General features: G+C 40.7%; 4 protein-coding genes, 1 non-coding gene and 2 pseudogenes across 9 annotated transcripts; 3 read left to right on the forward strand and 4 right to left on the reverse strand.

Moving 5' to 3' along the window:
* Positions 1–259: 259 nt before the first annotated feature.
* USP13 (ubiquitin specific peptidase 13) lies at positions 260–113,790 on the reverse strand. 4 transcript variants are annotated; one of them, XM_046003049.1, is made up of 21 exons: positions 113,681–113,790; positions 87,191–87,316; positions 79,778–79,838; positions 70,851–70,972; positions 64,911–65,053; positions 63,184–63,368; positions 56,414–56,508; positions 54,687–54,874; positions 52,704–52,775; positions 52,257–52,350; positions 42,944–43,069; positions 41,725–41,878; positions 40,078–40,252; positions 33,880–33,968; positions 31,210–31,332; positions 29,828–29,854; positions 26,056–26,199; positions 21,652–21,818; positions 19,755–19,908; positions 5,223–5,307; positions 260–3,487 (listed from the first exon to the last, which is right to left on the reverse strand). In XM_046003049.1, the coding sequence occupies exons 1-21, from the start codon at positions 113,708–113,710 to the stop codon at positions 3,394–3,396; spliced, it is 2,454 nt and encodes an 817-aa protein (XP_045859005.1). In that variant the 5' UTR covers positions 113,711–113,790; the 3' UTR covers positions 260–3,393. The 4 variants fall into 4 exon arrangements, with proteins under 4 accessions (XP_045859005.1, XP_045859004.1, XP_045859003.1 ...); XM_046003048.1 differs by lacking the exon at positions 113,681–113,790 and adding an exon at positions 112,747–113,017 and having other exon boundaries at positions 79,778–79,835; XM_046003047.1 differs by lacking the exon at positions 113,681–113,790 and adding an exon at positions 112,747–113,017.
* Positions 92,614–92,788, forward strand: LOC123941139. The gene has a single exon (XR_006818221.1). It is a non-coding gene; the product is annotated as a small nucleolar RNA SNORA81 (small nucleolar RNA).
* Positions 113,791–115,861: 2,071 nt separating the features above from the next.
* LOC123941027 lies at positions 115,862–115,981 on the reverse strand (annotated as a pseudogene).
* Positions 115,982–132,832: 16,851 nt separating this feature from the next.
* Positions 132,833–149,318, reverse strand: NDUFB5 (NADH:ubiquinone oxidoreductase subunit B5). The gene is made up of 6 exons (XM_046001313.1): positions 149,107–149,318; positions 141,755–141,843; positions 140,624–140,690; positions 139,144–139,205; positions 138,008–138,114; positions 132,833–133,086 (listed from the first exon to the last, which is right to left on the reverse strand). The coding sequence occupies exons 1-6, from the start codon at positions 149,228–149,230 to the stop codon at positions 132,966–132,968; spliced, it is 570 nt and encodes a 189-aa protein (XP_045857269.1). The 5' UTR covers positions 149,231–149,318; the 3' UTR covers positions 132,833–132,965.
* A 78-nt stretch (positions 149,319–149,396) lies between these two features.
* On the forward strand, positions 149,397–177,414 carry MRPL47 (mitochondrial ribosomal protein L47). The gene is made up of 7 exons (XM_046003445.1): positions 149,397–149,522; positions 152,505–152,656; positions 153,445–153,505; positions 168,228–168,324; positions 171,767–171,897; positions 174,069–174,164; positions 177,207–177,414. Exons 1-7 carry the CDS (start codon positions 149,425–149,427, stop codon positions 177,328–177,330), a joined length of 759 nt encoding a protein of 252 aa, XP_045859401.1. The 5' UTR covers positions 149,397–149,424; the 3' UTR covers positions 177,331–177,414.
* A 134-nt stretch (positions 177,415–177,548) lies between these two features.
* ACTL6A (actin like 6A) lies at positions 177,549–207,517 on the reverse strand. Of its 2 annotated transcripts, none has more exons than XM_046003443.1 (14): positions 207,348–207,517; positions 198,629–198,705; positions 198,291–198,465; positions 195,703–195,803; positions 194,620–194,717; positions 188,587–188,681; positions 188,180–188,286; positions 187,996–188,085; positions 186,607–186,668; positions 186,208–186,322; positions 185,760–185,840; positions 182,893–182,988; positions 180,232–180,318; positions 177,549–178,264 (listed from the first exon to the last, which is right to left on the reverse strand). In XM_046003443.1, the coding sequence occupies exons 1-14, from the start codon at positions 207,370–207,372 to the stop codon at positions 178,184–178,186; spliced, it is 1,290 nt and encodes a 429-aa protein (XP_045859399.1). In that variant the 5' UTR covers positions 207,373–207,517; the 3' UTR covers positions 177,549–178,183. The 2 variants fall into 2 exon arrangements, with proteins under 2 accessions (XP_045859399.1, XP_045859400.1); XM_046003444.1 differs by lacking the exon at positions 207,348–207,517 and adding an exon at positions 205,668–205,727.
* Positions 207,371–230,192, forward strand: LOC123940687 (annotated as a pseudogene).
* Positions 230,193–283,337: the final 53,145 nt, after the last annotated feature.

Genomic DNA, 283,337 nt, shown 5'->3' on the forward strand with positions numbered 1-283,337 from the left:
TCACATCCCCGCATCTGGCCCCCGTGGTAACTGCAGGAAAATAAAAATAGAATCGAGGGGCGCCTGGGTGGCTCAGTGGGTTAAGCCGCTGCCTTCGGCTCAGGTCATGATCTCAGGGTCCTGGGATCGAGTCCCGCGTCGGGCTCTCTGCTCAGCGGAGAGCCTGCTTCCCTTCCTCTCTCTCTGCCTGCCTCTCTTGTAATTTCTCTCTGTCAAATAAATAAAATCTTAAAAAAAAAAATATTTAAAAAAAAAAAATAGAATCGAATGTTAGGGCAGTAAGGGACTTCTGAGCTTATCCAACTTAATGCATTCACTGTAAAGAAAAAAGCCCAGAGAGGTAAAAGGCCCGAGGCACTGGGCTGAGTGCGCAGCTCAGTGGGCCTTGCCAGTCTTGGAAATAAAGGATGTTGGGAGTCACAGGCTCAAGCGACTGGGGGTAGGCTTCCTACAGCCCAAAGTGAGCCCAGGGAAATGGCAGGCACATTCTCTTATAGTTGAAAGAAAACAGCCAAGTCTGTTCAAAACACTGAAGCAATGTTGATGTAAAGTGGCATTAAAACATGATTCTTCCGCTAGTCCTTTCTGCATGCTTTTTTCCCCTTAAAAAAAAAAATCCCAATCTGAACCAAACTGGATTTCTGATTAGTTATATGGGAATTTAGATCAATTGACAAAATAAAAACTTTGATACATTTTCCAAAGACACATTCATTGGGATTTGACACAAATGGATATCAAAAGATATTTACAGGAAAAAAAAAGTGCACTCTTTCACACATACACCCACACACTGTGAGAATTTCACAAGTATACCACCACACCTCACACAGAGGACCCCTCACAGGCTGATAGTCAGTTGACAAAATCTACACGTTATTCCAGTTTTCAGTCACAAGTAATCTCGTCAACATGTGTAAAAAATGGAGCAGTATGTTCCAGACTTTTATTCCAGGGAAACCTACCTTGTATATATGAAGGTATACATATAAATACACTTTTAAGCAAGAGAGAAACCCATTATTTGCTCTAGTTTTTCCCCAACTCTCAATCTGAAATAAAGAACAGCACATATACAAAACTTTGCCTTGTAGAAATAGCCCTTTGTTTTGTGAGGCAGGAAAAAAAGGCAGCCACAGTATACTTTCTTACAATACGTTTAGGCATCGGAAGGGCTAAGTTTATTTTTCTAGTTAATGAAACTAAATAATATCTAGCCTATAGTCTTATACTGATTTTACACCATTTTGCAAAGTTTTATACCAAAATTTTTATTTTGTTCAAAATACATATGCTATCTTTGTCCACATTTCACTCCAAATCCCCAATAACCACCTCTCCCCACTCCCGTAGAGGGCCTTTGCTTTGTAAAAGCGTTGAAAACAAGTCATTGTCGACGTGTGTTTGGAGTCATTATTCCATGACACTCAGCCCTAAGGTGACTGGATTTTGTAAGGCTGCTTAGCATGGGGTTTCCTACAGGAATCAGAGATTCATGTGACCGAGAGGGGCTGTTTTAGGATATCCGAATCAACATTAAAAGAGGACATCAGTGGCCACAACCGAGTAAAGAGAGTATTACTGCACCATGAGCTCCCTCCTTATGCCAACTGCATTTGTTCCCAAACTGAAGAAATGATCACACGAGAGAAGGAGGGAGAAAACTCTACAGGACCCACGTGGCGCCCGATGTGCTACTCTTGCACAGGTCAGATTATCAAATCTCACCATAGTCTCAAAGTACAGTGGGCAAGAGAGAGCAGGTGTCATTGTGCGGAGAAGGAAAGTGAGGCACAGGGAGGATGAGGGACTTGCCCAGCTAGGGGCAGCACCCAGGTCTTGGTCCTGGGCCTCGGGCACAGCGATCCTCACAAACACACGGTGTAGCTGAACTCCCCAGAGAAGGGCCCTGATCATACCCAGAATCCTGACAATTCACCACTCACCATATTGTAATCAATCGTCCGTGTGGCATTTTACCCAGCTGGTTCTACTTTATTTTCCTACAGTTTCTAGAAATAGCCTTGCTACCGATCAAATGCCTGTTAAGCAGATTGCAATAGATCCTTCTTCATTTGACTGGACAATCTGAATGAAACTCCAGAGACCTTGGAATTCAGTACAGAGCTGCGGAAAGACGTTAAACCACTTTTGTTGTACTTTTTCATCGCATTTGAAACTCTGATCTAATCCCAGGTTGCAATAAAAATACCAAGATACCAAAATGGAAAAGATGGTCTTTCATAAGGTCCTAAAAAGTTTCTTTGCACCCGAGGCCCTTAAGGCACCCGAGATCGCACCGCTATTTGGGAGGTGATTAGCCAAGAGAGGGCCAAGAGGAGACTCTAGCCCCAGGAAAATAGAGAAATGTAGGCAGGCAAAGAGTGCAGGGACAAGAAAATTACGGACAAATTTGGGGCATTTTGATTCCAGGGAGTTGTTACGTATTATGGTAAGATTAGCTATTTTAACTAAAAATACACAGTATGCCTTAGCAGGAAGGGCTGCTGAGAACCAGAATTTATCTACCTTTGTTTGGCAAAGAACAATATTGTGCTGCCGGGGGCATCTGGCCTTATTTCACCAAATGTCACAAACCCCGGTGAATTCTTGACAGCACTTAAAGGGACAACTCAGCCCTTTTTACGCCTGAAAATCTAAGCGGGGAGCCAATTTTTAAAACTGTTCCTGAGTTATAGTTTCTTTAAAATAGTTACTCGCTTTTCCCAGCTATGCTTAATACCAACTGCTTTAACCTTTAAAAACCAGCCCGGCACAGATTTCCTGGTTGACGACAACGGTCTCACCCTCACACACTCACACAGTCATGTTATGATTTTCGATACGATTAAATTAAAAATACCTTTCACTGCAGATGCTCTAATCTTCTATACATGGATAGGTCAGAAATTGTGTGTAATGAAAAAATTGTGTCACAAATAAAGCCCATCTCCATTACTGATTTTCGATATGAAACAAAAATGGGCTTTTCATTTACTGGGGGGGAGGGGGGGTGAGGCCACACCACTGGCCCCCAAATCATAATAGAGGGCTGGCGGCACATTCCCATTTTTTGGTGTAAGAGTGGCAGATCCCCCACCAGCAATATAAATACTTTTTTTTTTAAATCATCCTCTCCTTGAACATTTATAAAAAGAAAAACTATCTACAGTAGTGTATCATCACTAATAGAAATTTCTTCCCAGTTCTATTTCAGAAGGCGTCAAATGATGTTCTTTAAATAAACTATAAATACCCCATGTATTCCTTCATGTCTGGTTGTCCCAACTTCTGCTTGCTTTTTTTTTCCTTTTTTTTCTTTTCTTTTTTTTTTTTTTTTTGGCAAATTAAAAAGGCTTGTGGCTTCCTCTCGCCGACTGACGCATCTGAGGCTCAGCGTGGCACCCTGTGGTAAAAGTACATGTAGCCCAGGTCCTTGGGGGGCCTTTCTGAGGCACACACTCTGTGGTCATTGTAGATCACCCACCTGAAAACAAAAGACAGAAGAACTTGATGGATTTCAGTCAGTCCCAGGAAGCTTTGCTGAAAACAAGTTACTGTGCCATACTTCAGCGAGTTGTTCGAAGATAAGCAAACTCAAGCCTACTGTATAAAAAGAGAGAGTGCTGGTGGGAAACTGTAACTGCCTTTTTTATTCTTGAGCGCAATCAAAAGGTAGTTACGAAAGGAGTCGCCAAACATTTTAAGCCCTTTGGTCTCAAAATCCCTTTTGTAGAAGTCCACAGATGGCCTCAGAAATTAAGTCAAAGAATCATGTACGGCAGTGTTTATTTCAGCCTGAGGTGTAAAACTAGGTCAAAATAAGAAGTAAAGAGCCATGCAAGTGAACTATCCCACAACTATTAAAATGTCCTCGGGAAGCACCCGGCTAGCTCAGTTGGTAGAGCATGAGACTCTTAAAATGTCTTCAGAAAATATTTGGTAAAGTGAGAAAATACTCACAATATAGTATGACGTGGGAATAGGGTTAAAAAACTATATGTGCCGTGTGCATACTTTAAGCTTTTAGAAAAGCTGTACATACATTTGTATGTATGATGTACGTGTATACAAACGTATACCCTCTCCCAGTGAAAATAATATAAGAGAAATGTATCGAAACATAAACTATGATTATCTTTAAGTTTTCAAATGACATATTCTTTGTTATATTTCTGCATTTTACAAATTCCTTACCATAAATTTTATTGCTTTTTGAATTATAATTAAGCATTTTTCTTAAGAAAAGTGTTTTGAAAACAGCATCATGTTAGGTAATAAAAAGAATTTACTATCAATCAAGTGCCTGTGCTCAACTATTTCATTAATCAAGTTAAGAAGACAGCGCTAAAAGACACACCAAAAGGGAGCACAACTAAGTCCCCAGTGGGAACCAGTGTCTCCCACAGTGTGTGGCATGGTATGAGAGGTCAATGTCCCACCAGGACAGGGCAAGTTTCTAGGTTTCTCCGGCATCCATGTGGCTGAGCACTGCCTCAAGCAGGAGGCTGAGCCGCAGGCTGCTTAGAGGGGAGCTCACAGAAGAGAACCCAGAGGGCTCAAGGGGGCTAGATCCCTAAGGAGAAGGTCCTGAAGAGAGCAGCAGCCTTACATCCCATAACCATCTCCTTCCCAGCTCACCACACATCCTGCGATTCTACCGACAGAGCCAAGAAGCCTACTGCAAGACCACAATAGGGCAAAACAGTGGATGTGTAAGGATGCCAGATAAAACACAGGATACCCAGTCAAGTTTATATGGCAGGGAAGTAACATTAAATAAGTTTTTGTATAAATGCATCACATGTAATATTTAAGACATGTTTATACTAAAAAGTTATTCATTGTTTATATGTAATTCAAATTTATCAGGGTACCTGGTTTTTTTGTTTTGTGGGCTAAAACTGGCAATCCTATGGAGGTCCCAAACACACACACTTTCTGCTGCAGGATGCATCTTTATTTTGGGAAGTCACTTTGGTAAGATGGTTCAGAGTGGCTTTGAATGCCGGCTCCAACATGGCTACTTCCGGGCTAAGTTCCTGCTACTCAGCTTCTCTGAGCCTCAGGGTCTTGATGTATAAAATGGCTTTGAGAGTATATCCCTATAAAATCATCGTGAGAACCAATGGGATAATATGTGCAACACCTCGCTGAGAGCCTGGCACACAGTAGGTGCTCAATAAAACACAGATAACATTGATTTTCTAAAAAAGACTCACCTTCCTTCCTTTTTAATATGGCAAACATAATGGCCACTCATTGTAGATGTTCCCATGTGACTGATGAAAGCAAATAATTCATACACTATGAAAGAGGAAACAACTCTGTTACAAGGCAGCATTTCTAGAAACCAAGAGCACTTCTGATCAGAATTTAAAGGCAACAATGGTGCAACCCAGCAACTGCTTACATGGAAAGACAAAGTCTATTTTGCCTTGCTATGCTGAGAACACACACCCACACACACTCACCAACTTCAACCTGCAAATTCATAATAACAAATTCATAATAACACAGGACATAAACTATCCAAGCACAGCTGGCGTTTAATTCCTATCTGGAAGAGGATTCAAAATCCCACAGTTGAGTCTGGTGGCAAGCTCATGGTCTAAAGGGGCAGTCCCGGCTCTATCACTTTTAAGCAGCATGAGGATGAAGGAGCTGTTTCCTCTCTCTGAGCCCGTTTCTTCACTGAGACGAAAAATCCACCCACCTCACAGGGTTGTATAAAGCGTAAATGAGCAATTCAGACTAAAATACCATACAAATGTCAGGATTATGAGGAAGACAGCAGATAGCTGTTGTCATTTATAGACAGGGATAATGCTTCAGAATATGCTTCCTGTCATTTCTGACTTGCTCACAATAAACTATATGGGACCAAAAGTCAGACTTCATTCTTTCTGAACAGGGAAATACATAGCCTTTGAGTGCAAGACCAATGTTTATTCTCTAACAAGTACCTCCTGCCGTCTATCAGAGAATTTGGTACATACCCATTCCAGATTAATTTCAGCTCAGGCTCCCCTTGCCTGGGCTAGACCTACACAGCACAGAGTGGATTCCATGGACCCACGGAGTGGGTACCTGTCCACTCTGCAAACTGTTACGGGCTATGACGTATAGGTATAGAAACTGAGCACCTTCTTGCAAACTTTCATAATAGAATGTTTGTGAAATCTAATAAGGAAAAAATGGGCTCACATACTCATTTTTCTAGTGCTCTATTTTTATTCCATTTTCCAAAGTGTTGTTTCTGGACAGACCCTTTCCCTCAACCCTCTCTCACTCATTCCTTCTTTCCCTTGCTGTTCACCAGGATCATCTACTTACTCAACTGAGAGTCCCCACCTGCTCCCCCTTCACCACATCACGCGCTGCTGATCACCTCCTCCTTCCTCAAGTATTTGCCCCCAGCCCGTAACAGTCTCTTGGTTATGGGAGACTAGCTGACTCATTGGCTCCTCCTCATCTCCCTGACCTTTAAACACTGATGACCTGGAGCTCAGACCACAGAATTTTCTTTTCTCTATGCTGATTTTTTCCCTCTCTTTGGGTGATCTCATCTAGTCTCATGGTATTAAATGGAAAGATTTTCTTAATTTCCTGAATGTTCATTGCTAATGTACAAAAATAAAATTGAATTTTGTATATTAATCTTGTTTCTTACAATCTTGCTATACCCACTTATTAGTTCTAATAGTTTCTAGTAGATTCTTTGGGATTTTCTATATACAAAATTGTATCTGGGGCGCCTGGGTAGCTCAGTGGCTTAAAGCCTCTGCCTTCGGCTTGGGTCATGATCCCAGGGTCTTGGGATTGAGCCCCGCATCGGGCTTTCTGCTCAGCAGGAAGCCTGCCTCCCCCTCTCTCTCCACCTGCCTCTCTGCCTACTTGTGATCTCTGTTTGTCAAATAAATAAATAAAATCTTTAAAAAAAAATTGTGTCATCTGCAGGAAGAGATAAGTTATACTTCTTCCTTGCTAACCTGGATGGCTTTTATTTCATTTTCTTGCCTAAATGCCTTGGCTAGAAGGTCCTGTTACAAATGCTAAATAGAAATGACAAGAGTGGGGATAGCTGGGTGGCTCAGTCAGTTAAGCATCTGACTCTTGATTTCAGCTCAGGTCATGATCTCAGGGTCCTGTGATGGAGCCCCACATCAGGCTCTGTGCTCAGCAGGGAGTCTTCTTGAGATTCTCCCTCTCCTTCTGCTCCTTGCCCCCTTCCCTCTCTAAAAAAGAAAGAGAGAGAGAGAGAGAGAAGGAGGGAAGGAGGGAGGAAGGTAGGAGGGAGAGAGGAAGGGAAAGGGAAAGGAAGGAAGGGAAGGGGGAAAGAAAGGAAGAAAAGGAAAGAAAGAATGAAATGGAGAGAGTGGACATCCCTGTCTTGTTCCTGATCTTTTGGGAAAAGCATTTAGTCTGTCACCATTCCGCATGATATGAGCTGGGGGATTTTTGTAGACGCTGGCCGGTTGAGGAAGCTCCCTTTCATTTTCAGTTTGTTGGGCATTCTCTCCTCTTATCTATCTCAGTTAATGGTGACTCCATTCTTCCATGCAGGACAAAATCTTGGCTTCTCTCTCACATACATCTATTTTTTTTTCCTTTCTGGTACATTTTTTAAGTATAGTTGACACGCAAGTTACAACAATTTCAGGTTTTCTCATGCTCTTCACACACATCCAATCCATCAGCCAATCCTGTCAACATTTCCTTCAAAATATATCCAGAATCCAACCTCTTCTTACCACCTCCACTAGTAATGTGTGATCCTAGTTACGATCATCACTTGTCTGAATTTTTACAACACCCCCTTATCCGGGCTTCCTGCTTCCTTCCTTCCCCTCTACTGACTATTCTCAGTATGGCTGTCACAGTGGCGTTTAAATGGAAGTCAAATTATATCTCATCCTGTATCTCAGAGTAAACTCTTCCTTTTATAAAGATCTATGAAGCCTACCTCCTCCCAATTCCCCTCTCATTTCACCCCAGCTACTCCTGCTTCCCCTTCACTCCACCCCAGCTACTCCCTCTCTCTCCCTCACTCTACCTCAGCTACTCCCTCTCTCTCCGTCACTCTACCTCAGCTGCTCCCACATTCTCCCTCACGGCACCCGTGCTACTCCTGCCTCCTGGCTGCTCCTCAAACACACCCAGCACGTTCTGGCCTTCAAGCCTCTACATTCATTATTCCTTCTTTGAAACACTTCTTTCAGATGTCGCAAGACTTACCCCTCACTTCACTGAGGTCATGGATGAAATGTCACCTCAGAGAGGTCTTCCTGCACCAAGTTATACAAGAACAACTCTCCCTTCCACTCCCACCTTGACCCCTAAGCTCCCCCCAACCTTGCTTTATTATTGACTGACAACATGAAGTAACTCCCGCCATGTCCAAACCCACCTGTGTATTTATTGTCTATCCCCTTTATCTCTGGCTAGAATATAGCTCCATAAGGATAGGAAGTTGGTCTGTTAGGTTTACTGAAATGTTCTTGGCACAGAAAATGGTGGCTCAGCATGCAATAGGCATGTCATAAGTATTTGCTGAATATATAAATAAATGTGTGGATTAGAGAATAGCTCTGTTCACTCCATTTCTTCATGTGTTTTTATATCATCTTACATTGTATATATTTTATAAACCACCTACCAAAGTATAAACTGGAGTTAAAGTTAGTAAAATAATTATTAAAAAAGAAATGACTCGGGGCATCTAGGTGGCTCAGTTGCTGAGTGTCTGCCTTCAGCTCGGGTCATGATCCCAGGGTCCTGGGATCGAGCCCCACATCGGGCTCCTTGCTCGGCGGGAAGCCTGCTTCTCCTCTTCCACTCTCCCTGCTTATGTTCCCTCTCTCGCTGTGTCTCTCTCTTTAAAATCTTTAAAGAATCTCTCTCTTTAAAATCTTTAAAAAAAGGAAAAGAAAGAAATGACTCAGAGGAGATTGTTTTTCCCATCCTTAAATTTTTGTTGCTGTCATACCAATTTATGACAAAAAACAAACAAACCCAAGTTTAAAACCAGAATTCAGGCAAAAACAACTGTGAATGACAATCATTTTGCCTGGCACTTAGTTTCTGAGATGGTGACCTAAGAACCCTATTCTGGTCTGCCCTCCCTGTTGTCCCCTAACACTAAGAACCTGCCCTACCCAGTAAGCGAGGGAGAGTGCAGGCAGAGAAATATTCAGATTTCTTGACCCTGGTTGGTTTTTGTTTGTTTGTTTGTTTGTTTGTTTAATTTATTTATTTGACAGAGAGAGACACAGTGAGAGAGGGAATACAAACAGGGGGAGTGAGAGAGGGAGAAGCAGGCTTCCTGCCACGCAGGGAGCCCGATATGGGGCTCCATCCATGACGCTGGGATCATGACCTGAGAGGAAGGCAGAGGCTTAACCCCTGAGCCACCCAGGCGCCCCGACCCTGGTTGGTTTTTAAAACTCTTCTGGAATCACCTGTATCACAGCCCAATTCTTCAGCTTGAGATACAGTATTGGTCTCCCGAAATGAAGCTGCTCTTAGAATTTTCATGAAATAAAGAAAGGACATGACAGCCCAACCAAGACTTCCCTCCACCATGCACTCTTCCCCAAAACAGTGACTTAACTAACTGCACAGACTCTTTAATGAGCAATGTCCATGTTAAGCCAGGTCGTTCAATGACATACTGCTTGGATACCAACACAGCCAATGGGTTGACAAAACAAGTCGACAAAGAAAGGGACTGATCCATACAGTCCATATGCCCAAACATGTCATTAAGCCTCCCAAGGCATTTCTCCTCTCTTTGGTTAAAAACAATTCAGTGTATACTCAGAATCATAAAAATGAGTTAAAGGGAGAAAGGATTAGCATAAATCTTAGTCCTAAATTAAAATTAACCATGTTAAAAAAAAAAAAAAAAGGGGCACCTGGGTGGCTCAGTGGGTTAAGCCACTGCCTTCGGCTCAGGTCATGATCTCAGGGTCCTGGGATCGAGCCCCACATTGGGTTCTCTACTCAGCAGGGAGCCTGCATCCCCCTCTCTCTCTGCCTGCCTCTCTACTTGTGATCTCTCTCTCTCTCTCTCTCTGTCAAATAAATAAATAAAACCTTTAAAAAAAAAATTAACCATGTTTATCAATACAAGCATCCACCCCATGCATTATTCAAGATCTCCTGCTGGAACTGACAGCAAAAGAGAGCATCTCTCTCAACACATTTGCAAAAACTCAACAGGTAAGAAATCTCAATTAGTATTTGCTTCCAAAGAGAACACAAAAGTGAATAAACCTAACAGACAAGCTACTACTGATTCTTCTCCAAGTTCTCAGAGGCCCCCTTCTAAAAAAACAGCATCAGTGTACATGCTCCTAAAAGATGTGCAGACCCCTTTTCCTGTAGATAGAAAAGGCAGTTTGAGTCAAGGCAAATCACTTTTTAAAATATTTTATTTATTTATTTTAAGAGAGAGAAAGCATGTGAGCACAGGATAGAGGGGCAGAGGGAGGAGAGACTGTCTCAAGCAGACAGGAGCCTGACACTGGCCACAAACGTATGACCCTGAGATTATCACCTGGGCCAAAACCAAGAGTCAGACACTTCACCAAATGCACCACCAGGTGCCCCTCAAATCATTTTTAAAATGCTGACCTGCACAGAAGAGCTAGACAACATTGCCTAAACCATCATGTCCCTGTAGAAAGCCAGAATTAAACAGGTTCTGAAACTAGCAACTTTGCTCCTCTTTCCCTCTCCCAACAAAATGTATCCTTCTTTGAACATAGGAAAATGGTTCCAACCTTTCTAATATGCAGAATTTTTTCCTATCAAAATTTTACCACCCCTACCCCTACCCAACAAAATGGCAATGGTGCTCTGATTTTACTTTTTGAAAAAGCACCGTCAGACAACGAATGTGACACTTGGAAAACAGAAGAGGCAGGCAGCCTGTCCTTTCATGTCCTATGGAGGAATGGCCACCCAAGGACTGTCTAGGGTAGGGGCCAGCATACTGCAATGACTCATAAGCCAAATCCAGCCCATAGCCTACTTTTGTACCACCCAGGAGAAAGGGGAGGAGGAGAGGGACAAAAATATGACATGACATGACTATGGCCCACAAAGCCTGAAATATTAATATCTGGTCCTTTAGAGGAAAGGTATGCTGGCCCCTGGTCTAGAGGGATGAAAGTTCATGTCACTGTTTACTATTTTTTTTAACATTTATTTTTTGCATGTGTGAGAGAGAGAGAGAGAGAGAGAGGCATGAACAGGAGCGGGGCGGGGAGGAGGGGCAGAGGGAGAAGCAGACTCCCCACTGAGTAGAGAGGCCTATGCGAGACTGGATCCTAGGACTCCGGGGTCATGACCTGAGCTGAAGGCAGATAACCAACTGAGCTACCCAGGCTCCCTCACTGCTTACTACTGATTAAAGCTACCAGAATTAGTCAAGTTACTCATTAACATATAGATTTTTGTTTAGTAAAAGTAGAAAAATTTCTGTCCAGTAGAACATATAACTTCAAGGATTTATGATCTAGAGACACTAATTTTATATTTAACTCAGCAATCAAATTATCTTTAATTATTCTAGCTTCTCAGATGCTTTGAACCGGTAATAACAACTAGGTGGTTCCCTCAATAATTAACGAGTCGAAGAAAATCTGTGATTTGTGCTCAGTTTAGATGTACCTGAAAATCATGACATTACCTTCTTGGAAATTATAGTCCGACAACACATGATGACCTAAAGCAGCTCTAGATTCAGGAAGGCAATTCAACTAATTTGTATTTTATAAACCCTATAGCATCTATGTATATTTGAAAAGCAGTAGTACCTCACAAAGGTGTACATTATTTAGTCAGTCTGGAGAGAAGGCACAGAACACACAAACACCAAAAGACTCCCTGAAATGACCCCCAAAACCCCAGGGGCCCCACAGCCTTCTGGTGAGAAACCCAAACTGAGTTTTCCAACTGAATCTTCCTAACTTCAATAATTTGTTCCCATTACCCACCTCTAATTCCCTCTGTACAACAGAGGGGAAAATATCATTCTCAATTTACTAACGTTTAACTCACAAACACCTTCAGTCTGCAAACAATTTCTACCCAGAACAATTTGATTTCCCTTGCCCCTGCTCTGAGAAAAGACCAGTGGGAGGTACAGAGAGAGAAATGGTTGGATCTGGGTTTGGAGCTTTTAGAAAACTTCAGAATACCCCCCAAAAAAGAGCAAAAGGAGCGTTTGGGTATATCAATAACAGCTTCAGGCAGCTGACAACAAGGACAGAATCTTTAAGATCTACAAATTGCCTCCCCAACGCCACACAGCTCAAAATTACCAAAACCTTTTGACTTCTCTTTATTATACCACCTAAAACTCCAAATATCAAACAATTGCCTCCATGCTTCCTAGTTCTCAATCACTCATACTTTAGTATAAATTAGTTTGTTTCAGAGTGACTTCCTCTTTACTTCCAATAACACCATTGGGGGAAAAAAACCCACAGGAATTACAAACAGGTACTGAAGTGGAATGAGCATTGGACCCCAGCTGCACTAGGGGGCATTGCCCTCAAGTAAATCACTGCTGTGTAGCTCCCATGGGGCTGCACCCTCCTGCTCTGCGGATCCCATTCCCGCTGCAATCTTCAGGGAGCCTGGTGCATTAGGAGCCCCACCATTACAAAAACGAAATGTCTCTCTGCTCCCCTTCCTGGAAAATCTCTGCTGCCCTAGAAGCTCTCAGAGCCATTACAGTGATGCGGCTGAGAAGCCAGAGCAGCTTTTGAGTAATCACAGCCTAATCACATTTTAATTACACTGGCAATCAGTGAGTTCTGAAAGAAAGAAAGATAGATTAAACACTAAGTGCAACATAGAAACAGAAATAATTTTGCAAATGACAGAAGCCCAGATAGGTCAAACTAAAGACCCAATTTTCCACTTTTTACAATTTTTAAAAACTCAACAGAAAGGTGATAGCCCTCAAATGTGCAGAACATAATGATAAAGAGAACCTTGTGAAAAATAGAGTCCCGCCTCCCTTGAGATTTAGAAGATCTGTGGTAAGATGAAGGATGAAGTGTACTGCCTTCAAAATCACACAGACCTGAATTCCCAGATGGTTCTTCCACCATCCAGGCCCCTAACGTGTTAGGTCCCCATTTGCTCATGTGAACACCTATCTGCAGGAGTAAAGGCAAGCTGTCCAGGAAGTGCCTAGTGCACAACAGGCGATCAGTGAAGGACAACCATTATCTGACCCAGTGTTATTAGCACTAATTGTTCTGAGCAAACTAGACAACATGAAAATAAGTTTCATTCAATGACATTATTTTCTCATTCAAAAAACTGTAAGAGTTGGGGCGCCTGGGTGGCTCAGTGGGTTAAAGCCTCTGCCTTCAGTTCGGGTCATGATCCCAGGGTCCTGGGATCGAGCCCCACATCAGGCTCCATGCTTGGCAGGGAGCCTGCTTCCCCCTCTCTCTCTGCCTGCCTCTCTGCCTACTCGTCATCTCTGTCTGCAAATAAATAAATTAAAAAAAAAAAAAAAACTGTAAGAGTGATTTTTAGTTAACATATTCCCTAAAGAATTTGATACAAGTGCTCCTTTAAACCGTGTGCTTATAGTCACATTTTTTTCCCATTCAAACTCCTATCTTGTCATTATTTTCAGTGTTAATATGGTGTAGGATGTCCCAGCAGCTACTGTCCTCCTTCTCAAGGCAATAGTAACCTCATCTGGCTTTTAGCACGGTGGCTCTCAAATTTATGCTGAATCAGAATGGCCTAGAGGGGCTGCTGACCTCCAGATCACTGGGCCCACCCCCAAAGGCCTAGAATGGGGCCCAACAATTTGCGTTTTTAACCAGTTCAGAGGAGATGCTGTTCACAGGAGATGCTGATTCTCCTGGTCCAGGACTACATTTGAAAGGACCATGCTTCCCCTCTGCGTACAAGCTAGGAGGGAAGAGGTCTCCACCCTCAGGCTCCAAGAGTGGGGCCAGTGACCAGGGGAGGGCTCAGTGGCCCAAGTCTCAGATTGCCAGGACCTTCGCTGAGAACTCCAGGACAATGCTCAGCTGGATTTTAATCTGGAGAGATACATAGTAGGAGGCACTGGCAGCCAACTTGTGACCATTAGGAAGAGCCTGAGACTCACACCAACCCAGAGAAGTACAGCCAAGGGGAGCAACCAGATAAAAGGGTTTCAGTCCCAGAATCAAGGGCATGCCTCAAGTCAGGTCTCCCCAGCACTGTCCAGCTCTTGTGATGCAATACTTCCCTTTTTGCTTGGTAAAGTGTGGCTCAGCTCTCCTGCCCCTTACAGCAGAACCCAGAAAACTGAAATTGCTGGTTTTACTTGGTTTGACTCTGTCTGTTTTGGCTTTCCATTTTGCTCCTAGAAAATGATTACTTAAACTGTTAAATTGTCTTCATACCCCCAAGCCAAATGCTTCCATCAATTCACCAACCCAAAAAGAGGTCAAAAGCAATGTTGTGGGCATGTAAACAACCTACCTACACAGAATACACATCCCCTAGGAGTGAACCTATGAATTCAATGTAATTCTAATGAAATCCTTACAGAACGGCTAATTACAAGATTAGGAACTTTCCAAAATTCAGCAGTAACAATTTAGAAAATATAATGGGAAAAAATTTGTATTCATAAGTAATAGAGAAAATGTAATTCTGAGAAGAAACTCAACCAGAAATACACAGGAAGTTTATGAAGAAAACCATACAGCTTTGCAGGGGTGGGAAAAAGGAGAGATGAATTTAAAAAAAAAAAAAAAAAAAAGTAGCATGTCTCTGGCCTGAAAAATTCAGTATTGTAGACCCACCAGGTATTCCCAAGCTAATGTGCAATATATGAAACTCTCATATAAATCAATAAAAAACTGATGAAAACCTCAGTAAAAATGGGAAAATGGACCAAACTAAATGAGGAAGTGGTTAACACAAGAAGAAAAACAACAGCCAATAAGTGTATGAAAAATAAGGAGAGTTCTTAGCCTGACTGCACCAGTGGAGGGATGGGGGAGCAGGAGAGCTAGCAAAGCTGCCTTTCTGGGGGGCAATGTAATAATACTCATTAATACCTCAAAAACAGGCAATTTTGACTCAAAAACTTCACTTGTAGAAATGTACGCTAAGGAAGTAATCAAATAAGGGCCCAAGAATGCTCTTTATGGTGTCATTTTTAATAGGGAAAGAGGACAGAAAAAAAAGAAACTTATGTTTCTTATTTCTTATTCTTAATGTTTATTACCTAAATAAAGATTGAAGGAGACATTTGTTGTACTTCTCTCAACAAAATTCATCCTTTAAAAATTTATTACTTAAAAATAATTGCTGTCGTACATCTGGGTGGCTCAGTTGCTTAAGCGTCTGACTTCAGACCAGGTCATGATCTCATGGTCTTCAGATGGAGCCCCACGTGGGCTCCCTCCCAGCTCAGTGGGGAGTCTATTTCTCTCTTTCCTTCTCCCTCTGCCGGTCCCCCTGCTCATGCTCTCTCTCTCTCAAATAAGTAAATAAAGTCTTTAAAAATAATAATAGTAATAATAATTGCTGGCACCTTCTGAATGTAAAAATAGCCCCATTATTGGAAACTCTTTCTGTAATTGTCTTTCTTTTTTTAAGAGTTTATTTATTTATTTGACAGAGAGTGAGAGCACAAACAGGGAGCATCAGAGGGAGAGGGAGAAGCAGGCTCCTAGCTGAGCCGGGAGCCAATGGAGGGCTCAATCCCAGGACCCTGAGATCATGACCTGCGACAAAGGCAAATGCTTAACCAACTGAGCCACCCAGGTGCCCCTATAATCATCTTTTATTTAAATAACAATTAGCTGACCTAAAATCAGGTATGTAAATTATGGTATGGCTATACAATGGGGTATTATTAATACACATTCAGTGATCTAGACATGTATATATAAAATAGCATTTATAAAAATCATGTAGGGGCACCTGCATGGCTCAGTGGGTTAAAGCCTCTGCCTTCAGCTCAGGTCATGATCCCAGGGTCCTGGGATTGAGCCCCACATCGGGCTCTCTGCTCAGCGGGGAGCCTGCTTCCTCCTCTCCCTCTGCCTGCCTCTCTGCCTACTTGTGATCTCTGTGTGTCAAATAAATAAATAAAATCTTTAAGAAAATAAATAAATTAATTAATTAAATAAAATCTTTACAAAATAGCATGTATAGAATGTTTTATTTTATAAATATTTGTATTTATATTCATTTTCTATAAATGAATATAAATAGAAAGGTCTAAAGAATATACACAAGGCATTAATAGTGGTTATGACCAGGCAGTAGGATTGGAAGTCGTTTTTATTTTCTCTTTTCATAAATCTGCATTTTCTCAAGTTCTTAAAATTATTAAATACACTCTTAATTATAAGAGAAATAAATCCTTATAAACATTAATTTTAAAAAAAAGAAGTAACTGACACATGAATTCAGGTGCTAGTGCAGCAAAGTATAAGAAATCACCTTTTTCTTTTCCTGTGACTTATGCAATGTAACACAAAATGGTGCACTCCCAATTCCTCCACCTGGCACTTGGAGGAGGCAGCACAGGACTATTCCTGTGGTCACTACCTCCTGATCTTCAGCCATTCTTCATCCAATCATTAATTCTCTGATCCCCTCCGGTGCTCAAGGCACAGTGCTGGAAAGGCTACTTTAAAAACATCCATTCCTCTTAAAAATCAGATACAAAATGCATTTGATGAGTTGGGATGGGTTAGGCTCTTTTGGGTTTTGATAATTAAAATTTTCACCTACCACTGCTTTTAGCTTCATTATATCCTGTACTTGATGTCTCACAGTGCATCTCTGTCTCCTTCTCTACCGTCACTCTAATTGTGGGGGAAGTGAAGAGGGAGACCACTGAGCTTGGCCTGTAGTGACTTTAAATTAAAGGGTGCTTGAAAGCATCATTGTGACATTCCATTCAAGGGTTCAACTCAAAAGCCAGCAGGGCCAGGAGTACCAGAAGATCACTCTGAGTTCAGCAAGCCCAAGGGGATGATGTGGCTGTTTCATATCATTAATGACCATCTTCAAGAGAGTGGCTGGTCCCTCCATGCTCCATCAGAAAACAGAAAAAGCTAGTGATCAGACTCACCCTCTTTCTATAGCCATGTATCTTGGCAGCTTTACAATGACCCCCATTGTGTGGTTTATTCCTTCTGTGAAGAGGACTCACCGTCCCCAAAGAAAAGTCCATTACAGAAAATCAAGGAAGTCGTGAACCAAGACATGTAACATGTAGTAAATCCCACTCATGAATTATTGAATACCATCCATTACAGCTTTTAATATTTTAGGCAAGCCACTGATTTCCAAAAAGTAATACAAGGCCCTTTAGATGAATATGGAAGTTGGGAGAACTATGTCTCATCTTTTTTTACCTAGTCGGGATTATGAGAGTTTCAGTGAAGAAATTCCTGTTTTATATAAAAGAAAATCTCCCTCCCACCTTCTATGTCTAGTGGCATATCAGTACATACATTTTAGATCCGATAAAATGACTAATGAGTAGACCATTAATGAGAGCTACAGCTATCTGATTACTAGAACAAATGCTGCTAATGTAAAAAGAAAAAAAAAATTTTTTTTTTTTAAGATTTATTTATTTGACAGATAGAGATTACAAGTAGGCAAGTAGGCAGAAAGGCAGGCAGAGAGAGAGAGAGGAGGAAGCAGGCTCCCAGCCAAGCAGAGAGCCCGAAGCGGGGCTCGATCCCAGGACCCCGGGATCATGACCTGAGCCGAAGGCAGAGGCTTTAACCCGCTGAGCCACCCAGGCGCCCCTTTTTTTTTTTTTTTTTTTTGAGAAAGAGAGCGTGATGTGGGAGGGGCAGGTGGTGAGAGAGAGAATCTCAAGCAGGGTCCATGCCCGGCACAGAGCCTGACATGGGGCTTGATCTCGTGACTCTCAGATCATGCCTGAACTGAAATCAAGAGTCAGATGCCCAACCAACCGCACCCCCAGGCACCGCTGTAAATGTGAATTTAATTAAATCCGATAATTTTTTTACTTGGTACTTTCTATGTTCTAGGCACCATGAGCTTTATGAAAGTAAAATAGCATCTGCCCTCTACAAGCTCCCAAATAGGAAACACAAATATTTACATAAATAATTTTATCACAAGATGAATTTGATACTTCCTTTTTTTAAAGATGTATTTATTTATTGAGAGAAAAAGCACAAGCAGGGAAGAGGCAGAAGGAGAGAGTGATTCTCAAGCAGACTCCTTGCTGAGTGCGGAGCCCAGGGCAGGGCTGAATCTCAGAACCCTGAGATCATGACCTGAGCTGAAATTAAGAGTAGGATGCTTAACTGACTGAGTCACCCAGGTGCCCCTGAATTTGATACTTCTAATAACAGAAGAATAAACACTATGTCATGGGGCTTGGAACACATGCTCTGGAGGCTGACGACCTGGGTTGGAATTCTGATTCTACCCATCACTAGCTATGTGACCTTAACAAACTTAACCTTCTCTTCTATCTCAGTTTCTTCACCTATAAAATGGATATAATAATGATATCTACCTCATAGGATTATTGTGAGGATTAAATGTGGCACAATGGAAGTACTGTTAACGTTGGTGTAATTATTACTAGCACAAGATAAAGAAGCACTAATTCTGAAGGTCCTGGGAAAGCAATCCCATGGAATGGAATCTGGGGCCAAGTTGTGAATAATGGTAAGGATTTTAGTGTGCCATGATGGGAGAGAAGGGCATTTCACAATCAAGGATTAACCCGAGCACAGGTCTAGAAATAGGAAGAAGGGGGTTAGTGCCCTGATGAGGCTGGTGGTATGGCTACGGTTCCAGGTGTCTGAGCTAGAGGTGGGGGGATACAGAAGAAATAACACTGAGAGATGAGATATGCTGCCATCTGCCTGCAGGAGGTAACGAATGCCAGCTAACAAACCTAAACACTTTCCAGAGGTAATCACAGCCCAAGAAGCAGGGCATCACAACGGTAAAGAACGAGGGATTCTAGATTTGAATTTTGGCTCCAACTTGTAAGAGCTGTGTGATCTTGGGCAAGGTAACTAACTTTTCTGTGCCTCTGTTTTCTCACACATAAAACAGATATGTTGAAGATTAAATGAGAGTTCATATGCAAAGTTCTTAGAACCAGTGCCTGGTGCATAATGACACATATGTGTTTCCTTTGAAAAGGCATAGTGCTGTGGGACCCTTGATCTTGGGGTTGTGAGTTCGAGCCCCACACTGGGTGTAGAGATTACTTAAAAAAAAAAAAAAAAACTTAAAAAAAAAAGGTAGATGACTGGCCAATGGCATCTCTTCCTGCCCTCTTGATTGGTCCTTCAGAAAATTATCAGCAGTTGGTATGGTCAATGACAGGGTCAAGGATATAAGATTGCTTTTCAGTCGTTCCAAAAAAATACTACCATGAAAGTAAATGTTCTCTTTTGGACAAAAACTTTCATGGTCCATGAAAAAAAAATCTCAAAGGAATGGCAAAGTGACAGCAGGCACTAAACATAAGCACACACACTTCTAGGGGACATGACTCTGAATTTGTCCCAGACTTTTTCAGATCACCATGGCCATGCAAAGTGGCAAAATGCACCACTTATGAGAAGGTAGGATCTGGGTTAACTTTTGGATGATGGCAAAGGTTTTAATATGAGTAGGGGGAGGGAAGGGCAAGAGCCGAATGCATGGCCATGACTGCTCAGACAATCTCTAAGGCAAGAACTTACTTCCAGATCCATCTTTGACTCTAGGTCCTTCAGGCTTGGCCTCAGAAATAATGTTTGCATTGGCGTTATTCTCCATCTCGATCACAAAGTCACTGTCCTCCTCAAACTCGGGGTGACTGAAGATCCAATCCAGTGCTCTTTCCAGGTTATTATTCTAATAAAATGAAACATTTTTACAATGTATGCAGTCCCAGGGCCTCATTATATCCTGACCACTTGAACCAGGATGTCAAGCAGATAAGACAGGAGGCATGAATTCATTAGTCCTAAGTGCCTCTGAGAGCAAAGCTCTGACCCTGCATATGAAATGCACATTCAGCTGGCATACTCCAAGTCTCCCAACTGAGGTCTGTAATTAGATTCACTGGGAAACAGATCTGAGCAGCAGACCAGCGTTCCAAAGTCCGTATCCGTCTTAGCTCAGCATTTCTGCAGGCTGATGCTAATGATGGGGTACGGAACACCAGAGAGTCTGCCGTTGGTCGACGCCCCGCCCTTTCTTGGCCCCACGAACTGCACACACTCCCTTCCCTATCAACTGTGTTTTCTGCAGAGAATGATGCCTGGCAGAGGGGGCCCAGCATGAGGGCCGTGTTAGTACCTCCTCTCCCTCCTCTCCCAAGCAGAATTGTTGAATTGCAGTAGAGACAAGATTAGCATCTTGATTAATGATGACAATACTGGTGACTTAGGTACATTGTTTCAAACTTAACTCTGCAGTTCAAACCAATCGACCATAAAAACGTTGCCATCTTCCTCTGTTTGTGATATCACCGGCAGGTTAAAGAATTTGCTTAGACATCATCAGAATCGCCAATGAAACAGTCAAGAAAAATAAGTGGGGCAAAGCAAGTACCTTGAATGAAACTAACTCTGCTTGAGATATTTCAAGCACATTAAAGGGAAATAGATTGTTCCAGCCACACTCCTGGAGTCATTTGAGAGCCACTATGACAATGGACCCTTGCAGACAACCGGTCAGGATAGGTAAGCAGGAATTAGTAGCAGACAACCCCTCAAAAATATATATGGTGGGGGGGGGGGGGAAGGTTGAGGAACCAGGTGGTGGGTAATAGGGAGGGCACATACTGCATGGAGCACTGGGCGTGGTGCAAAAACAATGAACACTGTTACGCTGAAAATAAACAAAAAACAACAACAACAAACAAACAAACAAACAAAATATATATATGGTGTGACAAGGAAGGATGGGTTAAAAAAAAAAATCAAGAACTTCCTTTCAATATTAAACAAATATCTACCCTGAGAAAGGAAGATTTCCACCCACCATCTAGTTTCATGGTCCCTTCTCCCCTGACAACATCAGGAAGTACATGGATACCAGAATAATCTTCTCCCTCCACAGACACAGAAGTGGAGAATTCCCAGGAGGCTTTAGTCTTCTCTATGAGGACTTCTAAGAGACATTTCTTTAAGGTCTTGGTATCAGAAAAGCAAAATTTGTCCCAAAGAACTGCCTTATTGAATATGGACTCTTATGCATCTCTCTGTGCTCCAAGGCCACAAGGAAGCTCCAAGTTAAATCTTGGAGCCCTGCTAATAATAAACACTCAGATGATACAGAGTTTCTTTCAGTTTTGGTCTTTCGGTTTCTTTCATCTTGTCCCAGCTGAATTACCTCCCTGGGTTTTTTGTGTTTGTTTGTTTGTTTGTTTTTACTCCCTATTCTTTAACTGTATAACTTCCCCCCAATCATTTATTTTAGCTGTACGTAGAATACATGCAAATAAATCTCTGTTGGGCCATGGTGGGGTACAGAGTGAGACAAACATGATTCAAAATGATCAAAGGACACTGGAAAGTCTCCACTGCTGCTGACAGAAAGACACACTGCCTCTAATAAGAGGAGGGTATTTGCACAACCTCGTGTGCTTACCGTGGCTCGCAGTGCCTGAATGGCCTGATTTCGATGGAATCCCATGGAGGTAATGATAGCTACAATTTCCTCTGGAGGCTGGTTATCCAATCCAGTAGCACCAAAAACAGAGGCTCCAGCAGAAGTTGCTCCTCCATAACCAGGCATGGTCAGTGGTTCAGCAAAATCTGGGGAAGAGAATCACACTCAGACCTTTTTCTTTTTTTAGTCTTAAAATAAACAATACTTTTGCAGCAACGTTGATGGAACTAGAGAGTGTTATGCTAAGTGAAATAAGTCAATCAGAAAAAGACAATTATCATATGATTTCACTTATATGTGGAATTTAAGAAATAAAACTTAAGATCATAGAAGAAGAGAGGAAAAATAAAATAAGACGAAACCAGAGAAGGTGACAAACCATAAGAGACTCTTAATCGTTGGAAACAAATTGAGGGTTGCTGGAGGGGAGGGTGGGTAGAAGGATAGGACAACTGGGAGACAGACATTAAGGAGGGCATGTTAAGTAATGAGACTGGGTATTATATAAGAATGATGAATCAAAGACCTGTTCCTCTGAAACCAGTAATACATCATATGTTAATTAATAGAATTTAAATTTTAAAAATGTTTAATTAAAAAAAAGGAAATAACACCATGCAGCTAAGAAGGAAAAATACCTAAAAAGTTCTAATAATTAAGACAGTTGGTACTGACATAAGGATAAATCTATAGATCAACTGAATAGAATTCAGAAGAGTCCAAAAATAAACCCACAGATTTATGGTCAATTGAGTTTTGACAAGGGTACCGAGACCATTCCAATGGGGACGGGACAGTCTTTTTGACAGATGGTGCTGGAACAAGTGCATGTCCACATGCAAGAGAATGAAGCTGGACGCCCATCTCAGGCGATATTCAAAAATTAACTCAAAACAGCTCCCTAACCTCAATGCAAGAGACCTTGAGTTAGCAACATTTTCTCAGAAATGATACCAAGAGTACAAGTGACAAACGAAAAAATAGATAAATTCGACTTTATCAAAATTAAAAGTTTTTGTGCTTCAAAAAATGCCATCAAGAAAGTGAAAACACTGACAGAATGAGAGAACATATTTGCACATCATGCATTTGGCAAGGTGCTTGTAGTCAAAATATGAAAAGAACCACTCAACAATAAAAAGACAACCTCCTTAAAAATGGGCAAAAGGTTTGAATAGATATTTCTCCAAAGATACATAAATTAACCACAAACACAGGGAAAGATGCTCTGTACATCATTGGTACATCATTTTCATTTCATGCAAATGAAAACCACCATGAGCTACCGTGTTCCCATCCACCAAAATGGCTATAACAAAAACAATAGTAACAAGGGTTGGAGAGGATGTGGAGAAACTGGAATGCTCACCCTTTGTGGCAGAATATAAAACGGTACGGCCAAGTGAAAACCACTTTGGCAGTTCCTCAAAAAGGTAAACGTGGAATTACCATATGACATAGCAACTCCACTCAAGAGAAATTAAAACATGTTCACACAAAAATGTGTATTCAAATGTTTATAGCTACAGTATTCACAGTAGTCAAAAACTGGAAATAACCCAAATGTCTACCAACAGATGAAAAGATAAATAGCTTGTGTGTCTCTACAGCAAAACATTCTTAGTGGTAATAGTTGCACAATTCTGTCAATTTATTAAAAAGCACAGAAATGTACACTTCAAATGGATGAATTACATGGTATATGGTGAATTATATCTTAATAAAGTAGACAGAGGCAAAATCTTACTAAACAGCCCCCATTTCTTCATGTACATTTTTCTTTTTCAAGTCCTTATCATTTATTAGCTAGTAGTATGGGCGGATCTCAATTTATTGCACTTCATCTGATTCCACTTTGCAGATAATGCACTTTTTACAAATAGAAGGTTAGTGGCGACTCTGTGTTGAGCAAGCCTACTGGTGCCATTTTTCTAACAACGTTCGCTAACTGCATGACCCTGAATCACATTTTGGTAATTCTCACAGTATTTCAAACTTCTTCTTTATTAGTATATTATGTGATCTGTGATCAGTGATCTTTGATGTTACTATTGTAATTGTTTGGGGGCACCGCAAACTGCACCCATATAAAACAGCAAACTTAATCTACACGTTATATGTCTTTTGATTGCTCCACTGACCAGCCATTTTCCAGTCTCCCTCTTTTTAGGTCCCCTTATTCCCTGAGACATGATATTGAAATTAGGCCAGTTAATAACCATACAATGGCTTCTAAATGTTCAAGCAAAAGGAAGAATCACACATCTTTCACTTTAACTCAAATGCTAACGTGACTAATCTTAGAGAGGAGGGGATATTGAAAACTGAGATAATCCAAAAGCTAGGCCTCTTTACACCAAAGAGTCAAGTTGCAAAATCAAAGGTAGAATTCTTGAAGGAAATTAGAAGTGCTCCTCTGGTGAACACACCAATGATAGAAAGCACAGCAGCTTCATTGCTGATGGAGAAGGTTTTAGAGGTTTAGACAGAAGATCAAACCAGCCACAACATTCCCTTGAAACCAAAACCTAGTCTAGAGTAAAGCCCTCCCTGTCTTCAATCTACAAAGGCTGGGAAGGAAGCTGCAGCAGAAAAGTATGAAGCTAGCAGAGGTTGGTTCACAAAGGTGAAGGAAAGAAGCCATCTCCATAACATAAATGAACAAGGTGAAGTAGCAAGTTACCACCTTCTATTGGAAGAAGATGCCATCTAGGGCTTTCATAGCTAGAAAGGAGAAGTCAATGCATGGCTTCAAAGTGTAAAAGGATAGCTGGACTCTCTTGTTAGGGGACCAATGCAGCTGGTGACATTAAGTTGAAGCCAATGCTCATGGACCATTTCAAAAATCCTAGGGCCCTTAAGAATTATGCTAAATCCACTCTGCTTCTGCTCTAGAAATGGAACAAAGCCTGGATGGCAGCACATCTGTTTATAACACGGTTTACTGAATATTTTAAGCCACTGTTGAGACCTACTGCTCAGGAAAAAAAAATTTCTTTCAAAATAAGACTGCTCATTGATAATGCACCTGGTGACGCAAGACCTCTGACGCAGACAAACAGTGAGATTGATGTTGTTTTCGTGAATACTACCACAACATCCATTCTTCAGCCCATGGGTCAAGGAGTGATTTCAGCTTTCAAGTCTTACTATTGAAGGAACACATTTTGTAAGGCTGTAGCTGCCACAGATTCCTCTGATGGATACGGCAGAGTCAACTGAAAGCCTTCTGGAAAGAATCCACCAATCTAGATGCCATTAAGAATACTTGTGATACCTAGGAGAGAGCTCAAAATATCAACGTTAACAGCAGTTTGGAAGAAAATTCCACCCTTCGTGGGTGACTTAGAGGCGTTCAAGACTTCAGTGGAGGAAGTCGCTGCAGACGTGGTGGAAAGAGCAAGAGAACAAGAATTAGAAGAGGAGCCTGAAGGTGGGACTGAGCTGCTGCGATCTCATGATAAAATTTTAACAGATGAGCATTGGCTGCTTACGGATGAGCAAAGAAAGCAAACGGTTTCTTGAAATAGAACCCACTCCTGGTGAAGATGCTATGAAGACTGTTGAAATGACAACAGAGACCTAAAATATGACATAAACTTGGTTGACAAAACAGCAGCAGGGATTGAGAGGATCGACCCCAATTTTCAAAGAAGTTCTACTGTGAGAGAAATTCCGTCAAATAGCATCACGTGCTACAGAGCAACCATTTATGAAAGGAAGAGTCAGTCAATGCAGGAAAAACAAAGTATTTTTCAATTAAGATATGTACATTTTTAGACATATTGCTATTGTACACTTAGTAGGCTACAGTATGGTATAAACATCACTCCTCTATGCGCTGGAAACCAAAACATTCATTGAATTCACTTTATCATGATACTCACTTTACTGTGGTGGTGGGACTGAGCTAGCAACAGCTCTGACATATGCCTGTATATCCCACATCTTTCCAGTGGTCATTGCTTGCTTTAAAAGGGTGAGTTACATTTCAAGAAAGCTAGTAATTTTTTTGAGGATGCAATAAGATTTTTATTATTTCTTTAAATTTTATTTAATTTTATTTTTTTCAGTGTTCCAAAATTCATTGTTTATGCACCACACCCAGTGCTCCATGCAATACGTGCCCTCCATAATATTTTTTTTTTAAAGAGTAAAGATAAACATTGTGACTTTGCTCCACAAGCAAAGTGCCCCCTCATTGCAGCAGAGAAAGTGAGCTGAGAGTGTAAATTATGAGGGACAGAAGAAAGCGAGCTAGGAAGCTAAATTATGAGTTGTGTCATTTTCTGGGACCCATTCAGAGGACACCGAAGGACCAAGACTCAGCATCACTGACAACTCCATCAGACTCCAAAGCTGTCCCCTCTTCCAAACACTCACCTGGCTCTTCCATGTGAACAATGATCCAGTTGAAGGCCACTTCAGCTCCCATATTTCCAGTAAAGTACACAGCCTTCCGACACGCTTCTAGAGGGAAACCCATCTCGGCCAGCTGCATCACTGATGACTCATCAATGTCTGAGGCTACAGAGCACAACAGAACACTCTGGTGTAAAAACGTAAACTCTCTTTCTCCTCACCCTAGCTTCTCCTCATCCACCAGCCACATGCTATCCAAAGAAAGTGCTCTTTTGTTTGGTGTATAAATGGTGTTTTAACTTTGCTTTGTTTGAGTTCATCTAAATATTACACCATTTGAGCTTAAATATCTTTGACCTAAATAGGAACCACGATAACCACCTAGACAATCCAAGTACTGAAAAACAATTTCTTAATTCCATATGGGAGATTGGGTGTATTCCCAGAACCACTGCAGTCTCTCAGATCCTTCTCAAGACCTCTCCTACAGCCATCTCTCCTATCACTGAAATCTGAAGAGAAAAGCTTTAAACCTCATAGGAAGTTATGCCAGGGCTTTAAGTATATCAGCAATCAAAAGAAGTAATCAGCTCTGGGAAATGGAGAGCCCAAATGTTAAGTATGGAAGGACACAATATGTTCTGTAATGGTATACATTTAAGATATTAAAAGAGATAGCTTTAGGGGTGCCTGGGTGGCTCAGTGGGTTAAAGCCTCTGCTTTCAGCTCAGGTCATGATCCCAGGATCCTGGGATGGAGCCCCGCGTCGGGCTCTCTGCTCCGCGAAGAGCCTACTTCCTCCTCTCTCTCCCTGCCTGCCTATCTTGCCTACTTGTAATCTCTGTTTGTCAAATAAATAAATAAAATCTTTAAAAAAAAAAGAGAGATAGCTTTATAAACCTAATGTGGGCTTAGACACAGAGGGTTTCCTTTTTTCTCATCATGGTATGTAGATACTGGTAAAGACGTATGTGTATGTGTCTGTGTGTATGTGTGCATACATGGACACATATAAGTACATGTATCTATACATAATGTATAAACCATACATAAAAACCTGTAGGCGTGTGTGTTTATATAGATATGTATGTGTACACAGATATACACAGAAATATGTGCGGTTATAAAACACATGTACATGTGTATATATACATACACCTGTTACATTTTATGTATACACATTTGTATGTGTATATACATGTGCATGTATATATGTATACATAAACATGTATATAAACCTACATAGTGCTCTCAAATTATCCAACTGGAGGGGAACAGAAGCACAAAATATATCCCTTATGTTTTCTACATCCTGAGGTCTCTAATCTACTGAAAATTCTGCCAAAGATGACAACTAGGAGAACTGAGTAGTAGCAGTAGAAATGAGGATTCGAGATATCTGTTCTATAAAAACTATATTGAAAATGTGTTTATCAGGGTGCATGGGTGGCTTAGTTAGTTAAGTGTCTGACTCTTGATTTCAAATCAGTTCATGATCTCAAGGTCGTGAGCTCGAGCCCCGCCTTGGGCTCCATGTTGGGCATAGAGACTGCTTAAGATTGTCTCTCTACAGGGTGCATGGGTGGCTCAGTTGGTTAGGCGACTGCCTTCGGCTCAGATCATGATCCCAGGGTCCAGGGATCAAGCCCCGCATCAGGCTCCTGCTCAGTGGGAAGCCTGCTTCTCCCTCTCCCTCTGCTATTCTGTCTGCTTAAGCTCTCTCACTCCGTCAAATAAATAAATAAATATCTTTAAAAAAAAAAAAAAGATTCTCTCTCTGGTTCTCCCTCTTCCCCCTCCTTCTTACCACCATCCCCGGCACTCTCTCTTTCTAAAAAGAAAAAGGAAATGTGTTTACCAACGTTTTCTTTTACAAGGAAGATAGACAGAACATCTTTTCAAAACCAGATTTTAAGAAAGCAATGATTTAGGACCACAGTGATTCCCAAGTTGTGTTCCATGATAGCCTGATGTCCTAAGAAAGATATCATTATTGAACCACAAAACAAGGGGTTTCCATGGCCAAAGAAGTCCTAAAATCTACATTTTCTACTCTCCCCTTAGAAATTTACGATGTGCATTAGCCCAGCGAAGACTTAAAAATCCTGTCGTGAAGACTCCCGCACTTAAGGAAACTAGGAAACTTTCTACAGAACACCTTCCAACGTCTTGTGAGACTCTAATGTTCCCTACAATGTAATTTAGGAAGTGCAGCTCAATAAATGGTTATGGGTGTCTCTAATAACAGATTGGTAACGTATAATTCCATTTTTGTGAAAAATAAAGTAAGCGAAGCACAGGTAAAGGCCAGTGAAGGATATACACCAATTGTTACCAATGGTTATGGACGAGTGATGAAACCATAAAGGACACTTACAGTTAACCCACAGTTTGTAATTATCTTTTTACTCTCATAATAACAATTAAAGTTATTCTTTAGGTGGGGTGCAAATGTTAAACAATCCCAGATAATTCTATTTTCTCCCGTTGAGAGTACAGGCAGCTGCTGCTAAGACAGCATGCTTAGATCTGGGATGAAATCAATGGCCAAGCAGTAAACACTAGAGACGGGCTGAGTGCTCCCGGTCAGAGACAGACTCCTCTGGCGCAGTCAGTGATAACACTCCATCCCCTCCCCCAGGGCAATAGCCTTACAGACCAGCTCTCTGCAGAAGCAAGAGCAGCCCGCAGACCTCTCACCTTCCAGAAAAGGTCACATGGCATGAAAAGCACACTTGACTGCCAGCCCAGATTCTGGTCCCAGCTCTTGGGTCTCTGAAGTTTCCTGAGTCTCAGTTTTATACTCTGTAAAAGGTTACCTGCCCTGTCCTTCTTACTGTGATAATCAAATGAGAAGCTGGATTTTGTATGAACAGTAAAGTTATATAGGATCGGAAGGATTTGTAAAATAATAAACACATATGACTCGTGGTAACCATTCCAGAGTATTACCAACCATTGTTATTATTATAATTAAATTATTCACAGAGGCAATGGTTTTCCCAAGACCCTCGCTGACCCTAACAGCTTCTAGCAATGAGCAAATCATAATCGACGTGATCAATCATTTGCAATGTAAAACACATGAACTTGTAAAGTAATAACAGTTTGTCTCTGGAAGGTCTTTGTAGACAGAAAGATTCGGAGTATTTAGTGTTAAACACTCCTCCTTCCTCCTAATTAATATCTAATACTCATCATAAATGGTTTATTGCATTCTTTTCAGAAAACCAAGAGTATCAACTTCTATAAGATTAAGGAACTAAAAATCTATAAAATTAACACACTATCCAATGACACTACTAATCTTGGGAGTATTAGTTAATGCTACCATGTCCCGTCAATCATGAGTCATCTCTACACGTCCATCAGCAGGAATGGAAAAAAATGCCTGGCCACTGTGCCATCACTGCATCAAGAGCCCTACTCGTGGCCAGAGTGGGAAGAAATGGCATCATGAACCCACCTTCATACATGCAGAGACGAAGGCTCAGAGAAGTTAAGTAAATTTTTCTAGCTTGCCGTCGTAAACATCAGGGCCAAGTTTCCAACCCAGGGCTGGTTGGCTTTCAGGCTGATGATCACTCTCCTGAACTACAGAGTCACGAATCACCATGTCACTGGTTTACATGTGCTGCTAACTGAACTTGCAGACAAAGAATCCCTCCCACCCAGGAAAAGCTGCACACAACCACATGTCAAGAACAATGCCCCTTTATTGAATTCCCACAGATCAATGTCAAACCAACGACATTGGTGTAGGACACTAAGAAAAATTTCAAAAGGTACATACGGTCTATCAGTTGGTTCATCAGGCGATCTGGAAATTAATGGACAGGCAGAGAATGAGATCAATGCAGAGCAAAGAGTTTTAGAGAAAGAAAAAGATTCCCTGCAGGCAATCCCTAATCCCTCACCCCTAGGGATCCCATGCTGTGGTCAACCCATCAGCACCCCACCACACACACCACCCAGCCTGTACAACATGAAATCATTACAGTAGGGAGTGAAAATAAACAGGTTTCAAGCATTTCAACCAGATAAAACATGATGCTCTGGTTATCATCTTAGTGAACTAAATAATTTATCTCTCTGTATTTCTAAGGACTCTGTATAATTACAAACCAAGGATTCCATTAAGAACATCAGAGAAAGCAGGAACAGGGCTAATAAACCATCCTGTACTCCTCTGATGCTCCTGATCTCTGCTCTCTGGCCCCTTTAGTGGATCACTCCTACCACATAACCCAGAGTGTCCCACATACAGGCCCCTTTTCTACTCTCAATACTCTACAATTTAACATCTGACTTAGCGTCCGAGAATAATGGAATATAGGTGCCAATCTTGAATCCGATCTTGAGTCTCCTGGATTCACCTTACCCTTCCTCTGCACCTGAACATGGTCACCAAGAATATTCAGTGCTCAACCGATGGGAAATCTTTGGAAGAGGGGCCCAGTGTGCTCTAGCACTATTAACTGACCTAATTCACTGATTAAAAAGGTGAACAATAAGTAAATAAGTAAGCAAACGAAAACAGAATGAAACTGATTTCATCAGTAACTGAGCTAAAAATAAAACCAAGATTTTTGGACACTGTCCTTGGATCTACAAAAGTGAAACAATGATGTTCTGCTTGCCCTTTTCCCTTAAAAAGTTAAATATTCTGAACAAAAATCTCGCTCCCTTGCGATGAAACAGTGACAAAGCTGGGGAGGTGAAATGGGGTCAGGATTTTTAAAACCGACGCACGCTGCTGAATTTCCCCTTTGGGTTGTCCAGAGGACTCCCAAGATGACACAGCTCCCCACGATGGAGAGCCTACTGAAAACACACTCCTCTTCCCCATGGGCCAATTTATTTGAGGGAAGGAGAGGGAGGAAGGGAGGGGAAGCCAGAGGCTGCATAACCTGAAGACTATTTTGGAGATTTGCTGCCCTCTATTGCCAGTGAATTCTGCAGGTCCCTTTCAACTACCCATGATGGGTCTGTGCCTTTTCCCACGTCTACTTGAGGTTTACAGTTGCAGCCAGGCCTCCCTACTGTGCGTCTACAGTGGGTTACAACACAGGAAGATGGCCAAGGGACAACAGAGTGGCAGAAGATAAGAGACTCCTCCATTGGGGGTGAGGGGGGAGAGGGGTAAGAGAGCAACCTCCTGGCAGACAATGGTACCTTTTGAGTCATCAGGAATGACTATAGGGGGGCTGATGTCCGGAAGTTCTTCTTCTCCTGGCTGTAACCCCCTGGCTCGGAGATGGTTGATATCAAGTAGGTCTGGCATATCAATAGAAACATCTACAAAGTGAGAGAGATTACATTCACCAGACTCCCCCAAAACCCACAATTGCACCCTAAAACCAGCACCTCTAGCTCTTATGTGCATGTGTCTAGGCAGAGCTAAGGGATGCTTTTCAGAGTAAATCCCTGGACCAGAAGACTCACTGAGACTAGTTATATTTAAAATGGAGAAGCAGGGGGAAGATACAGAGCGTTTCACACTGAACAAGCCAGAGGTTGCAAACTGGGAGCCCAAAGCCCAGTTGTAGCAAACAGAATGTCTGATGTTTCTAAAATGTTGGCAACAAATTCCAATTTTAAAATTAGAAGATTTCATTTAAAGATCGGTATTTCCAGCTTATTTTGAAAAACAAATATTCTCATATGGTAATAACTGCCTGGAGTTGATTTTCGGTTTCCACTCTAGACAATACGTGCCCTACCAGATTGTGGGCACAGACCCCACTGCTCCCAATTGCCCCCGTGGCCCTGAGCATCATATTCGCAATTCTGATTCTTCTGGTAAGGAAATGTCTTTCTAAGCCACGTCTTTATCCAAAGTGGAAATACCCAAGAAAGGCCAAGATAGCTAGGCTACACATTTCTTAAATCCAATGTACTCCTGCCATTTACCTTATCCCCCTGTCCATAGGAGGCAGTGGAGTTTGCAACCCCTAGATTATGCCTTTTCTCAGATCATGAAAGGCCCTGTGATCATTCTCACCAAGGTAATAAAGAATGAAGTTTTAAAGAAATAAATTCAATCTGAAGTGTATTAGTCTTGGGAAATTTTTTCTAACTTCTCGGGTCAGTTGTTACTGGGCTGACTTACTCGAATACAAAATCTGACAGTCTAAGAGCCTGTTGAAATTTAGTGTTATATTCAGATACAATAATAATGAAAAATGGGTCCAAATGTTGGTGTGGGATAGGTCTCCCAGGCTAGCAAACAGAGCTTGAAAATACTATCCCCCAAAACCAGTTATGATGCCAGGTACGTAAATCTTATTTTAAAACAACAACCCAAAGAAAAAGCTTAGCTAAAAAAAAAATTTTTTCAATCTCAGGGAGCAGCAAAAACAAACATAATGTCTGACCCACAAAATCAATACAACTGTTCTCCACAGAGAAATTCAGGTTCATTAAAGCAGGTTTCAAGGCTCCTTTAAATTCAGCAAGTCTATGAAATCTGATCTGAAGTTTCTATCCTTTATGGAAATTCCAAGGACAGAGAAAAATAAGAACGCTGCCTCCAAAGCAGGTGAAAGCCTTTAGGAGAAAGCAGTTTTCTCTCAGGTACTTCGCAGGTCCACAGAGGAAAGGCTGAGTGCGGAGCATCCTGGCCACAAAATCTTTCCACCAGGAAATCAAAGGTCTACTGCAGAATCAGTCAGCGCCCTCCATCCTGTCACGTGGCAAACAAGTGCCCTGACGACAGAGTGCTGGAGGTTCCCAGGGAAACCAGCCTGATTTCACATTCTTTTCACCTACACTCTCCAGAAGAGCCCGTGAGTGCTTAATTAACCAGTGTAAGGCCTGAGTTGTTTTTCAAGCGCTCAGAAACATAACGTTTAGGGGCGCCTGGGTGGCTCAGTGGATTAAGCCGCTGCCTTCGGCTCAGGTCATGATCTCAGGGTCCTGGGATCGAGCCCTGCATCGGGCTCTCTGCTCCGTGGGGAGCCTGCTTCCTCCTCTCTCTCTGCCTGCCTCTCTGCCTGCTTGTGATCTCTCTCTCTGTCAAATAAATAAATAAAATCTTTAAAAAAAAAAAAAGAAAGAAAGAAACATAACGTTTAAAAGCCTAGCCGTCTGAGGTACTTGCTTGAGAAACGTGTCCTGCCGTGGCATGGAGGACAGCCTAAAAACAACCTTGACGCTGGATCCTGATGATGAAGAAAAGGTTCTTGTACATCCTCTGGAAAACTCAAACCTCTAACAAGGGGTCAAGGGCCTTTATAATTCACAAGGAAAAAGCCCAATGAAGCCAAAATCAAATCCCTTCTTTGACGATTTAAAGCAACTGGCTGTACTCATTATTAATAAAATCTGCATGATGTGACTGTCATTAGCCACACCCACCTGCTTTGGAGGCCAAGGAGAGCTAATAAGAGGAGAATGTTCTTCAGTTACCTGCATCTCCACGTGTGGGCTTTAGACCAGCAGCACCAGCGGCATCAGTATCACCGGGGAGCTTGTGAGAAATAAAGAATCCCAGCCCCCGACCCCCGACCTGCTGAATTAACACCTGCACTCTGCCAAGATCCCAGGTGATTTGTATGCATGTTGAAGTTTGGAAAGTATTGTTGATTTGATAACGTGGGGATCCCATTTTGACTCTTAGAATCCAGTCATTCCAGAACGCATTATCAGAGGGGTGGGGAACATGGGGTGATTTTTATTGTCAGTGCATATCATATCTTGACTTGAGAGAGAAAGGTGGGGATGATGGAAAAAGAATGAAATCAAAGGATTTCTGACAGCCAACCACACGGGCCCCCTTCACATGCTATTTTTTTCCAATGGCCAATTTGACGTGTTAAGCAAAAGCATGCAAAAGATACCTACCAAATTTTTTGGGAACCCAGTCAAGACCAAAAGTGAACTTCTTTATCTGCACTACCAAGTATTCAGGGAATGAGGCAAAGCGAGATGTTCTGGGAAACACAAGGGGATTAAATCAATGAAACAAGGCAATAAGAATCGTGACTACAGTTCATGAAGCAACCCAAGCTTTGCCTGACGCATACCTGGCAGTTCCAGCAACTGCACTGAAGAAGAGGGACAGGCAAAAACCATCAGCTGACCCACGCACCCACTCCCAGTCACTCGCCCTGGCCTTCTCACAAGGACAATTTTTTTTTTTTTTTCTCACAAGGACAAATTTTTTAACAGAGGACAATGGTGTCCTTTGAGAAGGATCTGGGGCATGTTCCAAAATTACACTTTCACTTTGTGGTAGCACTTTGTATCTCTGAAAAGTACCCTTCAACCAAAGTCATCTGTTTTTCTCTAAAACCCTAGCTAGAATTTAGTACAGTGGGCCCTTGAACAATGCAGAGGTTAGAGGTACTGACCCCCCACCATGCAGTCAAAAATCCATATGTAACTTTTGACTCCCGAGAACGTAATTACATAGTCTACTGCTGACCAGAAGACTTACCAATAATATAGTCAATTAACACATTTTTAGGTTATATGTATTATATACTGTATTCTTACAATAAAATAAGCTAGAGAAAATATAGCCTTGTACTGTAAAAAGCCCACTGGACCCACACAGCTCAAACCTGTGTTGTTCAAGGGTCAACTGTGTGTGTGTGTATACATATACATGACATTTGCAGGAGTGTGCAGGCATGCATGCACTGTGTATATACGTGTGGTTTGAAAAGCCCCCAAGCGATCCTGACATACCCCAATCTTCCCTCCTACAGAGAATCACTATCTTCTACCACAAAGTCGGCATGAGGAGGGTTCATTGGAATTTTGGTTGAGGTTGACTATTGGATATGCCAAAGCTTCAGGAAAATATTACTGTATCTAAAATCCATGATTCCTAAAGGGGTGTGTGTGTGTGTGTGTGTGTGTGTGTGTGTACATATACATACATACACATACATATATATTTAATAATTTAAGATATATTTAATAATTTTAGATACTTAGCTAAAATATCTAAATCTGAACCTTACATTTTTAAATTAACACATATGGTCAATATCTCGAGTTTCCCCTTCAAACTTTCAGGAATTGCCTGGACTTTAGTTTGATGATTTTATGCAGACTATTCACCCAGGACAGCAAATTCATGCCTGGTTCCAGTTCATTTTCTCCACATGTTCATAATAACCATTTCTGTGTCAGTGTGAATGTGGATAAGCAGGTACATGTAAGAAAGAGAATAAGCTGCAGGCAAATACTATATGTATCTTCTGAAATAATAGATTCTAGAATACCATCCGCATGAACTCTAAGTCATTGCCTTCTACTTGGAATGTATCCACACAGAATTCAGAAAGTAACTACAAGTGCATTGCTGCCCCCTAGTGTACAAGAGAAGCCATAGTACAGGAACAGAGCACTATGCAGAAAAAGGGCCAAAGGATGTGGATTTGGGTCTAAGATATGCTACATGATTCATTCCAAATGTGAACAAATCACTGACCCTCCATGAGGGTCACACCTACAAAACAGATTTACTAATAATAGCTACCTGCCAGGGCAATGCGATGTTCCTGAAATGATGTGAAACCACTTGGCACACTAGAATATATACTATGAATTCCTAGGGAATTAGCATGATAATTTGGTCATAAAAGAGCTAGAATCCACCAGGTGTTGGACACAGGACTTGAGCTGTCACTGACCTGTTTTTTGCCCAGGCAAGTCACTTAACCTCTCTGGATCTGAAATTCTCCATCACAAGGACAGTAGAAGGGTACAGGCAATAATGTAAGGGAGTTTTTTTCAAAATAAATAAATAAATAAAGGAGCTTAACCATCCTAAGGAACTCATCTATCATTATCCTGGTTCATTCTTTGGAAATTATCATACTATCTCTAATTAGGTTTTCCTATCTTCTGAGAGGCAATAATAAACATCATTCTTACTTACATATAGCCAAGTCCTAATTTCCCTGAAACCCAACAAACTCCACCCAGTGTTTTCAACTAACATAAAAATATCACCTTTCTGATTGACCTCTTCCTCTTACCACATCAGCTTAAAAGCTGGAAAATATAGAACAGTGAGACCAACCAAAAGTCATCAGTAAATCAATGATCTCCACAATGTGGTTCAAAACCCCTAAGATTCTTGCAGTTGCTCTGTGGTCAGTAACTAGGTGAGCAAAACAGCTGGTGACAGCATGGGGCAAGGGGTAGGGCAGGGAACTGGAGGCGGAGTTGAATGGGAGAGGAATGGATAATTTAACACACCCTTTTGTTATGGGTAACTCCCAACCTGAGAGTACCAGACATCAGGTTAGATGACACCCACATTTACATCCACCCTGTTGGGTAAACATGCTTTATGCATTTCTGTAGCCTCTACAGGGTCTCAAACTGAATCATACAGGTAGTAACAGCTCAATTTATATTTGTTCAAAATAATGTCAAAAGTAGTAATTAGCATTCATTAATTGCAGGCTTGGGACATCAACTTCTGAAATCTAACAAAGTTGTAAATCATGCTTACTCTTTTATTCCTAAAATTCATTCCTGGAAATTAAAATTTTTCTTGAAAACTTCTGTATTTAATTAAGACCACTGGAGTGTAAATCATTCAAAAGATCTAGGTAGACACACAACAAATTCACCTCCAAAAACTGCTATGGGAACTAAATGAGTCAGGATACGAAGTGCTTAAAATAGTGCTTGACAACATTATTGTGCTGTCTGTTGACAACCCATTATCATTATCCTATCAATTGTTCATTAATTACAATCGAGGCAAAAACACCACAAATGTTTTAATAAGAAAAATATATAAGCTGTCCCTCCCCGTGAAATTAAGATTGTCTATTGTATTGAAAACCTGGCAACTAAAAAAATACAGCACAGTTCTATCCTTTCCATTAAATACGTTGAAAATATTATCATATTTTCATTATCATATTATATTGCATTATCATATTAATCAACCACAAACTGTACAACCCAAGGCCAAAAAAAGAAAGATAAAAACAATGGTTATAACAATCACAGCATATGCTTACTCTGCACAAGGCAGTATACAAAGCACTTTGCAAAATTTATCTCTCCTTACTCTTCACTCCAACCTGATGAAGAAAGTACTATTATCCCGCTTACAGTTAAGGAAACAGTGGCTTGGGGTCACTTGGCCAAGATCATGTTTCAGTAAGTTCTACATTGGGGATTCAAACACTGCCCGTCCACCTAAAGCTTGTGCTCTGGAACCCCACACTGTGCTCTCCTCTTCATAAATGATAAAAGTCAAGACAAAAATCTCTCCCTATTGACCTTTAATGCATGAGTTGCTTGACGGCAGGACCTAGATCTTGTTCAGCTCATTGCCTCGGATATTCCAGGTGAACAATAATACTTGCTGGATGAATGAAATTTCCAAACACTAATACTGCTCCCAGAAACAGTCCGTTCAGGACTATTTAAGGCGAGAGCCTTTATGTCTGGTCCATACTAGCCAAAACTCTACAAAATGGACATCTTTTGCCTCTTCCTGGCCTTTCAGGCTCTGGGTCTAACACAAGAAGAATTCAAGATCCCAAACTAACATAGTGAAGAGATCATGTCTATAATTGCTGGAAATAAGAGAAAGAAAAAAAGTCTTTTAGGAACTCACTGAAGTGGTTTCCCCAAAACTAATATTTGAAACATGATGAGACCTAATAAGGAATATGCAAGGCTACATAAGGATTACAAGGATATGAGAATAAGCAAGCACGATAAAAAAATAGGGGATAATACATATAACGGAGGGATTAAGAGTTTAAACTTTGAATTCAATCACTCTGAATGAATTCCAGGTCTGCCACCTACTGGCCTATTTCTTCTCTTTTTATTTTCTTATCCATAAAATGGGGAGAATAGTAGCACCTACCCCTTAGTAATACCAAGAGGATTAAATGTTAATTGATGGTAAGTGCTTAACATATGACCTGGAATGATAAATGGACAAATATGGTAGTTGCTTAATTAACCTAAAACATGTTTTCTCCTTTTCCACAAAGACCAGTTTTCAATTAACAATTGGATATATCCAGTATTCATTTTTTTCATATACATAAAACCATGAGGGCACGTATACATATAAAGGACAGAGGAAAAGGAAAAATCCATTGAATATCTACTGTTAAGGATTAGGGAAAGCAGAAACCCCTCTCCTAGACAGTTACATTAGCACTGCCTACCACTAAATATTTCATAGCATTCGAGGAGAAAACCAGGTAAGTAAGCATCATTCCTCCATTACCGATGGAAGAAGGACATTGTGTGGTGACTTTGCCCTAGGATAGAACATCCGCTGGGAAGGGAACACAGGAGATGAATCCAGATCTCCCCGCCACTTGCCCCAGGGCGAGGCCTCTGTCTCTACAAAGCCAATGCCTCCCTACTCCATTTTAATGATGGGTCTTCTGTTAGTGATGAGAAGGCTCCTTCCTGCAGGCCCAGAGTATGTCAGAACTTGCACTTCTAAGACATGAGGCTACTTTTCTGAAGAGTAGAAAAGGGTGGGTAAGTAGACAGAGAAATGAAGACCCCTGCAGCTTATACCTGATGCTGGACACTTTCGAGGGGGTCAGGTCCCCTGATCACTTCTATGCCCCACATGGAATCAGAATTAAAGTGCAAAGAGAGAAGAATCCAGGTTTGAGAAACCTACCTATGGTCAATAATTAAAGTAGAAAAAAAAATGTTGTACACCTTAAATGTATAACAATAGTATTTTATCTCAATATGTATCAATATATGCCAATATCTCAATACTGTCAATGATATTAAATAAAGCTGGGGGGGGAATAATGAAGGAAATTGGATCTACCACTAAGATAGTGTATAGATGTCTAACTGCCCAATGATGGCTCCAGGTTTCAGTGAAGTGAGTCTCATGCATTGAGCACCAACTCACTAACGCTTCTCTGTGAGGACACACAAACACACACACACACACACACCCCATAATTGAGCAATCCTAGGATGAAAACTTATTCCACAATGGATAATTAATAACTGAGTGGACTCTTATTAATCTCATTTGGATATGAACATTTTTATAAAAATTATTTTAAGAAAACATGGCCTTTTTTAACTTCTAAACGAAATTCTTTCTGTTTTCCCATTTTTAACATAGGAAGTCAATCATCTGAAAAAAAGAGGAATCCCAAGTAATGGATATTGCAGGGAATAATTGATTTAAGTCTGACTGTTACCTGAGGTGATAAAAACATCCAGCTAAAATTGAGCTCTCTGCCTTCACGACCCTGTTCATCAAAGTGGAGCTCAATTTTAGCTAGGACGACAGACAGCCAAAGAATACCTACAAGAAGTAGATTCCCAGAGCCACACTTTCAGATCTCCCTTCATTTTATGCCTCTGTGAGTACTCTTTTTCTAATTGTATGATGTGCATTGGCTAGGACTTGACTGTATAAAATCAGTTAGTCAAGTGCAGGAAAAAACGTTTTATGTGCCTGACAATGAGGCGCAAGATGGGGAAACAGCATTTTCTACGTCCCAAGCAGCTCATCGGAACAATCAGGAGCTGTATGTCCACTTCGAAATGCCCCGAGAGACCCAGTCACCAAATGCTAAGCCAAATCTTTAATTATGGAATTAAAACCTATCATAGGGGAGTTTAAATATTGAAGACTACCATAAGTATTTCTGTAATCTCTTCATTAATAGATTCTTGCCATGTGGTGGGGAAGGGGTGGTAAGGAGGTCCTTGGCAAAAAAAAAAAAGCAAATTCTAATAAAGGATAAACCACAACTTTCCTTAAAAAAAAAAAAAGAAAAAGAAAAGAGAAGAGAAGACATTCCCTTGCTAGCACACAACATAGAGTATAAGCCTGGTTTCTTGGACAGGTCTCACACACGTGAGCTCTATGAAAATTAGGGTTGCACAAATCATAACCCCATCTCACCACACCTGAGAAAGCGTGGGCAGACTCATACAACACCCGCCACCTCTCCCCGATCCAGTCCCAACCTCTCAAGCGCCCCTCCTTACCCCACTACCGCCACACAAGCACAAACACACAAGAGCACACACATGTGCACTTACTTCACACCCGCAGATTTTGCTTGTAGGGCGCTGCTCCAGAAATCATCTACGTTTTCCGGTTCAGAAAAGGCCTGAAGGCAGGCACTAAACGGTATCTTGGCACGAACCAACTCAGGAAGGGGTCTTCTGTTTGCTTCTGCTTCCCTTCTCGTTAACTCATAGGCAATCAGTTCATCTGAGTAAAAGAGCAAATGAATGACCTCGTACTCTTCCTGAAGTGGAAAACACCCACTTTGGCCAATCTTCCTGAAGGTGTCTGGGTCAGGCCATGATTCTAACCAACACTGCACAGACAACTTCAGGTTGAGGTTACAAACAAGTTCAGATAGCAGAGCTACCAACCTAAAAGGACTTTCTACAGGATTCCTGCTCAAACGATTTTATATAGTTTTGATGGGGTCTTTCTGGGAATTCATTTTGTTCACACACACACAAAAAAAATCATTCCTGATTTATCAGTTTTGGGGCACCCTTATGCACCTATGTGTTTTCTTAAGCACATCTGAATATGGGTTTGAAATTCATTGTCCAGTCCACAACCAGTTTATGATGTACTTATATCTAGGATGCCAGTATTAGGCATCCCAACAATCAATTTCCAGGGACTAATTATAAATCTTCCTGAAAAAGAATAGTTACTATTCATAAATTATAAACAGTGGGTTAGAGAGGATCATAGAACTGAGCAGAACATCCCCGAGGCTGGCAAGAGAAAGCAATTAAGCCTAATTCTAAAAAGGAAACAAACCACAGTCCCCTACCCTCATTTCTACCTTATATAATGGATAAGAATTTTAAAACTGGCCAAAAGCTGCAAGAGCATGTAGAAAATGGAAATCATTTCACCTTAAAATCATCATAATCATCACTTGTTTATTAGCACAACGAACTGACCCCCCTCCTAAAAAAGAGGAAGATTGGCCACCCAGTGAGTTAATGACCTTTACAGAAATGACCAGTTCACAGACATAAGCAATGTAGCATACATTTTACCTTTTTTCTGCTTCTAAATGTTAATTCTAAGAAATACCATTCATCTATTTCACCAGGGAAGAACCAGACAGACTAATCGAAGGACTTCCCCTCAGATCCCAGAAGTTCCTCCACCTCCTTCCGGTTTCCGAAGTCCAAAGACCATTCTAACGGGACTCGCCCCTACAGAAGCCCTGCCAGCTGCATCTCCCACTAGGGGCATTTTCAATACTCAGATGCCAAAGTCGGATTATTTCAGGAGATCGCTGCTAGAACATCTCACCTCGAAAAATGCCGTTCTGATCATTTCCCCCAGAATTTACGGCACAACTCATGAGTGCTAGCATTAAAGAATTTTCCACATCTATAAGTACAAATAATGTTCCCCCAAAGTAAGCTGACTCCAAGCCAACCAGCTGATCAAATTTATAGGCTCTAAAAGGTTCTGCCCATAATCCCTCCAACAAAAACCCACGATGCGTCTGACTCTTCTCACAAGAAAGGCACATGGGGACTGGGGAAAAGAGGAAAAGAGACGTGCGAGCCAGACACCATCTGGGCTGGGTCTCCTCCTGACTCCACTTAGCAGTGAGTAAACCGCGTTATCTCTGATTCGAGGGTTTGTGTGCATGTATGAGGAATCACATCGCCAAGTTCCCAGTTTGGGACCGTTACCCTTGTTCGTTGCTGCCTCCATGGCCACAGGTAACTGCATCAGGTAATCCACCCTCTCCGTGTAGCGGACTTTTCGTGTCTGACAGCACTGAATACGTTCTTCCACCAAAAACCGGAAAACATCGCTTGGGTTTTCTGAGCCAATGCGGTTCCTCTGCAGGTTCGATTAGATCAGGTCAGGAAACGTATGAATATTAACCCATGGAAAAAAATTGGCACAGAAGCGAATACGTAAATCTGGAGTAAGGATCTGGCATTACTAAGTGTTCCCTCTGGCATGGCCGTTCACCAGAGTACTTTAATAACAAGGCACGGGCATATATCCAAAAACAGAGGACTGGTTAAATAAACTATAGCTGATCATGTGAATGAACATGATGCAGCCACTAACCGTTTGTTTTTGGTTTTTTGCCCTGCAAAAATTAAGGCACGTATGATATGATCATGGAAATGCATTAGTGTAAATTATGCACAAAAAAGAAATCATGCTACATTCAAATATTTCATGATGTGGCAAAACATTCCCAACACAGTAAGTGGAAACCGATGCTCATAAAACAGCATGGAGAGAATTAATAAATGCACCGAGAGAGTGTCTGGTGGGTCAGACACCGAAATGTTAGCACTGCTTAATTGCAGGGGCTGTTACCACTGGCTATTTTGATTTTCTCCTTTGTGCCTTTTTAATCTTCCACAGAGAACATTTTTGTAATCAGGAAAAAAAAAAAAAGAAGTTGCTTTTAAAGAGGGAGAAGAAAGCCTTTAATCACGAATTCTCGGTAGCTTTTAAGAACCACAGCACAAAATGTGACTCAGCTCTGCTGGGACCAAAGTGTGACCATCTCTGAGTGGTGGCACAAGGACACCAAATACCACACTGGACTCTTCAGGAGCTTGTCATGGAGACCAAAAAAAAAAAAAAAAAAAAAAACTTTTGAATTAAATAATGGACAAACATTCCTTTAAGCACAAATTAAAAGGAGGACAGGGAGATCCAGAAGTGCTAAAAAGGAGAACATGAGCAGCGATCACCCCACGTGGCTGAGAAGAGAAAGCCTCACGCTGAGGCAGCACCAGCTGGGACTGTGACGGAGTCAGGAAAGGGGCTGGGAGTGGGCATCCTGGCCCCAGCAGAGGGGATCACCAGAGTGGACCGCCCCCAGGTGCTGTGCACGCTTCTTACAACCTTTTGAGCATTTCCGAAGACGGACTTACTCACCTCTACTAGATTTACCAGGTGCAAGAAAAACTCCTGGGCATCCTGCTGTCTGTTAGAGGAGAACTCTGGGTGGCTCTTGCTTACAAAGGCCTTAAACATGCGTGGAGAGATCCCATTCTGTTGAGGCTGAAATATAAAAGTAAAACCAACTCATCACACTTTCCTACGCATTCATGGCACGAAGCGGCCAGCAGAGGAGGGATTACCATAAACCCCAATTTTCAGATGAGACAACTGAAGCTAAACAACAGAGGCTAAAGAATGGTAAGAGCCAACATTCACTGGACGTTTCCTGTGGAGCGGGCACCACACCCACAAGACATGATAAACACCCCCACTTTCTAAGGTCCATCTTCATGGGGTTTGCTCCACAGTGGCCAAGCCAGTCTGTGACAGCCCACTTCAGAGCAGGCTAGAGAGGCCTGAGTGGGGGTCCTCGGAAGGAAGTCAATGGAGAGGAGCACTCTCTACACCTGCCTTCCCTCCCCACAAGAGGGCAGGAGAGAAGCCCTGGTAGAGACGGGTACGGGCACACCTCCTTAGATCTTGCTTTGCTTTATTGTGATTTGACCATACGATGTTTTTTACAAATTGAAGGTTCGTGCAGCCCTGTGTCTAGCAAGTCTACTGGCGCCATTTTTCCAATGGCATTTGCTCATTTTGTGCCTGTGTGTCTAATATTGGTTATTCTGGAAATATTTTGAACTTCTTCATTGTTATTGTATTTGTTATGGTGAACTGCAGTCAGTAATTACAACTCACTGGAAACCCAGATGATGGTTAGCATTTTTCAACAATAAGGTGTTTTTAATTAAGGTATATACAATTTTTTTAGACATAATGCTGTTGCTCACTCAATAAACCAGAGTATCATGTAAACATCACTTTGATATGCACTGGGAAACCAAAAAATTCATTTGGCTCCCTTGACTGCAACAGTCCCTTTGTTGCAGTGGCCTTGGAACGGAACCCATGTTCTCTCCAAGGTATGCCTATTCTTGCAAGAGCAGGAAATGACACCCTAGTAACTGTCGTAGAGGTACCTAGGCGCCCACATCTGCCCTGGGCTCTTTCTGGATCAGAGCATGGTTGTTCCCAGGAGCTTGCCCTTCGCCGGCAGACCCTGGAGGAGCCTGGCAGCAATGGCCAGGGAGACAGAGTGGGAAGAGTGGGTGGCAAGGACCACTCTGGAGGACAAGGATATGTGACTTCCCTGGGGACTGGAAGCATAGCTCAGAAGATCGCCAGGCTCCTTCAGAAAGGACACGGCCGAAGACGATGGAAGGCGGGCCGGCGCGGAAGACTTGAGGTTGGAGCTGAGGTGAGGGTTACAGAGGTCAGCTGCACAGAGCATCAGGGAGAGGTCCCAGGGGAGGTCCCTAAGTGGACAAGCACGGAAGAGGGACATCACTAAAGAGACACTAATGTGTCCCTACAAAAAGGCTAGACATGGCAGTCAGGAGGGAGCCAAGCGCACTAGCTCAGCAAAAGGCTCTGCCTCTTATCTAATGCCTCCATCTCATGGACCTTGCTTCACTCTGGTGGGACCAGGGTCAGAGGAAGCAAGGACGAAAAGTGACCAGAGGATGCTGGTGCCAACCCCTGCACACCACTGGTTTCCAAGACTCCCAAGCTAGGGAATGGAGAAAAGCTTTCAACTGCCTTTGATGTGAACTGGACTTTTTTAAAGCTGGTAATCTCCAGGAAATCACTGGAAATCTAGGCAATCTGCCTGCGATGCTCTGAAGAGGCAGAGTGGGATGAGTCCCCATGGCCACTGAGGACAGAGATGGGCTCATGAGAAAGCTGATTCCTGAGTTCCCTCCAAGTTCATGCATCTAATAATGGTGTTCCTGTCACTTCATTTCATACTCAACAACCACCCTGCGGAGAAGGTACTGCCGTTATCCTCATTTTACAGCTAGGGGAAACGGAGACAGGCAAAGAAGTGCCAGAAAGGTCTTCCAACTCAAGGAGGTCCTCCAGACAGATTACCATGCAGCTAACACAGCAGAACCAGAATCAAGTCCAGGTTCTGATTCCAATTCCAGGCTCTCCCACACAAAGACGGGAATGGCAGCTGGAGACCCTAGTAGGTCTCAGTGAGACACACCCCACCTTGCCAATCAAGCAAAGGAAGAAGCTCGTGTACCCCCACAAAGAATGTAGCTGCTGCCCACACACTTCTTCTCAAGACCTCCGCTTGCTCAGTTCTGGGCCGCATTCCCATCTAGCTCCAGGAAGCGTGCTCCCTGGGCCATCACCAGGCACACAGCGCACAGTGCCTCCCACTTCCTTCAACTTTCAGTCTGCCCTGGCCCATCTCCTCAGCTTCACAGTGGGCCTTGGCAGGTGGAGGCCACATCTCACAGTCCTTTGAGATCTCCTAGACATCTAGGCAGCGCCTAGGTGTGCACAATCACACAGTCAGATGCCACAGGAGATAGGGAAACTCCCTTATCCACCTCCCTGCAGCTCCCCAACACATGTTCTAATAAAACTAGGGTGAAGTGTCTTGTCTTGCTAAATATATACCTGACCTTGTCATCCTGTATTTACTAACCACCTACTTCACACAGACCCCTGGGGATTCTGCCTTTGGAGAGCTGAGAGACCATGGGGAAATGAGAGACAACACACATACCTACGACAAACGCTGAGGGACACTGCCCAGGACCTGGAACAGTGCCAGCGGCTCTTAGAGGAGAACACCCTGAAGTGGCAATGTGTGGGCTTCTGAGGATGTGGAAACCATACATAAATGCCCTTCCTGTACACACCTCTGGCTTCAGATGCTTCCAATGCTAGGTAAAGACCACTATTTACCTGGCAATTAAATATTGCTATATATATATATACCTCCTGAAAAAGATGTAACGACTACAACTCTCTTTACTCACACTGCTGATGCCTATGAGCTTCGCAACAGCCAACACAAGCAAGCAAAAGTCATGCCTGATCTTTGCATAATGGCTAACATTTATTCATCCATTTAACAGAAATTTATGTAGTGCTCTAACATATCAGACATTATTCCAGGAACTTGGATGAATATGTACTAGGTGCCAGGCATAGTTCTGAGTACCTTATACATGTATCTTGCTTAACTCACTTAACCTAATGAGGAGGAGGAGGAGGAGGAGGAGGAAGATTCTCTCTACTTGACAGATGAGGAAACTGAGGCAAAACAGCATTGAGTAACTGGCCCAGCACCACTCAGCTACAAAAGTCAGTCACTTGCTGTCCCTCCATCTCTCTGTCTGTGTGTCTGTCTGTCTCCCTTTATCCCATGTCTTAATATCACCTTCACACACTAGTTCTCATCTCTGGTGGCCCTGAGTCCATCTTATCAGTTGCTAAGAAAGGAAGACAGTACGTCTCGGGCTCTGAATAAGCCCTCTTCAAACGCACACACCTCTGGAACCAACATTACAGGTCAGTCCAGCGACTATTCCTCAGGGGCAGCACTTGGAATCCATCTTTTCAACTTGGGCATATCTCTTTAGGTCTTCCCATAAACACGCACTCACTGCCTGCTGCGGATGGCGTTTCTCCTGCCATCTGGGTTTCCACTTGATGGGATTGCCTGTCCCCATCAAAGCAGCTGCCTTGGGAAGTTCACCAAGTCAGTAAATTCAGAAAAGCTGGCTGCTGCTCTTCGCCACTGTGTGGTGGTGTAACTGGAAGGAGTCTCAAACGGGACCGTGGTGAAACCCCCAGAACTTTGGCCCTGCACTTGGACTGTGGTCCCGCATCCTTCATGAGCCACACTTCTTCTCTTTCTCTAGTGATTTCGTTTCCTTGTTTTCTCTCAATTGACCTTTCTTAATCCTTTGTTCCATCCTCTGCCAGCTATAGCTTGAGAACTGCTGATCATTGGAAAGCTATTTGAAAAGGCTTCCTAACCAGAGAGAAGCTATGTCTCCCTCTCCACGTCACACAGCAGACCAACTCCTGAATTTCACAGCTGGGTTTGAGCCTTTTAGTTCCAACTAGACAACTCCATAGTTAATGCCTTGATCATCAGCTGGGCTGGCTGCTTCCATGTCCCACGCCTATTCCACCTGATTGCAGAGGGGAAGTCCCCCCTAATTCCCTCCCTCAACTAATAGTACCTTCCCTTCATACCTAATATAGTAGAAAGCCTTCCAGATCTAGCTTCCAGCTTCTCAGAAACACAAGCTGAACAAGGCAACAATCTTTAAAGTGATCCTGGGGCAAATGATTCAGCTCCTTCCACAAATCAACAGCTTGCAGAAAGAAAAGGAGGGGGAATGATAAAAGTCATCTTTGACACTGCAGGGGAAAATCCAGACCTGAATCGGGTATTAGATGATGCTGAAGAACAGTTACTAATTTTGTGGGTGTGCTTCTAGCACTCAAAACAACTTTTAACATGATTTTTTTGTGGAAAAACAAAAGAAGGTATTCTAGTCACAGATGTGTGCTAACATTGACAGGTGGCAAGAAGGATGCTTGGATTTTGTGTTAATATGCTGCAGGGAAGGGGAGGGACAGGAAGGGGAGGACAGAGGAAGGGGAAGAAAAAGTTGAGCCTAGAGGGGATTACTGAAACCAGACTGGCAGAATGGCAATTGCTAAAGCTACACAATGCTACTTGTATGCATATTGGAAAATTAAAAAAAAAAAAAATTTAAAGACCAGGCTCTGGATAAGGCAGCTAATACTTATAAGAAACCAAAAGTCAACATAAGAACCAAAGAACTAAGTCAAAGAAAACACGCTTCCTAGTTGTCAACACAACTAGGAAACGTGTTTTCTTTGACTTAGTTCTTTGATATCTTAGTTCACTGACTCTTAGTTCACTGATATCATCCCAAAGTCCCCTATGGGTCTACCACCGCACACGAAGAGAGGGAGTGACCAGACTTGACCAAGAGTCAGAACTGCCTTCAGGAAGCACGCACTCTCACCCACGAGCTGGCTCTTACACAGCTGAAGCCATGGCTAGTCCCAACAATTAACTCTATTAGGAGGGAGCCCCGGGAGTCTCTAAAATAGTAACCACTTAAGGAACCTGTCATATTTATAGGATACTGTACTTACTTCCTCCATCAGCAATTGCAAAACAGATCAGCTAAAATTAGCAAGAGGACTACAGTGTTCAGAATCTTTCCCAAATGCTTACACAAGACTTTCTGTTTAGCTCTGCACTAAGAAGGTAGCCGGACACTCCTCACTCACATTCCTCTGAGTCTAATGCTTTAATTAATACACACACAGCAAGAGTGGGGCTTTGTATCACATTAGAGCAACACCTGCACAGACATTCACACAGTAAAACTCCAGGAATAAAAAGAAAGGTAGACACATCCCAGCCTGCCCCTAATACACAGATGTATGGCATCTGTTCGTTCCAACTTTTAACCTTAAACCATAAACCTTGGATCTAACCCAGTTCCTAACCAGATCCAGCTAAAGGAACAGAGTGCCTTCCCCAAGATATTTTTTCATATTTCAAAAAGTGAGTTAGAAACGTTACATTTGGGGCCCCTGGGTGGCTCAGTGGGTTAAGCCTCTGCCTGCGGCTTCGGTCATGATCTCAGGGTCCTGGGATTGAGCCCCGCATCAGGTTCTTTGATTGGCAGGGAGTCTGCTTCCCCCCGCCCCACCTCTCTCTGCCTGCCTCTCTGTCTAGTTGTGATCTCTGTCAAATAAATAAATAAAATCTTAAAAAAAAAAAAAAAGAAATGCAGTTTGAAACATAGAATTGTTTTAAACATGTTCTCTTCAGAAGGAGAAACAAATTACAGAATATTCAGCATTAAAATGTGTGAAAGCGTGGTCTAAGACTGCATAAGATCAGGAGTAAATTTTTTGAAGAAATAAAAGTGTCCCTTTATAGTGAGAGGTTTTATCTATAGCGGATGCAACTTAATTTTAAAAATCAATTCAACACATTTATGTAGAAACGGCGTGCCCAAAACAAATACCACTAATCTTTTTACAGATGAAAATGTGAATTAAGCATACACATATAAAAACCAGATTTCACCTTGGTCTGTAGAAGACCAATTTCATACCAAGAAGCATGTAGCCTAGAAATGTAAGACAGAGGCATTGGGAAACAAGTTGACGGGCCATCTGGTAATTCTGCAGACTCTAAGGACCCCCTTTTGTCATCCGCCTACACCATCCACACACTGAGGCACTTGGACACCTGAAGTAAATGCTGGAACAACTGTGGGGGAAGCAGGATCATGTAGAAGTCAAAAGCAGATGCAGGGGCCAGCCCGCTAGGTATGAATCCCAGCCCTGTCACTCTCTGGCTGTGTGACCTCATGCAAGTTTTCTGTTCGTTAGTGAGCATACAGAAAGAGCCTGGCCTTTCATAAGCAATCTTAGTTATTAGTACCACAGCTGGCGGGGGGTCCTATAAAAAGGCACTCCCGCCACACAGCTCTGACTCCTCTCTTGCTCTCTCTCCCTTCCAACCCACATTCCTCTTGTGATCCATCCCCTTCTCTGGTTTTGTACACCTTCTTTCTTCTCTTAGGGCATTTCAGGCACATTACCAATCACAAATGCCCAGACCTGAGACAAGGTCACCTGACCAAAGGGCTCCTGACCCCTGAGAGAAGAAAGAGTCCCACAAATCAGTTTCTCTGAAACCAACTGCCAGTGAAAATCCTGATGCCTCAGAAAGTAATTCCCTCCACTGTCAAGGGGAATGGAGATTTTACTACGAATTATTTGCCTGTTCAAGTAACAGATTAAAAGTGATTCCTCCAGGGCCACAAAGAATATCATATGGTCAAGTCAAGCTCATTTTGAACATTAAAGGTACGTTACTGGTGCCTAAGCCAAAGACTTATATTCCACCCAGCTAGACGGGTCTTCCCCACCACTCGCAAGATGCACACCATACTACTGGTCACATTCAAGATTCTTCATTGAAGACCACTAGATCATGGCACCACAGAGCAAGAAAGGATTTTATAGATCATCTAGATCAAAGGTCACACACCCAAATACAACAGTGTACCTGCCAAGTCATGAGTCACAAAGGGACTGGAGCCAGCTGGGGACTGTGTGTCCTGTTTGAAGGCAGGGCTGCTACTCAGCTCCAGCCAGCTGCTGTCATGGGCCTGGAACTGTTGCTACAGGGTCTGACTGTTTAAGAGAACCTGAAAGTTCTGGGGCGCCTGGGTGGCTCAGTCAGTTAAGCATCCAACTCTTGGTTTCAGCTCAGGTCATGGTCTCAGGACCATGAGATCGAGCTCCATATCAGGCTCCACACTGGGCATAGAGCCTGCTTAAGATTCTCTCTTTCCCTATCCCTCTGCCCTTCTCCACCCCCCAACCACTTGAACTCACTCTCTCTCAAAGAGAAAAAGAGAGAGAAGCTGGAAATTTAGATGTTTATGTGTGCGGCAAGCAAAACACACCTACAGACCAAATATGGCCCAAATGTTGCCATATTACCCACGCTGAACCACACAAAGCAGGAGTTCAGACCACACGTAGGCTTCAGACCACAGGAGACCACAGAGCTACTGCACAACGATCACTAAGCCCAATGGTAAGGAGGGGGCAAGGGTCTAAGTAGTCGTGTTCATAGAATGAAGAATGTGCCTTGTTCATAGAAGAACTATTCTTACTCTAATATAAAAGGACATTTTAATATTAACAAAACCAAACTTTACTTGCAAACATCACCAAATTGATGATTTTTCATTCCATATTTTCTTAAATGAGTAGATTCCAAAAACACAACCGCAGGCGTGTAATATACCAAGATTTTATTTACACTGAAGAGACAACCTTCACACTCGTAACATTCACAACCACCACCTGGACTCATTCTGCCATTTGACTGCTGGGAATGGAAGTTTATGTGACTCCTGACAGAGCCCGGAAAGGAAGCCAGAGTCCCCGAGACCCAGTCCAGGCTCCTTTTCCATCACCAAGGAAGGTGGGCTTGACCCAAAAGCAGCCCAAGAAGTGGCATAGCAGGGATGAAAACCCAGGATAAAAATCATGAAAAGAAAATGTTGGAACAAGCTGTTTTCACCAATACCTCTTCAAAGCTTCACAGGGTCTCAGAGGTAGAAGAAGCCTGGAAGACCCCCAGGCCCCAGCCCCACAACCAAATCATCCCTCCAGCTGCATCCCAGATGAGGGCCTTCCAGTCTTCAATGGCTAAGGAACTTGGCATCTTGCCACGCTGGATAGCAATTCATCCTCCAGTCCCCATGCCTCTCTATCCTCTTCAACCCCTTCCTACTCCCCATCTGCAAACACCGCCTCTACATGCTCCCTTCATACTCTGCCTTCTCTCAGTCGCTCCATTTCCCCAATTAGCTGGGTTCCTTATGAATAAGAATCTATTCACTTTCAATTCCTGCTGTCAGTCTAGTTCAGGATGACTGACTTCAGGTGGGAGCACAGAGGCCAACACTTGAGAAACAGACTTGGCCACTAAGTCAAGACAACGCCCTCTGAGGTCAGAGCAGGTGGTAGGCGAAAAGGGCATGCCCTCCACGAGGCTTCAGGCAATGCTACGAACCAGGCTGCCAAATGCACAGCCAGGTAAGCTGTGCCCAGCAGAATTTCAAGGGCACGCCTCAACAAGACAGGTTGTGAGCGGTGCCCTCTGGAGCCATGCAACAGAGCCACCCAAGGAAGGGTCGGTAGCCTGTTCACAGGCACATGGGAATGCAAGTCTGGCTATTAGGGGACGGAGTACATCTTTCAGTTATCCTATCATAAACAGTGACTGAGTGGCCAACTGAGTTTCTCATACCTGAGTGTGTTGGCAAACCCCCTGGGAGCTTACCAAAAATGGGGACTTGCCCAGACCTCTCCAGAAATTCAGAATCCTCAGCTCCTCAGTGGGAGTGGGGTGGAGAAGGGGGAAGAATAGGAATGTTTATGCTGTTTTTAAACAACCAGCTTCTGGAAAAATCCTAGCAAACAAAGTCGAGGCTTAGGAGGAGACAGATATTCTAAGGGCCAAGATTATGTTACCAAGGAGAAAATGTTTATATTTTTATAAGGCTTATTCCTCCCATCTCAGCTCTATGTTATGAAGAACAGTGTTCTGAAAACCGTTTATGAGGACACTCACTTATAATTCATAAAGCAACTGTCACTAGAAACACCAACCCTAGCGATTTCTTACCATAAGTTTTAAGAGCATACAGACACCCTAGACTCCAAAATGAAACAGTTATTCTGACAGCTTGCTAAATTTATAGCCACCATGTGCCAAATCATAGGAAATCCACATTCTAGCTGGCAAAGGCCCCTCCTACCTGCATCTCAACACGGCAAACACTGGGACACATACCTTGTGTTCCTCCTTCATCACCTGTTCAATGAGCTCAGATTTCACTGGAGGTTTGGAATACTGGCCCGAGAGAAGGCCATGTCCTAACTTAGTCCTGGACAGGAGGGAGGAAGAAAAACAAAAAGGTCATTGTTGTTTCCCCATAAAGACATTAGCATTACCTATGAATGCTTTTAGGTGGACCATTTTATCTTGATGACTCAAAAATAACTTATTTATTTGATTTTTCTTGATAAATGATGCCATTTCAAACCATCCTTTATAAATAACTATTAATATCTTTCTTCTTAAACAGTAGCACATGCTCATTTTAGAACACTTTTATTACGGAAAAATTTTTAAAGGGAGAGAACTGCCTTTAATTCTGCAACCCAGCAATAACCACTATGATCAATCACTGGGTATTTTCCTAAAAAAACTTTTAGATACTTTTCAATCCGTACTTACATCTGTGTGTTGAAGTCCTGTGTTGGATCTAAAGGAGAGTAGTCAAATATTCTTGGAAGGTTTCCTACATACCTAGAAAATGAGAAGGGAGAGTCAAAACATAGGAACTGAAAGAACAGAAACAAAATAAACGCCATCCTAGTGAAGACCTTCTTGCCTTTCATCCACCCACAGAAAACTTTTGCTGAGATCCTACCTCTGCAGCCACATTCATAGGCCTCCCTAAAATGCCCGTGCTTCTAGCAGTGGGTCTCAACCCTGGGTGCAGGTTAGAATCACTTATAGAGTTTTTCCAAAAAATACCAAAGCCAAAGCCACCCCCAGATGTTCAAGCGACACTGCCTGAGACTGAGGCCTGGGATTTGTCATCTTTTCAAAGTCCCCCGAGTGATTATAACATGTAGCCAGGATCAAGAGCCACCAGTTTATGCCATCACAATTACCATCTCAAAAACAAATGGTAAGGAGCACCTGGGAGGCTCTGTCAGTTAAGCATTTCCCTTCAGTTCAGGTCATGATCCCAGGGTCCTGGGATCGAGCCCCATGTTGGGCTCTGTGGGGAGTCTGCTTCTCCCTCTCCCTCTGCCCGCCACTCTGCCTGCTTATGCTCTCTCTCTCTCTCTGTCTCTGTCTCTAAATTTTTTTAAAAATGGTAAGGCTAGGAATTATGTCAATTGTATCAAAATGAACGATGATAATAGCAGTGACAAATACCACTTGTTGGGGGCTCTCTGTATAACCTGGTTGGGTTTTCGTTACAACCATACAAGGAAATCATGGGTATAGTTACCCATTGGAGAGAAGAGAAATCAGGATGCTTCCAAAGTTACTCAGGAAAGGAGTGATGAAACCCAGAGTGCACCCAGGCAGCCTGGCTCCAAACCGCTGCTCTGAAACACTCTGCCCTGTCCATGCTTCCTTGAGCAGGCCCCAGCCGTCGCCTTCTGACCAGCTTACTTTGACAGAGCATTGCCAACTTCCACCACCCATCTCTAATCTCATTTCTTTCACTTCTTAAGTTCATTTCCTATTGCACACCCACAGCTTTGTGCTGTTCATCTTTCCATCTTCAGGCTTTGACTCTCTGAGCCTGAAAGCTCTAGAGAGAAGAATCCAGAAGCAGATCCCTTTCCTTGGCACTTCACGCACCCAGCTCTGCCCACTTATCTGACCTCATTCCCATCCCTCTCCATAGCCCACAGCACCCCAGCCACATGCCCTTCTTTGCCAGGACGTGCCAAGCTCACACCTGCTTCAAGGTCATGCCATCTGCTATCTCTTTCCCAGAATGTTCTCTCCACAGACCTTTGCTCCATCTCAGATCTATTTAAAAGGCACCTCCCCACCTCTCCTAAATCCCCAACAACTGACCCTGGCTGACTTTCTTCTTGGCATGCATCAGTACTTGAAATTTTATAACTTATCTCCTTGTTTATTATCTCTCCAGAGATTATATACTGGAGTATAATCTCAATGAAGGCAGATACATTTTCTAAATTACTGCAACTCCAGCACTAGAATAGCATATGACGTGTAAAAGGCACCCAAAAAACATTCGTTGAACAAATAATGTAATCATATAACCAATTTCCATAATTGACTACCTATAAACCAACAGAAAAGGGATCATTGCAACAAAGCCCTAGAAGAGAACCACAACACACTAGTAATTAACAATGACCTCTGCTACTGGACACTTGCAGGCACCTGCTGTCTACAAACTCTGAATTTGTACTCCAGATTATGTACCTATGTCAAAATTAACAGAGCCCACTTCTCTGGGACAGCCCCTTTCAAATTGCTTTCGGATATGTCACCGGATTCCTGTAACGCTTGACAACAGTTCTCACCCAGCTTCAGTGCAGGAAGCCACACCACGCAGTTACGGTGACATGTCCTGCAGCTGAAGACAGGCTTCCCCGGCACATACTGTGACGGACAAAGGCCGCGCTTTGCACCCAGATCTGTGGGGGGGACACTTACGCTCTCTGGAATTCTGGGATGCTGAAGATGGCCTGCATGACAGAACTCAGGTAGCAGCTGTTGCCCAGGTTCTTGAGACCCGTGTACCCGGGGCCATACATGGGCTTCAGCTTTGTCCCAGTCTCCTGGATCACTTCCCACTCGCTGACCCGCGGCTTGATGTCATTGTCCCGAAGCCCGTTCTCTGTCTGGGACAAAGTCATTGAAGGAAACCAACTTTAGTTGTATAATTATCACCCAAAGCTCACATCCCAAGAATTATTTCTAACAGCAATGGATATTCCTGCCCCTTTGTTCCCCAAACTAAGCAGAAAAATCATCTAGTTAAAGAGACTGATGTAGTGATGGTGCACAAAACTGTCAGTGTATTTAATGCCACAGACCGCACACTTAAAAATAGTTAAACTGGCGGGGCACCTGGGTGGCTCAGTGGGTTAAGCCTCTGCCTTTGGCTCGGGTCATGATCTCAGGGTCCTGGGATTGAGCCCCACATCGGGCTCTCTGCTCAGTGGGGAGCCTACTTCTCTCTCTCTCTCTCTCTACCTGCCTCTCTGCCTACTTGTGATCTCTGTCTGGTCTGTCTGTCAAATAAATAAATAAAATCTTTTAAAAAAATAGTTAAACTGGCAAATTTTATGTTATGTATGTCTTTCCACAGTAAACACACACAAACACACACACACACTTTAAAGATTTAAAAATGAAAGGGAAAGAGACCAAGAGGAAAGGAGGTAGGAGGAAGAAAGACAAATAGGAACAGAAAGAAGCTAGTAATTTTAAGGGAAAATACAGTGCAATTCAGCGAACAGAAAGGCAAGGCCCCTGGACAGGAAAGTGAAGGAAAATCATGTGCCTTGGAAGTGCCTTGAAACAGGAGGGAGGTTTAAAGAGGAGCAGAGAACATAAACTAAAGGGGGACGTGAGTGAGGACGAGGAAACAGAGTGGAGGAGAGCCCGAGGAGAGGGAGAAGGGCGGGGAGGGGAGGGCCCGAGCACAGCACGCACACCGCAGCAGCTCCTCACAGGAACAGACGTTACACAGTCACGACACCAGCTTGAAGACACAATATTGGGGCGCCTGGGTGGCTCAGTGGGTTAAAGCCTCTGCCTTCAGCTCAGGTCATGATCCCAGGGTCCTGGGATCGAGCCCCACATGGGGCTCTCTGCTCCACGGGGAGCCTGCTTCCTCCTCTCTCTCTGCCTGCCTCTCTGCCTAGCTGTGATTTCTCTCTGTCAAATAAATAAAATATTAGGGAAAAAAAAAAAAAAAAAAGAAAACACAATATTAACTGAAGCAAAGCTTTCCCCATCAACAACAACATGTTGGCTTCTTCTTTCCACCCCCGAGCTCAGCTTCCCCTCCTGAAATTAATTAAAGTGATGTCGGTCACAGATAATTTTAAAGGTCATCTTCCAGTACCTTCTCGCTTCAGTGAACAAGGAGTGATTCATGCAACTCTCCATCAAAACAGACAGAAATTTCACAAGTAAACTCCAACTAAAACAAATGGTACTTTTGACGAAGTGCCATTTTTATTATAACATAAAAAAAAATGTAAGCTGGTAACCAAAAGAAAATGCTAATTAATTAAATTCAAGAAGTGAAGGCAAACGTTAAAACCTAAAACCTATAAAAGTAAGATTCCTGTTACAGCAATTACATATTAAAGAAACTAAAGGGTTCCCTCCCTGCAAGGTAGGAATACAGACAAAGTAGACCTTCTTACCCCATGCATATGAAGCATATCGATTCCAAAATGTGCTAAGTGCTTGGCCAAATGAGGATCCAAAACAGGTTCCTCTTCTTGAAAAGAATAAACATCTACAAGGTGAAGAGAAAACAAGGAATGAGATCTTTTATCATGTCCTTCAATATTCAACATGTATCTATTGAGCTCTCACTGTGTACCGGGCTTGGGATACGTCGGTGAATAAAGCCAACAGAAACCTCCTATGAGTTACACTCAACTGGAGGAAAGACAGATGATCAACAACAAACATAATTAATAAGTCTATTTTGTAATTATACCCACATATCAACTTTTTACTTTCAGAAAGTTAATGTTTTAAAGGTTTTCTAAAACAAAAAAAAATTGAAAAGCAGTGTCTAAAGTTAAAATAATTGAAATTAGACCAGTGTCCATGCCTAACAATTGATTTTGTAACCAAAACGACACTGACATAACAACAGTGCAGGAGGAGGGAAGGGTAGGGGAGGAGAGAGTGGCACCACCTACCGTGGAAGGGAGAGCCTACGAGGGGACAGAGGGGACATACAGGCCCTCAGGAGCCCCTGAATAGCTAGAGTGAGGTGTTAGGTCCAAGACAAAACAAAATTCTGCCTGTGGAATCCTCCACAGCCTCAGACCTATCAGCTCACCAGCTTCCACCTCCCACCTGCCCCTTCACCCCTTTTTTCCAAGACTAGTGTCCATCCCCAGTGGATTCGGTGGAGACTGTTCAGTACGTCCCAAATGTGTCCACCCCATAGCACATACAGCAAATGAGGGTGCACATGGCTCAGGGGGTAACTCGGGCGGTTCCAGCCACCCCAGGCCTAGTCCACCAGTCCCAGGGCCTGAGGGATTGGCATCTTGGCCTTCTTGGCAAATCCCCCAAGAAGCTCTCAAAACCACCACCTTGTATGTCCTTCCACAGTAGCGCAATGTGGGGGAGGGGACAGATATCTTCAGGCCCATTTTGCAGATGAGGAAAAGAGGCTCATAAGGTTCAGTCATTTGCCTCAAGCCCCGCAGGTGGCCCAGAACTTAAGTGTCCGGGCCCCTCACCCAGTCCTTTTTCTGCTACAGCAGACTATTTCTTTAGTTCTCTCAGAAGACTCAGAGACTTGATGAAGCACCATTCCAAGCCCTTAATTGGAAGGGAGAGTCAAAAACCACAATTTCTTCACTCCTAAATTAGAAAAACAAAACCTATTACAGGGAAAATAGATATCAAGATAGCAGGGGCTCCTGGGTGTCTCAGTCAGTTGAGAGTCCTATCCTTGGTTTTGGCTCAGGTCATGATCTTCGGTGGTGGGACTGGGCTCCATGTTGGGCTCCATGTGAAGTCTGCTTGAAATTCTGTCTTCCTCTGCCCCTCTCACTTATGTTCTCTTTCTCTCTCTCTCTAGAATAAGTAAATAAGGGCACCTGGATGGCTAAGTCAGTTAAATGTCTACCTTCAGCTCAGGTCATTATCCTGGGGTCCCTGGATCAAGTCCTGCATCAGGCTCCCTGCTCAGCACGGAGTCTGTTTCTCCCTCTCCCTCTGCCCCTCCCCCTGCTCCTGCTCTCTCTCTCTCACTCTCTCCCAACTAAATAAATAAAATATTTTTAAACAATAAAATAAAATAAGGAAGTAAATTTTTAAAAAGAAAAAAATAGCATTCTTTAGGACACTAAAAGATAGATTGTCCAATGATTGTCCTCCTCTTTGGAATAGCACCAGGAGGAAAAAAAAAATACACACACATACAACCTATGGTGATCTTCTGACCCAAACCCAGATATGTGGAGATTCACTGCCACCAAAGGAAGTTAGTCTTTCTATTATTAATAGATTAGATGTTGTATAGCTTTCTTGGCTGTCCCTCTTCCTCCAGGGGCCCATTTTAACTTATAGATAGGCAGCCTTCATTTATAGTCTTCCTTTAGTATAATTCAGAGCTCTCAAAAGCAAAAACAAAAGACAAAATCCCCAGCCCATTTAAGAAAAACTTAAGAATTTCTTAAGGAATTAAGAAAAAGTTTAAATGCTAAGACCACCAACAAAAATCTTTAATAACTTGAAAGAAATACATAAATAATATTTTTTAATTTATGGCAAGTGACAAGAAAAATACCACTCAGATACTGACTGAATGTGAAAATAACATTCCCTAGCCACTTTAACTTCGGTTATTATTAATGAGTGAAATAGTTTTGAAGACTTAAGATTTTAAGCCTCTAATTATTTGAGCTTTATTAGAAAATAACAATGTTGCCAGAGCTGAACAGTTGGCATTGGCCTAGGATTTTGAAATAAGTGAAAACCACACAACACTCTATAATTCTTAATTTGTTAGACTCAGGCCATATTGAGAAATTAATGTTTCCTCCCTCCAGTCATTAACTGCTCCAAAGATGTGACATGATTTGGTCAGACACACAGTTATTTTTTTTTACCCCAATGACAACAGTTGAGTGAGTAACACACAAGAAATCTAAAAAATGAACTGTGATCCTCGAATTTGGCAAGGATGAATAACTTACAAATGACATGTAGTCACAGAAAAAAAAATGTGAAGTGGACTCAAGAAAGAGCACTGTAAGATGCTACTGAGATGGTACAGGGGCCCCTGGGGACAGGCAGTTTCACAGATGCTGTGGGCATCTCCAGAAGCTTCTCCTGCAATCACCAAGGCACTTAGGCTTCTTCTTAGGTAACCTAGTTTCACAACAGAAGAGCAAACACCCTCTCCTATCTCTGTCCCTCCTCACTCCCTTCCCACCAAGAACCTCATCCTCGCTTTTGCCAAATCAATGTCTCCTCCCACAGAGGAAAGTTTTTATTTGTTTATTTGTCTGGTGATCTGTTTCTTGGTTTGTTTGTCACTGCGCTCATGGAGACCCGGAATGGAATTTGATATGGGGGCCATTTTTATGACCCATGCCACCACCATGGCCTCGCCTAGGTGGTCCAGACTCCTTGGAAGAACGGATTCCAAGTTGCAACCTCAAGGTAAGTAGGAGGTCCTCATCAAACAGGTATATCCTTACTGGGGAAAAGGAAACCGGGATGATCAGATCACATTACCATTAAATAGTTGAGTCCACAACCTGCTTGGATTCCATGTTCACTAAGCGGTACTCTAAATATAAGTCAGCTCCCTGCAGGAAAGGAATGTACTGGTCAAGCCAACATCAACATCCCACTTACAGGCAGTTGTGGTTCTCACTATAACCTAAAAAATAAACACTTTCTCTCTTGCGAGTTGAATTAGCCTCAGTGAGCCGAGCAAATATGGAAATGAGACCGCTGGCAATGGTATCTTCACCAGGAGGTGGCCACCCACCCCTGGACAGAGGGCACCCTGCGCTCCTGTGCCTCAATCTCCACAAGGCTCATCCTCAGACATTAAGGGAAACTTTGGGCATGTTTTCATAAACTTATTTGGCTTTAAAACAAATGAGTTATAGCTAGCCATCTATTAAACAGACTTTAAAAAAGTAACGTAGAATTGATGTATCCCATAAACTAATATGATAATTAGACTGAAAATAATCATTAAAACCAACTCTGCACAAGACAAGCAGAAATCAAATCTGGATCTTTCTTCAAAAAGTGAAAATTATTTCAGGTGAATGAATTTAAGAACCCTCATCATAGGCTAGATGATCTACATTGCTGTTTGTTTTATGCCTTCTATGATCAAAACAGGAATATTTATTCAAAAATCTCAATTATATAAGGAAAAGTTCTCCCTCCTCTACAAACAAGCAAAACAAACCAAAAAAAAAAAAAAAAAAAAAAACTTAAGTATAGCAGACAATGAATTAATATTCTTAGCAGCTGAAGAGTTTTTTTAAAAACCAAGAAGGAACACCTACACATAAGCCTACTAGAAAATCAACCTAAGAAATTCAAAAATAGAACTACAAATTGGCCAAAAATACTATGAAAAATGTTCAGTCTCACTAGTAAAGCAAATGAAAACAAGATACCAGGTTAGCGAGGGTTTTTAAAAACAACAAATACCCAAAGTTGTCAAAGATTTGCTGAAATGGGTATTCTCATACACTGTTAATGGGAATGTAAATTACTGTAACTGCTTAAAAGAGAAATTCAGCAACTAAAAATTTATTTTTTTATTGTGCTATGTTAGTCGCCATACAGTACATTATTAGTTTTTGATGCAGTGTTCCATGATTCATTGTTTGCGTATAACACCCAGTGCTCCATGCAATCCATGGCCTCCTTAATATCCATCACCGGGCTCACCCATCCTCCCACCCCCTCCCCTTTAAAACCCTCTGTTTGTTTCCTAAAGTCCATAGTCCTTCATGGTTCATCTGGCAACTGAAAATTTAAAAGGTTCAACCCTTTGTTCATAAAAATTGATCTTAAATATATTGTCAGACAAACATCCAAAGATTTCCATATATACAAGGATGCTCATCAGAATAGCAAAAAAATTATAACAATTAACAGGAGAAAAATTAAATGATTTATGGAACTATCATGGGATACAAAAGAGTATTTAATAACATGAAAAATATATATATGCATGTATATTTAATGTTAAATAGAAGAAAACAAGGAATAGAACTTTACACAGTGTGATTCCATTTTTGTAAAAATGTGGGGCAGGGGCAGTTTGGGTGGTTGTATAAGAATTGATTAAGGCCCTAAATCAGAAAACAAAACTGAAAGGAAATATCCAAAGTGTGAGAAGTGATTTGACAAATGATATTACTGGTGATTTTTGTTTATGTCTCTAAATTTTTCTGTTTTCTTAATATGTTACACTGAATATCTGCTCCTTGTGTAATCAAGGGGCAAAAATAACGTGTTCCTTCCTTGAGCTGAAAGGAAAAAAACTTCAGATGAAAAAAAAGAAAAAAGTCTAAATCATAGTTTGAAAATTAGTTTCATGCTCGAAAGAAAGCTTCTGGAAAATTAAAGACATGTAGCGAACAAAATTAGCCCTTGCCATTATTATTAGCATACATTTAGATATAATCTAATTATTTAAATACTTACATACATGCCAGTCAGTTTATTTAACAAAAGTATTCATGCCTACCACGTGTAAGATTTTATATGGAACCCAAAGATGAGTGAGACATAGCTCTGCCTTCAAACAACCGAAATTTTAAAACCAAGCCATGTATACAAATAATGGTAGTCTTAAGTTTAAGTTGTTCTGGGAACTGGACTTCTAATAACTGGTCTTATCAAATCACTACAAAAACCAACACAGAAAGAAGATACATGCAGGGCATCTGAGTTGCACAGTCAGGCATCTGACTCTTGGTTTCCGCTCAGGTTGTGATCTCTGGTTCCATACTCAGGGTAGAGTCTGCTTGGGATTCTCTCTCCGTCTCCCTCTGCCTGCACCTCACCTCACACTCCACAACTGCATGGTCACAAACACATGCACACACGCTCCCTCTCTCTCTAAATGAATAAATCTTAAAACACACACACTCATTCAAATGATCCCCCCCCTACAATGTTACCCATTAGAACTCCTATATTACAAACCCTTCCCTCTGTAGCCTTAGGATGGCTGCCTGGTACAGCATTCAACATAATGGCCTGTAAGCAACTTGCTGTAACCCTCAATCCAGCGGCACGTCCCGACTTTCCTCCTCCGATCCCGGTACTCACAGGATTCACCCTGGATTGTGCAGAGGGTTATCCTCTTGCAGCTACTTATCTCTAAGGAGCTCAAAATCAGCCCACTAACTCTGGAAGCAGGAAGATTATCCAAAATGTGAGTCAAGAGAATCTTTACGTGGCTAAGCATTTGGCCAGCCCTCAATTACAAAACAGATGAAAAACAAAACCAGTTTGGTGGAAAGGCATGGTAGACAAGAAGTGTGCCATAGTTAGAGAAAACACCCTAGCCAATTAACTCTGAAGCAGGCTAATTCAGTCCAAAAGAGAGAACAGAAGAAAAGACGAATGTCTTGGTATGTCTCCTAAAAAAATCATCTGACCTTAGAATAAGGAAAAAATGGAGACTAAAACTTGGAAAGATGAAGAAGACTGACCTAGGTGTTGGTGTAGATCTATGCTTACTTGATAAATGTTTTCAATGATGGCTTAGATGATGGATTCTTATGGCCCTTGCTCAGCATTTAAGTTTCTCATTATTGATCACAAAATGGTAGATGGAAAGAATGGTGCAAACATGGTCAAAAATTAACATTTGAGAACATATGGTGTGAGGACATAAAGAAAAAGGACGAATTCTAAAGCTGGCAGTACAAGTAGGAACCAAGTCTAGTCCTTGGCCACCAGCCACTGTCAAGGACTCTGACACACAATATCCTTTAAAATCCCCCTCCTTTATGACTCCATTTCTAAAATGATGCTAACTCCCATCATGAATTCTAGGGCTTCCCTCTACTGTTTTAATGGTGGACTTGATTATCCCTGCTCACTTCACAAGTCCTGGTTCCTATCCCTCTGTCCTCTTAGCCAAGAGATATACAGAAAGGCAGTAATAACAAGTAACAATAGCAACCTACTCATATTAAGGCCTTACTATGCACACTGGGCTAAATGCTTTTGGTGCACCAACAGATCTATGAGGGAGCTACCACGATCATCCTCCAGATGAGGAACGTGAGGCTGAGAAGGATTTGAAGACTTGCCCGTAGGAGGCAGAATCAGGATTCAAACCTGAGCTGCATCCAGAGCCTACACTCTCCAACCAGGAATGAAGGCACCATTTCAGTTCAGAGGAGCCATGGCAAGTTCCCAAAGCCAGTAAGGGCACACTCACCCGCCCCATCAGGAGTGATGGTTCCCAGTTTCACGGCCAGAGGGTAGCCCATGTCTCTGTAATGCTCCAACGCATGGCCGTTGCCTCCAGAGCTGTCAAAGAACCACTTCCCACACAGCACAGAGCCATCGGTCAGATTCAACCAGAGGTTTTCCCGCAGGTCACACCTGGCACACTTCCAACCACTGAAAAGTCAGGGAAGAGCAGTTAGTATCACTGGAACGCAAGGTATAGCTAGAAAACTAACATCCAAGAAAATGGACGGTGTCGAGCTGGGGGTGCAGGGAGCGGTGAGTAGAACAAAGGAAACCGCTGCTTCCTTCCCCTTCTTCACCCTTCAGAATGTTAGTGTCACCCCTCCAGACCAGCAGGACCAATCCGTATACTGCCTGCCTCCACGAGGCTCTTCTACTTTAGAAAACTGACACAGTGGGGCGCCTGGGTGGCTCAGCTGGTTAGACATCTGCCTTCGGCTTAGGTCATGATCCCAGAGTCCTGGGATGGAGCCCACATTGAGCCCCCAGCTCAGCGGGGAGCCTTTTTCTCCCTCTGCCCCTCTCTTGCTCTGACTTTCTCTCAAGTAAATAAATAATCTTTCTAAAAAAAAAAAAAAAAAAGACCAAGTAAATAATCTTAAAAAAACACAGAACCTGCAGTCAAGAGGTGAGCTCGTTTCCTTCAAATTCCTACATGAGGGGCAGTGGAACTCAAATAAGTCAAAAACATGCAGGATCCCATGTGCATAAACACGTCAAGATCTAAAGCATTAACCACACCTAGTAAAACCCATTTAAACAAAATCCTACTACACAGCAGATCTGAACGAAGTAGAAAGAATGTCAAATTCACTGAAGTTTAATGTCAGGTACATGCCAAGTACCCTACAGAAGTTTGATCATCTAATTTTACTTAACACCGTTCAGAATCAGTATCCCCAGCCCCACAGTCAAAGGGAGAAACTGAGGCCCAGAAGTAAGCCTGCCTTCCTCTACGACCACACAGAATGTGAAGGCAGCAGTCAGGGTTCCACAAGACTAGAGCACCTGCCTCTGTCCACACAACAGACCTAACAGGAGATGCTAATATGCCCAAAGAGCATTCCAGCCACAAGGGTGACAACCAAATGTTGTCACAAATGTAAATGTTGTGTTCCCCTAGAAGCAGATTCTGAAACAAAGGTCTGAAGGTAAATGGCTTGTATAGGAGGTGATTCCAGGAAGAAATGGAGGGAAGGAAGACTAGAAAGGGCAGGAAGCCAGTCTAGGTATGTCAACAAGCAGATGACCACCATATAGTCGGGGAACACCAGGAGACGGCCGCTCGCGGAGTCAGGGTCCAGGATATTCATCCAACCACACCACAGTCACTGGTTGAGGGCTGTTCCAGGAGGACAGGAGGGAGCATTAACTCTGTGGCATTTCTCACTGTCCCATGCACAGGCCTACCTGGCCTCAGCAAGCAGAGAAAGCCCTCAAGCAAAGAGCATCTTCAAGCGGGTGCTTGCTGCTGAGAGCCGAGGGGTGGGGAATGAGCTCAGGGGTATGGACTGGCCATGCTCAGCCTCTACAAAGGTACAGATCTTTTTAGAAAGAATTTTGAGTTTAGTTTCAATCAGAGGCATCTGGTAATAATATACATAACTGCCGGTTCAGAGAAGGGGTAGAAACATAAATATTCCTTTGGCCAGTTTTAAGGGGTAAAGTTCCATTTCGCTATCTGACACTCACCTTGGAGGAATCCGGACTCCATTGTCCAACTGGGTTAGATTATTGGCATATTTGGATACTGGCAATTCATTTTCCCATGTGTCTGGGTCCTGCTTTCTATATGGAGATTTTGAGCTGAGAACGGCATCACAAGCAATTGTTACCTGTAATACAAACCCAGATGTTATGTGTAAAAACAGCTTGAGAGAAAAGCAACTTCTAGTAAGCAAGTTTAAAAGTTTATTAATAAATACAGCCTGATCCAAAAAAATTCAGACAGCAGTGACCATAAGAGCAAGATCCCAGTTAGCAGATTCCAGCACTTTCCCCATGAATCCACCTCAATTTTGTCCCTAACCTGGAGCGTGCAGTATTGACAAGGATAGAAGATAGCAAGGAACCCAATCCAGTTTGTAAAGCCAAGCAAAGGAGTCAGATTTAACTATTTCTTAGCAAGCACAGTGAAAAGTATTCGGTGAAGGATTTACAAGACTGAAATTAGCTACAGAAAAGCCTAGGATTTACCCAAGTGAGTGTTTTCCTCTAACAAATATACACCCAGATATCCAATATCCTCAACTCATCACACAATGGCATGCAGTCAAGGGTATTTGAATGGAATGCAAGCAGCATGGCTCCATTTCTTAATCTGGTGCAAATGTGACCTTGGACAGGGACAAGCCTAGGTGTCTCTGGCCAGATCAGTCGACATCATGAGCAAATCTGTGATGTCCAGCTTGGCACCAACTGACCACAGGGGAGGGGGTGCAAATTCTCTGCTTTCTCCTAAACCCAATTAATCCAGCACATATGCCTATCGCTACATTTGCTATTTGTTTAATGCTGTAACAACTATTCCTAACTGTCTTTAAAATCATATTCTGGTGGGAATGTAAAATGGGGCAGTGACTTTGGCAGTTTGGTAGTTCCACAAATAGTTAAACTGAGCAATTCGACTCCTAGGTATATATCCAAGAAAAATGAAAACATGTGCCCATGCTAAAACTTACACAAATGTTCATAGAAGCATTATTTAAAATAGCCAGAAAGCAGAAACTACCCTGATGCCCACTAACGACAAATGGATAAATAAAATGTCATATGTCCACACAATGAAATGTTATTCAGCAATAAGAAGGAATGAAGGCCTGATCCAGGCTACAATGTGAATGAATCTTGAAAATACATGCTAAGTAAAAAAGGCCAGCCACAAAGAAGTACATATGTTGTATGATTCCATTTATATGCAATGTCTGGAACAGGCAAATCCAACGAGACAGAAAGTAGATTAGTGATTGCCAGAGGCGGGGAGGGATAACAGCTGGAGAGGTGATGAGAGTATTCCACAAGGAGACAGTGGCCATGGATGTCCAACTCCCAACACAAGAAAAGCCACTGGATGGTTTAAAAAGGTGTTGTTGTTTTTTTTAAGATTTTATTTATTTATTCAACAGAGAGAGAGAGATCATAAGTAGGCAGAGAAGCAGGCAGAGGGTGGAGGGTGGGGGCAGAAGCAGGCTCCCTGCTGTGCAGAGAGCCTGATGTGGGGCTCGATCCCAGGACCCTGAGATCATGACCTGAGCCGAAGGCAGAGGCTTAACCCTCTGAGCCACCCAGGCACCCCTAAAAAGGTTTTTAAAGCAAAGTTTGTATTCTACCTCGCTAACCGCCCCCCCCCCCCCCGCCAATTAGCCGAACTTCATGCAGAGTGATTTCCCCTGGGTAGCCCTAGAACTCATTAAGAGACAGTGAGGGCTGCTGCCTCAGTTTCCTTCCCATGCCCACCCAATCCCTGAGCAACTCCTCTCACTCCTACACTGAGAAGCTATTTGGAACCTTTCTCTTCCCAACTTCAGTCACACTCGTTTGGCCCCAACCGCTAACACAGCTCACCCAGACAGCCACAGCAGCCTCCCACAGATCCTTTCCCCCACACCTACCCCCTCCACTACACAGCAGCCAGACTGGTCTGCTGGGAATATCAGATCCTCTCCTGCTCCTGCTTCAAATTCTCCACGGTTCTACCGATGGATGACATGGAGCAAGGCACCATCAGGAGTAAGGAAGAGGTCTCCACCCTCAAAAAGGTTATACTCCATGACATGCCAGGCATCCATAAATATATCTAAACCTTTTTAAAAAGAGAGTCCCACTCACCTCTCACCAAAACCACTTTTATACAATTAGCCTTTCTTTTCAATTACCAAAGTTCATCTCCCACTTCCTTCCAGGAATGCTGCTAGAAAACAGAGTTCAGGTCACCCCAAACCCTTCCTGATGCTCCGGGTTTGGGCTACCTAAACCCTTCCGTGCTGCCTTAGTGCTTGGGCTGCACATCCTAAGCTTTTCAGTCTGGTCTGCTATTATAATCTCTTGATTGCTACAACGACTGTCTCAGTCTCTTCCCTGTCCTCCTCTGAATCTTCCCCACAATGCACAATAAGGTTGATCAAGATTTGAATACAATAGGGGCGCCTGGGTGGCTCAGTGGGTTAAAGCCTCTGCCTTCAGCTCATGATCCCAGGGTCCTGGGATGGAACCCCACATCGGGCTCCCTGCTCAGCAGGGAGCCTGCTTCCCTCCCCAACCCCACACCCTCTGCCGGCCTCTCAGTCTGTCAAATAAATAAATAAAATCTTTAAAAAAAAAAAAAAGATTTGAATACAATATTCTCTCTTTTCTTTGAAGAACATGTTGGTGACACTGAACAAAATTTCCTCAAACTTCCAGGCCACTACCAAACCCTGATCTAGTGTTTTCAGAGAATCAGCTGAAACTGCTTAGCAGCCTTTCGTATGGATCACAGCTGAAGATCAGGATCTGTTATCCTATAATTAGGCCATGAATTATCTTTCCCTGGATTTGTTGTCTTGAGCAAAGAGAAAAAAACTTGGTACTAGTCCTGGCTCCATCCCAGGCCTCACAGCCCTCAAATTCAGTAGTGTTCTGGAACCGACTCAAACTGGCTCACAGAACTGATGGTTAAATTTTAAGAAATTCTGCAAGATGGTTGTGAAACACAGCCATTATTGAAAATTAAATTATAAAAACACAATCAGGTAAAATACTTATTTTTTAAAAAGTAACAGACATTCAAAACTCTTTCCTTCCTGTTCTACTGTATCTTACGATTTTCGGTGTGCTCTTGAGGTTATTTACATGTACATTATGTGACCCGTGGGAATTTTATACAATGGGGTGCTGCTACACATTCTCTTTTCAACACAGCTTCTGGAGACATCCTGTTAGCCTGAAATCAGCCATGGTGGGAATATTTACACCACGGAAATCATCAAACGTTACAAAGCAGGCCTTTCCCCCAGGGAGCTGGATGCTAAATATTTACAAGCACACCACTGCTTGAGTTCCTGATGTCTAAAATGAGGCACTGGATTTCAGGCTATAAGATCCCTACTGAGCTCCAAATGCTATGTCTCTGTGAATGCCACGTTACTGAGAGGTGGTTTAACGTTCTGGTAGACTCCACAGTGTTCCTATCTGAAACAGAATTTTTTCTGAGCTGAGACGCTCAAAAGATGAAGGAAGAATCATCTGGTTGGGTGATTTTCAGCTCAATAATTTTTGTTATTCAAAAGCTTAAAAAAGAGTCTGCCGTCAGCTCAGGTCATGATCCCAGAGTCCTGGGATCAAGCCCCAGTTCCAGCTCCCTGCTCAGTCTCTAGCTCACTCTGGTGCGCTCTGTCCCGCGCATGCGCTCTCTCTCCCTCTCTCTCTCTCCCTCTCTCTCTCTCTCTCTCACACATACACACACACACTTGCTCGCTCTCTCTCTCCTCAAATAAATAAATAAAATCTTTCAAAGCTTCAAACAAGAATATCAAACACCAAAAAATGTAGCAGAAGCACAAAAAGATAGGAACTAGCACCTGTTACATAAATAAATCCTATCAGCTACCATCAGATAAACCCAGGCTTTTCCTTCAATCTCTCCACTCCAACTTTCAAATAATGCTCCCTCTCCTTTTTAGAAAATGTTTGTTATTTCTTTTTTTTTTAAAAGATCTATTTATTTATTTGACAGACAGAGATCACAAGCAAGCTGGGGGGTGGGGAGCAGACTCCCCACTGAGCAGAGAGCCCAATGTGAGGCTCGATCCCAGGACCCTGAGATCATGACCTGAGCCGAAGGCAGAGGCTTAAACCACTGAGCCACCCACGCACCCCCTATGTTATTCCTTGATTCTAAAAGACTCTATATTAAAAATTGTAACATATATTCTTGGGATTCGGATTTCTATGACCCTTCACCTTTACTTAAATAAAAGTGTTCACACTTCAAATTATATTCTGAATATAGGATTAATTAAAAAACACTTAAAGGCTCCTTCATTAAATTTTTCACATAAAGACTTTTCCTTCATAAGTAAGCGAGAGAAAAATCATTTCTCATGACATTTATTCATCATGTGCTTCTTGATCTCTTTTCTGACGGCAGACGTAAGAGTTACATCAAACAAGAGCAGGCAGTGAGAACTCTCAGTATCTTGGAGATACAAGCTTTAGAATATCATTTCAGGTAATGGGGCGAGGTAAGACCATTTGGCCCACTCATACATTTTATCCTTGGTAACAGCCACATGAGTCAACACAGGGAACTGGAGAAAGGAGAGGTAATTTAATTCTCTATGCACTGCTAAACACTGTGCACTTAGCACTAAAAAGGATATGTCACATCTAGTAATTAGAGGAAAGAGGTACAGTAGCTAAATACACAACATTTTCATTTCTATGGTCTTATATTTAGGTAGAAAGTAGGTCAGGGGCAGAAGAGGTGGCATGGTAGAAACCTGGTCTCTAATGACATGGGAACCCCAAGCACAAACACCCCCTCCCTCCCCGGACTGGCACAGGCAAGTGAGCAGGTGGCCGTAGATACAAAGTCACACAATGTCCTGAAGATTCCCAGACCTAAACACCTGGCTTTTGTTCTGGGGGAGTGCCAGGAGGGAAGAAGAGAGCTAGCATGTCTAAACTCCATGGACACTGACCTCCCTGCTCCCCGGCTGTTCACAGAGGGAAGGAAGAAAAGAAAGGGAAGAGAGCAAAGGAGAGATGATGGGGTGGTAGAGACAACACAGGAAAGGAGGAAAGAAGAGGAAAAATGCCTGGGTCTTTGCAGGAGCTCCGTGCCTCCTTATGGGCTCCAAGTACAACAGAGCGTGTCTTCCTCACACCACCCCTGCTGCCCCCAGCTTCGTGCTGTTCAGGAAGGTGAATGTTGCACCACAAAAAACAAGGGCGGGGAAGAGAAAGAAAAAAAATTCACCACTGAATCGAAACGCCAAAACCTAGAAAGTAGTCTTAGTCTTCATGAGGAACAAAACTTTCAAGGAGTCTCACATTACCACGGAGCTCCCGCAGACCTGTGATTTGTAAACGTTTGGTTATTTTTATAATCGTGTTGCTGTTGCTTCAGCAGAGAAATCCTTATTTTTCCCAAACAAAATCTCACGTGGAAGGCTAACATGCAGAAGGGATAAAAATATAGCCATTCCTCTGATCAGAAAACACCCCTCTCCAATGGGCCCTGTACATCTCAGGGGCACAGTGTGAAAATCTACACAACAGACTGTGAATTATGGTGGCAAGAAACCAGATCACCGAGGATGGGGGAAGGGGTGGCAAGCAGCCTGCTGTGGGGAGGTGGGGGACGCCAGGTCACAGGGGAGAGACCAGCCCAATGTTTATACACTTAGAGGCCCACAGAGCAATGGAAATACTGTGCAGCAGAGGATATCTGGCCGAACGCTACTAAAACCTCATCCTGCAAGACCCTCTCACAGAGAAGAAGCTACACGCTCATGTTTGTGCTCATTCTTCTCCTCTTCTCTCATTCAACCTGCCTTCCCCACCCCCTGCGTGCACACACACCACACACGCACACACACCTGACACAGAGAGTCACGCGCATCTAGCTAGCAGCCGTGCACACTCACTGACCAGGGCTGGTAACTCCTCAATATTTGGTAGTGCTATTTCATAGTGGTCTGGGAATATAACAAGTTTGGCTTCGTCTTCATATTCATAATCGTCGCTATTTAAATCGTCATCAGTATCTAGATCTGAGGAGAAAACAAAAACAAAGAACAAGAAGTGAAGAGAGAACATTCTACACCAAGGCAGCACTCACTGGGAAAGCCAGAAATCCACAGAAATAACAAACAAGAGCAGGACATTAATGATTCCCTCCTCTGACGACCCAAACCAGGGGTAAAAGGCCGACCATCTTTCCTAAGTTAGAAATACCTATTAATAAGTGACAGATGTATAAAGACTGAGACCTACCATACAGCTTTGCAATTAAAATAGACACGTGTGCTAGATATTCAATTTGCAAAGACTTTTAAAGGTATGAATTGTTCATTATGATCTGTTGGGTACCTGGCTCCTGATTGCGTAAGAATGGATTGGGATGTTTTTCACAACACTGTAATGTGGAAGATTGTACGAACCGATTCAATTCCAGCTCCGAAATTTGACGTAACTTTGAGCAAGTCACAGTCTCTAATCCTTAGTTTTCTTATTTGTAGAATGGAGGTAATGGTTCTTATCTCACAAAGTTTATACGAGGAATAAATAAGAAATCGTAGACAAGGGACCTGGCACATAATAACTAGTCAATGAGTGACAGCTATTATTTAAAAGTGACATTTCCATTTCCCTCTCTGGGTCTCTGTCTCTCTCTCCCCATCCCACTCTAGAAGTTATTAAGATATCATAGGGGCTGGGGGAAACCCCCTAATATAGTAGTCCTGTTGTCCTCAGGCTGTACAGAATTTTCAGTAACAGAACTGAGCTCCTCTAGACTGCTATGTTATCAAGTCATCACCTGCTTGCTTGGCTAATCTCTGGTGAAGGTGAAGTGAAGGCTCAAGGAAATGTCTTGTCACAATATTTACATGGACATTTCATCCTTACATTCACATGGATGCCAGCACCCCAGATCAGGTTTGTATATTTAGATGATTGGAACTATGGTGACAGGGAGCTACTGAGCCTTATTCACATCACACATTAAGCAGGTACACAAACACAGGTCTGTAGACAGAAAAAACTTATTTTCCTAGACAAAGCAACCACCTGAGAACTAAAAGATCTGGGTTCTGTTATTACCTTGTTTGCCTCCAGTCAAAAACCTAGTATGGTTTTGGGTACAGCTCTGTTCCTAAATTCTCAAAAGGAGGCAGTTTTAAGTGGAAAATAAAATAGAATGATAACATGGTCTCAACAATTTAATAAAATATTCCAAGTAATAAGAATCAAAAATGACAAAATAAAGAAATAGCCAACATTATCAGATAGCCATAAAAGCTAAGTTTGACAAAATGCAATGTTAAAGATGATTCTAAGAATTTAAGAAGTCATTAAGATTTGCTAGATGGGATGCTGCCCAATTCATGAATCATGTAACAAAAGCAATTAGAGCTTCAACTAAAAAAAAAAAGTAACAAAATGTATTTACTTAAAGGAAATCATTCAAACAAAGACAGACATTCTATATGTTATAAAAATTTAAATGCCCCAATATCTATAATTTTAAAAATTAGAATCTAAATGTTCAGTGAGAATGGTGTTCAACCCAGTAGAATATTGTTTAAATGATATTTATTTAGACTATGTAGAAACATGGAAATATTTATGCTATGTCCATGTTAAAAATACAAAATTCATCTTCACTGTAAAGACAACTTTGTAGGGTGCTTGGGTGGCTCAGTCAGTTAAGCGTCTGCCTTCAGCTCAGGACATGATCCCAGAGTCCTGGGATCGAGCCCTGCGTCAGACACCCTGCTCAGCAGGAGCCTGCTTCTCCCTCTCCCACTCCTCCGGCTTGTGTTCCCTCTCTCACTGTCTCTCTCTGTCAAATAAATAAATAAAATCTATTTTTAAAAAAGACAACTTTGTAAAATTTTTGCTCATAGACAAGAAACAGAAGGAAATCCAAACAAGTGAAAACAGTGAGTGGGTGAGCATTTTTCTATTCTTAAATCTTTATTATATCTTTTATAACAATTTTAAGGGACAGAAGTACAACTCCTTTGTTTCTGAGTACAGATTCAGCTCATATTACATATTATCTAAGCGCCTCTTGTCCACAGAAAACACACTCACTTAAAACTAAGTCAGATCTTACCTGGACAAACACAATGATACACTAAGTCTAAAAAATCCTGCTCTGTCATTTGCTATGTAACCCTGGGGCGAGTCCGTTTTCCAAAGGAGTAAGCTATGAATAATGTTGTCTGTCCCCACAAGATTGCTGAGAGCATTAAACAAGTTAAGGTTTTTTGGGGTTTTTTTTTTTTAATATTTTATTTTTTTAACAGAGAGATCACAAGTAGGCAGAAAGGCAGTTAGAGGGGGAGAGGGAAGCAGGCTCCCCGCTGAGCAGAGAGCCCAATGTGGGGGCTCAATCCCAGGACCCTGGGACCATGACCTGAGCCGAAGGCAGAGGCTTAACCCATTGAGCCACCCAGGCGCCCCAAACAAGGTAAGGTTTTAAGGTATCTAGTACAGGATCTGGCAGGTATTAGGGACTCCACAGAGAGTACCCACCACCATCACTATCACCACCTTCTCTGGGCTCCTGACAACCAACATAATCAAAAGTGTCTTCCCCTCCCTTTGGCTCATCCCAGGAAGAGCATGTACCACGTGGGGCTCCTTCTCTGTGTCTCGATATGGAGAACATGTGAGCTTCAAAGGCTTCGAGACTGTGAGCTGTCAGAGCAGGAAATCTTATTCACCTTGCATATATGCCCAGCCCCTGCACAGTACCCAGCCCACACCACACATGCACCAAATGTCTATGGAAGGAGACTCCAAGAAGTTTAAATACCTCAATATGTTAAGGACAACAGCAAAGCAGGAGCCTCAGAAGGGTAGTTGTGGGTTTGGGGGTCTTTTAGTTGGTAATAGGTCTGTGCTTAGAAGTAAGCACAACTGCTATTGTGCAAAAAAGCAGGACTTTATTGAGCTTCTTTACATTTTGTCTGTAGTTGCTTTTATTTTTATTTTTAATTCTGTGCAATAGATGGGGACCATGACCTTTCCCAAACATCTTTATCCAAATTAAGAAAAAGTCAGCAGAAATAACCTACACTCTGGTTTTAAGGGACAAATCTAAGATTTCTAATCCTAAGTTCCAAAGTTTCCTAATTAGAGTCTTACTACTCCAACAGTATCTAGTTGAGGAACCTACAGAGAAATTATACCCTAGGTACCAGTAGGACTAGGACCCCCAACTTCTCCCAGCAACTACCTTCCACTATGGCTATTAACTGGCAATACATTTATGGACTCCTCTTCTAAATTTAAAAAAAAAAAAACATGTTTTTAATATCTCTTCCCAATTCACTTCAATGATCTTCTCCAGTCCCTGGGAGAAGTGGCTGGGACCCCAGCCATTTCTGAGAAGTGACTTGCCTAAGCTGTGAAGCAGCACCATGGAAAAAAAGATCCTTAAATCAAACCAAGACTCCAACACCCAGCTCAGAGTCCTCCCCACCTGACAAGACTGATGAATGTGTGTCCTCGAGGTGAGAAGTCGGGCTGATCTAGTGCTGTGAACTCTAACCAACCATTCACCCTCACAAGAAGGTACAGGGGGAACCTCCTTGAACACAGACACTGTTCTGGGACCTACTTCAGAAGCGAGGGGCAAAATGGAGTTTACTAGAACCTTCTGGCCATTATAGATACAGCTGAGTTTCCTGAAAAGGCCCATTCCAAGAACTTTCCACAAATGCTCTCTTTTTAACCTCTTTCTCATCAAGTATGAATGCTTTGGCTAAAAACAAAAAAGTGGAAATTTAAGTTCTCTGAGATTTAGAAGTAGTTCTTCAATGTCCCAGACTTCAGACAAAAAGGAACTTGACTCCTTTACTCCTATTTCTGAAAGTTGGTGGGAAGGTGGGGAAGTCAATAAAAATGTGAATATTTAACACTGTTTTAATGACATACTGAAGACCTGCACTGAATGCCTTAGAAGGTATTTACACATCTATACACATTTGTAGCTTGACTGTAAAACATATGTAAGATTAGGCCAGAACCACCTCGTAAGTCCTGGGGTATTTCTTTGAAGATCCTGGACTCCCTTATATTCCTCCTACTCTCCTTCCATCTCATAAAACAGTTAAGTTTTATAGTAGTTGAGTCCACAAATTCACAATCTCCCCTATTGTTGGAAGTTATCATTTAAAAGACAAGCTAACAGTATCCCTCTCTAGCTTAAAAACATTGACACAGAGCTACCCACTTTCTCAGTGCACTGCAGCCCTAAGCCAAAAGAACTGCCCAACAGTTCTATTTATTTGGTAGTTGGGTCCAAACAACTTAGTAAGTATTAATGTTCTGATGACTTAGTAACCATTTGAAAAAATAATATACATAAATGGAAAGGCAGAAATGTTTTACTTCACTCAGAATTCACCATAATCCCTTGCTAACAGGACGTGTGCCCCTATTGGGCTCTGCACAACTTCTTTCTGAATCAAATGGAACACAGCTTCCCTCATTTCCTGTTCCACATTGATTTTTCACATGGTACTTGCCTTTTACCATAGAAACCACCAAAAAACCAGCTCCACAGAGGTGAAGTCACTGAAAGGAATTTAAGGTACTCCAATAGTAAAACTACACCATGCTAATAGTTCATGCAATGTGCCAGCATCACTGGTCTTCCCTTGAAGTGTTAAAATATCCGTGTTGCACCCTGTGAGTTCACTGTAGCACCCTCGGGTGCCTCAGGGCACAGTTTGGAAACTAAGTGTTAATGGTTCCCAACTGCCTCCAGGAAAAAAGTCTAAAAGCATGACATATATCTAGACTATTGCTGGAAGAATATACAAGATATATAAGAATGTGCAAATAGGAAATAATATTTGTCTCTGGGGAGAGTAAGCAAGTAAGCTAGGAGACAGAGAAATGGCAAAGGCTTCCTTTTCATTATAGAGCCCCTTATAACTTCTCAATTTTAAGCTTTGTCCAAAAAACATTGTTCTAAAAATGTTTTTTATATCCTAAGTATAAAAAGTATAAAATTTAAGTGATTCAAAAATTAGTAATGGTCATTGTTGATTTAAACACACACACACACACACACACACACACACCAGCAAGAGCCAGAGCTGAGGGAAAGATCCTTAACTGTGACTTTACCTGAATGCACATCCAGGTAATCGGGAAGAGTGACTTGAATGCTGAGGGGCAAGATGGTGATCCCAAGGCTTGGGTAAGCCATTCAGCACCATCTGATGGTCTCAGTTTCCCTTATATAATCAATATTGAAGGTCATAATTGAATGATTCAATGGGCTCAATGTCACTGTTGAGCCCATGAAAAACATATTGGTCATGAAATCAGGAAGTGACTGGAGAAAAAGAAGCTTCTATCCAAGAGAAAGCATTAATCAAATACATGTATTTTGTGAGGGGAAGACAGGCATCATGATGACCTTTCAATAGCAATAAAAAAACTCTTTCTAGTCAAAGAAATAAAGAGACTGCAAGAGAGTTCTGAGTTCTCTTCCTCTCCAAGAAAAGACAAACCCAATGTCCCTTCTAGTGAAAAAGTATGTGGCAGAGGCTACTAGCTGCCTCCCAGTAGCCACTCTCCCCTTCTTCTTCAAATAGACTTTACTCCATGAAGCCAGTTAGTAAACTGAATATACCTTCCAGTTCCCTGCGCAGCACGTGGTATGGGCACATGACCAACTCCTGACCAGAGAGGTGTAAATTGAGGTGTTGCTTAGGGATCTGAGAGAAGACTGACGAAAGGAAGCTGATGACTCCACAGGGAGAAGAGATTTTTTTTTTTTTGTCCTTCCCCCCTTCCTCTTTGCTCTTTCTGGGATGGGGATGTAATGGCAGGAGTTCCAGAAGGCATTCTGGATCTTGTAGTGGCCATGAGGTTAGAATCACAGGGCAGGATGGAGGGGGAAGAGTCTAGATCCCAATGAACATGAGGCCAATCACATCAGCCCGGACTTGCTGCTTCCTGATATCCTCTACACAAGAGAGAAATAAACAACTCCTTTATTTAAAGTCACCAATATTTTAAGTTTTCTGTTACATAAGCCAGATCTAACCCCAATATGGTCCTTCACTTGAATGCACCAGTCACATCAGCTTGAAAACAGCTGTGATCAGTGTAACAAGAGAAAAGTGACTGCTCCAAGGGCCATGAAGCATCTTCACAAGGCAACTGTAAATCTGGGCTTGCAAAACCAAATTCTTAGTGGGATGAAGCAGCCAACATCAATTTGTGACGATTCTGGGTAAACAAGCATTAGAGAGAAACAGGGCCTGAGGCCAGCCCCGAAGTACCAACGACGTTCACATTTAAAGTTTTTTTAAAAACCAGTGGAATCCAATTAGAATCTATTTGCTGGACTGTGACTTTTCAGTATATTCTGTGGTTTTCTAAGATATGGAATGCTAAGTGAATACAGACAGCAGCCTGCAGAGACAGACCCGCTGGAATGGAATGGTAGGTTAGCATTCCCAAGAAGCAGTGGAAGAGGCACTATGAGGCACAAAACCTCAGTGTTCACTTTTGGATTAATTCTTAAAATAGTTACTTTACCATATCCTATACCACCAAAATGATCACTAGAGAAATCAAACCGAAAGGTCTTTCAAGCAAAAGACACAAAGGTTAAAGGGCACAGGGGCAGCTGACTTCTCCATTCAGCCAAAGAAAATAATGGAAAATAGCAACAGTAATTCAAAATGTTTAATTATTTTCACCTTCAAAAATGCCACCAAATTCAGAGTTTCATCATCTTTATCAGTAGAAGGGAGCCCAAGACTAATAACTAAAGCATCAGAATGCACCCAATCATTTCAGCTTTGAGGTCCATTCTGAGCTGGTTTGGGTTTGGTTGGTTGATTTAGGCTGTGGTTGAAAGACCACAGAGAGGTGGGAAAGATTGGCCAGGGTAGAAAAACCAGCTACAAATAAGCCTCATAAAGAAAATCATGACTGAAAATCAGGACAAAATACAGCAAACATAAGCCCGGTGTAGAAAAATGGAGGATCAGAGCGGGAAGGACACTCAGCTCCATGACTGTTTCCAATGGCTTTACTTTTCAAATAATTAATGTGTCTTTTCATTACAACAGTAACACGTGTTTGTTACAAAATATTTAAACAACAGATAAGCATGGGGTGCCTGGGTGACTCAGTAGGTTAAGCCTCTGCCTCCAGCTCAGATCATGGTCTCAGGGTCCTGGGATCCAACCCCGCATCGGGCTCTCTGCTCAGCGGGGAGCCTGCTTCCCCCTCTCTCTCTGCCTGCCTCTCTGCCTACTTGTGATCTCTCTCTTTCTGTCAAATAAATAAATAAAATCTTTTTAAAAATAAATAAATAATTTTTTCCAAAACATCAGATAAGCAAAAAGAAGAAAATAAAAATCACCTCAATCCTGCCACTGGGAAAAAGTTACCATATCAACAATCTGCAATATATTTTGCCAGACTCTTCCGGACTCTCAGTTATATATGTATCCATGTGTGTATATACCCACACATGTACATATAAACACACACATACATGCACACACATACATACACACATACACATACACACGTATATTGTGTGTATAATTTTTTTTACCAAAATGAAATGATAACATGCAAATGATTTTGAAATTTCTTTCAAACAATAATCCTAGGCATTTAGGAATATAAACTTACTTGGTCCAAAATTATCAAGTCCCTTTTTCTCCTGGGAGCATGATGACATGGTACAGAAACTGGTACTCATTTGCATGAACAAAATTGGCTTTTCTTTTTTTTTTTTAATATTTTATTTATTTGACAGAGAGAAATCATAACTAGGCAGAGAGGCAGGCAGAGAGAGAGGAGGAAGCAGGCTCCCCGCAGAGCAGAGAGCCCGATGCAGGGCTCAATCCCAGGACCCTGGGATCATGACCTGAGCTGAAGGCAGAGGCTTTAACCCACTGAGCCACCCAGGTGCCCCCAAAATTGGCTTTTCTGAATGAGGGAGAAGAAAATCACTGTGAGGCACACACCACATTAATCATTGTGCAGGCAAGATCCGTGGACGGATGATATAAATCATGTACAAAACTTTGAGGAGAAAAAAGATACTAGCATAGTCTCAAAGTATTACTCCCAAAGTATTTATTAATTACACTGTATCATCACAGTGGAGAAACCCAGCTGAAATCACCTCAACAAGGTGTCAAGGTTACACACCAATAGGAAGACATCTCAGCATTACATGACCCTCAATATCATGTACTGAGGAGGGCACATCACCTCTGTGGTGTTCCTGCCAAAAATGCATTACCTCAGACTTTGGAGGACACATCAGACAAATCCGAATTGAGGAACATTCTACAGAATAACTAGCCAGTAGTCTTGAAGAGTGTCACAATTATTAAAGACAAAAAAAAAAAAAAGACTGAGGAACTATCAAAGATCAGATATGATTTTAAAAAATGACATCTAAATACAACATGGGATCCTTTAAAAAGGACATTAGTGGGGGGAAATGGTGAAATCTGAATAAAGTCTGTAGTTGAGCTAATATTAAAAAAAAAAGTCTCTTCTTTCAAGGCAGTGAAAAAAGCAGAAGCAGAATCATAATTACTCTCCAGTCACTGTAAGTATAATTGCTTTAGAACACTAAACCCAACTCTAAGAGGGCTAGAAGCATCCTTCGCCACTAGGTAAACACGAAACAGAGGCAGGTCATCACAAGGTAAATGGTTTCCTCTTATCATTAAACTGTAGAGCAATAAATAACTATTATTCCAAATCAAACAAGCACGTGCACACACACACACACACACACACACACAAAATCTGGGCACACTATTGATAACTATTTACATTACCTAAAAAAATCTTGGAATTCCTCCTTTTTGGTAATGCTCCACCAGACGCCCCTCTTACCTTCTGAAAAGAAAACAAGAGATTGTTAAAATGCAGCCTGTAGAACAGACGATGGGGAAGGGCTGGGGGAGTACATCTCACAGGTTCTCGGATTTTACAAAAGGCCAAGAGGAAATTCTCAACCTGGACTAGAGATTCCAGAATACACCAGAACTGGACCAGGTCACTGGAGGCAGGTAAAGGGCAATGCTATTGTTCTACCTGATTATTTTCACCAAGTTATCAAGACAGCACCTCTGGAAAAGGAAATGGAACCAGGGATCAAGGTGAACTAGACATTTCAACTTCCAATTGCCACATGCTTCCAAGAGACTGGAGTCCATGCCCAATGCTGGAACTATGCTGGAGAGATCATATTGGCTCCTGGAGGGAAGGCCCTTCTTCTCTTATTCCCCTGCTACCCACTAGGTCCCTGTGCTTCGTCCTGGGCATGCACAACAATCACTGTTGAAAGAGCTAATAAATTCTGATAAGCAGTCACTGATAGTCTGGTCATATTAAATCTCAGTCTAACCTCTCTTGAATATTTCTGGATGGCTAGCTGCCATCCGAGGCTTCATGTATTTTCTACCTCTGGTGGAAGTCCCTGGCAGCAACGAAATAAATGTCCATCAAGTGGTTAAGCTAAAGAAATCATTCATTACCCTCTGACACACACAAAATTTTACCCTCAAATCGGATTATAAAAATTTTTGTTTTGGGCGCCTGCGTGGTTCAGTCAGTTAAGCGTCTGACCTTCAGCTCAGGGCATGGTCCGAGAGTACTGGGTTCAAGCCCTGAGTCGAGCTCCCTGCTCGGAAGAAAGTCTGCTTCTCCCTTTCCCTCTGCCCCTCCCCTTCCCCCAGATCATGCACTCTCTCTCTCTCTCTCTCAAATAAATAAAAATTTTTTAAATTTTTTTTTGGTTTCAAATGGCCAAAATCTTATTTCTACCTTGTTTGTCCTCTTGGTTATTAGAAAAAAATACATTTCCAGCACACCATAATGTGAGGGTCAAAGGCCGGCATCCTTCCAAGTAACCACGAGTTTTGGCAGCATCAAGGCATTACTACTGCTTTAGTCTGTTGCCTTATCAGTCTTAAGCCTCCTTTGCCACATTTTATTATTTGGCATTGAAGGCTGACTCATCTTTGTGATTCTCACATTAAGTTTTTATAGCTTCTACTATACGTTTATAGTTCACATCTTAGGCATGTGAAAATGATTGAACACTTTAGCTCAAAAACCTGTCTCTCCAAATACTCATGCCAAATTCATGCCCCCTCTCTTGGAATCCCTCTCCTCCAAGGTCTCCGAGACGCTCTTCCTCTCCCCACCACATGCCTGCCTCAAAAAAGGGATGAAATATACCCTGTACCAAAGGCACATTTAGCAATCCTGGAGGTCATTTGGAATCTCTCTACCAAAGTTTATGGCAGCTTTTAATCGTTCCGACCTCACTGTCTCCTCCACTCCTGCAGGATGGTGGAGGGAGAAAGAAGGACAAGGGCCACCTGAGCACCTGTTAGAACACGAGGCTCTCCCTGATCCAGCCATCGACACCTTAGATGTGGATTAGATCTACTTCCTTTCAGGAAAAAAAAAAAACAAAAAAATCCACTAGGTTTTCCTTCCAAAGACCATCACCTCTGTGCCTGCCTCAGTCTCCACTAGAAATCAACAGGGTTTGAGAAACAGGAACTTCTAAGTCATCAAACATGACTGTGCCCATGGGTCAGGCTCTGTGAGGCCCCTGAGACTGCAAAGTGAATGAAGAGATGGTCCATTCCTTGAGAACTCCACCAGCAAAGTAGGGGAACATTTATGCAAACAAATAGCACAATAGATTCTGGTGAGTACTAAGAGATGTGTGAAAAAGGTAGGATCATAAGGAGGAAATGACTTTTCTGGAGGTGGAAATTGTGGGCATGTAAGAAGGGCAGCATGTTTGGCATTTAGCAGCTGCTTAGCAAATATTTATTCAATGGATGGCTGGATGATGGATGGAGGGATGAATGATTAATGGAGGAAGGCATTTCAGGAAGGAAGGAAAGAAGGGAGGCAGGGAAGGAGGGAGGAATAGGCAGATAAATGGAAGGATAAATGGATGGATGGATGGATGGATGATGGATGGATAGAAAGATGATGAATAGACAGATGGATATGCTGATCACAGAGAATACAACAGGTATGAAAGGAATCAGACATCCCAGAGAGGAAAAAACAAACAACATGTACAAAGGTATGAATCATAGTATATTTCAGGAAGAGGTAGTTTGATATATATAAAGCACAAAGCAGGTAGAGTAAAAGTAGAGTCAGAAAGGCTAGAAGGGGCCAGATTATGGAAGGCCTTATAATCTCATGCCAAAAAAAAAAAAAAAAAAAAAAGTCTTCATCCTGCAACAAAGGGAGATACCAGAAATTTAATCTTCTGAGTCTCACAGATACACAGACATGTGCATTTGAAAACACCACTCTGAGTGCAGCGTGCACATTAGGTGGGAAGGAAGGCAGCAAGTTTGAAAGAAAGACTAGTCAGGAAGCAAAAGCATTAGTCCTTTTAAGGGATAAGGAGCTTTTAGGCAAAAACAGCAGGATGGAGAGGACAGAATGGACTTCAGAGCCATTTGGGAGGGCCAAATAACTAGATTTGGGTCACCAACCAGCCATGGAATGAAAGAAGAATCCAAAAGATTTCTAGAATTCAAGACGAAGGACAACTCTGAGAAAGAGGATTATTCATTGAGTGTGAGCACACTGAGCTTCAAGTACCTATGCGGTATTAGTAGGAGAAGCCACATCAGTCAGATAGTCAGGTGTTTGGCTCTGGAGAGACCCTGATTAGGAAGTCACCAGTTCAGAGACAGTGATTAAACAAGGCAATGGACAACACTGATGAGGAAGAGCAGCTCCAGAGAAAGATGATCAAAAGGCACCCTAGGGGGTCACCTGGGTGGCTCAGTGGGTTAAAGCCTCTGCCTTCGGCTCAGGTCATGATCCCAGGGTCCTGGGGTCGAGTCCCGCATCGGGTTCTCTGCTCAACGGGGAGACTGCTTCCTTTTCTCTCTCTGCCTGCCTCTCTGCCTACTTGTGATCTCTCTGTCAAATAAATAAATAAAATCTTAAAAAAAAAAAGAAGGCACCCTAGGAAGTGTGCTACTTAAGGAATGAATGAATGAAGACATACTAGTGAGACAAAGTCAGAAAAGGCAGCCTGAAAAACAGGAGAAGGCCAGGAAAGAATGGTGCCAAAGAAAGCAGAAGAGCAGTTCCAAAATGGAAACAAGTTCAAATACCCAAAAAGTCAATTGAAATCAGGATTGAAAGTATCCACTAAGCATGACAATGCGCGGTCACTACAGCCCCAATAGTTCCAGCTGGTTTAGCAGGAACACTTACCCGATGGCAATGCTAACTTCCAGCAAGGAAACAGGAAAGCTGTTAAAGACACTTTAACTGAGGGATGGGATGACCAAAGGAGGACACAAATTATAGGGACAGTTTTGTGGTGTGTTCTTTTTTAAGTTGGGAGAAAAAAGCCAGAAGAGGGAGATGTTGAAAAAAAAAAAGGAATTAAGGGGGCGCTTGGGTGGCTCAGTGGGTTAAAACCTTTGCCTTCGGCTCGGGTCATGGTCCCAGGGTGCTGGGATTGAGCCCTGCATCAGGATCTCTGCTCAGCAGGGAGCCTGCTTCCTCCTCTCTCTCTGCCTGCTTCTCTGCCTACTTGTGATCTCCATCTGTCAAATAAATAAATAAAATCTTTGAAAAAAAAAAAAGGAATTAAGGAAGAAGCAAGTTTCTCGGGGGGAAACAGAGCTGTGAGGACAGAGAGAACATAGCTTTCTGCTGGAATGTGGGAACCAGAGGCAAGGAGTTCCCAGGAGGCAAGAGAAAAGTTCAGGAAGTTCCTGTCCAAGGTCCCTGTTTTCTCAGGGACATACAAGTCAAATCGTTCTCTGAGGATGATGAGGGAGGCCCTGGTAGGGCACAGAGGATGACATCTGGAGTCTGGAGTGGAAGAAGCTACAGGCCAGGTTTGCTGGGCAGTGAGTCAGGCCAGGTTTGCTGGGCAGTGAGTCAGCCCAGCGGGAGGGGGAGGCCAGGAGTCTGACATAGCCCAGACCAAGGTGGTGCAGGATTGCTCATAATGTGCACCCAGAAGCCAGGATGAGACTGACAGCATGACTAACCAGAGCTCTGGGGACAGTTAAGAAGGCAAGACAAGGGGATAAGGGTCCCTTGAGGGCAGCAGTTGCAACAATACATTTTAAGCCCTGAGAAGCAGTCTCAGCAAACAGGGGGAGTGGCCACCTGGAGCAGTCACAGGCCTGCAGACTACAAGGAGAGAAAACAACAGAGTGAAATCAGAATAAATGAAAGCTAAACTGAGAGAGGGTTGTGGTCACAGAGTGAAATATTTAACTGAAAATTTCAGAGGCAGAGCTAACTGCCCAAGATTACCAGCATTCTGCAATTCTACCACTTGCTTTGGGATCAAGTTATCTCAAGCCTCTGGGCCTTGGTTTCATTTCCCTCCTCCCCAACCCCCCAGTTTCCTAAAACTTCATCATTTTACACTAAGACATATGTCTGGGACAAAGCGTACCTCATAAGAATTGCTAGGTCCCTCATAATGAGAGCACTGAATGTAAATCATGTACTATCAGGCCAACATTAGATTATTTTAAAGCTAATCATTGAGTTGATGGTTTATCTGACCTCCTGGCCTTTCTTCCTCCTCTTCCTCCTACTCTGCCCACTGTCCAATTTGGGGATCTCTCCTTTGTCTGGAACTTAAACAGAGAACATATTAGGTGGGCTAAGGCGAATGATCAGATGAACTTCAAATCAGCATTTACTATTTAGAAGTTCCAACACAGTCTACAGACTATAAGGACTGAAGTGAAAAGTGAATAGTATTGCTAACTATAAAAATCAATATCTGAATTTTAATAACATCCCCAAACATTATCAATAACCAATTAAAATACATGAAGAAGTAAAAATTAGCAGTAACAATAGTTACAAAAATTACAGATAACCTAAAAAAAGACTCACAAAATACAAGCTCTTTTATTGAAAACTACAAAACGGTATTGAAGGAGACAAAAGAGAATGGAATAAACAGAGAGGTATGTCATTTTGAATACTCACATTCAATAAATATTTCTGAAACACCTACTATGTCCTGGGATTGTTAAGGGCTGAAGCCATGGAACTGAACGAAACAGACAAAAATCCCTTCCCTTGTGGAGTTTACCCGCTGTTGTGGATTATAGAGTAATCTCCAAATTCACTGTGATACCCTCAAAATCTCAACAGGAATTTTCACACTAGTTGAACTGATTGTAAAATACATAGAAAAACAAATGTCTAAACCCAGAAAAGTTCTGGTAAAAGTGCTTGTGCTACGAGATACCCAGGCTTGCTGCACCAGTGCAGAGACAGAAAAATAAGATCAACAGAAAAGAACCGAGAGACCCACAACAGACCCAAGTATGAATGCCCAGTTAAAATGTAAAAAAAGATGGTGCTATAAATCATTGAGAAAGACTTACTACTCTAGTAAGAGCAGGACAACTGGTTACCAGTAAGGAAAATAAAAAACAGATTCCCATACTTCATACAAATACAACAATACACTATAGGTGGATTAAAGTCCAAAAACGTCAAAACACACATATGCTCATGCAAACACACGTGCACTTCAAAAACAAAAGTATTAAAAGAAGTATCATTGGGACGCCTGGGTGGCTCAGTTGGTTAAGCAGCTGCCTTCAGCTCAGGTCATGATCCCAGCATCCTGGGATCAAGTCCTGCATCAGGCTCCTTGCTCAACGGGGAGTCTGCTTCTCCCTCTGCCTCTGCCTGCCACTCTGTCTGCCTGCCACTCTCTCTGACAAATATAAATAAATAAAATCTTTAAATACATTTAAAAAAAAAAAAAAAGAAGTATCCTTATGACCTTGAGTTGGAAAACAACTTCATAGATAAGATACAAACGGCACAATTCATAAGGGAAAAGTTTAATAAATCTAACATCAAATTCAAAACTTCTATAAACAATAATTCATAAATGAAACAAAAAGTGAAACCACAGACCATAAGGAAAAAAAAAATCTGAGAAGAGAAAACCAGGATGGCTAGTAGACATATATGAAGATGTTTGACCCTTGAGGAAGGAAATGCCAATCATTTACATGCCACTTTGCAACCATTAGATTGGCAAATATCAAAAGTCTGACCAAATGTTTGTGACGATGTGAGAAAACAGGAATTGGTAATCAGTGCAGATAGGAATATGAATTGGGGCAACCACAGTGGAGTTTTTGGCAATGCCTCACCAAAACGAAGATAAGCACGCCCACACGCCAGCATTACCACTTCCAAATAGTTAATGGCTGCATCATTTGTAGAAGCAAAAAAAAAAAAAACGGGGGGGGAGTCTAAATGTTCATCTGTAGGACAGCAGGATAATAAATGACAAGGCACTCATAAGAGGGAATAACAAACAAACCATAAAATGAATTAAGTAGGGGCGCCTCGGTGGCTCAGTGGGTTAAAGCCTCTGCCTTCGGCTCGGGTCATGATCCCAGGGTCCTGGGATCGAGCCCCACATCGGGCTCTCTGCTCATCAGGGAGCCTGCTTCCTCCTCTCTCTCTGCCTGCCTCTCTGCCTACTTGTGATCTCTCTCTGTCAAATAAAATAAATAAAAATCTTTTTAAAAAAAAAATGAATTAAGTATATTCTGACGCACTGGAACATGAACAGCTTTCAAGAACAATCTGAAAAGGGAACGCTCTACACAGAATTATATGTAACAGCATGATAGTCTTTATCTACACCTTAAAAACACATAAAGTCCTTCCACACACTGTTCATGACTATCCGTACATAAATAAAATATAACGATGTACATAGGAATAAGAACAAATTTGCAGCCATGGTTACTACTCGGGAGGGAATCAAAAGGAACTTGAGCTTTCAGGAAAGTACTTTCTCTTGCTCAAAAGAAATATATAATAAATAAGGAGTCTGAAGCAAAAATATCCAATTTTTTTTTATTTCTGATTTGGAGATTTCTGAAATTATTTTGTGTACTTGTCTATATTTTTTACTTAATTTTTTTTTCCTTCAGTTGACTCATGTCTGGTTAACACTAATGAGAAATTCAGAGGAAGAGAAAAATTAAACTGGGTAAGGTAGAGTTCGGGGGAAATCCATGAATTTCTGCCAAGGGTCATGCTTCTGTTTCCCATCACCAAAGGGCATCAGAAATCACGTGGGCAGAGAAAACCCTCCAGGTGATAACAAACCGAGTGACAACGTTCCAGGAAAGATACCAAGGCCAGTTCTCCCAGCGGTGTCTCACCTCTCGCACGTGTCTTTTCAGGTGCATGTATACACTCTGTCCAGTTTTTCGAAAATGTCTTTCAACATGTTCCCTTCCAAAGGCCAAAAATGTATTCATGCATACATAGAGTCCACCTTCAGAATTCTAGGAGAAAGAGACAGGCGACAAAATTAACCAAAGATACCTTGCCAAGTCATTTAGATACAAAATGTGAAGGGAAGAAGGGTGAACGGTGAAGACAAGATCCAGCAAAAGGCCACCTGGCCGTCATAGTCCCCTGTGATGACCCTCCACCCACAGCAGGAGTTCCCATCCCAACCCCGAGTTCCAGGTGCTCCCGGACAGCTGCACACAGTCTCCCCCTCAGGAGAGCCTCGGCAGCCCTGGGAAATAAACATGCTTGTCTGACTCTCCAAACTGGTGTAAAGGACAATAAGGGAAGGAGAAGCTTGGCAATTGATCCAACTACCAGGACAGCAATCATTCTTCTTCACTGATCAATGCAAGTCTCCATCCAGGAACAGAAAGTTCTATACTCTTTTAGCAGGACAATTCGACGCAAAGATATTCTTCCCTTCCTTCGGTGACACGTGATATTTGATGGTACCATTAATAAACTAGGACAATTTAATAAGCCAATAATAACTTAATGAGTAAATTATAAAGGATGGAGTCCTATCATAATCTTAGCTACGTATTTTTGCATGCTAATGTGTGCCAGGTGTTCTCATACATTATTTCAGATTCTGACAATATTATTATTTCCATTTTACAGTTTAAAAAAAGAACTAGGGGTAAGTTACTTGCCCAAGTTCACAAGGCTTGAAAGTGTCAGTTCAACTAAAGCCGTTTCTCTTTTTATCCTTCTAGGCCACATTTCAAAAATTATTTAATTACAGACATCCTGGCACAATGAACAGTCAAGGATATTGTTCACATTTTAGATGCTTGAGTTTCTATCCCAATTTCATCTCTCCTCTTTTTCTCACTTTGTTTAATATGCTTCTGTGTAAATTTTGCCTATAAAATTAACCATCCTTGGGGCATCTGGCTGGCTCAGTTGGTTGAGCATATGACTCTTGATTTCGACTCAGGTCATAATCTCTGGGTCGTGAGATAGAGCCCCACATTGGACTCTGGGCACAGTGCAGAGTCTACATGAGGTTCTCCCCTCTGCCCCTCCCTTTCCACCCCTCATTTAAATAAACAAATAAAAACTATAAAATCAGCCATCCTTTCCTTAACGAAAGTGGATTTTTATTAAGCCCCTGTCAGTCTCACTTCACCAAATAATTTTAAAAAACAATTTTAAAAAAATCTATCAGAATTGCCCACAAGTACCTATCAAAATTCCTTACATTACCTTTCAGTAGAACACAAATTCAATATCAAAACAGACACTGATGTTCCTACAAATATATGAAAAATGATTTTTAAGTTCCAATAACTCAAGAATGCATCTTTTTTAAATTTCTAATAAAATTCTCCAACACTGTATCTATGGTTTATAAGCCAGACATAAAAGAGTCTTATCACAATGAAGATATTACAGCAGCATTAGTTCAGATATGTGCCTATTATTGGAGTAAATATATTGCATAAGGCAAGAAAACAAAAAAAAGCATAGAGATCACAAAGAAAGAGGTAAAATGGTCTCAATTTGTTGATAACATTATACTCCAAATGGAAAATCCTTAAAAATCTACAAAGTACTAACTAGTAAAACTAATCAATGAATTTAGCCAGGGTCTTGGAATACAGGTTTATAGGCAAAAATCAATTTCAATCAATTTCAATTTTATACTCTGGCAACAAACATCTTGCAAATGAAATTTTTAAAACTTGACTATAAAATAGCATTCAGAAAAGACAGAACTATTTAGCTTGTGCTTCTGGATAACTTTTTCTCTTTGAATGAGATCATTTGAATAAAACTAAAAAAGGTTTTCAACTAGAGGCAGCATATTATATTCACTTGATCAACAGATTAAATCCTTTCAGAAGTTTTCAATAGACGTGATTTTTGTACAGTCATAACCCTTAAAAAACTCAGCATCATTATAATGGTCAGTTATTCATTAAGCCCATTAAATTGAGCACCACATATTGTGATTTTAAAAAATAACATTTCCATTCTCTTCCAACAAAATGTAATTCAGTCAAAAATGTAATTCCGTCAAAAAGAATTCAAACCAAAAGATATACCAGGGAAAATATGAGATTTGGAACCAGGGTCCTGAACAGCCACTAATAGCTCTGTGGCCTAAAGGTTGTCATTCAGTCTCTGAGCTTCAGTATTTTCCTTCATAAGCATGTCTGCTGCAATAATTCCCATCTAACAGGTTTCATTAAGTTCAAAGGGGGTGAGATACATTCCATGCTATAAAGCATTACATAAACAATAGCAATTATTTATTATGAGCTACAGTTCTGTGTGCCACATGCGTCTCCTATTATCTCAATTATTGTATAATTGGCAGAAATAAGCAGAAGGAAGAAAACAGTGAGTCTGACAGCCACACTGGCTGGAGGCAAAAAATACTAATCTATCAGAAAAAAATAAATTAAGCAACTAGTAGGAGAACCAAGGAATTAGCCAGTGGAAGATGAAAAATGTTCAAGTACAGCATTTTTCTGGAGAAAAATACAGAATAGCTATAAAAGCAAGAGTTTATTGAAGAGACTGTCTTTTTTCCATTGTATATTTTTTTCCTGTTTTGTTAAAGATTATTTGACCATAGAGTTGAGGGTCCATATCTGGGCTCTCCACTCTGTTCCACTGGTCTATGTGTCTGTTTTTATGCCAGTACCATGCTGTCTTGGTGATCACAGCTTTGTAGTAAAGCTTGAAATCAGGTAACATGATGCTGCCAGTTTTGTTTTTGTTTTTCAACATTTCCTTAGAAATTCGGGGTCTCTTCTGATTTCATACAAATTTTAGGATTATTTGCTCCAGCTCTTTGAAAAATACTGGTGGAATTTTGATCGGAATGGCATTAAAAGTATAGATTGCTCTAGGCATTTTAACAATGTTTATTCTTCCGATCCAAGAGCATGAAACGGTCTTCCATCTTTTTGTGTCTTCTTCAATTTCTTTCATGAGTGTTCTGTAGTTCGAGTACAGATCCTTTACCTCTTTGGTTAGGTTTATTCCCAGGTATCTTATGGTTCTTGGTGCTATAGTAAATGGAATCGATTCTCTAATTTCGATTTCTGTATTTTCATTGTTAGTGTATAAGAAAGCCACTGATTTCTGTACATTGACTTTGTATCCTGCCACGTTACTGAATTGCTGTATGAGTTCTAGTAGTTTGGGGGTGGAGTCTTTGGGGTTTTCCATATAAAGAATCATGTCATCTGCGAAGAGATAGAGTTTGCTTTCTTCATTGCCAATTTGGATACCTTTTATTTCTCTTTGTTGTCTGATTGCCGTTGCTAGGAAAGACAGTCTCTTCAATAAATGGTGCTGGGAAAACTGGACAGCGATATGTAGAAGAATGAAACTCGACCATTCTCTTACACCGTACACAAAGATAAGCTCGAAATGGATAAAAGACCTCAACATGAGACAGGAATCCATCAGAACCCTAGAGGAGACCATAGGCAGTAACCTCCTCAATATCAGCCACAGCAACTTCTTTCAAGATATGTCTCCAAAGGCAAAGGAAACAAAAGTGAAAATGAACTTTTGGGACTTCATCAAGATCAAAAGCTTCTGCACAGCAAAGGAAACAGTCAACAAAACAAAAAGGCAACCCATGGAATGGGAGAAGATATTTGCAAAGGACAGTACAGACAAAAGGTTGATATCCAGGATCTATAAAGAACTCCTCAAACTCAACACACACAAAACAGATAATCATATCGAAAAATGGGCAGAAGATATGAACAGACACTTCTCCAATGAAGACATACAAGTGACTATCAGACACATGAAAAAATGCTCATTATCACTAGCCATCAGGGAGATTCAAATTAAAACCACATTGAGATATCACCTTACACCAGTTAGAATGGCCAAAATTAGCAAGACAGGAAACAACATGTGTTGGAGAGGTTGTGGAGAAAGGGGAACCCTCTTACACTGTTGGTGGGAATGTAAGTTGGTGCAGCCACTCTGGAGAACAGTGTGGAGATTCCTCAAGAAATTAAAAATAGAGCTTCCCTATGACCCTGCAATTGCACTGCTGGGTATTTACCCCAAAGATACAGATGTAGTGAAAATAAGAGCCATTTGTACCCCAATGTTTATAGCAGCAATGGCCACGGTCGCCAAACTGTGGAAAGAACCAAGATGCCCTTCAACGGACGAATGGATTTAGTAGATGTGGTCCATATACACGATGGAGTATTATGCCTCCATCAGAAAGGATGAATACCCAACTTTTGTAGCAACATGGACGCGACTGGAAGAGATTATGCTGAGCGAAATAAGTCAAGCAGAGAGAGTCAAGTATCATATGGTTTCACTTATTTGTGGAGCATAACAAAGAACATGGAGGACATGGGGAGATGGAGAGGAGAAGGGAGTTGAGGGAAATTGGAAGGGGAGATGAACCATGAGAGACTATGGACTCTGAAAAACAACCAGAGGGTTTTGAAGGGGCAGGGGGTGGGAGGTTGGGGGAACAGGTGGTGGGTAATAGGGAGGGCACATATTGCATGGAGCACTGGGTGTGGTGCAAAAACAATGAACACTGTTACGCTGAAAATAAATAAATAAATAAATAGCAAGAGTTTATAAAGTAATCTCTAAAACAGTCATAGAGTCTTTGCTGATTTCATTGCCAAGAGTTTTTGACTTATTAGGGCAATTGATAAAAAATTTAATATACCCCAATCATTCATTCACAATTTCTGGAGTCACCTGATGTTGTCAAAAAGTCTATAACCTGAGAGGAAAATGCTTTAGCCCCAGACAGGGAAGAATTCTATGACAAATATCCTGGGGTCTCCTCCATCCCACACGCGGCTGGCTTCTGAAGCCATGTCCACCAGCAGCTCTGAGAAGGAGATGCTACCATAGAACACGTCAGCGGTGCTAAAACTTCAGGACGCACTGAGACACAGATCCCTTCGAAAGCTACCCTATAAAGAAAAAACACTTCTGTCTAATGATCCATGCTTTCTTCCTTCTTCCCATCCTAATGTCTACATATTGGTCCTATAAGACTCTTTCATGTTCAAAGGCAGTATTCCATGCCATGTGCTTTGAATAGCTTCTTCCACGAATGATGACAAGACCCTGCTGACAAGTCTCTCTCTCCCAATTCCTTTGGTTGTTAGCCTAGGATCAGAGCTGAGCCGACTCTTCATTTTCAAACCCTCGATCTCCTGCTCTATTTAACCAGCCACACCCCCACTAAGATTAGTGTCCCGGGAAATACCGTAAAGCACTTGCCTTCCCGTGTCCAAAAGTGCAGCCACGAAATCGGACAGAACTTTATTTGCATAAGTACTGTGCTAAAATTGCGGAAACTAGATCATATCTTGGGTTTTGTAATGATGCTAGAAAGTACATACAAGAAGAACAGGAACTGCACTAGAGTGTAAAGACTAGGGTGAGCCTCTCTCTTAATGCCCAGTGTCTTTGTCTTAAGATGGGATGCACTATGTCTTTAGAAAAAAATAAAAATAGGGAGCGCCTGAGTGGCTCAGTCGTTTGAGCACCCAACTCTTGATTCAGCTCAGGTCATGATCTCAAGGTCGTGAAATCAAGCCCCATGTCAAGCTCGGGGAGTTCAATTCAGAGTCTGGCTTGAGATTCTCTCTCTCCTTTTCCCTTTGCCCCTCCCTCATCCGTACCACACTTTCTCTCTTCCTCTCTAAAAAAATAAAAAAAAATTTAAAGAAAGAAATTCATGCAGGTTAGAAAACTACCAATTGACAGTGAAATACAACTCGAAGAATAAGAGCATAAATACAAAATAATGCTTTTCTCAAGTGATAATAGTAGAGCGCTTTATTAAATTAAAACAGGTTACAAATGAAATTCAGATATATTGCAGTAGTTTTTTCAGATAGATTTTTTTCATATCCATAAAGATTCCAAAAATATATTCATTCTATGTTAACTGCTTAATATATGGCAAACTACAAGAAACAAAAATGGGGGAAAATCACTGAAAAAAGTTAATGGGACAGTTAGACGTCAGTATAAAATAAAATTAACCTCAATCCACATCTTATCCCAAACACTGGAATAAAGTCCTGAGAGCTCCAAGAGATAAGCATTTAAAAAACTAGAAAAAAAGAGAAGGGCATCTTTATTCACTTATGAAAGGGAAAATCATTTCTGGCCAAGAAAATATAGGATACAGAGATGGTGTAGTTGAACATAAAAATGTAAACACTAATGAACAAATTTTACACCACAAAAAAAAAAGAAACAAATAGAAAGCCAATCATAACACAATGAGGAAATATGTAAAGTACAATGAAGAAAAGTTCATATCCAAATTATGTAAAAATTGATAAAATTACAAGATGTCAGCATCTTATAATAAGTAATAAGCATATTAAAATAATCTCAAGGCAAGTATATGATTACTAAACTAGCGAAAAGTATTAAAATTACAAAGCCTGAAGCCACAGAGAAAACCTGTATATATATTCTCTCAATATAAATTGGTTTCATCTTTCTAGAGATCAATACAACTACAACCCTTTAACACAGTAGTCTCCTTTGAGTACAAGACTGCAGGAACCCAAAAGAAAGAGGGAAAAAATCTAATGTGCTCAAAAATATTCACAGACGCACTATTTATAAGAGGAAAAAATCTCCCAAACAGAGGAGCTAAGAACTTGTGGCACAACAAAATATTATAATGTTATTTTTCTTGTTTTTCAATATTTTTTTAATTCAAGTTAGTTCACATAGAGTGTAGTATCAGTTTCAGGGATAAAATTTAGTGATTCATCAGTTGCATATAACAGCCCATGCTCATTACATCATGTGCCCTCCTTAATGTCCACCACGGGATCATCCCCCCCAATCATCTCCACTCGGCAACCCTCATTTTATTTCCTATGTTTAAGAGTCTCTTATGGTTTGTCTACCTCTCTGTTTTCATCTTGTTTTATTTTTCCCTCCCTTTCCCTATGATCCTCTGTTTTGCTTCTTAAATTTCACGTATGAGTAAGATCATAGGATAATTGTCTTTCTCTGATTAACTTACTTCGCTTAGTATAATACCCTCCAGTTCCATCCACATCATTGCAAATGGAAAGATTTCATTCTTTTTGATGGCTGAGTAAATATTACGAATTGAACATCGTGTATATAGGATGTAGTATAGAACAGTATGTAACACGCACAGAAAAATAAAGTTCATGGAAAAAACACATTCTGAAGACAAAGAGGAAAGGGAACAGAGAAAGGGCAGTCTGTTCACTGACCAAGACCTGAAATGAAGCTGGAACATCATCAGTGATTTTATATTTAAGTTCTTCACCTTGGGGCTCACAGCCTTATCTCCCTTTGCCTTTGTCCTGGGTCCAAAGAAGTGTTTGTCAAACTACTATCATGAAAGACCAGATTATTTTGTGTTGTGTTTCATTTTGGTCGTACTCATTAAGGAAAGGCACGTGACTCCACTGCACGTGACTAGGCCCGGCTCCAGCCAGATGTGAACTTACTCCCACGTGTAAGTCCCACAAAACCCAAATGGGTTTATATGTTGCTCAAACAAACTAATCTGCTGCCCACACACTTGGATGTGGGTACAATGTCAAGTTGCCATAGAAATTTCTAAATGCTTACTCTCAATGTTTGTACTTATCTCTTGGAACTAGTCAGCTAACTACACTTGAGTAGCACTGGCCTAGAGCTACTTGGTTGCCATGTCCACTCCCCTTTCTTAGAACTGCTCAGGACAGGACAGTTCTAAGAATGTCTCATGGTCAAGAAAGTGTCGCTCCGAGGACCTTCAGAGACGTCGGGTCGGGCCCCAAACCTTCAGAGCAGCTGACACCAAAACCAGCTGCATACACCAAAGCCTCCATGATAGGACGAGCTCCCAGATCCCACGCGTATCCACTTGTCCACCTGCCAGTCTGTGCCCATGACCAAGTCCCATGTCCCCTGGCTCATCACCCTGTGCTGCTGGTTCTGAACCCCAAATCTACTTTTGTATTTCATGACAGTTAACATCTCAGTCATTGAAATCTATGGCTGTGAGAAACCCAGGCTTTCTTTCTTTGAGGCCACGGGGTTCAGATCCTGAATCACACATTCGATCCTGGAGGGCAGGGAAATCACATCACGTTCATTATTTAATTCCAACAACAGTACCTGGTACAGAGCAGAACTGAAGAAACATTTATGGACTGAGTGGCAAGCTTGTGTGGTCCTTTGTCATTCAGTCACAGAGTTTAGTCCCTCTCTGGAACTGATGTCCAGTGCCCTTCTGATCTGTATTTAAGACCCTTTAGACCACAGGCTCCATTTCAAGTCTTGGACAAAGCTAAACAATGAGGATCACCAAAAGAAAGCTGATGGCCATGCATAGAAAAACAGCCTCGGGCATCTGCAGGAACACTAGTTTTTCAGGTTTGTTCAGCTAAAGCCAGGCTCTCAGCAGCTTGGACACTTGAACCCCGTGACCCCAGCTCCCCTACTTTCTGCGACCAAGCCAGCTTCACTGGTTCTTCAGGACAGTGGCTGCCATGTCCACACCTCATCCTACCTTAGACCCTATCTGGCTTCTACTTGCAGGGGTCATCCAGGCAAGAACGGCCAGTGTGCGCTTCTCTGCACGCTCGTAGCTAAATAAGATTCTAATGATCATTTTCATGATGCACTAAACAGAAACTTGACCAACATGTAAGACTTGATTAAGAAACATGAAATCACAAGAAGCCAAGAAATACTATTCAGGGCTTCCCTAAAACTCTATAATGATCCCCTATGACAATTTCTCCCACCCCACAATCAAACCATGAGAGAAGAGCAACGTTGGAAGCTCATGTGTTGCTTAAACCCACTCTTGAAAGCATTTTGATAGAAAGATGATATACACACAGCCATTCATTTATTACTTTACATTGTATTAGCCTACATACTATTCAGAAGTAACATCAAGGACAAAGACAACTTTTTGTACAGTGCTGCCTTTTAAAAGAACATTAAAACCGAGGCAAATATAAAGGTCAAGGTTACATGTTTTCAGAATAGCAAATGAACAGTCATTTTCAATAAAAATACACCACATTGTCAATCAGTAGGTGTTCAGAGAACTTTGTTTACGATGGTGTGTTCTTGGAGACCCGCCTCCGCTGGAAGACAGGAAGGGAGAGTGAGCCCGTGTGAGCAGTGCGCTCAGGAAACAGAGTCGCTGCGTAACACTTGTTTTTATAACCACAGCACAGTGTGGAAAACAAGCGGTCATTGCCACAAAGAGAAACATGATGTAGGTAGATGGAGTCACAACAAATCCACGTCCAGGACAAATTACATACTAACACCCAGGAAGGCGGTGACTCACACACTCATGCAAAAGGGAGATGAAAAGGACAGGAACACAGTATTTTCTAGAACACTGATTTAAAAAGAAGAAAAAGAAATGAATTAACTACTTGTAAGAGTGAAAGTAAATCACCTGAGCGCTCAAGAACAGATTTCTTTATAATTTATACATCTGTGAACTCTAACACCCTTCAGCCTTGAAGATTGATTTGTAATGTATATTTACTGACAGGAAAAGCTCTGCAAGGTATTTCTGAGTGAAAAAAGCAGGTAGGAAAACAGCAGGTGTGACATTACAAAATACACAACGTACCAACCCTACACGGCGTGGGACGTCATCTCTGCATGCAGACATCACGTGAGATGGTTTTCTTCGTGTTGTCTTTGACATTTTCTGATTTTTCTTCAGGAAAATTGATTCATTTTTTAATAGTAAAAAATAATTAAATGTTTCTTACTGAATATGTGTAGAACTAATTATATGTAAGCGTAATTGAACGAGCGAGTTGTCCAAATGTTCCCTTTTCTTAACCCAAACTTTCTTTAGGCTTTCACAACCAACCTCATAGCTCCAAGGGGCTGTATAGTCTTGCTACTCACAGTAATAAAGATTACCTGAAATAATTATCTCAAATGTGTAGCTCAGGAAATTTGGGAACACACAAGTAGAAAGAGGGGATGAAGAGTGTAATCTCAGAGAGACAGATGAGAATGTGATGACAAGAGAGAAATGAAACAAAGTCAGGTCACTGTACCCCAGCCCAGGTAGATGACATCCGTGTTCACAAAAGGGGATTGAGAGATCTGTGTGAAGTGGGAAAAGCTATGAAGGAGAATGAGACAGTGATGTCTTCTCTGGGGGTTAGAGAAGTTGGTGGTGTGTGGGGCAGGAGGAGTTGATTCAGCAGAGGGAGAGAAAGACAAGCACGGTTGGTGCTGTGATGATATTTACATCTTACTACAAGATCCCTCTGGCTATTGGAGGGAATTGTAGGGTGGGAGCCAAGAGAATATATGGTCACGAAGCTATTATGCAGTCTAGACCCATGCAACCACTGGTTGCATGAAAATATTTAGCTCTAAATTAATTTAAATTAGTTAAATTAGGGACGCCTGGGTGGCTCAGTTGGTTAAGCCGCTGCCTTCGGCTCAGGTCATGATCCCAGAGTCCTGGGATCGAGTCCCGCATCGGGCTCCTTGCTCAGCGGGGAGCCTGCTTCTCTCTCTGCCTCTGCCTGCCGCTCTGCCTGCTTGTGTTCACTCTCTCTCTCTCTGTCCCTCTGACAAATAAATAAATAAAATCTTTAAAAAAAATTAGTTAAATTAGAAGTTCGGTTTCTCAAATGCAATGTACCCATGGTAAGTGCTCAATAGCCATACGTGGCTATGGGTGACTACACTACAGATGTAGAACAATTCTATCACCACAGAAAGTTCTTTAAGACAACCCTTGTCTAAACAAGGCAAAATGGTGGCTCAGCCTGGGGGAGGTGGCAAGAAGTCAGGGAAGGGGAAACTTTGACAGATGCAGGTTATAATTTTAAGATAGAACCCCTGAGCAAAAAGGTGGATTAAGGGGCGCCTGGTGGCTCAGTCGGTTAAGTGTCTGCCTTTGGCTCAGGTCACGATCCCGAGGTCCTGGGATTGAGCTCCGCCTCGGGTTCCCTGCTCAGCAGGGAGCTGTGTCTCCCTCTCCCTCTGCCTGCCATACTGCCTACTTGTGCTCTCTTTCTCTGTCAAATAAATACATAAAAACTTAAAAAAAAAAAGTTGGATTAGACGCAGGGGTATGTGGAAAAGGACAGAACCAAGGACAACTCCTCGTTAGACTCCTAAGATTACCCACCTCTCTCTGCTCAACTCTTGCTTTCATCAAGCAACCACCTGCCTATTAATTCTGCCTCCCAGGTACTTCCACATCTGAATGGAACCTACAAATATTCCAATGACCAGAGCACAGATCCCCAGTATAGTCTGGTTTCTAGAGCCAAACAAAGTGACAAGAGTTTTTAAAAGCAAAAATGAAATACAGGCACATGGGAAGTCGGTGGGCAGTAGGAAAGTAAAACAAGGTTCCAGATCAAGGGGGGCAATCATGCAGTCCACAGAAAGGGGGAATAGGATGAGCAAAAAGCACTATCAAAAAACAGGCTGGACAGCAAGGAAACACTCAAACAGCTTGCCAGTAGAACAAAACTTCCAGAATACAGTATCTGCAAAATCCAGAAATCTTGCTTCCAACAACAAATCCACTGAAATAAAATTATCTATATAAACTAAGTAGAAAAAAACGAAAGTCATATGATCCCAGGAGACTGTAGGCCCCTCCGCTAGACATCAGTAAATCATGCTTGTGGCCATAAAGTGTTAAGAAAAAATAGATGTGTTGATGCAGTAATGATTCTTTCAGTTTGCTCCAAGTTTGCCAGTTTCCTCTCTGTGGAGGACTCCTACATACGCCTTAGAGCTGCACAGAAAACCCAGACAGTTAAGGGCAGACTCCAAACAGCTATGTTTTGACACACTATAAACTTACTGTTCCACCAACCCATCATTTAGGAACCTTTTTCCTAAGGATAAAACCACATCCTTGTTCTGGGTATTTGAAGCAGTGAGGATGCTGTCACCCAAACAGCCGGGGAAGGATTTTGGCAAAAGGCATGAAGAGTGGCTACCACAAGGTTCACAGGGCAAAAATGCAAAACAAATCCCATCGGAGTGAGGACACTGAGGTGAGCACCTTCGGCAGGGCCAGACTGAAGCTGCAGTCCACTTAAGCAGTTCCCAGCTTACATATAAATAGAGAGAATGTGAAACTACCTTGTCAAAGGTAAAAACATTTTACAGTCATTTCTTCTCATTTTTTAAAAAAGATGGTTTTCTTCAGGATGTGTTTCCCTGACAAACTGTATTAAATATGAGGGTTAGGTTTCCAGGCTAACCTGAAAAACGCCCACCACCACAAGCTGGGTTTGAGTATGGATAACAGCCCTGAACAGAGGGCCCCCCCCCACCCCCGCGCCAAGGAGGTCAGCAAAAACTCCTGCCCAAGGCTTCTGCTGCAGGGCAGAGCCTCATTCAGAATTGCCCAGGACAGGCAGTCTCTCCGGGGCAACCCCAAGACACTATAAATCCCATTTCACATTCTTCTCAAAAGGATCCCCCCACTTGGGGCGCCTGAGTGGCTCAGTTGTTAGGCATCTGTCTGCCTTCGGCTCAGGTCATGATTCCAGGGTCCTGGGACAGAGCCCCACATCCGACTCCCTCCTCAGCGGGAAGCCAGCTTCTCCCTTTCCCATTCTCCCTGCTTATGTTCGTTCTCTCTCTCTCTCTCTCTCTCTCTTTCCCTCGTCAAATAAATAAATAAATAAAATATTTTTTAAAAAAAAAGGACTCCCCACCCCCCCCAACTAAATCCCACTAAAGAGATGGCTGGCATTAAGTAGATTTAATGGGAAGCCATGATTACAACCACCCGCCAGGTAGGTACTACAGAGGGAAAAGCCAAGGCTCAGAGAAATTCAGTGAAATTGAGACACCTGTTGAAGTCTTACCGCTACTAAGTAGCAACTGGGTAGGGCAAGGGGCCGGAACCCAGGCCTGTCTGGCCTTCCACACCCTGCCTGGTGCAACTGAGAAGCAGATGTCATTTTGAGGGCAGGAGCCCAGTGGGCAGCTATGGGCAAACACATGCCACCATGGAGGTTTGGGGAACAGAGCGGTTTCTTCCTTTCTACTAAGGTCGTTTCATTCCAGGAAAGCAGAAAGGGAAGGCAAGGGAGAGCACCCCACACACGTAGCCTGTGGCAGGTGCTCTGTCAGGCTCTCCTGAAGGGGAGGAGAGAGGCTCCAGCAGGACCCACCAGCTCCAATTCGCAAACTCCAAAGGACAGCTGGAGTCCCTGGGAGGTGGCCGCCCCAGGCTGACATGGGCATGCTCCCAGAGCCCACCGACCCTCAACAAGTGATGCCCAGCCGGTAGGCTGGATCTGTCGGTGAGCCTGCTCTCCTGGTGCAGGCCTGGAGACAGAGTACATATATCAGCTGGGGCTCCTTCCAAAGCTTCCGACTGAGACTCAATGAGAGAACATGCCCAAAGGCGCACGTCCAAAGGAGCAAATCAGCAGCTGGACTTAAAGGACACAATACGTGAATTACTTTCACCCTTGTCCTCTCCCACACCTCTCTCCTCCTGGCCAGCCAATCCACTGATCCCGCTAACAGTCCCCCAAGCCTCTTTCTAAGATCTGCTGGGGACAGAGACATCTGTGTCCAGGTCACCACTTTGAACAACACCCAAAGAATTAACTAGGGCCAAGAAAGCGACACTTGGTTGGATTAGGAGAAAGTTTTCATAATTGCAACTCACAGGAGCCATCAGCCTCTGGGCCAATCGCCCAGGTACTCAATATGGAGCAGATTTTCTCGAGAGTGATTTCATTTCAAACAACAGTCAAATCTGCATGCATTCCATCTGTAACTACTTGTGCAACATGATCATCTGTCAAAATTGCTAATTCCTGGAGGAAACACTGCCCCAACTTCTGAGTTTCTCTACACAGCACTTGCCCACCTGATTTGATAGTTCGACCCTCATTGATGCCCTTGATGCACTCCATCTGCCCGGCTACAAACCCTCAAATCCCTTTAGTTCCTCCCACTACTTCAACCACCGCATATTTGGTCATTAAGTTGCTGTGTATCTTTCATCAAAATGTCTACTGAGTTTAGTCCCATCACTCTGCCACCGCTATCCCCACTGTCATCACCCTCGGGAAAGCACCACCCTCAATATTTCAAGAGCCCTAGCCTGAGTCCTATTCAAGTTCTCCCCACCTTCCAACCTTGGTCCTCATTCTCCTTCCAGGACAGCCACAGCAAATAACCACTGTTCTCGAACTGTTCCCTGGCTCCTGACTTGCCAGCCCATCGGTCTAACCTTACCAAGGCTGAACTTTATAACCCACAGAGGATCCAGCCTCACTTTTCAGTTGCCTGAGTAATCTCTCTTCCTCATGTACGTGCCAACCTCGGTGCCACCTCCGTGTCTCTGTCCCTTCCTACCTCAAGATGCCACTTTTCCGATCCCATCCAGGTATCCAGACCACTAACTTTTCTAGATTTTATTGATTATTCCTATATCTGAAATCTCCATTCATACATGGTAAGTGCCACACTGTTTAAAATATAATACGCTATAAGTGCTTCAGGGTCTAACGCCATGACATCTCAGGGCTCAAGTCCCAACTGTGCCATGCACCAGTCTTTGAACAAGTCCCTGAGCAAACTACGTAACCTGCCTGACAGTTTCCTCTTTTGTAAAACAAGGTAACAATAGTAATTAAAATTTACAAGCCAATTACTACTGCAATTAAATGAGATAATGTATATAAAAGTACTCAATACCGTGTTTGACCCCTAGTACACACTCAAAATTGGTGCTCATACTCCGTACTATGCTAAAAACATCCACGTCATACTCTTCTTTACTGTGTTCCTCTGTTTCCCTCCTAAATACTCAAACCTCTCAGGACAGTGCTGGGAACCTGGTAGGCTCTAAGTAAGTGTGAATACCTCCTAATTAACACAAAACAAATCATTTTATTTTTAATCTCCTCAGAGGAAGCACACATAACTGTTGTGCACCTCAAGCACCATCTCTAGTCTGGAGGCATGTTCAGATTCATTAAATTCTTGTCATTATTGCATTGACCTGCTGTTCCAACCCTAAAAATAGGTGCTCTCATTCCCATCTTCCCTGTGCTTGGGGACAAGAGGAGTCCTAGGTTGATTGCCCATAATACTGAACACGGGCGGCAGCCCAGAGGCCCAGGCTACCTCCACAGAGACCAGCCCTCTTGTCATCTCCCCAAGGGGCACCTTGTGTGATCATGCCCACCAAGATCCCTCCGGCGTCCAGAGTCACAACACAAAAAAACACCCAGCAAGGACCTAAGATACCTCTCCCTAGCTTGTCAAGGGTCAAGTTTATGACTTTTTAGATTATAACATGACAAAATAAAAATATGGTATTGGTTATTTTGAATAACATTTTTTATTCCAAAATAAATGTTCATGATTTTGAAAAAACAGGGACGCCTGGGTGGCTCAGTCACTTAAAAGTCCAACTCTTGATCTCAGCTCAGGTCTCAATTTCACAGTGAGTTCAAGTCCCCTGTTGGGCTGCATGCTGGGCATGGAGCCTACTTTAAAAAAAAAATAAAAATAAAAAAGATAGAAAAACAGAAAAGATGCAGCCTTACTAGCACAAGTGCAGAAGACCCCAACTGTTCCACGTCCTCAGCAATCAGTATCCCAACCATGACAGAGAAGTACAAAGTGCTTTGTGAGGACAGGAAAATTAGTGTCTAACTCAGCTTGGGGACGGGGGAGTGGTGACAGCTTTACAGAGAACGTCTGAGCTGATTTTTAAGGATCAGTAGGGTTTTCCCGGGGGGGGGGGTGTGAGGGGTTGGGAGAAGGCATTCCAGGTCAAGGGAAAAGCATGCGCCAATGCATGGAGGGCTGAAAGCATGGAGCATGTAGAACACAAAGTCCCTTGGGCCAAAGGGAATGTAAGCAGAGGTTAGGAGCTAAGTGACAACACTGGCAAGGAAAGTTGGATCAACTTGGTAAACTGATTTGAGGTGCTATGTTAGGAAAGTCTGAATGGTGATTGAAAATATCTAGGCAGCGAAATGACATGATAAGATCATGTTTTAGAAAAACTAAGGATGGGGCACCTGGGTGGCTCAGTGGGTTAAAGCCTCTGCCTTCAGCTCAGGTCATGATCCCAGGGTTCTGGGATCGAGTCCTGCATCGGGCTCTCTGCTCAGCAGGGAGTCTGCTTCCTCCTCTCTCTCTCTGCCTGCCTCTCTGCCTACTTGTGATCTGTCTCTCTGTCAAATAAATAAGTAAAATCTTTAAAAAAAAAAGAAAGAAAAAGAAAAACTAAGGATGCAGTGTGACAGACTGAAGGAAGGCAAGGTGGTCAGTTAAGAAAATTCTTGTGCAATAGGCCAAGCAAGAAATGATGTCAGCTTGAGTCTGGGCTGTGGATAAAGAGAGAGGAGGCTATCCTGGAACCTGGTTTCTAGTCGGATGTGATATAAAAGAGGGAAAGCTTTTGGCTTTCAGCTTGGAGGAGGCAAATGCGCGACTCTCTTAGGTGGTCCTGAATCCGGGCTCATTCGACACCAGCAGCCTCCACCATGCCGCCTAAGTTCAAACTCACCGGCGGTGAAGGCGGAGCCACGTCTGCCCTAGCCCCATAGATCGGCCTGCTGGGTCTGTCTCCAAAAAATGTTGGTGATGACATAGCCAAGGCGACCAGTGATTGGAAGATCTAAAGATTACAGTGAAACTACCCATTCAGAACAGACAAGCCCAGACTGAGGGGGACCCTTCTGCCTGTGTCCTGATTATCAAAGCCCTCAAGGAACCACCAAGGGAACAGCAAGAAACGGAAAAACACTGAGCACAGTGGAAGTATCACTTTTGATGAGATTGTCAGTATTGGCCAACAGATGCAGCACCAATCTTTAGCCAGAGAACTCTCTGGAACCATTAAAGAGATCATAGGGACTGCCCAGTCTGTGGGCTGCCAAGTTGATGGTTACCACCCTCATGACATTATAGATGACATCAACAGTGGAATGCTGTGGAATGCCCAGCTAGTTAACTACAAAGGAAAATATTTCAATAAAGGATCATTTGACCAAAATATAAATAATTAAATAAAAGATGGGGCACCTGGGTGGCTCAGTTGGTTAAGTGTCTGCCTTTGGCTCAGGTCATGGTTCCAGGGTCCTGGGACTGAGCCCCATATTGGGCTCTCCATTCGGTGGGGAGCCTGCTTCTCCTCTTCCCTCTCCCTCTGCCTACCGCTCTGCCTACTTGTGCTCTCTCTCTGTCAAATAAATAAATAAAATATTTTTAAAAAGAAAAGAAAAGAGGGGTGCCTGGGTGACTCAGTGGGTTAAAGCCTCTGCCTTCAGCTCTGGTCATGACGATCCCAGGGCCCTGAGATTGAGCCCGCATCGGGCTCTCTGCTCAGCGGGGAGCCTGCTTCCCTTCCTCTCTCTCTGCCTGCTTCTCTGCCTACTTGTGATCTCTGTCTGTCAAGTAAGTAAATACAAAAAATCTTAAAAAAAAAAAAAGAAGAAGAAGAAGAAGAAAAGAGAGGGAGTACACGCATCCCCACAGCAGCGTTATTCACAATAGGCAAAACCAGGGTCAAGCCAAGTATCCATCAGCAGATGAATGGATAAACAAGAGGTGGTCTACACATATAATGGAATGTTACTCAGCTTTAAAAGGGAAGGAAATTCTGACAAATACTACAACATGGACAAACTTTGAAAACATGGTAAGTGAAATAAGCCCATCACAAAAAGGTAGCTACTATATGGGCTTGCTTACATAAGGTACCTAGAGCAAATTCATAGCGACAGACAACAGAATCGTGGTTGCTAGGGGCTGGGAGGCTGGTGGGCTGGGGAGTTACTGGTTAAGGGAGACAGAGGTTCAGTTTTGCAAGATGAAGACCTCCAGAGATCTATAGTGGTGATGGTCATGCAACAACATGAATGTCCTTTAATGCTACCAAACAGTATGCTTAAACATGGTTAAGATGGTTAAATTTGTGTTATGTGCACTTTATACAATTTTTTTTAAAGTAAGAGAGGGAAAGGGAGTCAGAGTTGATAATATTGTACACCTCCCAGCCTGTAGCCCTAAATGACCTTTAACTGTGCTCCAATCCACAGCAAGAACAATGCAGGGGAGTGAAAACAGAATTCAGAGCTGTGCAGATGTCTGGGCTCAATACAACTGAGGACACGATCTTTCCCAAAATGCTCCCTGACAGGACAAGCATTGTCTCTTCCATTCCTAGACTCTAAAAATGATACAACTTGAAAGATAATTAACCTCAGCCAAAAAGAAACAGGAAGTGACTTCTTGATGATTTGTTTGGAAAAGCGGGATTCCGGTGTATGTGGGGCAGGTTACACAAATACGTCAATTTCACTCCTTTCTGAAACACAACTAAAAGAACAGTAAAGACATTATGTTTTTAAAAAACATCAACCTTAGCCACAAAATCTGGAAACCAGACTGCAGATGGAGAAGCAGTAAGACTAAGATGACAAAAAGGAACCCTAGCTAGGCCTGCAGCAGAAAAAACCAAGATCCGATCTGATGTCCACCCCAGAACTTCCAAGAGACTCCAGAATTAGTAGCTCTAGGTAACTCCGCAATCTGGCGTGAGACAAGGGCTGAAGAACAAGGCAGGGCAGTGAAAAGAGAATTCGCTCTCAAGAAGGAAGGCTTGAAAACCCATCTAGGTAGCAATCAGAGCCCAAATCCCTTCTGCACTCGCAGTGACTCTCCCACACGGGCAAACCACTGGAGATTGATTATCTAGAGCAGGTAAAAACATGGGACTCAGGTATGTGGGACAAGGAGCTCAGTTAGGAATAGAGGTTCCATTCTAAATACATGGAAACTTAGAGGTGTGTGTGTAATACATGTGTATCAGTCCAGATGTGCATCAAAAATGCCAGCCATTCTAGGTTTTTCAGGCAGGAAGGGATTTAATACAGGGAATTAGAGGGTACGTACTCATGGTTAGAGTTGTGAAAGCCAAGGTCGGAGAAATCACCACTCATGTTCAGGAAATCTAGACATACAAGCATTGTAAGATACTGCATAGATGATCCCAGTTCCCCCATGGCTTAGGTGGCCTTGAGTCCCAGAAGGATACTCTGAAGCTGACAGGAAAATCCCATATCTGCCACCGGCTACTGCTACAGTAACAATGTGGCTTCTCTTTCTGAAACTCTCACTGGCAGAACAGAAATCAGAATCCTTCTGACTGGGAGGCCTCTGTGGCTCAATAGGTTAAGCATCTACCTTCAGCTCAGGTCATGATCCCAGAGTCCTGGAACTGAGTACCGCATGGAGCTTCCTGCTCAGTGGGGAGTCTGCTTCTCCCTTTCCCTCTGCTCCTCCCCCGTTGTGGCTCTCTTTCTCTCTCCTCTCTCAAACAAATAAATAAAAATCTTTCAAAGAAAAAAAAAGCATGCTTGGGTGGCTCAGTTGTTTAACTGACTGACTTCGGCTCAGGTCATGATCCCGGAGTCCCAAGATCGAGTCCCGCATCATCCCGCATCAGGCTCCCTTCTCAACAGGGAGTTTGCTTCTCCCCTTGACACTCCCGCCTCTCATGCTCTCTCGCTCTCTCTCTCTCATACATAAGTAAAATCTTAAAAAAAAAAAAATCCTCCTGTCAAAAGATTCAGGCAACTATAGCATCCAGGTTCCCAGCCCCTACAACATGCAGCATAGGAGGGGGCCTAACAAAACAGGGATAAGATTAAGAATCCCCCCCCAAAAAAAGATTAAGAACCAGACGACCATATTCAGCCATATCCAATATCCAGATGCCAAGACCACCCTCGTCCTCTCCTCCCACTCAGTTCTCCGCTCCCGCAGTATTGGCCGATAGACCTTCACTTTCCAGGCAGAAGATGACAAAAGTCTCCTAACCAGTCGCCAAAGGGAAAAAATCAGGATGCTAAAATTTAAGGTTCTCGAACAAACAGCCCAGCCAGATCACCTTCCAGTGAAGTCCACAAGTCAACAGAATAAGGAATTCCCACCTCCAAAAAGCCCGATTCCCAGCAAAGTAGCTGCAATTTTTTTTCGAATGTCTCAAATTCTCTAAACTTTAATTTGCTTCAAAAAGAATGTACATGAGGGGTGCCTGGATGGCTCAGTGGGTTAAAGCCTCTGCCTTGGGCTCAGGTCATGATCCCAGGGTCCTGGGATCTAGCCCCACAGAGGGCTCTCAGCACAGCAGGGAGCCTGCTTCCTCCTCTCTCTCCGCCTGCTTCTCTGTGATCTCTGTCTGTCAAATAAATAAATAAATAAAATCTTAAAAAAAAAAAAAAAAGAATGTACATGAGATATATGACACCGATAGCTGAGCTAAGATTCACAACCAATTATTCAATCACCACAAATGTGAAACTGTGAACCCAGAAAGGCCACAGTGCAGGTGGGATGTGTCACTAGAGTAACTAGAGTTGCAACTAGAGTTGCACCCACACTCTGGAACTCTCGAACTCTGGTTTTCAAAGTATGACCTGGAAACCTTGTCATGCACCCAAGTCCCTTGGAGTCATCTGCGAGGCAAAAACTATTTTCATAACATGAACTTATCTGCCTTTTCCACTTCTGCTCTCTCCTGAGCATACAGAGGCATTTTGAGGAGACTGCATGATATCTGGTGACACCACCATTCTAAAAGCAAACAGAATGGAAGTTGTTTTAAATTTTTCTCAGTCTTCATTTCTAACGGGGTAAATATCAGTAGACAGAAACCACAAAAAAGCTCTCTGGCATCCTTGAAAATATGTAAGAGTATATAGGGGCCAAAAATCTTGAGATTCATTGCTATAAAACATTTCAGTTAGTTGCTTTTGGAAAGGAACTTTTAATATGTGAAACTAATTAGAATGAGTTTAAGTTTATATCTTCAAAGGGAAAAGAAATAGGAAATGTTTTACTATCTTAAATCTGTTGATCCCTTAGGAGGAAGATTTTTCCATATAGACCCCCAAATTAAATTATTTTTCCCCTACATGTAAGCACAAAGATGCCAGTCTCACTTCGGGAAGGTAGCACACACACCCCTCCAGTAGGGAGCCCCTAACAGGAGCTGTTCCTACAAGTAAATGATCTCAAAGCCTTTCCCAGTGGCTATGTAAACCAGCCAGTACCATGAGGCCCCGCTCCCCGGAGTTTTACAAAGGAATGTGTCCTTTGGGATTGCCAAGGGATCTCAGAGCTTCAGAGAATGGGAAACAAGCTCATTTTTACAAAATCATGCTGATGCTGCAAGGGAAGGAGAGGTGTGAGGGACTGCTTATGCTGGTGTCATATCCTCTCAGGCCACCTTTTTGGTGTGTGCAGCTGCTTGTCATAGCAGGTGTGGCCAGATGTCCATGCCTCACTGCATTGGGATCTCTCTCTTCTCGGCAGCTGCTGGTTGTGGAAGGGCTTCTCAGGAATCCCCTCTGGCACAAATACAAACCTGGAAGAGGGAGGGCATTTCATCCCTGGAGCACCCTTGACCACCAGACCAGTGGATAAAAACTCCCCTCTCCATGTCCCAGGTGGAGGATATCGAGGCCCATCCAACAGTTCCCCAGAGGTCCCTGGCCTGACTGAGCACCAGTGGTCCATCACGGCAGCCAGATCAGTAACTCACACTTGAATTGGCTTTCCTTCCTCCCCTTTGTCACTATTCCCTTGGATGTTCTTCCTCTTATGTGTCCTGGGATATCTTTCCAAAATAAAGTGCCCATGGTAAGTCCTTGTCTCCGTCTTTCAGTTGACCCCAGCTAAGAGAAGGCAGAAGATAAGCTCTCCACCTCCAACCAGGTGGGAAAGGGGCATGATTAGCACAAGAATGGCCCAGCTCCTCCCTGATCCTAAAGTTTGGTAGAAGGCTTCACATCTAGCAGATGTTTTAAAATGACTAGTTAAGTAAAAAGAGAATGAAATGATGGCCAGCTATGGAAGAGAGACTACAACCAACTGCTGCGTTGTATGGCATACACTCTAATATGGATTTCAGAGGAAACAATGAAGTCTCAAGCAGAAGATGATCAAGACAGGAGGGTGTTTCTGGAAAGGGAAATGAATCTTTGCTACTGGAAACCCAGAGACTGACCTCCCTGGAGCTGGCAGCCTAGAAGGGGAGGGGATGCGGGAGGGCAGAGTACATTCAGATGAATGAGGGGTTCAACAACCAAGGGGATGAGTAGATTTTATACCGTGGGCCATGAAGCCTGGTGAGAAAAAGTGTGGACCAATGTCTCCACTTAACCACACCAAACTTTCTACATACCCCAGACAATCAAACACTTGGGCTTGACTCTTTATCTCTTTCTTTTCTTCCTAGAGTGATTATGATTTGTCCAGGCATACTTTACACATTAATTTATTTATTCCGCAAAACAACCTTATGAGGTAGGTTCTATTATTACCCCCACTTAACAGATGGAGAACCTGGAACATAGAGAAGTTACACAGGTGGGAGACAGAGCTGGGGTTGAACCCCACCAGTCTGGCTCTCTCTCTCACTTTGTCCCCCACAGTCAATAAAGTCATCACATCCCACATGATAAGCCCACATGATTCCTTTTGCACTGTTTCCTGTATGTTGTATCCTTAGCATTTTTGGGAACTGTAACCACAGGTAATTCATACATTTCCTAGGCATTAGTTGGGCTCCTAGTATATATATGTACCAGATGTTGGGCCAGCTGCGGGGGATAAAGATGCAACGGACTCACTCTCCAGGAAGGTCCCATTACATACCTTGCAAGATGAGCCACGTCATGGACGGGTGAACCTGCAGGTGGGAAGGTGGGCCTGGGCTGAAATTGGGATGAATTGGTAGGCAAAAAGCACAAATTCTCACTCATCCCAAAAGTGTCACTGAGAATCTGCCCTGTGCTAAGCCCTAGAGGGTAGCAAGGAAGGAGAGGGACACTGAAATGAGTTACTGCACAGTCCCACTCAATCCTCATACTCACACAGGTAAGGAATAGCAAAGCTGGTCACACCAGGCCTCAGACAGGATCTGTAATAAAAAATGACCTATTCCTTCTCCCTCTAACACCACTTTAAGTCACATAACTTATAGTAGTCTTCCGTAACTGACCATATTAAATCAAGTTCCTGTTGTAGGTATTCAAAGCTCTAATCTTCTACTCTCCACTTGGTTATGACCTCACTCATTAAATCAATCTTTTTCTTCCCAGTACATTACAAGCAAATAAGAAGAAAATATTCACACTTTATTGTTTGTCCACATGTGATTTACCTTTCTAGATGCTGGTCTTATTTCTATCCGTCTTTATCTATGGCCGTTTTCAAAAGTATCCAATGATTTTTTTTTCCCCACTCACATGGCTTTGGTCTTTCCTCTACCACAGTCCCATGGCACCTGTAGACTAAAGTCTCTGGGGTGTTTGGCACCATTGGGTTTTACTCTTGTATGGTTCTTACAGTCATGCGTGTATGAGCTGGCACATAGTAGGTGCTCAAGAACCCTTTTCTGATTCATGATGAAGTGTTAAGTGCCATAGGGAAAGATCTCCCATGATCACACACTGTGCTTTGATATAACTTGTTATAAAGCCTTCTTTCTCTTTCTCCTCATAGATAATGAAATATACTGATTCATCGGCCTTGTAAATAAGCCCAGTCTCCCGAAGGAACTACTGTGATATGAATGAAATCATCATTTTATGCTGGACATGATGCTTCTAGAATAGTGTTTGGCACACCATTAACTCCCAGTAACTATTTGTGGAAGTGAATTAAAATAATCAGCTTTATTTCACACCTACCACATATTTTATAATACGGTAAAGATTTCCAATAACAAAGTTGGTAAGATGAATTTGAAGAGCAGCCCCCATCCAACATAGAAAAAGTAGTTTCACCCACTCTACACGTTATACTATCCTAAAAGACTAGGCCACTTTCTTTTTCCCATTTCCTGGACTTCACAATCTATGACTTGCTTAAGTTAGTTAAGACCATCAGTCCTCTCCACCCTCAGGAGCTACTAGTGGGAACCTGCCCATCACTGGACACAAAATCTGAAAAAGGCATTTTCAAATACTTTGTGGAGAATACAATTTAATGACACTCCTGACAGTCACTTTAAGTCGTGTGATCATAATATACTAAGTATTCAAATACAACCATCTCATTCCACTTAGACCCTTTGAAAGAAAGTAAGTAATCAAGAGAGTTAAATTTTTTATCCCCCAAATGATCCGGAATTAACATGAAAGAAAAACCGAACATTGTAGGGAGGATACAAATTCTGAGACTCTAGTATATAATGAACAAAAACGCTTTGAAATCAGTCAATATCAATCTAGCAGACAATGAATTTGGAAAATTTGCCTCTCATTTGGGTTTTTTTTCCCCCCCTCCAACAATACTCTACATAAATGTGAGTAAAATGTGATAGACTATTGTTTGAAACCTGCCTCAGTCCCTCTAATCCATGCACCTCCCGGCTGCATTGAGATCTGCCGGGTGACACATGAGATCTAAAGTGGGTGGATAAAAATAACCTGGTCCTCAAAAAGACATGATAAACGCCAGACAGCTGAGTCACTTTGAAGCCCATCTGACTCTGGAAAGGGACATTCACCCTCCTTTTCCTTGTCGCACACATACATGCCACCTGGTGAAAAACACAACCAACCGCCCGGGGTGGAAGGCGGTGATCTGTCGTAACTTCCCCCCTCCGGTCTCAGGTCACAACCCGCGGCTAAACTTTTAATAATTTATACTAATGCCTTTCAGCCCAGGAGATGCACGTAGAGCAGTAAGGGGGACGATTGAAAGAAACCGTAATAATCCAGCAGACCCCCTGTTTGCCGCGCAGTTGGAGGGGCCCGAAGGTTTCCTCTGACATTCTAACGGGAAGAACGGGAGTGGGGAGCAACGGAAAGTGCAGGAAGAAAAGCCCAGCGAGGACATCAGAACTGCCCAGGAGTGGGAGTCCCTGGGCAAAGCAAACGGTCCCAGAAAAAGAAGGGCTGTGTGTGACGGGGGCAGGGGGTGGGAATCGATGCGGTCCACCCAGCCGCCCTCCGCTCTCGCCCCCAGGGAGGACGCAAACCCTCCGCAACGCGCGGCGGAGCTCAGGGAACTCTTCATTGGATCTGTCTTTCAAACGGTGGCGGGGCTGGGGCTGGGCCGCTGGGACCTGGGGCCCTGTCAGCCTGGGAAGGCTGGCGGAGCAAACCCCGCGGCGCCCGGGTCTTCAGCTGCAGCAGCCTCGGGGAAAGCGGCGCTCCGCACGCAGGAGGCGCTCCTCGGCGTCTGCCGAGCTGCAGCGCCCCGGAGCCAACTCCGCCGCCGGGGGAGGAGGTCCCGGGCTGCCGCTGCGCATCTTCTCCCCCAGCTTCACGTGCCGCCCAGTTCCGCGGCTCGCGGCCGCCACAGGCCGCGGGCACCGCGACCCTCCCCCGAGGCGCCGCGAACGCCGCCGAGCCTCACTTACGGGGGAGTCGTACGAGAAGGCGCACTCGTTCTTGTACACCCTGTCCCCCGACCTGGGCACGCGGATCGTGGGCATGTGAGGCACCAGCAGCTCGCCGATGTCTCCTGCAGCCATCTTCCTGCTGCCGCTGCCGCCCGGCATGCCGAACAGGGCGCCCCGGCGCTGCATGGCTACGGCGTGCACCCGAGCGGAGCCAAGCCGGGTCGGGCCGGAGCGCTGGGTCTGCCCGCAGCAGCGGCGGTGGCGGAGGCGGGCTGCGCGGGCGACGCGAGCCGAGCCGGGGCTGGCGGGCGGAGAGGGCCGCGGGGCGGGAACGGGCACCGGGGGCCTGGGGCGGGCGGGCGGGCGGGGGTGTGGGGGACGCTGCTATTTTTAATCCAATGGCGAATCGCCGGCCCAGCTGCAGCGTCAGGCGGGGCGCTGGGGAGCACCAGCCGCAGCGCGCCGGGGAGGGGGCGCTGGAGAGGGGCCCTGCGCCGGGATCCGGCTCGGCAGGGGGCGCGGGGGGCGGCGAACGAGCCCCCCACCCCCGGCACGGGAGCTGGCAGCGAGCGGGGTGCTCCCCTCGCCCCCGACGGCGGGCTGCGGCGGGGCACCCCCACGGTGTTTTCTACCCTAGATCGATAGGTTGCGAAAGGGCAACTCCGAGGCAGCTAACACAAAGAGCAGGATTTGAGGGTTTAAAAACCGTTTGCTTTTAAAACAACTGCAGATAAAAGCGGGGACTTCCCCTGCCTGGGTAGGGGTGGGACTCGATGTGTAAATCTGGATTGCACAGCGTCGGGCCCAAATCTAAATTTGCGCTGTGCACTTAGGTGTTACCCTCACTAAACCTTGTTCCCCACTTTTTTAACATCTAAAGCTTATTAAAAGAGAATAGAATAGGAACCAGTGAGGATGGACGTAGATTTTTGCAGTAATACAGATTTCTTACGTATAGTGAGGAGGATCGAGATCTTTTCATCGCGGGGAGTAGCTTTATATTTTTCTCTTTGGAACGTATGTTGCTTGATTTGTGCGAGGCTCCGCGTCCTGCGTTGAATAGCCTGATTTAAGCATCTTATTCAGACGCACGATTTCCTGTGTTGCAGGTCCAGTTCCTCAAAATAAACAATGAATGAGGTAGGGGGGAGGTGAATAATTTGCCGAACAGAGCTTACAACACAGCGTACTCTCATTTTCTCCAAAAAATTCTTAAAACACAGGTTCAGTTCCGCTGAGGTTTCCTAACTACACCCAATGGAAAGGACAGGGTACCCACGGATTCCTGCCAATTAATGGAATGCAGTAATGACAAAAAAAATAGAGAATAAAATTGTTGGTTTCTATAAGACTCTCCTAAACAAATCAGACTGTCTTTAAAATCTTTTTCCCTCTCCCATTATCTCTGCAACTCTGCCTGATTCTGCAGATGTGCCGGTTTCCGCTGGGAGATGGCAAGGGTACCTAGACTCTGATGTGAAGTAGGAAGATGAGCCCCTCTCTTGCCCTGCTCTCCTAAATTTTTATCCTGTCAAGCAAGGCTCAAGCACACCTCACATTCAGGCTCACGGATAATGCTTGCTTGTCCAATTACAAAGAAAAAGTTTTTCAATGACATTCAAAACCTACAGTTCAAAATATTTCTAGATTAAATACAATTTATTTATCTTTTTTTTATTTATTTGACAGAGAGAGATCACAAGTAGATAGAGAGGCAGGCAGAGAGAGAGAGAGAGAGGGAAGCAGGCTCCCTGCCGAGCAGAGAGCCCGATGCGGGACTCGATCCCAGGACCCCGAGATCATGACCTGAGCCGAAGGCAGCGGCTTAACCCACTGAGCCACCCAGGCGCCCCATAGATTAAATACAATTTAAATCGAGACACTGTTTTTCACCCTTCAAACTGATTAAGATATGTTGAGTTGCCCTACCTATGGGAAATAGGCTTTCATATTGTTGGTGGGAATAAAATAGTAAACAGTAACAGTATCAACTTTAATTTTATATGCATACATTGTTTCCCCAGCAAGTCCTCATCTGGACATTTATGTTATAGATAACTTCACACTGTGTAAGGATTCTTGTTAGAGCATTGTTTATAGTAACAAAAGACTGGGAATAGCCTGAAGGTGCCTGTGTAGGAAGTGGTTAAAATATAGCACTGTTGAGAAGAATGAAGCACGGGTGTGAGCTGATGTGGAGCAATTTCCACATAAATGAAATTTCCCATGGATGAAAAAAAAAAGCAAAGTGAAAATCCATGTGTAAAAGCAAGGAATGCATGCAAGGCACTCTGGTACACCCAGGATGCCACAGGCGTTCTGTCCAATTGGTTGTATCTATGGTAAATGTTGTATTTATTTACACACACACACATAGACACACAGAGGCTACATTGTGTGTGTGTGTGTGTGTGTGTGTGTGTGTGTGTGTGTGTGTGTTTGGCCTTAAGATGTCTCTAAAAGACTGCATAAGAAACTAATGTCAATCAGGCTCTGTGGAGAGGAACCTACTGCCAGTCTTTACCTTTCTGTACTATTTACATTTTTATTATGTGCAAGTGTTGCTTTAAAAAATAATTAAAACTCAATTATGCAAACACTCTAAGTTCAATAACCAGTTAACACGTTTGTAGTATATTAGTCTCACATGCTTACAATACTTATACAATATTGCAGCTGGGTAAAAATCAACACACATTTTGATAAGACTGGAAATACATGTAAAATTTAAATAGTCATGTTTAGAATCTGGCTATAAGATTTTGTTTCTATTTTCAAAATTTCTTCAAAGATGTTATGTTTGTTTTGTAATAGAAGCATTTTTTTTAAGATCTTTAAAATTTATTTATTCATTTGAGACAGAGAAAGAGAGCATAAGCAGGGTGAGAGGCAGAGGGAGAGAAGCAAATTCTCCACTGAGCTGTGAGCAGATGTGGGGCTCCAGGGGTAATCAATCCCAGGACCCAGAGATTATGACCTGAGCCAGAGGGAGAGGCTTTACCATCTGAGCTACCCAGGCACCCCTATAATACAAAAATTTATTGAGACAAAAAGTTAGAGAAACTAGAATGAATTTAAACAATGTCTTAATCATGCCATTTTAGGGGGGGAATCTGGTTCAATTACTGGAACTATTTGACTAAATTTTGCAAATTCTACATAAAGACTACTTTATTGGAATAAGTTTCCAATTAGCAATAATGGTGCCTCAGATGAAACCTCATTGACTCCAACACTGCCACTGCGGGAAGTTCAACCAGACAATTTGACTAACGGACTGGTTTCCACATGCAGATCTTGATGAAAGAGCAGGAATAAAGCGAGGATGTGTAAACAATTCTCACTTCCAACATAAGTCCACAGTCTTGCTGAAGAGATGTCAGAAGACCTAAGACTAAGAACTAACTTTTGCCACATCAAGTGTTGAGGTCACCACATCACTCTGCTGCTCAAAAGCCTCCTCACGGGGCACCTGGGTGGCTCAGTGTGTTAAGCCTCTGCCTTCTACTCAGGTCCTGATCTCAGGGTTCTGGGATCGAACCCTGCATTGGGCTCTCTGCTCAGCGGGAAGCCTGTTTCCTCCTCTCTCTGCCTGCTGCTCTGCTTACTTGTGATCTCTCTGTCAAATAAATAAATAAAATCTTAAAAACAAAAACAAAAAACCTCCTTGCATATCATTTGAAGTGAGCCCGCATTCAAGGACCTCACCCTTGGCACTCTTTCAGACTTCAGTCCCCACCTACTTCTGGTAAGCTCAATTATATTATCCCCAAGAATAAAGGCACTTGTCTCCTAGTCTTGGTTGAAAGCTCTCCGCTCTCATTTCAATCTTCTCAAGCCTTTCAAGCCTTTTCTGATATAGGCTCCAACCCTTGGGGCCCAATCTTATATACAGACCAGCCCGTGTTGCCTGTACCCATTACAGCATTCTGCCATATGACGTCTTTTGTACATTATTTAATTAGTCAGGGTTCCATATCTTTTCCCTTTGTATAGATAACACACTCTGAAAGAAGCTAATTCTCTTAGTATCCTTACACAATGTGGACTATTGCCCACCCAGAAAGGTACTGCTCTGTTTATTTTAGGCACTCAATAATAAGTACCTACCAAGTGAATGACTCACATCTGTGACACTGTAATAGATATGTTTTGCAGTCAGTTTGTGTCTTTTAAGTAAAATTCATGGTTTCACAAAGGTTCCCCGAACTGACACAGGTTACATTAAGACGTGACATGAATGTTGCTGTGACTAATGCCAAAAGGGGGAATTGGGGAAATCTACAGAGAAAAAAGATACCTTAATTATTTCAATTAATGGAATAGCTCCTGACCTCAGATGCCCTCCGATAGTGTGCAGTGATCTAGTCAAGCCATATATGGTGATAGCTTGTTGTGGAGACACAGCCATCAAATGCTCTATCCTGGCAGATAGCCTTTGCAGGAAGCACTGGTTATTAAGTGTAAAACAATAGGTCACTGCTTAAAAAATGTAATACATTTTCCATTTGAGAAAATTCTACATAACCATCTAAACTCACATGATACAAGAATATTCATTGATATGGAAAAATGTTCACTACAATTCAAACTTCAAGGACAGGTTATAAATGAGCATATACACTAATACTCTATTTAAATACATACACACACATATATCCATAGTCATAGCAGAGAAAAGAGGTTCGATTGGAATAGGTCATATGTTGTTAATGGTGGTTATCTCTAAGTGAAAAACAAAGTTGTTTGTGCTTTTCTGAGTTATTTAGATGTTTTGCATTAACAATCCATTTATTTTTCTTAATAAGGAGAGATGTTAACTTTTTACACTACCACTGTTTATGTCAATTTCTTTTTCATCTGCCCTCTTTCTAACTTGCCTGTCCTCTTCACCACCCATATATAAAACTAAGCAAGTTTCTTCTGTTAGGTTTATGGGCAATCTGCATAACTAGAAGATAGGTTCACGCTGGAATGAACAAACTCCTTAAACAACTGTTAACGTCAAGATTAGGTAAGCTGTTACTCAGTTTGAGAGGAAATCTGAGATCCCTGTTCATCTTTTTGGGTTCTGTGATGTGTAATAGTCACCACAGTTCTTCCAGAAGCCTGACTCATGAGTTACTCATAGAGATAGGTAGGCATAGCATACAGCCTTTCAGGCCAATCTGACACAGTCCCTACTCATGTCCACTTACCATTTCCATGTGCACATAAGAAGACATGGCCTCCGTTCAGGTGTAGAAAACCCTGTTGTAAACACAGTAAAAAAAAATTTATATATATACTATATATACATGTATATGTATACACACACGCAAATACATACATACATATATACACAATATATATATACACATACAGACACACAGACAGACAGACATACACATACACACCATGGGGCCACATGCCACTTTTCAGGTTTGCTAGTAAAGCAGGTTACCTAAATATGGTACATATTGGCTCCAAAATCCAAAGAAACTCATCAAACATTGTGCCTCATTCTTTAAAAAAATATATATTTATTTATCAGAGAGAGAGAGAGAGGGAGAGCACAAGCCGGAGTTGAGGTGGAGTATCACAGAGAGGGAGAAGGGGAAGAAGGCTCCCCGCTGAGCAAGGAGCCCAAAATAGAGCAGGGGTTCCATCCCATGACCCTGAGATCATGAGCTGAGCTAAAAGCAGATGCTTAACCAACTGAGTCACTCAGGTGCCCCATGCCTCATTCTTAGAGATAGGAAGCTCAAGATGAAGAACTTGACCTTCATTCTTCTATTATTATCAAACTCCCCTCAGGAATTTCACTGGGATGGCAAGCCCCTATATTTCTCAGAATATATCTTATCCTCTGTCACGGGACCCCTGCCTCTTCCTGCTCTCCAGGTCCTATCTGCGCGTTGTCATCACTGTAGGTATTAATATGATGTCATATAGATGTTGATGGCCAAGATTGGAAGTCAGCACACTGCAGTCCATGGACCAAATCCAGCCTGCAGTTTGCTTTTGTAAATAAAGTTCTGTTGGAACCCAACCACATTCATCCATTTACATATTGTCTATGACGGCTTTTGTATTACAACAGCAAAGTGCAACAGAAACCATATGGACCCAGGATGTTCATATCCGACTCTCTACAGGAAAATTTTGGCAACCCCTGGTCAAGATCTTTACAGGTTGTATGTTATGATCCATAATTGGAGAATTGGCATGACCTCAGACTTGTGCTGCTTATCCTCCAGGTGATGGCAGCCCTGTTTGTCTGAACAGAGCAAATACCTTCACCAGATCGGTAGTGGCATACTGAATGCCAGGAGATGTATTAATTTGCTTCAGTAAGGAGATCATCTCTGGAATATCAGCCAAGTTGAAATCACCACCTTGTTAGCTTTGCCACAGTTCACCATCATTCTCCATTCTAATGAGGAAAGTAATAGAAATGATGGGGGTGGGGGGAAGAAAGGGAATATGAGAGCAATCCCCAGTTCTGTCTTCCTGGTCTTTGATACTGGCACGAATTCCCACAGTTCCACTTGAAGAACAGCTGTGTTTCATGTTTAGACTTCCGTTAGAGAAAGAGAACATCAATGGCATCTTCCTGGTCTTTCCTTCTACAGTAATGATTACTTCACAGGTAAGGGAGTCACTGTGGAGATTCTACAATTTGCTAAGGTTACGTATTCCCATAATACTTTCAAGAACTGGAGTGCTACCTACAGGATGAGCTTGGGCCCCTCTGTGCCTACCACGAGGTGAGCAGGATCAGAAGCTCACATATCATCTATTCCCAATAAGGCTTCCCTCTTGCAGGTAGGAATGGCATTCCACCAGGCTGTAGATTCCATCAGAATCTATTTCTATTAGTCTCTAGTTCTAATAAGTTTGGATATTTCTCATTCTCCAGGGCACAATTACTAGGGGAGTGGAGGCAGGGAAGGCCAGAAGGTAGGTTCATAGCCATATTTGGTAATACTGGAGCATCTTTCCTGAGGAACCCAGCTTCCTCTTCAATCGGGAAGCATTATGGTGACAACTAACTCCTATCTGTAACCATGACTACTTAACATGGTGGCTTGATTCAGGTCTTTGCTTGCTAAACTTGGAGTTGGGGAGGATGGGATATATCTTAGTGGCATGTCCACGCCTGGGAGCCCCACAAGAAACCATAGCCAGAGTTATCTGCGAATTAGTCCCTTCCCTGAGATCTGTTCATAATGTTTGGACTGCTGCCTATTACCATAACGACTCCTGCTTTGCTCTTGGCAGTGAATTACTACCACCTGAGATCCATCTAGGACTCCTCCCAGCCCCACAGAAATCAGAAAGCCCACTTTAGGCTGCCGACTCTTGTCAGCAGCACTCAGAGCCACTGGAATGATTAGTAAATTGTCTTTGAGAGATTCTGAGCCCTACCGGAGACATATTTGATAGATCAAATTCAGCATTTCTGTGTCTTCAGTCCCTTCATCTATGTTATGCCAAGGAACCTCTAACTCTTTGTCATCATCTAGCATGAACCAGCATTTGGGCAACGTAAGTTTGGCTTAGTGTCATGCCCATGCTAATATATTTTATACAGAATGACTGCTGAGTAGATCCATATTGATCAAATTGGCCTGTTCCAAATTCATGTTTTGCCCTCCTTGATCAAATTATCCTCAGAATTCATTCCCACAAATGTTGTGCTATTTTATAGAATTTGCTAATTCCTATAACTCCTTTGATTATAGCTGCTGAACTCCTTCCACTCTGATTTTGCAATCTACTCTTAGGGACCATGTGGAGTTATCAGTGAAAGTGGTTATCAGTAGAAAACACTGCAGGGCTGGACAATGGAAAAAATGCTAATGAGTCTGAAAAGTGTGTTGGAGGGGAGGAGTTCAGAAGGATTTCAGAATTGGGGACTCTCCGAGTCTCCTACATACTCCTAGATTTTTCTGTTTCAGTCATGGGGATCCTACTTTTTTTTCATCTACGCCATAACTTGAACATAAAATAAGCAGGAAAAAGTAAGTGAGACAGCATTTTCAAAAGTCTGATTTGATTTTCAGGAATCTCATTCTAGAGCTGCAAGCAGGAAGCAATCATTTTATCATGGTCACATGAATACTTCAAGATTCATCCTATTCCTTAAAGACTGTAAATATTTGAGCATGCCCATCCTTGCAAGAGATTATCTAATGTCTTTTTAAAATAGAGCCCTGATATTTCCCTCTCCCTGGGGTCTAGGGCAGCCACCTTTCCCCAGAGCTACATGACTCTGGATACACAGTCGCAGACAACACAAGTGCTAACTTGGTTGATCTATTTCACTGCTGAGTATTATGGGCTGCTATTTTCTATCTTGAAATTTGAATGGAAATCTAACTGTCTTCTATACAATTTGTAACTGAAAAGCAATCCCAATACCCCCTCATATCCTTCAGGATCTGCTGCTTGCAACACATTCTCTGAGACTGACAAAGTTAGAGTTCTTCTGTTGTAAGCAATAGAAACTCGCTCTGACCAACGTAAGCACTAAGAAGGAATGTCTTGGAAGACCAACGGATGGCTCCCAATACTGAAGGATAGGTTGAACTACCAGAAACCAAATGTCCCAATTCACAGTTAGCAGCCACTTATAGACCTTCTTTCCAGATGCTGCCCCCTGTCGATGTGACAGTAATTTCATCCCATCCACATGTGTCTCTACTCAGGATCCAGATTTTTGTAGTGGGAAAGGGTCCATTCTACAAAGAAGGTATGCGGATCAGCGATAAATAAATACATACATAAATACTACTATAATCATCTTGCAAAATGTGCTACAAGGATATGAAATATGTGTAAAGCACTTAGCAGACTTCTTGGAATGTGCTAGTCATCCTTATTATTTCTATCATTATCCCTAAATCTGACTCCTTCCTTCCTCTCTGTGGGAATGACTGCAGGCTACTTTGGGGAACTGCCTTTCCCCATATGTATCTCTAAGTCGGTCTACTCAGTATTCATGGATCACTGCATAAACATTCGTGCTTTTTATTTTTGCTCATGATGAGCCCCAGTTGTAATATTCTCCTTCATTCATTAAATTTCTCTAAATCCCACTTGCCCCATATTTTTCAGGAACCCTATCACATACATTTACTGCCTATATCACCCATTAGCTACTAAAGTATGTATTTTTTTAATCTTTTGTTTACGTACTGTCATCCTAACTAGACTGCAAGTTGCGTTAGGCCAGAGGTCATTGTAATATGTTTTTGTGTCCCCAAACCCAAACCTTGCTTCTACATAGAGAAGTTGTTCAAAAAAGTTGGTTTTAAGAAAGTTTATTACTGTGAAAATATTGCTAATTGATTTCCAAAACTGGTCTCTCCCTCTCCCTTAGAAAAATAAATCGGATAATGGGCTTAGGGGGAAAACTAAGTGTTCCAACTTTGCATCTCAGTGCATCTAGTATGTTCTAGATTTTAAGATGTAAGTGGAAGGTTAGGGCTTTCTGATGCCTGGCAACTGGATGTAATTCCTGGAGCTCCAGCAGCCATCTTGGAAAGTGAAGTGATCCTAAGAATGGAATCTAGGTGTGACAGAGCATAAAGATGGAAAGATACTGTGTCTTTAATGGTTTATTAGAGGCACATACCAGTCCTGGGCTGCATACTTCTGAATGGTCTTACATAAAAGAAAAATAAAATTTTATCTTGTTTAAGTCGCCTTTTTTGAAAGGCGTAGTCAGTGGGGGATGCTCTGTTACAAGTAGCTGAAAACACTTTCTAAATGATACAGCTACTATTAGAAAATATAGACCAACTTTTAAAAATTCTTATCACTTATTATTTAGTGCTAAGTAATTATACTTAATTAAAAGCTCTTATGATCTCCTGACTTGTACAATAGGCTAAAGAACAGCCCCTTAAAGATATTCAAGTCCTAATCCCTAGAATCTATAAATATTATCTTACGTGGAAAAAGACTTGTGCTTGACATATGTGATTAAAGTTCCTGAGATGGAGAGATTATATTAGATTATCTGAGTGGATCCTAAATGTGATCACAAATGTCCTTATAAGACGGGGGCAGAATGAGCTGTGACACACACAGAAGAAGAAGAAATGGCGCTGTGAGGACACAGACAAAGATTGGAGTGATATGGCTACAAGCCAGTGAACGCAGGCAGCTACGAGAAGCTGGAGGAGGCAAGGACAGGCTCTCTCCTGGAGCCTCCATAGGAGCAAGGCCTAGGCAACACCTTGACTTCAGCTCAGTGATACTGACTTTGGGCTTGACTTCCAGAACTGTGAAAAAATATATTGTCATTTTATGCCACTATATTTGTGGTCATTTGTTCCAGCAGCCATAAGAAATCAATACAACTTGAATGACCTTTCTACTGCTCTTCTAAGAAGGAACTATACTTTCTTCTACACGTTACCTGTTACCTTTTCAACTCCCATCTCCCAGCATCTCATGCCAGATACAACATAGATGCCCAAAATATAGTTGATAAGTGTGTAAGTTCATGCATTTTTCCTTTGCTTACCTAAGATGTAATATTCCACGAACAATATCCACATGGTTAATTGTCAACTGCATGACACATAATAACCATCATACTGGAGGAATGCACAAAATAAATTTAAGGGACAGACTTGTTTGGCAAGAATCAAGGATCCAGGAAGTTTATCACTGAAAAGAATAGGACATTGTGGGCAGATTGGAGCAGGGCAAGGACTTTGGGTTTCTTCCTTACAGGCAAGGGAGGGTCAGTGAAAATGGTGGGTAGGAGAGTAACATGAATCTGAACTTCGAGGAAGATGGGGCTGCTTAGGTGGCAGCGGGGACAGCTGCTGGTAGAAAGAACCTGTGGCGGGATACTGGAAGAGGGTATAAAGCAAGAAATGACTGAACCAGGGGGAAGCCAGTGGAAATAATGTTTGAGAGAATTTGCAAAATAAAAATCAAGAGGACATTGATTTGGGACAGTGAAGGCTGGTGACCTATCCCTAGCTATAGCTATCTAGCTGTACTTCCTACCTGAGAGAATTAATTAACACCTCCAGACTGTGTCTTCTCATCTGTATTCAGAAGATTAAAAAAAAAAAAGATACTGTCTATGGATGAAAAAAAATTATGTAAGAATTGCACCTTCCCTTTCCTTCCTCTCCCTTTCATTGCTTCCTGTATTTTATTATTATTATTATTATTATTATTATTATTATTATCTTAGCTCAGATATCTCCTAACCCTCCTGAAAGGATGCCATGACAAAATCACACTGGGAGAGGGCTCCAAAATACGGAGGAAGTCAAGATGTGCTAATGAAACTTCTAACAGATACACATAGTGTCACTCATTATAAACTGTGTTGTATCATTTTCAGTGTCACGTTGACAGCCACATCAAATTAAGTAGTTTGCAAGAGCAGCTTAAACATATGAATATTTCTCAAGAAAAGTTTGCCCTATGAGATTGTCAAGAGAAGAAGGTGGTGAGGGACAATAAAAGGAGGAGGAAAGGGGAAAGGGAAGAGAGGGGAAGAAACAAGAAGAGTGGTAATGTATTGAGCTCCAGCTGCAGCAGAGGCTACGTATGTGTTATGCCATCTAACCCTTGCAAAACCCTACCCTGGATGATTCTTACATCTTTTTTCCACCATCATAGTCCTAACAACAGAAACAATATGAAAACACTGAGACGAAACAGGAAGTAAAGTACACAAATCATCCAAATTCTTGCACTCAGAACTACCGTTGTTTGTAATAAGTGAACTTCACTCTATCTCTCTCTCTCTCTGTATGTCTACAGATTAAAAGGTGGATGGACTGGCTAGTCAGAAATAATTTTTTTTTACATGTAAACATGTGATACTTGAAGCAAGCTTGGTTTTTCTACCTTATAAATTATCTGATTTTTCTACCTGGAAATTTCCCCTACCCCTATTTTTATTTTATTTTTTTAAGTGTAATACAGTGTTATCAACTACAGTCACCTTGTTACACATTGGATCTTCAGTCTTTATTCATCTCATTGCTGAGAGTATCCTTTTTCCAACCTCTCCCTTCTTCCCTCATTTTTATGACCTAAATGCTATCACTGAATCAGGATATTTTTTAGCATCTATTTTTTCATTATTTCCTAGAACATTGTATGTCCTTTTTAATCATTGGCTTAGGTTCTTCCTTTATTTCTTAGGAATTTCCCTTCTTGGGGTGCCTGGGTGGCTCAGTCAGTTAAGCATCTGACTTGATTTTGGCTGGGGTCGTGATCTTGGGGTCATGGGATCAGGCCCCGCACCAGACTTCACGCTCAATGTGGTCTGCTTGAGATTCTCTCCATCTCCCTCTGCCCCTCCCCTCCCACTCTCCCTCTAAATAAATGAATAAAATATTTTTAAAAAGAAAGGAAAAGAAGTTTCCCTTCTCGCATCCCCATCTCCGGGATTTCAGGGCTTGCTCCTACTTCCCATTTTGTCTTCAACATGACTTGGGCAACAGGTGGCAGAAGCAAATGCAAGGGAAATCCAAAGCTCACAGTAAATAAACATCAGGCCACAAGAAAAAGCATGATTAATGATGACAGTGGAAACAACCAATACAAAAAGACATACCTGGGAGACTTCAGGTACTTAAATTCTCAAACACAGACTATAAAATACCTCCAATTATCATGTTCAAAGAAATGGAAGACAGATTTTTAAATACCGGCAGGGAACAGAGGACTACTTTCTGAAGAAACATGTTTTGTTGGCATTAATCATCTTTTATTGCAATTCAATGAGGACATCAAACAGTTTAGTAAACAGTGTCAAATGCCGAAATCTGGAATGCTGAGCAAAGGTATAAGGTCTGTGCTGAGTGTGAAAGAATAGGTTGAGAATTACAGTGTTGAGAGGAACTGTCACAGAGTCATACAATCAGGCTGACAACAGACTCGAAGTTGAGAAAATTGATGCTCTCTTATGAGGCCTGTGGGTGTGTGAATTGGCCCAACATGAACAGGAGGACAACTTTGAAACATGTACCAAAAGCTTGAAAACATACTCTTTGGCTAAAAAAATCTCCCTTCTGGAAGTTTATTCTAAAGAACCAATTAAGAATGCATGGAAAGAGGGGCACCTGAGTGGCGCAGTTGGTTAAGCATCCAACTCTGCTCAGGTCCTGATGTAGGAGTAATGAGATTGAGCCCCAAGTGGGGCTCTGCACTGAGTGCTTAGGATTCTCTCCCTCTGTCCCTCCCTGCCCGCTCATGCTCTCTCTCTCTAAAAAAAGAAGAAAGAAGAATGCACGGAAAAATTTAATTATGATATTAGAAGCAATATGGATGTCCAAAAATGGGGGATTATTAAATAAGTTATGCACATCCAAGGGAAAGAAGGAGATTGGACACTTAGAAACAGATAGGCTAAATGAAAGTCACTTTGCAATGTACCAAAGCTGAGTCCTGTCACTTCCCTGCTGAGACTGGTTTGCTTTTATTTATTTATTTTTAATTCCTTTTGAAAAATCTGGTACAACTTTTATTTGATACAGCCTTAGGCTACTTACTTTATTTAACCTTTTGGGGCCTCAGTTTTCTTATTTAAGAGACAATAGTCAAATCTACACTGCAACATATTGTAAGAAATAAATAGGATTAAATAGACAAAGTGTTTAATTAGTGTTTGCTATGTATTAGACTCAATAAGGGGTAGCTACTTCTAATTCATTAAAAAAGAAATGTGAAAAACAATAACACGGCATCACAAGAAGTTGGATATTTGAGGAGAATAATAATTCCTCCACCTTAAGTCAACCATTTTATCTTTTTTGTTTCACTTTTAGGAATTTTTCACATTTGCAATTATGGTGGACATATACTTAATTTTTAGACATTATTTTTAAAACTTTTCAACTTGGAAGTAAATAAAGTTATATATAAAGTAATAAAGTTGTATAATAAAATAGTACAAGGAACACTCACATACTCTTCACCCAGATTATCTGTAATCCTTATGTTTCATTTGCTTGAATTTGTTGTCATTCCTGTGTGTATATAAGGGTGTATACATGAGTGAAATACACACACGTACATACACACACATATAGATACACAGATACACAAATATATTGCATTAGTCCACAAAGTCTGCCAGAACAAAGTACACAGACTAGGGGACTCAAACAACAAAAAATTATTTTCTCACAGCTCAAAAGGCCAGCAGTCTATATTCAAGGTGCCAGCAGGGTTGGATTCTCCCAAGGCCTCCCCCCTCCTTGGCGTGAGGATGGCCATCATTTCCCTGCATCTTCCCATGATCCTTCCTCTGTACATGTGTGTGTTCTAATCTGCTTCTCTTAGAAGACCAGTCATGTTGGATTAGGGCCTACCCAGTGACCTCATTTTAACTGAATTACCTCTTTAAAGACCCTACCTTCAATATAGTCATAGTCTGAGGTATTGGGAGTTAGGACTGCAACATATGAATTGTGGGGGGGAGACACAGTTCAGCTCATCACACACACACACACACACAGAGATCTAAATCTATATAGATACACATACATAATACATATATGTATGTGACACATACATAGTACATGTATGTGTATTCATATCATGTATATATAGTTTCCTATTGATATGCATAGTCACATATGTATCTATGTATGTACACACATTGATAAATATAAATGATATTTTTTCTGAACCATTTGAGGTAAGTCACACACATAACACATAATCACCTTCACCCTAAATATTTCTACCTTTAAATATGTCTACCTTAAATATGTCTATTTCCTAAGAATGGGGATAGTCTCTCATACAACCAAGAGTGTTATCGACTTCTTATATTCACTCTGTTGTAATACTTCCACCTGATCCACCTTTCGTACTACGATTTTGCCAGCTGATTTGATGATATCCTTTATAACATTTCCTCTTGCTGAAGTATACTGCAGTATCAAGTATTCCATTTACTTGCATGTCTCTCCATCTGCTTTTTATGTGGAAGATTTCCACAGCCTTACCTTGTGTTTTATGACATTCATATTTTTAATAAATACACTTCAGGGCTTTCTTTAAATGAAATACTTTACCATTCTTGTTAGGCTGATCTTTCCTTACAATTAGATTGAATTACACTGAGATTACACGTTTGTGGTTGGCATACTGCTTGGGTCATGTTCCTCGCAGGGTACATCCCTATGTCCCTCAGATCTGATGTTAACTTTTGTGTACGTTATGTCAATTTTGCTCCTCAGGTCAAGGTGTTGCCTGACCTCTCCACTGCATAATTACTGTTTAGCAGGCAGTTACACTTCCATCCTGCTGTTTTCACTTAGCATTACAGAAGATTGAAAAGAGAAGCGCCTGGGTGGCTCAGTCATTAAGCATCTGCCTTTGGCTCAAGTCATGATCCCCAGGTCCTGGAAGCCTGCATCTGGCTCCCTGCTCAGTGGGAAGCCTGCTTCTCCCACTCCCCTGCTTGTATTCCCTCTCTCGCTGTGTCTCTCTCTGTCAAATAAATAAAATTTAAAAATCTTTTTAAAAATTGAAAAATATATAGCATTATATATAATCTAGCATTATATACAATCTAGCATTATATAATGCTATATATAATTTAGCATTGTATATAATCTAGCATTATATATATGTTATAATTAGGAGTTTAGTGTATATAACTTTTTCATTTTTGTGGATTATTTCCTTAAGATAAATTCCTAAATATGTGATTAGGCTAGAATTAGAAAAGAGATCATGGCTCTAGGTAGGTTCTGTTCAAATGCTTTCCAAAAAGAAATTCTGTGGTTGGATTCTGACGTGCAGTGCTGAACAACTTATGCTTCTAGATGATTAACTGAATGTGATGCTAAGTGATATGCTTTAGGAATTAATATATAACTTAAAAAAAATCAAAATGTGAATTAAGTTAATTATAATTGATATGTTAGAGGATATTTATTTACATATTTTTCAATGTCAATAGTAGTGCCATCTTAATAAAATATGTAAAAATTTATAAAATGTGGGCATATGTAGAACTACCATACAATCTAGCAATTCCACTTCTAGGTATTTATCCAAAAAAAAGTGAAAACACTAATTTGAAAAGATATATGCATTACTATGTTCATCACAGCATCATTTAAAATAGCCAACATATGAAAGCAACCTAAATGTCCATCCATGATGAATGGATAAAGCAGATGTGACACTTATATATAATGAAATATTACTCAGCCGTAAAAAAAGGATGAATTCTTGCCACTTGGGACAACACAGACAGACCTAGATGGTATTATGCCAAATGAAATAAGCCAGACAGAAAAAGAGAAGTACCATGACTTCACTTTTGTGTGGAATCTAAAAAACAAAACAGAAACTGACTCATAGATACAGAAAGCAAAGTGATGGAAGAGGAAAGGGTGTTGGGTGGTGGTGGTGGACGAAACAGGTGAAAGGGATTAAAAAATACTAATTTACAGTTGTAATAAGACACGGGGTTAGAATGTGCAGCATAGGGAATATAGTCAATAATACTGCAACCACTTTAAGTGGTGACAGATGATAATTAGACTTATTGCAGTGACCATTTCATAATGTATATAAATATTGAATTACTGTTATATACCTGTAACTAGTACAATATTGCATGCCAATTATTCTTCAATAAAAATGATAAAATACAAAAATACTATGATGTGGACATGTACCTAGAGGATATAATTCATCACTTCATGACAAAGTTATTGCTTTTTCAATTCTCCATTTGATTACATCAAGGAAAGCCTCCATTTGGTACTGGCATGTTTTTAACAACACTAATTTTCTTTTTAAATTCTCCATTTTCAACAAAAAGAGAGCCAGGCCTTAGGCCCACAGCTTTGGGTGGGCAACAGAATCTAGGGGGAAGAGAATAGTTATATCTGCGGTTACTTTTTAATTATGACAAGGGGCTGATTTCCTATTCATCGTCACAATGTAACATTTCTTTTTTCAACTTAAAGTTCAAAAAGGTCAATTTAAAGAGAATATTAAGTATATACCATACCTGGAGGCAAAATAGAAAGTGAAAATCAAGGACTGAAACTTGAAAAATAGTGACATAAGGAAAGAGACTGAGCCCAGGAATTTACTGCAAACTCTTTTTTGATCTCCAGCAGAGTGTATTTGCTTCTTTTTTTTTTTTTTAAGATTTTATTTATTATATATTTGACAGACAGAGATCACAAGTAGGCAGAGAGGCAGGTAGAGAGGGAAGGGAAGCGGGCTCGATGCCAAGCAGAGAGCTCCATGCAGGGCTCAATGCAGGGCTCAATGCAGGGCTCGATCCTAGGATCCTGGGATCATGACCTCAGCCGAAGGCAGAGGCTTTAACCCACTGAGCCACCCAGGCGCCCCAAGTGTATTTGTTTTTAATGAGGATAGTCTGGCTAACTTAATAGTATTTAGACTTTTTGGTTTGAAAGTAGTTTGGTTTGAAAGTAGTGTCAAAACATTACCCATTGGCTCTAGTCTACTTGTAACTCGATTACTCTTTGAAGTGAAGCGGAGACAACATGGAGTATTTAGTAATTTTTTTGAAATTTCCATCTAGGGGCGCCTGGGTGGCTCAGTGGTTTAGGCCACTGCCTTCGGCTCAGGTCATGATCTCAGGGTCCTGGGATCGAGTCCCGCATCGGGCTCTCTGCTCGGCAGGGAGCCTGCTTCCCTCTCACTCTCTCTGCTTGCCTCTCTGCCTACTTGTGATCTCTCTCTGTCAAATAAATAAATAAAATCTTAAAAAAAAAAAAATAAAATAAAATATTTGAAATTTCCATCTATAGTTGGCAAAGAGAAGTTTTCATCACCTATTATTTACTAGTGTAGTAGCACTTGAAATACGTTGTCCCAGTAATTTTTACAACACTACTGGGATATGAAGATCATCATTTCTTTTAGAGATAGGGCTCAAAGCAGCGATGGCAATTTCCCAATGTAAGATAGAAGGGAAGATTAAAGTTTCCAGTATAGGGATGTCTGGGTGGCTCAGTTGGTTGGGCGGCTGCCTTCGGCTCGGGTCATGATCCCAGCGTCCTGGGATTGAGTCCCACATTGGGCTCCTTGCTTGGCAGGGAGCCTGCTTCTCCCTCTGCCTCTGCCTGCCATTCTGTCTGCCTGTGTGCTCTGACAAATTAAAAAAAAAAAAAAAAAAGTTTCCAGTGTAGTGTCTGGCACATTAGCAGATACCAAGTAGATGGTAGTCATCATTACTATCCTAGCAATTAGCAAGCTCAGGATTTAGTCTGTGGTCTGCTCAATTCCAGCAAGCCCATGCCTTTTTATAACACCATGCTGGGCTCTGTAGAATCCCAGAAGAAAAAAAAAAAAAAGGTAACTCAAAACAATGTTAAATCCATGTATCATCCACTCACCAGATCTTTACTCAGTGTCGAGTACGGTCCAGATGCTATGAAACGAGGATCTCACAGGATCCTATAGTGCCATTCTTCCTGTCAAACCGAATGCATGTAACTTCTGCTTTAACATCTACCATTTATTCTAAAGACTAAACTCTTGGGAGGAAATATGTCTACTGTGATGACCACTTTATCCCTTGCCTGTATCATACTAATACATAATAAGTGTAAATATTTGAATTACAAAAGAACTACAAAAAATCAATATAAACATATATATACACACATGCATTAAAATTTCCCTTCAAGAAACACTTTCAAATCTAAAAAAAAGAAATTCATATGATCCCAGCTATGTTAAAAGTAGGAAGACTGAAAGGAATTTCTCAAATTTCTTTATGGATGGTGGCATTAACAGTATTTGTCATACTTTCGATATTTCTATGTTCTGTTTTCTTACATCTATATTAGTAGAAAGGAGAAAATAAAGTAAAACCTAATAATGCCAGAAAATAACCTGTAAACTCTTAAAAGTGTTAACATAAATGTACATAGATGTAGCATCATCTACAATTACCATTCTCAAGACCTATCTGCTTCCATTCTCCTTACCCCTCATGTAAACAGAGATTCATGTAACAGACGCTTAGGGACAGCATGCCCTTCCCTCAAATCCTTCGTTAGAATTATGAGGTGGTAATTAGATTGCATAGGGAAACTTCCGAAAGAAATCCGGAAGTAGCTGGGTGAGGCAGCCCTCTTCTGGGGAAATAAGAAAATGCACCTACTCCAAAGGATCTTGAAGGATTGAAAAGGGCATGAAGCGCCTCCAGGGCATGAGGATACTGAAAGATATTTCCTGAAAACAATGGATTTTTGAAGCTAAAGGTCATTGTGAAAGTTGAAGTGTAGTATTTATTTCTGTAAATATTGAGTACGTGTTTAAAATCTCTGAGCGTCAATTTCTTATCCATAAAACATAAGTAACAGTACTTCATAAGGTGACTGAAATTACTGTGAAAAAATACGATCATTTAACACAGTGCTCAGCAGACAGGAAACGCTTAATAAATGATAGCCATTATTTTAGCTATTACTCACATTTTATAATCTTTGCAGTAATCATTTTACCTTGTGCAACTTTTCAATTATTTACAAAAAAAGGACTCTAGGAATCTTAAAAGATTGCATCTAAGAAAACAGGTGCAAGTGTGTATGCATTTAAAAAGCATAATATACTACACTACATCTGAAACTAATGTAACATTGTTTGTCTATTTTCCTTCAGTAAAAATCACTTTAGTGACAGACAAAAGTTTTAAGGCAGAAAGCATGAAAATATTCAACTGAGATTTGTTCACTGAAAAACTGTTTATTAAGATGTTAATGTTTTAGTTATTTCAGTAATTATATAATTTAAAATTCTGAATCACCTCTGGATAATCTAGACATGTATGCAAACTACTGTACTTCCTGATATTTAACATCATTAGACTTCTCCAACTTTCAATTATCAGACAAAATATTAAACTTTCAAAGTCACATCCTTAGGAGTTCATAAATTCCTATTTGCCCAAGTTTTTTAAATTGATAAAGAAGGAAGCCAAAATCCACAAATCAAAAGTCTTACTCTGCCTTTCACAATGTATATCAAATCAACACAATGTACACTTTAAATATCTTCATTTCATCAATTATGCCTCAATAAAGCTAAAAAAAAAATGAAATCCCACACAAAAGTCTTAATCTGCACCAATGCTGAGAAATAGTGCAATGAAAGATCTTTTATTCATCATGTGAGCAAAAATACAGAATATATTTACTGATTAATCTTCCCCTAAAGAGAATATACTTTGTATTTAGAGAAATAAGTAGTTAATTGTCAGGAGTTGCTTTTGGAGAATAATCAATCAGTGCCTTATCAACGGTGGGATACTGATACCAGGTACCATCACCTCTCGAACGCATTAACCTTCGCACTTCCAGCTCCTCTAACCTGTAACAAACAGGATAGCAATATTGTGAGTCCAGTATTTCCAACTGCAAAGTTATCTCCATAAAGAATAACCACTAGAGAGTCTTTTGCTTTTGTGTAAAGTATTATCTAAAGAATTTATGTATTCATGTACCTCAATAGATCCATGTGTATGCATATATCTGATATGCACCTATGAGCAAAATTTGGGACTTATTTTTGACTTTCATTATCTTGCTTAGGTAGTTAGCCAACAAATCCTGTTTTTGATCACCAGAACACCACTTGAATTGATAATCTATTTTCTCCTCTTATCCCTGCTCTTTATCTGGACAGATCACTTTTACATGAATAATGGTAATGCATTTCCTGTCTTCCTGCCTTTTAGAAAACCTCTTGGAGACCACATACTCCTGAAATAGTTCCTCTCCAAAGCAAACCATAAGAGACTCTTACTATAGAGAACAAAAAGGGTTGCAGGAGGCGGAGGTGGGTGGGGAATGGGCTAAATGGGTGATGGGTACTAAGGAGTGCACTTGTGTTGAGCACTAGATGTGGTATCTAGGTGATGAATCACTAAATTCTACTCCTGAAACCAATTTTACACTATATGTTAACTAGAATTTAGATAAAAACTTGAAAAATAAAATAAAAAATGAAAGTCTCTTCTCCATCAAACCTTTTTCCTTCCATTTTTATAGACTATATATTAAATTTTTCATATGACTGGAAATTTATCACAGTTAAATAATTCACTTTATTAACCTTAACCAGCTCACTAACCCTATCTCCTGTCTATGAGAAATTACAAACCTTTGTGATTGTTATCTAAGAGAGTATACATCTTTCCTTTTTTTTTTTTTTTAGGATTATGTATCTTCATATTATCCTTTTTCTTTTCTATTCTTTAGAATGTAATTATCCAAGGGGTACCTGGGTGGCTCAGCCATTAAGGAGCTGCCTTCATCTCAGGTCATGATCCCAGGGTCCTGGGATTGAGCCCCGTGTCTGGCTCCCTCCTTGGTGGGAAGCCTGCTTCTCCATCTCCATCTCCCCCTGCTTGTGTTCCCACTCTTGCTCTCTCTCTCTCTTTGCTAATTAATTAATTAATTAATCTTTAAAAAATTAGAATGTAATTATCCAAAATCAAATATTAAAATACTCATCAAAAGGACTGGTTATATGACTAATGTTTCCCCCTTGTAAGAGACTACTAGGCACCTGTTAAAAAGAATGAGGAAAACCTATATATAGTAAATACAGATGCTACATATATGGTTAAATTAAAAATGCAGGGTCTATAGTAGCAACATCCACAATAGCGAAACTGTGGAAAGAGCAGAAATGCCCTTCAACAGACCAATGGATAAATAAGATGTGGTCCATACACACAATGGAATATTACTCAGCCATCAGAAAGGATGAACACCCAACTTTTGCATCAACATGGATGGGACCGGAGGAGATTATGCTAAATTAAATAAGTCAAGCAGATGAGTCAATTTTCATATGCTTTCACTTATCTGTGGAACATAAGGAATACCATGGAGGACATTGGAAGAAGGAAGGGAAAAATGAAGGGGGGAATAAAGAGGGGAAGATGAACCATGAGACTATGGACTCTGGGAAACAAACTGTGGGTTTTAGAGGGGAGGTGGGTAGGGGGATGGGTGAGCCTGGTGATGGGTATTAAGGAGGGCACAGATTGCATGGATCACTACACCAAACAATAAATCATGAACACTACACCAAAACTAATGATGTACTGTATGGTGACTAACATAATAATAAAAAAAAAAATGCAGGGTATAAAATGAGGATGTGTAGCATCTTCTCATTTCATTAAAAAATAGAAAGTAATCATCTGTGACTATGTAGATGTACACATGCAGAGAGTATTAAAAAACCTGGAGGGTCATAATTAATAGCTATCTCTAGGGAGAGCCATTATGGGAGAAAGTCCCTTTCTATTTTGTATCTTTCTTTTATGCTTCAGTTTTCCAAATACCTAAATACACTTTTAAAAAAATGTAGGTACTCTCATTCCATCCTCACAATAGCATCTTTTCTTTGGGGATAGAAGTCAGGGTTTTGTTTTTGTTTTTACTTTGTTTTGTCTGGAAATTATGTCTAAGGAATTCTGGAATCTTTTTTTTTTTAAGATTTTATTTATTAATTTGACAGAGAGACAGATCACAAGTAGGCAGAGAGGCAGGCAGAGAGAGAGAGAGGAGAAAGCAGGCTCCCTGCTGAGCAGAGAACCCGATGTGGGGCTCTATCCCAGGACCCTGGGATCATGACCTGAGCTAAAGGCAGAGGCTTTAACCCACTGAGTCACCCCTGCACCTCTATGATCTGTCTTTTTTTTTTTTTTTAAGATTTTATTTATTTATTTGACAGACAGAGAGCACACGCAGGCAGAGAGGCAGGCAGAGAGAGGAGGAAGCAGACTCCCTGCTGAGCAGAGAGCCCGATGCAGGGCTCGATCCCAGGACCCTGAGATCATGACCTGAGCCGTAGGCAGAGGCTTTAACCCACTGAGCCACCCAGGCGCCCAGGGGATCTGTCTTTTAATTGGAACTCAAAGGTATATGTTTGAAGGTCAAAAAAGTCAAATGTTACGAAGTATGAACAATGTTGCTGTTGCAAGCTCTTAAATACTTAACAATTCCATATAGTAACTATATATACACGTGTAATTATAAATATAGAAAACGGGCTCTTCATATGTTCCTTTAATCATTTAAATATTTTAAAATATAGTAACAATTTTTATAAACTATAAAGTTTAAAAGAGAATAAACAGAAAGCAGATCAATGGTGGACTGGGGCCAGGAGCAGGGGATGAGGAATGACTGGAAAGGAGAGCAATGAGGCTCAGTAGGTCAGAAATGACCTTGACTGTGGTAGTTACACAGCTACTCACCTTTGTCAAAAACCCACCAAACTTAATGGGTACATGTGTCTGTATGTAAACCTCACAAACACTAAGATAAAACTCAAACAGGATCACATTTAAAAGCAGCAAAAGGAAACATGAGTGAACATTTAAAATAATAATCTGGACTTATATATTTGCTTATTTAACCACCATCAGAGACCTATGCATGACATAAAATCCCAAAAGCTAAAGACTGACAACCTGACAATAATCAAATGAGTAAATATAAAGTAATTAAAACACTACTACATAGTAATGTTCAGAAACAGATTAGCCACTATTATAGTTTTGTTATCTGAAACATAAAAACACTTTGGTTGCAAAAAAATTCTACACCATTAAAAGACAAATGACAAGTTAGGGAAACATAATTGCAACAAAACCCAAAAGAGATATTTTAGTTAAATGTATAAATTAGTAGAAAAATGGGCAATTTACAGGAGAACAAATACAAATAACCAATAAATATATGAAAAAATACTCAACCCTACAAAAAAATACAAAATTGAAATAACGAGATAACATTTTCAACTATCTTATCAGCAAAATGTTTAGGTTTGATAAATTCCGTTTATAGGGAAGGGTATGAAAAACAGAAATTGTTACGTATTTGTGGCAGAAAAAACAACTGGTACAACTTTTTGGAAAAGAGTTTGGCAATATCTATCTAAAATTTAAAACAGGGGCGCCTGGGTGGCTCAGTGGGTTAAAGCCTCTGCCTTCAGCTCAGGTCATGGTCCCAGGGTACTGGGATGAGTCCTGCATCGGGCTCTCTGCTCGGCAGGGACCCTGCTTCCCTTCCTCTCTTTCTGCCTGCCTCTCTGCCTACTTGTGATCTCTGTCTGTCAAATAAATAAATAAAATCTTAAAAAAAAATTTTTAAACATATAACATTTGGTTTATCAGTGCCACTGCTAGGAATTTATATTTCAGATACACTAAATAAATATGCAGAAATCTACATATGAGGATATTCACCATAGCACTATGTACATTATCAAAAAACTTGGAAAGAACCTAAGTACCAACAACATGGGACTGGTCAAAAAAATTAAGGCACATCCATCCAGCGAAATATATGACCAGCCATTGAAACGAATGGGGTATATACTATTATAGAAAGATCACCAAGATATATTTAAGAGAAATGAAGACAGGGTGCAGAACAGTGTTTATAAGAGGATTCTATCTGTGTTAATATATTTTAATTTTTTTATTCAAATTCAATTAGCCAACATACAGTACATCATACTTTCAGATGTAGTGTTCAAAAATTCATCAGTTGCATATAACACCCAGGGCTCATCAAATCACATGCTGTCCTTAATGTCCATCACCCAATTATCCCATCCTCCTATCAACCTCACCTCCAGCAGCCCCCAGTTTGTTCCCTATAGTTAAGTGTCTCTCACGGTTCTTCTCCCTCTCTGATGACTTCCCATTCAGTTTTCCCTCCCTTCACTTATGGTCCTCTGCACTGTTTCTTATATTCCATATATGAGTGAAACTGTGTGATAATTGTCTTTCTCTGATTGACTTACTTCGCTCAGCATAATACCCTCCAGTTCCATCTACATCAATAAATGATAAGTATGTGTTAATACTTATAAATAAAAATACTAGTGTATTTTTAATGCACAGTTGTTTTTTTTTAGCAACAGATGTAAGAAATAACTAAATAGTAGTCACTTTTAAATATGAGACTAGGTAGTAGAGGAAAGGAAACTGGGGAATGGGGCAGAGGGAGGGGAGGGCTGCCTTGCACTTAAGAGTGGGATATTTTAAAAAAGAATTCCTTTTATTTTGACAGATATTATCAACTAATAATCTCTCAGTCTCCAACTTATAAACTCCACTCCAAACAAGCTATTCTCTCCCTGTCTTTACCTTTTAAATGGAGCATCCTGTGCTGATATAGTTTATTAAATTTTTTCTCATGGCTTGCAACAGTAAAAAAGGATTTTCTTCCTTGTTCCACCCCTCTTTTTTTTTTTTTTTTACCGTAAGTCAGCCTTCTCAGCTTCAATCTGAAGGATAGCCATTGTTTTTTCATAATTCTTTTCAGGGCTATCAAAGAAAGTTCGGGCAATCCATCTTGATATAGGATGCTACAAGAGAAAATTTGTTTATTTTTGTGAACAGTACTTTGCTCTTCCAGTTTCCTATTCTTTAAAATAGCCATCTCAGGTAAACCAGTAATACTTACTAAAGGCCAACTACTTTATATGTACTTTAAATAACTTTAATCCATTACATGGATACTATTTTTGTCCCCATTTTATAGACAAGCAACTTGCACAATGTTATACAGGTAATAAATGCCAGCATCTGGACACAAACCAGGTCTGTCTAACTCCAAAACCTGTGCTTTTGCCATTATACTACACGGAGTACCTTAAGTGGCAGATTTAGGAACCAAACCCAGAGTTTGGCAATCAAAAACTGAAGCTCCTTCTCTCAGCACTCCTTTTTTCTGTATGGCCTGCCTTAAGGTGCGATAATGATACATTTCTTTTCTGAAATACAGTTCATTCAGGTAATAAAACACGATAGTATTTAATCAAGGCCATCTTACTACAATACTTATAAAGACAAGTAACAGACTTAACTTCAGGTTTTAGTAGCAGTGATAGCATAGTAAAATGACTAACAGTATGGGCTGTCGGGCCATGCCTACTTAGGTTCCAATACTGGCCCTACTTCTTGGACAGGTCACTTATCCTCTTTCAAGCCTTAGTCTCTTCACCTCTGAATTGGGAATAATAATAGCACATTTCACATGAAATAAGAGAGTATTTGCAAAATGCTACCACAGTGCCTGCTACACAGCAGATGCTCAATAAATCATTAGCACAGGTAACATCTTTCCTTGGGCATTGAACTGAGGATAAATGCTGACTGTTACTCTGCTAGGATAAGAACACACTACAGAGTCATTCTTTTCAAAAAAACCACGAAGATTAAAGTAATAAAACACAGAAAATTACCAAAAGAAGTTGCTTGTAAAAAGTTAGGACAAAATGTATCATCTACTTGCTATCAAAAACTGAATATAAAACAGTATCATAATTGCTAAATTAAGACATTAATCAGTGCACCGACAAGACACCTAACAGAAAGTAACTTTCAATACCCACCTTGAAATATTCCCAGTGTTCTGGGATATAGCCTTCTGGAATCTCTGCTAACTCAGCTTCACCTAATAAGAGAAAACAGTGATGTCCAATTTTAGTGTCAGGAGTTTGTAATATTAATTCTTCCCCATTTAAGTAAGAAACCAACTTCTTGTGATTTTAAAGGAACTTCTGTTTGTACCAATGAAGATTAAAACACAGCTGACCCTTGAACAACATGAGTTTGAATGGCATGGGTCTACTTACACATGGATTTTTCTACTGTATAGTACTGTAAATGTATTTTCTCTTCCTTAAAATTTTCTTAGTAACATTTGTTCTCTAGCTTACTTTATTTTTTCATTTAATTTTATTTATCTGAGAGATAGAACATATGCATAGGTGAGGAGCGGCAGAGAAAGAGGGAGGAGAGAAGCAGACTCTTTGCTGGGGAGTGGCCAAGCCTGATGTGGGGCTGGATCTTACAACCATGAAATCATGACCTGATCTGAAACCAAAAGGTGGACACTTAGCCAACTGAGCCACCTAGGTGCCCCTCTCTAGCTTACTCTATTAATAAGAATATACTATATAATTTAAAAAACATTCAAAGTATGTGTTAATCCACTATTAGTAAAGTTTTGCAGGGAGTCAAAAATTACATGTGATTTTTGACTGAGCAGGGGGTTGACACCCTGACACTATTCAAGGATCAAGGAGCGACTGTATTTTAATCACTTTAATGTGATTGAAAATCATTTCATTCATTAGATATTTTTAGATATCTTCTATATGTAAGGCATTGCCTATAGACATTATATAAGAGTTTCAAACTTTGTTTTTATATAGTATAACAAAATATAATAAAGAACACATTCCTTCTGGTTTTTCCTATCACTACTAGGCAAAGCATTTTAGAATTCAAGATGTTAGAAGTACTTTGGGCAGAATTTCCCATGGAAACCTAATGCTAGTTGTCTTTCACAGTTTCATTCTTTTTTATTTAGAAGATTATAATTTTATGTGTTTCAAGACGGATAAAAAAAATTCTTCCATCACTCAGCCTCTCTTCCACCTCTGTCTCTTTCTATTTTCCTTATTCAGATTTGTCAAAGCTCGTTTGGAGAAATAATGAGGAGGAGGAAATCAAGGCTTTCTGAAGCCTTTTGTAGCCTCTACAGAGTTGATGACCTTAAAGGTTTATGGAGGGAAAAAAAAATGTTAAAAAAACATTGTAGGGGGCACCTGGGTGGCTCAGTGGGTTAAAGCCTCTGCCTTCGGCTCAGGTCATGATCCCAGGGTCCTGGGATCGAGTCCTGCATCAGGCTCCCTGCTCAGCAGTGCCTGCCACTCCCCAGTTTGTGTTCCCTCTCTCTGTCAAATAAATAAATAAAATCTTAAAAAAAAGATTAAAAAACAAATAATTTTCTTTATAATATCCGTAACCTGTTATTAATGTACAGAGGTTTTAAAATTTTACCAGTTCAGTCAGAGAGGTACTTACCAATGAATATATTCACCAGAGTTATGCCAATGGCTACTGGAATCCCAGTCAACAAAATGTAGAATTTCTGTTGAGATTAAAAAATGGTTTTCAAATAACCATTTCCTAACTCTCTTTCCCCACTCTCAAACTGTCTACCATTTTTATTTCCTTACATTGCCTATAAAATAAACTGGCCATACTGGAGATGTGATACCAAATTACTTCTGAGATTTTCTTTTACTCTAACTTCTAGATGCCTATGTTTGGCACTAAAAATGAAAGAGAAAAGTAAGGATGAATTATATAATACCGTATCTATTTAAGTGGTTTTTCATTTTTTGGTTGACACAACGTAATAATAGTTCGAAGTTTTTGTAGAACTTTATAGAAGTTTTTGTAAAAACATCTGAGTGATTTCAGCCACTGTAGGGTTTGAGTTGGTGATGACAAGAAATGTGGGAGCTCAACAATGAGGATGAAGAGGGACATTAAGCACAAAGGGCAAGCAAGAGGTCTAGAGGGCAGCCATTGCTCAAATGGTCACAGCTGAAGGAACAGTGGCAGAGTCCAGACACTCTTCCATCTTCCAAGACTCTACTTTTCCTTATAGAGCCTTGAAATACAAATAACAACCAGTAGCCCACTTGATTCTCTGAAACCAATGTTCCTGAACAATACAGAAATAAAAAATTATAACCCAAAATAATGGAGTTACTTATTTAAAGAAGTCTTTCAGTGAGTTCCCTGGTAATTTAAAGAATATTTAAGTAAGACAGATAACTATCCCCAAGCAAATACATTTTCAAAGTTCTATAATTTATAGATTTTGGTGTGTGTGTGTGTGCATGTGCAAGGGAACACAGATTATATTTCAAAACCCCACAATCTTAAGAATACGGGAATGGCTCAAATTTTACCTCTAATGCCTATGAGTCCTTTTTATGAAGAAGTAAAGGTTCACTAATTTAAAAAGAAATTCAGGAACAAATCAGACATTACTACAAAATCTCAGTATCGATTGAGAAAAGAAATATGAGTTTACAAAATAACATCTTTTTAAAATGAAAGATGTTCTCTAAATAGACAAAAAAAACCCCCACATTCCTATTTGTATGTAAAGAGTTTAGTTCAGCAAAATTTTTAACTCACCATTAAACTCAAAAAACGCTTGTCATAGAATGCAGATGGTTTGATGATAAATAGTCTTTTCCCATGGCCTCCACTATGTCGCACAGGAGCTGGAAATAATAAACCACCCTGTTATACAAGGCTCAAGTTATACTGTTATATTCTGAGATCAAAGCAGGTTATAAGAAAATATACATGCATAAATGTTTAATGTGGATTAAGATAAAAATATGTATTTTTATTTGAGTACTAAAGGCAGAGTAGATATCTTTAAACAGAGACTGGTATACTGTTGTAAACTATAGTTCTCTCCATTTTTCAACATTAAAGAAATATCTAAACCATTGTTTGAATTTGTTTCCATTGCAGGCAAGAAGGTCAGATACTCTTGGCAGGCTACTTATCTTTGTTTACCTCCACAATAAATATTTGCTACAGCTATTAAGTAAGTAAACTTAATTTAAATTGTGTCATGTCACATGATGAGGCAACATACATTAGGAGCTCACAGCAAACTAGATAGAAAGACATTTATTCAACATATCCAGCAGGAATTTGAACTTGTTCAAAAGTAAACACTCTAACATATCTCGATAAAATCACTCAGTAATACGTTTCTGATTGTGAGTATCATCCTGTTCATATTCTCACTCAGATGGTATGTAATCAACTCTCATGGGAGATAAACTGAGGCAAAATTTCACTCCTGATCTTTTTTCTACATGATTTCCCTTTCTTGGGTGTCTGGAAGGACCACTGCAAACACTGTAAGCCCTTTCTGCTGAAAGCAGGAAAGGATCTTATTGTTACTGGGAAACTGAAGTTACTGTTTCTGCTGAGTGTAACTGTATTCAAGGAAATTTCACGTGAGAGTCACTGTGGGATAAAAACTACTTTCCATTAAAGGAATTTCAGTCATCACAGAGCTCATAAAGATTTGTATCCTTTGTCAAGCTTAAATGTCTGGAATGCCCTCTCCTCTCCTGAAATCTATTCTTCAGGCCCAGATGACATTTTATCCTCCAAGAAACCAACCCTCTTTCCAAGCATGTGAGATCTCCACCTTTCAACTGCTGTATATTCTAGTGATATTCACACTTGCTTTCACTGTTCCCACTGAAATATAAACGTCTTGAAGTTAAGAATACAGGAACTGTGGGGCGCCTGGGTGGCTCAGTGGGTTAAGCCTCTGCCTTCCACTCAGGTCATGATCTCAGGGTTCTGGGATGGGGCCCCACATCAGGCTCTCTGCTCAGCAGGGAGCCTGCTTCCTCCTCTCTCTGCCTGCTTGTGATCTGTCAAATAAATAAATAAAATCCAAAAAAAAAAAAAAAAAAGAATACAGGAACTGTATTCTTAATTTTGGCATCATCTATAGCAGCTTGTAATGAATTTAGGAGGTTAATTCATAAAAGAATTAGAAGCTGGCATGAATTTACTGGGTACAATTCATACTATTAAGGCTTCTAAAATAACAAGAGAATGTGACAAAGTAATTATGTATTTCAGAAAACAATTTGAAAGATACAATGGAATTCTCTGTGGACTAGGTGGGGAAAAAAGGGCTGGATAACAGTATAAACCACTCATTAATTAAATAAATATCTAAGTGCCTACTATGTAGAGGTCCTACGCTAGACCTACAGTCTCAAAGGGATATAGATCCTGCTGGGAGAAACAAATAAACATAATTAGACATCTGTAAGGACAAAACAGAGAAGAAACAGGATGCAATATCAGGGAAAAAACAGGCCCAGGAGTTCCTATTTACACAGGATGGTGAGGATGGGGGAGTACGAAGAAGGTGCATCATAAGCTGAGCGAAATAGCAATTTAGGTGAATTTGTAAGGGGTAACTGATTGATTGATTACACCCAAAGGTGCTGGTTACTTAATTCAGTAACCTGCCAAAAGACTCTCTCCACAGCCCTGAGAGGTCAAGACTTCTATACATGGCCTAGATGAGGTGAAAATGACATTCCTGATGACACAAAGCTACTACTACCAGAGTGATCACTACACTGATGATGAAGTGGAATCCCAAAAGTCTTCATACTCATTTTTTAAAATTTTATTAACATATAATGTATTATTTGCTTCCAGAGTACAGGTCTGAATCATTAGTCTTACACAATTCACAACACTCACCATAGCACATACCGTCCCCAATTTCCATAACCTAGCCACCCCATCCCTCCCACCCTCCCACCCCCCCCACCCCCCAGCAATCCTCAGTTTATTTCCTGAGATTAAGAGTGTCTTATGGTTTGTCTCCCTCCCCAGTCCCATCTTGCTTCTTCATACACATTTACAAAAGGCTGATTCTAAAAGGATAAATAGAGTAAGTGGAAGTTCCTGACTGCATCCTCTGAAAGTTGCTCACAGATTTAAGAAGAGTCATTGATGTGATGTGGTTACCAAGAACGCCAAAGACAGTTCAATCCTAATCTTATGTACTAGAAGCATAGGGTCAAAACAGGAGGAGCACCCACCCCCATCTCCTAACCACATCTGCAGAAGTGTATCCATCCCAGAGCACACTGTTTTAGAGAAACAATCTGGAGGACACTCCAATTTTAGCAACCAGGATGGCAAACAACCTGGAAACTGATACAGTGAACCTTAAAGAACTGAAACTGATTGGCCTACAAAAAAGAAGTCTGGGTAGAAACCAGATAAATGTCTTTAAATAGCTAAAGGGCTGTCCCATGACAAAGGGCTTTTACGTCTGTGTTGGCCTGAAAGGAAGAACCAGGATCATTGTGTGAAAGAAAAATTTTCAGCTTAATACAAGGAACAAATTTATAACGATTTTACTGGTTCAAAATAAAATTGGACTGTATCTCCAGTTCCCCTTTATGGAGTTATTCAATATCAACAATAGGATGCAACAAGGATACTCTGGGGTTGGCCCAGAGGATTTCTAAGGTCCTTTTCCTCAAAGAATCTGAACATATGGCCTGTTTTAGAACAAAAGGGCATACCATTGGACTTTATCAGTCTGAATGATTCCCTTCCAACTCCAAGAACTCTTTTTTTGGACTTCGTTTTTGGACTTACTTTCCTCTTTTCCGAAAGGTTTTCCACAGGCTTCTTGAATAGTTACCTCCACACCTCATGCTTCAGGGTCAAGATCAAATGTAACCTCCTCGAAGAGGTCTCCTCTGGCTACCCTATTTAAAGCTGGCCTCCCACTTATCCTCCTTAACATCATTTGATTAGTTCCCTTAGAACAATACACACTAGGCCTGATTTTTTTTCCCCAAGGCCTGATTTTTTTTTTTTTAAGCCTGATTATTTTGTTAAAGTCCATCAGGTGAAGGACTAGATTATTCAGTACTTTATCTCCAGTACCTTTAGTGTCTGCCACATGGAAGGTGTCCCATAAATACTGTTGAATTTACATTTCTTAAGTAAATTAAATGTTAGTCAGGATACTTCCTTGCCTTCTGAAAGTAAATCTACTCAGAAGAGATAGTGTCCTCCCATTTTCCTTTTCAATCTGGGAGACAGGCAGAGAGAAAGACACACACACACACACACACACAAACACACATACTCCACAGAAAGTGAGATGGATGACACTCTGCATGTTTTAAGGACAACTGATTATGAAAAACACTATTCATAGATATGGAAAATGTAACAAACAAAAACTATGGAAGAATGCTTGGTCTGGTTGCATTCTAGCAATATTAATGCAGTTAGGAAAGTGAATTGCTTGCTTTCTTTACATATAATTACCCTACTGTTAAACAACAATTATTTTTGGAATTAAATGTGGTAAATAACTATTATTACTATTAGCTGTTCTAAAGTATACTTCGTAGCACTAAACTCTTTTCAAATATTCTAAACCTTCATGATTTGTTGTTGATGTAGTAAGGCTATCTGCTTACAATCTAAAAATATTAGGGTGAACACTGCTTACAACCAGGTGACTGCCAGGATTTCTGGAACTCAGATTCTCCTTCCACCAAAATACATATCTTCTACCATTCTCTAAAGCCTGAAATTTCTCAACTAGGTTTTCATTTAGCTTTATGAAACTAAAGTTTCAATAACTAATTTTTTTTTAAAGATTTTATTTATTTGACAGACGGAGATCACAAGTAGGCAGAGAAGCAGGTAGAGAGAGAGGAGGAAGCAGGCTCCCTGCTGAGCAGAGAGCCTGACACGGGGCTCGATCCCAGGACCCTGGGATCATGACCTGAGCCGAAGGCAGAGGCTTTAACCCACTGAGCCACCCAGGTGCCACTCAATAACTAATTTTTTTAAATGCAAGTAACCTCAGGAAAGTTATGTTTTTGACAACTGTGGTATTTGTGAGGAACAAATAAGATAAGGCAGATTTTGTGTCTTCGTGACAACAATAGAAAATTGGCCATTTTCTTTTTCTCATTCTCGGACTATTCCCAGTTAATGACTCCAGCAACTCAATTATCCTGGATAAAAATCTCACTCATCTTCCTTGCACCCACACCATGCTCATCAGCTGGCAAGGCCTCTTGATTCTAAGATTCAAATTTTGTATTTCTTTCCATGCCGTCTTCACCTCACTCTCTGGCTAAAGTAATTAGCACCCGCTTAGAAGCCAACCTATATTCAGAAGCATCTTCCCAAAACACTACTGATGTTGCTCTCCTGCTAAAACATTCTCTCTCTACAGCCTACAAGAGTTAAGATACTTTGGTTTCATATTCAGTCCTTCCACTCCTCCAATTTAACCCCAACTTCTTGTTCTTTAGCCTTTTCTCTCAACATTTACCTATCCCAAGAGCCCCACATTCAGATCTATCAGAAAATACATCCTCGGGGCACCTGGGTGGCTCAGTGGGTTGGGCCTCTGCCTTCAGCCCAGATCATGATCTCAATGTCCTGGGATTGAGCCCCACATTGGGCTCTCTGCTTAGCAGGGAGCCTGCTTCCCCCTCTCTCTGTCTGCCTCTCTGCTTACCTGTGATATCTCTCTCTGTGTCAAATAAATAAATAAAATCTTAAAAAGAAAATACATCCTCTACTTTTCTGCCAATTGCACTTTTAAAACTATCCAGAATCTAGTTAAAATGTCTCACCTTCTATGTCTGAATTAACTCCATACTCTTTTGTTTATATAATCATTTAAATACTCTTCTCAGTTTTTTTAAAACATAATATGCATACATCAGTCTTCAAGTTAAAGCTCCTGCAGCTGAGGGAAGAACTTAAGCTTATTTCTCGAATCCTTTGATATAAGACAATAAATAATTTAATAAAATAGAATACTTGTATCTACTTACCTCCTGATTAAGGTTTTCAATGACAGTGAATGAAGATAACGGGACAGTACCAGATGTTTAAGAAAGGGGTGGCCACAGGGCTCTGTAGAAGGCTAATGCTTCTAAATCCAGGTGCTGTAGATTTTCCCACTCACTCTCACAACTTTCTTATGAGGTAGGTTAAAAATCACCCTCTTTTTTTTTTTTTTACAGCAGTTCTTATGGTAAAATAAGTACCTTTCAAAACGACACTCTAAAAAGATGAAACTTTTGCAGAAACGTATTTCAGGGTTATAAATTCTGTCAGTAGGAAAGAGTTTAGATTTATTTTATTTCTCTTGTCAACAGAATATAAGCATAGTTGTAATAAACATCCTCTTTTTTTTTTAAAGATGAAGAAATGTAGGATCCAAGTAATTGCCTTCCACTTGGCTTCCAAGATATGATGAACCAAAACCATACAGCTACTAAACTCTGAAGCCAGGATTTGAACGTAGGCAGTCTAGCTCCAGGCAACACAAAACAAGGCAAGGTTCTCTTCACTGCTGGATCTTACAGTCTCATAGGAGCAGACATCAGCAGTAATAGATTAAAACCTTTCATTCTATGGTGAGAGATGAGACCACCTGCAAAATACCTTGGAAAGCAGGTATGAGGCTCAAACACAGTAACTCTAGCACAGCTATTAGATCCTTTCCTGCTCCCAGTGGAAAGGGTGTAGATTATAGATCCTTCCAGAATTCCATGAATGGGCAATAATGTATAAAGAGGATTTGGGAATGAGATTTTACCTGAGTTTATCTCCAGCAAGCATGATTAAATACTATCCCCAGCAGGTATTTGAAGAGGGTATTTGCAATCAGAAATGGCTTACAAACAGAATTTATCAAACAATGTTTGCACGTGTAGTTTTTTAACAGGTTCAAATTTCTGCTGGAAATTTGTTCAATACCACTGGTTCTTCCCATGATTTTTGCAACGAGTCTCTGTGTAATGCTTCATCATGTGAAGTGACATAACTCAAATTAAACTGGAAGAAGAAAAAGCGTAAACAGAAAGATATTTTGGGGGCGGAGACCTTTTTGGCTTCACTTCCTTTCTACCTGCTTGTATTGCATAGGGCAGATAGCTTACGGTATATTTTTTTACCAAGAGCATTAAATGAATTAATACATTTAAAATCTTAGGATGGTACATGGCACATAGGTATTCAATAAATGTTAGCTACTATTATTAAATTTGATGCAGTACTGCATTATTTTTGTAATAAACGAAGTCACAGTTCCTTCATTAGTAAAATGGGGATAATAACATTGTACGTACTTTGCAGAGTCTTTGAAAGAATTAGATTGAATACAAGGCATCTGAGGCTTTGTTATTACGATTATTCATTCTCCTATAAGTCAATACACAGTCTCCAAGAAGCTCCAATTTGCCTTACCATGACCTTCCTGGACCTAGCGACTTTTCCTGCATGAGCCCCTTCCTTTCTAAGAAGTTATTAGAACTTATTATTTTATGACTCTGTTGATATCAAACGAATACAATCCAGGCTGGATTCATTACCACATATCATTAACATTAACCCTAAAAACATAGGGCTTTTTTTTTCCCTTTGGTTTTAAAAGAAATATAAATTAAAACATTCCCAAGGACCCTAAAAATATCGTGAAGGCACTGTGCCTACTTAAATGAGTGAGCCCTGAGCCTCTCCACCTGCGTATCTATTACTTAGCATCGGTGGGCTCCTGGGCAACGTGACTTCCAATTTTGTGGGACTAGTACGTGATGTGGGTGGAATATGCAAAGAATCTGGTCTGAGAAACATAGGTCTCAGCTCTATCCCCTTTTAACCCCCACTTCATCCGCAAATTAGCACCAAATGGAATGGCTGAGAGGCAAAGTGCTTCACAAAATGCTAATTAACAACTGAAACGCGAACGCTCTGATTACTTCAGGAAAACCCTTGTCTTCTCACAAAGACCACGCTCCGTCTCTTCTCTCAAGCCCCAGGCCCTCAATTTCTCCCAGATCTCACCAAGGTCACCCGGGAAGAGTTCTCCATCTCTCAACCCACATCCCCTGAGCGCGCTTTCTCCCAAAGCTGGCACCCACCGACAGTCTTCGGAAAGCCACGGGTGAGGAAGCCCCCGAATCCGAGCCGAGTACCAAGCCGGCGGCCGGAGAGAGCAGCCACTGCAGTGACCGAAACCCGCTGCAATAAGCTCATGGCCGCCATGGCTACTACGGGCAGTTGACAAACCGGGAGGAGTAACGGGAGCCGAAAGAGCCAATTTATGAACCAGGGCGAAGGCGGAAGGTGGCCATGTTGAGTGAGGGCAAAGCCTATTTCTGTTTTCTCCATCCGGTCGGCGTAAAACGCCGGAGGTGACGTCATGGCAGAAAAAGCAGTGGGCTTCCGTCTGTGGAAATATGGCTGCGGCCAGTTTCGGCGTTCTTTGCCGAAAAGTCTTAACCGGCCTAAAGCTTTCCAGGTCGCTTATAAGTCCTCAGGCCCTAGCTAGCACAGGGTAAGTGATGTGAGGAGTAGGCTTGTTCTCCTCTTTGGCTGTAGGTCTTGTTTGGCCGCCGAGATACTGAAAACCGCTGAGAGGTCGTGCGGATGGATGAGACCAAAACCACTAGCGTGAGGAGGGAATGACCTTAGAAGAGTCGCCCACCTCCGACATTTCCGTTCTTTTCTCATTTTGTTGTCATTTACTGAAGACCACGCAGTCCATGGGGGTCTCTGGATACCCAGTATTTGTTGAATTAAACCTAAAGGTGCAGACGCATCCCGTTTGGCTGGGTGACTTGCACTGAAGAGTTTTTGGTTACGGAACGGAGCGAGGTTTGGATGAATGAAAAAGAAGGGGGCCTTTGTAATTCCAGAATCTATCACAAAGAGATTGTTTAATAATGTTCAGTGGATAAATGAAACTCAAATGAACGGAAAGTAGCCCTGCAGGTGTGAAAAAGAAACATCCTGCATATGTTCATTATTTCTGGAAAGAGTTTGTTTTCTAGACAGACGGACTAGAGTTTATGGTGTATGATTTCCTCATTTATTTTGGCTTTTATGTGTAATGAGTTGAATTTTATACATAGTTGGGTATGTCGGATTTTTAAAAACTATTATTTTATTTATTTATTTTAAGTAGGTTCCAGACTCCTCTGGTGATGGAGCCCATCGCCCGACTTGAAAGGAAGTAATGTACTTGCCCTTGAATCCAGCACAATAATGAGCGTCTGTTATGTGCTACAATATTATTGCTTACGCTTTCCTTAGAGATAATTTTTTTTTTTTTTTGCATTTTGTAGAGGCTCAAAGGTAGTAACTTGATAAAGGTAACAAACTGATCAATTGTCTCTTCCTCATCCTTTTTTCTTCAAAATAAACTTAGATTTTTATTAATGAATACCTGTTCATTTGCAGACACTTTGGAAAATAAGACAAAGTGTTTTGAAGGAAGTAATAATAATTTTTGCCACTCGTACATAAAGATTTTGTATTCTTTTAAATTTTGCATATATATACATGCAATGTGTATATACACATACACATGGAATTTTAGAATAAAGCCAGAATCGTATTTTCATATATGCGGTTTTGTGCTTTATTCTTGTTTCTCCAACTTTTTATTTTTAAAAACTTCAAACCGACAGAAAAGTTGTAAGAGTAGACAAAAAATAACCATATGCTCTTCATCTTTATTAAGCAATCCTTAGCAATTTTGTCACATTTTCTATGTCTCTGTATATCCATGCCTTTATATTTTTTTCTGAGCTATTTGAGGCATGTCAGAATTGCAAACATCATGACACTTCAGCATATATCTCCTAAGAACAAGAGCACTATCTTAACTACAGTACTACAGTGATCATGCTAGAGAATGTAGTATCAATATACTACAATTACTGTTCTTTTATCTAGCATACAGTCCAAATTGAAATGTCGTCAATATCTTGCTAATTTCTTTTTCTTTTTTTCTTAATTTTTTATTCAGGGTCCAATCAACAATCACTGATTACATTAGGTGTTATGTCTCCTTCGTTATCTTTAATCCAGGACATTTTTTATAAAATCAGCCTCTTTTTAGATTATCCCTCCAATTGGATTTGTCTGATTGCATCCTTGTGTTTAGATACAGGTTAACTTTTTTTGGAAGGAATACAATACGTGTGATGTAATTTGCTATTGTGTTTTCAGTGATTTCACCAGGTTATTAAATATTCTTTAAAAATATGATTCTTAGGGACATCTGGGTGCCTCAGTCAGTTAAGTGTCTGCCATCGGCTCAGGTCATGATCCCAGGGTTCTGGGATCGATTCCGTTGGGCTCCTTGCTCAGTGGGGGCCTGCTTCTCCCTCTGCCTACCGTTCCCCCTGCATGTGCTCTGTGTGTGTGTGTGTGTCTCTCTCTCTCTCTGACAAATCTTAAAAAACAAAAACCACATGATTTTTAAATTACTGTACAGTAATGTCCTAGAAATGAACAGTAATTGAGGCACCTAGGTGGCTCAGTCTGTTGAGTGTCCAACTCTTGATTTCTGCTCAGGTCATGATGGTAGGGTTGTGGGATTGAGCTGCCTCTCCCCACTCGCAGGCTCCACACTCAGTATGAAGGCATCTTGAGATTTTCTGTCTCCCTCTGCCTCTTCCCCTGCACAAGTACATATGTGCATGCACACACTGTCTCTCTCAAATAAATTAAAAAACCACAGCCGCACAATTAATTTTTTAACCATTTCCTGGTTGCATACCTACATTATCATCAACTTTTGGATATCACATATAATGCTTTAATAGACATTTTTACTTATCAGTTTCCAGCTATAGTATTTTTAGTTGAAATTTCTATATGAGGAATTATTGGATTGAAGGGGGAAGCATGGAAGTTTGTGATCTGTGTTGCAAAATTAACCTTCATAATGTCCTTATCTGTTCATAGAACCACTAGCAATGTATGAAAGGCCTAAAAATGTTACTTTGAAATATAATTGTATCAGTGGGGGCGCTGACTGGCTTAGTCTTTAGAGCATGAGTTTAAACCCCATGTTGGAGCCTACTTAAAAAATAAAAAATAGGGGGCACCAGGGTGGCTCAGTTGTTAAGCGTCTGCCTTCAGCTCAGGGTCCTGGGATTGAGCCCCGCATTGGGCTCCCTGCTTGACGGGAAGTCTGCTTCTCCCTCTCCCACTCTCCCTGCTTGTGCTCCCTCTCTTGCTATCTATCTGTCCAATGAATAAATAAAATCTTAAAAAAAAATAAATGAAAATATAGTTATATCAGTATATTACCTCCAAATCATGTGAATATATTAACCTGTGAAATTAAAGAGTAGCAACATCTGTAATGCAGTGCTGAAAATAATTTCTAAAACATTTTATGTTTGTTTCTTGTGCAGAAACTCTGAGTAATTTTCTTAACATTATAGATGAGGAAATGATTCCAGTTATTGCTTATAAAATCCAAATGTTGTAAAACTTTAATCACTTGTTTATATATGTTCAGTTGCAGGTTTTCTCCTAGTCTTTTGTCTAAGAACATACCAAATATCACATCTTTTCACCAGTGTAGATTACTTCACACTACATTGTCAAGGAAAGGACTGGAAGAATTTTTTGATGACCCAAAGAATTGGGGGGAAGAAAAAGTGAAATCTGGTAAGATATTTGGGTTGATCAATATTAAATATATTTATTGAACTCCTTATCATTTTGGGATTATTTATGCACCTTGGAAATCATTTAGGTGTTTTGTTTTTTTCTTTCCTTTGGGAATGTCAAAGAAAATTAAAAGGATAATGTAATATAGAGTTAATTGTTGATCGGCAGGTGGGCAAGAGGTTTAGAAGAGCCATATGTTGAAATTATTAACTGAGGGGCACCTGGGTGTCTCAGTTTCTTGAGCATCCAACTCCCAATTTTGGCTTAAATTATGATCTCAGGGTCAAGAGAGTGAGCCCCATGTCCAGGCTTCCTGCTCTTCAGCTGGGAATGTCTTTAGATTTTCTTCTCCCTCTGCCCGTCCCTTCACTTGCATGCACACATGTGTTCTGTCTCTAAACAAGTAAATAAAATATTTAAAAAAGAAAAAAATTGAAAAAAAAAAGAAAAAAATTGTTAATTGAAGTGAGATTAAGGTTTGTTTTAGATTTCATTTTTTAGAGATAATTGAATATTAATTTATGATGATATAAGATATTTTGGCATTAAGTTTTGGAAATACATTATTAATATAACATTTTTTTAATGTTATTGCCAGTCATATTACTAATATTTTCATGTGTTACCTAATTTAATGCCAATTTAATCCTAATTATGTTTTACACTATAATGTGATAAAACTATTATATTTTATAGATAAGCAAATAGGTTTAGAGAGGTTAAGTAATTTGCCACAGAGCACATAGCTAGAATATTTCATGTTGTGAATTTCAAAATTTTAATAGGAGCTTCATGGACCTGTCAGCAGTTAAGGAATAAAAGTAATGAAGATTTACATAAACTTTGGTAAGTATACTGAGTACATTAATATGTAGGTGTTCAAGGAGTGCCAGAGTGGCTCAGTAGAGCATGTGACTCTTGATCTTGGGGTTGTAAGTTCAAGCCCCACATTGGCTATAGCGATTACTTAAAAATAAAATCTTAAGAAATGTATATGTGTAAGTGTTTGAAGCAGTTAACAGTATAACAGTGAGGTATAAACGTTATATCTATTTGATGTAAGAAATATAGTAACGTAATTTGTCTTATAATACTATGGATGCTGTATAAAACCATTATAGATTTTATAAATATGACAGGTTAAGTAACATTAAGACAAATGTAATAATGTTCTCAAGTATTTGAGGATTTAGAAATTTTACTGTTACTACTACTAATCATACTGGCATATTTGTACTAACAATTTTAGTAAACTAATGAAATAGAGTTTGTTACATTTAGGCCTTCCTCCTTTTTATTACCTTATGCATGGTCTGTAATCTTTAGCTTATTTACTCTGGGGAGTATGTTGGAGAGTGCATTTAATTGGGAATTTAGCTAGATACTTCTCGTAGATTTTCCTGATGAATTAGAGAGGGTTGAGAGAATTTAAGATAGGGTTGCATTTTTAATAGATTATTTATTTATTTACTTATTTACATATTTGTGTTTAATTTTATTAAGGAGCAATTGACATAACACTGTATTAGTTTCAGGGGTACAACTTAGTGATTTGAGACTTGTATGCATTGTAAAATGATCACCTTAAGTACAGTTCAAATATGTCACTGCATGTAGTTAGAAATTTTTTTTTCCTTGTGATGAGAACTTTCAAGATCTGCTTTCCTAGGTATTTTCAAATATGCAGTACAATATTAACTAATCACTATGCTGTACATTACATCCCCTTGACTTATACATTTTATAACTGGAAATTTGTACTTTTTCACTCCTCTCACCCATTTCGCTATTAATCTTAAAAATAGTTATTTTACCAGCAAAATGGGTTTATTCAGGAATAATGGAATTGAAGTTAAGGACAAGCAAGCTATCAGAGAAATTACTGCCTATGCTCTCTTGAAGTAAAACCATAGGCCAGTCTAACAAAGGAATATTATTTTATGGAGAAAGTTGGGCCAGGTTGTTTTGAGTGAAAGTCTATTGGAGAAAAGCAAAAAGTTCATGGAGATGGTTTCTCATTGGCTGAGCTGCTGACATGGTCAGTTTCTTGTAGGAAATGGCAGTGTATGTCTTTCCCTGTTGGAGTCTAATTGATTCTTTCCTGTTGAAGATTCTTCTAGTAGGGATCTGTAATTGACATTTTTTCCTATAATTGACATGGCGTTTTATGGCTCCCCGTTTCAGCAACCCCTTCCATCATCTCCAGTCCACTTTAGTTAGGTTTCCTTTTATTTATTCCCACTTTCCGCCTTTTGGTCAAGATATTTCCTTGAAAGCAGTGGTGTTCAAGACTCAGTTTTTCTATATTTAGTGGTATTGTCCTTCAGTGCCAGGAAAGATCTTTCCTGGTTGTCATGTCCTACCTTGGAGGGAAAGTGCCTAACAGTTGGGAACGTCAAAAGCCCACTTTTGAGTAACAAGGAAGGTTACGAGAGAATTCTCTGGCAGTTCCCATCTAAAGTTTATACTTCTCAAGGCCTAACTATTGGAGATGATCTCCTTATTAGGTGCATCTTTTTTTGTTAATTTAAATTTCAGTGTAATTAAAGTGTTATATTAGTTTCAGGTGTATGATATAGTGATTGAACAATTCTATATATTACATAGTGCTTGTCACTGTAAGTGTACTCTTAATCTCCTTCACCTGTTTCACTATCCCCCACCTCCCTTCTGGGAACCTTCAGTTTGTTCTCTATAGTTAAGACTTTTTTTGTTTGTCTCTTTTTTTACTTTGTTTTGTTTCTTAAATTCCACATATGAATGAAATCATATGGTATTTGTCTTTCTCAGACTTATTTCACACTTAGCATTATATCCTCTAGATCCATCCTTGTTGCAAATGGCAAGATTTCATTCTTTTTTATGGCTGAGTAATGTCTGTTGTACATGTATACACACATTTTTTTTATTCATCTATCAGTGGATAGTTGGGGTGCTTCCATACTTCGGCTGTTGTAAATAATGTCTCAATAAACATATAGGTGCGGGCGCCTGGGTGGCTCAGTGGGTTAAGCCGCTGCCTTCGGCTCAGGTCATGATCTCAGGTCCTGGGATCGAGTCCTGCATCGGGCTCTCTGCTCAGCAGGGAGCCTGCTTCCCTCTCTCTCTCTCTCTCTCTCTCTGCCTGCCTCTCTATCTACCTGTGATCTCTCTCTGTCAAATAAATAAATAAAATCTTTAAAAAACAAAAACAAAAAAATAAACATAATAGGTGCATATATCTTTTTTGATTTGTTTCAGTATTTTTTGGTTAAATACCCAGTAGTGAAATTATTGGATCATATAGTAATTCTAGTTTTAATTTTTTGAGGAACCTTCATGCTGTTTTCCACGGTGGCTGCACCAGATTGTATCCCCACCAACAGTACACAAAGAGTTCCTTTTTCTCCATATCCTTGTCAGTACTTACTTCTTGTGGTTTTTATTTTAGCCATTCTCACAGGTATGAAATGATCTCTCATTGTGGTTTTGATCTGCATTTCCCTGATGATGAGTGATGTTGAGTATCTTTTCATGTATCTGTTGGCCATCTGTGTGTGTTCTATGGGGAAATGTCTCTTCATGTCTTCTGTCCATTTTTAAATTTGGTTATTTGTGGGTTTTCTGGTGTTGAGTTCTGTAAATAATTTGTGTATTTTAGATACTAAACACTTTATCAGATATGTCATTTGCAAATATCCTCTCCCATTCTCTGTGCTGTCTTTTTGTTTTTTTTTGATTATTCCCTTTGCTGTGCAGAAGCTTTGTATTTGAATTGTCCCAATACTTTATTTATTTATTTTTTAAAAAGTAGACCACACCCAATGTGGAGCCCATCATGGGGCTTGAACTCAAAACCCTGAGATTAAGACCTGAGCTGAGATCAAGAGTCAGATATTTAACTGACTGAGCCACCCAGCCACCTCCCAATGGCTTATTTTTGCTTTTGTTTCCCTTGCCTGGGGAGACCAATCTAGAAAAATGTTGCAGTGGTTGATAGAGAAATTATTGCCTATGCTCTCTTCAAGGATTTTTTTGGTTTCAGGTCTCACATTTAGGTCTTTGATCCTAATCCACTTTGATTAGGATCCTTTAATCCACTTTGAGTTTATTTTTATGTATGGTGTAAGAAAGTGGTCCAATTTCATTCTTTTGCATGTTGCTGTCTAGTTTTCCCAACACCATTTGTTGAAGAGACTGTCTTTTTCCCATTGCATAATCTTGCCTCCTTTCTTGAAGATTAACTGACCACATAATTGTGGGTTGTTGTTTTTTTTTAAGGTTTTTTGTATTTATTTGAGAGCGAGAGCGAGAGAGCAGGTATGTGAGGCGGGGAGGAGCAGAGTGGGAGGGAGAGGGCGAGATAAAGAATCTTAAGGAGATTCCACACTGAGCACAGAGCAGAACCCTGAGATCAGGACCTGAACCAACCAAGAGTTAGAGGCTTAACTGACTGAGCCACCCAGGTGCCCTTCGTATGTTTATTTTTGAGCTCTCTGTTCTGTTGCATTGATCTAGGTGCCTGTTTTTGTGCCAGTATCATACTCTTTTGATTACTACAGCTTTGTAGTATAACTTGAAACCTGGAATTCTGATACCTCTGGTATTGTTCTTTTTCAAGATTGCTTTGGGTGCTCGGGGTCTTTTGTGGTTCCATGCAGATTTTAGGATTGCTTATTTCTAGTGCTGTGAACTATTGGTATTTTGATAGGGATTGTGTTAAATCTGTAGATTGCTTTGGGTGGTATGGCCAGTTGAGCAATATTTGTTCTCCGAATCCCACAAGCATGGAATATCTTTCTGTATGTGTTGTCTTCAACTGCTTTCATTGGTGTTTTATAGTTTTCATAGTACATATCTTTCACCTCCCGGGTTAAGTTTATTCCTAAATACCTTATTATTTTTGGTGCTGTTGTAAATGGGATTGTTTCCTTAATTTCTTTTTCTCCTGCTTCATTATTAGCATGTAGAAATGCAGCAGATTTTTGTAGATTGATTTTGTATCTGGTGACCTTACTAAATTCATTTATTCTAGTAGTTTTTTGGTAGAGCCTTTAAGGTTTTCTACATATAGTATGTCATCTGCAACTAGTAAAAGTTTTATTTCTTCCTTACCAATTTGGATGCCTTTTATTTCTTTTTGTTTTCTCCTATGGCTAGGACTTACCGTACTGTGTTGAATAAAAGTGGTGACAGTGGACATCCTCATCTTGTTTATGACCTTAGGGGAAAACCTCTCAGTTTTCCCCCATTAAGTATGATGTTTGCTGTGGATTTTTCATAGATGGTCTTTATTATGTTGAGGTATATCCTCTAAATCCAGTTTGTTGAGGGTTTTTATCATAAGTAGATGTTGTATTTGTCAAATGATTTTTCTGCAGCTATTGAAATGATCATATGGTTTTTATCTTCTCTCTTGTTGATGTGATGTATCATGTTAATTGATTTGTGAATATTGAGTGACCCTCTCATCCCAGTAATAAATCTCACTTGATTATGGTGAATCATTTTTTTAATGTATTGTTGGATTCTTCTTGATGATATTTCATTGAGGATTTTTGCATGTATATTCAGCAGAATATTGGTCTGGAGTTCTCTTTTTTTGTAGTCTTTATCTGGTTTTGCTATGAGGATAATTCTGGCATCATAGAATGATCCTCTTCTATAAAAGAATAAGTATTATTCTATAAAAGAATTATTTTTAAATAATAGAATAAGTATTCTATGAAAGAATTCTTTTTCTTTATTCTTTTTATTTTATTTTATTTATTTATTTGACAGAGATCACAAGTAGGCAGAGAGGCAGGCAGAGAAAGAAGGAGAAGCAGGCTCCCTGCTGAGCAGAGAACCCGATGCGTGGCTTGATCCCAGGACCTGAGATCATGACCTAAGCCAAAGGCAGAGGCTTAACCCACTGAGCCACCCAGGCGCCCCTTTTTCTGTATTCTTATTCTGTAAAAGAACAAGTATTATTCTATAAAAGAATAAGTATCAACTCTTCTTTAAAAGATAGAATTCTTGGGGCACCTTAGTGGCCCAGTCAGTTAAGCATCTGACTCGATTCCAGCTCAGGTCATGAGATCAAACCCGACGTCAGGCTCCTCACTCAGCAGAGCGTCTACTTGAGATTCTCTCTCTCTCCCTCTGCTCCTCCCACCTGCGTGCCTCCCACCTGTGTGCATGCGTGTGGTGTCTCTCTCAAATAAATAAGTAAATCTTTTAAAAAATAAGTAAAAAAAAATAAATAAAAGGTAGAATTTCCCTTTGAAGCGATCTGGTCCTAGACTTTTGTTTGTTGGAAATTTTTTATTATGCTTCAGTTTCTTTGCTGGTAATCAGTCTGTTCAAATTTTCTATTTCTTCCTGATACCGTTATATGTTTGGGAGGTTATATGTTTCTAGGAATTTATCTATTTCTTCTAGGTTGTTTAGTTTGTTGACATAGAATTTTTCATAATATTCTCTGACAGTCCTAGTCACTTCTTTGTCATCAGGTGTTATTTATGATTTTGTTTGGGTTCTATCTTTTTTTTTTTAATGAGTCTGGCTAAATATTTGCTGATCTTTTCAAAGAATCAGCTTCTGGTTTCATTGATCTGCTCTGTTGTTTAGTTTCTATTTCATTTATCTCTGCTCTAATCTTTATTATTTCCTTTCTTCTGGTTTTGGGTTTTGTTTGTTGTTCATTTTCTAGCTTCTTTAGGTGTAAGGTTAGATTGTTTATTTGAGATTTCTTTTCTTGCTTCTTACTATAGGTCTATATTGCTGTAATTTTCCTTCGTAGAACTGCTTTTGCTGCATCCCAAAGATTTTGGACCTGCTGTTTTCATTTTCATTTGCCTTCATGTATTTTTTTTATTTCCTCTTTGATTTCTTGGTTGACCCATTTCAGTTTTTAGTAGCATGTTATTTTAACCTCCACATATTTGTGGGTTTTTTTCCAGATTTTTCTTGTAGTTGACTTCTGGTTTCATAGCATTTGTGGTCTGAAAGATGTATAATATGACTTTGATTTTTAAAAATTTGTTAAGACTTCTTTTGTGGACTAATGTGATATGCTCTAGAGACTGTTCTGTGTGCACTTGAAAAAAGAATGTGTATTCTACCATTTTAGTATGGAAAGTTCTGAATATATCTGTTAGATCCATTTGGTCTAATGTGTCATTCAAAGCTACTCTTTCCTTGTTGATTTTCTGTTTGGATGATCTCTCCATTGATGTAAGTGGGGTATAAAAGTTCTCTGCTAGTATTGTATCAGTTCCTTTTTTTTTTTTTGTTATTAGCTGCTTTATATGTTTAGGTGCTCCCTTTTTGAGTGCATAAATAATCACAATTGTTACATCTTCTTGTTAGATTGTTCCCTTTGTGATCATATAGTATCCTTCCTTGTCTCTTGTTATAGACTTAAATGTTTTAAAGTCTATTTTGTCCAATATAAGTATTGCAGCCCATTTTCCTTTTGTTTCCATTCGCATGATACATACTTTTCCATCCCTTCACTTTCAATCTGCATGTGCCTTTAGGTCTGAAATGAGTTTCATGTAGGCAACATATAGATAGGTCTTGCTTTTTTATCCATTCCATCACCCTTTGTCTTTTGCATGGAGTGTTTACTCCATTTACATTTGAAGTAGTTATTGATAGCTAGCCATTTTATCACTGCTTTATGATTGTTTTTGTCCTCTGTTCCTTTTTTCTCTTGCTCTCTTAACAGTTTGCTGGCTTTCTTTCAGGATATATTTGGATTTCTTTCTTGTTATTTTTTAATATAGAATACTGGTATTTGATTTGTGATTTACTCTTAGGTTTATATATAACCTCTTGTGCATATATAGCAATCTATATTAGGTTAATGGTCACTTAAGTTTGGAACCCATCCTAAAAGCACTACATTTTTACTCCTCTGCTCCTCATGTTTTATGTATATTGTGTCATACTTCATATCCTTCTATTCTGTGAATTTCTAAACTGATTTTTGTAGATATACTTAATTTTACTGCTTTTGGGCTCCTTACTTTTATTCCTGCTTATGGTCTTTCTACTCAGAGTCCCCTTTAACATTTCTTATATGCTGTTTTAGTGATGAATTCCTTTAACTTTTGTTTGTCTGGGAAACTCTTTATCTCTTCTATTCTTTTTTTTTTTTTTTTTTTTTAGAATTTTTTTTTTTTTTCAAAGATTTTATTTATTTATTTGACAGAGAGAGATACAAGTAGGCAGAGAGGCAGGCAGAGAGAGTGAGAGGGAAGCAGGCTCCCTGCCGAGCAGAGAGCCCGATGCGGGACTCGATCCCAGGACCCTGAGATCATGACCTGAGCTGAAGGCAGCGGCTTAAACCACTGAGCCACCCAGGCGCCCTATCTCTTCTATTCTGAATAACTTTGCTGAATGATACAATATTGTTAGTTGCAGGTTTTTTTTCTTTCAGCACTTAAAATATATCATGCACTCTCTCTGACCTGCAAATTTTCTGCTGAAATCAGCTGATAGCCTTATGGGGTTTCCCTTGTGTGCAATTGTTTTCTTTAGCTGCTTTTAAAATTCTTTCTTGATCACTATCTTTTGCCATTTTAATTACTGTGGGTCTTGGTGTGGACCTCCTTAAGTTGATTTTATTGGGTGTTCTCTGTGCCTCCTGGATCTGAATTTCTGTTTACTTCCCCATGTTCAGGAAGTTTTCAGCTATTATTTCTTCAGATAAATTTTCTGACCCCTTTACTCTGTCTTCCCCTTCTGGGATCTCTGTAATATGAATATTATTATGCTTGATGGTGTTCCTGAGTTCCCGATGTCTATTTTCACTTTTTCCCTCTCTCACATCAGCATGATTGCTTTCCATTATTCTGTCCTCCCGGCCACTGATCTGTTTTTCTGTTTCCTAAAGTCTACTATTTATTCTCTCTAGGGTATTTTTAATTTCAGTTATTGAGTTGTTCATCTCTGATTGACTCTTTTTTATACTTTCTGTCTGTTTTTTGAGGGTCTCACTGAGGTCCTCCATTTTTTTCTCAAGTCCAGTGATTATCTTTATGACCACTATTTTAAATTCTCTATCAGGGCACCTGAGTGGCTCCATTGTTTAAGTGTCTGCCTTCAGCTCAGGTCATGACCCCAGGGTCCTGGGATCAAGCCCCACATCAGGCTCTCTGCTCAGCAGGAAGCCTGCCTCTCCCTCTCCCACTCCCCCTGCTTATATTTCTTCTTTCACCATCTCTCTCTTTCTGTGTCAAGTAAATAAATAAAATCTTTAAAATAAGTAAATAAAATAAATTTTCTGTCAAGAAAATTACTTAACATCTGTTTCGTTTGGGTCTCTTGCTGTGATTTTTATCCTTTCATCCTTGCCCCTCCAGCATAGGTCCCAAGATTAAGAAACAAATCTCCCTCCTGTACACCCCAGGATTATTTCAGACTGGTGCTGTTTTGAATCTCAGTGGGACTGTTTGTTGTACTGTCTCTTTAAGAATGACTCTATTTCCTCTCATCCTCAACTCTCTTGGACCCAAGCCTGCTGCTTTTTAAAGTTTAAAGTGTTAAACTCCAGTGATTGTAAGAATTCGAGAAATTAAGTCCCTCTGCTTTTCAAAGGCAGATGTTATAGGGATTCATCTTCCCAGTGCGGGTCCTCCATGCCTGGGGTGCCTGGCACAGGATGCAAGTATGCAAGGATGCACAGTATGCAAGCCTGGTCTGGGCATGTTGAGAAAGCTGTCTCATCACACATCTGCTTCAGTTCCAGGAAATTCATACTTTCAGGTCACTGGATGGTGTGCAGGTCCAATCAGGGTTTAGTGCTTTCCCTACATGTGTCATGTGAATCCAGGATCCTTTTCCTTGGAGTTTGGTGGCACAAGGTTGAAGAGAGTCTTTCTGGAGGTGTCTTTTTCAATAGATGAAATCTTCAGGTTACAAAGTATGATCCTTAAGGTTGCCATCTCCAGGGAGTGCACTGTGAAAGGCAATTTTTTTTTAAGATTTTATTTATTTATTTGGCAGAGAGAGACAACACAAGCAGCAGAGACAGACAGAGAGAGGGAACACAAGCGGGGAGTTGGAGAGGGAGAAGCAGGCTGAACAGGGATCGGGACGCAGGGCTCAATCCCAGGACCCTGGGACCATGACCTGAGCCAAAGATAGACACTTAACTGCCTGAGCCACCTAGGTGCCCCTCTATTAATATGTCTTTAGTGGCCTTAATTAAAAGGATGTGGCAGGAGTGGCTCTGAGACAAGGGGGATCCCCATGCCACAGGGTCTAGCTGTTAGCTATAATACCCTATAGGTTGTTGATGGTCCCCATGGTTTGGGGTGAGTACTCCCAAGGGCATTCCCTTCTCTTTTACAAAGAGGAGAAAGGAAAGTTGATGATTAGGCTGTCCAAGGGCAGGGTACATTACTAGGCTTTTTTAAAGTTCCAAAGGTTATATTTTCTGACCTTCCCAAATAATAAGGTCAAGTTTGTCATCTTTTAGTAAACCATATAGAGTTTGAGTCTTAAGAGAGAATTTTGGGGGGCACCTGGGTGGCTCAGTGGTTTAAGCTGCTGCCTTCGGCTCGGGTCGTGATCTCAGGGTCCTGGATCGAGTCCCGCGTCCGGCTCTCTGCTCTGCGGGGAGCCTGCTTCCCTCTCACTCTCTCTGCCTGCCTCTTTGCCTACTTGTGATCTCTCTCTGTCAAATAAATAAATAAAATCTTTAAAAAAAAAAAAAAAAAGAGAGAGAATTTTGGGATGCCATTTCCAACAGTAGCCAGCAAGTCCAAGAAAGCCTCATAGTGGATGCTTAGTTTTAGGTTTGGGGAAGTTCAGGATGTCTTGAAGTCTGCCTGGATCCAAAAGTCCTTGTTCTAAGATCAGGTGCCCTAAGTATCAAACCTAAGTTTGAGCAAACTGCAGTTTATTTTGGAGAGTTTATGTCCCTTTAAGGCCAAAAGTTGCAACAGTTAGATGTTTTCGTCCTGTGAAGAGTTTTGAGAAAGAGAGCAAAGAGGCAAATCATCTACATATTATAACATAGATCCTACAGAAAACTATATGATCTAAATCAGTTTTTAAGGTTTGTGAGAGTAAGAACGACTCTCTGTAGGCCTGGGGCATTTCTGGCCTGGTATATTTCCCATTCTTCCCAAGTAAAAGCAAAAAGATTAACTGTCCTTATCAGCTGGAATACTAAATATATACTGCAGAAGTCAGTTACAGTGAACAATCTGCTTGCAGTGGAAATGAATGTCAGTAGCACATGGGGGGCGGGGAGCTCTTAGGAACGAGGTGCCAAAGGATAATAATGTTATTTATTGCTTGGACTAACCTCCATCCTTGGCCATTGGGTTTTCTTACAGGTAAAATAAGGGTATTACAGGGACTAGTGTAGGGATTAATGCACCCGAGAGCCTGATTATCTTTTATTATGGGCTTCTTTATTTACAGGCTATTCGTTAATTCTGGGAACAGATTTTGAGGGATCCGTTTGAATCTTGATGGGAGATGCACTGTGGATTCTGCCAATAACAGTTGAAGATCTTACTCATAAAGAGGATGGTAGCTGATCCAGTAGGGACAAATGATCAGTGTCCACAGACTCAGCTATAGTGCTGTCAGAGATGGAGCAATTAATAGATGTCAGAGGACAATTTAATTTACCTAGTTGGCAATTTTGATTTCTACCTTCAAATTCCAGAATTATTTCCCTGTTTTGGAAGAAAGGAATTCTGGTATGGTATTTTTCTAAGAAATAATTGGCCCAATGGGGGCATAGGAACTAAGGGGAAGGTTGTGTCTCTCAGAGTGCCTAGACAAATGGGAATTGGTTCAGAGATAGGAACCTATTGAGTTGTATTAACCATCCCTACTATTTGAGCTGTTTTAGCTCTGAGGCAGAGGCTGCTTTATAGCAGTGGGGTTGAACACCTAGAGTGTAGCTCTCACGTAGAGACAGATTCATTCCCAATCTGGAGAATGGTTTCTCTGAGCTGATTAAGAGAGAGGATTTGGGGGGCGCCTGGGTGGCTCAGTGGATTAAGCCACTGCCTTCGGCTCAGGTCATGATTTCAGGGTCCTGAGATCGAGCCCCGCGTCGGGCTCTCTGCTCCACAGGGAGCCTGCTTCCTCCTCTCTCTCTGCCTGCCTCTCTGCCTACTTGTGATCTCTCTCTGTCAAATAAATTAAAAAAAAAAAAAAAAAAAAAAAAAAGATTAAAAGAGAGAGGATTTGGAAAGCTGTTGTTCCTCAGAGCCCCGTCATTGGGAATTAGGAAGACATTGGAAAGGCCGTCTAGGGGGCTGAAGGCTCCTGGAGCATTTCAGTTGGTGATGGTCTTTTTTTTTTTTTTCTTTTTTTTTTAAACGTCCTGGCTCTTTGCAGTAATAGAAAATAGGAGGGTTTTTATTTTGTTTAGGGCCCTTATTTGCAAGAGTTGAAAAGTAAGAATTTTTAGTGGTCTTATGGGTGTTTCCTCCAAGGATGCAAGTAAGGTTATTTACCAAATTAACTAAATCTGAATAGTTTCCCTTTCCAACCTGGTCCTTGTAACTAAAATGGAAGTATCTTGGCTCATTCCATTAGTAAATATATTGTTAAATGTTACTCAAGTGGATTCAGCATATTAAAGGAAGACCAGATTGTCTTTAAATTTGCTTTAATTTAGAAATTATAAATTAGAAATAATAAATTACTATTATAATTGACTCCAAATTGTCTTAAAGAAAATTTAAAGACAATTTGGAGTCAGTTATAATAGTAATTTAATGACAGATTCACCAAAATTTTGCATATAAGCCTGCATTCCATTCATTTTAGTCAAGGGGCTTAGAAAAAAGTACCATAGGGGCGCCTGGGTGGCTCAGTGGGTTAAAGCCTCTGCCTTCGGCTCAGGTCATGATCCCAGGGTCCTGGGATCAGGTCCCGCATCAGGCTCTCTGCTTAGCAGGGAGCCTGCTTCCTCCTCTCTCTGCCTGCCTCTCTGCCTACTTGTAATCTCTGTCTGTCAAATAAATAAATAAAAAAAATCTTTAAAAAAAAAAAAAAGAAAGAAAAGAAAAAAGTACCGTATTGCTTGGTGTAGAGTTCCAGTGAGGGTTCTAGCATCTTGCCAAAAGTTAGGGATCTGTTTCTCTTAATACTTTTAGGATGTTTCCATCAAGTTTCACCTACTGTTTGGTCTACCCCTCACCAACAAGGATATAGACTAATTATCAATCTGAGACACCAGGTCGATGAGTTTGAATAACTATGCTGAATTCTTCAGCAGACCTCTTGGTGTCCTCAGTCACTTTAGGGAGCTCTTTAACTATGGCCGCAATTCAGCCTTAGTTCAATGACCATAGATAGGTAGGGTTTATTTAGATCCTCAGAAGACTTAATTTTAAAGGGGCAGGTTTTAATAGGTTCGGGAAAGGAAAGGACAGAGTAGGAAAGGTTTAGAGGAAAAGGGAAGTTTGGTGAGAGAATCAGCATGGGGAAATTGGGGATGTGGAGGGTGAGGCAGCGCAGAAGGGAGGGAGGGTGATGGCACCGGACGTGGGGCCTGAACACAGGTGCCTGCTGTGCACCCTGAGACAAGATAGGAGGGGAAAAGACCTTATAAGCCTTTTTGTCTTTTTAATTGTTTGCCTGTTAGTCTAGAAACTATGTTTTGCAGAGAGGCAGTTTTAGATTCCTAATAATGTTTGGCAGTTTCGGAATACCAGTCAATCCCATTCCATGTTGACAGTTTTAGAGCCATGGCTGTCCAGTTCAGTTTTGAAAGAAGTAAGTTTGGGGAGATTGAAAGATCTTCTAAACAGCCACTGAAACCCCAATTTATAGTTGTTAGTCAGATATCTCGAGGGCCTGGAACTTGCTCTTGGCCTGTAAAGTGGGGGACAGTTTTCGGGGACTGGAAGCCTTAAATCTGTACAATCTGGCTCTACAGGAGTGTCAAAGTGGTGGAGAAGTGGTGTTGGAAAAGTCAACATGTATTTGGCCTCAGGATGGAAAAAACCTTTCATTTGGTATCAAAAGTTTTATATATAGAACAGCATAGCTTCATGATAGAGCAGTTAGTTGTATGAAAGCACTGTTACTTAGGTTCTTGGTAAAGGGCTAGGCAGGGCTGTTCAGTGTTCATCTTGGCTAAAACCAAATAATTTCTCTTCTGCAAAATCATCATCTTCCACAGCTTAAGATACCCCAATGCCTTTGTGTCGTTTTCAGTGCCCTCCACATTCATTTCCTTTCCTTTCTTCCAGCTGTAAATCTCAAAGAGATTTATTCATAAAACCTGCACCCACACTTCAGCTCTGCCACTTCAGTATGTTTGGTCATGTTTGCTTTGCTTTCCTTTCTAGCCTAACAAATCCCATCTCTCTGAGGCTTTTCTTATGATCCTAGTGAGAAGAGATGTGTCCTCTCTCTCTCACTTAATTCTTTTGGTATTTGTCTATACCACTTAATATACACATTACATTATAATTTCTGAGGCAGCATAGTGGAATGAAAACAAAAAGAATTAATGCACACAAGGGGTCCAGAATTTGAATCTTGAATTAGCTGTGTGCCCCAGAATAGCTTACTTCTGTCAGCTTTACTTTTTTCTTTCAGAAAGTATTAATAGTACCAACCTCAAAGGGTTGTTGTGAGAATTAAATGAGGTAATATATGTAAAATGCTTAGCGCATTGCCTGTTATATGATAGGCACCAAATGTTATCTTCTGTCTTCTCTTTCTACTTGGAATGTAGGGAATTTTTCTTACTTTTTTTATAAACTCTCTTGGTACTTAATACAGTATATGGCAGAAAATTTATTAAACAAATGAATGAATAAGCATCAATACAGCTTTGTTTAAAGGATAATTCTTCATTTTTTGTGTTGTTTTTTTTTAATATTTTACTGATTGGACAGAGAGAGATCACAAGTAGGCAGACAGAGAGAAGGGGGGAAGCAGGCTCCCTGCTGAGCAGAGAGCCCAATGCAGGGCTCGATCCCAGGACCCTGAGATCATGACCCGAGCCAAAGGCAAAGGCTTAACCCACTTAGCCATGTAGGTGCCCCTAAAGGATAATTCTCTGTAACAATATTCTATAAATCGACATTTCTAAAGGACTTTTGAGTACAGATCATCAGTTTTGATGTCAAAAATTACAACCTTAGGGGCACCCAGATGGCTCAGTTAGTTTAACATCTAGCTCTCGGTTTCACATCAGGTCATGATGTCATGGCTCCTGGGATCAAGCCCCAGGAGGGACTCTGTACCCAGCAGGAGTCTGCTTGAGATTCTCTTCCTCTGTCCCTCCCCCTACTCTCTCACTCTCCCTGTGTCTCTCCAAAATAAATCTTTTAAAAAATTTACAACCTTGGGGCGCCTGGGTGGCTCAGTGGGTTAAGCCGCTGCCTTCGGCTCAGGTCATGATCTCAGGGTACTGGGATCGAGCCCCGCATCGGGCTCTCTGCTCAGCAACGAGCCTGCTTCTCTCTCTCTCTCTCTCTCTGCCTGCCTGTCTACTTGTGATCTCTCTCTCTGTCAAATAAATAAAATCTTTAAAAAAAAAAAAAAAAATTTACAACCTTAATGTAACCATAGACTAGCATCACAAGCTTTGTATTCTTTGCTATAGGTATGTCCTACTGAAAGAAAGAAACATGCTCCTAACTCTAGAACAGGAGGCCAAGCGGCAGAGATTGCCAATGCCAAGTCCGGAGCGGTTAGAAAAGGTAACATATATGGGAGGCTGAAGACTCTTGGGTGGGATAAAAGCCAAAAGATATAAGTGTATGGTTCTTATTTTTCTTCGCAAGTGGATTTCTTTTTTTTTAATTTGTTTGATTTTTAGTAAATGTACAGAGTTGTGCAACTTTCACTATTTTAGAATATCTCCATCACCCCAGAGTGAAGTATCATGCCCATCTGTAGTTACTCCCCATTTCCACCTGCAAACCTCATTAGATAAATGGACATGTGTTTTTATTTCTCTTGGGTAGATACCTAGGAGTGAAATTGCTGGGTTGTATGGTAAATCTATGTTTAATGTTTTAGGAAACAGCCCAGCTGTTCTCTAAAGTAGCTGCACCATTTTAGATTTCTAATTCCAGTTTAACTACTTCCTTATGTACAAGGTCAAAGTTTTAATACTTTTTTTTAATTGTGGTAAACAGATACCATAAAACTTAGCTTTTTAGTCATTTTTAAATGTATAGTCTAGTAGTGTTAAGAATAATTCACATTGTGGGGCGCCTGGGTGGCTCAATGGGTTGAAGCCTCTGCCTTCGGCTCGGGTCATGATCCCAGGGTGCTGGGATCGAGCCCCACATCGGACTCTCTGCTCAGCAGAGAGCCTGTTTCCTCCTTTCTCTCTCTCTGCCTACTTGTGATCTGTCTGTCAAATAAATAAATAAAATCTTAAAAAAAAGAAAAGAATATTCACATTGTTGTGAAAAGGTCAACTATTGTTCAAATTAGGTTTTCTTCATTTAAAAAAAAAAAAAAAATCCCAGGGCGCGTGGGTGGCTCAGCCAGTTGAGCAACGGGCTCTTGATATCAACTGAGGTCTTGATCTCAAAGTTGAGTTCAAGCCCCACATTGGGCTTCATGCTGGGCATGGAGCCTGCTTAAAAAAAATGCTCTGGGTTCATTATTTCCACTCCTAGAGATAATCATTATACGTATATCCCATTTATCCATCAGAATTTTTCTCTGCCTGTAGAAGTGTGCCTATTTTTATTTACATTAGATAATTCCTCTAATTTGGTTATACTGTATAAACTTTTCTGACATTGGCATTTTCCCCTGACCTAGTATATGCTGGCTATCTTTTCCTATCAGTATATGCAGATCTGCCTTTTCTTTTTCGTGGCTGTACACATGTAAGCTGGTTCTTCCATGTGGAAGTTTTTTGTTTTATTTAGTTCTCTCAGGGTTTTTTGCCTGGATTGCTTGCGAGTCAGCTTTGTTGATGTGTCTGCGCCAGAGTAGACAGTCAGTGAGAACAGAGCTACCAAGGAAAATTTTTTTAAACCTCAAATGTATGTGACATACTACCAAGGAAAATTTATCAAGAAGAATATTTAAAAAGAATTATTCTCAATTTAAGATATAAACTGAAGATTTGGAAGTATGTGTAAGGACACTCTTGGCTTTGGAATAGTTAAACTAGAAAGAAAGCTCTTTGAGGTTGGCTTGTTTTGAATAGGATGTATCTAATTGATGCTTCTGATTTTCCTTCTTATCTGGTGGCATGAACATGAGTAATAAGATGTTAACTCTGTGGACTGGGTAACCATTTACTTTCTTTGTGAGCTAACCTTAGATTTCAGTTAGACGCCTCAGAAGAAACCTTGCATGGAGGAACTCTAATGTAGTCCATTCACAGCTAGGCTTACTAAGTTCCTAAGGGCTGCACAGCTTCATATTAGGCCCTGACCAGTCTGGTTTCTTCACTCTTCTAAGTTTGTCTGTCTTCAAAATAGGATTCACCATTCTCATCCATCTTTTATTTCTCAGAGATTTTGTAGAAATTCATATAGTTAAGAGGAAGTACATTCAGCTGCTCAGTGTGGCTTTGATTGACGAAGGGAGAATAGAAGCACTGAGTGTGAGCTGAGTGTATGGGTTATGAGGTAGTCTATCTAAATTTGTGGCTTTCATATCTCTTTTGGGTCCCGCAGCTACCTGGAAGACCTTTTTTTTTTTTTTTTTTTTTTTTAAGTACATGCACCTGTTCATGTTGGGGAAGGGCACAGAGAGAATATTAAGTAGGCTCCTTACCCAGCATTGAGCCCAGTGTGGGGCTCAATCTCATGATCCTGAGATCATGACCTGAGCCAAGGTCAAGAGTCAGACACTTAACTAACTGAACCAGTCAGATGTCACTAGATTATAATCTAATCTGTCATCTCTCCTCCCCAATGTGCCCCCCCCCCATTTTTGAGAGCTGTTTTAAGAAACAAACGTGTATACACAGTATTTCTATTTGTTATGATGGCTCACAGATAATACATAGAACCAGCTAAAAATGCCTCTCTGGTATTTAGAGCTATGAAAAAATTCAGCTTTTCTGTCATTATAGTCCCCAAATATGAATATTTATTTATAAAGATATATGTATTGCCTTACCAATATATTATCATATGCATTGTAAAACTCAATAGAAATGTTAAAAGAAAGAGATAAAAAGAGGTTCTAATAGGATCTTCTTGCTTCTTGATGGATCTTTAGAGATTACGATCAGGGTAGACTGATACTCTATTCTCTGTAATAGTAGCAGCTGCCAATTAGGTCAAAACATCAGTGTCTGTGTGTTAGGCATACTGATTAGTTGAGGCCAAAACATGGGTTTTAATATTAAAAAGTAGCAAACTGTTATCACTTAATAGTTCATTGAGTTTTGAAATTACAGGAGTCAGATGGGATCTTTGTAAGGAATCTCTGCAAGTGTAGCCCACTCCAAACAAAACTAATACCTACATATATATATATATATATATATATATATATATATATGGAAATCTAAGTAGATCTTCATTTAAATGAAACTAAACTTTTGGGGCACTTAGGTGGCTTAGTCAGTTGAGCATCTGGCTCTTGGTTTCGGCTCAGGTCACATGATCTCATGGGTTGTGAGATCAATCCCCGAGTCAAGTTCATGCTCAGCAGTAGTCAAGAGTCTCTCCCTCTGCCTCTTCTCCAACTTGTATGCACTCGAAAGTTCTCTCTCTCAAATAAATGAATCTTTTAAAAAATCAGTGAAGCTAAACTTTTAAAAAAATTACAAAAAGTGATATAAACACTCATGTATGCCTACCTGTGCCAAAAAGACTCTTAGGAAATATTTGACAGAATTTTTTTTTCCTTAAAGGTTTTATTTATTTACTCGAGAAAGAGAGAAAGAGCACAAGCAGGGGGAGAAGCAGGGTTCCAGCTGAGCAGGGAGCCCAGTGTGGGGGTTGATCCCGGGATCCTGGCATCATGACCTGAGCTGGAGGCAGATGCTTAACTGATTGAGCCGCCCAGGCACCCCCAGAATGGTTCTTTGACAAAAATATTCATTAAGATTTTCTGTAGCATTGTCTTTGTATGTTCTCTCTTCTTCTTTTTTTTGGGGGGGGGGGGGTATTTGTTGTAGTTGATTGTTCAAATTCTGTCTTATTCTCTTACCAGGTAGTAGATTCCATGGATGCATTAGATAAGGTTGTCCAGGAAAGAGAAGATGCCCTAAGACTTCTTCAGACTGGTCAAGAAAAAGGTAGACCTGGTGCTTGGAGAAGAGACATCTTTGGAAGAATCATCTGGTACATAGTTTCCACTGTGGTTTTTCTAAGATGAGAGTGGCAGTCTCATGCCTTATTCTCCTGTCCAGTATCTTTTATAAAAACTCTTACCATATGAAATATATTATAGATCTATCTAATGTAAACAGAGGTCCCCAGGCCCCTTTGGGGCCCCAGAGTATGAATGAAGGTAGCATTATCTGGTAGGCCAAGCACCTCATTCTCATGATTCAGTTATTTGTAGGTTCTTTATAACAGTAGTTCCTAATCTTATGGCAATCATATGACTTTTTTTTTTTAAGGTTTTATTTTATTTATTTGACAGACAGAGATCACAAGTAGGCAGAGAGGCAGGCAGGGAGAGAGAAGGAAGCAGGCTCTCTGCTCTGCAGAGAGCCACCCAGGTGCCCCAATCATATGACTTTTTGAGAATTTTAATGAAAGTTATAGATCCTTTCCCTAGCAAAATGTATGTGTGCACATACAATTTCAAAAGGTTATAAATACAAATACCATGAAGCTAATTTTAGGACACATAACCTGCCCATTAAGAACCTGAGATTTAAAAAATTCTAAAAAACAGGGCACCTGGGTGGCTCAGTGGGTTAAAGCCTCTGTCTTCAGCTCAGGTCATGATCCCAGGTCCTGGGATCGAGCCCCGCATCGGGCTCTCTGCTCGGCAGTGAGCCTGCTTCCTCCTCACTCTTTGCCTGCTTCTCTATCTACTTGTGATCTCTGTCTGTCAAATAAAAAAAAAAAAAAAAAATTTTTTTTTTAAATTTTAAAAAATTCTAAAAAACAAAACAAAAACAAAAAGAAGTTCTTAAGGAATGAAACATTGAAACCATTTCACATGAAACCATTTCAGTGTTTGCTCACATTGCCATCAGGATAAGCCCTAGTCCAAATTATGAAACAGTTTAACTTTTTCATTACATCTTTCCACCTTTTGTCCCTCTAGTTGCCAAAGTTATGTCAGACCTTGGGAAAGGATATTATAATAAACATTCAAACTGTATAAATAATTGAGAAGACGACCCAGTGTAGTCTGTCTGTCCCAGGGCTTTATTGACATTTGGACTGAGCTGCTAAAAGGAAGCATACTTAGTAGAATTTTAAACATCAGTCAACAAAATGAAGAAGGCATTGTGTGTGGTTGGAGACTTTCCCTGTACTCTTAAAATTAAACCACATAATACTGCTTACTCAGTAGACAGGATCTTTTAAAGGAGTTTGCAGTAATGAGGCTGCTTGGAGCCAAATGTAGGGGAATAGTGGTATGTCTAACTGTGTAATCCAATACAGGAAAGAGAAATTACCAAAACTAGAAACTTTATTTTTTACTAATATTATTTGGATTAATCCAGTTGAGATCAATTAGGAAAGGGTGAGGGAGAGAATCTCTGTTGATGTTAGGATCTAAATGAGTGCTCATCTCCAGATTTTTTAAAAATTTTGCTTTTCATCTTTTCCAGAGCTAAACAAAGTAGTGAACAAAGCAATTATATCACCTTTCTGATGTAACTTATTAACGCAAACATTATAATTCCTGTGCCTTTTCCCTAATTTTCTATTGCATGTTAAAATATTTAAGATAGCCTTTTAACTGCAGAGCTCCTTCTTAAAAACATTTCATCTAAGGTTTTTTTCCTGTCAAAAAGAACATGTGGCAGGGCGCCTGGGTGGCTCAGTGGGTTAAGCCTCTGCCTTCGGCTCAGGTCATGATCCCAGGGTTCTGGGATTGAGCCCCACATCGGGCTCTTTGCTCCACAGGGAGCCTGCTTCCCCCTCTCTCTCTCTGCCTGTCTCTCTGCCTACTTGTGATCTCTGTCAAATAAATAGATAAAATCTTTAAAAAAAAAAAAAAAAGAACACGTGACATATTAATTATATTAATATTGCAGGGGGGAGCAGCAGAGGGAAAGAGAATCCTAAGCAGGCTCTGGGCTGAGCATGGAACCCAGTGCAGGGTTTAATTTTATGACCCTCAGATCATGATCTGAGGTGAAATAAGGAGTCGGATGTTTAACCAACTGAGCCACGCAGGTGCCCTGTAAAATCTTTTAAAAGCCAGTTACATCTCATTTTATTGAAAACATATTTAGCTCAAAGATGGCTAAAACCGTTCATAAAAAGTGAAAAATATATTAAATATTTTCTGTTAAGGCAGTATCTTTTTGTTTTCTTGGCAGGCACAAATTCAAGCAGTGGCCTATACCTTGGTACCTAAATAAAAGATACAATAGGAAACGATTCTTTGCAATGCCCTATGTGGAACGTTTTGTCAGGTGAGCACAAATACCTTTAATAATGAATCTTTAGAGGACACAAGTTAAACTTTTACAGAAGTAATATATGCACACTGTGGGGGAAAAAAAATAGAAGAAAAAAATAGAAGAATCAGGTAGAAAAGATGAAATTAAAGTCATCCATAATCTTACCATCCAGCAATAGCTTCTGTTGACATTCTAGTGTGTATCCTTTCAAAAATTTGTATTGCCTTTCTATTCATCAATCTGTATGTAAGTACATGGTTAAATCCCTTTGTATTGTGAAAAGAAGGTCCAAATACTTCAACTGCATAACTTACGAGTTCATGTTATTGCATGAAAAGGGGTGGGGGTGTCTTTTGTTATGTTAATGGTGTAACTTTTAGAGTCCCCAATGATGGGGACTGGTTGCTGTAGGAACCAACTTTGAATAGATGGTTGAAACTTTCAGTCCTACTCCCTGATTTCTGGAGAGGGGAAAGGAGCTGGTGGTGAATCAGTTGCCAGCGGCCAGTGATTTTAATCAGCTTGTGCCTATGTAATGAATCCTACATAAAAACTTAAGAGGACAGGGTTCAGGGAGCTTCCCCGTTTGTGAGCAGCACCTGGAGACTGGAGGAGAATGGGACACCCCACTCTTTGCCCCGTGTACCTCTTCTGTCTCGTTGCTCCTGAGTTTATATCCTTTTATAGTAAGTCAGTAATCTAATGAGTAAAGGGGTTTCCTGAATTCTGTGGGCGACTCCAGCAAATTAATCAAACCTAAGGAGGGTTACAGCCTGTCAGAAGTACAGATAAGAACTGGCATCTGAAGTTCAAGGAGGAAGTTGTGGGAACTTCCAGTCTGTAGCAGGTTCTTGAGCACAGATGATGGCCTCTGATGCAATTTCCATGTAGGTAGTGTCAGAAGTAAGTTGAAGTCTCAGACATTCTGCTGGTGTCTGAGAATTGCTTGGTAAGAGGGTGCTGTTGGGGGGACCATCACCAGTGGAATTAGGTCCAGAACCCTTTTATATAGAACATCCATTCTGCATCAGCATTAAGCAGCACTTGTCTTTTTCATCATCAGTGCTCTAGATGCAGTCAATCCTTGATTTAATTCTTCCTGCAGAAGGTCTCCAGAATCCTTTGTACTCCATCTCTACCCTAGTGCATTCCCCCTTCATCAAATTAAATTATTGACCCTCTTCCTCACTCCAGTCCATTCAAATACAGCTTCCTGGCTCATTTTCCTCAAACCTTTTATCACACCAGTGCTGTTCAGAAATCTGCAGGAGCTTCATGTCTGCAGAACAAATCCAATTCCTTCCCACCCAGTGTTTCCACAACTTAGTGTTCCTGCATATCCTTCATAAAAGTCAGACCCTTCTCCTTATTTCCTGAACAGTCTTGCTTATTTTCCTTTTGTTGCTTCTTTATCTACAGGTCTGAAATCTCTCCACCATTCACATTTTAAGGCCCAGTTCAGATGCTGAGCAACTGAAGAAATTCAACTGCACTGTTTTTTTTTCCTCCATAGCTTCTCCAAACCTAATGTGCCATTTGGTTCTTTTGTCCCTTAGTCATATAAGGTGAAGCTATAATTGACTTCTAAAATGACATATGAGAATTTATGAATCCAGTGTCACTCTTACAGGCTTTATACATGTTCTGATTATTGTTTTTGAGCCTTTTTTAGCCTTACCTTCAGAGCATGAAGCATAATCGTTCTGTTCTTAAGAATAGCAAACCTTTATTCTTTCCTATGTTTATTGATTTTTTTTTTTTAAGATTTTATTTATTTACTTGACAGAAATCGTAAGTAGGCAGAGGCAGGCAGAGAGAGAAGGGAAAGCAGGCTCCCCGCTGAGCAGAGAGCCTGACGCGGGGGCCCAATCCCAGGGCCCTGGGATCATGACCTGAGCCGAAGGCAGAGGCTTAACCCACTGAGCCACCCAGGCGCCCTTGATTTTTTCTTTAACAGCTAAAATTTAGTTGGAGCAAAGACTGATGAATAGAATGGGTAATCTGGTTTCAGCTTTGCTTAGTCTTTATACTGAATTTGCAAAATACCTTATAATTTTAAACATCTATTCCTATTTTGTTCGTCACCCAGATAGAATTTTTATCTCAAATTTCTTTTTTTTTTTTTTTAAAGATTTTATTTATTTATTTGACAGAGAGAGAGATCACAAGTAGGCAGAGAGGCAGGTAGAGAGAGAGGAGGAAGCAGGCTCCCCGCTGAGCAGAGAGCCCGATGCGGGGCTCGATCCCAGGACCCTGAGATCATGACCTGAGCTGAAGGCAGCGGCTTTAACCCACTGAGCCACCCAGGCGCCCCTTTATCTCAAATTTCTATGACCTCTCCCACAGCACTGGCATATTAAGTTATTCACTATGTATCTCTTAATTCCTGTTATATTTCATATAACCTTATACCTACTGATCAATAAAATATCCTGGAAAATATCAGCTTAAGTACAGTAAAGGGTTGGCATCCATGTATTTATCATTTGCAATTTTGATTCATAAGTGACCCTAGAGAGCACAATTTAGCTGAGGCACAAATGCTTCATGCTCCAGGATGCTGATGGGTATCCACAAATTCACAGAGAGAGTGGTGAGTCTAACTAGCACCCAAGTATCATCTCCTCATATAAGTTTTATTCTCTCCATTGTAGGGAAAATAATATGGTAGACTAAGTGCTATTTGGAATCAGGGAATTCCTAGAAGTCTTATGATAGATCTCAGGGTACAAAAATCTGTTCAATAAAACTAGTGCTTTTAAAATAAACTATAAAAGGTAGTCCAGTCTGTTACAGGCTCACAAGATCTGTTCATTCTTTTCAGATAGGAAATAGAAGAATTGCTGTAGGGTAACAGATGGTTTTGATTTCAAGTTTATCTCTGACTTGTGTCAGTTTACAGTGATTATTCAAGTTTAATAGTCTATATGACATACCTAAGGTGGAGGCTGGCATGATTGAGGCTTTTAAGTAACTGATTAGGACATTCCTTGATAGTATTGAGTAACAGGGGAGTAGTTTTATATAAATTGTTGTTATGCTTTTATATTCTAGATTGAGACTTGAGAAACAAGCCCGGATTGAAGCAAGGAAGAAAAGCTTAGAGAAAAAGAAAGAAAAATTTCTTCAGAAAAAGTTTCCACATCTTTCTGAAGCCCAGAAATCAAGTCTTGTCTAAATGTCTGAATTCTTAAGTTGGCATTTTGTTTTCCTTTGATAAGTCTATATACAAAAATAAATGTGTATTATGTAATTTTACAAAGAAATTGTGTTTTTAATCAAATAAATGTCAGCTCTTTTAAGGGTTAACAGGGCATGCTAAATCTGGAAGTGGTCATGCTTCTGCCAAAACTTTTTTAAAAATCAGGTATAAAGTTCAGATACCCACTTTATAAATTCTGACATCTAAGCAGAGTTTAATTAACATCACCTGTCCCTTAAGGTGGGCAAGTAATGTCAACTGCTATAGCAAAGGCAAGGTCATTTTGGAATTCAGGTAACATTTTTACTGTTATGTTAATAGCATATGAAGGGGGTATGAATATTACTGTTAATGAAGAGTACTTTCACTCAGAATCATGACAAATACATTTAGTCCTTACAGTAGTTGTCATAACAATAATCCCAAAAAGTATTTCTGGAATGGCTAATAATTTTTATTTAACTTTGCAAGCCTAAGGTAAAAAGCATAGGCAATAAGTTTTACTAGTCAATAAAAACCAATTCTACTAATCACTGGTAATTAACATACTAAACAGTTGGAAAGCATTTTACTGAAAGCAAAATATTTAGAGAAAATAGACATTTATACAAAATTATAAAATGCTTGTAATAAGAATAAGTGCATTTCAAGGAAAGCACAAACTTATCTTAATTTATAGAGCCAGTTAAAGCCTTAAAAAATTTAAGTGGAAATTGAAATATGCAAAAATGTATAAACATTCTACAAAAGATGGTCATTCTTTTCCTGAGTATACTAAAGCTATGAAACTTAAGGTGACAACAGGAAGGTAGAGCTCTGGGAACTCTTTTCAAGGGCATTTCCTTTCTACACATTGTTTCCCTCCTTCTTCATATTCTTGTTTGGAAATCCACATCTGTTGAAAAGTACCCTGTAAAATGGAAAGAAAAGTTATACATTGTGCCTTTTTTTAGAAAATACTTTTTAAAAAAAAAAAGATTGTATTTATTTATTTGACAGAGAGAGACACAGTGAGAGAGGGAACACAAGCAGGGGGAGTGTGAGGAGAAGTAGTAGGCTTCCTGCTGAGCAGGGAGCCTGACATGGGACTCTATCCCAGGACCCTGGGATCATGACCTGAGCCAAAGGCAGATGCTTCCAGGAGCCTCTAGAAGATACTTTTTTTTTTTTTTTTTTTTTTTTTTTTTTAAAGATTTTATTTATTTATTTGACAGAGAGAGATCACAGGTAGATAGAGAGGCAGGCAGAGAGAGAGAGGGAAGCAGGCTCCCTGCCGAGCAGAGAGCCCGATGCGGGACTCGATCCCAGGACCTGAGACCATGACCTGAGCCGAAGGCAGCGGCTCAACCCACCGAGCCACCCAGGCGCCCCTAGAAGATACTTTTAAAATATCTTTTCACAACTATTAATCTTTAAAGAACCTCTAAGCCCCTCCCCCAAGTAGTCTTCCATTACTCCCCTATTACAGCCCTCCTCCAGAACACCCAAAGACACTATTTAGAATGAATATTGTCTTCCTATTCACACTTGTCATGAGGCTTTAGAAAATGGCTATGACAGGAAGACTGGAGGTTTAGCTATGATGGCTTGCTGCCAACCTATGACAACAAGAGAAACTGTTGTTGAAGCCTTGATCCCAGTACAGAATTGAAGAGCTATCCTAGCACTTGACTAATGGCAGCATTTAGATCTTGAAAGTGCTCATCCATCAGGAATAGGATAAAGTTTTGCAAGTACACACATGATAGTACACAGGCACTACAGGAGGAGGAAAGGAGGAAAATGACCCAAGGAGGAAGCCTATGCTACATTAGTAAAAAAACATGTTAGTAGGACAAATTCATTCCTTAAGACTGACTCTATTCAAGTGGATTCATACATAGTATTCCATTTTGATCTAAGATTTTTTTTTTTTTTAAATTTTTTACTGAGACACAGCAAGAGAGGGAATACAGCAGGAGGAGTTTGAGAGGGAGAAGCAGGCTTCCCACTGAGCAGAGAGCCCAATGCGGAGCTCAATCCCAGGACTCCAGGATCATGACCTGGGCCGAAGGCAAAAGCTTAATGACTGAGCCACCCAGGCGCCCCAATCTAAGATCTATTAAAAGACTGTGAATAGAACAAATACATAAGTAGACACTATCTTAAAAATGTCAGTATAAGTACTTCATGACATTTTTTTTTTTTTAAGATTTTATTTATTTATTTGACAGAGAGAAATCACAAGTAGGCAGAGAGAGAGGAGAAAGCAGGCTCCTGGCTGAGCAGAGAGCCTGATGCGGGACTCGATCCCAGGACCCTGGCATCATGACCTGAGCCAAAGGCAGAGGCTTTAACCCACTGAGCCACCCAGGCGCCCCATGACATTTACTTTGAGTGCTCTGAGATGAAGGGGGAATTCTGAGTCTAGGGTTGCAGAAAGTACAAGGACTTTTTCTCTTGATTCAAAGTAATCACCTGTCTAAGCAAAACCCAGCACCATGACTTCACATCTGCCCCAAGAGCCAACTCCTTATTTCCTCCACCTCACCAAGAGGTGATGATTTAATTTTAAGTGCTACAGAGAAGTCTTGACCAGTGCCAGTGGGGGTATGAGAAGAGGCATAAGTTAGTAAATTTCCACCTTTGTCTGAGAAGGGAAATTGAAATTAGCTGACAAATAGCCACTGATAAGGCACTGAAGCATTTTGTTAAATTAGAACATGTGAAACTGGTATTATTAGGTCCTCTACTCATTCATTTGATAGTTATAAAATACAAAGATAAAGGATGCACTAGAATTATTTTTAGTCTTTTTACTAAATTTACTATATTCACTGGTACATTTAAGTTAAATCATTCAATAAGACTATTTTTCAAAGTAGTTTAATTACTAACCAAAGATGCTAGAATCGAGCCACCAATCCATGAACTAAACCTCCGTTCTACTGTTGTATTATTTGCAATCAATTTCAACCGCATACTCTAAAACAGAGGGGAAAATAAATATTAGTATAATCAAAACAGATGACTCAACTCAGAAAATTCAGTTTTGATGACTGCCTAATGACTCTTTAAAACATCAATTATACATGATTATTTTGCAACATCTAGGCTAATAGTATGCATGGGCTGAATTACTATATAAAGTACTTTGACTAAACTACTCTTACTGTGGCTTTTAATGTATAGTATTTAATAATAAGTTATATAAACCTAGGAAACTGCATATAAAAAGTATAGCATTCACAATTTATATTCTTGAATAGCAAACACATATTAAATACTTACCTACAAATCAGGTACTATGCGCTAAGTGCTTCATAAATTTCATTTCTTCCAACACCAAATCTAATTATCATCCCAATCTGCTACCACCCTTTCTATACTCCTCCTCAACTTGCTTGCTACTACTTTTTTAGGCCTTCACACTGTCCCTCCTACCTAAGGTAACTCCACACCCCACCCCCAACTTCCAAACCAAAATGCAGACATCAGATTTCAAGTAAAATTTTCAGTATATGTGCTGCCAAAGCGAGCATTCAGGCTAAGTTTTTGATTCATATTGATTTCCTCCCAAATTAGTGTTTATTTTGAACTCTTAATAAACACTAATAAACACAGTTTATGGCTCAGTATCGTCCCTGTCTCCCTATATCGAGAGTTTTCCCCTACCTAGGACTTTGTTTCTGGGAATAGTTGTCAAACTGTTGATACTTCCCTATTATTTTATATGAACACACAGCTTGAGTCTTTCTCACCATGAATAAGTGTGTATGTTTTGGGAGTAGAGTATGTACTACAGAAGGGGGTGGGTGCTGGGAGTAGGAGGGATGAACATGGATCAACCAGTGAGGAACTGGTTGATATTTATTGCAATGATTTTTTTTTTCCTGTTGTTGCATTGATTTTTAATTGCCTCCTAAATGACAAGGATAATACCTAACTGCTCTTGACCAGACCTTGGAGAGCCCAGGTCTACATATTCATTATTCTGGGACTTCCTATAACATCTAATGATTAGTACTATAGTTAAGGTCTTTTCCAGATCAGACGGTATCTTCAAGAATGTAGTAAATACAAGTCAGGTGTCAATCCTATGCCTGTATCAATATTTAAATAACAATATAACAAATTAAATAACAATTCTAAAAATGTGCCGTTAAGTAAAATGTTTCTTTATATGAGAAACAAACAAGATTACCAAATATACAAATTCTATAGATACAATTAGGGCCCATGTAACCCTTAAGTTTCTTTTCATGAAATAACTAGTACAGAATAACATACAAAAGCTACTTGAGAAAGTTTTAAAATCTAAAATTAGGACTACTACTCTGTTATCGATGTGTACCAGACCTTCTCCCCAAACTATGTTCTTCTAATCCTTTTAAAATCCTTTTTAAACTTGTCACAGCATACCCGGTGATCTTTTTAAAACAAACACTGGAGCTCTGTAGTCCTCTGCCAAATTTTATCCCAGAAATTCACTACTTAATCAGCAACAAGACCTGGTACCTATCTGTGTGGGTGGAATTGTGTCCCCCCAAAGAGAGATGTCAAAGTAGAATTCTAACCCCTGGTGCCTGTGAATGTTACCTAATTTAGAAATAGGTTCTTTGCAAGTGTAATTAGGATGTAAATTAAGATAAGGTCATACTAGAACAGAGTGGGCCCTTAATCCAACAGGAGAAGAGTTTTTATAATGAAGAGAACAGACCCATAAGAGAGGATTGCTCTATGGACAATGGAGACAGACTGAAGTGCTGGAGTTGCAACCAGTAATCCCCGAAGGATTCCTGGCAAACCATCAGATGCTAAGAAGAAGGAAAAGAATTCTCATCTGTACATTTCAGAGAGAGCAGGGCCTGCTGATATGTTGATTTCAGACTTTGAGATTCCAGAAGAGAGAATAAATTCCTGTTGTGGTAAGCCACCAAGTTTAGTTTGTGGTACTTTGTTATGGCAGCCCACGGAAATTAATATACCATCCATCTTCCCAGCCACATCACTCTTCCCACTTCTGCACAGACTAAGCTAACTATGTTGAAATACTGGAATATGCCATCTTCCCTTCAATAGTCTGCACATCACACTCCCTCAACCTAGACATCCTTCCATAAATTACCAACCAGATGAACTCCATTCAGTTTATTCATAAGGGACTTATTAAGTGCCTGCTCTACAGTGTTCCCCGGAGTGCCTGGTTCATGACCTACTAAAACCACTTAGCATGTTACAGTCTTTATGCATGTCTACTCCTGCTAGCAGACTGGGCCCTTAGAGGGTAGGAACTATAGTTTATATCCCTAGTGCCTAGCAGACTATAGACACTTAAATATGGAATCAATGAATAAAAGATTCAAGTACAAGAGTCATCTATGAAAAGATGTCACCTATGAAAATTTCATTAACGAGGGTTATTAACCTTTTTTAGGTAATACTGTATTAGGCACACACAAAAATATCAATGTACTACTGAAAAACCTCTGTAAGATTACAGCAGTGATGAGGACACACATGACTGAAAAATACCACTAAAGAAGAAACAAAACTTACTGGTGGAGTTTTCTGAGAGAGCTCCCTATTCAACCTGTCAGTAAAGCTCTGTATTAGCGTGTTTCCTCCTGCCACTATAACACTTCCATAGAGACCCTAGGATAAAAAAAATAAATTAGTTCCAAATGTTTCCAACAGTTTTTTTTAAAGATTTTATTTATTTTATTTAAGAGAGAGAGCACAGAGGGAGAGGAAGAAGCAGGCTCCCCGCTGAGCAGAGAGCCCAACATGGGGCTCAATCCCAGGACCTTGGGATCACGACCTGAGCTAAGGCAGATGCTTAACTGAATGAGCCACCCAGATGCCCTTCTTCAACAGTTTTAAATACAGCTACAACGAAAACTACATCATCCTCTACAATTTTCCCTTTCTTTTCAAATTTTACTTCTATATACACCTAGTACCTTAATCCAGTGGTTCTCAATCCTCACTGCACATTCAGTTCATTTAGGGAATTTATAAAACACAATGCCAGAGGCAATTAAATAAAAATATGGGGATGGGGCACAGGCAAAGGTTTTGTTAGTTTGCTTAAAACTCCAGATGATTTTGGGGGCGCCTGGGTGGCTAAGTCAGTTGAGTGTCCAACTTAGTTTTGGCTCCTGTCATGACCTCATGGCTTATGGGATCAAATCCTGCATTGGGGGCTCTGCAATCAGTGGGAAGTCTGCTCAAAGATTTTCTCCCTCTGCCCCTGCTCCTACCGGTGTGCTCCCCCTCCCTCTGAAAAAAAAAAAAGAAAAAGAAAAAAGATCCAGATGATTTAATGTGCATTTAAAGTTTAAGAACCACTAACTTCAAGCAATTATCCTAAAACTAAAACCCAAACATAATTTTTTGGCAGAAAACTGCCAGTATTTAGAGGTTTATTTTATACCTTCATTTTAGAATGCTTCAGCTAGAAGTTACAGTATTTAAAATTAGACAATAAAGATTATTTAATGATTATGACGGACAATGCATAATCATAATATCCCTGGCCAAAACGACTGCTACCTTTCTCTTGCAGGGATATGCATTAGAACCACATGGGGAACTTTTTCAAAATCAAAATGCTGATTCCTCCCCCAAATAAAAATAAGTCCCTACTTACATGGAGTATACTTACCTCTAATTTGCCTGTATGTATCAGAAAGCTAATGTCAGCCTACCTTTTTTTGAAGTTTTTATTTGAATTCCATTAGTTTACATATATGTCAGCCTATATGCTTTTTTAGTGGCTAAGTTCCTATTTTAAAAATTTATTCCAAATATCTGAATCATCTAACTTTAAAAAGAGAAAACGGAATATAGAAGAATTATGCCCTCTGTAATCAACATTAACTAAGGGAGGTATCTCACTAAAAACAAAAAGTTATCACACTCTTATAGTAAGTATAATTCAACTCAATTGCCTTCTCCTAAAGTGGCCTTGAGTTTGTGCTAAAAAATTCCATACTTACATTACTTTTGTCCTAGAAGCAGCAAATGCCTGCTACATGGCTAGCTGAAATATTATTTGAATATGAAAAATATTATTTTTCATAGCCACCCAAAAGTCTGTTTTGAACATGTTTTTTATACATCCCTAGCTATCAGCATTATGCTCTAAGCAAATGAGTTAACTCAAACAATTTTTAAGGCAGTATGTAGGCTATAAACTGAATCTAGGGGTTTTGTGTTTTGTTTTGTTTTGTTTTTTTTAAGATTTTATTTATTTATTTGAGAGGGAGAGCACATAAGCGAGCATGAGCAGGGGGTGGGGCAGAGGCAGAAGGAGCAGCAGACTCCCTGCTAAACTGAAGGCAGCCATGCAACTGACTGAGCCACCCAGACACTCCTGATCTAGGGTTTAAATAAAATATAATCAATCTCATAATTAGTATGTATATAATATGTAGTTATTATTTAAAACTTGGCAAAAGGGGAGGCAAACCATAAGAGACTATGGACTCTGAAAAACAACCTGAGGGTTTTGAAGGGGCGGGGGTGGGAGGTTGGGGGAACCAGGTGGTGGGTAATAGGGAGGGCACGTATTGCATGGAGTACTGGGTGTTGTGCAAAAACAATGAATACTGTTACGCTGAAAAAAATAAATTAATTAAAAAAAAAACTTGGCAAAGCACAAAAAATATAAAGGCTCATTCTAAACTAAACCCCATGTAAAAGTTACATAATTTAAACCCATACCTTCCTGAAAAATAAAAGTAGCAAAATTATGTAAGAAAAATCACCAATAATATATATTTTGGTTTGTCATATTTTAGGAAATCTCTAGAGGAGCAATGTCCAAAAGAACTTTTAAGGGGCACCTGGCTGGCCCAGTTGGTAGAACAAAAGAACTTTCAGTGATGACAGAAACATTCCCTATCTGCACTATCAAACAGTAGCCATTAGCTATATTTACAATGTGGTCAGTGCAACTAAAAAACGGAATTTTAAATTTTTACTTATTTTATTTTATTTTATTTTTTTTATTTTAAGATTTTTTATTTACTTATTTGACAGAGAGAGATCACAAGTAGGCAGAGAGGCAGGCAGAGAGAGAGGGAAGCAGGCTTGCCGCTGAGCAGAGAGCCCGATGCGGGACTCGATCCCAGGACCCTGAGATCATGACCTGAGCCAAAGGCAGCGGCTTTAACCAATGAGCCACCCAGGCGCCCCAATTTTTACTTATTTTAAATTGTTACATGTGGCTGGTAGCTTCCACACTGGACACCACAGCTCTAGAGTTTTGCATTTTTCCTTTTCTAGTATTTCACAATTTTACATATTCTAAAATGGGTTTCAAAGTCAATGGCCAATGTTGACAACTTAAATACTGAACTAGGGGGTACTTCCTTACCCTAAAAATACTTTTATACCGTAAGCAGAAGGCTGACACTTACTGGTCTGATATCAATATCACACATTCCAACACTTGTAGTGACAACGTGACTGACTCCCAACATTGTATTTCCTGATAAGCCCTATAACAAAACAAAAATGAGTAGTCAACAGAAGAACTTCAAACAATGCAACCAAAAATATCTAATCAGTCTTATTTAGGTTTTATTATTTTTTTTTTAAAGATTTTATTTATTTATTTATTTGACAGAGAGAGACCACAAGTAGACAGAGAGGCAGGCAGAGAGAGAGAGAGGGAAGCAGGCTCGCCGCCGAGCAGAGAGCCCGATGTGGGACTCGATCCCAGGACCCTGAGATCATGACCTGAGCCGACGGCAGCGGCTTAACCCACTGAGCCACCCAGGCGTCCCTTTATTTAGGTTTTATAATTAAACAAGATCTTCATGTATATGGGACAAGCCAAGCTACTTATGAAAAAAGCTTTCATACCTTTACATTGGAAGGGTCAAATAATCCTTCAGGAATCTTTAACCGTTCTGCTCCAAAGTCACAATTGTACCCATTGGGGAATTCATAATGAACAGTTGGCATCTGTGCAGCTACTCTGAAAACATAGTAAACAACATTAAACAAAAGAAAAAAAATTCCTGCCCAAAATTATAAACAAGAAATTATCAACTTGTAAGAAAGCAGAGAGTATCTTTCTTTTATAAAGTTAGTCAGTGTTTCTTAACATAACTTTTAACCTTTAGACCAGTTATGTAAATTCTGCAATTCTTTAACTAAACAAATCAATTTCTTTCCTCATTTATAAAGTATTCAGTGTTTAGAAGATTAATATGAAGGTTTTAATGAGCTATTATAAATCTTGTAGATAAGGAAACATACTGTTCATCGTAAGTTGAATCTGATACTTGAAGCACTGAAGCTTGAAAGTCCTGGATAACACACTATGGATTAAAAAAAAAGTTTTTAAGAAACAAGGTTATGGAGATTTGTCTCTGCAATCTATACTTTTGTAATACTGTATTTAAAATACTTTTCTTAATGAAACCGGACCATGTTCCTGGATAGCAAAGTCATTTCAGGGGTATAAGTCTATCCAGCAAAGACTCAGGAGTATCAAAAAACCCAATTCTAAACATTTGCATTAGAAACTATATTATACCACATTTAAATTAACAATAATTTTTTTTAAATAAAATAATAATTATGGAAAAATGATGAAATAAAAACAATTAGGAACCTGTTCTGCATAACAAAACTGGTTTCAGAACACTGGTTTTTCCTTAAAAATAAGCCTAGACTTAGAAGCAAGATTTCGTTATCTGAATAAGTACACACGTGCACATATGTGGCATCTTATATAATTTCTAATGACCGCACATAGTGTAAAACATTTAAAAATTTTGCTACAAAATACATACAACCCTAGGCTGCTAAGGAAAAATCTAATATCTACGCAAAATGGTTAATCGTCTCCACAATTTTCCCTTCTACAGAACACCCACAAAAATCTTTATTGTTAGGTACAAAAAGTATCAGAAGACATCCCTGGCATAGTAAATTATTACTTTCATATCCTTTTATGTTGAAATGAATATACATCTGTGGTGTAAGAGGTTTTACTAACCTCTCTTCCTTTAAGTTATATGTTCAGAGAGGGATTTTTGGTAAAGAGAATCTTACTGGCTCCTTACTAGAATACTGAAACATTTTTTTAATATGGCTGACTGATGTTAAATAAGAGAATATTACTGAGCCACACTAACAGTTCCCTATAGACTAAAAAAATTATCTTAGACAAAAAAGGTACAGAATAGCATAATATTTGTATTTACTCCAAAACCAAAGTTCCTTCCAGGTCTTAATGTAATCCAAACGAATATAGTAGTTTGTTGAGATAATTTGTTTGACAAATATGAAAAGCACCCCTTCCCTCTCAAAATAAGCTATTATTTTTGTTTGTAAAGTACCATTAAAACTATAAAGTGCTCAGGGTGCCTGGGTGGTTCAGTCAGTTAAGCATCCAACTTCGGCTCAGGTCATGATCCCAGGGTCCTGGGAGTGAGCCCCTCACTGGGTCCTGCACTCATCAGGGAGCCTGCTTCTCCCTCTCCCTCTGCCCCTCCTCCCACTCATGCTCTCTCTCAAATAAAATCTTAAAAATATATAAAATATTTTTCTAAATATTTAATATATACAAACTGCTCAAAAACTATTCCATTAACAACTTACAGCCTACAATAGTTTTAAAAAGAGAATAAGGGTACTTACATTACACATGTAATTGTGCCAAGACCTTGTAACCTGTGGCAACTTCTCTTTTCTTTTCCAGTTTGCTGGAGATCCTTCACGAACAGCTTCCTGAGTACCAAGAACATGCGCTAGAGTTCATTCACAACATAGGAGGTAGGGAGTTAGAGATAAATTCCAAAGAGAAAATTCAAGCATCCCTTACTTTTGATGCAATCATATACGGAGGAATCAGTTCTATATTCATTTCTTGGAAGAGTTCTCTGCATTGCATAGTAATGAAGTCTCCAGCAAGCGGGGATTTCACAATGCCTATGAAAACAGATTAAACAAGGCTAAGACAGTAGTAAATCCAAGCTCCTTGGGACAAATTCTTCTGTGTATTTATATATGAATAATTTTTTCAAGTAGAATTAACCGAACCAACCCTCTAAGCATGAATGAAGCCATGCATCAGTTTTAAATACATATTATAAAGATATTTTTAAAACTCTTAACAAAGAGACATTATTTGGACACTGATATGACCTGATAGTCCAACTCACTGCTCTGTTATCCACGTTTTCATGACAGCTAACATCATCTCAGCATACCCACATTAAATCCACTTACCCTGCTGAAGAACATAGCCATCGTGAACTGGAATTGCAGTGGTATGAGTGGCTCCACTGTCCAAAATAAGCCCAGTAGACCGACCATTAGCAAATCTAGTTTAAAGCATTAAGGAAAAGAAAATATCAAGGCTCCTAAAACATGTTTAACTGTAAATGTTTATTGTAAAGGGAAAGTTTTATTAAGGCATTCTTAAACATGTATATTATGGCTTAAAATGTGTTAAAGTTAATGGATGAAAACTGGTGTCAAATATCTGGCTTAAAGAGAAATGACATTAGGCAGGACTTCCAAAATGACAGTGAGAGGAAGTCAGGGAAACCTTAATCCCAGAGAGACATCTACTGAACTGGTCAAAATTAACACAACCATTCAAAGTCTCTGGAGACAGATGAAAGGACTTATATTTTAAAAAATCTACAGAAATTCAGTAAAACAGTAGGAGGCTTTGGCATTTGAGCTAGGAACTAAAACTGTTCTCCACACAGGTTAAAGAAAAACCATTGAAGCAGTGTGGCAGCTGAGTGGCAGTTCCCACAACTCAATGGGAAAGCTATTCCAGGTGGATTCAACAGCCAACAAATATTGGCAGATCCCATCTTCCACAGCTCTGTGCTGCAGAGGACCTGTGTCATGTCAACCTTATACACCAACACGTAGGAGCAGGGCCATTCACTTGGTCATCAAATATTTACTGAGCACCTATTATGTGCCTAGTGTTAAGTCTCGTACTGAATAAGTTACCATAGTTAGTCTGGCCCTGGCATTCCCAAGCCCAGAAGGCACAAGAAGGTGCTCCGAAACGGACTCTGCCCTGAATATCCTGTTTAGTAGAGATCAGTAATGCTGTGAAAAGAACAGCTTGGGTTGCACTGAGGGTATAATGGAGAGACCACCTAACCAACCCTGGGGAAATCCAAATGTAAGCTAGCAAGGAAAACACAGGGAAGATACAGGAACATGTGGAAAAGGCAGGCGGCAAGAGGCTACGGTGAGGCCAGGGAAGTGCAAAGTAGTTCAGCAGAGCCTGCCAGAATGTGGAAGATGATTCTGGTTTAAAGCAGCCTGGCAATTAAAGATTATTAGAGGGGCAGTGAGAAGAATGGGCAAGGTAAGAGGAAGGGTTGCAGTAATCCCAGAAATAGCTTGCACCAAAAGCAGTGGCAGTGGAGAGAGAGAAATCAATGGATCTGAGAGGTCGTGGGGAAGAAAAAACACAGGTCTTGATGACTAAATTTGAGGGGTTAGAGAGAAAGAGTTTGGGATGCCTGGGTGGCTCAGTTGGTTAAGCAGATGTTTTTGGCTCCAATCATGATCCCAGCAACCAGGGATGGAGTCCCACATCTGGGTCCTTGCTCAGGGGGTAAGCCTGCTTCTCCCTCTGTCTGCTCTGCCTGCAGCTCCCCGTGTTTGTGTTCTCTCTCGACAAATAAATAAATAAATAAATAAATAGATTTTAAAAATCTTTTAAAAAAAGAGAGAGAAAGATTTCCACTCTGGGCAACTGGGAGTAAGAGGATATAAAGAGAAGGAATAAATTTGAGGGGAGAGAAGATTAATTCAGTTTTGGACATAATTTAAAGTGCTTCAACAGATAATTAATACAAAAAGTTCTAGTATGGCAGGTGGATGTGGGCCTGGGGCTCACAAGAAAGATCTGGGATACAAAACAAATACGTATTTGGAATTTGTTAGTGCAGAACTGGTATCGGAAGCCAAGGAAATGGATAATTTAAACCAGAAAGAGCATGTCAAGAGAAATGAAGGGCCAAGGGCAGAAAACCAAAGCATGCCTAAGAATGATAAGAATCATTAAGAATCAGTGGCCAGAAATACAGGTTGGTGAGTTATCTTTGCTAATACTGGTACTCTATTGACCTCTGGTCAACTATATACACAAACATTAATTTGATGCTCTGTTAGTAGATAGCAACAGATGCAGTAATACCAAACTAAAAAGTGGCATAAAGGTACATGGATCTTCCTATAAATAACAAAATCTGGACAAATTATCTTAGATGACCATTTTAAGATACTGGAAAGTGTTTAAATGCAGTCAAAATTCAGCCAAAATTTATTCTCATAAAACTGCAACTGGAAGGGGTAAGAAGTTGAAGTTTGTAGCTTCCTTGCCTGAAAGTCCTCCCCAGCTCCATAGCTACAATTGGGAAAGCAGTGGTGGAAAACTGCAACTTTACCACCTTGAATGAAAAGAGAAAGGAGCACAGGGCTGGAAGAAAAGTTAAACGGGTAAGGTAGAAACCCTAGAAGTCAGAGAACTACAGAAGGGATCAAACCCAAAATCAGAGTATAAAACGTACCCACATCTCTGACTGACTGCTAAACTCTTCAGGGGCAGAACTTCAGGGGGCCCAACAAAAACAGAGAGAACAGAGAGTAATCCACTCTTCAAAGAGCAGCACTAGGAGCTCTGTGATTTTCCTACATTTTTAGCTAACTGCATTCTCCAACAGTCTGCAGCTTGAACAGAAGGCCCTCTTCACTAGCTTGAGGTGTCAAGAGGACAGAGCCTGAGGTTGGCAGATATGAGAATCCAGTTATCAATTATATCAGATAAAATAATGCTACCCTTCTAATATTTTTATTTTGGAAAATATATTTTTTCATAAAAATGTTATTTATGTTAACCTAAATGGGTCTTTTTTGGTCATTTTTAAGTTAATAAATAAATGCTAAAACAATTCTCAGTTGGGGTGCCTGGGTGGCCCAGTCAGTTGAGCATCTGACTCTTGATTCTTGCTAAGGTCAGGATCTGGGGGTCATAAGATAGAGCCCCACACACATCAGGCTCAGAGCTTAGCTGGGAATCTGCTTCTCCCACTCCCCCAGCCACTCCCCAACCTCACACATATGCTCTCTCTCACAAATAAAAATGTTTTAAAAAAACAGAACAATTCTTAGTTTTTTTCTTTTTCTTTTTTTTTTTTTAAATCTAACACCTTTTTTTTAAAGATTTTTATTTATTTATTTGACAGACAGAGATCACAAATGGGGAGGGGAGGGAGCAGACTCCCCGCTGAGCTGAGAGCCTGATTGCAATTTGGGGGGGGGGGGGGGGGGCTTGATCCCAGGACCCTGGGATCATGACCTGAGCAGAAGGCAGAAGCTTTAACCCACTGAGCCACCTAGGAGCCCCAGAACAATTCTTAGTTTTAATTTCTCACAGTAATCCTGACATACAACCCACATAAACAAAATCTTTACAGTCCTCAATAATTCTTTAAAGTGTAAAGGAGTCCTAAAGCCATACATAATCTTTGAGGTCAAAACAATTTTTAGAATAATACTAAGATGTTATTTGCCCTTTTCACTGTCATTCTCTCATGAGTGTATATGCGACTTTTCCAGGGACCACGTCATGTATGATACAGAACAGACTGAACGCAAAAGACAGATATGAGAATCCAACATCTGTTATTAAGCCTGATGTTAAAGAGATTTGAAAAAATGTAAAATAATTCCACTCTTCTCATAATTTTTTTGGTTTTAGAAATTACTTGATTTTCATTAAAATATTTTATATTATGACTTATTATTAATTTACTTAGACTAAGAAATCTAATTTTTTTGGTTTCTATTTTAATTTCCAATATGGTAAACACTACCAAATACAATCCACCACTAAGTAAAAGCTCTGGATGTAAAAGGTTGAGATCCACTGGGCTGGAAGAATATAGTAAAAGGACACCAATCATCTAAATCCAGAAATGTAGGAAATTCTACATGACAATCTACTTCCTTAACAGACAAATTACAAGGGGAAAAAAGGGTCAGGGGAGTAGAACCTACAGATTAAAAGAGACCTAAGAGATATACCAAAGAAATACAATGTATGACCTTGTTCGGGTCCTGACTTATATACACTACGCTGTTTTGTTTTTTAAAGATTTTGTTTATTTATTTGAGAGAGAGAGAGAACACAAGTAGGCAGAGAAGCAGGCGGGGGTGGGGGGGGGTGGGAAGCAGGCTCCCTGCTGAGCAGAGAGCCCGATGCGGGGCTCGATCTCAGGACCCTGAGCTCATGACCTGAGCCAAAGGCAGAGTAGGTTTTAACCCACTGAGCCACCCAGGTGCCCCTACACTACACTGTTTTTTTTAAAAAGTTGTGATTATTTCCTTTTTTTGTCTTGAGACACATGGTAAAATCTTTTAGAGACACATGCTAAAGTTTCTATGGATAAAATTATATCATATCTGGGACTTACTTCAAAATCATAGTGCGAGAGGAAGGGAAGGGTTTTAACTACTACAAGTTAGCTATGTTTTGAAAATTGAACTGTATGATAGGCACATGGAGGTTCAATACAACATTCTATATTCTTCTGTATTAAAAATTTTCCATAATAAAAGGTTAAAAAATAGAACTATGCCCGATTCTGTTTACATACTCCTTGTAAGGAAGCAGCCAAACAGACCTAAGCTCAAATTCAGTAAGGTCACTTTTAAACTGTGGACTTAAACTAGTTTGCTTACTTCGGCCACGTTCCTGAGAGGGTTATTATGAGTATTAAGTGAGATAATGCACACAGTGCTAGCTAGCATTCTCTATGTTCTACTCAAAAACCTGCAATGGTATACTAGAGTCTAAAGTTCAAATTTTTTAAATCTGACAGGCAAGGTCTGTACAGTTTGACCCAAACCTATTTCCACAACTCCTTCTGAAGTCTAACAGAAATTCGACTATAAACTAAGTCACTGGAAAGAACACTTAGACTTCCTACCTCCACACTTTTGCTAAAATCATCTCCAAAACACACCACTACAGACCATGTTAGATTACCACTGTGATTCTCATATATATGTAAAATTTACTTGAATATTACAGCAATCCAGGGAGGTATACAGCATAAGTGAGTAAAAAGTAAAGCTAGGTTTTAAGTACTTAATTCAAAATCACACAGTCTGTAAGCATGTCAACTTAAACTCTAAATACAGGGCTCCTTCCCCTACATCATACAAATAAATTCTATTTTCTTTATAAAGCTTTTTTTTTTTTTAAGATTTTTATTTATTTATTTGACAGAGAGGGAGAGGGAGCACAAGCAGGCAGAGCAGCAGGCAGACTCCCCACAGAGCAGGAAGCTTGACTTAAGGCTCAATTCCAGGACCCTGAGGTCAGGACCTGAGCTGAAGGCAGATGCTTAACTGACTGAGCCACCCAGGAACCCCTTCAAATCTCTTCATAAAGATTTGTCAGGCTATTATTTTCCTCTGATGAATTTCCACATTATACAAAAAATTCAAATTAATATGTACTTCTTCATGACTTTTGCCAGTTATTTTGAAGTACTACTTTTTTTTTTTTTTAAGATTTTATTTATTTGTAAGAGAGCGAGAGCACATGTGCACAAAGAGGGGGAGCGGCAGGCAGCTCAGGGAGCTGCTGAGCAAGGAACCTACCCAGGGCCTCGATCCCAGGACCCTGCCATCATGACCCAAGCTGAAGGCAGACACTTTACCAACTGAGCCACCCAGGCATCCCTTAAAGTACTATATAAATCTATTACTTACTTTTTAACAAGAATATTACATTACAAATTCTTTGAGATAAGGACATAATATTTCCTAGTCTGTCCCTTAATATGTCTACAATAAATATTTGGTGATTTTTTTTTTAAATTGATGATTAAATCTTAAGAGAACTTATAGCTAATTTCCACTTTTCTACGGTAATGGGAGAAGAGAAAGAAAATAGCAATCTTTGAACTTGTTTAATCCAACTGGCTTAGACACTACCCTCTATTCACATTCCCCTTCTAAAAATAAATGTTTTAAAAACCTTGATAACAAGTAGGATTTGAGCATTTCTTTCTTACTTTCCTCTAGTAACTTCTGAAATATCTATTCCAATAAGAAATACTAAAAGAAAGCCAAAAATTAAGGAGAGAGGGGAAAAAAACCAAACTTTTGAACAAGCAAGAACTGGCTTATGTTTTCCTGCTCGGGGCATTCTTTTTAATGGCACCACATTTACTTTGAAAGAAAAGCTGAGTATTACTCTTTAAAGGATACGCTGTCAAAACTGCAGTTTTGCAAAGGAAGAATGCAGGGATATTGTAGTGTTCAAACATTAACTCTGTCAGTTTCTCTCTCTTTGCTCTAGTATTCCACTTGAGAAGAGGGGAAAAAGAAATGCAAGTTATTTACTGTTTAAAAACTAAAAAGTTGATTTATTTCAAGATTCAGTATAGCACTGTATTAACAAAGATGTAAATATTAAAAATAGAATAGAGTACCACAGAAAATAATCTTCATAAAAATATATACTTTTTGTTTGTAAATAAATTTAGTAACAATAAATTAAAATTTATCATTTAATAAATGTTTCTATGAATTCTACAGGCTATACAGACTTTTCAAAGTACAAGAAAATCATGATTCTTATAAAGTTATTATTAAATCTCAAAAGTGAATCTAGTAATTTTAAACCACCAAATTTTCCTACTTAGAGCTGGTACTCCTAAACGAAACTAGGTTAAAAACAGTAAAAAATGTTGATAATTTATGCTTGTTACTCTAGCCTGCTGGACTCTATGGACTCTGTACTAATTTATTTCACAAGAGACTTCAGTCTCATAATTTCCAGCCCTAGTTCCACACTGGACTTCTCACTTGGAGTGCAGAGTATACAAGCAGATACACCCTGCTCCTAGGGCACAGGGGTAATTCATAAACTCAAAGGGAAGCAGCCCAAGGAAATCAAATGTTAAATAAATCCCTGGAAAATAAGGAGGGCACAGATTGCATGGAGCACTGGGTATTATACGCAAACAATGAATCATAGAACACTACATCAAAAACTAATGATGTACTGTACGGTGATTAACACAGCACAATAAAAACAACAACAACAAAAATCCCTGGTGGGGAGGTGGGGAACCAAACCCCATTAAGGGTGCTTTGTTTTGTTTTTTGAATATTTTACTTACTGAAATAATAAAAATTATAATAGTATATAAAAATTAATCCCCCTTTCCCTAATTTTAAAAATTCAAAATATGAACTTCTATGCCTCTTTAAAGAAAAAGAAAACATTCTTCAAATGAGTTTAAAAAACAACAACTACAGAAACTCAGAAAACAACATCTGTCTTACCGGTGCTTCTGACATGAGAACAGGATGCAGGCTGGCTTCTGATTTAACATGCATTTTGTAGGTATGATCCAAAATAGCCTGGAAACTATCCCAGTCTTCAACTACAATATAAGATTAACATCCTGAAAACAATGCTTAGTTGAAGATGAATACAGAATCTTTTAAGAGACTGTTTCTACAGTTTAGCATTAACAATAGATAGAACCTACTTACTTCATAGATTTACTTCATAATATAGTACTTTAGTGCTCACTTTGGCAGTTCATATACTAAAATTAGAACCATAATACAGTATTTATATAGACATAATCTTTGTTTTCTATGAATATGAAAACTCTTTTTGTTTCCTTCAGCTTCCACAGTATCACAATCTGTAGATCTGTCCCAAATGTAATTAGTGTATCTAATAGGCCTATAATACCCAAAAAATATTATTCAGTAAGTACTTACCTAGTAAGTACTAGTACTTACTAGAGGCATAGTAGGCAATTTAAATGGTAAGAGAACATACAAAAGAATGGTATGATCTAGATCTGATATTCAAAAAGCTTACAATTACTTGAAAAAACATTAAAAGATACAAAAAAAAAAACCCCTCAGGGAATATAATATGCCTTAATTTGGCTTTCACCTAAACGTTCCATCAAAACTACTTGCATAAGTCACTAATGACCTTCTAACGGACAAATCCAGAGGAAACTTCCCATCTGTACTATCGCTTGACCTCTTTTAACATTCTCTGACACTACTGACAGCTCTACAGTTTAAAAACTTGTTTTGCCACTGTCCAAAGAAGAATGTCATGACTTGTACAACATACTCCCACAGGTGTAGGAGGATTTTGTTTGTTTTGGTCAATGAACTTTGTTAGTCACTCTAACTTTTCTCTTCCCTTCTTAGTGTAAATCTCAATGTCACAGCTGAGAACAACGAGAATTAATCACTTCCAGCTTCCAGAACTTGTTCTTCCCTTGGCCTTCTGCTGAATACTAATTCTCCTACATCCCTAACTATTCCTCCTTCAGGGGCACCTTTTCTTCTCTTCTGTTAAATACAGAACAAACTCTGACAAGGAACCCCATCCTCAACCCATGTTTCAAATTTCACATTCTTTCTGGCTAATATAATGCAACTCCATGTCTTAAAATTTTCCTCACCCACTTGCTCTAACAGCACCTATATTCAAACACTTTGAACACAGTAACAAACTCATTTACACACTGTACAGAAAAACACCTGTTTGCAAGGCTGACCCCCAGCTGGTATCTGGGAACTTGACTGACAACCAGTTCCCTACACTGATAGAAAATTTCCCCTAAATAATAAGAGTAGTTCACTGTGCCTAAACTGTTTGTATAATGTGGTTTATGCTGAACACCTTCTTTCCCTCTGGGAACCTTGGACTTTTGTACATGCAAGGCACAGGGTCCCTATGTGACCACCACAGTAAAAATCGTCTCCAATGAGCTCCTCTCGTAGACAACACACATGCTACATCTCGTCACTAGAGGAATTAAGTACATCCTGCCTGACTCCACTGTGAGAAGACTGAGAAGTCTGCACTGGTCTCCTCTGGACTTCACTTGATGTCCTTTTTTCCTATCTATTTTGCTTTGTATCCTTTCAGTGTTATAAATCTTAGTCATGAGTACAACTATATGCTGAGTCCTGTGAGTCCTTCTTGTGAATAACTGAACCTAAAAGTGATCTCATGTTATATACTTGTCTGTTAAGACCGTAAAACTTGCTCCTTCCCATTCTATCCTACTTCAATGAATGGCACCCAATCACCCTATTCAAAAATTGAAGAAACTTTTTCAACTCTTCTCTTTTCATCTCTTTGATATCTCTCAAAGCCACCTCAGAATCTCCACCAGTGATAAAATTTCAACCCTCTTCACTTTTCATCTGAATTCTCACCTCCCTACCTGATCCTCCTGTTTCTATTAACACCTTCCAATCTAGCCTACATACTGCTTTTAGAATCTCTCCAGCTGGCAAATATGAATATTTCACACCTCTGTTTAAACTCCTTTGGGGTTACCTTTCAGAGTTGCCAGCTTAATACACCCTTGGCATGGTTTACAAGCCTTATTATTACTGCTCCATGCTCACCTTTCCTGCAATTGGTCCTAACACATCCACTGTTACAGCTATACTTAATTGATGATCTTTCTAAACAGGCAGGCTTCTTCCACAGCCCCACCTCTTTACATATGCCAGCCTTCCAGTCAGGCTAATCTTTATTTATTGATTAAGATCCAATACAAAAGTTACCTCCTTTATGAAAATCATCACTGACCCCCAATAACAGAGTTAAATACCCCTCCTCTCTAATCCCACTGCTTATCAAACATAACTATACAAACATACAAATATTTGTATATTTATTGTATACTTATATCTATCTACCCTACAAGTCTCTTAAGAAGAGGAACATGTTCGATGCCTCTTTGTATTCTTAGTGCCTCGAACATCAGTTTGTGGAATAAAAATAATAAAATACCTGATAGTCAACTTACAAGTTTTATGTCTAAAACACAGCGTGTATATTCTATAAATAAAATCCACAGAAGCAAACATCGTACCCATCCCATTTTTTAGTGGTGAAATGGCCTCCGTATTCTCCCTGGGAACACGCAGGGCATTAGTATCTATATAATAGGTGGGGCCGCCCTGTTTGCCTTTATCGCCGTCGATTTCCATCAGTGTGCTTCCATCATCTCTTTCTACCACCATACCAATAGCTGTGGGGAAATCCACCTGGAAGAGTCAAGAACATGATAATACAAGTTTTACCTGCTTTTATCAAGTAGTCATTTTTTTCCAACTAAAGTCTTTTACTGTAATTGAGTCAGAATTTCTGCATGAATTTAATTCTACATAAATGGCGTTTTCATAGCCAATTAACTAACACTACACTTACTTTGGGACAGTCTTCACCAGCATAACCAGCTCTCACAGTGTAGGATCCAATATCAAAAACAAGAGCTCCAACTTCATCTGAAAAGATGAAAGGATAATTAACATTAACAACCTACAGGTATCATATGAAAATTAAGAGCACTTAATGTGCTTAAAATGAGAAAGTACATGAAACCTCTATTACAAATTAAAGCAGGTATTACATTCATATTATTACTAGCTTGAACCTGGTTTTAAATACATCTTAAAAAAAGATTCATTTAGTTAAAATATAACAAGTCATAATTGTATCAGTATAGGTTCAATCAGCAATGAGACAGTACACTAAAATTGGGTAATTTGCAAGGCCTTACTTCTCAAAAGGGCTATTTACAAAGATGTAGGGATAATACAGGAAAACCAAAAGGATAGTATGGTACCCTAGCACTAATAATACCACCCTTAGAACTGAAGAAACATGAAAAGAACTGTTATCAGAACCCAGAGAAGAGTTGTGTTTGGAGGGCTACCTGATAAGGAGCTGTGACTTCAGTTGAGGGATGCAGTGAGCCATGGCTAACCCTGAGGGGATGGAACCAGGCTAATAAATATGCCAACCTCTCTCTCCCCCACTGTCCACTGGCTCACATGATCTCACAGTTTATCACCCAAACTGGGCCACTTCTGAGTGCAAAAAGGGTTCCCTATTAATAGTTCTACCAAGACAAGAGGCATTAAGTAGAAAATATGGTTACCCTACCATGGGCCAAACCAGAGGTCAAGAGACCCACAAGAGACCCACTGAGGCAGTCTATGAAGATCAGCCTTTCCAGGCACAAAAAGGATGTAAATGGGTGGAAAGTAGATCTGGAGGGGTAAAGGGAAGATATGCAGTATACTTAGGTACCATTTTTTCAGATATTAAGGGAAATTACATCCCATGCAATTAGAGAAGAAACTTAGCAAAACTCCAAGAAAAAGAGGGACTCCGAAGAGTAAGAGTTTAAGATATAATTATACAGACCAAGTAAAAATCATGAAAATGAAGTTATCAAAGTTCACACATTTCAAAGATTTTTAGTAAAGTTTAATGCTGAGGAAGAAAGCTGGTAATTTTTTTTCACATTCATATTCAGAGAATAGCCTTTAATTATACTTTAAAAATATTTCACCCAAAACAGCATGCCTCCAAAAACAAAACACTTGGGTTTTCCAGACACTAATTTTTCAAGTAAGAATTTTTTGTTATCCTTAAAAAGAATAAAGAACTATTTTTTTTTAAAGATTTTATTTATTTATTTATTTGACAGAAAGAGATCACAAGCAGGCAGAGAGGCAGGCAGAGAGAGAGGAGGAAGCAGGCTCCCTGCGGAGCAGAGAGCCCGATGTGGGGCTCCATCCCAGGACCCTGAGATCATGACCTGAGCCAAAGGCGGCGGCTTAACCCACTGAGCCACCCAGGCACCCAAAAAGAATAAAGAACTATTATTTACCCCCATTAAATCAGCAAAATCCATCTGATAAGATCAAGTGTTGTCAAAGATGTAGGCAAAGAAGAGCTCCTACACATTTGCTTATAAAAGCTGTAAACTGATAAGACCTCAATGTACAATTCAGGGGGTCTGGGAATGTTGCCTACAACTTCAGTTCTGCGGCTTCTTCTATGGAGGGAGAGAAGGGGACTCTATATCAATAACATTCTACTTCTTAAAATATCTCCAGCAAATACAGTAAAATATTACATCTATCACACATAAACTTACACATTTTTAGTATGTTTGAAGTACTAAAAATTCAGTTTTAAAATAAAGAAAAATCAGTGGTTATACAGATATTTGTATAGCAATGTTTAGCAATGGTGTCCTTACAGAATAATGATCTCATTTTTATTCAAATAAACTGAAGAGCTACCTATTTTTACTTCTAATTTGGGAAAGGAATTTTCTGCACTTACTACATTTCCCAAAGTAATTATCCATTCTCTAAACAACCCCTGATCCAAATAATTTTGTCTGAAAGTAGGGGTGCATTTGTTATCACCATAGCTGTACATTCAGAACAAAGAGTAAAGTTACCCAATGAATATGAATTAATAAACGTTAATACTGACTAATCAGAATACTGGGCTAAAGAAATATCCTAACTAAACAAATGAATTGCCTTGCCCAGTTAACCAAAATCTTCAATTACCTTTCTCAAAGATCAATCTTTTGTCCTTCGCCAGGGCTCTTAACCTTTTCTGTATCGTGGACCTCTTTCACAAAGCTCTGGGCTGAACTGTTCCCCCCTAAAATTCCTATGTTGAAGTCTTAACTCCTAGTATCTTAGAACATGACTCTATTTAGAGATAAGGTCTTAATTTAAAGAGGCAATTAAATTAAAATGAGATAGTTAGGATGGCCCCTAACCCACTAAGACTGGTGTTTTGGCATGAAGAGGACATTTGGACACAGATACACAGAGGAAAGACCATGCGAAGACACAGGGAGAAGAGAGTGCTTATAAGCCAAGGATAAAGACCTCCAAAGAAAAGGACTCTGCCAACACTTTGATACTAGATTTCTTGCTTCCAGAATAGAGAGAAAATTAATTTCTGTTATTTAAGCTACACAGTCTGTGGTACTTTGTTACAGCAGCCCTAGCAAACAAATACAGACACATCAGGACACTTATGACTCCCTTCTTAGAATGTTTTAAAATAGATCACAGGGGCACTTGGGTGGCTCAGTGGGTTAAAGCCTCTGCCTTCAGCTCAGGTCATGATCCCAGGGTCCTGCGATCGAGCCCCAAGTCACGCTCTCTGCTTGGCAGGGAGCCTGCTTTCCTTCCTCTCTCTGCCTGTCTCTCTGCCTACTTGTGATCTCTGTCTGTCAAATAAATTAAAAAAAAAAAAAAAATCTTTAAAATAGATGACAAAAGAAACTAATTATAATAAAATATAGTTCTACCTGTGGACTACTTAGGGAGGCCAGGGACCCCATATCTGGAATCCCTCCCTTAATTTATCCTTTCATAGGTAATCTGCTCCATCCCTACAGCCTCAACTTCTACTAAAATTCCAATCTCAGGGCACCTGGGTGGCTCAGTGGGTTGGGCCTCTGCCTTCAGCTCAGGTCATGATCTCAAGGTCCTGGGATCGAGCCCCACATCAGGCTCTCCACTCAGCAGCAAGCCTGCTTCCCCTCTCTCTCTGCCTGCCTCTCTGCCTACTTGTGATCTCTCTGTCAAATAAATAAATAAAATCTTTTTAAAATAAATAATAAATAAATAAAATAAAATTCCAATCTCAAATCTCTCAAGCCCTCACCTTCATCTAGATCCATATCTCAAACTTTCCAATTTTAGTATATGTGCTGCCGAAGCAAGCACCCATATCTCAAACTTTTTAAAAAAATGTTACAAATAAGATTTTTTGTTACCATTAAATGTCCAAATTTTAAACAGATTCTTGGACTGGTAGCTCATATTCAGCCAACTTCATCAGGGGAACCTGCATGGTGCAGAGGGTTAAGTATCAGGCTCTTGGTTTCTGCTCAGGTTGTGGTGGAGTCCCCCATGCCCCCACGCCACCCCTGCTCCATGTTGAGTGGGAAGTTGCTTAAGACTCTCTCTGGAGGCGCCTGTGTGGCTCAGTGGATTAAGCCGCTGCCTTTGGCTCAGGTCATGATCTCAGGGTCCTGGGATCAAGCCCCACATCGGGCTCTCTGCTCCGCAGGGAGCCTGCTTCCTCTTCTCTCTCTGCTTGCCTCTTTGCCTACTTGTGATCTCTCTCTCTGTCAAATAAATGAATAAAATCTTAAAAAAAAAAAAAAAAAAACTCTCTCTGCCCTACCCTACACCACTCCCCTCTGCAAAGCGCACACACTCTCTCTCAAATAAATAAATCTTTAAAAAATAAACAGTAAAAATAAATGCAAGTTCGTCATTCTGTAGATCAGCAAGGCTCACTTCAAAAACATGATCCTTAGGCCTTCAGATGCGATTTTGGCTCCATTAAGTTCTCTTGACTAGTGTTTCTCCCGTACTTCTTAACACTGAACATAGGTGGTACTTCACATCATACCAATTTTTCTCAGAAAACAGATCAACTGCTTTCTTCTTGGGTCCCCTTCTAGCCCCTTTACTAAAGCACTTGTTCTTACCAACTGCCGTGGTGCTACTCAGAGAGCCAAAAGGTCGCATCTCAAACTTCTCAGTGTACAACATCAATTCCTCCTGATGTCCCACTGGTACCTCAAATTCAACATATCTGAAGCACTGTCTTCTGTTCCCCATCCTACCTAACCTAGTCTCAGCCATGCTATCATAATTTGTGGCCTAGTCAGCAGAGGCAAAACACTGAGAACTGTGAATGTCTTCACATTTTTCATACCCCTCAACAAGTTTTGCAAAACATTTCTGCTAAATATTTCTCAATTACCTTCTTCTTTACTACCATTGCGACTGTCTTAGGTCAAGCTCTTCTTTTAAAAAATTTGAGAGTGCAAGTGCATGGATGACAGACAGACAGACACACACACACACGCACGCACGCACACACACACACACACACACACACACACACGGGGGAGGGACAGAGAGAGAGGGAGAGAATCTCAAGCAGACTCCCTGAAGGCACAGAGTCCAAGGTGGGGCTTGATACAATGATCCCAGGATCATGACCTGAGCAGAAACCAAGAGCTGGATGCTCAACCAACTAAGCCACCTGAATCAAACTTTATCTCAACAGGGAATTAGTACAATTCCCTTTACGTACTGTTTCCCATCTCTTCACCTTCTCCATCCCCAATCAATCTGCTGCACTGTTATCTTTCAAAATTTTAACTTTGAACATATGGGTACATAAATCCTTTAATGAAAACAGAGCATCACTCAGTGGTTTCCCATCATCTACAAAATAAAATTCAAATCATTCCACCAAGTTCATATTCAAGGCTTAGCAAAATCTGACAGTAGTCCTGTATCCCACTTCACATACTAGCATTACCACCATGTGCGCTCACTAAGCTAACCTTTGCATATGTGGTCCTTCTCTACTCTTCTTCCACCATCCCCATAACCTCTCTTGTGAAGTTCTGTGACTTCCCCACACTGAGTTAGTAACTTTCTTGTCTGTTCTACCTTTGTAACTTCTACATATTGTCATTACTGAACACACTATGTTGAATTAGTTACCCTTTCTCATCATGTCACCCAATTCTCATCATATGGTATAAAAGATAAGATGCACCATTATTTCATACATTACAAAGAAAAAAAGCATGCTGCCAATTAAACTCTGCCAAACCATCAAGAAATGTTCCATGTTAATTAGACTGGAATTAAATTTTTTTTTAATTTTAAATATGTAAAGTAGAAAAACCCACAAAAGGAGAGAGAAATATTCCAACTTCAGCTCTTTAAATTTGGGGGGGTATACAACTAAAAACAGATAAAATATGGTGTCTATTTATTTGACTGACTCACCTATAAGGCTAAGCGTCTTGGTAGAGGCTATACCTGCCTGGCACATAATGAGCACTCAAAAACTGTTTTTTTAATGAAATGATAAATCTAACAAATCTATTATGCTCCTGTCCTAATTAGATGACAAACTATTTTGGGGGCGGGGGGCAAACTAGACAGAGTAGAATTTTAATCTGAGTGATACTCCTGATTCTTGGAATTTTACATCTGCCTATTTTCCTTTTTCAAAGGATGGGAAATAGATCTATTTCCTGTATCTTGTTTTGTTAAAAACTAAGTGCCAACAAACCCAAAAGAGGAGAATGGCAAAGGGAGATAGGGGACTTAAACCATAACCATGGAGGTCTGGATATTTAAAAACTGGGATACAATTTCTAACAGAAAAAATCCGCTGGATCCCTCTGCCTCAAAAAACACTGTTTTCACTTTTCTGAGGATATTGATGTTTTTCCACAGAGTAAATGGCTTTCAAATTTAGAGGTGTGGTGATTTTTCTGGGAAAACATGAAGCAATGGTGGCAATTTTCTAACCTGGTTTTAAAACATTCCAATATGATACTGAAGGCAAATGACTTTGGAAGAAGCATTTTATTTATTTTTTGTTTGTGTGTTTGGAAAAGGATGCCCCAACTCCTGGGGATGATGGTCTTGAGAAAATTTTAAAGATTAGATATTTGGGGGTGAGAGAGTGCAGGAATGATGAAACACAATTTATCAAAAGTGGACTGCTTATTTTTATAATGTGAGTTTGAAGAAAAGAAGAACCATGAAAAATAGTCACAGGGGCAATGAGTAGGCCCAGAAATCAGTTAAAAGTATGGAAATCTGCATTTCCATATTTTTTCCAAAGTATGAATTATGCATTATACCCAAGCTAAAGATCAATGTCAGATCTAGTCAGAAAACATTATTAGAATAAGATAGCTATAAATTTTAAAATTTAAAATGCTAAGATCTTTTAAATAAGCAAGTTAAAAATACAGACTACTGGGGGTCTGGGTGGCTCAGTTGGTTAAGCCTCTGCCTTCAGCTCAGGTCATGATCTCAGGGTCCTAGGATTGGGCCCCGCGTCAGGTTCTCTGCTCAGCGGGGAGCCTGCTTCTCCCTCTCTCTCTGCCTGCCTCTCTACCTACTTGTGATTTCTCTATTGAATAAATGAATAAAATATTTTTAAAAAATACAGGTTACTAAATTAATTACACAAAACCTGGGCAGGAGGTTTGGTTTTTTTTCACAGTATACCCTTCGCAAAGGGTGACCTACTACAAATACCAGCCATACCCGGGTAACTGCAACACAAAATCATACACTTATTTTTGTGAGTTTGAAGTATTTTATATATGAAATAGGCTTTAAAACATATTCCTCTCCATAAGCCAATGAGACAGAGGGCGTTTATTCTGAAGACCTAAAACATACATGAATATGCTGTGGCTATATAACTGAAAAATGACCTACGGAGAAACAACCAAAGAAATTTTTTTAAATAGGAAAGAGTTTTATTGAAATGCCTTTTTCTTCATTCCAGAGATTCTTGTTCACCACTTATTTGGAAGTTAAGAAACTCTGGGCCAGTTACTTTACCTTTTCCATACCTTATTTTCTTATTCCATTATATGAGAATAGCAGTATCATTTCCTAGGGCTACTGCAGACTGATGTTATTATTCCATTCTATGGGGATAGCAGTATCATCTCCTATGGCTGCTGCAGATTGAGTTAATGCACATATTAAACGCAACACATGAAAAGTCTCTGAGTACAAAGTAGGCACTCAAAAAATGCTACTAGCATTTATTAGTATCCATTTTTACCTCAGTCAAATTAAACAACGCCTTCTAAGGAAAAACTCATGAACAGCTTCTAGGTCTTTGGATCAGTGAACCTAAAGGTCAAAACAAAGTCAACATCCTCCAAGGGGCAAAGGCATAAAAACACCCAGTTTTTTGGTCAGGATGGCATCTTCAGATGGGAAAGAAGTAAACCATGAAGATCCACTGCCCTTTCTCCAAAACAAAAATGGGAAACTATTGACTCTCACATTTGAGAAATCAAAACCAAGAACATAAACGGGGAAGAAAGGGATGAGGATCAGCATATTACCGCAAAGAAACTCAAGCTACATTTCAAAAATTACTAAGAAAACCTCATTTCTATCCCTTACCTGTAAAATGCCATCTCTTCAGAAACAACAACCTTAATAGACACAATGACAAAAGCAACGCTCTAGATTTGTCTTGTTTTGCTCTAGATTTGTCTTGTTTTCTAAACTCAAACACAGCAAAAACCAGAATCATATACATCAGTGCTTCCTACCCATCTAGCAAGAATGAAAGCTGTGATTCAGTGCATTTCGAGTGGGGCTTGAGATACTGCATTTCCAAAAGGCTTGCAGGTGATGCGGACACTGCTGATCCATGGACCACACTTGGTGTAGCAAGTGTATCGTTATCTCACTGAACCTTCACAACCAACCCCTGGGTAGGAATTACCATTCCCAAAATGAGGAGCCTGAAGTTGGGAAAGGCTAAGTAACTTGCCGAACGTCAAAGGGCTCCATAAATGGTGAGACTGAAAGTACAAGCCAGGTCTGTGTAACTCCCAGGCCCGTGCTTATCTTTCCCCTACACCACAGCCGACCCAAGGACAACATCTTTAAGTTACAGGTGTTCCCAGGAGTAACTCCAGAGAACCCACAGTCAGCAAACAGGTAGAAGTTACTGAAAGGTGTGAGGCAGCAGAGCACGGAACGAGAAGAGGCTGCGTCCTGAGTGGCCGCCACTCCTCCAATCAGTGGTACCTCTCGAAGCTCGCGCTACCCTCCACAGGACGATGCGGAAACCCTCCGTCCACGCTTACACACTGCTGGGACCTCCCAAGTTTAAACACGCGCGCGCGCCCCGATGTAGCCGAGTTATGGAGACACCGGGGAAGATACGACCCTACGGCCGGCCACTCAAGCCGGGGCTCCGGCCCGACCCCTCAGGATAGAGTGCCCGCCCAGGAGGAGACCCGCACGCACCCCCAAAAACCCTGCTCCGGGTGCCGAGGCTGGAAGGAACCGCAGGAGGCGGCGACTCCCGGCGCCCGAGGCTCTCGCCTAGCCTGGTGGGCTCCGGGGGCGGGCAGAGCACGGGGCGGGGATGGGGCGGAGAGGCTGGGGTCCTGCACGGGGGAGACCGGAAGGGGCCGCCGGGGAGGGGAGGGCTGGGGGCGGCGGTTACAAATCCCACACGCTAAAAAGGCGCGCTCTCTAGTCCGGCCGCACTCACTCACCTCCCCCGTACACCCCGCCGCTCATGGCTGTTGTCCGCGCGACTCCTACGCTAAAGGCTACCGGGCGAAGTGACTGCGACGGCCGCGAGTGCGGGTCCTGAGAAGCACCAGCCCCCTACCCCCTTAACTTCCACCGCCACCCCCCTCAGGCAACAAAGCGGCGTCCACACACCCCGGAGCTCAGTCACACTTGCTGTCTGGTCTTATCGGCCAATCATGAGAGGCCCGGATACCCTCTAGCCAATCAAAACGAGGCTCTGCTGCATCCCTGCCGCGGCATAGCCAGTTTAGCCAATCGAAGGTAGCCAGGGAGGCGGGGAAAAGGGAAAGCGACGGAAGGAGGATAGGAGTTGGGTTGCGGAACCCGCCGCAGGCTGGCGGCGTGGGAGGGGGTGGGGGGAGGCTGGGGCGGAGCTTCCCGGGTGGGCGGGAGAGTAAGCCCGAGGGAGCCGGAGAGGGAGGAGACAGACTGGAGGCAAGTGCCGGGGTGGGTCTAGGGGTGTGGCTGGTAGCTGAGTACCGGAGGGAGTCGGGTAACCCAAAGTAAACCTCTGGAAAACAGTCTAGAAATAGAAAGTGTCTCCGCGCAGCAATTCCTAGTTTTGGACTGTGGAGAATGCAGAATTTTTTTTTCCCCAGGAAATGTACTTTCAGCTAACCTTTCTGTTAAAAAACTTAAAATGTTATGCTCAACTTTAGGGTAGGGAACAGTAAATCAGACAAACCAACAGGATCCCGCAATTTTTGAAATGGTTATTAATAATTAAAAGAAGAGGGGCGCCTCGGTGGCTCATGATCCCAGGGTGCTGGGACAGAGTCCGCATTGGGTTCCCTGCTCGGTGGGAAGCCTGCTTCTTCCTCTCCCACTCCCCCTGCTTCTGTTTCCTCTCTCGCTGTCTCTCTGTCAAAAATAAATAAATAAAATCTTTTTAAAAATAATTAAAAGAAGAAAGAGATGATATACTGTATACTTCCCCAACTAAATTTAGGTAGCACTTTAAAAATTATTTTTAGAAATATCAGCAATTTCTTTTATCTTGTGAGACAAGTGTAAAACAATCCTCATCCAAGCAAGTATCTAATACTAGATACATTCTCAGTCCGTCTACTGTTCTTACTCTCCTATTTTTACCAGACCAGTCCAGGTCACTATCGTCTTTCCCCCTGAATTACTGCAATAACGTAATTGCCTTGCCTCTTGGCCACATTGCAAGCAGCTCAACCTATAAAAACGCCCAAATGGGGTCATGTTACTCCAACTCAAACCCTTAAGAAGGATTGTATATTCTTGTAGTTGAAAGCAGTTCTTCCGTTGGTTTGTCTAGAGTCTAGACATAGAGGCTGCTCTTAACCTTAGGAACAATGGAATAAAGCCCGGTAAGTCTTAGTGCCAGCAGCTGGCAGAAAGTGATAGTAGGGTGAGGAACAACGCTAGTGAGGAACTTTCCCATTCACTTAACAGTATAATCTCAGTATATCTCATCATTTAGGAAACCCCCATTAACCCAATGAGGTAATGCAGAGATCTGCAAACCATTGCCCCATGGCCATAACTAACCTACTTTCTGTTTTCCTGTGGCCTGTGAGCTAACAAAGGTTATTCCACTTTTAAATGGTTTTTTGGAGGGGCACTTGGGTGGCATAGTTTAGTGTCTGACTCTTGTTTAGGCTCAGGTCCTGATCTCCCCGTCAGGAGATGGAACCCTGCCTGGGGCTCTGCTCTGAGTGCTGAGTCAGCTGGAGTTTCTCTCTCCCTTTCCCTCTGCCCCTCAGGCTTGTGCTTTCTCGCTCTCTCTCTAAAACAAATAAATCTTATAAAATAAACACTTTTTTTAAAAAAAAGAAATTGTTTGTCAGAGAAAGAGAGAGCACAAGCAGGGGGAGCAGTAGGCAGAGGGAGGAAGCTGGCTCCCCACTGAGCGCAGAGCCCGATGCAGAACTTGATTCCGGGACTCTGGGATTGTGACAAGGGGGAGGCAGATCCTTAACTGACTGAGCCAAACAAGTGTCCCTAATATTTATTTATTTTAGAGAGAGCGAATGGGCACTTGCAAGTAAGGTTGGGGTGGGGGGAGGGAGAGAATTTTAAACAGACCCCAAGCAGGCTCCATCTGAGGACCCTAAAATCAAGACCTGAGTGGAAACAAAGAGACTGACCTTCAACCGACTGAGCCACCCGGCGCCCCTACTTTCAAATGGTTTTTAAAAATATTTTTATGAATAATATTTTGTGACATGTGAAAATTATATGAAATTTGCATTTCAATGACCATAAACTAAACTTTACTAGAACATAGCCTGGCTTATTGGTTAATCACTTATGGCTGCTTTTGCTCTGTAAGGCCAAGTTGAGTAGTTATGACAGAGACTGTGTGACACTAAGCTGGAGAGCATGTTTACTATTAGACCCCTTGCAGAGTTACCAACCCCTAAGATAGTTCATTTAACACATCTAGCACCGTGCACTAAATACTCTATGTTAACTGTTGTCCCATCGTTATAGCTCTCATTATATAGATACACATCAAATCCTAAACCACATTTCCATTTCCACTCTGTGGTTTTACGCTGTGTTTGACTAATTAAGCTGATGAGCTATAAAATATGTGATACTTTGGTAATAATTAAACATTGAAGCAATACTATTTGTGTTCATAATACCGTAATTCATTTAAATCTGTTCACAATTTAAATGCATAGGAATTTATATATAACAGCTTAAGTAGATTATATGTATTGCTATCTCTCTTCAATGCTATCTCCAATCTCTTCCATACACATAGAGTTGGGTTGAAAAATTAATATATTTGTCCTACTATTTCAGAGTTCATCAGAAAACAGAACAGTTCAGTAAGGTGAATGAGAACCATACTTCTAGACTTCAGGGAGGCCTGAGATACTGTGAATGTCTCCACCCATAAAGAACACAGTGGAGTGCAGGGGGATCTTCAATATAACAACACATAGAAGACAGCTTGAGAAAATACTGGAAAGTTATTCTTAGCTGTTTTTGTTTAAAATAAGGGTTTTGCTTCATTCAATAATTTGAAAAGATATTATAAAACAGATCATTCATTCATTCATAATTTTAGGTCAGCTTATTCTCTTGATATATCACTGGACATGTTACTTTATATGATAATAAACCATCGTAATGAACTTCAAACGAACTGAACTTCAGAGTCATTTGATATGCCTTAACTAATGGCATGTTAACGCAGATACAAGTACACACTTAAGTCTTTCATAATTTTTTTTTTAAGATTTTATTTATTTATTTGACAGAGAGATCACAAGTAGGCAGAGAGAGAGGTGGGGGAAGCAGGCTCCCTGCTGAGCAGAGAGCGTGATGTGGGGCTCCATCCCAGGACCCTGAGATCATGATCCGAGCCGAAGGCAGAGGCCCAACCCACTGAGCCACCCAGGCACCCCAAGTCTTTCATAATTTTAATCAGCAAAATTGTTACAGGGCACTAAGATTGTTGGCCTTAATGTACTGAATTGTCAGAGGAAGAGACTGTTGAAAGAGGAAACCTATTTAGTATCCCAAGAGAACAATGTCAGGGAACTGCGCATCCTCAGTAATAATGACATTGTTTCCTTTGTGACAAGACTTACACTGTGGCAGCTTGTCTTCCATTCTTCATAATTAGGAAAATTGGTAGAAAATTCATTAAAAGAAAAACACTGACCCAGCAGAATCTACTTTGTAAGATATAAAATATGCGAGGGTTTTGGTTTTGCTTTTGGTTTTGGGTTTTTTGGTGTTAATATTTCTCCTCTGTAGCCTAACATGTTTTCCCTTAAGTCTTGGTTCAGCCTACATCAACATTACTGATAGCTAGTTGGGTTAAAAAAAAAACAACAACAAAAACAACAGCAACTCAAGGTTATTGTCTGTTTGCCAGTTCTCAAGGGCATAACATACCCAAGCAATCAATGCTTGCGATTTTCCCACCTAAGCCAGCATTCTCCTCATGTCTATCAACCTAAAAATAAAAAGATATTAAATTAACATATATGTAAACTTATTGAGCCCTTAGTAGATGCTCAGTGGTTGGTTGCCTCTGAATCCAGATCAATAAAAATAAATGCCCTTTCAGAAATCCTTTGTAAATCTCCAAGCTGCAAGAATTTTCTGTGTAACCGCTGCAATACTTGGTTTTTCCTCACTGAGTCGCTGGTCTTCCATTCTTGTAAGGCTGCATCTGCCTGCACAAGATGCCGTACCTCTCTCTTCCTTATTCACCAGCTCTGTCAGATTTCAGATGATGGAATCACAGCAGGTGTTACAAAATATTATCCATCTTGTCCTGTCTCGGACTTTATCAGTCTCAGAGTTGAAAAAAAGTTGCAACTTACTAATGTAAGTTAGGAAACACATTCAGGAGATTATCATTTGTTAAAAAGAAGGACACAACAAATCCTGTACATTTAGAATTCCTTTGTTTCATGCAGCAAAATATGGGATATTAGCAATTACCAAAAACTAATTTCAATGTAAACAGTTTTGTGGAGATATGTTTGTGAATAAGAAGTCATTGTAAGTACCAGTCTGTTCAGTGAAATTCCAAAAAATATAAGCACTACGGGGATAAAGAATAAATATCTGGAGTTTTTCACCAATAGAAATATGATTGATCAGATTTATATGTCTGTTTGCCATTAGAGTAGTAAGAGCTCTGCTAACCATTCAAATAATATGACATGGTTAGACAAAGAGGCAAATGAAAAATATGTGGTTATAGCTGGTACCTTTATAACAGGCCAATAGATTTGTCATAGTATTAACAATGTGATCCTGAAAAGACAAGTAAGGAAAGAAAAGATGAAAGTGCTAGATGTTCTGTGGATTTTATGTCTTTGTTGCTTTTTTCGTAATCTCTTTAAAAAATCTCTTTGTTCATTTGATAGTGCTCTTTTCAGAAATCACAGCACAAGCAAATACTGTCAACATTTAATCAACCATGCCACCTGGGGTCACTTCAGGGTCAATGCTGGGCTTCCCACTGATCTAGGTCAATGCCAGTGCCACCTTAGGGGACTTTTACACACCCCACGTGGGGTCACTTCAGGGTCAATGCTGGGCTTCCCACTGATCTAGGTCAATGCCAGTGCCACCTTAGGGGACTTTTACACACCCCACGTAGCAACACTGAACCAAGTCCAAGGTTCTTGTTCTGTATTGCTTCCTTTTTTTTTTTTTTTTTAAAGATTTTATTTATTTATTTGCCAGAGAGAGAGATCACAAGTAGGCAGAGAGGCAGGCAGAGAGAGAGGAGGAAGCAGGCTCCCCGCGGAGCAGAGAGCCCGATGCGGGGCTCGATCCCAGGACCCTGAGATCATGACCTGAGCCGAAGGCAGCGGCTTAATCCACTGAGCCACCCAGGCTGTACTGCTTCCTTAAAACCCTTGAAACTGTTCTTTGGAATACAAAGTTCATCTGCCATATAATAATGACTACAAATTACTGACCTCCTAATAAATGCTATCATAGGAAATGCCACTTTATATGTAGTATTTTCTAGGGAATCCACACAACATTCCTGTGAGGCTTTTTTCACAAGAGGCCTAGAGATTTCAGCAAATTGCCCAACATCACACAGCTATTGAAAGAGTCAGAATTTTAGGACGCCTGGATGGTTCAGTCGGTTAAGCGACTGGCTTTGGCTGACGTCATGATCCCAGGATCCAGGGAGCCTGCTTCTCCCTCTGCCTCTGTCTGCCTATGCTCTCTCTCTTTCTCTGATAAATAAATAAATAAAATCTTAAGGGGAAAAAAAAGGAAGAAAGAAAGAGTCAGAACTTGAAACTAGGGCTTTCTGACCCCAGCAAACATGTTATTCCTATTTTCCAAGATACCTTTCCTTTCTACTTTTCTATACCTTTCATAAATTTTATCTTTTTTTAAAAAAGATTTATTTCTTTATTTGAGAGAGAGAGTACACAGGGGAGGGGCAGAGGGAAAGGAAGAGAGAGGGAGAGAGAGAATCTCAAGCAGATTCTGCACTGAGCAGGGAGCCTGACAGAGGGCTAGATCTCACAACCCATGAGATCCTGACCTGAACCAAAACCAAGAGTCTGACATTTAACCAAACTGAGACATCCAGGTGCCCCACTTCTTGTAAACTTTAAAAACAAAAACTATATATATATATATACATATATATATATGTGTGTGTGTATATACACACATTTTTTTTTTAATCAAAATGTACAAAAAGACATACAGAAATTCTCCTCTACCTGTGTCCCCAGCTGCCCCATTCTCCTCTTCAGCTCTTTGGAGATGTTCTATGCTTCTATGAGTAATTATGTAGATATTTCACTCCCCGCCTTGCAACTTTCCTGATATAAATGGTAACTCTCACTATGGTAAGTGAGTTTTAAAAAGCATTCTCTTTGGAAACTAATTTTAAGATGTTTACTTCTGAGCATTTTTATTTAAAATATCTTAGTAGCTAGTTTATACACACAGCTAGAAACAAATAATACAGAAGGGTGAAAAAAGCAGGGTGCCTGGGTGGCTCAGTCAGTTAAGAGTCTACCTTCAGCTCAGGTCATGATCTCAGGGTTCTGGGATTGAGCCCTGTGTTGAGCTCCCTGCTCAGTGGGGAGGCTGCGTCTCCCTCTCCCTCTGCCCCATCCCATGCTCGCTCACTCTCCCTCTTTCTCAAACAAAATCTTTAAAAAAAAAAAAAGAGTGAAGAAAGCAAGTTTCCCTCCCTCCACTCCTTGAAATTCTATGGTTTCTCCACCAAGATTCACCCAGTCTTACCAGTTTCCTTTTTAACCTTCCAGAGATAGTTTTTTCAAGTAAAGACATGTATGTGCATCCTTTCTCCTACCTTGTTTATTTACACTAAGCAGTAGCGTACTGAACATGCTGTTTTGCACCTGACTTTTTTCACTCAACCATGTTATCTTGGAGATCATTCCATGTCAGTATGTGTAATTCTGTCTTACTCATTTTAACATCAGACAGAATTCCATTATATGTATATACCATAATTTACTTTACCGATTCTCTATAGACAGGTATTAAGTTGTTTCTAGTCTTTTGCTGGTATAAAGAATGCTGTGATTACTATTCTCTTCTGTATGTATATGGGAGTGAGTTCTTATGCAGGATGAATTCCCAGAAGTGGACTTGCTGGATCACAGGTTATATGCATTTCTTTCAATGGTCATTGCCAAATTACTCAGAGTTTGTACAATTTACATTCATCCATTAACATGTTCAGGAGTATACTTTTTCCTTCAAATCTCACCAGCGTAGAACTGTATCAAACTTCTGTCAAGATGGAGTTTTTATATAAGATGTTTCATTCATTCATTAGCTGTTTAGGCAGAGCCCCTGATTATACTAACTGATTATACTAATGGCATACCAGAATCAGGAATACATTTTGCAGGCTCTAGACTTTGGATGATAAAAGCAAGATGAATCTTTGATCACCTAATTTACTGAACACCCAGTGCCTCTAGGGCAGGCACTGAGAATACAAGGAGAAATGAGCTGTGTTCCACTCAAGGCCTGTAACAGCTCTCACATCCTATGAAAATGGCTGCTAACACATTCCAATTGCTACTTGGAGAATGGATTCCAAATGTTTACTTAAGCATCGGTTTCCACCAAAGCTTGCAAAGATGTGGGTGGTGGTTGTGCAATCCTTTCATTTAAAGTCTTTTTATCTCCACCCTGGCATATGAATAAGACAATCTTAAAGAAAAGGGAAAGCATTTGGCACACCCAGTTGGTGGTCCTCCCATTTTAATTGCAGGAGGCACTCTGGCTCTAGCCAGGGAACAGTTTCTAAATGTTTGTTTTGTTGGTAGGTATGAGAAGTATTTCCTTTGTTCTGGTTCTTTGACAGGTAGTGGGAGATCCAGGTTTTTTAGAAGAAGTGTATCAGAAATGGAGGAATCATTAATTACAAAACTATCAGTCTTTGCTGATAATTCAAATAACTGCCATCTTTCAGTGCTACCTAAACAGACTATAAGAAAACCTGTACTTAAAATTACCATTATGTTTGTTGATTTCTGATAAAAATGTCAAAAGTGCCATATTCAGATGGAAAAAAGCAAACATTGAGGAATTTGAGCATTAAACTGGGTCATAATTAGCCTATTGTACATAATCAATACAATGAGATGTGATTCTGGAGTCCAGCCTCTGCTTCCCACCCTCCCTTTACCTCATAGAGCTAATATGGAATCACATTATGCTACTCTAATTTACTCACTTTATCAACTGTCAGACTTTGATAAATTCACACAGGGATTATAAGCCCCTGATTTTATTCCTTGTACTGTGGTGCACCAAATCCGGGAATACATTTTCAGGTCTCTAGACTCTGAATGACAAAAGCAAGCAGAATAATTCACAAGCTAAACCTTTGATCATTTCATATCGTTCTGTCAGCTGTTAGAAGCATCAAAGTCACTCCCACTGTGCCAACTGGGCTAAAGTAAGAAACAGAGAGATAGCAATGCTCTGGGAAACTTTTTAGTGTCTATCCCCTGGGACATCTGAACAAAGAGATTAGGAAGGATTTTATCCCTTCGGAAAGGTTCCTGAGTAACATTTGACAGTAACCTTTGTGAATGCAATTGCTAGTTTTTCCCAAGAAGCCTTGTTAAAAAAAACTTTACCTTGGGGCGCCTGGGTGGCTCAGTGTGTTAAAGCCTCTGCCTTCCGCTCAGGTCATGATCTCAGGGTCCTGGGATCCAGCCCCACATCTGGCTCTCTGCTCCGCGGGGAGCCTGCTTCCTCCTCTCTCTCTGCCAGCCTCTCTGTCTAGTTGTGATTTCTCTGTCAAATAAAAAAAAAAAAAGAAAAAGGGGGAAATGATCCCTTCTTAAAAAGAAAAAAACTTTACCTAAAATTGCTCTACTTCACATCATTATCACTATGATCATAATCACATCTGTTAACTAATATTTACTGAACTGTGGTTTTTGCAAACTGCTGACTCTGAGGATACAATAGGAATAAGGCAAAGAAAATCAGGAAAAAATACACTTTGACAAACATATAATGCAGATAAGGATTGAAAGAGAACACAGAAATGAAAATGGTTATATATAACTAGTAGAGTCATGTGTACATTTTTTAATATTTAGTTTTGTGTCATAAATTTGTTTTAACCATTATTATTTTTTAAAAATCATTTAAAATTTTACACTAGGAAAATAATTTTACAATCCTAAATTGGGACATCATTCTCCAAGTTAAAATTGGTACATATTATTTTAGGCTTTTTTCTTTTGCTTGAACTATCTCTTTATCTACATAAGGATATAAATATAATTTTATATATAACTATAATACTTTCATATATAATCATATATAGTCACACACAATTTTATTAATGTAATTTGATGTATAAAATATTTAATAAAATAAAATACTATGTAAGTACACATTCTGTTCTAAATTATGCATTTTTTGCTTAATTTAAACAGGTTTCCATAGTGTTATATATAGATTTATCTAGTTTTTATAAAAATTATTATTTAGAACAGGGATCAGCAAACTATAACCTGTGGGTAAGTTGCATATTTTTGTGAATAAAGTTTTATTGGAACATCTTTTTTTTTTTTTTTAAAGATTTTATTTACTTATTTGCCAGAGAGAGAGATCACAAGTAGGCAGAGAGTCAGGCAGAGAGAGAGGAGGAAGCAGGCTCCCTGCGGGCTCGATCCCAGGACCCTGAGATCATGACCTGAGCCGAAGGCAGTGGCTTAATCCACTGAGCCACCCAGGCGCCCCTTATTGGAACATCTTATGCGTTTTTGTTTCTTGATTGTCTATGATGGGTTTTGTGCTATAATTGCAGAATTGAGTAGTTGCAAAAGGGACTTCATGGCCCACAAGCCTAAAATTTTTATTATCTGGCATTTTAAGAAAAAGAAAGCCTTCAAATTTCACTGTCAGGATATTTCACAGCAATTGTCTTTTAATCGTTTCAGTCATATCTGATTTTCTGCAGTTATAAATATTCATATAGATTAAACGATAGTTTTATCTTGAGTTATAAATATCTTGTGTGCTTATGTCTTTGCGTCTTTGTGAATATTTATTGACATATAGAAGTTTAAACTTTCTTATATTGACATTGATATGACTACATCAGTCTTTTCCTTTATGATTTTTGCCTTTAGTATCTAGCACAGAAAGGTGGGTCATTCACTTTTGTTAAAATATCCAACCCAGAGCTACTAGGGTCTGGCAGGTTTTGTTGGTTTTTTTGTTTGCTTGCTTGTTTGTTTCAGAATATCTAACCCTCAGCTGTATTCCTCAATACTTGGATGGGTCTGTTTACCCTCTTTCCATTTACATCAGGAAAACCGCTCAAAACCAAAGCAAGGCAAAGCCACTGCCAACCAATAGCTCAGTGGTCCTGTCCTGGTTGTGCTCCCAGCTGGTGACTGAGTTGATCTTCCCAGGCTCTGGATGAACTCCTTTCTTTATCTCCCTGCTAACTCCGAATTCTGACTGGCAAACCCGACTTGGGGCCCACCTGGCCTGGCTTTCCCCGGGGCCTCCCTGTGACTCTACCTGTGCCCTTGATTAGCCAGACACAGCTGAATTCTCCGAGTGCTAACCTCTAGGACTCCATACTTGCTCATGCCTTCCAAACCTGTCTCACACCCATACAGGCAACTTTTTAACTCGGCTTGCCTTATTTGTTGTGTGGTCACCAGCCTGGAAAGGTGAACAGAATCATTGCCCAATTAAACTGCTCTTCAGATAGTTCTCAGTGCATGGAGTTTGTATATATGCATATTTGTTACTCAAGAAAAAAAAATCCATCATGTAAGAAAAATCCAATTAGCCCTCTGGAGTAACACCTCTCAGGTACTTGAATGAAATCCCAGCGAGACTCAGACCATCCAAGAAAAGATCTGGGAGCACCGAGGAAAGAGGTGAGAAGGACACATCTATATTAATAAAATTAACACTTACAATTAGCTGTTTTTCTTTAAGTAATCTCTATACCCAGTGTGGGGCTCAAACTTATCACTCCAAGACCCAGAGTCACATGCTCTACTGACTGAGCTAGCCAGGAACACCTACAATTAGCTATTTTTTAATGATTCAGAAGACCTAGAGGTTGACACTACAGTATAACAATTTATAGGACTAAGTAAAAAAAAAAAAAAATACTCTTTCTTGAAGTTTATGAGAATTTACCATCACAAGTTTTATTGGTGCTAAGAATTCATTTCCTGGGCCACCTGGGAAAAGCCTCTGCCTTGGGCTCAGGTCATGATCCCAGGGTCTTGGGATCCAGCCCCACATAGGGCTCTCTGCTCAGCAGGGAGCCTGCCCCTTTCTCTCTTTCTCTGTCTGCCTCTCTGCCTACCTGTGATCTCTGTCTGTCAAATAAAGAAAATAAAATCTTTTTTAAAAGATGAAGTTAATATCATTAAAAAAATTCATTTCCTCATAAACTGTACAGAATTACCTTACAAAACATAATTGCATGGAATAACTCTTTCTGTTGTTGTTGTTGTTTTTAGAATAGCTATTTCTATTAAAGATTTTATTTATTTATTTGACAGACAGAGATCACAAGCAGGCAGAGAGGCAGGGGGAGAGAGAGGAAAGCAGGCACCCTGCTGAGCAGAGGGCCCGATTCAGGGCTTGATCCCAGGACCCCGAGATCATGACCTGAGCTGAAGGCAGAGGCTTTAACCCACTGAGCCACCCAGGCGCCCCTAGAATAGCTATTTCTAAAATGCAGTATTTATTTTCTTTTAAATTCTTGTTCATCATTTACAACTCTCTTTCACTGAATCTTTCCAGGAGGAATTTCCAATTCTCTTTGCAAACTAACAAACATAACTTCAAAACACCCGAATTTGTCTAGAAGCATAAAGTGATTGCATTTTTTCCTGAGAAAATTTAGCTATTACTTCTATTGGATTTTTTTTTTTAAGATTTATTTACTTACTTGAGAGAGCGAGTGAGTGGGAGAAGGGGCAGAGAGAGAGAGAGAGAATCTCAAGCAGACTCCCCAATGAGTGTGGAGCCTGACCTAGGGCTCAATCTCACAACCCTGAGATCATGACCAGAGCCGAAACCAAGAGTCAGATGCTCAACCAACTGAGCCACCCAGGCACCCCTACTTCTATTGAATTTTAAAGATGAGGAATAGCAAATAACAATTCCTCTTATTTTCCCACCTAACTCCAGCCATTCTTTTCTTGCCTTTTCCTAACATTGTGAAGTCAAAGTCTGGATTCTCTTCAATCATCTCATTAGATGTTGTATTAATTTCCTATTACTGCTATAAGAGAGTATCACAAAATTAGTAGCTTAAAACAGCACATTTTTTTCTCTTACATTTCTGAAGGTCAGAAGTCCAAAATCAGGTCTTAAGGGGAACAGATCAAGGTGCCTATAGGTCTGTGTTTGTTCTGGAGGTTCAAGGGCAGAATCCATTCCTTGTCTAGAGGTTGCCTGCATCCCTTGGTTCATGGTCCCACATCACTGTGCTCTGTTTCTCTCAACATATCTCCTTTTCTAACTCTGACCCTCCTCTTTTAAGGATTCTTGTGTTCACCCAGGTAAACCAGGATAATGTCCCAATCTTAACCTTAATCACATCTGCAAAGTCTGTTTTGCCATGGAAGTTATTAATACATTCCCAGACTTTAAGGATTAAGTCATGGACATCTTTGGGAGGACCATTATTCTATCTACTACAGATGGCGTTCTAATCTAGTCATCCACTTGATCTGCTTTATAATTTTGTCCAGATTAACACACTAACAGAAAAACACCATTAATATTCTCTGCCCTTAAAACTAAAGTATAGGGCTGGGGCGCCTGGGTGGCTCAGTGGATTAAGCCGCTGCCTTCGGCTCAGGTCATGATCTCGGGGTCCTGGGATCGAGCCCCGCATCGGGCTCTCTGCTCCGTGGGGAGCCTGCTTCCTCCTCTCTCTCTGCCTGCCTCTCTGCCTACTTGTGATCTCTCTCTGTCAAATAAATAAATAGAATCTTAAAAAAAAACCAAAAAACAAAAAACTAAAGTATAGGGGTGCCTGGGTGACTCAGTTGGTTAACTGTCCAGCTCATAATTTCAGCTCAGGTCAGGATCTCATGGGTTAGAGGATCAAGCAAGCCCTGTGCTGGGCTCTGTGCTCAGCGGAAAGTCTGCTTGAGAATCTCTCCCTCTACCCCTCCCCCCACTTTCTCTCTCTCTAAGATAAATAACTTAAAAAAAAAATAAAACTGAGGTATAAAGACAACAGCTATGCCCATGAAAAGAGAGAAAATCAGAGATTAGGGCAAACTAATCTTACAGAAGATTAGTTTCTTCCACAACCTTCTGTAATGATCTATTTCCATAATTATATAATCACATATCCTCTCTGCTAGTCCCCTGCATACGTTGGCTCTGTTCATTCTCATATCTCCCATGCCTGGTCTTTAAATAGGATCTCCTTTGGAGCAGTAGGAACTCCCTGTTCTAGGGTCGACAAGCTTCCCTACATCCTTGAACACAGTTTCTGTTAAATGTAGTTCATGTCTCACTATGATTAAACATTGGTTTTCCCCGGGCACCTGGTGGCACAGTCAGTTAAGTATCTGACTCTTGAGTTCTGCTCAGGTCGATCTTAGGGTTGTGAGATCCAGCCTCCCTCCACCTCTGGGCTGCACACTGGGCGTGGAGCCTGCCTAAGATTCGCTCTCCCTCTGCTTCTGTCCCTCCCCACGACACACACACACACAAACACTCACTCTCTCTCTTTCTCTCTAAAATAAATAAATAAATCTAGGGTACCTGGGTGGCTCAGAGGGTTAAGCGTCTTCCTTCGGCTCCAGTCATGGTCTCAGGGTCCTGGGATCCAGCCCCACATTGGGCTCTCTGCTCAGCGGGAGCCTGCTTCCCCCTCTCTATGCCTGCCTCTCTGCCTACTTGTGATCTCTCTCTCTCTCTCTCTCTCTCTCTGTGTCAAATAAATAAATGAAATCTTTTAAATAAATAAATAAATAAACAAATCTTAAAAAAAATTTACCAAAGAATAAAAATATTTTTCATCTCTTCCTCTGTGTGTTAATCCCTGGGACAATGTTCTGTCCCTGTAGACCTCCAGGGTCCTGACCTCTCTCCTTTATTTATTTATTTATTTATTTATTTATTTATTTATTTATAAGATTTTATTTATTTATTTGACAGACAGAGATCACAAGTAGGCAGAGAGGCAGGCAGAGAGAGGCGGGGAAGCAGGCTGCCTGCTGAGCAGAGAGCCCGATGCGAGGCTTGATCCCAGGACTCTGGGATCAAGACCTGAGCGGAAGGCAGAGGCTTAACCCACTGAGCCACCCAGGCTCCCCTCCTTTATTTATTTTTTAAGTTTATTTTTATTTTTTGTTAGTAAACTCTATACCCAGTATGGTGCCTGAGATCAAGAGCTGCATGTTCATCCAACTGAGCCAGCCAGGTGTTCCTCCCACTTTTTAAAAGTTTATTAATTTTTTTGGTAATAATTGACCTCTCTCCTTTAAAACTGCAATCCAAGGCTGGGGCTTTATCTGTGACCAACTTTCCTGGTACTGAAAACCTCTTTTGTATTGTTTCAATTCTCTGAATGTTACCTGTGTCTAGATCCCAGCACTGCATTCACCCTGTGGCTGACCATTCACTGGGAACCTGAATTACATAGGTTCACATACTGCCTGACTACTGTGTTCTGCCGGCTTGACTGGACATTTTTCCGGTACCAACAGCTGGATCTTTATCCCTGGCACCTGTCCACAAAAGTAGTCTGGCCCAGCTTCAGTTTAGTCTAGTTCACCAAGCTGCAGTGAACTTCTCTGTGACCAGCTATGTAATGAGATACAGTACTATCTCACCCCCCTAGCTTTCTACAACTCTCTCACCCTTTTCAAACTAGACCTTTCATCTCCCTTTGTTCTCCAGTCCCTTAATATCTACCGGGCTACACAGATGCTCTCCTTCTTCCTTGCATCACTCCAGAACATTCCAGCCATTTTAGATTCTCTTATGTCTTGGCTTCTCTGCCATAGACTCTCTACCAATATCCCAAACTTGGTGGGTCCCTGGGGTAATCATTCAGACCATTTATAAAACTTCCAGTTCTCTTCCCTCCAGTACCTGGTAGGATCATACTTCTCCGTTCCCCTACTTTGGCCAGTGAAATGTGAGTAGTTTTGAGGAGTCATACATCCAGGCAGAAACGTTAAGAGACAACGCTTCCTTTGTCATGTTCTCTTTCCTTTTGCCTATGTGACAATACTCTCTGAAGTGGGGAAAGTGGCCCCAAACTGACCTACAGTGGATGTAGCACCAGGAGAGTAAACGCTTGTTGTTTGAAGCCTTTGAGACTATAGGTTTGTTGTTGTAGCATAACCTAACCTATCCTGAAAGAAACTGGCCCTACTATCTATTTTCTCGACTGCAGTTCTCAGTCTGTAATGGACCTGGTTGCTTTGCCTGACGAGCATTCCCCTGAAAACCCACCCCTTCCCCACTTTGGGTCCATGTAATTCATGGTTTTAGGAGTGAGTTTATGATTAAGATTCAGGCAATCATACTGTCCCAGCCCCTAAGCCCCCGTGACTGGTCCAGCATGGGACACCTTACCCAAACTGGGCCAATTATAGTCTATCCCAGGATTTGGCTGGGGAAATTGGGAAAGGAGGGCTCTTTTTGTGTGGGCTTACTAAAACAGGTAGACTACGTTGTTGGGGCTGCCAGTGGCTATCTAGGAAAGCAGAGCCAAAACAGAGAGAAACATACTTTTGATGACAATTGTTTGAGGCCCTGGATTTAGCTGTCTTAAGAATGTCTAGACAAGGGGCACCTGGGTGGCTCAGTGGGTTAAGCCTCTGCCTTCAGCTCAGGTCATAATCCCAGGGTCTTGGGATCGAGCCCCACATCGGGCTCTCTGCTCAGCGGGGAGCCTGCTTCCTCATCTCTCTCTGCTTGCCTCTCTGCCTACTTGTGATCTCTCTCTCTGTCAAATAAATAAATAAATAATCTTAAAAAAAAAAAGAATCTCTAGACAATCTTCGGGCTTTGCTGTTACTTAAGCCAATTGATTATCTTTAGACTCTAATCTAGTTTGAGTTGGGATTTCCATCAATTACAACTGAAAAAGCACTGACTAACATAGCTTGAAGTGTTAATGGAATATCACAAAACTACACAATTTTCCCTCCACTTTTATGCTATTGAATATCTACTGAATTCTCACTGGGCTCAGCAGTCTTTTGTTCAGCTTTATTTACTTCCTATTACATTCCTCATGGTGCTTATATACCAAACACTTTCTATTCTCCTTAATTCCTTTCTCGCTCTCCAGGATGAACTGGCCTTTCGCTCCTCTGAAATCAAGTTCACCTGCCTTGACCACCTACGTATTTTCATCTATCGATCTCTTTCCAAAGATACCCACATCCCTCGTTCCTCCTGGTGGCTTTCGCGTCGTGGCTCTCCTCTGCTACCTTGGACCTCTCCAGTGCCTTCACTTCCTTTACTCAGCCTGGGAATGGTTATTCATAGCCTCTACCTTTCTTTTCTCACAGTACACATCCCTGATACCTTTGACTGTATCTGGCAAATAGCTCTCAAATCTGTGTATTCCAGTCTTGGCCTGCTAGACTTTGGCATTCACACATCCCAGTTGGGAATGTTCTTCAAACCTGACATGTCCAAAAATGAACTTATTCTGCTTTTCCAGAACTCAAGCTCTGAGTTATTCCCAGCCATCCCAGTGACTGTCTGGTACCCTCAGACCCAGTGAGCTGCTATGTCCTGTCCATATCGCCTTACAGCACCTCTCTAAACTATACCCTCCTTACTACAAACACAGGTACTAGTTCTTTTATTTTAGACTTTTATTACCCGGTTTTTCCCTTCCGGGGTCAGACTCCAAAAGGCCAGAAACAAAATGATGCAGAAAAATACACATTAAAGTAAGTTTTAGGTTGCTACTTCTTGTCCAGGTGCCTACATCAGTTCAGGACTCTCAGTTGAATGCCTGCTACAGATCTCTTGTTATTCATGAGTTGGGTCTCAGTATTTCCTATCCCTGATGATATTCTTGGCACACTTGGAATTAATACATCTTATGCTCAGTGAACATTGCTGCAAAATTCTTTTGTCGTCCTCAGGGCTCCACTGAAAATGTTCAACATGCTATTGTGAAAGGTTTCCAGAACTCATGCAACATCACTGTTTTCTTCGAGCATTCTCCCAGCCTGGTCCCAGACTCTGATCTTCTTATTCCACTACTATCCTTTTGTATCAGAGCCTAAAAATATGCAACATTATATAAGCCTCAAATGTAAAGACATAAACCTGGAAGAATCAGCCTCAACAGCAGTAATCCACCCAGCATCCCTCCTGTCTTCTGTTTAGCTCATTCTCTTCAGAAGATGCTTCCAGTTCCTTTCCTGAAGGGCAGCAAGGATCACATCACCCCCTTTAAAAAGTTTAGTTGCTCACACTAACTACAGAATCCAACCCAAATTCATTTGCCTGGTATCTTAGACCCATTCGAGCTGTTAAAACAAAATGCCATAAACAGGGCAGCTTATAAACGACAGAGAGGCTGGGAAGTATAAGATCAATAGGGTCAGTTTCTTCTGAGGCTTCTCTCCTTGGTTTGTAGATAGCCATCTTCTACCTCTGTGTTCACACGGTCTGTCCTCTGTGTGTATACGTGTCTGTGTCCAAACTTCCTCATTTTGTAAGGACATAAATCATATTGGATTAGGGCTCACCTTCAAGACCTCATTTTCATCTAATTATCTCTTTGCTGAGTACTAACCAATATGCTGTTCTTTGAAAGGTAGATTTCACTTGAATAGGCAAAAAGAGGATGTCATCTTGTGAGCAAAGCCCAGGGGCAAGGAAACTTCAGGGAATGCCGTGTGGCCAGTTTGGCTGGCTGGAGAACCTGGTCATGGGTGGATAGGCTATGCTATGGGTTATATTGGGTCCCCCAAATTTATATGCTAAAGTTCTAATCCGTGGTACCTCAGAATGTAACTGTAGTTGGAGATAAGTTCTTTTTTTATTTTATTTATTTATTTGAGAGAGAAAGAGAATGCATTTGCAGTAGAGAGGAGCCGAGGGAGAGGGAGAAGCAGACTCCGCGCAGGGCTGGGTCACAGGACCCTGGGATCATCACCTGAGCCCAAGGCAGATGCTTAACAACTGAGTCATCCAGGTGCCCTGGAGATAAGTTCTTTAAAGAGGTAATCAGCAGACAGCCCCTCCTCTGATAGCCTACCTACCCCTCCCTTGCGGAGTATTCAGTAAACTTCTATCTCCTTAAAAAAATAACTAAATTAATAAAAATGTACTTAAATTAAAGCGAAATTTTTAAGGTGGGCCACCATCCTAATCCTAGCTATCTTTCATGAAGTCTTTGCAGACACTGGATTAGTTAATACTGAACAATTGCTACTAAAGAAAATACAGGGTTATGTCCCGTGAGCCTCTGGTCACAACATTTTTGTCAACCGATTAATATATAATCTTGTTTTTATGTGTGTTTCTGTTTAAAGGTGTTTTATTTAATATATGTAGTTGATTCATTAACATTGACCCCAGAGCCAACAGCGCAATAACACATGCCTGAATGAAGCTCATGGAATGCACAAGTCTGTTTCTGTAGGGCAAATGGCAGCCTTCCTGTGCTTGAGAACACCAGGCAGCACCTCACCACTATGCTTGGGGGTCATGTTAAATGATTAATTAATTAGATAATTAATTAGATACTTAAATGCAAAGTCACCAAGAGAAATAACAAAAATGCAAAACTGTGGCCCAAAATAGACCTAAAGACTCCTTGTTTACAGCATGGTGTGAAGCCAGAAGGCAAAGTATCACCGTGTTTAAACTCGGCTGGGAACATGCCTGTGAGGTGACTCAGATTGTTCATCGCACCGCACAGGTTCACGAATGACTCCGACAGGGCTGTGAGTATTCACTCGGGGATTACAAACAAATCCTTGCAAGCAGATGAATTCGCAAATACGGGATCTGTAGATATTGAGGATCAACTGTGCTACTAATTTCATTTTATAGGTAAGGAAACTAAGACTCAAAGCGGTTGAAAACTTACACAAAGTTACAGTTTGTGAAATTGGCACCGCCAGGATTCAAATTCCATTTTGTAGAAGAGGGAGATGTTTTTCACCTCTCCTGAGTCAGGATAGGATGAAGAGACTTGAAGAAATCAGTCAAGCCCATTAACACGGAGGCGGCAAACAGCGAACAGCCTTTACCCAAACTTGCCCATTACCGGAAGCACGCTTTCTGGGAAGGGCAAGATATTAGTGGTGAGCAGTTTCATACTTTAAACAAAGAGGATGGTTGTTCGTGTGATGGCCCTAGAGCCTAACGGACCAAAATCCGTAGCCTTCACGTCTGCAGAAGTTTTATTGTCATCTTCTCAATACAATTCTGCTTAAAGAAATAAAACAGCATTCACACCAAGGCATTATGGGATATACAAAAGCATAATTGGGGCCATATTATAATAGAGCAATTCAAGGAATTAATTGTCAAGTCTATAAAGGAGATTTCATGCACCAAAATCTTACCATATCACAGTAAGCCATTAAAAAAAAAAAAAGCATTTATTCATTAAAAAAAAAATCTATTGAGGGACGCCTGGGTGGCTCAGTCTGTTAAGGAACTGCCTTCAGCTTAGGTCATGATCTCAGGGTGCTGAAATCGAGTCCTACATCAGGCTCCTTGCTCAGCAGGGAACCTGCTTCTCCCTCTGTCTGCTGCTCCCTCTGCTTGCGTGCTCTCTCTGACAAATAAGTAAAATCTTTAAAAAAAATCTATTGAGTTGCCACCACATACTGAATGTTAGGCTAGGTACTAACATCAGTGGCCCATATGAAACTGCTTCTGCTTTGGCCATATTCACAGCATAGTACCTGAGATACGTGTAGAATAATTGTGTGTGCCCTTGTGTGTGAACTCCTTGGCATTCCTATCCACTTCCCTCTCCCTCCGCACTTAATGCATCTGTAGATTTGTGCAGCTGAGAGCCTCCCAGGAAAACTCAAACCACCTCCCTTAGGGCTGAGATACATTGAACAAATGGCTTGATCTGGGGATGTCAGAAGTCAAATTACAAAGCAATTTCAAGACACCGGAGAGGCAAAAAAGAGTCAGGAATGATAAGTGAGGGCAATAAGAGATTCTGGGAGTCCCAGGAAAACGGTGCCTTGGGCCACTTCAGAAGGACTCTTTCTTGAACCTGTCTTCACTGAGCCACTACATGTTACTGATTTTCTTCTCCTGTCAATGCCCTCCCCCTTGTGGAACTCACCTCCTCTTTCCCGCCCCTATGTAAGAGTCAGTCCTCAAGTCTCTCTTCTTTTCTATCTCTTCTTACTCCCTAAGTGATCTCATCCAATCTCCGATTTTAAATTCAGTCAAGGCACCGACAGGAAACAGATGGGACACTCAAATTAAGATAATTTAAGCAGGGTCCACTAAAGGACTGTTTATAAAAGTGTCAGGATGGGACACCTGGGTGGCTCATTTGGCTTCCGCTCAGGTCACGATCCCAGGGTCCTGGATTGAGCCCTGCCTCCAGCTCCCTGCTCAGCAGGCTGCTTCTCCCGAGGCCCATCTGCCTCCCACCCCGCCCCTGGCCCTGTGCTCTCTGCTCTCTCGTTCTCTCAATCTGTATCTCAAATAAATACGAATTTTTTAGAAAATGTAAGGATATCAGTACTCTGAAGCTAGTGAGGGGAGGAGCTGTCCTAACCATAGTCCTGCGGGGGTGAAGGGAGGGAGTACTTACTGCATAGGAGAGAGACAGTTGTGTGACCTGCCTGACAGGTCATGTATTTTCATGGAGGGTCTCAGGCAATTGAAGGAAAAGTGCAGGGAGAGTGCTGGGAGAATGGACTACCCCATCTTACTCTCCTCCCTTCTGATCTGAATCCAGCCCAAACCAGAAGTTTGGAGTCCATCCACTTAATCCATACTGGTTAGTCGGTATGGAGGCAGAAAGAAGGGTGGACAGGCAAGGAGAGAGAATTTGGAAGGCCTATACAGATATCCAGCACACTGTTATATTGTAAACCCCAAGATTATAAGCTCCGATCCTAACTTTGCGAACTGAGTCACAGTGGCCTACTTGGACATCTCCACCACCTGAACTTTCACTTGATTTTTCCCCGCTGCAGCCTGGTCCCCTCCTAACCGGTTCATTTCCCACTTCCCTCCAGTTTTACTACCATTCACTTGGTTGCTCAGGCCCCAACCTAGCTTTCATCCCTGCACCGTTTATTTCTCTTACAGCCAGTCCATGAGCAAGTTCTGTCAGCTGTGCTTTGAACAAGTGTCCAGAATCTGGATACGTCTCGTCTCGTCACCTCCATTGCTTCCATCCCAGATAGTGCCTGTCTCTTGCCTGTATGACTTCAGTAGACTGTTAATTGTTTTTCTCACACCCCTCTTACTCCTACTAGGGTCTATTCTACTTTTGGCCCCAGGAGGTCTCCACAGTCAGTGTCTGACCTGGTACCCTGTTTACATTTCTTCCCAGCAACTATCTCAACTTAAATGCCTATTACATGTTTATTCCTCCATCTCTTTCTCATTTTCTCTGTTCAAGTGTAGGCTTCATGAAGGCAGGGGTCTTCTTTACTACTGAATCGTCCCCTCAGTTGAATAGGCTATTTCTTGTTTTGTTTTAAGATTTTACTTATTTATTTGTCAGAGAGAGAGTGCACCAACTGGGAGGGGCAGGCAGAGGGAGAAGTGGGCTCCCTGCTCCCCAACACGGGACCTGATCCAGGACCTTGGGATCATGACCTGAGCCGAAGGCAGACACTTAACCAACTGAGCCACCCAGGTGTCCCAAATAGGCTATTTTTTGAATGAAAAAAATGGGTAATGCTTCTGTGGAAGATGTTGTGAAGAGAATGAGAAGACATACTGCAGACTGGGAGAAATTTTTTGTAGAAGACAAATTTGATTTAAAAAAAACAACAAGAACTCTATTATCCAATAGAACCTTTAAATTCCAATAATAAGAGGGACGCCTGGGTGGCTCAGTGGGTTAGGCCTCTGCCTTCAGCTCAGGTCATGATCTCAGGGTCCTGGGATCAAGCCCACATCTGGCTCTCTGCTCAGCAGGGAGCCTGCTCCCCCACCCCTCCGCCTGCCTCTCTGCCTACTTGTGATCTCCATCTGTCGAATAAATAAATAAATAAATCTTAAAAGAAAAAGAAACATAAACAACTTGATTTTTAAAAATGGGCAAAAGTCCTGAGCAGCCCGTATCACCAAGGAAGGTATACAGACATTTTCCCCATTCTCTATCACGGCACAGTATCAGGATGAAAAAAGAGAACCCATGTGGGAACCCTGCATGCCACAATGTCTGTGTTGAGAGAGTGGAGACAGACTGATCCTGGCAGCCACAGCACTAGAGCAGAGGCAGAGCCCTGTGTTCACCAAAGCTAGATATACCATCAGACGCTCGGGGATCAAGACAAATGAAAAGATTGCACGGTCCGTGGGGCCAATGTGGAAGAAATTCCAAAGGAAAGTCTAAAGGCATGAGTGTATGAGTCAAGAAAAATAACTTCTCAGATGCTAGGAACTTTGGTTTTGGGATCCAAGAATGCATTGATCTCGGAATCAAGTATGCCGTAGCTTTGGTATCCATGGCCTGGACCCCTATGTGGTACTGAGCAGGCCAGGTTTCATCACCACAGACAACAAGCGCAGGGATCAAACAGAATTAGCAAGAAGAGGCTCTGTGTTGATTCCAGTAGAAGCATGAGAGGATCATCCTTCTTGGCAAATAAATGCCTATTTCTATCCAAAAGGCCCATAACATTTTTTTCAAAGAAAAAACCATAAGATATACAGATGGCAAACAAGCATATGAAGAGATGCTGAACATCATATGTCATTAGGGAATTACAAATTAAAACAAGACATCATGGGACACCTTGATGGCTCAGTCAGCTCAACAGTTAAACTGTTGGTTTCAGTTCAGGTCATGATCTCAGGACTGTGAGATCGAGCCCTGTGTCAGGCTCTGCACTTGGCGGAGTGTCTGCTTGAGATTCTCTCTCCCTCCCCTCCTGTCCCTCCCCTCCCTCTAAAATAAAAAGCAACAACAACAAAACAAGAAATTACTACACACTCATCAGAATGGCCAAACTCCAAAACACAGCCAACAGCAAATGTTGAGAGGGCTATGGAGCAAAAGGGACTCTCACGGCTGCTGGTAAGAATGCAAAATGGTGCAGCCACTTTGGGAGACAATTTCGTTGTTTCTAACAAAACTGAATATACACTTACCATATGACCATTGTGCTCTTTCAAATTCACCCAAATGAGTTGAAACTTAAGTCCACACAAAACTTGCACACAGATGTTTATAGCAGTTTTAGTCATAATTGCCAAAACGTGGAAGTAACCAAAATGTCCTTCAGTAGGTAAATCCATAAATCCACTGTGGTACGTTTAGACAATGGAATTTACTCAGCACTAAGAAGAAATGAGCTATCAAGCCATGAAAAAAATATAGAAGAACCTTGAATGCATATTGCTAAGTGAAAAAAGCCAATTTGAAAAGATAACATCCTGTATGATCCCAGCTGTATGACTTTCTGGGTATGGTTAAACTATGGAGATAAGGAAAGGATAAGTGGTTGCCAGGGGTGGGAGGGAGGGACGAATAGGGAGCACATAGAAGATTTTCAGGTCAGTGAAACTATTTTGGACAATACTATAATGGTGGGTATGTGCCAGTAGACATTTGTCAACACTTAAGAGAATGTACAACACCAAGTGTGAACCCTCGTGTAAACTATGGACTTTAGGCCATAATGTAGGTTCAATGATGGCAACAAATGTGTCCTTCCAGTTTGTGATGTTGACAGTGGGGGAGACTATGCATGTGTTGAAGGAGGAGGTATATGGGAACTCTGTACTTTCTGCTCAATTTTGCTGAGAACCTAAAACTGCTCTAAAAATAAAGTCTAAGCATGCCTGGGTGGCTCAGTCGGTTTAGCCTCTGCCTTTGGCTCAGGTCACAATCTCAGGGTCCTGGCACTGATCCCTTCATCAGGCTCCCTGCTCAGCTGGAGCTTCCTTGTCCCTCTGCCTCTCTCCCAACTTATGCTCTCTTTCTCTCTCTCTCATTCTCTCTCCCTCTCAAATAAATAAAATCTTAAGAAAAATAAAAATAAAGTCTATTTAAGAAAATAAGAAGAGTGTGTATAGGGATCCTGAAGAAAGTAATCAGTACCATGAAAAATCCTGGTTTGGTACTCCTGTAAGAATGCACTACATAGTGGGGACCTGAAAGGGGGAGATGGGAAGGTACTGTTTCTGCAGCTCCAAATAAAAAACTCATAGTCCAGGGGCACCTGGGTGGCTCAGTGGGTTAAAGACTCTGCCTTCGGCTCAGGTCATGATCCCAGAGTCCTGGGATCGAGCCCCACCTCGGGCTCTCTGCTCTGCAGGGAGCCTGCTTCCTCCTCTCTCTCTGCCTGCCTTTCTGTCTACTTGTGATCTCTGTCTGTCAAATAAATAAATAAAATCTTTAAAAAAACAACAACAAAAAACCCTCATAGTCCAGCTGGGGTTAAAACCTCCTTCATGACTTACTCAGGGGCAAGGCCTACAAGAAAAGCTATCAAATTCACTTACTAGAGCCTGGGTTGATGAGTCAGTGGACACCAGTGGGGCCATCCCCGAAGGCTGAAATCCTGATAAATCCTTATATATTTGCTATATAACCACTGCTGGAATCCCCTAGTGCCTGTCTGCTGCCCATTACCTTGGCCCATGCCACATCTCCTGAATCGTCCCTCTTCATCCAGCTACTAAAAGAGAAACTCTACAACCCACCTTGACTGCTATGGCTGGCCTACAATTTGATCAACTGGGCCACCTCTTAGCAGTTGTTAAATATTTTGACCAAGGCCAGCTTCATGAGTGTACAACCTGTGCACCTTAGTTTAATGCCCGATTGTCACCATCTTGAATTTTTTTTTAAAGATTTATTTATTTATTCAAGAGAGAATGGAGGGGAGAGGCAGAGGGAGGGGGAGAGAGAGTTTTAAGCAGACAGTGCAGAGAGCAGAGCTTGACACAAGGCTAGATCTCACAACCTTGAGATCACAATGTGAGCCAAAACCAAGAGTCGGATGCTCAACCGACTGTGCCACCCAGGCACCCCACCATCTTGAAATTCTTAATATTGAACAAGGGTCTTGCGTTTTCATTTTCACTGGGCCTCGAGAATTATGCAGCCTGTTTCCATTTTGCCTTTGTCCCTGGAAACGGGGCATTATGATTACATGATTGAAGTAGGGGGAAAGCTAGAAGAGAGCAGAAGTAAATGCTGGACACACTAATATTAAATGTCACTGAACATTTACACTTGTAATTTGAGGGATAAATGAAGTCCTTGGGACAGTGCAAGGGAGGAGACTCTTAGAAGTAATAAGCTCTTAGGGTGCCTGGGTGCTGTAGTCAGTTAAGCAATTGACTCTTGGTCTTGGCTCAGGTCCTGATCTCAGGGTTGATTTCAGGGTCATGATCTCAGGGTCATGATCTAAGGGGTGTGAGATCAAGCTCCACATCCGGCTCAGCATGGAGTCTGCTTGGGGCTCCCTCTCCCTCCCCCTCTGTTCCTCCCCTCCTTGCTCGCAGGCTAAATAAATAAACCTTTAAAAAAGAAGAAGTTAAAAAGAAGAAGAAGAAGAAGAAGAAGAAGAAGAAGAAGAAGAAGAAGAAGAAGAAGTAATAAGCCCTAAAAGAAAGCTCTAAAAAATATTTTCAGGGGCACCTAGGTGGCTCAGTGGGTTAAACCACTGCCTTCGGCTCAGGCCATGATCTCAGGGTCCTGGGATCAAGCCCTGCATCAGGCTCTCTGCTCAGCGGGGAGCCTGCTTCCCCCTCTCTCTCTGCCTGCCTCTCTGCCTACCTATGATCTCTCTCTGTCAAATAAATAAATAAAATCTTTAAAAAAATACTTTCAGAAATAGGGAGGATGGTTGGGTTGGGATTGAATGGGAAGAGGCATATGGGAACTGAATACGTTGATAGTGGTGTTTTACATCTTGGCAGAAATTTATATGCATTTTAAATTTTTTTATATGCATTTTTTAAAACTCAGCGAATGTGCATTTAAAATTTGTGCATTTCATTGTTTGTAAATGTTAAATCAAAAGAAATATTGAACTATAGTTAATAATATGCATGATGAACTATTTAGGAAGTATTCTCATGCCTGCAATTTTTTTTTTTAGATTTTATTTATTTATTTGACAGATAGCGATCACAAGTAGGGAGAGAGGCAGGCATAGAGAGAGAGAGAGGAGGAAGTAGGCTCCCTGCCAAGCAGAGAGCCCAATGTGGGGCTCGATCCCAGGACCCTGGGATCATGACCTGAGCGAAAGGCAGAGGCTTTAACCCACTGAGCCACCCAGGCTCCCCTCATGCCTGCCATTTTGACGTTTATATCAAAAAATAGATGGCTTGGGTGCCTGGGTGGCTCAGTGGGTTAAAGCCTCTGCCTTTGGCTCTGGTCATGATCGCAGGGTCCTGGGATCGAGGCCCACATCAGGCTCTCTGCTCCGCAGGGAGCCTGCTTCCCTTCCTCTCTCTCTGCCTCCCTCTCTGCCTACTTGTGATCTCTACCTGTCAAATAAATAAGTAAAATCTTTAAAAAAAAGAAATAGATGGCTTAAGGTAGGACAAAAGGACCAATATACGGATGGATGGATGGATGGATGGATGGATGGATGGATAAAGAGTAGATGAATATGTATGTGATAAGGCCAGTAGAGTAGAATGGTAATGACTCTGGGTGATGAATGTACAGGTGTCCACCGTAAAATTCTTTCAACTTCCTATGTTTGAAATTTTTCATATTAAAATGCTGGGGAAAGGGGCGCCTGGGTGGCTCAGTGGTTTAAGCCGCTGCCTTCGGCTCAGGTCATGATCTCAGGGTCCTGGGATCGAGTCCCGCATCGGGCTCTCTGCTCCGCAGGGAGCCTGCTTCCCTCTCACTCTCTCTGCCTGCCTCTCTGCCTACTTGTGATCTCTCTCTGTCAAATAAATAAATAAAATCTTTTAAAAAAAATGCTGGGGAAAAATACTTTCAGAAGAAATGGGCAGCTTCCATTTGTTTTTGAGACTTGCTAGGTCCCCACTTTTTTATGGATTTGACAGCTACTGTGAGACACAACACCCAAGTGAGTAACTGAATTGTATTTTGCTTAAATTAAAAACTGAAAGATGCTCTTTTCAGATCTCACAATCTTAATAAGTTAATGAAGAATGTTTGTAAATGGAAGATTGCTTGTGCTCCTCTTAAAGCCATTTAGTGCCTATATGAGCCTAAGCATTCGAAGTCCTCAGAATGATCTCTAATGTATGGCGTGTGTGCTCTCAGCAGTGTTTTTCCTCTTTTCTTGACGTCAGTTGCCATTTGTAAGGGTTGCCAAGGTAATGACCAGACACAGCTAAAGACAAGCCTACAAGAAAGGACAGCATACTTATTTTTTCCCTTTTAGCATCAAATATATTTAAAATTCATAACACATTCAGTTTGATGAAATTCTATTTCACAGAGAACCAAACTTCACAGTAAGGAAAAGAACTCTCCCCTCCCTTGTCCTTGCAGTTCTGCCTTAAAAGACAGGATTTGTTCAAAAACTGCACATAGACATTTATATATGCCACAAGTTTTTTTTTCCCCTGGGAAAAAATGTGAGGTGTGGTTGTATTTCATAAAATCATCTTGGTAAAGTCAATAGAAAAATCTAGTTTGGCTCAAAGGCAGGCATGCAAAAATCTGGGATCTGTTCAAAAAAAGAATATTTCACATCCCTTGTAAAGCGGTTGATTTTTTAAAATGTCTTAAGAAATAATACTTGAGGGGCTCCTGGGTGGCTTAAGGGGTTAAAGCCTCTGCCTTCGGCTCAGGTCATGATCTCAGGGTCCTGGGATTGAGCCCTACATCGGGCTCTCTGCTCAGCGGGGAGCCTGCTTCCCTTCCTCTCTCTCTCTGCCTGCCTCTCTCCCTACTTGTGATCTCTGTCAAATAAATAAAATCTTTAAAAAAAAAAAAGAAATAATACTTGAGGTTATCTATCCACATGTTTAACTAATATGTTTCAAATGGGATAGACCTGTGACATCACGCTAATTCCAAGTTTTCTATCCATACAAGTGTAAGTTTTACAACTTTACACATTAGCAAATATGTTTTCATTTTGTGGCAGCAATAAGTAAATCATTCTGAGTTGAGGAGAAACCCCATCATAGTTAAAATGAATTTCATTCTGTTTTGAAAAGCACTCAATCTAATATTAGAAAATCAATCTCTCCCCTGCGCTTTAATATTCTATTTCTGTTGGTGGCTCTTTCATTTCAAAATAAGTTCTTACTATTGTATACTCTTTTTTTTTTAAGATTTTATTTATTTTTTGACAGACAGAGATCACAAGTAGGCAGAGAGGCAGGCAGAGAGGCAGGCAGAGAGAGCGGAGGACGCAGGCTCCCCGCTGAGCAAAAAGCCAGATGCAGGGCTCCATCCCAGAACCCTGGGATCATGGCCTGAGCCAAAGGCAGAGGCTTTAACCCACTGAGCCATCCAGGTGCCCCTACTATTGTATACTCTTAAGTATGTATGTTTTGGTGTCATTGAAATTCGTTTATTTACATTTCAGATGAAATTAAAAACATTGAGCAAAAGTTGTTTTCTAAGGAAATCCTTTGCAAAATGCTGAAGTCGTTTTATGTCTGAGCAAACACTGAAAACATGTTTATATTAGATATAGGGACTTTTTGTTCTTGAGCATGCTTGCCTTGATGATGCCAACCATAGAGGATCAGAAATATATCTTGTCCTCAAACACCCTTAGATTCTCTTAATAGCCCATTGTGAATTTGATGATCAAATATATTTACCTTTTTGGGGAGACACATTCTATTTTCAACCTGAACCACTTCTTGAGCAGAAGATACCATAAACTTGTACCAAGTATGTCAGATTGTAGTGTACCTCTTTTCAAGCTTCAAATCGTGTGCCCTTTTGGTTTGGAGTTTGATGGAAAATTCTGTCTCCATTCACATGGTGCACTCCTTTCCTCACTTCAAGGGCCTGAGTCATACCACTTTCCTGAGTCTCCACCACAGGCCCACGACCCAGAGTCCACACCCCTGGAGGTCATTCTCTTGCCTTTGGTCATTTTGGAATTTCTGCTTTGGAACTTCCCCAGCTCTGTTATGTTCTCCTTGAAAGCAAACACCATTTCATGGAGTGTGCAAATCGATTTCAGTTTGATTCTCTTCTTCTTCTTTTTTTAAAAGATTTTATTTATTTATTTGATGCAGAGAGAGATCACAAGTAGACAGAGAGGCAGGCAGAGAGAGAGGGAAGCAGGCTCCCTGATGAGCAGAGAGCCCGACGCGGGACTGGATCCCAGGACCCTGAGATCATGACCTGAGCCGAAGGCAGAGGCTTAACCCACTGAGCCACCCAGGCGCCTGCCTTTTTTTTTTTTTTTAAGATTTTATTTATTTGTGAGACAGAGAGCACACAAGCAGGGGGAGTGGCAGGCAGAGGAAGAAGCAGGCTCCAGACTGAGCAGTACTCAGGACATAGCAGGACTATGGGGGGAATCAGTTCCAGGACCCTGGGATCGTGACTTGAGCCCAAGGCAGATGCTTAACCAACTGAGCCACCGAAGATGGTAGCCATTATTATTTTGAGATTATTTCTGAATTACTGTGTGTAATATTTGTGTGGAAGCCTGAGCCTAGGTTTAAAAACAACAGAACAGGGCGCCTGGGTGGCTCAGTGCGTTGGGCTTCTGCTTTGGGCTCAGGTCATGGTCTTGGAGTCCTGGGATCTAGGGCTGCATTGGGCTCTCTGCTCAGCGGGGAGCCTGCTTCTCCCCCCACCCCCCCCCCACCCCGCCTCTCTGCTACTTGTGACCTCTCTGTGTCAAATAAATAAATAAAATCTTTAAAAACAAACAAACAAACAAACAGAACAACAATAAGGAAATGAATCCCTTTGGCCCACAGAAGTTTAAAGTGAAAATGAAGAAATGGCCGGTAGCAACTCTGTCTAAGCTTCTCATTTTTATGCATACTCATTCAGCAACATGTATGAAGTGCTTTCTATTTGCTAGGTGTTGTGCTGGCAATAGATAGCTGAGTAGATGTCCCTCTCCTCCAGGGACTAGCAATCTAGCCAAAAAGAGAAACATGTAAATAACCATTTAGCGATATGTGACAAATACTGAAAGGGTCATATTGCTGTGAGAAACACTTGACTCTGCCTAGAAAGGTCTGGAAAGACCAAATCCCTATTTTCAGTTCCGTGTAGAAGCAATGAGGTGAAAAGAGGAAAGCTTTTACATTGTTGATCTAACCAGGGTTGAAAAATGGTCGTTTATGGCCCATCTTAGGACCACAAACTTGTTTTTGTTTTGATCCATACAGGTTTTTGGTTTTGTTTTTTTCAGATCTATTAACTTTTTTATAGAGAGAGAATGTGCATGCCTGTGGTGGGGAAGGGCAGAGGGAGAGGGAGAATCCCGAGTAGACTCCCCACTGAGCATGGAGCCCAGGGCAGGGCCCCTCTCAAGATCCTGAGATTGTGACCTGAGCAGAAATCAAAAGTTGGGTGCTTAACTGACTGAGCTCCCCAGGCACCCTGGTCCATACAGGGTTTTAAAAATCAAGATTGTCTCACATAAAAGTCCAGAACTATGGATTTTCTGAAAATTTGCAAGATCTGGAAATTCTGGACCCAAATCAACTGGATCTTGACTAGTTGCTTTCAGTTTGCTTTATAACCAAACCACTAGACCCCTCTGACCTACTCAGCCTCCGTAGGCATTTGAGATTTCAGCCTTTCAACCAGGCACACTTGGGCCAGAACCCCACTTTTACCACTGACTGATTGTATTGCTGTCAGCAGTGGACTCTCTATTACCTGTCCCTTAAATGGGATCTATACCACCACCTTTTCCTCTTACAGAAAGTGGTTTCTAGAAGGGCATGGATTTGAACAGCGTTTTTCAAAACGTGGGCAGCGAACACCGTTTGTCCGTATCACCAATAACAGTGCTTCTAAAAATTTACCGGCTCTTGAGTCACCCAGGAACTCTGTAAACTGTGCTCTAAGTCTTCCAGCTGTGTCATCAAGCACAATCCAGTACAGCAGTCACTAATCATGTGTGACTCTCAATTTAAATTAATTAGAATTTGGTTCCTCAGTCACACTAGTCACAGTTCCAGTCCTTCATAGCTATATGTGGCTTGTGGCAACTGGACTGGACACTGCAACTATAAGAACATTTTCAACACCATGGAAAGTTCTCTTAGGTACTGCTGTAGACAACCTTGTCTAATGAGTCCACCTGAGGTCACCTGATTACCTCAGGGATGTAATTTTGTTTGCTCTGTTATGTTTTATTAATTAGGGCTCCAAGTCTTTAAAAGTAGATGTTAGTGGAGAACAAACTGATGGTTGCCAGAGGGGAGTGGGGTGGGGTATGAGCAAAATGGGTGAGGAGGCATGGGAGATACAGGCTTCCAGTTATAGGACGAGTAAATCCCAGAGATAAAAGGTACAACATGGGAAATACAGTGAATAGTACTGAAACAGTGTTGTATGGTGACAGATGGTAGCCACACTTGTGAGCCCAGCATAACATACAGACTTGCCAAATCACTATGCTGTACACTTGAAACTAATGTAACATCATGTACCAACGATATTTTGGAAAAACCCTCAAGAAAGTAGATAATGTCTAGAAGATTGTTACATTGCAACTTATTTTTGTCCTATAGAGATAAAAATGATTTATGTCCCATAGAAAATAAACCTAAATGTTTGGTTTTATTGCTCTGTGGAACATTAGTCAGTTTTCTGTTCTGTGTCTTTGCAATCTTGTCCGGCATCCTTCTCTTCCACTGGTGAGACATGCACACACACACACACACACACACACACACACACACACACAATCTTATATCCTCTCCTTTGAAACAGCTGGTTCTCTCATAAGTGAGGTAAGTAAATCTTCCACATTGTATGTTTGTATAGAGATCACGTAAAAATTTGTACATTGACAGGGTCAGACTTTACATTTATAACCTTGGGCAAATGATTTAACCTACTAAGCCTCAGTTTGCTCATTTATAAAATGAGGAATAATTTCGAAAACAGGCACATTCCTCATTGGGTTCTTGAGACATAAATGGGATAACAAATATGAGACAATATAGTTCTTCGCATGTAAAAGTGGCTAAATAAATGTGGCTAAATAAATAAATAAATAAATAAATAAAAGGCATAATAAATTATGCCTATTACTTCAGAAGGCTTTATCAATGGTATTTCTAGATGTCTAGGCATCTCAGTTCCTACTCTCATGTAGTTCCATTCAGACGCTGGAAGTTCCAAACGTATTCTGGTCACAATGCCTGTTATCTCCCGACTTTGGCTTCACTCCCTGTGCACTCATCCTTTGTACAGCCACGGGAGTAGTTTTCTGGCCTATATCTGGTTCCAAATTGTGCAAGAAAGTCTTCCAGGCTGAGAACAACTAAAAATCCAGTGCCCTGCTCTGTTCTCCCTCCACCTTCTCAACTCCTTCCTGCCAGCAGAAGTCACTGACTCCCCACTTCCTGCCTCGCACTATAAACACTTCTTCCAGCTGCTGCCTGCATTCACTCAAGGTTTAACTATTTAATTGCTAAGTGACCCTTTCTCCAGAGCACACATAACAGTCTTACCCTCTACATTAGGGAATTGTTTACAGAAGTTCCCTCCCCTTTCCCTTAAACCTCCTTGTGGGTTCTACCATGACCATTTGTACCAGTCCTATATAAAAGTAAATTTTGTGGTTAATTCTGGGAATGATGCCAAAAATAATTTTCCTATAGCTCAGTTTATTGAGGATTTTCGATGTGTGTAATACTGTAATTTATCTATCCTGTAAGGGACTATGCAACAAGGAAAAGAGAGAGGAAGATTTTTGTTCTCTATTTTTCAAAGTTTATGCAAGCAGATGAAGAAAACTCAATCTAGAGTATAACTTGACAGGGTCTTGGCCCAGAAGCAGAGTTCAGATTTGCAATAAAAATAATAAAGACAGTGTTGAGTTAGAGAATAAAATAGAGATGTCCAGGAAAGATCAGCAGACAACTCAAACACAGCTTTAAAGAGTGGCCCTCCAGGGTCCAAAGGGTAGCTCTCAGCTTTGTAGGGTCAAGAAACTCCATTTTTGGTTCAGACATGAAAATCTTATGAGAAAGTTTACTCAGATATCTGCAAATTTTAGTGTAATATGTTTTCTCTTCCGTGATAATGGTGTGGAGAGAGGTAAGGAATGCTTGAGTTTAGTTTGAAGCCAAATACAACCTGCCTTTGACTCACACAGCACCTGGTGTTAGCACTTAGTTTCATCACAGAACTTATATTCTACTTACATTTTGAGTTGCACCTGGAAATAAACAAATTATCCTCAATACATTGTCAAATGGCAATACTTCTTATTAGAATGTTAATATATGGATCACTATCTAGGTATTATGTCAATTCCAGTTTATCAACCTCAGTTCATAACTATAAAACCCCTGGGGACAGGTTACTTAGCCTTCCTGGGCTTGATTTCCTGGTCTGTGAAATGGGCATAAAAATAGTAACTACTTGATGTGATTGTTTGAGGGTTAAATGAATCAATACATGAGGAATCGTATCTGCTATCTTGTAAGTACTCGGTGTTAATGATGTTAATGTTGTATTAATTTTATTGTTATTATGTTTATTATTAGGTCATTTAACTTGAAATCACTCAGTGTGACTTTTGAATATTTATATAGGAGTTAACATACTCCTATATGATCCTGGGTGGCTCTTTGGGGAAACTGCTTCTCTCTCTCCCTCTGCCTCTCCCTCTGCTTGTGCTCTCTCTCTCATTGTCAAATACATAAATAAAATCTAAAAAAAAAAAAAAAGAAGCAGCAGCATACTGTAAATATGAATGGGGGTGTTCAAATATCAGGTTATCATACTAAGTAACAGCAATGGAGTTGCTGTTTCAATGCAGAAGCAACGCTTGAAGGGGTAAGAACAATTCCATTATTTTAAGATATGACTATTCTGAAGTCCATTCTTTAGCAAGGACCAAGAAATATTTTGGGCGCCTGGGTGGTGCAGTTGGTTAAGCATCTGCCTTAGGCTCAGGTCATCCCCCAGGGCCCAAGGATTGAGCAGCGCATAGGGCTCCCTGCTCAGCAGGGAGTCTGCTTCTCTCTTTCCCTCTGCCCCTCCCCCCTGTTCAGGCGCACGTGTGTGCCCGCTCTCTCTCTCTCTCTCAAATAAATAAAATCTTGAAGAAGAAGAAGAAAAAAAAAAGAACCAAGAAATGCCCTAAACCAAATGTTAAACTCTATGTCTTCGTCTGCTAGGACTGTCTCAACAAAATACCACAGACTGGGGAGCTTCAACAACAGAAACTTTGTTTTTTTCCCACAGTTCTGAAGCGTGGAAGTCGAAGATCAAGATGCTGGCAGCGCTGTTTCGAGTGAGACCGCTTGCTGGCTTACAGATGGCCACCCCTTTGCTGCTTCCTCATCTAACCTTTTCGCGCGCGCACACACACACTCCTTGTCTCTTTACCCGACTCCAGTCCTATTGGATTAGGACCCCACCCTCATGACCTCAGTTAGCCTTAATTACTTCCTTAAAGGTCCTAGGTCCACCTGTTGTCTCACTGGGTTAGAGCTTCAACATATGAATGGGAGGAGAGGGGTTTCACAATTCCCTCTGGCAACACTCTGCCTCAGTCCCTTACTTTGAAACTTTAAAGGTCTCCTCCCTGGCTTCAGAGATGATCCAACCTAAATGATGATGCCTGAGGTTTGCTTCCCACCCTGCTTCCCCGTAAGCTCCTTCAATGTTTTAAGCAAAATGCTTCAGGTTTTGCTTAAGGCATATTCCTTTTTGTCTGTACTTGTGTAGCTCCCAGCATCTGAGTGCCAGTCTCCATCTTGGTCCACGTCATACCGACCTCTCACAACTCAGCCTAGATGGAGCTTCTGCCCGGAAGCCTGTCCCAGTCCTCCCTGGGACAAAAAAGAGGGAAATGCTCTTTTCTCAGCTGAGCTCGCAAAGCAGGGGTTCTCTCTTTCATAATTTTACATATTCTCCATTTTCTATCAGTCCTTGGCTCAGCGCTTCTGAGTTCCGTGGAGGCCAGGTAGTTCTGATTCATCTACCATCATCCTTTCCCAGTACAGAGCCTTATTCTACATAGATCCTACCCAAAAGACGTGTTGAATTAAAATGTTGGTTTCATGCCAATGACAACCAGGAAGGGGTTGACAGAGCATGAAGGATCAGGAAGGAGAACACCAAACTTGAGCTGTGGTTATCCATAAGAGAGTGGAATTTCAGATGTCTTCAAAGATTTTTTAAAAGAGGTAGGTGGGAAAGAACAGACTGAGGTCAGGAAGCATGGCTATTACACCTAAAGTGCATTGTCTTGTGGCCAAAGTAGTGAAGAAGGAGGACTTTGGCGGCAACTGCACAGGTATGGACATTTGCAGAATTGTCCTTCCTAAGAAATAATTCATAAGATTTGCAGAATGATTTGATTACTTAAAATATGTGCATGTATAGCTGATGACAAATGCCTTATGCCTACTTTATATGGTATTGAAAAAATATTAAGTATATATTAATGCAATCCATTTTGAAATATATATATATATAATTTTTTTTTTTAACCACAAATTGAGCCTGCAGCTTGCCATTTCTTATTTTTCTCTTCTGGTCTTCACCATACAATTCTGGTCTTCTCCCAGAATGCCAAAAGAAAAAAAAAAACAGAGTTGTATTTTTTTTTTAAAGAATTTATTTATTTATTTGAGAGAGAGAGAGTGTGTGTGTGTGTGTGTGTACAGGGATTGGGGGTGCAGAGGGAGAGGGAAAAGCCGACTCCCTGCTAAGCAGGGAGCCTGACACAGGGCTCCATCCCAGGAGCCTGGGATCATGACCTGACCCCAAGTCAGACACAACTGAGCTACACAGCTCCCTGAAAACAGAGATTGTTTTTGAAATTAAAAAGAATAAAGTCTTTTCAGTGATAAATGGAGATGATACATTTTAGTAAAGTAAACAGTAACACGTTTGGGGAAGAAAAGAAGGTAAAATATATTTCAGAACATACCTTCAGGCTCTTATGCATACCTTTAGGATTACCTACACAAAGCTGAATTACATATACACACAGATATTTATGCTCATTATACATAACAATGAACATGTATAGAACTTAAAACGATGGTTGGTTACTTTTACTCTGCTTTGAATACAACACAGAAATGAGTCCAGAGAAAACATAAAGTGTGCTTTCCCAGAGTCCAGTCCTGCGATCAGACACAGTGAATGCTGTCCTCTGGGAGAGAAGCAAGCCATTTAAATTCAGAGGACAGATCCTCAACACTGGCAAGCTATTTTTAGCTCAAGCTGTAGTTTAATTTGGAATCCAACCAGTTGAGGTCTTGCCTTTTCCTTGGATTGATTTTTTTTTTTTTTAATGGCAGGAGATATCTATACATATGGAAGAGAAGTTCTCTAAAAGTAGCATTCTAAATGTTCTTGAAGAATATGTATTCTAAAACTGGTTTAAAAAATGTTCACATTAGACCTTTGAAAGTTTTTGTTTATTCATATATTGTTGTTGTTTTTAAATTCATGGTGTATGGCCTTAAGAGAAAAAGAAAAAGGCTCTTAATTGGTTTACTCTATCACAGTTCTGGGGGGTGTGCCAACCTGCCCAGCTACCTTGATAGAGGGGCAACAGTCCCTTGATGCCAGGTGCCTGACCTGGGAGGCCTGACCAAAATAAAGATGTGGGGGAGGAGTTTACTGGCTTCTAGGAGACTGTGCTGCTCGTGCTCAGAAGGATGTTGCTGGGCTTAACCCGCAGCCAGACTCTGTCAGCCGTGATGACTTGGCTGCTGTAAGAATTCCTGCTCCTGACTGGCTGTCAGAGTAGTCCAAATTCAAATTCTAATTAATTAAAATTAAACTAAATTAAAAATTAATTTCCTCCGTCATGCTAGCCACATTTCAAGGGCACAGCAGCCCCATATGGCCTGTGGGCTATCGGAGCCTTTCCATCATGACAGAAAATTCTATTGGACAGCACTGGTCTGATGACAGAATAACATTAATCAGTTTTGGGAAAAACACTGGATAGGGAATCAAGAGACCCAGAATTTGGTCCTATTCCAGCTTCTAACCAACAGATATGTATAATGCTTACTATGTACCGAGTATTTGAAACCCTTTATAAATATTATTTAATCCCTATAATAACTCTGTGAGGAGATACAACGATCCCCATTTTCCAGATGAGGAGATTGAGGCACAGAGACAGTAAGTTAATGTAGACATTCCTGAGCCAGTAAGTGGTGGAGCCTGGATTGAACCCAGGAATTCTGCCTTCAGAGTCTGTGGGCTTAACCTCTGCTTAATGCTGCCCTTCTGACCGTCCCTGTGATTTCAAGAAATTGCTTCACCTGCCTCACCAAATAAGGAAAGCAGCGCGGGTATCTTCTAAGGTTCTCCCCACTGGCAAATTGTCTGGGATCCACTCACGCAGTTGAGTACCTCCTCTGGTATGGGAATATATTAGGTGCTGGATGTGCATTGGCAAACAAAGTACACATGGTCCCTGCCCTCCGAGTGAGAGAAGCAGACAGAAATCCAACATCATTACGTGGACAACTGCAATGGGGAGCAGTGTGACAAAGGATTGGCTTTGGGGGCTGAGCGTGCTTAATGAGATGTGACCCGGTCAGAGGCCAGATCTGGCTCTGTTGAGCAGGTGGGGTGTGAGCACTGCAGCCCACCCGCAGAGAAGGGAGTCTCACCGTGCTGGCCACTGCCACCAGCGGGTCACCAGAGGGTCAGCTCTGCCCACCGTTCCCCAAGAGGGGTGTGCTCACCTGGTCTCTGTGGTTGGGGGATGGGAGTGAAAGGGTAAGATTAGAGGCCGTGGGCAAACAGGACCACAAAGAAACAAAATTTGCCCTCCCTCAGGGCACTTCTCTCCAGGGTCTGCCCAGATTCGTGTCTCCTGGGCAACCAGTACACGTGCCTACGTCAGAGTTAAAAACGGAACACAGGCTAACATCTGTAATGGGGACCAAGAGTAATTTGGGTTTCAGCCTATGCACAGCTCACACACAGGGGATAGTCGAGTTCATGCCTATGTCAGTAATATCAGGGTGTGCAAACTGACTCAGCCACAGACAGGAAACTTCTGTTAGAGAGTCACTTCAGGGCTTCTGATTACAGAGTTTTGCTTCAGAAAGCGTACTGATTCTAAACTCCCTAAGCGGACAATGTTGTTAAAGGAAAAAAGTGAAAAAGAAAGGAGCAAACAGGAACTGCCTTCTGAAGAGACTACTTCTCTACCTCTCACTTTTCTACTGTGAGGTTCCCCCCACCGACCACTTGGCTTGGGCCTCAGTTTCCTTCTCTTTGGTGAATTAATTCTATTGCATGGTGGTAACCACCTCATCCATAGCTGGTGCAAATGCAGACGGGAGGTCACAAGAGTTACCCCACTCTGGCCTTGAACCTGGATCCTAGGAATAAAGGCTGTCTTCTGAGAGTTAATGACCCAACAGGGGCAGTGGCTCAGGAGAGTGAGTGATCCTACAGAGGCAGCTTAGTACCGTGGCTGCAAACACAGTACCTATGCTGTTTAGCATACAAGAATCCTCTTCAAGTAGCAGGTGCATGTCGAGTCACTTGTGCAGAGATGGATGCCTCAGATGATCCCGCCTTGATGATATCAGCCACTGGGATCCCCCAGCTACCTCTGTTCACTGCGGCTTGCAGCTCCCCATACGACTTTTGCTCATAATTTGCTCTCCTAAGATCTGTCCACAGATAGAGAATGCAAATATAAAATAGCCAGTTTATTTGATAGTTTTACTCCACCTTCTAAAATAATAGTCATTCTGATTTTACAAATTAACCTCTTTTGGTTAAATCAAGTGCATTCCCCAGGACCTTATCACCTAAGACATGCTAGATAATTAAATGTCTATATGATGAATTTTATACACACACACACACACACACACACACACACGTATCTCAGGTCCTAGATCTGGAATCACTCATTTCTGCAAGGAGCCTTGGCTTCTTGAGTGGGAAATGGTATTTAAAGGCCACAATCTGTGCTGTCATTACATCTAGGCCTTTTCAGTGGTCAGAGCTGTAAAATACGTATTTCTGGAAATTAAAAAAATCACAGGCTCCTACTGATATTTCCAATTCAAATTTAACATTATAAGGGAGATATATATACTACTGTGGGAAATCTTGATTCCTAACAACATTAACATAGTTAACATTTGCTTTCTCCTGAAATGTAAAAAACAGTTTCAAAATAATACTAATGTGACTGTTAACAATAAAACTATTCAATGCATGAAGTTCATGCTTTCTTTGCAGCTCTGTTTGTCCCTAGAATACATTCCACTGAGCATATATAGTAAAAATACAGTGTTAATAACTTGAAATCATTATTTTCTCTGTGCAGTTCTAGCACCAACTTGATATGGAGCTAAAAATAATGAAACATGCATTTCATTTTTAAAAACTTACAAGGGATTGCATTTTCAGTTATCTTTTGGATGTGTAAGATATTGATAAGTTACAAACCCTAAAACTGTATATCTTTGCAGTGTTTATCTTTACGATATTTCTTTTTACAATTATAAGCAAGTGGGTATCTATTTTAACCCCGTCCCCTCACGTGATACTGAAGGACAGAGCCTCACGTCACTCTGGATCCTGCCACTCCGCGATGGGTCAGCGGTATCCACATGTGCCCCCATGGCGATGTGTTTGCCATGGGTCTGTATGTGTGAGAATACTGTGGCCGTATCAGAAAATGTCTTTAAGCAGTCTGATTTAGAAATGGGCAAAGGACTTGAATAGATGCTTTTTCCAAAGAAGACATACAAATGACCAACAGGCACATGAAAAGATGCTCACCGTCAGTCATCATCAGGAAAATGCACATCAAAACCCCAGAGAGATGTCACCTCACACCAGTCAGACTAGCTGCTATAAAAAAGACAGGAAATAACAAGTATTGATGATGATGTGGAGAAAAGGCAACCCTCGTGTACTACCCACGGGAAAGCAAAGCGGTGCAGCCACTATGGAAAACAGTATGCAGGTTCCTGAAAAAATGAAAAATAGAGCTATCATATAGTTCAGCAATTCACTTCTGGATATTTATTTGAAGAAAATGAAAACACTGATTTGAAGAGATATATGTACCCTTATGTTCATCGCAGCATTATTTAAAATAGCCAAGATATGGAAGCAACTTAAGTATCCATTACCGGTAAATGGATTAAAAAAAAAAAAGGCGTGGTATAAATACACTGTGAAATACTGCTCAGCCATTAAAATGAATGAAATCTCGCCATTTGCAACAACATGAATGGGCCTAGTCAGACAAGGAAAGACAAATACCATGTGATTTCTTTTTTTCTTTTTAAGATTTTATTTCTTTATTTGACAGAGAGAACACAAATAGGTAGAGAGGGAGGCAGAGAGAGAGGAGGAAGCAGGCTCCCTGCTGAGCAGAAAGCCCGATGTGGGGCTCGATCCCAGAACCCTGGGATCATGACCTGAGTGGAAGGCAGAGGCTTTAACCCACTGAGCCACCCAGGCGCCCCTACCATGTGATTTCACTTATATCTGGAATCTAACAAAACAAAACAAAACAAGTGAACTGAAACAGACTCATAGATACAGGAAAGAAATTGTTGGTTACCAGAGTAGGGAGAGGATGGGGGTGAGGGGCAAATAGGTGAAGGGGATTAATAGATGAAAACTTCCAGTTATAAAATAAATAAGTCATGAGGATACATGAGGATATAATGTACAGCATTGGGAATACATAGTCAACAATATTGTTATAACTTTGTGTGGTGACAGATGGTGACTAGACTCATCGTGGGGATCCTCTCATAATGTATAAAAATATCAAATCACAATGATGTCCACCTGAAAAAGAGAGAAAATGCCCATATTTCTCTTTTCCATTAAGATACTGTCAGTGAAAATTCAATTCGTATAAAGTCAAAGCATTGGCCCTTTCTTCAAACTAGCTCTGCCTCCACACTTCCCCGCATCTGTTCTCAGCTCCTAATCACCCAGTATCAAAACTGTGGTTGAGGGGCACCTGGGTGGCTCAGTGGATTAAGCCGCTGCCTTCGGCTCAGGCATGATCTTAGGGTCCTGGGATCGAGCCCCACATTGGGCTCTCTGCTCCGCAGGGAGTCTGCTTCCTCCTCTCTCTCTGCCTGCCTCTCTGCCTACTTGTGATCTCTCTCTCTCTGTCAAATAAATAAATAAAATCTTTAAAAAAAAAAAAAACTGTGGTTGACTTGGACATCTCCATTCTGTTTAGTCATCATATTCTATCAATCACCAAGACATTTGATATCCACATTTTTTGAGCATCGACTCTATGCCCTGCATGTGATGAATCAGACATACTGTTGATCCAGGAGCTTACATTGCAGTGGGAAGACACAGAGTAACTAACTGATTCCAGTATAGGAAATGCTATAATTAAAATAGGCAGGAGATGGTTTGGCAGGGCAAAGGGAGTACAGAAATCTCGAACTAAGGAGGACTTCACAGAGGAGGTGATGCCTGAGCTGAGGTTTGAGAGAAAGTGGAAATGGGATTTAATCATAAGAAAGGGATGAAGATGGGAGAAAGAAAATTCTGGCAGAGAGAGCTCAGAGGTAAATTAGAGTAAGACGTGTTCCAAGAACCACAGATTTTTTTCAAAATGTGTGGAGTGTCATAGTTTGGTGGAGGAAGAAAGATAATTAGTGACCTGACAGTGAAGATTTTTGTCCACTCACCATGTTGCAAATTTTGCTGTTTTTATCTGAACTATGAGTTTAAATTGTATGGTTAAAGATGCCCTTCAACGGACGAATGAATAAGGAAGATGTGGTCCGTATACACGATGGAGTATTATGCCTCCATCAGAAAGAATGAATACCCAACTTTTGTAGCAACATGGACGGGACTGAAAGAGATTATGCTGAGCGAAATAAGTCAAGCAGAGAGAGTCAAGTATCATATGGTTTCACTTATTTGTGGAGCATAGCAAAGAACATGGAGGACATGGGGAGATGGAGAGGAGAAGGGAGTTGTGGGAAATTGGAAGGGGAGATGAACCATGAGAGACTATGGACTCTGAAAAACAACCTGAGGATTTTGAAGGGGTGGGGGGTGGGAGGTTGGGGGAACCAGGTGGAGGGTAATAGAGAGGGCACCGTATTGCATGGAGCCCTGGGTGTGGTGCAAACACAATGAGTACTGTTACGCTGAAAATAAATAAATAAATTTTTAAAAAAGCAAAAAAAAAAAAATTGTATGGTTATATAATCAGAATTGCATTTAAAAAAGTCCCCATGAACGCAGGACAGAGAATGAGAACAGAATGAAAGAGTGGAAAGTCTGAGGGCAGGACTAACACAATAATTCAGGGGAGAAATGATAAGGGCCTGAACTAAGGGCAGTGGTGGAAAAGGTGGTGGGAAGAAAACTAACTGGGAGACATGAAGGAGAACTGGTAAGACCTGAAGTGGGCGATGACTCTAGGACACTCTCAGACTTCTGGTTTGGCCACTTTCATGAGTGGTGGCCCCATTGACTTAGAATACAACATAAGGGCACCTGGGTGGCTCAGTGGGTTGGGCCGCTGCCTTCGGCTCAGGTCATGATCTCAGGGTCCTGGGATCGAGTCCCGCATCGGGCTCTCTGCTCGGCGGAGAGCCTGCTTCCCTTCCTCTCTCTCTGCCTGCCTCTCTGTGATTTCTCTCTGTCAAATAAATAAAAATCTTTAAAAAAAAAAAAATAGAATACAACATAAGAGGAGAAGCCACAGATTGGAGGATGGGGAAAAATCATGAGGGTATCCACATCCTTGGAATAACACTATGAAAAACATATTCATTTAACAAATATCTATTAAGTATTTACAACATGAAAGACGCCATGTTTTCTGGGGTGTGAGCAACAGATTGTACGATAAGGACAAAGATGTGCAGGTGTTTATTTAAAAGAGGGGCAGGATTAGAGAGGGTGACCTAAGGAAAAAGGAGACAGAAAAGAACAGAGGGATGAGTGGCATTAGGAATGAGAGTAGGAGCTTGCATTTGAGAAGCGTAAAGGAAGTAATTGATCTTGAGGATCTAGACAGTGTGCTTACCTAAAATTGCTTCCATAGGAATGAATGCTGAAGCCCAGGAGAGTTTCAGAGGCTGAGCAGCTGGTTCCTCTCAATTCTCTTTTTATAAAGCTTCTTGCATCTTCCTTTTACTTCTCATTGCTGTCATCAGAGCTCACTTTCCTCCTATTGCTTTACTTTGTACATTTCTCCTAATTTTTGTTTGTGTTATTCATTTTGCTTGAAAGTGTTTTATACCACTCCGACTCATATTTGATTGGCCAAAGCAAGCAATATGGTCAAGCCTGATGTCAGTAAGTGGGGGAGTATCACCCTCTTACATGGAGAGACAATCACTGGAAACAATAATAAAATCCAACTCAGCTCTAAATTCCAATGATACATGTATTTTGCTCGTTCTTGATGTATCATCTTTATGAACTAGCTGGATTTGTGGGACAAAATTTTAAATAGCTTTTTTTTTTTTTCGCCATCTGAAAAAAATATGCCTGAATGACATCTCCTTCCCCAGCTATAGCGATTATCTGAAGGAGATCCGGAAGATTTTCTTAACACTTTGAGGTATTAGCACACAGTCTTTGTAACTTAAAAAGCTCAATTTGATCAAAATAAAAACCGTGATTCTGCATTCAGTGTAAAGCTCCTTCTGTCTTCCAGAACTCTATTTTTTTTAAGATTTCATTTATTTATTTGACAGAGAGAGAGACACTGAGAGCAGGAACACAAGCAGGGGGAGTGGGAGAAGGAAACAGGCTTCCTGCGGAGGAGCAAGCCCGATGTGGGCTCCATGTGGGGCTCCATGTAGGGATCAGTCCCAGGACCTGATCACGACCTGAGCCGAAGGCAGATGCTTAACCAACTGAGCCACCTAGGTACTCCTCTCTTCCACGACTCTTAATCAGACCCAGGTTTGGACACACATAATGAGAGGATCTGCCTCTCTCTACTCAATCTACCTCTCCCCCTAACCATTTAGCTTGACTGGTGTCACAATGGTATAGAATCTCTGTACAACAGATGCGGAATTGCTGGCTGTTTCTCCCAGGGGATGTTGTGTGGGTTGTTTGAAGACTCCTTGCTGGAGCGACCAGCTGCCCTGCTCTTTGATGTGGGCAAGCATCTTCCTGCCGAACCTGCACCTGCTCACATAGTGCTTACTTCTGGCTTTACATCCCGGGACCATTCTTTCTCAGAAGGCCATCTTTTCAGGCAGACAGACCTCTGGAATGAAGATGCTTTAAGACAACTCATGCTGGCCTTCTACTGCCAGTGAACTGCATGTCCACTCTGGTTCATGGCAATACTCACATTTTTGCTCCACCACATTCTGAAGGTGCTGGCTATTCTCACTAATTCTGACAATGCCAGAGTGAGAGCCTACACTCACTGTCATCAGAGGCAGCTCTAGTTAGCCCTTATCTTTAGACTTTTCGGGTGAAGATCAGCATCTGGATCTTCCAAACACCTGAGGACACATGGCAAGCTCTCTGAGATGTTCTCCTACTGTTCCTTATCTCAGCAAAAGTGGGGAGGGCATGGGAAGTCTGCAAAGCATGCACTCCAATAACTGTTTCCAAAAGTGATTCTCACCTCCAATGGTCCTCATCTCATCAATAGGCTGGAGGTGGGAGATGGACTTAGACTCACAAAGTGAATTTTACAACCTCCTAGCAGGTCTTACACGTTAGGTCAGCACCTCCTTTGGTTTACTACTTGGGGCAATAGCCCAAACGAAGACAAAATGATATCATATATATTCAGAAAATGTATTTTCTGGGCGCCTGGGTGGCTCAGTGGTTTAGGCTGCTGCCTTCGGCTCGGGTCATGATCTCAGGGTCCTGGGATCAAGTCCCACGTCAGGCTCTCTGCTCTGAAGGGAGCCTGCTTCCGTCTCACTCTCTCTGCCTGACTCTCTCCCTACTTGTGATCTCTCTCTGTCAAATAAATAAATAAAATCTTTAAAAATATATATATATATTTTTTTTCCACCTGTCACATACTTTATGCCTAAACCGATTAGCATCAGGCCTGAGGGAGAGAATGGGAGAAGATGATAAATAAAACTCTACCTCTTTCTCATATCTAAGGTAGCTGTATAAGGGAATTTCACCATTTTTTTTTTAAGCAGAGATTTACGAAACCTCAGGGAAGACTAGAAAGTTCAGAATCATGATTAATACAAATGAAAGGGATTATAATACCAGAGGGAAGATTTCCTGTTCCCATTCATCCCTGGAACCTGTGATGAAATGGAGGGAAAAAGTACTTAGAAATATCTGGGAATTCAGAACTCAGAACCATTCCCTAGTTTAATTCAATGTAGCTTTATCTGTTATTAGTCTTACAAGCAATTTGAAGACCTAAAGTAATATTTCAAATCTTGCCTGCTAGCAAATTAAAAACAGATTGAACACGTTTGGCTTGTGATTCATCCCACAATTGAAAGCCATTGCCCTTTAATTTGATCTTTTGAATGCAACTATAGTAGGTTTGCATCCTTGTATTTGGATAATAAGCCAACACACCATGAATGCTGAAGGCTGTGTCTGGGGCTTGCCGGCACTACATAACACTGAGTGCTATGACGTTATGCCTCCAACAGTGTTAATTATAAGGGTCTTAGAATAGAAACACAGAACAGAAAATCAAAGATGTTCTTACTTCACCATTAGTAAACAAATGGCAGGCCACATATGGCAGAGGCTCTCTTTGTTGGAGGTAATACCACTAAGGTATTGACCAGCTATTAAGCCCAGAATACTGTAATGAACTGTGTGGTAGACAATAGGATTTTTTCCTGACATTTTATCATAATAATTTTCAAACATACCAAAAAGTTGATAAAATTGTAACCTCTCACATATTTACCACCTAGATTCTATAATTAACATTTTATTATATTTACTTTATTAGACAGATACCTAGTGATCTCTTAATCTATCTATCCACCAATCCATCTTTTTTTTCAAATGCACTTCAAAATAGTTGCTGACATCAGTACACTTCACATCTAAATACTTCAGCATGCCTATTATTATTATTTTTTTAAGATTTTATATATTTATTTGACAGACAGAGATCACAAGTAGGCAGAGAGGCAGGCAGAGAGAGAGAGGGGGAAGCAGTTTCCCTGCTGAACAGAGAGCGCTGTTGCAGGGCTTGATCCCAAGACCCTGAGATCATGACCTGAGCCGAAGGCAGAGGCTTTAACCCACTGAGACACCCAGGCACCCGAGGTTCAGCATGCCTATTATTAACCAGAGTTCAAAATTTGTTCTTTTTGTGTGTGTGTGTGTGGTAAAACTTAGATGTGGCAAAATAGACAGATCTGAAGTGTGCCATTTGACAAGTTTTAACAAATTCACACACCTGGAACATGAGTTCTAATCTCCAGTTAAAATGCCTGTATTTGGGGACACCTGGGTGGCTCAGTTAGTTACGCGTCTGCTTTCAGATCAGATCATGATCCCAGGGTCCAGAGATCAAGTCCCATGTCTAGTTCCCTGCTCAGTGGGGAGCCTGCTTCTCTCCCTGCTTGTGTCCTCTCTCTCACTGACAAATGAATAGATAAAATCTTTTTTTTTAAAGATTTTAAAATTTATTTATTTATTTGACAGATGGAGATCACAGGTGGGCAGAGAGGCAGGCAGAGAGAGAGAGGGGGAAGCAGGCTCCCTGCCGAGCAGAGAGCCAGATGTGGGGCTCAATCCCAGGATCCCAGGATTGTGACCTGAGCTGAAGGCAGAGGCCTTAACCCAGTGAGCCACCCAGGTGCCCCCAAAACTAAAATCTTTTTTTTTTTTAAGATTTTATTTATTTATTTGACACACAGAGACAGATCACAACTAGGCAGAGAGGCAGGCAGAGAGAGAGGGGGAAGCAGGCTCCCCGCTGAGCAGAGAGCCCGATGCGGCCGGATCCCAGGACCCTGGGATCACGACCTGAGCCAAAGGCAGAGGCTCAATCCACTGAGCCACCCAGGTGCCCCCCAAAATAAAATCTTTTAAAAAATTAAAATAAAATCACTGTATTTTACTCTCAGGACTGCATATTTCATCTTATCAGAAGAGTATTGAAGTTCAGGGTTTTTTCCAAAATCTTGAATATCAAAGACCACCAGAAGGCTAAACTATAGACTACCACGACCCACTCAGTTACTTCTCTCCATTCATTAGACAAATATACCAGCCAATAGCCGGCTAGAAAACACAGTAAGAACAGTGCCATTCACAACAGGATCCAAAATGCATAAGTTTATAAGAGAAATGTGTGACATAAATAAAGGACACTGTAACTCTTGAAAGATAGAAGGCTTTAATAATACAAAAAATTTTCCTTATTCCTGAGTGGAGACATTAAACATTGTAACAATGTCAGTTCTCCCCAACTTAGTTGATGGGCTTTAGACCATTGAAAGTGAGATATCAGTGGGAATTTCTCTATATAGTATAACAAAATGATTATGAAATTTATGACTAAAAAGTTAAAATAAATAAGTAAATCTTTCTTTTTTAAAGGTACAAACTTCCAATTATAAAGAAAGAAATAGAGAGAAAAAAAAGAGAGAGAGAGAGAGGGAAAGAGGAAGGAAGGAAAGCAGGAAGGAAAAAAGGTAGGAGGGAACAAAGGAACTCAAGGGTGATGCCTATTTTTTTTTTTAACCTGAGTTATTTTTGGAAATGTGGAAGACATCTCACTAAATACTAGGAGGGAGAAGGAGGGACTCAGAAGTTTTATTTTCAGTTTTTGATGCTGAGTTTTAGATGCCCATTATATATCCAAGAGGAAACATGAAGCAGGTAATTGGATGTTTGGGTGTGGAGTTCAGAGAAGTGAAGGAGCCCATGTTCAGGCTGGAGTTCTAAGTGCAAGATCAGATCACCTAGGGAGTAACTGTCAAGGAAGAGGAGAAGGGGTCCGAGAACCAAGAGCTTCAGAGACAAAAACAGGTACTGTCCCAGAGACAAAAACAGGTACTGTCCAGATTCCCCTTCTGTGAAGGACTTGCAGCCCCACTTTTGGGACAGTGGTCAGCAGGAAGCCTCAGTTGTTGTTAACTCCTTCAGCAGCTTCCTCGGCTGAGAAAGCCACCTCAGCCAAGGTCCCACACTTTCTCAGGCATCCTAAATCCATGAAAGTACAACCATTTATGTTCAATTGTAGGACAACTCTGACAAGTAATATATGTTCTAGGCACCCCACTGGGTAGACCACAGCTTTGTTGAGTTTGCATGGAAGTTAAACTCTGTCTGCCCATTTCTGCTTTCTCTTCCTTTCTTTCATAGATTTTGAACCCTATGATACATCTACATATTAATTCAGTGTCGGCTTCTAGAGAATTAAACCTAGAACAGAAAAACAAGGGGAGACCAGATAAGAGAGACCTTGAAGCAGGAGAATAACCAAGAAAAAAGGGGAGGGGTTAGAAGCCAAGAAAAGTTCAAATGCTTATTCCGTGAAGCCTACTGTATCCGAGATCTCTGGGTGTCCCTCAGTATCTGTTCTTCTTTCTCCATTTGATAACTCCCAGCTTTCAGATGAGCACCTGACTGTCCAAAATAGAGACAAAATTTTGCAATTTCCCTGAAAGCTAGGTGTCATGGACACATGGCTGGTTCCAGGAAACTTCCTTATTAAACAAACAAATAAACAAACCAACAAAAAACAAACCAACTGACAAAATCTTTGCCTTTCCCTGTCCCTCCCTTCCTGTTACTTGGAACAGGGGTATCTGTGATGGCTACAACTCCATTCTGGACAGGGACAACAAGTGCAGGACAGCGATGGCAGGACAGAAGGTAACAGTCAATCTAGGATCCAGTGATGGTAGAACCTCTACCCAGCTCTGGGATGCTTCCATCCAGACTTTTATAAAAGCAAAAAATAATGATTTTTTAAAATTATTTTGAGTCTGTGTCATTCTTAGGCTAATCTAATCCTAAGTCATATGTCTACCTCAATCCTTCTTTACCCCTTCACCCACCAGGTTGGCCACTCCTTCTTTCCGGCCCTGCTGCTCTTTTTTATGCCCCTATCACAGCACTTTTTTTTTCTTTTCCTTTTTTTCCAAGATTTTATTTATTTATTTGAGAGAGAGAGAGAGCACAAGCAGGGGGGAGAGGGTCAGGGTCCCCACTGAGCAGGGAGGATCAATGCAGGACTTGATCCCAGGACCCTGGGATCATGACCTGGGCTGAGGGCAGATGCTTAACCAACTGTGTCACTCAGGCACCCACAGCACTTTCCATAATGCTATTGTTATGATTTAGGTGTTTTAATAAATGATGTGGGTTTATTGAAATCTGTAAATGGATTTCAATCTATTGATTTGGTTCTTTATTCGCTTATGTATTATTGTGAATTTAATTTTCTTATCTTTTCAATTAGATTGCATAGACTGTGAACAGAGGAATCTCTTCTTACCCATCTTTGTAAAATTTCCATTTGGTTCTTCTTTTTTTTTTTTCATTTGGTTCTTTTTTATATTTTCTATTTCTTTCTTGAGAATTTCTAACTTTCTCTTTGTTTCAAGAGTGTTTACCCTTACTTCTTAGAGCATTTTTATAGCAACTATTTCAAATAACCTATCATAAAATAGAGCATTTTTTTTTTAAAGATTTTATTTACTTATTTGACAGAGAGAGATCACAAGTAGGCAGAGAGGCAGGCAGAGAGAGTGAGAGGGAAGCAGGCTCCCTGCCGAGCAGAGAGCCCGATGCGGTGCTCGATCCCAGGACCCTGAGATCATGACCTGAGCTGAAGGCAGCGGCTTAAACCACTGAGCCACTCAGGCGCCCCAAAATAGAGCATTTTTATAGCAACTATTTCAAATATTCTATCATATGTCTATCATATGTCTATCTATTATATGTCATTTTGGTATTGGCCCTTAATGACTATCTTTTTTCCCACCAGAGTTAAAACTGCTTCTTCCAGTGCTGACTAATTCTGTATTGTGTCCTGGACATTTTTCATATTATAGGGTCTGGGGTCTTACTGAAATCTTAGGGAGGATGTTGGTATTTTTCTTTTAGCAGTAATTGACCTTGTTGTGTTCGGGCTACAAATTTTGACCACATTTTTGAGTGTGAGGCTACCTTCAGTTCAGACAAGGGAATATTGAAGGAGTAAAAATTGGAAAGTCACTGCCAGTTCAGTGGCTCTTCAAATTCTGAAATTCTTCTCTAATCCGTCTTCTACTACTTGCTTTGTCAGAGTGCTAAAACAGCTACTGCATTCTACCTAGATTCTGTAGTTATATTCAGTGGCTGAAACTAAGTGAATTGTGTTTATTTTACCCAGGACAGAACCTTACTAAGTCATTTTAAAAATGGATGCCCTCAATTTCTACAGAGCTTAACTAGAAGAAGTTGTCATAAAAATGGTTCTGAGAATATTTCTGAGTGTTCAGTAAAGTCCTTAAGATGTATCCTGACACTTTATAGGGTTTTAAATGCTCTGTGCCATAAATAAATAAATAAATAAATAAATAAATACTAAACTAATTAATTAAGTGCTGTGTATAAAGTGGCTGGGAAATGTGGAAAAGACTTAAACCTTGGAATTAAACAGTCCTAGATGTGAATCTACATCTTGTAGAATGGAAAATGGATTAATATGGTGCTCACTGAGATGATTAATGCATATCATATATGTAAATTCCCCAGCATACATAAAATTTAAAAATGAACATTAATTCTACTTCCTTTTAGAATTGAGTATCAAAAAAAGATTGCCTGAAGAAATTTTGGTCATATGGTAAGAATTATGTAACTTGGATTTTCCTTTATTCTTTGGCTCATCGCAGACTCAGAGCTAAGTGTAATAAGCAATCAGTATGTTCATTTGTGGATTAGTATATTCACCTTTGTACAAGAACACAGCATTTGTTTTCCTTTTTTTTTTTTTTTTTAAGATTTGATTTATTTATTTGACAGAGAGAGGAAGAACACAAGCAGGGGGAGTCAGAGAGGGAGAAGCAGGCTTCCAGCTGATGCGGGGCTTGATCCCAGGACCCTGGGATCATAATCTGAGCCGAAGGCAGATGCCCAATGACTGAGCCACCCAGGTACCCCTATTTTCCATTTTTAAATTTCAATATCCAAATTGTATGATGTGATTTTTATGGTAAAATATTTTAAGCTTTTGGACATAGATAGAACATAACCATAAAAAACTAGTTCCTTGCCTTTTAATTTAAATGGTATTACTAAATGTTTTATATCCCTGGGACACCTGGATGGCTCAGTCCTTAAGTGTCTGCTTTCATCTCAGGTCATGATCCCAGGGTTCTGGGATGGAGCTCTGTGTCAGGCTCCCTACTTAGCGGGAGTCTTCTTCTCCCTCTCCCTCTGCTCCTCCCCCTGCCAGTGCTTTCTTGCTCATCCACTTTGTTTCAAATAAATAAAAATCTAATAAAAATAAAAATAAATGTTTTATATACCTTAATTGAAAGTTTGCAGTTGTTTCCTTATAAATCACTTTGAATTAAAATATAGTTATTTTAGAGTCATGAACACAGAATAATCACATGTTTTATATTTTATAATTGGAGCTATCGTTTTAAATCTCAAAACTAGTATTTCTCCTATATGTGACCCATTTTAAAAACATTTCATGTAAGATACTGGTAACAGGTGAAGAATATTTTTCTAACAAAATATGATGTGAGATGCAGTTGTATAATCTCCTTTCAAATGTTATTAGCATATTCATCACAGTTAACAGTATGCCTTTGTTAAACACTGTAGGAATGGGTTTATCATCTAAAGACATTCAGAATAAGCACATGTTGCATTAAATGACTTATTTAAAATGGGTTTGGTTAGATTTTGAAACAGTGAAGTGTCTCATGCTTCTAATGAAAGCGTTCTCTTTTTTCTTTCAGATTTTCCTTAGAAGGAGCCATTTTTAAACAGAGTGTTTTCTGATTTCAGGCCCAGAGTCTCCAGCTTGATTGATGCCAATAAGTTTTTAAAAGAGTGGTTGATTATGTTGTGAGGCCAGATGTTTAGACAGTCTTGTCTGGCTTTTAATTTTCAGGCTCACCTTTCTCAAGGCAACACAACTTCCTAATGATTGATTGAGAGCTCTTTCTGAAGGCTTAGAGTTTCCCTAGTAATTCGGTTCATGGCAGGGCAGCAGAATGCTGAGGCACCCACTTTACTGAATTTGAGGCAAAACTTTGCTTTTTAAAATGAGGTAGCCATTTAAACAGAGCAAACAAAACAAAACAAAAACAGGCTCACAAATACGGAGAACAAACTGGTGGTTGTGAGAGGGAAAGGAGTTGGGGGGGGGTGGAAGAAAGAGGTGAAGGGGGTTAAGAGGTGCAAAAGAAAGAAATGAACGGATGGGTTGATGAACGGACGGACAAATGGACGGATGTGTGGGCTGGCCAGCTTCAACCTGTTCAGATCTCTTTTGGACTTAAATGTGCATGTAATTTGCCACATCAAGTAAAAAAGGAACAAAACCTTTCCTATGTAACAGAGAATTCTTGAAATTCAGTTAGAATCCTAGGACAGCTTATTGACTTATTGCAGGAGATGTCAGGAATCTACTTCTTTTCTTTTCACATTTTCTTACTCTTTGGCTGAAAAATACAAATACTCTTTAACTTTAGGCAAAGATTAATAACTGTAGCTGGGAATTGGAAAAGCTAGATTAACAGCTCCTCAAATTGGGGCGCCTGGGTGGCTCAGTGGGTTAAGCCTCTGCCTTCGGCTCGGGCCATGATCTCAGGGTCCTGGGACTGAGGCCCGCATTGGGCTCTCTGCTCAGCAGGGAGTTTGGTTCTCCCTCTCTCTCTGCCTGCCTCTCTGCCTACTTATGATCTCTCTCTGTGTCAAATAAATAAATAAAACCTTTAAAAAAAATAAAGAAAAGCTCCTCAAATTAATATCACAATTTTAAGATGGAGAACAATGCAAAACAGGGAAAGTTCACAAAATAGGGGATTTATTAAGTAGATACGTGGGGTTTTTTAAAGATTTTATTTATTTGACAGAGATAGCGAGAGAGGAAACACAGCAGGGGGTGTGGGAGATGAAGAAGCAGGCTTTTTGCTGAGCTGGGAGCTCGATGTGGGGCTTGATCCCAGGACTCTGGGATAACAACATGAGCTGAAGGCAGACACTTAACGACTGAGCCACCGAGGGGCCCCAAGATGTGATTATTTTAAATTATTCAACAGAAGAATGGTTGAAGAATATTCACAGTTAGTAGAAAGAAGAGGGTTACAGAGGACACCTGTGTGGCTCAGTTGGTGAAGCATGTGCTTTCAGCTCAGGTCATCATCTTGGGGTCCTGGATGAGTCCTGCATCAGATTCCCTGCTCCACGGTGGTGGGGGAGGTCTGCTTCTCCTTCTCCTCTGTCCCTCTCCTCCACTCATGCTCTTTCTCTCTCTCTCTCTCAAATAAATAAGTAAAATCTCAAAAGAAAAAAAAAAGAAGAAGAAGAAAAAGAGGGGGTTACAGAACCCACATCCCAAACCAGCCTCACTCTGGCCTGGTGGGTCCTACGTTCACACTGGGTTTGCAGTTCCCCAGACCTGACATACTGCCTTCCCGAAGAGCCTTCTCACCAGCAATTCCTTTTCTTCCCTTATTTTCTTCAAGTTTCAGCTTTAACATTACTTCTTGACCTCTGGGACTAGGTTGGATGTTGTTTGCTTTAGGCACTACTAGTTGGCCGCTAAAACAATAGTGGGAGGTAGGCAGGTTAGGTAGTTATTAACCTCATTTAGAGATGAGACAGAGGAGGACACTGAGGCCCAGAGCAATTCAATGATTTACCCGAGATCACACAACTCCTAGAGTGAGTGATACAACTTGATGAAACATCTTCTGAGGCTACAATAGCAAGTCTTTGAAATTAGCCAAATGGTTCTTCTCATTAACAATACTTCCCAAATAAGGTCCTCAAAACTTCTAAAAAGAAACAAATCTAAGGGAAGTTTTGTAAAAAAGATTTTATTTATTTATCAGAGAGAGAGAGAGAGATAATGAACAGGGGGTGGAGGAGGAGGGGAGGGGTAGAGGGAGAAGCAGACTCCCTGCTGAGCAGGGAGCCCAGTGGAGCCTCAATCCTAGGACCCTAAGATCATGACTTGAGCTGAAGGCAGATGCTTAACCGACTGAGCCACCCAGGTGCCCCTAAGGGGATTATTATAGTTTGAATCATTAGTTTATATTTGGGTTAGGAGCAAAATAATGATCTCATAGCTGTATAACTGAAATACAAGTTTCCCAAAGAGTTGGGATGAGGAAGGGATTTAAGAGTGAGTGAGTGAGTAACTATAGTTAATTCATTAACATTGAATTCTTGGCCAACAGCACTCTAATCATGTCTGAACGAAACTTACCTAATACACACATAAGACACACCATAGCCTTCTTGTGCTAGGAACACTAGACAGCACCTCAGCATGATGCTTGAGAGCCATTTTAAACAGAGAAAGCACCAACAAAAAAGTACAAAATTGAAAAACAAAATAAAACATGGCACTAACTAGACCACAAAAGGGACACTTACGTGCAATGTGAGAGTTGAAACAACGTGTCACTTTGCTTGACCTCAGCTGGGAATGTGCTCCTCAGACAACTCACATTTGTTGCTGCTCTGTGCACGTCCTCGAATGACCATGAAGGCATGGTGAGTATTGATTTTGGAAATCCAAATAAATTTTAATGAGCAGGGGAATTTGCAGATATGGAGCCGACAAATAATGAGGATTGATTTTTTATCTAGCAGAAAGGCAAATGATTCCTATCCAATGGAACAGAACCCTGTAGATTATGATATATGGTACTGCCAGAGTCAATTTTATACTTAAGACAGAAATCAATTAGATTACCTATATAAATCTAGTTTCTCAATTGCCCTTCGAACCGGTTTTAATGTCCTACTAGTTCCCTCACTAGTTAACAAGTTAAATAGGGGAGCCTGGGTGGCTCAGTCAGTCAGGCGACTGACTCTTGGTTGTGGTTCAGGTCATGATCTCATCGGTCTTTGAGATCCAGCCCCACATGCAGCTCTGTGTTCAGTGGGGAGTCGCTGCTTGATTCTCTCCCTCCACCCCTCCCCTCACTCATGCATGCTCTCTCTCTAAAATAAATAAATAAATCTGAAAAAAAAAAACAAAACCCAAGTTAAATAAAATTTTTGATATGGGTTAATTTTTTAATTTATTTGAGTTTTTTTACAATTTGAAAATTGTACTATCTCCATTTTCAAAAACTAAAACACTGAGAAAATATACCCATAACTACTAAATGAGGAGATGAACTACAAGAGTTCGAAGGTCCTTGCTTTCAGGTCTGAATTCTGCAATTTTAAGAGACTGAATGGCTTCCAAAAGGAACAGGTAAGGGATAATTCAGAACTATTTAAACCATATTGATTGCAGTAAGATTTGTTAAATATTTTCACTTTAGTTAACATTTTCTAACCCTAATCTTTATGAGGACACTATCAGAAAAGAAAAAAATTCTCTTAAAGTCAAAATGGAAATAAGCCATCTAAATAATCTACAGAGAGTACCAAAGATAAATCAAACCATTGTCTGGCAAAAGGTAACACTTTTTTCAATCTTAATAATAGAGGTTATATTTAGTAGCCTTAGAAATAATTGCGTATTTGTCTTGGGTTTTCTGCCATTTGTGATTTTAATAATTAGTTTATCATATAAATCTACTATAGCATTCCCCATCAAATTAATGAAGGAAAATGAAATTATGCTGATTGGTTCTTTCTTTTAGTTTTAATTGCCAGGCAGCTTAGAGTGAAATTTGAAGCTCAACTGTAACAACTATATAGTTTTTTTAAGACTTGTGCCTTTGTAAGCCTTTTCCTCTTCCTAATCTTATTAATAATTTATATAACTTACTTATAAATTGACTAACATAAATGCATGGTAGTGTAGTATATATTCATAAATTACAAAGTTATTAATATTTATAATTTTCTCAATCCCGACTTTTTACCTCCTATTTCTAGTTTACGTTTTCATTTTATATATCTTTTGTTGTCAGCCAGACAATTCTGGAATTAGAAGGGAAAACATATTCTTCTTTTTTGTGGAAGGAGGCAGAATGTACACAGGAAAATAGCAAATAAAGGAAATAAATAAAGGAAAACGTTAGATTTTCACTTGGAGAGAAAGAGAATGAGCCATTATTTTCCTGCAGGCAGAACTATGTCTATGACTTCTTCTATATGCGGGCATCATGGTTTTATTATCATGAACCGGGGATGGCGTTGAAAGATAACTGGTTAATGGGGTGCCTAGGTGGTACAGTCGGTTAAGCCTCAGCTTTTCATTTCAGGTCGGGTCATGATCTCAGGATCGTGAGACCCAGCCCTGCATTAGGCTCTTCATTCAGCATGGGATGTGGAGCCTGCTTATGGTTCTCTCTCTTCCTCTGCCTCTCCCTCCCACCCCAACTCACACTCTCTCTCTTGCTGAAAAAAAAGTAAAAAAATAGGTAACTGGCTCACTAGCTGATTATCGCTAGAAAAAGAGCTTCAGAACAACACCTTCTTATACTTGACATGATAAAAAATAGAAATCAAAAAGGCTCACCAATTTTTAGGGGGAGGAAGGTAAGATGCCTTATTTCTCAGGACTAACTTCACACACTGAGGCCAGAAAAATAAAATTCCAGAGTATACTTTTTCCTTTTTTAAAGATTTTTATTTATTTATTTGACAGAGAGAGATCACAAGTAGGCAGAGAGGTAGGCAGAGAGAGGGGGAAGCAGGCTCCCCACTGAACAGAGAGCCCGATGCGGGGCTCAATCCCAGAACCCCGGGATCATGACCTGAGCCAAAGGCAGAGGCTTTAACTCACTGAGCCACCCAGACTCCCCTATACTTCTTTTTTTTTTTTTTTTTTTAAGATTTTATTTGTCAGAAAGGCACAAACAAGGGGAGTGGCAGGCAGAGGGAGAAGCAGGCTCCCCATTGAGCAAGGAGCCTGATGCCAGCGTGATCTCAGGATTTTGGGATCATGATGGGAGCCCCAGGTATATGCTTAATGACTGAGCCACTCAGGTGCCCCTAAGATTTTATTTATTGATTGATTTGTCAGAGAGAGAGAGAGATTGAGAGAGAGGTGTTTAACTGACTGAGCCACTCAGGCATCCCGAAACTTGACCTTTTAAAGGAGCAGCTCATGAAAGTAAGTTCATTTTATCCTATGTTGAACAAAATTAGGTTGTGATTGAAACTATGCATGAAGTCTTAGAATGAACTGAGTCTTGACTTTGTTTTGGAGCAGTTGATGGAAGAAAATATACTCAATACTCGCAAGCATGATTTAAAAAATGATTCATCATAGGGGCGCCTGGGTGGCTCACTGGGTTAAAACCTCTGCCTTTGGCTTAGGCCATGGTCCCAGAGTCCTGGGATGGAGCCCCGCATCGGGCTCTCTGCTCAGCAGGGAGCCTGCTTCCTCCTCCCTCTCTCTGCCCGCCTCTCTGCCTACTTGTGATCTCTGTCAAATAAATAAATAAAATCTTAAAAAAAAAAAGATGGTTCATCATTTTATTAATTAAAGCATTCTTTTAAGAAAGCCTACTGTGCTGCTTCTCACTCTCCCTCTGCCTGTAGGTCTGCCTACTTGGGGTCTATCTCTCTCTCTCTGTCAAATAAATAAAATCTTTAAAAATAATAATAATAAAAATGTCTACTGTGTTATGATTCTTATCTCATTTCTTTAATTAGCAAGTTTAATCTTCTTAAACTTTGTCAGATCCTCATTATCAAGAACATTGGCTACCTGAAATATTAGAGGGAGCAAAGTAATAATCTTTATTTCTCAGGACTAGTTTTACAAAAACAGACCTCATGGAATTCTGGCATCTTTTACCAGGACTTTTACAACTTCAGTTTTCAGTTTGCATTGTGTTCCCATGATTTTAGCAGATGGCTCCCATATCTAAAAATCAGGTAGAGATGACTGACCAAGTTGTAAATGCCATGGGTAAGGAAAGGCCATAGTGTTAACTATGTGGGAGTTTGAGCAGTCATTTCATTAGTGAATATTTTCATGAAATAATAAGTTTTGCTTCCTTACACTGTATCTTATCTGTGTGGACAATAAACACAAGCCCTACTGTAGTTGATGACAGTATCAAGTTGTGGGTGGGAATCACAGCCTATGAGATAAGAGCTCTGCAGAAGACAAATTGTTTCCCAGGCTCCTCCTAGAGGAAGCGGAGACCTTGGGAATGACTTGTTGATAATGGAGAAAAGGAAAAATAAAGACAATGAGAGTGAAAGAGAAATAGCCTATGAAAAGGTGCCCAGAGCTATGGCCCTGAAAATTGTTATTGCTGTTATGACAGGAAAAAAGAATATCTGAGCTCAGCTCCAGACATATTCGATACCTTTAAGCCACTCGTTTCCACTGGGGACACTTAGGGTTCTTTTTTGAAATGAAGGGCTGGGCTGCGTGATCCTTAGGATTTCTTATGGTTCTAAATTCTGTAATTCTATGACCTGGAAATATGCAATATTTCCAAGGGATGCTCTAGCACATCAGAACATTTGAGAATTATAATAATCCTGATATTTTCTATCTAAGAAGAGATTGTAGCTGAGGTTTTTTTTTTCTAATATGTATTCATACATTTGGCATTTAACTATTTCTTCTACCCCCCCCCCTTTTTAAAAAGATTTTATTTATTTACTTGACAGAGAGAATGAGAGAGCACGCGAATAGTGGGGAGGGGGGGGGAATGCAGACCCCCTGCTGAGCAGGGAGCCTGACACCAGGCTCAGTCCCAGGACCCTAGGATCATGACCAGAGCTGAAGACAGATGCCCAAACATCTGAGCCACCCAGGTGCCCCTGTTTCTTCTACTTTTTTTTTTTTAAGATTTTATTTATTTATTTGAGAGAGAGAGAGTGAGAGAGTGAGAGAGAGAATGAGAGAGGAGAAGCAGACTCCCCATGGAGCTGGGAGCCCGATGTGGGACTTGATTCTGAGACTCCAGGATCATGACCCAAGCCGAAGGCAGTTTGCTTAACCAACTGAGCCATCCAGGCGGCCCAGTTTCTTCTACTTTTAATTGAACTAATTAGTTAGCCCACAGGATGCCTTTATGTGGATTAGGAAAATGCTCCTCCAGTAGCCTGGCAAAAATAACAGGAATTTTTTTTTTTTTTAACATAGGCACTCCTTCCATTGGCTAGTCAAAGACAAATTATTCCTCTCCTAGGCTCTTCACCTGAAAAGTGTGGCCCTACGGTCAATAATCTCATTTTATTTTCTCCCAAATGCCTTTTCAAGATCTACGTGAAGTGAACATAAAATAATTAAGATGTCTGAATAGGTATGGGAGACAAACACAAGTGTTAGACAGGAAATTGGGTCAGTTGGGTACTTGGATACGTGTGTTGAGAGAAGAGTTCCAACCATTTAAAAACAAGTGGACACCAGGGATGGTGGAGAATCATTTGCTTGAGTCTAGAATTGAAGTGTATCTTCGTATCCTGTAAACTGACAGTGTCATCATATATATGCAACTTTATCATCGTTTTAAAGATTTCTTGATTCCTAGAAACATACAAACTACCAGGAATAAAACATGAAGAAACAGAAATTCTGTACAGATTGATGACTAGTAAGCAAGTTGAATCAATCATCCAAAACCTCCCAACAAACAAAGGCCGGGACCAGGTGGCTTCACTGTTGAATTTTACCAAATGTTTAAAGAAGAATACAGTCTTTCTCAAACTCTTAAAAAAAAAACAAAAAACAGTTTCCTGAATTATGTAAGCAAGGTGGTTAGGAATCCCCAAGTATGTGAATTAAATGTTTATAATTTCTACAGCAGAAACAAGAGCTAACACTTCTTGAGTGCCTACTATGGACCAGGCAGATAAACTGAAGAACAGAAAGTCACCCAGGGCCCACAGCTCATCAGGGACACAGCCACAATGTAAATCCCGGCAGTGTAACTCCAAGCGTCTCCTCTGTGCGGTGCTGATTTTACCATCTGCAATTTGGCAAGAGAAACAGTCAGATTTGGTCTTTTTGTTTCATTTTAATCTCATAATCAAGCAGATGTCATTAAAGAGCGTTATTTTTTTTCAGTCCTCAATGTGCTGAAACCTCAGCACATTAAAAATTAGAGAAGTTTATGTCAATCAAGAGGCTCTTTTCCGCCCTCTCACTCCTCCCCCTTCTATGAGCTAAGAGGAGCAGAGGAATTTCCAGAACCTGGTCATTCTGTACAAAGGCAGACCCCCAGCACAAATGCACTCTTGAACTGAAACTGCAACGAAATGGTTACATTTACAAATCCATAGGAGAAAAGAAAGGATACAGTATAGCAGGCTGAGATTTCTTTTCAAGCATTGGACTCAAAGGTCAACCATCGGACTCAAAGGTAAACCATGGGTAATTAGGAAAAAAATTATTACCCTCAAAACAGAAACCAAAGGGACTGGATTTGCCTTTACAACTTAAAACACAGCTGCTCAGCATGACTCTCATTCTGTTAGAATAAAGAAATTAAATCCATCAAATAATTTGTGTTTAAAAGTTGCTTGGAGAAGAAATTGGGTTAAGGGCACAACGGAGTTCTCTGTATTATCTTTGTAATTTCCTGTAAGTCTATAATTATTCCAAAATAAAAATTTTTTTAAGTTCCTTCAGTATGGGTAATGGACTTTTAAACTTGGAAAGAATTACTGTTACATTCTTTTTTTTTTAATAAGATTTTATTTATTTATTTGACAGAGAGAGATCACAAGTAGCAGAGAAGCAGGCAGAGAGAGAGGGAAGAAAGCCAGATGTGGGACTTGATCCGAGGACCCTGAGAATGACCTGAGCCGAAGGCAGCGGCTTAAACCACTGAGGCACCCAGGCACCCTTACTGTTACATTCTTAAATTTAGCAGAAGAATAGGGAAAGTCAGACCTTTGTCATTTTCAATGAGTATATTTGTGTCTGTCCATGGAGCGTCCCTTCTTCCAAATTGGAGGCAGCAAGTAGAAAAAATTGATAGAATGATCAAAAAATATGTCCTTTTCCAACTCAAGACTTGAAATCAGAAGCAGTTTTCAAGGAAGAAAAACTATATATTTTGCTTTTATTTAATTTTTTCCCCTAATGATAGAAATAATACATGTTGAGGGATGCCTGGGTGGCTCAGTCAGTTAAGCCTCTGCCTTTGGCTCAGGTCATGATCCTGGGACCCTGGGATGGGCTCCCTGCTTAGCAGGGAACCTGCTTCTTCCTCTCCTTGTGCCTGCAGCTCCCCCTGCTTGTGCGCTCTCTCACTCAAATAAATAAATAAATGATCTTTTTTAAAAAAAGAGAGAGAAATAATACATGTTCACTACAAAAATATGACAAAGAATGAAAGTCACAAATGAGTTAATTAAAATTTCTCACAATTTAAAAATGAACAATACTATTGATATTTTGATATATATCTTTTCATTTTTTTCTACTTGTAAATAGTTTTGGTTTTTTTTTTTAATTTATTTGACAGAGAGCAATCACAAGTAGGCAGAGAGGCAGGTGGGGTGGGGGCCGGGGAAGCAGGCTCTCTGCTCAACCCCAGGACCCTGAGACCATGACCCCAGCCAAAGGCAGAGGCCCAAACCATTGATCCACCCAGGTGCCCCATAAATAGTTTTGAATATGATTTGGGTCATACTCCATTTTTATTTACGTTTGCATTTGGTATAAAATTTAGCATATTATGAACTTTTCCCAAATCAAAAATAAGATTTTGTTGGCTGCATATTATTCTATTATTCAGCTACATCATAATCTAGTTCATCATTTCATTATTATGTTGAATATTTAAGTTATTTTAAATTTTTCACGAATACAAATAATGGCACAAAATTTTTCAGTCATCAATCTTTCTGTGCATCTTTGATTGTGTATTTTACATAAATTCTTAGAATTGATATCATTGGGTCAAAGAGTTTTGTGTTTTCATATTGCCAAATTCTCCTGCAAAAAGGCTATACTAACAACTACCCACCTGAACTTGAAATTCTGCAAGAGGCAATGGCCTCTCCCTTTGATTTCCTCAAAGTCTATTTTACCTGTCCAAATCACGACTTTTTCAAGAGACTAATACTAGGTCACCCTAAGGTCAGCTATACTGACTAGGAAAGAACTTTTTTTTTTTTTTTTTTAAATTTTATTTAACAGAGAGACAGTAGAAAGCAAGAACACAAGCAGGGGAAGTGGGAGAGGGAGAAGTAGGCTTTCAGCCAAGCAGAGAGCCTGATGTGGGGCTTCATCTCAGGACCCTGGGGTCATGACCTGAGCCTAAGGCAGGTAATTAATGACCGAGCCACCCAGGCACCACAGGAACTTCTAATTCTATGCTGCCATTCCTCCGCCTCAGTATAGTGCAAGCGGAAAAGTTGCCATCACTTCTAGAACATTCTTGCAACCATATTACTTTAGTATGTGGTTCCATTTCTCAAACCCATGTTAGTCCAAATTATTCTTGAATGCTCAAGATTCTCAAGTAACTAAGACAGGTGAAAAGAGAGAGGAAAAAAATTATTTCCCAGTGTGTTAAAGATCTTAGAATCCTCATGGAAAGGACTTTATTTAATAGGGCTTCTCAAACTTTAGTGTACCTAAGAAATACCTGGGATCTTTCTTTTACCTGAGGTACAATTGACATATATTACATTAGTTTCTGGTGTACAACATTATTATTCAATATTTGTATATAGTGTGAAATGATCACCACAATAAGTCTAGTTACCATCCATCACCATACACAGAGAATTTTTTCTTGTGATAAGAACTTTTAAGATCTATTCTCTTAAAAACTTTCAAATATGCAACAGAGTATTATTGACTTTAGTTGTCATGATATACATTATATCTGCATGATTTATTTATTTTATAACTGGAAGTTTGTGTTTTCACTCATTTCACCAACCCCCTCCCCCCATCTCTGCCAATTTGCTCTATCTATGTGCTTGGTTTGTTTGTTTGTTTGTCTCTAAAGATTCTACATATAACTAAGATTATTAAGTATTTGTCTTTCTCTTTCTGACTTATTTCACTTAGCATAAGGCCCTCAAGTTCCATTCATGCTGTTGCACATGGCAAGATCTCACTCTTTTTTATGGCTGAATAATATTCTATTGTGTATATATATCACATCTTCCTTATCCGTTCGTCTTCGATTCCTGGGCTCCCTGCTTAGCGGGGAGCCTGCTTCTCCCTGTGCCTGTCACTCCCCCTGCTTGTGCTTGTGTACTCTTTCTCCCTCTGACAAATAAATAAAATCTTAAAAAAAAAAAAAAGGAAATTGTCCTTGAAAAATATGAAAAATTTCCTGTTTTGAAAGACAAAATAGCTAATCTCTACCATATGCTAGATAACACTGTTTCTTTTCATTGTCTTATTTCTGAAATATAGTACAAAATGGACAGATTCAAGGAGAAGTAAGCTTGACTTTTATTTGATTTCCAGTGGCTTTGTTGCTTTAAATTACTACAGGCATTGCTTCCTGACTCAGTGAATGTACTGTCCACTAATAAAACTCCTTCAAGAAATTGGAAAATAAAGGCGCCTGGGCGCTCAGTCCGTTAAGTGTCTGCCTTAGGCTCAGATCATGATCTCAGGGTCTGAGATCGAGCCCCACATCAGTCTCCCTGCTCAGTGAGGAGTCTGCCTCTCCCTCTCCCTCTGCTGTTCCTCCTGCTTGCACTCTCTTGCTTGCATGCTCTCTCAAATAAATGAATAAAATCTAAAAAAAGAAAAAAAGAAAAAAGAAATTGAAAAAAAAACCCTGTTCTGCTCTTTCTTTTCTCAAACCCTTTAACTCATCATTTTTCTGCATTTTTCTGCATTTTCTCAGACTTTCAGAAAAAAACTTTCTCTTTTCATTCATTGACCTCTGTTCACTCTATTTCATCTTGATCACTTTTTTTTTTTTTTTTGGTATATACAAGTGGGATTGGTCTAGGTAGAGGGAATCTTCTTTTTATTTACAATAACTTGCAGAAGAGAGGAGGAGTCCATTACTTTTACACAGACTTTTTAAAAAAGCTCAGAAAGATAAGTTATTTGTCAAAGTCACACAGCTCATAAGTGAGAGGCACTATCTGAACTTAGAGTTTTCTTTTTTTTTTTTTAAGATTTTATTTATTTTTACTTGAGAGAGAGAGAGAGCACAGGCAGAGGGAACAAGAAAGGGAAAAGCAGTCTCCTCGCTGAGCAAGGAGCCTAATGCAGGGTTCTATCCCAGGACCCCGGGTTCATGACCTGCGCCAGAGGCAGATGAGGCCTCAGACCAAGAGTTTCTAATCTCATGTACAGCTCATGTTCTCTCAAGCATGCCATGCTTACTCTCAAATCAGAGAGATAAAAGAAGCACACAGATTTTTACAATTTAAGCCAAAGTGAGTAGTAGTGATGTAAATACACAAGAGGGGTATAAATCAGGTCCTAAAAAGATCAGAAACAGGGAAAGATTTTTTTTCGATTGGTAGGATCAATTGTGGCTCTGTGGATGCATCTCTGTGTAAGGTGAGGCACTCTAGTTGGTGAGAAAGCATGAGAAAAATGGGAAATCCCAGGACCTCTTCTCAGAAGTAGAAAGAGCCACGTTTCAAGGGAAAATACCACGGAGATAAAAGCTGGAAAGGACAGGTTTGGGCCAGATAATGGAAGATTACACATACCAGGTGAAGCAGAAGTGTATGATTCAGTAAACAACCTGAAATTGTTGGAGATTCTTATCCAAGAAGTCACTTAAACAGAGCTGAGCTTTAGGAAAATAAATTTAGTAGTATATTGGATGGATTGGGGCAGTACATGTCAGAAGCTCTGTTTGGCGCCATAAAGGTGGTTCAGACTTGGTTTATATATTAAGACTCTTCTTACACAATCACTTTTTACACAGTAACACAAATAACTTCAATAAGAGGCAGATCTTAATAACTGTCATTGAAATGTGCAAAATGACATGGTAGATGTAGGTTGAGGATGAAGAGGATCTGGAAAGCTATTACATTTTTAGTTGGTCTAGAATAGATTTTTTGACAATCATTGTCAGTGAAGATAAAAAAAAACAGGTCTGATTTCATGGAAAACATTTCAATCAGGGACGTTTGTTTACTTATTTTTAAGATTTTATTTATTTATGTGACAGAGAGAGAGCACAAGTAGCAGAGAGTGAGGGAGAGAGGGGAGAAGCAGGCTCCTACTGAGCTGGATGCAGGGCTTGATCCCAGGACCCTGGGATCATGACCTGAGCTGAAAGCAGACAGAGATTATAACCCACTGAGTCACCCAGGCACCTCACAATCAGGGACATTTAAATTTCTTTGAAATTTATATTTCAATTCATATGTGGACCCAAACAATTAGCACACCATCCCAAACCAAGCAATTTCTTCCAAATACTAAAACTCAAAGTCATTTTTAAAAATTATTTATTATTTAGGTATGCAAAAAGGCAAAGTTAAGAGTTTGGTGTTTAACATAAAAAAGAACAAATCTACAGTAAGTTTTATTCTTAGAGCTACTGCTTTATTAACTAGACCAAGATGAAACAGTTACTCATTAGATGACAAGGTTCTTTTTTTCTCCTTAAATTCATTTCTGAGTTAATACAAATCTGACTCATTGTCACCAAAGAGGAACCTTCTTGCAGAGACGTGTGCAGCCGCCCCACAGTCTCTACAGAAGATATACTTATCTTCAAGTAAAACTAATAATGTAAAGGCTAGTTAATTGAATTCTGGGTTTGATTATAACTAAGTCAGATTTTTTAAATTAATAAGTTGGACTAGAATTTTCTTTGAAAAAATGAGATTTAAAAATGAGGCAATCAATCATGTTACTTGAGAAGATGCAAGTTCCAAAACACTGACTCATGTGCAATGAGAAAGTCCATGAAATTCTCAGAAAGCAAGATGGAGCAGTATAAATATCTGTAATGAGCAATAATGCCACTTTGCAGAAAAGGTAGGATTAATGTCATTCTTATTCAAAGCTTTTAAGCTAGGAAATCTATCCGACAGAAGGGATAAGAGCTCAAGTTTATTTCAGTTAAAGCAAAACAGGAAGAGCCATAAGTAGCTAATCCTGATAAGGGAGGGACAAAAAGGAGCAGCAAAGAAGTTGATGTTCCCAAACCAAAAGAATTTGTGAAGTCTCTGGGGTTTGGTAAGTGTTGGGGCAAGTTGGATGAGGGTGGAGTGGTTCAATTCTCCACCTGCCAGGTTTTTATTTACGTGCTACAACTGAAGGTTGAGAAAAACTTCTGAGGTATTCTTTAGCAAGAGGTTTTGCCCTGATTTATCTAGAAGGAAATAGATCATTCAAAATGAAACCTAAGTGAAAGCAGTTGTGTTACTGCTTGGAGGGCAGGCTCCTAAAAGCAGGGATGGAACACAACCAAGTACTAAGCCAGGAAGCTCAGGCTCCATATGTCAGCCCCGCCATTTATTGGATGCTTGATTGGCTGTAGGAAAGTCTTAGAGGCTAGGGTATTGCAGAAGGAGGGGCATGTTTAGGAGCTAATTTGCATAACATCTGCATAAACCTTTTGTTCTAGATTGCAGTTACCTGGGTAGCTTTTTTTTTTTATAATTTTTTTATTAACATATAATGTCTTATTAGCCTCAGGGGCCGGGGTAGCTTTAAGGGCTGTTGGAGTTGGGGCTGAGGGAGGCAAAGAAGCATGCCCAACCCCCGATAACCTTTGGCAAGATTTCGCTCTCTCTGAGCCTCCTTTGCATCATGAGAATAGTTATATCTCCTCATAAATCAGTTGTCAATAGTCAGTGAGGTAGATAATGTGAAATCTAGTCTCCTGAATACCCAATAAATATAAACCTAAAATATATCAAAGGGGGAAATACTGTATTATGACATCTGTTTCAAGACAGTTGTTTTGATTAAGAAAAGTCTTAACCTTGCCTTGTTCCTAAAGCATTTTAGACATGTATTCTCAATACTTTGTTCCAGTGGTGGATCCCCCCCGCCCCAATGTACTTTAAAAGGAGAAAAGCAGTTTTGTTCAAACCGTCAATACCCTGCTAATATTCTGGCTCAAATCAAAGGGCTGGGCTTTCCCACAGAGCCCTTAAAAACAGGTGATGATATCATTCCCATTAGTACACTTAGCACGGCCTATGAGAACAGAAGCTGGCTTCTGCCCGGTAGTTTTCTCCCATGCTTGGTCCCTGAGGAGAGTGAATTGCTCCAGAAGCCCTTATCAGTCTCTGTCATTAAGATGGCAAAGTGTTAGAGCAGCCCTCTTGCCCCGCCCCACATCACGTTATGAACCAAAATGACATCGAAAAGACATGGAAGCTGCAAAGGTAGCTCATATGTGACCGCCGATGAAGTGAAAAGTATAAAAACTATTCTGGAACTTGTGCCTTACTTCCACCCTAGCTTGACCACCTCACCCGTCAGGAGAAGACTCCAGCTCCTAGAAGCATTAATGTTGAATCAAGCATTTTGTTGGCCTGATTCAACTCATTCCTAAATAGCTATGAAGATATCTTTTCTTTTTTAATTTATTTTTATTTGAATTCAATTAATTAACATATAGTGTGTAAGGGCCTACTTAGCCAGAGCGACCCCATCTCGGTTAAATAGCCATGTTGTCGTTTGTGCAGTAAACTTAAACTGCCCCTGCCCCTGCCCCTGCCCCCCCACCCCCTCCGAGGAACTTACTTAGAAGCAAGTCTGGGAAACCAGTAAAATATGGTCAACCAGTCCCTGATAACAGAGCCCAAACACAAGGACGGGTCAGGTCAGGTGGAGATAACAGAGCCCAGAATACAAGGACGAGTCAGGCCAGGTAGAGACATCCAATCAGTAAAGCACACATACTATCTCCCTAACCACCAAAGAATGTAAACCCCACCTTTTGGGTGCCAAACTAGGGCGCCAATTCTGACCAGAGTGATAGGCTAGTTCAAACAGCTACTATAGGGTAAATTGTAATTCAGTTGGCCACTTGCGTGTGACCTAACGTGACTATGCAACTTTCTCTGTGTGTTAGAATCTCATTGGCCAGGCTCAATGACATGGCCTTTGCTCTATAAAAGCTAGTCTGTGAGGCTGGGGCGGGGGTTCACTCTCTCCCTGAGACAGCCCTGGCCGGTTGGTTTGATTCTCGGTGCTGGCACGAAATAAAGCTTTACTTGACCTTCGCTTTGTATCAGTCTCGCTCTTTTGATCACAGACCCCATCATAGTGTATTGTTAGTTTCAGAGGTAGAGTTCAGTGATTCATCAGTTGCTTATAATACCCAGTGTTCATGACATCACATGCCCTCCTTAATGTCTATCACCCAGTTACCGCATGCCCCACCCTTCCCCCTCCAGCAGCCCTGTTTGTTTCCTATGGTTGAGAGTCTCTTATGGTTTATCTCCCTCTCTGATTGCATCTCATTTCATTTTCCTCCCTTCCTCTATGATCCTCTGTTTTGTTTTCTAAATTCCACATATGAGTGATATCATCTGATAATTGTCCTTCTCTGATTGACTTATTTTGCTTAGCATAATACCCTCTAGTTCCATCCACATCATTGCAAATAGCAAAATTTCATTACTTTTGATGGCTGAGTAGTATTCCATCGTGTGTGTGTGTGTGTGTGTGTGTGTGTGTGTGTGTGTGTGTGTGCGCATGCACGTACACATACCACATCTTCTTTATTCACTCATCTGTTGATGGACATCTGCATTCCTTCCATAGTTTGGTTATTGTGGACTGATGCTATTAACATTGGGGTGCATGTGCCCCTTCAAATCACTACATTGGTATCTTTGGGGTAAATACCCAGTAGTGTAATTTCTGGGTCCTAGGCAGCTCTCTTTTTAACGTTTTGAGGAACCTCCATGCTGTTTTCCAGAGTGGCTGCACCAGCTTGCATTCCCACCAACATGCAGGAGGGTTCCCCTTTCTCCACATCCTTGCCAGTATCTGGTGTTTCCTGACTTGCTAATTTAGCCATTCTGACCAGAGTGAGATGGTATTTCACTCTGGTTTTCATTTGTATTTCCGTGATGCTGAGTGATGTTGAGCATTTTCTCATGTGTCTGATGGGCATTTATATGTCTTCTTTGAGAAATGTCTATTCATGTCTTCTGCCCATTTCTCAATTGGATTATTAGTTCTTTGGGTGTTGAGTTAGTAAGTTCTTTATAGAGTTTAGGTACTAGCCCTTGATCTAATATGTTATTTGCAAGTATCTTCTCCCATTCTGTCGGCTGACTTTTGGTTTTGTCAACTGTTTACTTTGCTCTACAGAAGTTTTTTTTTTTATCTAGATGAAGCCCTAATAGTTCATTTTTGCCTCTGTTTCCCTTGCCTTTGGAGATGTGTCTAGCAAGTTGCTGAGGCTGAGGTCACAGAGGTTGCTGCCTGTGTTCTCCTCTAGGATTTTGATGGATTCCTGTCTCAAATTTAGATCTTTCATCAATTTTGAGTCTATTTTTGTGTATGGTGCAAGGAAATGGTTCAGTTTCATTCTTCTGCATGTGGCTCCAATTTTCCCAATACCATTTGTTGAAGAGACTGTCTTTTTTCCATTGGATATTCTTTTTGCTTTGTCGGACATTAGTTGACCATAGAGTTGAGAGTCCATTTCTGGGTTCTCTGTAATTATTAGCATAATAACTATACAAGGAGGAAGGTATGAAAATGTAGCTTGAATACATCATACCCTTGACCTGAATTGAATTTGCTATCATTAACAATTTCACTTGATTTCTTTAGAATTTGTATGGGCTGGTGGAAACAGGATTTGGATATTTGGTCCACTTAGAGAAGATGGCTAAGGAAGCTGGAACTCATAAATCCATTTTCAGTGGAGCAAGTTCAAAATCATCCCTTAATCTTAGAGATTTGTTCTAAAGAACCAGTTCATTAATATTTGTTTTGAGTGATGTTTCTACCACCAAATAAAAATGTTTAAAGCAAAAATTAGTTTATATATCTCCTTTTCCTTGTCTGTCTTTTTTTTTTTTTTTAAACCTCCTAAGCAAAGTATGAAGTCCAGGCAAAAATGAGTTGATATCAGACCAAAGAAACTGTTTCCAACAGAAAATTATTAATGTTATTAAATTATTCTTTTTCAGCTTCCATTGTTAAAGGGAAATGACATATTGTTGACAGCTATCAGAACTCTTCATGCTTTATCGGAAAGTTACTTGAAAAATTACCATATCATTAAACTCAAATCTCAAAAATGTTTCAAAAATCTCTCTAAGAGCTTCTAAGACAGACAGAATATCATTACTACATATTCACTCTTCGTCTTCTAGTATTCAGACATTGGTTAAAGGGGAATGAGTTTGGGGAAGGAAATGTCCTGAGGCAAATGCAGCATCAGGAAGAGAGATTAACCCCCATCTCAGTTTCTCTCCCCTCTCCAAGGGAGGGGATACTAATAGAATCACTTGGAAAGTTGTTGGTCTTTATAAGCAAAGGAGACCCATTCCCCAGCTGGATACCTGCCCAGTCCTGGATTTGCTGAGCTGTCCAGGGGGAACCTCTAAAAGCCTGGGAGACTGTGAGAGAGATTGCATCGCATTGCATAGTGGTCATCCAGGCACAGAAGAGCCAGGACAGTCCTCTTGTAATTCTTGGGTCTTGAAGGATACAAAAGGAAAAATGGAAGAGCCAGTTCTGGGAACAGCACTGAGAAAGATAAAAAGACGAAGAACCCACTCTCCAAAGAGCAAAAGGACTGAGTGGAGTGAAAAATAGAGCAAAGTAGTAAAGGATGGGCCTGGAGAGTTAGGCTGGAGCCAGATTAAGTAAGGCCTTTCATGCCAGGGCAAGGAAGATATATTCAATTCAGTAAATAATTGGAAACCATTGTACGTTCTTTGAGCCAAAGAGGGATCTAATCAGTGCTGTGTTTCAGGAAAATTAATTTGACAGAAATGCATGGAATGGATCTAGGCAGGAAAAGGCAGGAGATAACATGCATATGTTATGCTGAAGAAGATTCCAAAATAAAGCACTGTTATGAGATACCACTATACACTTAGTTGAGTGGCAAAATATTTAAAAATACAAAACTGACAATACCAAGTGCTGGCAAGGACTCAAGAGCATCTGGAACTTCCATACACTGCTGGTGAGAATGAAAAATAAACCATCCACTCAGGAAAATGATTTTGCAATTTCTCATAAGGTTAAACATACACTAACCATGTAACCCAACAATCCCACTCATGGTATCTACCCTAAAGAAATGAAAACATATGTTAATATAAAAACCTGTACGTGAGAAACGCCTGGGTGGCTCACCGGTTAAGTGTCTGCCTTTGGCTCAGGTCATGATCTCAGGGTCCTGGGACTGAGTCCTGAACTGGGCTCCTTGTTCAGTGAGGGGTCTGCTTCTCCCTCTGCCTCTGCCTGTTGTTCACCCTGCTTGTGCTCTCTCTTTCTCTGACAAATAAATATTTGAAAAAAAAAAAAAAGAAATAAAAACCTGTACATGAGTGTTTATGGAAACTATTCATAATTATGAATTATGAATCCTCAAACTGGAAAGCATCCTGAATATCCTTGAGTAGGTAAATGAATAAACAAACTGTCGACTTTCATACCACGGAATGCTACTCAGCAACAAGAGGGAACAAGACATTATGGTGAATGAAAGAGGTCAGTTTTAAAAGTTTTACTTACATAATATTCTTGAAAAAACAAAACTATAGAGATGGAGGACAGATCCAGTGATTGCTGCGGGTTAGGGAAGGGAGGTGAGCTAGAACAGTAACAGGAACAACAACAACAGTAATGGGATAGCATGAGGAAGTTCTTTGGGTGTGATGAAACCATTTTGTACACTGATTGTAGAGGTGGTTACATGAATCTGTACTTGTGTCTAAAATCACAGAACCATTTATGAAGAGAAGGAGGTCGATTTTACAGTATGTTAATTTTAAAAATTAAAATTAAAAAAGGAAGCAAAGTCAAACAAACAGATTAACAAGGAAAGCAAGATATTTTCCCTTGTTTGAAATATCTATTGGGTAGAGCACATTAGCATAAATAAGCAAAGTCAATGTTAAATGCAAGGAAGGAATGGAAAAGCAGATTCTTAGATTGTGAGTTTCATAGATTCATCCAAGATTAGCAAATATGCTTGTTTGTGGCAGACTGTATTTCCCAAAATGGCTGCAACATTACATGTCAGCCTACCCTGCTACTCCTCCATCAAGAGGTCTGTGTTCCTACCACTTGAATTTGAGATAGCATACACCAAGAGAGTATGGTGAAAGCTGTAGTATGTGCTTCCTAAGGCTAAGTCGTAAAAATGCTATGCACTTCCTCCTTGTTCCCTTAGAACACCTGCTCTTAGAATCCAGTTAGTGTATTGTGAGGACTTCCAAGTCGCCTCTGGAAAGGCTGATGTGAAGAGGAACAGAGGTCTTTGTCCACAGCCCTGGCTCACCTTCCAACCAACAGCCAGCACCAACCTGCCAACCCCATAAGAGCCACCTTGAAAGTAAAATCAAACTAGGTGAACTGCCCAGAGCTAAGAGGGTGTCAGCCAAGTCCCGCCTAAGTTGGCTCCTCGTGAGCAAAGTAAATGATTGTTGTTGTTCTAATCCACTAAGTTTTGGGGTGGCATTTTACATAGCAATAGATAGCTAACAGAGTGTTTTTACTCGTCAGCACCAACTGAAGAGACCTTCCAGGCATTCCTGGGATGGGATGAGTTTAGAGGAAGAGAATACATGACTGATGAGTGGGGTTGTACATTGGGCATAGTACTGAGTGCTGGCATCACTGCTGTTTGTCCGTCCGGTCAGATCCAGCACCCTTGTTTTATACTCGAATTAGAGACAGAGTGCAGGTGGGTCGTGATCTGCTGAAGATCACACAGATATTTCATACCAGAGCCAAAAACTCAGAACCAAGTCTTCTGATCTGCAGTTTAGTGCTCTTTTCACTCTGCCTGTCTCTTTCCAGTGACAGATTCCAGAGACCTGAGCCACAGGATATGGTGTAATAAATACATGTCAGGGCGCCTGGGTGGCTCAGTGGTTTAAGCCGCTGCCTTTGGCTCAGGTCATGATCTCAGGGTCCTGGGATCGAGTCCCGCATCGGGCTCTCTGCTCCACGAGGAGCCTGCTTCCCTCTCATTCTCTCTCTGCCTGCCTCTCTGCCTACTTGTGATCTCTCTCTGTCAAATAAATAAATAAAATCTTTAAAAAAAAAATAAATACATGTCAGGTGCTTCTCCTTACCCATCTCATGCCTATGACAGACTTCGTTAGTTAAATACAGTGCTCTCCTAAGGTCACTGATGAGCATGGAGATTATAGACCCAGATCGTCATTATAGAATCTGAGTAGAACAATGCAAGAGCTATAACTGATTTGTATCAGGAGTGTCAGAAGAATACAGCAAAGGCAATCTCAAAACATAAGCTATAAAATGGTTTAATATGGAAGTGCATTGTGCATGAGAAAAAGGAAAGTATTTAGACATAACCACTTGGGATCAAGGAAGTCTGAAGTGACACATAAGCTTTTTACAGAATTGATGAGGAATCACTTCCTACATCCTTGAGGATATCTGTTGTAGATTCTATTAGACAATTTCCATTTCATATTTTAAAACTTATTTTGTGGGGTGCCTGGGTGGCTCAGTCATTCGAGCATCCAACTCTTGATTTTAGCTCTGGTCATAATCTCAGGGGCATGGGAGGGAGCCCCACGTTGGACTGCATGCTCAGTAGGGAGTCTGCTTGGAACTGTCTCGCTCCCTTCCTCCCTGCCCCCACTCTAAAATAAATAAATAAATAAATCTTAAAAAGATCTTAAAAAAACACCTTATTTTGTTGTTGGAAGAAAAGCTATTACTTTAGTTCTATAAAATGTAATATATATATACATACGTATATATACACACACACACATATATATATATATATATAAAATTTGGCCTCATCCTGAATACAATAGACTTGGAATGCATACAACACATTCAATAGAGCAGTACTGGTGTATGGTACAATTTGATGGTTCTGTTCTTCTTAATGCACTTGTCATTCAGAGCAAAGCAGGCTTAGAAAAAAAATATATGATTTCTAGGGTATAATTTAAAAGCAGAGGTTATAAAGCCAGGGCACTCTGAATTTTAGGATATATCCCTGAGAACCAGATTCTCAGATACGTTCAACACAGGATGGAGAGCAGAGCTTCTCTGAACTTGATCATAGGAGAAAACACCCTGCAGAAGCAACCGCAAACAAACTCCCAGAAAAATAATGATCACTCTCTCCCTTTCTATGACTCTGAGCGGGGCATGGGAGTAGAGTTAGGTACGAAGGTTATTTGAGTAAACCAAAGTGGCCAAGTTCCTTCCTTAATTCATTTTATTCATCAAGTACCTGCTATGTGCAAGGTCTGCTGTTAAACACTACTTGGAACGCAAGGATGAAACAGGGGGTTTTATCTTCAAAAGTTCTTTAGCGTGGACCCCATCCTCCTCTTTTAATAGAGTAATATGTCAGAACAAGAGCCTAATGAGTTAGAAATCTAAGTATCAGCTAGTGGCATCCAAACACAAGAACACTGGGTTTAAGCATTAGAAGCAGGATGCATCCCTACAATTGTCTACACAAATCAGCAGGCTTCAAAATAGTAACCCAACCCTTTCCGTCCCTCCCTCCCTCTCTCTTTTCGTTCTTTCTTTCTCTTCCGTGCCCCCCCCCATTTTCTTTTGACATGGATTACATTATCATTTGCAATATTACTAATTGCTGGATCACTTAGATGCATTACTATGCTCTTGGGAAATTATTTCTGGTAATGAAATTCTTTTCATCAGTTCCACTTTCAGATTTGCAATACAGGCTTGTCCTTTAACAAGTAAGTGTTCTTTTCAGAAAAATATGCGGCAGATGTGGCAAAACAGAAATATAATATTCTTGGAAGTGGGCTAGTTTGGATAACAAACTTTCATATTTGGACTTTATTCTTCTAGTAATTTCTCTGTCTGTAGCAAATTTTCACCAAGGTTGAAGTCACCATTTTGTGCAATTTATTCTTAAATCTTCAAACAAAGGTCAATAAATTCTTGTTGTATCTTTTCAGATTTTTGTAGTAAGGAGCTGTTAATTAATATTTCCCTCATTCTTTTCTGGAATAGAATAACTCAATAATTTCAACCAGGTTTTCCCAAATACTAGCAACTTGTTATTCAACGAATAAACTTAACCCGATTACTTCTGAAAGGCCTATAACATCTGTTTAAGTTCCAGGGCACAAGGACAAGACAGAAAATATCTAAAGAAAGTGGGCTCTGAAGTCAATCCAATATGGGTTCCATGTAAGCTCTGACAGTCCCTGTGTGACGTCAGGTAAATTAATCTCACTGAGTCTCGGTTTCCTTGTTTATAAAATGGGGATAAAGTGCACATTGTAATGTCATCATGAGAACTAAGCACAACACAAGAAAGCAGAGGGCCTGGTGTATAATCAGGGTTCCTTAAATAATAATTTCCTTTTGCTTCCTTTTAAAAATGACGGTTCTAAAGCTCAGGATTTAATCATTAAAATAATCAGTGACAGATGCAAACCATTCAAGTTTCAATCAACTTTTCTGACACTTTGGTATGTAGAATATTTGACATTT

Source organism: Meles meles, chromosome 4 (genome assembly GCF_922984935.1).
Source record: "Meles meles chromosome 4, mMelMel3.1 paternal haplotype, whole genome shotgun sequence".
In the NCBI taxonomy this organism is placed as follows: Eukaryota; Metazoa; Chordata; class Mammalia; order Carnivora; family Mustelidae; genus Meles; species Meles meles.

Bases quoted from the DNA above. Each gene is read 5' to 3' on its own strand.
- USP13 (XM_046003047.1), bottom strand. From the start codon at position 112,914: ATGCAGCGCCGGGGCGCCCTGTTCGGCATGCCGGGCGGCAGCGGCAGC. The intron at 21,819-26,055 runs GTGAGTGTTTGG...TCTCTTCCCCAG, and splicing joins TGTTCACATGGAAGAGCCAG to ATTTTGCTGAACCACTGACC. The intron at 3,488-5,222 runs GTGAGTCTTTTT...TTTTGTTTTCAG, and splicing joins CATATTAAAAAGGAAGGAAG to GTGGGTGATCTACAATGACC.
- NDUFB5 (XM_046001313.1), bottom strand. From the start codon at position 149,230: ATGGCGGCCATGAGCTTATTGCAGCGGGTTTCGGTCACTGCAGTGGCT. The intron at 140,691-141,754 runs GTGAGTTAAAAA...TAATCTCAACAG, and splicing joins AGCGTTTTTTGAGTTTAATG to AAATTCTACATTTTGTTGAC. The intron at 138,115-139,143 runs GTGGGTATTGAA...TTTCTCTTGTAG, and splicing joins AACACTGGGAATATTTCAAG to CATCCTATATCAAGATGGAT.
- MRPL47 (XM_046003445.1), top strand. From the start codon at position 149,425: ATGGCTGCGGCCAGTTTCGGCGTTCTTTGCCGAAAAGTCTTAACCGGC. The intron at 152,657-153,444 runs GTAAGATATTTG...AAATTTTAATAG, and splicing joins GGAAGAAAAAGTGAAATCTG to GAGCTTCATGGACCTGTCAG. The intron at 174,165-177,206 runs GTGAGCACAAAT...TTTATATTCTAG, and splicing joins TATGTGGAACGTTTTGTCAG to ATTGAGACTTGAGAAACAAG.
- ACTL6A (XM_046003443.1), bottom strand. From the start codon at position 207,372: ATGAGCGGCGGGGTGTACGGGGGAG. The intron at 185,841-186,207 runs GTATGAAAGCTT...GTTTTGTTATAG, and splicing joins TTGACCCTTCCAATGTAAAG to GGCTTATCAGGAAATACAAT. The intron at 182,989-185,759 runs GTAAGTGTCAGC...TTTTTATCCTAG, and splicing joins GTGATATTGATATCAGACCA to GGTCTCTATGGAAGTGTTAT.